The 219,212-nt window shown below is 42.0% G+C and overlaps 6 protein-coding genes across 10 annotated transcripts; 5 read left to right on the plus strand and 1 right to left on the minus strand.

Annotated features, from left to right (window-relative positions):
• Positions 1-1,255: 1,255 nt before the first annotated feature.
• On the plus strand, positions 1,256-37,546 carry RIMKLA (ribosomal modification protein rimK like family member A). Its single transcript, XM_079777772.1, has 5 exons — positions 1,256-1,480; positions 17,329-17,559; positions 23,990-24,076; positions 32,752-32,955; positions 36,622-37,546. Exons 1-5 carry the CDS (start codon positions 1,318-1,320, stop codon positions 37,110-37,112), a joined length of 1,176 nt encoding a protein of 391 aa, XP_079633898.1. The 5' UTR covers positions 1,256-1,317; the 3' UTR covers positions 37,113-37,546.
• A 23,645-nt stretch (positions 37,547-61,191) lies between these two features.
• ZMYND12 (zinc finger MYND-type containing 12) lies at positions 61,192-84,775 on the minus strand. The gene is made up of 8 exons (XM_079776668.1): positions 84,644-84,775; positions 74,299-74,440; positions 72,898-73,069; positions 70,986-71,155; positions 67,018-67,140; positions 65,662-65,773; positions 62,017-62,162; positions 61,192-61,381 (listed from the first exon to the last, which is right to left on the minus strand). The coding sequence occupies exons 1-8, from the start codon at positions 84,751-84,753 to the stop codon at positions 61,256-61,258; spliced, it is 1,101 nt and encodes a 366-aa protein (XP_079632794.1). The 5' UTR covers positions 84,754-84,775; the 3' UTR covers positions 61,192-61,255.
• A 278-nt stretch (positions 84,776-85,053) lies between these two features.
• PPCS (phosphopantothenoylcysteine synthetase) lies at positions 85,054-89,433 on the plus strand. 2 transcript variants are annotated; one of them, XM_079776667.1, is made up of 3 exons: positions 85,054-85,211; positions 85,951-86,054; positions 87,741-89,433. In XM_079776667.1, exons 1-3 carry the CDS (start codon positions 85,082-85,084, stop codon positions 88,062-88,064), a joined length of 558 nt encoding a protein of 185 aa, XP_079632793.1. In that variant the 5' UTR covers positions 85,054-85,081; the 3' UTR covers positions 88,065-89,433. The 2 variants fall into 2 exon arrangements, with proteins under 2 accessions (XP_079632793.1, XP_079632792.1); XM_079776666.1 differs by lacking the exon at positions 85,054-85,211 and adding an exon at positions 85,239-85,784 and having other exon boundaries at positions 87,741-88,965.
• Positions 89,434-98,764: 9,331 nt separating this feature from the next.
• CCDC30 (coiled-coil domain containing 30) lies at positions 98,765-164,769 on the plus strand. 2 transcript variants are annotated; one of them, XM_079776664.1, is made up of 17 exons: positions 98,765-98,932; positions 101,473-101,593; positions 105,597-105,787; positions 107,740-107,893; positions 108,961-109,032; positions 110,815-110,930; positions 111,884-111,982; positions 130,941-131,120; positions 136,238-136,447; positions 139,390-139,502; positions 146,798-146,960; positions 149,743-149,855; positions 155,340-155,481; positions 158,380-158,516; positions 161,711-161,825; positions 163,809-163,876; positions 164,343-164,769. In XM_079776664.1, exons 1-17 carry the CDS (start codon positions 98,867-98,869, stop codon positions 164,425-164,427), a joined length of 2,145 nt encoding a protein of 714 aa, XP_079632790.1. In that variant the 5' UTR covers positions 98,765-98,866; the 3' UTR covers positions 164,428-164,769. The 2 variants fall into 2 exon arrangements, with proteins under 2 accessions (XP_079632790.1, XP_079632791.1); XM_079776665.1 differs by having other exon boundaries at positions 164,228-164,472.
• Positions 164,770-170,774: 6,005 nt separating this feature from the next.
• Positions 170,775-189,467, plus strand: PPIH (peptidylprolyl isomerase H). Of its 3 annotated transcripts, none has more exons than XM_079777699.1 (10): positions 170,775-170,908; positions 171,243-171,307; positions 171,585-171,608; positions 171,877-171,921; positions 172,168-172,210; positions 174,545-174,637; positions 179,037-179,124; positions 179,614-179,654; positions 180,436-180,525; positions 188,144-189,467. In XM_079777699.1, the coding sequence occupies exons 1-9, from the start codon at positions 170,843-170,845 to the stop codon at positions 180,502-180,504; spliced, it is 534 nt and encodes a 177-aa protein (XP_079633825.1). In that variant the 5' UTR covers positions 170,775-170,842; the 3' UTR covers positions 180,505-180,525; positions 188,144-189,467. The 3 variants fall into 3 exon arrangements, with proteins under 3 accessions (XP_079633825.1, XP_079633826.1, XP_079633824.1); XM_079777698.1 differs by having other exon boundaries at positions 170,777-170,908; positions 188,120-189,467; XM_079777700.1 differs by lacking the exon at positions 174,545-174,637 and having other exon boundaries at positions 188,120-189,467.
• A 4,087-nt stretch (positions 189,468-193,554) lies between these two features.
• Positions 193,555-216,047, plus strand: YBX1 (Y-box binding protein 1). Its single transcript, XM_079778320.1, has 8 exons — positions 193,555-193,872; positions 194,569-194,632; positions 206,948-206,981; positions 209,028-209,117; positions 209,426-209,728; positions 210,237-210,319; positions 214,612-214,880; positions 215,669-216,047. The coding sequence occupies exons 1-7, from the start codon at positions 193,707-193,709 to the stop codon at positions 214,844-214,846; spliced, it is 975 nt and encodes a 324-aa protein (XP_079634446.1). The 5' UTR covers positions 193,555-193,706; the 3' UTR covers positions 214,847-214,880; positions 215,669-216,047.
• The last annotated feature ends 3,165 nt before the right edge of the window (positions 216,048-219,212 follow it).

The raw sequence follows: 219,212 nt of genomic DNA on the forward strand, positions 1-219,212 counted from the left end.
GTGAATTTTGTAACATAAAAGAATTTACTTAAACTTGCTTGAACAATAATTAAAATTGTTTAGACAGAACTTTTCCAAAGGCACAGTTAGAGGTTAAATGAATGCACCTACATAACATTTACTTTATAGTGAAGCCTGTATCTTACTTGAGACATCTTTCCCCATTTCTAAGCTGTCATTGCTGGGCCTGCCTTGAAATCACTCTTGCTTCCATAAGCCAAAACAACAACAACATATATTTTAATAAGCTGGAAGAGCAAATGCAATCTCCAAAGATGGCTAACTTCAGTCTAGCCGTTATTTAGAAAGAAAAATCTGGCTTCAAACATTGCTGTTTGCGGACAGAATTTGCAATTGGCTGGGACCAAGGATGGTGTTTAAAGATGACTCCGTTGTATGAACTGAGGGGCCAGGCCAGCCAGAGGTCTATTTCACTAAAAAAGGAGTCACAGATCCTTTTTCATCACGTTGAGGTTCTACAGCCCCAGAACTGCAAACTAGGAGGGGGTGTCCATTGTAAGAACATCCGAGACCCTGAGAAATGTGCCTTCAAACTATCTAAACGGGAGACGGCTAAAACCCAACTCCCCATCAACCCCTACCTCCTGCTCCAGGCCAGTTTTTGGGCAGAGAATTCCAAGGCGAGGGTCCAACTGGGGGCCTAGCCAGGTGACCTTCGCCAGGCTCCTGAGGCCCTGCCCAGGCTCTGTAAGGGGCCACCGGTCACCGCAGCCCCTAGACCCCCCCCCCCCCCCCCCCCCACACACACACCCATCCCCCTCACTACCACCACCAAGCTCGCGATCGCCTTCGGGACACATCCCGCTGCGCATCATTACAATAGTCCATCAGCTGGGCCGCCCCCTCCAGGCCACCCGGCCGCCGCCCCGGCCCCTCCCGCTCCAACCGCCCCACCCCGACCGGCAGCGCCACGCCCACTGGGGTCCAGGGCGGGATGCCCTCTCTCAGCTTCACGGTCGCCCGCCCACGGCTCCCCGGCTCCCGGGGCCCCGAACCCCGCCAGCATCCCGCCTCCCGGCCGCCGCAGGCTGCCGGCCCCGCTACCCCTCCCCCGGCAGCCGCAGGCCGCCTCTGCAGCTGGCCGCGCGGCCGGCCCGCGCCCGCCGCCGCGCGCTGATTGGCTGCCCGGGGCCGGCGGCGGCGCTCAGTGGCCGGCAGATTCGCTGGGTCAGGGCTGCAGAGGCGCCTGGCGCACCGGCGGGAGCGGAGCCGGGCGCGCGATCGCCTGCCAGCCCCGAGCGAGCGTCCGGGGAGCCCCGGGGTCCGCGCCGCGCCGGCGCCGCCGTCCTGGCCGCCATGTGCTCCCAGCTCTGGTTCCTGACGGACCGGCGCATCTGCGAAGACTACCCGCAGGTGCAGATCCTGCGCGCCCTCCAGCAGCGCTGCTCCGAGCAGGGCGTGCGCTTCAGGGCGGTGTTCATGGACCAGATCGCCGTCACCGTCATCGGCGGCCACCTCGGTGAGTGCGGCGGGCCCCGGGAGAGCGGGGCGCGGGCGCGCAGGGGTCCTGAGAGCCGGCCCGTGGGAGCGCGCCCCCGGCCGGGCCTCCCCCAGGCAAGTCTCCTTCGGGTCCCCGAAACCGGCCGCTGTCCCCTGCTAGACCTCTTGGGGTTGGATCTGGCTCCTAACCTTGAAAGCTTCTTTTGACCACCACCATCGGCCCTGAGGCCAAGATTTGAGGGCGGGAGTGAATTTCCTTAGGGTACTTTGTTTTAGTTGGAACTCGAATTTACCCGAAGCCGTTTGGAGGAAAAGCAAGCTGCCAATCCCAAATTCTGCTTGCATCGATATCCTGTCAGTTTAGATTTATAGAAACCCACGTTAAATTTACAATATTGCCATTAACACGAGCGTTTTAAAAGTTTTCCAAGAGTGTGTAAGCGTCAATAACGCACTACGTGGAATATCATCCCCAAAGTAGGAACCTACGTATGGGGAGAAATCTCAGAAAGATTGGAGTCACCTCTTGAATGTAAAGTGGGAGAGTAGATCTTTGATGGGTTGTCTTTAAATTCATCCTCTCCCCTAAAAAATAAAAATAAAAAAAATGTTGAATTCTGATTCCAGAAAAGCCAAGATTCCAGGTACAGACCATTCTGGTCTCACAGGTTTCTCCACTGCTGTGTCCAAGAGATTTCTCTGGTAAGGCATAGTTATCATCTGTGGCCCTGACCACAAAAGGTTAATAATGTTTTTAGGTATTTTTAATTATTCTTAATGCAAGCAGTCTGACTTAGGAATCTATGGATTAGGAACTTTCGCCCTGGGTTGCAGCCACTTCAGGGGGGGTGTAGGACTCAAAGGGATTTTGGCCCTATTTGAGGGTGCTTCCTGGGATACCTTTCATATTATTTCAACCACACTTGCTTAAATAAGCTCATAATTTGTTACTTCTCTTTGGTGGGGGAAAGGGATTCCAAATTCTGAACTGGCTACTTACAAATGATATTTTGAATATGACCTGTTTCTTAGTGGAATGTGTCTGTTCTAGATGTTTCATTCAAAACTGTATCTAAATCCTTGATAAGTAGTATCAGATTGTATAGCCTATTGGAGAAATATACTACAAACGTTAGATGTCTCACATTTAGTCTAAAACAGTGTCTGTCAACCATAAAGAGTACCATCTCTCTCTCCCTCCTTGACTTGATAAAGCTCCCAGTTAATGTAGAACTAAATTACAGGGAATCTGCAGACCTGGATTTTTATTACAGTTTTGCTGCTAACAAGTATCCTGGCTTTGCCTTGACCAAGACACTTTATGTGTTTGAATCTCAGGTTTCTAGTTTATAAAATTAAGGGCTAAGATTCCCCCAGCTCTGAAATTCTGTGTCAGTACCATACTTAAGTGGGATAATCTGTTATTTTTACTGATCTAGACCCAGGGTTGCTTCGTTTGCTCTTCATTTTATTTATTTACAACTTGTAATGATGCCTTTTTTAGATACTGTAACCAGAATTCCACATGTTCCTGTGATAGACCCATCAAACATGCTGTGAAAGAGTGGGGGAATGTTCTCTGTTTTATATCTAAACCCCCATTTTAAAGAATCAGCCCTAAAAAAAAAAAGAGAAAATTAAATTCTAGAGCTGCAGAAGGCATTTAAACCCTTTTGTTTACTAAACAAAATTTTACTGAAGTCATGTGTCTCTCAATCAATTAATGAACCAGGAGTTATTACTTTTTAAAGTACAACAAAATCTATATGGTTATTTGCCTGGTCAGTGGAGAAATTGAAAACAGGTATTTTTGATGCATTTAAAAAAATTTGTTTTTGCTAGTTCAGATAGCCACACACGTTTCACAACACATAAAGCAAACTTACTAGATCGTTGTTTCTGCCATCTAGACCATCAAAAGATTTATTTGTTGGGTGGGTTAATTAAAGCACAAGAAAGTGAGCTCCCTGAGAAGAGAGAGCTCATTTGTTTTGTTCAATGCTGTAATAGTGACTAGAATAGTGCCTTGTACACAATAGGCACTCAAACATTTTGAATAACTAAAGATTATGGGCTCTATTTCCCAGTTTCTTCTGTATTTAAACTATAGAAAACTCTTGGCAATTTGCTAAGCTAAAATATCCTTCTGGAAAAAAACCTCTAGAATGTACTGTCTCTGAAATATAGAAACAGATAGTCATAATGATATGGATGCTGTTGCCCATTTGAGAATTACAGAATGTGAGAGCTGGTAAGGACTTTGAGATCATCCCTTCAGTTTACAAATGAAGAACCTGATGCTCAAAGACATGACATGAGTTGTTCAGTGTCATCTCGCTAGTTAGCAGCAAACCCACAGTTAAAAACTTGATGTCCTCATTCCAAGCCCCGTGATGTGGGATAAGTATGCTTTGGGACATCTGCACCCTATAGTACTTTTCTCAGTAGATGTGGAAGTGAACCAAATTGAATTAAATTGAAACTGGATAGTGACTTTGCAAAGTAATTTCATAGTTGAGGACGTTAAGGTGCCATCTTTACAAAGTCTTCACACCTTCATCCTCTCTATTCCTTCTTGAGAACATTTCCCCAGGGTGAAAGAGTGGATGGAGTCCGTGCCTCCGGCAGTTGCTTAAATCCTCTCCTGAGCTTCCATCGGTGGAGGCTCAAGTCCAGAGAAAGAATTTCAGGTTGTATCTGGAAATTGGATTCAGACAAGAGATGGAAAGTTTTGGATTTAAAGACTATAGTTATTTTTAAGCTAATACAAGTAAACTGAAAATGCTATGCAAATGCAAGGTTTTATGATTGTTTATTTTTAACCCAGTGATCTACACTCCCCAGCACAGATTTGGGTGGGGAGACGACTGGAAAAAGTGGAATGACCTTCAGGTGACTGAAGCAATCCCATAGAAAACACCTGCCCTTCACCTTTCTGCTGGATATAGCATCATGAGAATCACATCCATCTTCATTTCCTTCTTAGAAACCTCAAGTTCTTCATTCATTCATTCATTCAACTAATATTTATTAATTATCTTCACCCCGGAAATGAGATGGTGGTGAATGTGGCACCAAAATGCGCATAGCAATAGCCAACGCAAAATGTACATAGTGTTTATTGTGTGCCAGGCACAGCTGTAGGTTCTTTTTACATATTAACTCTTATAAACATCAATAAGGGTATCTAGGTTGGCAGTAAGGACTGATACTCAGTAATTCTGGTCTCAGCAGAACCAGAATTTCTGTTTCCTCTTGTCCATTCCACACCTGCCCCCACCTCCTGCCACCATCAGCCCACACTGACTTCATCCCACCCCTTGCACTGAAATTTGCTGTGCCTGCGATGCCCATCTAGTCCAGGTCCCTCCCACATGGTAAACTTTTATTCTTCCTTCATATCCAGCTCAAGCCACCCATCTCTATAAAGTCTTTCTTGAACTTCCTAGCCTGCCCCAAGCAGTTTTTCTTTTCCATCTGCTGCCAAATCACATTGCACATACCTTTTAATATAGCATTCATCATATTTTATTATAACATCTATTTATAAAGTTTATGTTCCCTTTCCCACTAAATGATTGGGGATTCCTCATATGTATGCTCTATAATGGTCCACAGTAGGCCTTCAGTTAATGTTTGTTGGATGACTGAGTGAGGTGCCTTTTATTTATTTTTAAAAATATATATTTTATTGATTTTTAAAGAGAGGAAGGGAGAGGGCTAGAGAGTTAGAAACATCGATCAGCTGCCTCCTGCACACCCTCTACATGGGATGTGCCCGCAACCAAGGTACATGCCCTTGACTGGAATCGAACCTGGGACCCTTCAGTCCGCAAGCTGACGCTCTATCCACAGAGCCAAACCGGTTAGGGCATGAGTGAGGTGCCTTTTAAAGGCTAATTTAAAGTATATGAGACTTTTACTGTAATTAGCCTTTGTGTTTGGGAGATCATGAGTGGATGTGTAAATTTTTGTAAGTGTTTTTATGATGAGCCATTATATGAGGACAGAGTCATTAGTGCAAATTAAGGTCTTTGACCACCCACAGGTTTTTACGATTAACTGTCCCAAAAAACAAGTATAGCCACAAACTCAGGGACAGATACCAAGACAGAAAAAAAGAAGCTTGACCTGAAATCAGGGTGTGTTATAATTTGTCTCTTAGGAGCAGAATGATTCAGCATTCCTTCCCTTACCTTCAGAGCTAAAACCTCATGGCCATATGGCAATTTCTAGGTCAGGTTCTTTAAATTAAGGTGCTCAGAGATACTTTTACTTGGTTCTTTGTTTTAATCAGGTAAATAAGATTTAAAAGGTTTGGGTCAGGGGGAATCCTAACTAAATGTATATGAGGAAATAGTCTTATTGCAGCCTTCCAAAAGACAACAGAGGCCTCACGGAGAAATGATGGACTCCCATTATTGCACAAGAAGACACTAGCAGTAAAGGGTACCATGCTAACCTTTGTGCACAGAGGGGAGCTTTAACCTCGGTCCTTGCTGAAGGCCTGTGCCTGACCCCCTGAATCCAAATAAACTTCAGTACAGCTCTAGTGGGAAGGTCAGGCAGTGGGTGGAAGCACCTACCATATAATGGTTCCAAACTGACGTGAGCACTGAATGGATATGCTTTACCCCATGGGTCCACATTTATATCTGTGGGCTCACCTCAAGGACTGAAGGGAGGTTGGATGTGTATTTTATGTTTATGTTTCTAACAGTTCTTACGGACGCTTCATGAACTTCGTTGGGAAGAGCTCTAGAACCACAGATTGGGATCCTTAGTGGATCTCAAAGCCCTACTTATAGATTTTTGGACCACCTGTTGTTGCTACCATAACACTTCCACCAAATTTTTTAGGCTTGCCTGGTGGTCGGGGGACAGCCATCATCAGAGAGGTCCATGTCATCCCCATCTGTCCACATGTCCTTGTCACTCCCCTTACCAGCAGAGAGTCCACTGACATCCAGGGCCGGCAGTGCTGGCTTCGCCTCACTTCAGACTCTCCCCGGCCACCTTACTCACTTCCCTGAGATATGTCACCTTATGAGGGTTTTATATTGTTTTAACAAAAGCATATCACACATCTGAAATTCTGAATCTCTTTCTATGTGATCCTTCACTACTAAAAAGTAACTCAAGGACTCCACTATGAAAAAGTGTTAAATTTAAGTTAGGTTGCATTGAGGATCTAACAGGAATAATGGTTCTTTATTCCTGTAACTCTGTTAATAGTTTAATATCTTTTTTGTGTCTTAATCTTCACAACAAAAGTATTCATTTATTTATTTTACTAAACAAATATTAACTGAGTGCTTACTGTGTGCCAGGCACTGTGCTAGGAACTGGAGATATGGTGGAGAGTAAGAATAGACATAGTCTCCACCCTCATGATGATTTCAGTCATTCATTTGGTCAACAGATATCTGTTGGCTGCCTACTATGTGTAGGATATTGTTCTGGGCACCAGAACAAAAGAGGCAGAAATCCTTCCCTCGAGGAGATTACATTCTAGATGGGGGAGAGAGAATACAAACAAGTTAAGTTAAATGTATAGTTTGTTGGTTAAAAGAGCTAAGGAGGGAAAAAGTGGGGAAGGGGATTGCAATTTTAGATAGGTTGGCTGGGGCGGTCCTCGCCCAGAAGATGCTGTTCAAGTACAGAACTGAAGGAGGTGAGGAAGGAAGCCATTTTGGTATCTGGGAGTAATTCAGGCAAGAGGGAATAGTGAGACCAGTGTGGCTGGAGCCAAGCGAGCCAGGGGGCAAGCATTAAGGAGAGGAAGTTGGAAGGGTGGGAATGTAGAGAGAGCAGATATGTAGGCCTGTAGGTCATGGAAGGACTTTGACTTTTACTCTGGATGAGCTGGGAATCACTGAAGGGTTTTGAGCAGAGAAGTGACATGACCTGACGTATGTGCACAGGGTCATTCCGGACATGGTGCTGAGAATAGACGGATGGCAACGAGGGCGGAAGTAGAGACATCACTTGGGAAGTGTTTAGGTGAGAGAGAATGATTGTTGAGCTAGAATGACTTCAGGGGAGGAGGTGAGAAGGGACTGGATTTCAGATATAATTTGAAGACAGAGTTGTCAGGATTTGCCCACTGGATCAGATGTTGGGTGTACAGGACAGACTAGTCAAAGAGGACTCCAAAATGTTCAGGCTGAGGAGCTAGAAGAATAAAGTTCGCCATTTCCTCGTGAGGACAGGATGTGAGAGGACTAGGTGTGGGCAGGTGGTGTGGAGCAGGATGCAGTCTGTGGTGCCACTGCATGTTTTACTTTACTTGTTTGTATTCTGCCCCCCCCCCCCCCCCCCCCCATCCAAGTGGCAATGTCAGGTAGGCAGTTCATCATACTGATTGAGATTCAGGGGAAAGGAAGTGACTGTGGAGGTCCAAGGTCTGAACTCTGGGGCATTGCAATGCTTGTGATCATGTTGAGAAGGAAGAACTAGCAAAAAGTCCTGAGGAAAGGAAATAAAGGAGCGAGTGTGGTATCCTGGAAGCCACGTAGAGAAGGTGTTTCAAGAAGAAGATGTGATCAGACCGTGTCAAATGTTGCTGGTAGACCAAGTAAAATGAGGAATGAGAACTGACCATTGGATTTAGCATTAGTGACCCTGATAAGAAGTAGTTTTAATGAAGTGATGGAAACAGTGAATATACCACTGTCTTAGGAGTTTGGTTATAAAGGGAAGGTGAAAAATGGGTTGATAGATTGCTATGGACTAGAGTGTGGCCCCTCTCAAACTCAGATATTGAAGCTCCAACCCCCAATGTGATGATATTTGGAGATGGGTCCTTTGGGAGGAAATTAGGTTTAGATGAGGCCATGAGGGTATTTTCATGATGGGCTTAGTGCCCTTATAGGAAGAAACCTGAGAGCTTGTCCTCTCCCTGCCATGTGAGGATACAGCAAGAAGGCAACTGTCTTCTCTGCAAACCAGGAAGAGGGCTCTCACCAGAACTCAACCCTGCTGACATCCTGATATCAGACTTCCAGTCTTCAGGGCTGTGAGAAATAAATGTCTGTTGTTTAAGCCACCCAGTCTGTGGTACTTGGTTATAGCAGCTTGAAATGACTAAGACTTTGCTCAAAGGGGAGATGGGTTTGAGAGGCGTTTCTTAAAGAAGGGAGAAATAACAGCATGCTATATGATGGTGTGAGTAATTCAGTAGAGGGAGAAACTGGCAAGTAGGAGAGAGGTGAATTGCCAGAAAAGTGTCTTAACTGGGCGAGAGAGGTTGGGACCTGTTGTATGTTTCAAGGAATTGGTCTAAGCTAGGAGCAAGGATACTTCAGCCATCAAAATAAGAGAGAAGGTAACCTATGTGGCATAGGCACAGGTATGCAAGTAGATGTGATAGTGGGAGATTTTAGAGAAGTTCTTTTCTGATTGCCTTGAGTTTTCTCATCGAAATAGGAAGAGTGAGAATGAGAAGGAGGGAGGAAGTAGTGAAGGTTTGAGGCAAGAAAATAAATTGTGAAATAGTTGTGTAGGGTTGTGGGAGAGTGAATGGACTCGGGGCTATAATACTTATTGCACAGCAATAAGGATGCCCTTGAGACCAGTCAGCCGGTTTGGGCGTTTTTAATCCAGATTGGTTTCATTGCACAGGACGGCAGAGAGTAGGCAGAGAGTTGGAGCAGTCTAGCCAGGGTTGTGATTTAGCCAAACAAGAAACAGGTACAAGGACTTGAGGGTTTAAGTGATAGTTCTTGTCTATGGAATTTAAATAGAGTAAAAGAGAAAGAGGGTAGGAAGTGGGTGAGGGACAGTGAAAAGATGAGGGATCCAGGCATAGTAGTTCCTGATGGGATCTAAGTGTGGCTGGAGTTGGGAGAAGCTGGAAAGATAGGAGACAGTGGTTGGAAATTGGAATTATGACGAATGCATAAAGTCTAAACTGTAGCTGGAAGGGGTGGCTGAGGTGGGGTAGTGGACAAGACTCTTGGAGAAAAGGAGGTCAAGTCGAGTCCAGGCCTGGGCATTGGAAGAATTCTCCATATGGACACTGAAATCGCCAATATATGTGAACGTATGGGAGAATCAGTGAGTCAGGAGCTAAAGCTTCCAGGACAGAGAGGAGTAACTGGGGTCCTTAGCGAACTTGGACAAGTTGGATGCTGTGCAGTCTGATGAGAGTCAGGCTGGGTGTTTTAGGAGGGAGAAGAGGATGTACTGGAAGCCACAATGAGGAGCAAGGAGCACATCTGTCCTGCCTCTTGCCCCAGTAACCCCAGGTGTGAGAGAGAGAAAACAGCCACAGCTTGGTGGAGCTGCTGGGTAAGAGTGTTACTGGGGAGAGCTGGGGTTCAGTGGGACCCAGAAAAAGAAGGCGAAGGGAACACACACTGAAAAGTTTAAAGGTAAAGGATTTCCTGCCCTTTGAGGGGCACAGTGGAGATAGGACGGAGTGGGAGGTGGGAGTAGAAAAGGCAAGTCAGAGCCAGGTGGAGCTTAGAGTTCAGGGAAATGACGTAGCCTTGGAGACGGGAGTCTTGGGTGACTGACATGGAAGGGATGAAATTTGTCTCATGGTTGCAAGAAAGATCCAGATGGTGAGGTGGGGAAGGGCTGAGGGATTGGCCTGAAAGGGGGAGGTTTCCAAGCTCTGGGACCCTTCCATTTTGTAGAAGAGAAAACAGACCCAGAGATTTTTATGTCTTGCCAAGCCATTAAATGACAGCAAGGAATTCCATCAAGCCTCTGACTTGGAGGCCACTCTGCCATAATTTGTCTTTCATCTCATGTTGTCTCCACTTCTTGAAGTGCTTCAAAAATAGGTTAGCCCTGAGATATCAGATATCCCGAACTCAGTGCTTGTGAGATGCCGCGCTGTTCCTATCGATTTGTTTCGGAGAGGTAGACATTACACATTTATTAGTTTTACACATTTCTTCTGAGCCCAGAGGCACCCTGAGTCAACATCTCCCTTCTGAAACCTGCCTTGATTCTCCCTCAGAGGCGGTCACCCACCTGCTCCCTCCAGCACTTCTCACATTGTGCTGTAAAAGGTCGCCTCCTCGCCCCACCCCTGCCCAAACCAGACTGATAATTTTTCTTAATACCCAGGTGCTCTGAGGAGGGCATCCATGGCATTAATCACAGCCGTGTGCTGTCTTTCTTAAATTCCAGGGAATGGTGTTTGTTTCATTCACACATCTCACCCCCCATTCCCGGCCCTTAAGGTGGTGCCTGTTCCTTAGCTGTCAGTGCCCCCTCCCCATTTGATAGGGCCCCACTTCTAACCAGCAGCACCTGAGTCTGTCTGAGAGCTTTCTCCTGTCACAGGAGCGTGGCCATTTAGCCCATACAGGCATGGCAAGCCAGAAGGGCCAGGGATTTAATACCATGCCCCTGGAGTAGCTCTCCACCAAAGACTGAGTTGGTGTATTAAAGATTATACCTCGCCAGTTCCCTTGCCCCTTGAGTGGGATAACTGAGGTGTGTGTACTGAACCATTTCTTATTTTTGCACGGCAGGATTAAGCCCCAGTGGCCAAGGTGGTCGCTCAGTTGATTACACACCCTTATTGCCTCATTCTCGTCTCTATTCACTAAAAGTGTTTCCTGACATTGATCACTGTCGTAATAAACCTCATCCACTTAAGTCCTCCTCTCTGGGGAAACCCAAACTAACACTGGGCTTGGCCCAAAGTAGGTGCTAAGTAAATATTGGCTAAATGAATGCATGAAACAATAAATGTGTATTGAGTGAATGGGTGAATGAACATCCTATATAATAGAGAGCTAATATGCAAATGGTCTTCACATCCTCACACTGTCACACCTAATGGCTCAGACACTCAGCAGTGGGGAGAGAGGAATGGGGACCAGCCAGGCTGTGGCCCAGGAGAGGGACAAGCCACCTGCCCCGCGGTCCCAGGTACCTGCGGCTGCGGCTCAGGCAAAGCCAACCACCTACAGTCCCCTGCGGCTGTGGCTGGCCCGGGAAAAGCTGGCCCGGGTCCTGGGTGCCTGCAGCCAGCCAGAGGGAGGGAAGCCCAAGTCCCAGGTGCCTGTGACCGGCTGGAGGAGGGAATCCTGGGTCCCGGGTGTGGGATGAGGTAGAGGCAATTAGGGGTAATCAGGCCAGCAGGGGAGCAGTTAGGGGCGATCAGGCCAGTAGGGGAGCAGTTAGGGGCAATCAGGCAGGCAGGTAGAGTTGGTTAGGGAAGATCAGGAAGGCAGAGGTGGTTAGGGGCAATCAGGCAGGCAGGCAAGTGGTTAGGAGCCAGCAGTCCTGGATTGTGAGAGGCAGTCGGACATCCCCCGAGGGGTCCCAGATTGGGACCCTAGCAGGCTGGGCTAAGGGACACCTCCTCTGTGCACGAATTTCATGCACCAGGCCTCTAGTTTGTGTATAATTTGTTTGTGCACGAATTTCATGCACACATGAAATTTCATGCACACACCTCTAGTTTGTGCATGCACACACCTCCGTGTATTTCCTGACCATTTGCACCAACTTGATTTTCATGCACACACCTCTAGTTTGTGCATGCACACACCAAGTATATTTCCTGACCATTTGCACCAACTTGAGTACTTTTCTTTCTTCTGTCAATTTTGAGTCTGCTATACAGGGCTTGCTCCCCCCCACACTTAGATCTCATCAGGAGCTACCGTGCCTGGATCTCTCATCTTTTCCTCTAGTGTGTGCATGCACACACCTTTGCACACATGAAATTTCATGCACACACCTCCGTGCACGAATTTCATGCACACACCTCTAGTTTGTGCACGAATTTCATGCACCAGGCCTCTAGTTTGGGTATAATTCTTTCTCCATAAGGAGACTATATGCTCCTGGTAGGCAGAGACCACCTGGTTCATCTTTGTTTGCTTGCTTCATAGGTGCTGACTCATTCCAACAGTTCAGTAAAGGTTGCTTTGAATTAAATGACCTCAAAACAGCAGTTGGTAGAAGGAGAAAGTGGCCACATAATCACCAGGTTTTAATGAGGTGGAGGTGAGATTTCTTTGGGCATTGTAACAAAGAACTTTAAAAGGGCAGGAGGGAGGGACCTGAAAGGGGGAGGTTTCCAAGCGCTGGGACAATGGCATCTACTAGTACTTGTTAAGAAAAAAAATAACTTTTCCTTATGAGAAAATGCTGAGGGTAGAGTAGAAAGAACAGAGGGAGAACATGGAGTGTGCGATGAGCCAGGTCATGTTTCAGGTGACACACCTTCTCATAACACAACATAATGTGAAGCCCTTAATGGGTTATCCACTTACTTTATTTATATTATTGATTCCTTTCTGACAACTTTCAGAGCTTCGCTACCAGCCACTGTTGTTACCTGATCCTGCTAACATATAGTGGTTCTAAAAGCCGCCATAACTGAGGTCCCTGCTTGCTCTCATGCACGGTGTCCTAGTTTCTGGTTTTTGCTGTTGGCTTTGTAGATGAGGGGTTTTTCTCTGGCATACTAGAAACCAGTTTCGTTTTGAAGCTAAGGATGTGTGTGTGTACGCACATAAATTAGTGCTGTGTGTGCACGGGTTGAGAGGGTAGTGACCCATTATGTATCAGTTCCATGTAAAGGCAAAGACTTTTATAATCAGATCTATTGCAGGGGTCCATATATACAAGACATCTCTAATTTAAATGAGATAAGCCAAAACTGGTTTGGCTCAGTGGATAGAGCATCGGTCTGCGGACTGAAAGGTCCCAGGTTCGATTCCTGTCAAGGGCACGTACATTGGTTGCGGGCACATCCCCTGTAGGGGGTGTGCAGGAGGCAGCTGGTCGATGTTTCTCTCTCATCGATGTTTCCAGCTCTCTATCCCTATCCCTTCCTCTCTGTAAAAAATCAATAAAAATATATATATTTTTTAAAAATGAGATAATATATGTGGAAGTTCTTAGCAAAGTACATAAAACACAACAGATGCTCAATAAAAATGCGAGCCAAATTCAGATCTGGATGACTGCACCTTTTATTTATCCCTGCTGCTGCTTCCCTCTGTTGATATGAATGATGAGAGTGGTTTTTAATTTTTAGAGCTCTACGTTCCAATAATGATTTGCTTATTTCTAAAGCTATTTCTCTGTATTATAAAGTGTATTTCTTTGCTGTAGCACATACAAATGCAGAAGTCTAGTTTTGTAGGGTGAACTTAATTTAACTCAATATGTAAATTAGGAAACGGACTCAATTCTTTGGGAAAAGTTATACATTTTTCTATCTTGTTTTTAATAATTAAAATATTTCCAAATATAAACAATGGAGAGTTCAAAAGGAAATCAGAATATAATTACCCTTGAAAGTAGATTATTCTTTCTAGAATTCATATGGAAAAAAATGTTATTGAGGCTAAATAGTGCATCTCAAGCCCAACCTACGAGTCTGGGAGACCCCAAATATCCCAGAAGCAACTCAGCTCCCTTTTCCCTGCCCTGCTGCCTAGGTCTGGGTGATGCCCCAGAGCACGAGGGCACTGCAGCTCATGAAATCCCTTGTGACTTGAGGGCATGAGCCTCTCCCTGTTGAGGGGTTTCCTTCCCTTCACTGGCAGCCAAGCAGAGCCCTGCCTTCCCCAATGTCTTGCATCAGCTCTTCATTCCCTTGGCTTGAAGCCTGTAGATTACAGTGGATCTTGGGAAGGGTGACACGTTAAGGTCCATCCTGTATTAAGTTTATCTTTCCTAAGGAGAGAGGTGAATGAAGAGAGGGGGAGTGATTACGTAAGTGGTTGACGGTCTCAGAATTCACTGACAGATTTGCCAAGGCCAGACTTAAACCCATATTGTTCTTGGCCATGTCTGTGTGGAGCTGCTGTCCCCATTGAAGCCACAGTGAGTGGCAGCCTCTTGTCTATTACTTTTAGACATGGTGATATAAACTAGGTTTAGACAGCAGAGGGCAGGAATGAACAGGAGGCAAGTGGAGTGGCCCATAGCAAGAATGCTGGAGCTGAGCCAATGGGCAGAGAAGTAACTGGTTGTGTGAGCACTGTATCCCTAAACCTGCCGTGTCCCTCTCTGCACAGAGCTGTACGGCCAGCACAGTGAGAGTCCTGACCTGTCTAACTCTTTGGTAGAGCCTTTTCAGCTACACTTTAACCCATTCCATTCTTCATTTATTAAAGGCTTCAGTTGGAATGAGCCAGGCCCAAAGATTTACCTTTGGAGAAGAGAGATGAAGTCCTGGTAAGACTTCCTAGGTCTGTGTGAACCTGCTTGTTGAGGCTGAGCTGTCTCTGTCCACTTGTGGTTGATATTTCCAGAAATGACTGAATTCTTTTCTTCGCATTTGGAAGTGTAACTGTCTGTCTGTGGTCTCATGTTGGGATTGAAAAGCCAACCGTTTCTGCTGCTTCTCGTTTCTCTAGGTCACTTTTCTGTTGCAAAGCCGTTTTTCTCATCAGGTGGTACCCATCTCCGTCCATTGTCTTACCTTGCTTAGCAGAATGTCTGTGCAATGCTAATGCCAGCGCCTTGCAGACTATGTATAGCATTGCATAGTTTCAAAGCATTTTTAAATATTTTATCTCATTATGTAATGTTGTCCTGGGCTGTTGCTTTTCCCCTGAGTGTATTTCCTCACCATTTGCACCAACTTGAGTACTTTTCTTTCTTCTCCTGTCAATTTTGAGTCTGCTATACAGGGCTTGCTCCCCCCCAACCCCCCGCCCCTTTCATATTATTTCCTACAGGGCCTATAAGTGGCAAAGAAAAAGGCATATCTAAATGGTACTATTTTCTGATGGTAAAGTGAAGATAACCTAAATGCTCTTTATAAATCATCCATGAGAATTATGTCCCTTGAGAATATATTATGAGTAGAAGTACTAAAAACAGTTTCTCTTCATGATTATACCTACTTTCTTTTTCTAAATTGGCAAAATATCTCCTAGAAATGTGCACGTTAGATCCATACTGTGTTTTTTCTTTGCTTGCTTTGTTTTTATTTTGTTTTACTTATTGTTTTTGTACTAATATTATTCATGCCCCAGTGGAGAAATAGGAATTTCATTAGCACCTTTTGTTTTCTTGGACTTGTATGGTTGTACAGAATATCACTTTTATAAAAGGTGCTTTAGGTTAAAGCTTGTAAGATGGTTCTGGAACCGTCTCTCCAAGGCTTTCTTTTTTTTTTTTTTTTAATATATTTTGTTGATTTTTTACAGAGAGGAAGGGAGAGGGATAGAGAGCTAGAAACATCGATGAGATAGAAACATCGATCAGCTGCCTCCTGCACACCCCCCACTGGGAATGCGCCCGCAACCAAGGTACATGCCCCTGACTGGAATCGAACCCGGGACCCTTCAGCCCGCAGGCCGACGCTCCATCCACTGAGCCAAACCGGTCTCGGCTCTCCAAGGCTTTCTTAAGAGCATTCTGGAAACTCCTTTAAGGTTCACTAAGGCAGACCAAGTTGTTCCCTGAACTCAGTTCTCATTACTCTCACATCCCATTTCATGGCTCCGTCATTCCATCCCCAGATGCTGGGTGCACCACAGATGCATAGATTACTGCTTGTAGTAATACAAACCATAGGACATTGAGGTTGAATGAGACCAAGCAGGTTGCTGTAAGCTTATCTGATCTTTGCATTCCCTCCATGCCATCCTCAAGTGACCAATGAGCCTCAGCCCATTCCATCCTAAGGCACTGGAAAAGTATCCCTTTTGTTGATCCCAAATCTACCTCCCTTCTGTACAATTCAAAAGACATCAAGTGCCTATCATGTACCTGGCACTGTTCTAGGGGCTGGAGATACAGAAGTAAAGAGACGTGGATAACTCATAGATAGCTATTGCTTGGGGTCATAGAAGACAAGCCAAATAGTTCTTATCCATGGACACCCTACAGATACTTGAAGACTACACTCCTGTTCCTCTGAGTCCTCACTTGAAGCTAATATTCCCAGTCTATCCAGTGTAATACAGTTCAAATTCTTTTGTCATATGGATCAATTGTCTTTGGATGACTTCTAGTTTGAATATTTTTGTTTGTTTGTTTTGTTAATTCTCACCTGAGGATATTTTTCCATTGATTTTTAGAGAGAATGGAAGAGAGAGGGAAAGACAGAGAGAAACATCAATGTGAGAGAAACACATCGATTGGTTGCCTCCTGCATGAGCCCTGACCAGGGCCCGGGCCAGGGAGGAGCCTGCAACCAAGGTATGTGCCCTTGACTGGTCTACAGACCGATACTCTATCCACTGAGCCAAACTGGCCAGGGCTGAATATTGAATTGATTTTTAGTAGATTGATTTTTTAAAGTTTTTTTGTTTGTTTGTTATAAAGGTAATATGCACTTGGAGACATTTTAGAAAATATAGATAAATTTAAATAGGAAATCACATATATTTTCTTTCAGCTTTTACTAACTTGTATTTATAATTTTGTTCCATTTTCTTTACTGACCATTGACATTTTTGCATTCATTATATTCATAAAAATTATTTAAATGCTTACATATTTCAGATAGACTTTCAATGGTTAAGTCATAAAACAGTAGTAAGGATCCCTTATGTGAGCTATCATGCTTCCTTTTCCTCAAGTCCCCAGTCTCCTAAGCCACTATCTTTGAGGACTACTAGTACTATACGGAAGGAAGGTGCTGGGCTATACTATCTCCTTGTGGGTTCTTCTAATGCGGGTTATTCTTGATATGCTGCCTTTTTTTTTCTGTTCGTTCTTTTGTGTTTCCTCATAATCTTGCTCTGCCCATTTGTTTGGAGTATTGAGTTGACTGTGGCTTTCTTGTTACAACAGGATATTCAAGTGCCATTTCCAAGGCTGTCTTCCAGCTGGGTTCAGTCTTGAGGAGTCTGTTGGAGCCAATTCTGGTGGGACTAGACAACAGTAAGCACACAGCTCACTTTTCTCCTCCAATTGCAGGCCTACAGCTGAACCAGAAGGCACTCACCACTTTCCCGGATGTGGTGCTTGTTCGGGTGTCCACCCCCTCGCTGCAGTCGGACAGTGACATCACCGTCCTGCGACACCTGGAGAAGTTGGGCTGCCGCCTAGTCAATCGCCCGCAGAGCATTTTAAACTGCATCAACAAGTTCTGGACATTCCAAGAGCTGGCTGGACATGGGGTCCCCATGCCAGACACCTTCTCCTATGGTGAGTGTCCTTGAAATAGGGTTGAAGTTTATCTTTCCCAATCGCATCTCTGTGTTTTCTCTCCCCAGTAGCCCTTGAGTGTCTTACTGGTTTTCAATATGGAGCTGTTCATCTTAGATGATTCAACAGCTTGAGTCTATCATGGTCATTCCCTCTGTCTGAAATGCTTTGCTTCTTTCTGTCTGTAATTCACTCTTTAAATATGTATCTGGCACACACTGTGTGCCAGCCACCATACTAGCACTGGACTATGGCAGCAAGTAAGAGTCCTGCCCTCAGGGCATTGCCAGGTCTTCAGAGGCAGAGACGGCAAGTAAACAAGCAAGTGCAGTGCAGAGTAGTAAGTGCCATGATAAGAGTTAGTGCAAGGTGGTGAGGGAATACGTAGGAGAACTCCTAGTGAGTTTAGAAGATATTGAGGAAGGTTTTCCAAAAGAAATAGTATTTAAACTAAACTGAAGTTATCCAGGTAAACCAGGGTGGTGGGGGGGTCGGGGGGGGGGGGGGCGAGCAGGGAAGTACTCTAAGCCGAGAGAAGAATATAGAAAGACCTAGAGGCAAGAGAGAGCATGACCAATTGGTGGTATTTTGAGTAGTTTGTAGGATGTAAGGGAGACTCAGTTGAGATATAAGGCTAGAAAGATAAGTAGCCATATACAGTATGTGAAGGAGATTAGATCTAATCTTGAGACTAACCAAAAGTTATTGGGCTTTAAGCAAGAAGGTGGCCCAATCAGAGTTCAGAATATCACTTTGGCTACTCTAGGAAGAAGGAATTAGGCAAAGCAAAGTGGAGACAAGATATATAATAGCAGACTTTTTAAACCATTCAAAAGAGCAATGATGGTCTAAACCCATGGTCGGCAAATTGCGGCTCGCGAGCCACATGCGCTCTTTGGCCCCTTGAGTGTGGCTCTTCCACAAAATACCACGGCCTAGACGAGTCTATTTTGAAGAAGTGGCGTTAGAAGAAGTTTAAGTTTAAAAAATTTGGCTCTCAAAAGAAATTTCAATCGTTGTACTGTTGATATTTGGCTCTGTTGACTAATGAGTTTGCCGACCACTGGTCTAAACAAAAGTGGCCATAGTAAGAATGAAGATAAGTCAACAGATTCGGGAATTATGAAGGAGAAAGAAATAATAGGACATGGTGATTGGTTGGGTAAGAGGGATATGGAGAGGAGTCAAGAGTGACTGGTTTCTAGTTTGGGCAACCAGATGTGATAGCAAACACTGAGACTAGACACATAGGAGAGAAGATGCAGATTGGTAGGTAGGAGGTGAGCGGCTGTGGGGAGAGATGATTTCAGTTTGGGACATATTCTGTTTGAGCTGTCTATAGTATATGCAAGTAAAAATATTCAATAAGCAGCAGAAAATGGATCTGGAGCTCCTGAGAGAGGTGTAGACTGGGGAAGTGGAATTGGAAGCCTTACTATATTAAGTGAAGTCACAAGATTGGATGGGATTACTCAGGGGGAATTTTTGGAGCTAAGAGAGCTGAACTGTACACCTAAAATGCTTAAAAAAGCCCTGCCGGCGTAGCTCAGTGGTTGAGCATTGACCTATGAACCAGGAGGTCATGGTTCATTTCCCGGTTAGGGCACATGCCCAGGTTTCAGGCTCGGTCCCCAGTATGGGGTGTGCAAGAGGCAGCCAATCAGTGATTCTCTCTCATCATTGATGTTTCTGTCTCTTTCTCTCCCTTCCTTCCTCTCTGAAATCAATAAAACTATATTAAAAAAATAATAAAATAAAATGGTTAAAAAGATAACTTTTATGTTATGTATATTTTACCACAATAAAAAAATCAAATGTAATAAAAGAGGGTTCAAGAGGGACTCCTTTAGGGAATGGGTAAAGGAAAAGGAACCTGTACAAGAGACTAAGCAGGAGCAGCTGGAAAGGTGAGACGAGAAAGAGAGATGACAGAAGCCAGTGGGAAGAGCAGTCCAGGAAGGCTGGCATAATGAAAAGTGTTGATTGATTGGTCTGAAAGGACAAGTAACGTAAGCACTGAGATGTGTGTTGGATTTAGCAACAGGGAGTTTAATGAATACAGCTTCAGTTTAATGATGGGGAGAGAAGCCAAATCGTCAAGAACGAGGAAATGAATGGGAAGTGAGGAAATGGAAACCCTTTCCAATACTTAATTGTAAGGATATGAAGTTGCAGGTAAGGAATGAGGCAGGGTCAAGGAACAGGGGTTTTATTTGTTTAAGATGGGAGAGAACTGAGTATGTTTAAAATGGTGATGGGATTAAGAACTGGGAGGTTGAAGATACAGTAGAGAGGAGACACTTCATTGTGCAAGATCCCTGAGAAAGTGAGAGGGAAAGGGGTCCAAAGCACAGGTGCAGGGAGAAACCAAGATGGCGGCATAGGTAAATACCTGAACTGCTACCTCGCACAACAACTTCAAAACTACAACTAAAAGACAAAACGGACATCATCCGGAACCACAGGAAGGCTGGCTGAGTGGAGATTCTACAACTAGAAGGAAAGAGAAAAGCACACTGAGACTCAGAGGAGCTGCGGAAATAAAGGCAGAGGTACGGAGGCGCGCATGCGGAGAGGGCTGGCAACTGAGTACTTGGTTTGCTTTTTCAAGCGGGAGGGAGACAAAAGCTCCTGACTGCTCTGAACTCCAGTTCTGGGCGAGACTCTGGGGACCCAGACTCATACGGGGAGAAACTGGACTGTCTGGCAGCGGGCGGAACTCGAGGGCGGCTTTCTCTCAGAGGTGCTTGCAGTGATTACCGCGGGACACTGAGACCCGGGGGCCTCTTAGGGCAGGGCTGATGGGAAGCCATTGCTGTTTGCTCTGCCCTGAGACTCCGCTCCATCCAAGCTGTGCGCAGAGGTTTTTGCATATGAATGGCCTGGTCCTTTGAAAACTAAACTTACCTAACAAACTGCAGCTGAGTCAGAGAGACCCAGAACATCCAAAAGAAGGCCCAAGGCCCCGCAGCAGATTGCATTGCTTCACAGCTGGGCCTCATCTGGGCACCTCCAAAACCCAAACAAAGAAGAGAAATCTGCAGATCTCTTTGTAGCTCCTGCTGGGTGGCCTCAGGCAGAGGCTAAATTAGCACCTCCTTGGAGATCCAAGAGCCAGTGTACCCAGGGGTCAAAGTAGGACCAACCAGATTACAACTCCTCAGATCCATAAGGGACACACTCAGGGAGCAGACTCAGTGAGCACCAAAGCCCCACTGAAGCAAGTCTTGCTTCATAAGTGTGTCTCCAGCACAGAAGTTTTCCCAGCATAGACACAGCTGATCCTCACAGCCAGTTGGCCTGGAGGGCAATTCCTCCCAGTGATACCAACAACAATCATGGCTTAACTACAACAAGACTGTGCACACAGCCCACAAAGGGGTGCACCAAGAGTGCCCACCTCAGGTAACTGTGGAGGCTGAGCCACTGGGCCCTATAGGACACCCAGCACACAAAGCCACTCTATCAACTCAGGGAAGCAGCCAAAATGCGGAGACAAAGAAACAGGTCATAAATGAAAGAAATGGAGGAAAGCAAACAACTGGATATAGAGTTCAAAACCACGGTTATAAGGTCTTTCAAGAATTTTCTAGAAAAGGCCGATAAATTTAGTGAGACCCTCGAGGATATGAAAAAGGACCAACTAGAAATTAAGCATACACTGACTGAAATAAAAAATAATATACAGAGATCCAACAGCAGACTAGAGGGTTGCAAGAATCAAGCCAAAGATTTGAAATACAAAGTAGCAAAAAACACCCAACCGGAAGAGCATAAAGAAAAAAGAATCAAAAAATATGAAGATAGTGTAAGGAGCCTTTGGGACAACTTCCAAGTGTACCAACATTCGAATTATAGGGGTGCCAGAAGAAGAGAGAGAGCAAGATACTGAAAACCTATTTGAAGAAATAATGACAGAAAACTTCCCCCACCTGCTGAAAGAAATAGACTTACAATTCCAGGAAGTGCAGAGAACCCCAATCAAAAGGAATCCAAAGAGGACCACACCAAGACACATCATAATTAAAATGCCAAGAGCAAAAGACAAAGAGAATATTAAAAGCAGCAAGAGAAAAGCAGTTAGTTACCTGCAAGGGAGCACCCATACGATTGTCAGCTGATTTCTCAACAGAAACTATGCAGGCCAGACGGGAGTGGCAAGAAATATTCAAAGTGATGAATAGCAAGAACCTACAACCAAGATTACTCTACCCAGCAAAGCTATCATTCAGAATTGAAGGTCAGATAAAGAGCTTCAGAGATAAGAAAAAGCTAAAGGAGTTCATCACCGCCAAACCAGTATTATATGAAATGCTGAAAGGTATTCTTTAAGAAAAGGAAGAAGAAGAAAAAGGTAAAGATAAAAATTATGAACAACAAATACATATCTATCAACAAGAGAATCTAAAAATCTAGTGAATAAAAAAACTGATGAACAGAATAAACTGGTGAATATAATAGAATCAGGGGCATAGAAAGGGAGTGGACTGACAATTCTCGGGGGGAAAGGGATGTGGGGTGTGTGGGAAGAGACTGGACAAAAATCGTACACCTATGGATGAAGACAGTGGGGGCGGGGTAAGGGCAGAGGTTGGGGTGGGAACCGGGTGGAGGGGAGCTATGGGGGGGGGGGGGGGAGAAAGAGGAACAATTGTAATAATCTGAACAATAAAGATTTATTGAAATGAAAAACAAAAACAAAGCACAGGTGCAGCCAGGCTGGCGAGGCTCAGTGGTTGAGCATCAACCTATGTAACAGGAGGTCATGGTTCGATTCCTGGTCAGGGCACATGCCTGGGTTGCATGCTCGATCCCCAGTAGGGGGCGTGCAGGAGGCAGCTGATCAATGATTCTCTCTCATCATTGATGTTTCTATCTCTCTCTTCCTCTCCCTTCCTCCCTGAAATCAATAAAGTTACTTAAAAAAAAAAAAAAAAGCACAGGTGCAGGGATGGCCTGAGAGAAGGATCCCTCTTTCACTGTATTAGAAGGGAGAAAAGAGGATAGCTAGAGAGGAGTTGAATTTATCAGCAGGTGTCAGGAAGTTGGGAGTTACCTTCTTATAAAACACCCTCTTCTGAAGATGTCCCTAATTATCTTGCCTCTTCATTTAAAAAAATTATTAGCACTTTTGTGAACAAAACAGGTATTAGTATTCCAATTTGCAAAAATTGCTGAACTGCAATACCACCTGCGGTAAGCAGAACAGTGATCCCCCCAAAATGCAAATGTGGCCCTGGCCGGTATGGCTCAGTTGATTGAGCCTCATCCCATGCCCGGGTTGTGGGCTTGGTTCCCAGTAGGGGGTGTGCAGGAGGCAGCCAATTGATGTTTCTCTCACATCGTTGTTTCTTGCTCTCCCTCTCCCTGTCTCTCTAAAATCAATAAAAACATACTTTTTTAAAAAAGATGTAAATGTGTAGGAAATCAATCAAGTTTGTAAACATAATTTAGAAAGATTTTTATATACATATTATTAATGTTTTTTAAATTAAGAATTAAAAAAGTATAGTAGAGCCAGTTTAGGCTTTCAAGTCATGCCTTAACTTTGGATGAGACAAATCCCCAGGCTTGGTTTCTTTGGTTATTGATTTTCTATTGCTATATAACAAACTACTAAAGACTTAGCACCTTAAAATAACACCCATTTATTTCCTCACAGTTTCTGAAAGTCAGAAGTCCAGCCACAGCATAGCTGGGTTCTTTGCTCTGGTCTTACCAGGCTGAAATCAAGGGGTAGCTGGCCTGTGATTTCACCTGAGGCCTGGAGTCTTCCAAACTCACTGGTTGTTGGCATTTATTTCCTTGCAGTTGTAGGGACTGAGGTCCCCACTTTCTTGCTGGCTATCAACTGAGGGTCGTTTTCAGCTCCTAGAATTGCCCACTGTCACCACTGCATGGCCTTCTGCTCTACAACATGGCAGTTTGCTCCTTCGAGGCCAGCAGGAAAGTCTCTCTGACAATTCACATTCTTCTGAAGGGCTCACCTGGTTAGGTCAGGCCCACCATGAATCGTCCCATCTTGGTTAACTCAAAGTAGTAGACCTAATCACAGGAATGATACCCCATCATCCTTACTGGTCCCTCCCACACTCCAGGGAGGGGATTGACAAGGCGTGTACACCAGCAGGTAGGAATCTTCAGAGCCATCATAGAGTCTACCTCAGGCAGCCGTTTTAAAGGGAAAAAATACCTGCCCGTCCCACGGGATTGTGATGAGGATTATACACACAAGAGCATGGGAAACCTTTGCCGCATGGAAGGCTTCAATAAATATCCCTGCGCCCTCCTCTTACATTACAGGTGCACAGTGCACGCGTGTTGGAGAGACAGGAGGCCTTGAAAGAATTCCCCCAGAGGGTGCTGTGTTGCGCTGACCGCTCCCCGACCATCAGCCTTACCTTCACTGACTTTCACCTTTTCTTGGCAGGTGGGCATGAAGACTTTTCAAAAATGATTGATGAAGCTGAGCCCCTGGGCTACCCGGTCGTGGTGAAGAGCACACGAGGACACCAGGGTCAGTGCTGCTCCTGCACTTCCTTTAGGCCAAAGCGCTGCTACACAAGACCCTCCTTAGGCGGAGTGGGAGCACCTGGGCTCCCCCTGGAGGAGCTTGCCATGTAGTCCTTACCTCTGTCCCCTCCTCTCTGCCCCCACCCTTCCCCGGATGATGGTGACAGGCCCTTGACTTGACTCTGGTTTCCCTAACTCCACTGCCAGTTCATCTTCTATTCCTTTTGGAGAGTCACTCTCTGAGACAGGTCTATTCTTATCATTCTCTGCTGAAAAACCCTCTCCAGAGCCTGTGCTGCCTATTAGACAAAGCCCATATTCCTGCTCATGGCACTGAAGGCCCTGGACAAAGAGCCTCACCTTCCTTTGCAGCTTCTCTGGCCACGGGACCCTCCCACATCCGTTCCGGACTACTTCTCTTTCACCCACGCCATGTACTTTCCTCTCAGAAACCTCTGCTGGGAATGCCGTCTTCCTCTGTCCTCTGGTGAACTTCTACTCATCCTTTAAGGACAGCTCCACCTGTCATTTTCTTCCCCTCCACATCTCTGGCCTCCCTCCCGCCCTTCCAAAAATTCATTGCCTTTCCCTTTGTGTTTCCATAGCACTTTGTCCATCATTCTAGCTCTGTACTACACTGGATGACAGTTACAGGTTATATGCCTTTTCCCCCTTTTCCATTGTGAGTTACTCAGGTCCTGTGATTCTCTGTCTCTGTAAGACCTACTATGTGCTCAGTACACAGTAGGAGTCAGTAAATGTTGAAGAGGGTGGATGCAGCAGAAAGCAGTCCTCCTGCAGGATGTGAGTGGGTACCCAGATGGCATCTGGAGTGAGAGGAGGTATCCCAAACAGACACGCATTGAGCAATTCCTGTGATGCAGGGACTGTGCAATAGAAATAAACTAGACAGTCACCTTTCAAGGATCTCCAGTGTGAAGAGAGTAGAGACAGTTGCGTTGCAGGGTATGCTGCTGCAGCATGCATATCCAGGCGCCTGTTGAGGAGCTTGAGCTGAACAGAGGGAGGGCCAACTGTGCCGGGAGGCAGTGAAAGCATCATTGGAATAAAAGGAGACTTAACCTTTTGCACTCGGATGTCGAGTGTGACCCTACACGGTTAGCATCGGTAGCAGCTCTTTTTATACTCTTTGAATGTATCAATAATTTGAAATATTAAAAAATCCAAATAAATACGTTTGTATGAAAAGAAACTCCAGTTTTTTATTCTACTGCCACGCTTTGTAAAATCTGGGGTATTTAAAAAATTAAATCCCGAGTAGAATAAAGGAATCGAGAAAAAAGCAAGCGAGTGCAAAGGGTTAAGTTGACAAGGGGAATGTGAACTGGAGGAAGTGAGTTGAGCAAACAAAGAGCAGCAGGTGTGAGCAAAGCAACCTGTGAGTGTAGAGGGGGCCTGTTGAGGAGCAAGAACAATGAGTGTGGGTGGCAAGGCGGGGCTCCTACTACTATTCAGATATGGTACAGGGCTAAAATGCAATGTCTCTCAACTAGTTGTCTTTTTTTTAATCATATATGATTCAAATATGAGTCATATTTGAATTATTTATTCTAATACTGCCGGCAGTATGGGAAAGCAGCAGGTCATCCACAAAAAGTCTGCTCTGCAGCCCCCTATAAACCAGCTGCTTAGATAGGGCAAGACAAAGATTACATGGGAAATATGGATTATAGGTATGGGGAAATAGAGATTACAGGCATGAGGAAATAGGAGGCTGGGGTGGGACTTCATTGTTTGGGCAACAAGGTTGTTAATCTTTCCATGTGAATGGACTGCATTCCAAGGTTGACTCCCAAGTCCAAGGTTGACTCCCAAGTCCAAGGTTGACTCCCATGTCCCGGGGGCATATAACTCCCAGCCAGGTCAGAATTTAACCTACACAAGGCTATCATGGTTAACAGAGCATGATTAATATTTCCCATAACCATAGCTAGTCCCCAATATTCTATTCTTGCCCCTAACATTCTCCCACTGCTATTTCTATCATCTCATATCTATGAGATTACTTTTAGGTGAAAAGTCTCATCCTGCTGGACTGTATCTGCTTCTGCCTTGAAAGTAGTTCCCAGAGATGGGGTATACCAAATGCAGGATCTTGGATATGTTTTCTATCAACTGAGAATTGTCAGAAAGATTAAAACAGCACATTCCTTTAAATTCTTCACAACCGTGGTTATGCTGCAACAGCAAATAATCTATTGCTGCCCGATTTTCTAGAACTGCCTCCCTGACCTGGCTCAGCTCTTGATTTATCCCATGTATAGCCCTGGAGGTGGCACTAGGGCTTTAACCCTGCTACAAGCCAGCAGGGTCACTTCTACATTAAGGGAGCCCACCATTACCAGCAGAACAAAAGTGGTCAAAGCAATACAGTCAACAGGGCTCCACAGGTGGAGAGCGTCATTGCAGTCCGGTGCCACGGCCTTGAGAAAGTCTCTTTTGGGTCAGACCCTGTGATGTTTCTGAGGCATAAAGACAGTCAGTCATCCTAAGGAACAGGGCCCCCCGGTGCTGTTAGCAGGGATAAATAGTTACCCCACATATCAGAAACCAACCAGCCAGCAGCTTAGTATGTCCATTACTATAATGAAATTATCAAAATAACTCATATAGTTATTAGCTACTGAAAGATAATAACTAGAACACTCAGTAACAGTCAGACATTTTCCACAGGGAACTACTGCAGGAATCTTTAGAGGAAACATCACTGCATCCTTTTCCCTGACAGTGGGTCCCAACATGCAAAGATCCCTGTATAAGACTTCCCAAAATGAATGGAGTAATTCCATAAATTAGCAATAGGTGTCCCAACTCCTCCTCAGCAAATGGAAAGGTCAGTTCTACACAGGTTCCTCCATTGCCAGCTTCAGGGCAGTCGGAGTGGTGGGAAGCGCATCTCAGGGTCCCATCCATTTCTCTTCCAGTTGGCCCATCGTCCTTGCTCTGCTCACGTCTGTCTAACTACCTATCACTTTCCCCCCCCCTCCCCACCAAGGATCTTGGCTCTGAATTCTTTCACAGAAAGGGGGGCGCAGGGTCTCTTCTGTAACTGCTTCATGCTGAGGAGGGATGAAGTTTTTCCTTCAGAGCCAAGAGATCCTTGCTCTCTGTCAAGAGGGACGATGCAGCCTGGTCACAGGTCACAGAAGGAGGTGGCAATGGTGTCTAGAGGTGGTGTTCCCTGAGTGCGAGTAGGGCTTGTAACCTGGTGGAGACAAACTGTGTCATAAAATTTAGTATTATTGGGCAAAAGTTAGAACAGCAAGAATACACAAATGATCTAGTGCAGTGGTCGGCAAACCGCGGCTCGCGAGCCACATGCAGCTCTTTGGCCCCTTGAGTGTTCTAACGCCACTTCTTCAAAATAGACTCGCCCAGGCTGAAAACCGACTTCTGCGCATGGGCCATGAAGTTTCAATCGCACTGTACGTGCGCGCCCACACGTGGTATTTTGTGGAAGAGCCACACTCAAGGGGCCAAAGAGCTGCATGTGGCTCGCGAGCCGTGGTTTGCCGACCACTGATCTAGTGGAAGGAAAAACATTTCAGTTTTGATAATTCCCTATTGAAACACAATTTTTTTCTCTCCCTAAAATCACCCTCATTTTTATTAAAGAGCCAACTTAAGACCAATTTATTTACTGTATTACGTCTAGTTATGATTTGGCCTGATTGTTTACATGAACATAATAAGAATAACATCAACTAGTTGTTGTTTTTAATTGTGGTAATATATATATATATATATATATATATATATATATATATATATATAACATAAAATTCAACTATTTATTGAGTGCCTACAAAGTGCCAGGCATTTCATACTATAGATACAGAAAGGAACAAAACAAAAATTCCCACCCTCAGTGAGCTCACATTGTAGAAAGGTATGACAGACAATGACAAGTTAAATGGAAGAATCCTGGCCAGGTAGCTTAGTTGGTTAGAGCGTGATGTGAGAGTGAACAGGGATTGAGCCTTGCAACCTGGGCATGTGCCCTGACTGGAAATTGAATCGACAACCTTTCGGTGCACAGGACAATGCCCAATCAATTGAGCAATACAAGCCAGGGCTACATAGTATTTTTAAACATTTGAAAAATTGAGATATAATTCACATAAAAATTTACTATTTTGAAGAGTACAGTTCAGTGGATTTTAGTGTATGCACTATTATATGCAACCATTTCCATTATCTAATTTCAGGACATTTCCATCACACAAAAAGAAGACTCATACCTATTAGGAGTCAATCCCAATTGCCCTTTCCCAGTCCTTGAGAACTAATCTACTTTCTGTTTTTATGGATTTGACTATTTTGGGCATTTCATATCAATGGAATCATATAATATGTGGCCTTTTGTGTCTGACTCCTTTGACTTAGCATAATATTTTCAAGGGTCATCCATATTGCTTTTATGACTTAACTAGTGGCCCGGTGCACGAAATTCGTGCACATTAAAAGGGAATTAATTAGAGGAAATATTTTAATATTACTATTTGCCCTTTCTCTATAATAGAAGTATCAGAGATGAAAGAAAATTAGTAAGATGTATATGAAAATCTTCCTCCTGTCAGAGTCTGGGGCGCACCATGGAAACCAGAGTCAAGTCCCCTCCCACCCATGTGCACCTCAAAATCGCGCAAGACCCAGACCCAGCCAGCCCCGCCGCCATTGGGCTAGATCCAGACCTGGATGGCCCCACCCCCGTCAAGCCCTGCCGGGTGAGGGGCGCAGCCTGAGGTCCCCCAGCCTGGGCTGGAGTGGGGGGCACGCCTTGAGGTCCCCCATCAAGCCCTGCATGGCGGGGGGCATGGCCTCAGGTCCCCCAGCCTGGTGCCGGGACGGGGGGCCTGGCCTCAGGTCCCCTGTCAAGCCCCACTGGGCAGGGGGTGCAGCCTCAAGACCCTGCCCCGGCCCAGCACCACGCAGCCTCAGGTCTCTGCTGATTGCTCATTAAGGCTCGTTATGGGAACTCGGCCTCTGCTATGGGAGCAGCCATTTTGTGTTACGGGATCCCCGCCTCCACTGTGGGCACAGCCATCTTGTTACGGCGTGATGGTCAATTTGCATATTTCCTCTTTATTAGATAGGATATTCTGTTGTCTGAATATACTGCATTTTATTTACCTGTTCATCAGTTGATGGACATTTGGGTTGTTTCCATTTTGTGGCTACTGCTGCTATTAATATTTATGGACAGGTTATAGTGTGAACATACATTTTCATGTCTCTTGAGTATATACCCAAGAGTGCAATTGCTGGGTCATATGGTAATTCTATGTTTAACTATAGAGGAACTGCCCAACTCTTTTCCTCATCAGTTTATGCCATTTTACACTCCCACCAGGACTGTACAAAGATTACATTTTCTCCACATCCTCCCAACTGTTATATCATTCATTCATTCATTCATTTATTACTGATTTGTTTTATTATAGCCATCTTAGTGGGTATAATGTAGTTTCTTATTGTGGTTTTTATTTATGTTTCCCTAATGATATTGAACATCTTTTTATGTGCTTATTGGCCATTTGTATATCTTCTTTTTTTTAATATGTTTTTTTATTGATTTCAGAGAGAGGAAGGGAGAGGGAGAGATAGAAACATCAATGATGAGAATCGTTGATCGGCTACCTCCTGAACAACCCCTACTGGGGATCCAGCCTGCAATCCCGGCATGTACCCTGATGGGGAATCGAACCAGTGACCTCTTGGTTCATAGGTCAACGCTCAACCACTGAACCACACCAGCCAGACTGTATACCTTCTTTGGAGAAATGTCTGTTCAGATCCTTTGCCCATTTTTCAATTGTATTATTTGCCTTTTTATTGTTGAATTTTTAAGAGTTATTTATATACTCTGGCTATTATACCCTTATCAGACATATAATTTAAACATTTTTTTCTACTCTTTAGGTTGTCTTTTTACTTTCTTAATAGTGTCCTTTGATCCACAAAAATTTTTGGTTTTGATGAAATTCAGTCTATTTTTTCCTTTGGTTACTTGTGCTTTGATATCATTTTGTACTTGCCTAATCCAGAGTCGCACAAATTTATACCTATGTGTCCTTCTAAGTGTTTTAACTCTTACATTTAGTTTTTTTTTTTACCCATTTTGAGTTCAGTTTTGTATATGGTGTAATGTAGGAGTTCAACTTCATTCTGTTGTGTGTGGATGTCCATTTTTTCCAGTATCATTTGTTGAATAAACTGTTCTTTCCCCATTGCATGTTCATGAAACTCTTGTCAAAAATCAATTGACCATCTGTGTGAGGGTTTATTCTGAGCTCTCAATTCTTTTACATTGACCTATATGTCTATCTTTATAACAGGCCACACCTCTTGATTACTGTAACTTTATAATAAGGTTTGAAATTGGGAAATGTGAATCCTCCAACTTTGTCCTTCTTTTTCAAAATTATGTTAGCTATTTGGGATCCCTTGCATATGAATTTAAGGATCACTTGTCAATTTCTGCAGAAAAGGAAGTTGGCATTTTGGTAGGAAATGCATTGAATCTGTAAATCAACCTGAAGTGTATTGCCATCTCAATATTAAGTCTTTCAGCCCTGGCTGGTTTGGCTCCGTGGATAGAGCATCAACCTGCAGACCGAAAGGTCCCGGGTTCGATTCCGGACAAGGGCACGTGCCTGGGTTTCGGGCTAGATCCCCAGTAGGGGGTGTGCAGGAGGCAGCTGATCAATGATTCTCTCTCGTCATTGGTGTTTCTATCTCTCACCCTTTCCCTTCCTCTCTGAAACCAATAAAAATGTATTTTTTAAAAAGTATTTCAATCGCTGAAAGATGGGATGTCTTCAGAAATGTTTTATAATTTCCAGTGTATAAGTATTATACTTATTTTATTAAATGTATTCCTGAATGTGTTATTCTTTTCGATACTATTGTAAATAGAATTGTGTTCTTAATTTGATTTTCAGATTGCTCATTGCTAGTGTAACACACAGTATCTTAGGGAAAATGAATAGGGAATAAACAAAGTCACAGCAATTTTTAGACTCTAGAACAGTGATGGCGAACCTATGACACACGTGTCAGCACTGACACGCGTAGCCATTTCTGATGACACGTGGCCGCTGAGGCGGCCGCATGCCGAGGATGAAACATTTGCTGCTCCTGAGGATGAAACATTTGCGAAATAATGTTTTTCCTCAAAGTGACACACTACCCGAGTTATGCTCAGGTTTTTGGCGAAGTTTGACACACCAAGCTCAAAAGGTTGCCCATCACTGCTCTAGAATATGTAAATAAATTTAAAGAAGGCAGTGGACTGGGGTAGCCTGTGCCTTTGAGAAGGTGACTAATCCAATGGACCCTCATTTTCTTCATGTATAAAGCAAAAATAGCTGTCTTTGTCCTAATGGCTTCACACGGCTAGTATGAAGGGTAAATGAAACAATAAAAAAAGTATTTGGCACATCATAGATTATTAAATAATCTTAGTGCCCTTCCCTCGCCTCTCATTTTTCCTCCTTGCCTTAAAACTGGAGCTCTTTTTTTAACCGAAGACTAAGCCCTGTTAGAACCTCTACGCCAGAAGCCAAGGAACAAGTCTCTATCTCTAGCTCCATCTCTGCTAAAAATCCTACCTAAGGTCCAGAGAGCCCCCAGTGCCTACACCTGAGTCCGAGCCCTCAGATCCCCTGGTGCCAAATGTCCAGTGTTTTGGAGACATATTTCCAACCTTTTACGCGGCGAGAGGCCGATGCCCATCACTCTTTTTATGAAGACTTCAGAAAGATCCCCCTCCTTTTAAGACACAAATCTTAGGCAAACCATCCCGTATTTGCTAACAAGAATGCTCAGATTGGGTGTGCTCATGTCAGATCTGCAGAGCAAACCTATCAGGAACCCCTGTCAGATATATTAGCTGATATGCAAATGGAAAGCAGATGCCAGATAATTGCAAAAGCATTGGTCAGTCAAGCAGAAAATAAAGAATTTGGAGTCAAAAAGAAATGCTTTCCCAAGAGAAATAGAAGTTATCGATCATTCCTTTTAGAATTAATAGGTGTTGCCAAATAATAAGTTTCTTATATTTAAAAAGAGGAAGGATGTCTGTCAGTGACTCACTTTTTGAACATTATAGTATTTTTCGTAGACCTCAGTGTGAAATCATGCCGTGTTATACTTACCTTTTTTGGATCTCTCTCAATCTATCTATTTTAGAACTCTTCTAAAGTATGTTCAATCAATTATGTTCTGCTTTGTGCATCAAGTTCAGTATGAAGTTAGGGGGATTTTTAAAAAAATGAGTTAGACATGGACCCTGCCTAATCCGCATCCTCGGGGTGATAAGAGATGGTAATAACTGTTTTGGAACCGAGTTGACTTGATCCTTAGGATTTTATTTTGACCCCTTCTCTGTATTTCTGGAATGCATTATTATTTCATTTGGATAAGAGTGGTGGTATAGGGAGACAGTCAACATTGTTAAGACCTGAGCAAAATCAAGAGAAAATAACGTTCAATAGCCATTTGATAAGAAGCAAAAGTCTAGTCAGAGAAGTAGAAGAGACCACAGTGAGGCAAGTTCAGGAGGCACTGATGACTGTATCAGACGGGCGGCGGGATGGCCAGGACAGGGTTCAGAGGCTGCTCTAACTCCTTCTCTTGTTGTCCTTCTTCTTAAAGGAAAGGCTGTTTTCCTTGCAAGAGATAAACATCACCTCTCAGACATCTGCCATCTGATCCGCCATGACGTGCCCTACCTGTTCCAGAAGTATGTGAAGGAGTCACATGGAAAAGATATCCGGGTGGTGGTGGTCGGGGGCCAGGTGATAGGCTCTATGCTTCGCTGCTCCACAGACGGACGGATGCAGAGCAACTGCTCTCTCGGTAAGGTGCAAGGGCTCAGAGTCTGTGTGTTGGTTATAGGAGGCCACCAGGAGTTTTCATTAGGATGTTTTGACCCATTCAGTTAATGTGTACCTGTCCCTCCTATCTAGTCAGATCCTGGCTTGGTGCCAGGATCAACAGCTAAGCATTAGAACCAAGCCCTTTCCTTTAGCAGCAAACAGTCCAGCAGGGGGACAGATGGTGTAAGTGCTGTGACAGAGGTCAGGCCAGGGGGGTCAGGACACTGAGGTTTGAACCCTATCCTATAGGTGTTAGGACTTAGCGGTCAGGTCTACACAAGGGAGTGACATGAGGATCCATGTTTGAGAAACTGACATCTGGGTAGAGGATGAATTGAAGGCATAAGACAGGAGGCAAGGACGAGTGTGGAAGCTGCTGTAACAGCTCAGGCAAGAAATAGTGAGGATCTAAACTAAGGCAATGACGTGACACAGAGCAAATTCCGCTTTTATACTACAATAGAAAGTTGTGTTTTTCTTATATGTATGATGTTATTAAAAAGCTAGAATTTATATTTGGGTCAAATGCATAACCCCACCCCATGAACCTGTTTAATAAAGCTTGTTTTCTGTAGTGGTGAATGAAGATGACCCAGAAGGCTGTCAGTTCTTGTCCCCAACACAGAAAGCTATTGTCCACCTCATTAAATGAATTTTCATGTTGGTAATATGAAAAAGTGCTATAGTTACTGTTTCCTGAATCGCCAGATGAGTGTCCCAAGCCTAATGACTAAGAAAGAGACTGAGACATTGATTTTGTCTTTCCTTCATTAATACTGGCTGAGCAGTTTCCATGAGTGGACTTTGGTAGATATTGAGAGTGTAGCGATTAACCTTTTGTACTCGGATGTCGAGATTAAAATTACTCTTTGAATGTAGCAATAATTTGAAATATAAAAAAATCCAAATAAATAAGTTTGTATGAAAAGAAACCAGTTTTTTATTCTACTGCCACGCTTTGTAAAATCTGGGGTATTTAAAAAATTAAATCCCGAGTAGAATAAAGGAATTGAGAAAAAAGCAAGCGAGTGCAAAGGGTTAATGAGAGAATCCTTGCCCTCCCCATAGCTTATGGTCCAGTAAAGGAGAAGATACATAAAGAGATCATTGTAAGATAATGTGATAAAGTGATATAATAGAAGCAAATTCTAGGCTCAGGTTGAGAACTAAGTACTAAGTACCTAACATATTATCTCATTTAATTTTCATGCTAATCATGTGCAGTGCAACAGTATTGAACCTTATGTGTTATTGTTTTGTCTTTTTTTTAAAAAATATGTTTTTATTGATTTTAGAGAGAAAGGTAGAGAGAGGGAGAGGAACATCGATCAGCTGCCTCTTGCACATCCACTGCTGGGGATTGAGCCCGCAATGTGGGCATGTGCCATGACTGGGAATCGTACCAGCGACCTTTTGGTGCATGGTATGATGCTCAACCAACTGAGCCACACTGGCCAGGGCTGTTTTGTCTTTTTTAGTTTCTAACAAGGAACTGCATGGTTTTTTAATTTATCCACATTACTTTTCCTGCTGAGCTGTTTTTACAGCCTTTTCTTTATACAGTATTATAGGTGGGGAAAGGACAGTGGTAAGGTAAAGATATTAGTTATTGGACCTGAGAATACAAGTCATAAGTCTTTCTAGGGAGACTAAGGGAGACAATTAAATCTGAAGTTTTAGCTTTTTATCAAATAAGAGCAATCAGACTCTTTCTGTCCTTGGTATAGGATTTTGTCTCACAAGCCTCTCCATCTCTCTCTACTTAAAAAATAATAAATTAATTCTGTTTTATTCTAATTATACAAGCAGTACATTCTCAATGTAGAAAACCTAGAAAATATAGCAAAGTCAAATGAAAAGATATTTATCATTAATCTCACCATCTAGAGACAACCAGTGTTGACATCTACATTATAAAAGGCCAAGGGCCGTCACGACCTAAACAACCAGTCACCAGGAAGTGCATGGAGCACCTCTTGGTCCCTTCCCCAAGGCCCATAGGCTCCTATCACAGCAAGGCTGGCAGCGGGTGGGTGGGCGGGGGGGGGGGGGGTGAGGTTGTTAGCCTTTGGCCTGGGGCTGGGTCAGAGGCCTAATGACTTCATCACTGCTGCAGCGGCTGCGGATCAGGCCCGGAGAGAGGCCCAGAGAGAGAGGCAGGACCTGATCACAGCTGCCGAGGAGGCTGGCAAGGCCGAGAGAGAGAGAGATGGGGCCTGATCAGCAACTGCCACGGCTGCTGGCAAGGCCCGGAGAGAGAGAGAGGCAAAGTCTGATCAGCAGCTGCCTCGGAGGCTGCGGATCAGGCCTGGAGATAGGCCTGAAGACGCTAACTGGCATAGAAACCAACCAATCAGAACCAAATCTGGGTGAACTGCCAGGAGCCAATGGTTGCCTAGGAAGCAGAGCTTTTGACGCTGACTGGCATAGAAACCAACCAATCAGAACCTAATCTGGGTGAACTGCGAAGGCAGAACCTAAGATAGGGGCTGAGGAGGGGTTTTAAGGGCAACAGCTGTTTGGTGTAAGGTGTAAGAAAGCAGTTCAATTTTTTAATGACTGGTTTGGCAGTATAGTGCATATGACTAGCTATCAGTCCAGATATAGGGATTATGTGTTTTTGTCTGCCAAGAGCATCTGCTCCTGCTGAAAAAGGCTTCCCCCCGCCCCGCCCCATTTAAGCAATCTTATCCTATATAATCTATCTATACTAATAAAAGGGTAATATGCTAATTAGACCGGGTTGACTGGCCATCTTCTCGACATCCAACTTCCTTCCGGACAAAGCCATGTTGGTGGGGGCCGAGGCAGAGGCAGTTAGGGGTGATCAGGCCGGCAGGGGAGGGCAGTTAGGGGCAATCATGCCAGCAGGGGAGCAGTTAGGGGTGATCAGGCAGGCAGGCAGAGATGTTAGGGGCGATCAGGCAGGCAGGCAGAGTGGTTAGGGGCGATCAGGTAGGCAGGCAGGTGAGCGATTAGGAGCCAGTGGTCCCAGATTGCGAGAGAGATGTCCGACATCCCCCAAGGGGTCCCCAATTGGAGAGGATGCAGGCTGGGCAGAGGGAACCTTCCCATGCATGAATTTCATGCACTGGGTCTCTAGTTTTGGTATAATTTCTTTCCATCTTTTTTTCTAATAATATTGTTTTGCATGGTTATACTGCTCAGTCTTTAATCCTACATATTTTTCTATGGGATCACAAACTCTCTATGAGCATTATTATTAATGGTTGTAAAATATGTTGTTTTCCTCTATTGTGATCTACTTAGATTATAAGTTTTCATTTATTCATCAACAAACACTTATTATTGAGTACCTACTATGTTCCAGGCACAATGATTTTTCAGTATTTTTAAATAACTCTGACATCAACATCTGTCTGCATCAAGCCTTTTCTCTGTTATGTAAGATTATTTTCTAAGTAGTAGAATGACTGAGTCAGAGGGTATACGCATTTTTAAGACTCTAGATAAGAAATGACCACATTGTTTTCCTGATTTTCTTCCAGACCTTTTGTGAGTTATGACAAAATGCCCTGCTCGCTGCCCTTCCTCAGCACTCCCCCTTCTCCTCCTCCTCGAAGGGTCATTTGACTTGCTAGTCAGTGTCTGATGTCACTGTTACATCACTGTGTTTTCCCTACAGGTGGTGTGGGTGTCATGTGCCCACTGACAGAGCAAGGCAAGCAATTGGCTATTCAGGTGTCTAATATCCTGGGCATGGACTTCTGTGGCATTGATCTCCTCATCATGGACGATGGCTCCTTTGTGGTGTGTGAGGCAAACGCCAACGTTGGTTTCCTCGCCTTCGACCAGGCATGCAACTTAGACGTGGGTGCGATCATTGCAGACTATGCTGTGTCCTTGCTGCCAAATATGCAGGCTGGGAAGATGGCCATCCTCCCAGGCCTGTCCAGTCCCAGGGAGAAGAGCGAGCCGGATGGCTGTGCGGCAGCTCGAGGCGTTGCAGAGAGCATCTACACCATCAACAACGGGTCTACCTCCAGTGAGAGTGAGCCTGAACTGGGAGAGGTCCGGGGTCCCTCAGCAAGCACGACAGGGCCCCCACCCCCCATGCTGCCCGAACCCAGCTACAACATTAACAATAGGATTGCTTCCGAATTAAAACTGAAGTGAATTCCTGCTTTTGTTGGCAGCATTTAAACCAAATCCTACTGCTTCCCTAGTAGTTTTGAATGAATAAAATCTGGACTAATGCAATTTCATTTGCACAGAAACTAGAAATCCCATCTGGGCACTCGACATTCTTTCTAACGATGATTTAAGCAAATGGCCTAGCTTTGTGGTTTTTACAAAGATAATGTAAAAACGCTCACCAGGAACAGCATCCCGACTGATCAATTTGAGACCGAGGTCTGCTGCAAGCACTTGGGATATCCCGACTGATTTTAAGGCACTGACTCTGTGCTGCTGCTTCTGGCTTTTAGCAATAGAGCCCATTAGCTCGGAAAAGCTCCTGGCAATACTTTACTCAAAAGCAACCACCGGATGGAGGCGTGGGCAAAAGAGGTGGAATGTGGCTTCAGTTATGTGCTTTTCATTGTGTGTGTGTGTGTGTGTGTGTGTGTGTGTGTGTGTGTGTGTGTGATGCTTGGAGAATACACAGTTCAAATACTAGTAGAGGATTGATCTCTGCTCCCCCTCCTTCACCATCTTGACCATATTTCTCTGACACTCAGGATATGGTGTTCTAGGGAGCTTCCTCATTAGCATTTTCAATGAAGCACTTTGTAGAAAGTAAATTCACTGGTTGGCAAATGTGCTGCTCTGTAACTGTGGCGTTCTACAAGTGCTTTGCCACTTGGAATTTACAGGCCTGCTTCAACTAACGCCAGCCCCAGCAGCCTCTTGCACCTTTGCTGCCTTTGGCCTCCGCTGGAAATGCAATTGAATGAGCTAGTGGCCACACACTTTATTTCTTAAGCATGCACTAGAACCAAACACCAGGGACTCTCTCTTCAACGGACGATTTTCACTTGTCATTCCAAAGCCATTGGTTTATATCCTGGAAAGCTATTGGACAATAATCCCCTCCCCGCTCCTCTACTGAAACTTGGTGTACTGCTTAGCTGTAGGAGGTTTTCTTGTATGAGTTGGTATGTGGACCTGTTAGGTAGATAGAGCCATTGGAAACACACTCCAGTCCCCTTGACTTTCTAGTATTATCCAGGTTCCAGAGACCTGACCTTACCCACCTTTCCAAACTGGGGAGATGCAGGTAACAGGACTTACTCGTTGCCTATTTTGGGGGGAGTTGGATAATGTAGACATGACACCAAGTGCTTTTCATTTCAACTCTTCAAGCAGCAGCTGATGAGCCTTTCCTTGGGAAGTCATGGAAAGGGAATGTTCCACTTCTGCTCTGTGGAGTATGACTGAAAATGGGCAAGGCTACATTTTAACCAAATACACCAAAACAGGCACTCAAGAGTTACCATATCAGGGTTATATCCTGGGAGACCATACTCTTTTTTTTTTTTTTTAAATATATTTTATTGATGTTTTACAGAGAAGAAGGGAGAGGGAGAGAGAGTTAGAAACATCGGTGAGAGAGAAACATCGATCAGCTGCCTCCTGCACACCCCCCACTGGGGATGTGCCCGCAGCCAAGGTGCCCTTGACCGGAATCGAACCCGGGACCCTTCAGTCCGCAGACCGACGCTCTATCCACTGAGCCAAACTGGTTAGGGCAATACTCTTAAGCTGTGATGTTGCACGTGCCAAGAACACATAGAATTCCTGTTTGGAGTTACCTTTGAAAACATGCAAGGAAGGAGGGCTCGCAACCTATAGTCAGGTCTTGTTTTGTGTGTTTGTTTTTGTTGTTGTTAATCCTCATTCAAGGTTTTGGGTTTTTATCCATTGATTTTTTAGGGAAAGTGGAAGGGAGGGGAACAGACACAGAGAAACATCGATGTAGAGAGACACATCAATTGGTTGCCTCCCACACGCACCTTGACTAGGGTTGGGGTTCGAGCCTGCAACCGAGGAACATGCTTTGACCAGAATCAAACCCAATACCCTTCAGTCCCTGGGCCGACGCTGTAACCACTGAGAAAAAACAGCTAGGGCAGGTCTTACTTTTTACACCACCCCTCCCCAGAGGTAGTCCACGCTCCATCACCCATTTTATTTACTGGACTTTTCTTCTAATGTTCTTTGGCTGTTAAAAAATAGTCATTTCTTGAAAAATAAATCTACCCTTTAAGGACAAAGACTTAAAAACATCGCAGAAAGTTTATAAGGAGACAGTTTCCAAAGGCAGTTCTGGAAATATTCTGAGTAAGGTCAGCTTCGCTAGACTAAACATACATCTTCCCAAGGTGACTGCTTTAAAGGCAACAACACCCACTTGGGTGTATAAACTCCTGCACTTATTCTGCTGTAAATGTAAAATGTGCATAAGGTCAAACAATTCCATTTTTTTTCACAACATTTAAATAGAAATTGGCTTTTAAAATACTGTGACTTAAATCAGATTTCACTAAGTATCAGTTGTACGATTGAAAAATCTTTAGCGCCATTGTAATGGAGATGTACACTACACAGTTGTAGTTTAAATGCAGTCCTATGTGGGGTGCATGCCCCTAAACTGTAACCTTAGTAATGTGTCCTTTACAGTTGAAAATGGAATAGTTCACCTTTTTAAAAAATATATATTTTATTGATTTTTTACAGAGAGGAAGAGAGGGATAGAGAGTTAGAAACATCGATCAGCTGCCTCTTGCACACCCCCTACTGGGGATGTGCCCACAACCAAGGTACATGCCCTTGACCGGAATCGAACCTGGGACCCTTGAGTCTGCAGGCCGACGCTCTATCCACTGAGCCAAACCGGTTTTGGCGGAATACTTCACCTTTACATAGGTAACGACACGTACCTTACGTTCACCACTCAGGGTAGGTTTAGAAGGATAGTTCTAGGTCTTTTCTCTCTGCAATTGGCCAGATGCTTTCTTTGTAAACATTGGAACCAAGTGAGTTACGTTTCACTCATTCTCAGTGTTTAGTATAAGCCCAGTCTTCCCACTCTATCTAAAGCATGCTAGCAGGCCCCATCCTGAGCAGAGCAGCTACAGAGCACTTCCAGATTTGTCAAAGAGGGCCCATTTCCCAGCGGCTAGTGACATCTGTAGTCATTGGCATCATTGCTTGGAACTGAGCCCTGTCTGGAAGCAGAGAAAGCTGGGCCACAGCTGGATCATAGCCCCCCTCCAGGGTTTCCCACACTGGCTGTGCACTCAGCCTCCGTCAGGTGGCTTGGCTGGACCACACTTGTCACAGCTGCCCACCGGCCTGCTGGAAGGAACATGGGGCACAGAGCCAGATCCTGGTTCTGGCTCTCCCCTCAAACAGCTGATGGAACTTGTACAATCAGGTGGTCTCTGTGCCTCCCTTTTTCCATTCTTCAAGTAGGGAGGATGCCTGTTCTGTTTAGCTGTTGGGGGTGCTTTGAGGTGGAAGTGAGTTCATTAATGAGTATGCATTATGTGGGAGGTGGTAGAAGAACATCTACCACATCTGGTTTTATAACAGTTTCTCCTCACCCCTCCTCTGAGGGAGTTAAGAAAGAAAGAGACCAGGAAGTCTGGGCATTAGCACACTAAACGGTGGGAGAGGCCCTAAAAAAGGAGGCAGCTTCTCAGAGGCTTGACAACCTGAAAGGAGTAAAGCTTGCAGTGTATTCAAGTAGCCTTCTGGGTGTATTGTGTATAACCTGAAACGCTTGACTCGTGTATATCAACTAACAGTCTTCCTTATGTAACATAAATTGCAGTGTCTGTATATGGTCTTCCAATTATCTAATAGCATCTTCAAACTGGTCAAAACTTGAATGCCAATAACTCAGTCACTCAGAATATATATGATTCTGCACTTGGGAAAAACGTCTATGCTATCTGTCTGATTGCTGATGGGTGAGGGGTTGCCAGGGTGCAAAAGAAGTGGATGACAAGCTACTGGCCAGGCTCACTGCTCCCAGCTAAGAGGGCATTCCATGGCAGTGGGCGTGGGGTGAGGAGGGACGGGAAGGGGAAAGGTCTGAGATAGTTGTGTGACATTTTTGTGAGAGAAATAAGAAATTGGGGTCATTTGGAATTCTAGTGGGAAGGAGGAAGAAATGGCTCTTCTGTTTTCATAAAAGAATTATGAATATGTATGAGAAGAGGGAGGGGTCCATTGAAATGATTCTGTAAAAAGATAATAGGATGAATGGGTTCCCATCCTCCTCTAATGAAATGGGAGACACATGCCTCATCCCTTCTTTAAGTCCTGATAAATGCTGGTGTCTTGAGAACACTGAATGTAAATCAGGGGAGACTGGAGCAGCTAACTGGAGCTTCGAAGATCAAATGAAAGCTGACCCTCCCGGAAGTGAATGCACCAGCATAACCTGTGTGGAGAAGCCCAGAGCCACAGCTCTCTGAGGTGGGTGTAAGGAGACATTGCAGAGAAGGAAGCCAAAGTCAATGAAACAGGGCACTTCAGCTTAACACTTTCTTTTGCATTTGGAGGTGAGCCTTCTGTTTCTGTCAGTCTGTGCAGATGTTTTGGGAAGAGCCCTGGCAACAGCCATCTTGGTCACTGTCCTTGAAGCTCGTGTCCTTAGACCTGCCGCTGCAGCCTCACAGAAAACCTGGTGCTGTGTTCAACTGCCTCTGAGACTCAAGACAAGATCATGGCTTTCCACAGTTTTTACCTGGAAGAGCATCCATCTCAGGAATATATTGTTTTAACCCTTTCTTAAAACTATATCATACTTCCATTCCAGGTCTCTGGCTGAACCCTGCAGCGCTCCCTTCTAGAGCTCACACCACAGAGTACGAAAACGTCCTTTCAAGCCTCTCCGTTTCCTTCTCCAGTGAGGTTCCCGTGCTGACCTGAGGCACTATCCTGGGCCTGGTGCTGCCATCCCAACCCTGTTTGGTAGTTTCTCTGCCATCTCCTGTTCACTGAGGTGACACTAAGAAAGTCACCCCGTGAGCCAGATTTGAGGCCACAGGAATGATTGCATTTTGGAGACCAGTGCCGTCCCCATTTTAGAGAGGGGATCTGAACCCCAGAAGCCAAGGTCACTTAGCCAGTCATCAGTGAGGCTGGGTCCCAGGCAGGCGGACTCCTCATCCAGTTTGCATACTTCCAGAGGTGGCTCTGTTCCAAGGCGTCTAGCACTTGCTGCCATCCTGGCCCCACCCTCTGCCCATTCCCCTCCTGCTGAGCTTCTGCTCTGGATCAAAATGGTGTGGGGGTGCCAGCTGTGAAGGACTCTGCACTGGGATGACGTTCAGGTGAGAGCCCAAGAGGCATATATGAGATTTCCCTGGTGCAAGCTGGCTCATGGCCCGCGCCTTCCTTAGACCAGCCAGGACCATGCAGCCCCACCTCACACCATCAGTGATGGGCTGTGACAGAGAAGGCCCCTGCACAGCCACTGAAGGCTTCCTTGGCACCAGGTTGGCTCTCGGTCCCTCACTGTGAAGTGTTTGGAGTTTGTGGAGACCTCTGTGGGCCTCTGCAGAAGCCAAGGGCTTAAAGGTTCCAAACGGCTCCCATCAGGCACATGTGAGGGGGAATCCTGACGGATACACATTTTCTAGTTGCAATCAGCCACGAAGTTAAAGGCTTCCTCCCCCTTGCTGCCAGCCACTAGGTGCAGAGTCCTCCCTGCTGTAGCCCATATGTCATCTGGGGAACTCCTGCTCCACCCTCCAACCCCCCAAGATCCAGACAAGCCTGATGACTGGGCCTCTGGATCTCTGTGATTTCTAAGGGACTTGTATTTTGGCAGTCACTGCTGACCCCAGACTCTGCTACCTCATACTAAGCAACAGTGGTATCTCATTCCTGTGCTGCATCAGCTGAGACATGAAGCTCAGTTCCCTCCCCTAATTCCACACACACCAAAATGCAGATGAATTAGTGTGTGTGCATGCAAACGTGCCTGTGTGTCTCAATGATGTGGGAGGAAATGGAAGATCTTACAGCAATGCAGACATGACACCCCATTCGTAAAATGCTCTTCTGACACACTACAGAGGAATCCACTCCCCTCCCACTGCATGTGCTACCTGTCTCCCTTGGGATAAACCAAATCCATTTATGTTCTCAGGTACCTCAGTATAGGCATTCCTGCCAACAACACTCTTACCTTTAAGATTTCACCTTCTACCATGGGTGGCTTATTAAAGACATTTTCCTAAACAAAGATGGCTCCTTCCTCAAAGGGAACTTGAGTGCCATCTCTTCAGATGATACATTTTTCATTCCCATTTCACTAGTCAGTCATCACAACAACGATATTCACCACTAGTGGCCAGGGTCATCATGCTTTATGGAAAACAACGTGGACTAATGTAAATGGTGCTGATTTGAGCTAGACAACCCCAGTTCAAATCCTGACTCTTTAACTTACCGCTTCTGTGACCTAGGGAAAGTCACTTAATCTTGCTAAACTTTTGTCTCATCACCTGTAAGTGTGATAAACACAACCGTGAATGTGAACCACTTAACCACATGCCTGGCTTTCAGCAGGTTCCTTCCCTCTGGCTTTCTCCACTGTCAGCTATCAAACAGCTCCTGCCGGTGGATTGTGGCTCAGTGCCAAGGGATAAAAGCCGGCAGACAGCAGCTTTACAGCTGGAAAAGGAGATGATGGGGAGGGTGGCGAGGGCTGGCGGCTGCTCAAGCATGCTGTGGTTTAGGTTTATTGGTTGGAAGGTCCCACCCATCCTTAAGATTCTACGATGCTATAGTGTAAGATATAGGGGGTGTACTTGGCTTAGAAAAATCCCGGAGGAAGAGCTGCCTCTGACAACTGGGAGGCTGGAAAGCCGATGAGCAGCCTGACCTCGGGTGATTTAGCACCTGGTTTCTTTGGCTCTTCCCGTGTTAGGTTTGCTGGCTTTGCATCAAATGGAAGGAGGCAGTGCCAGGGACTTGAATTAAATCTGTCAGACAGAGGGTGAGGGGAGTGCAGAAGGCCGGCGGTCTGTGCAGGGAACCCCGATAGTCCAACAGCACCATCTGGACTTGGCAGGGATGACAGCCCTGAGATCAGAAGGAACGAGCCAATAAAGCAGCTAAAATTCTGCTGAGTGGCACTCCCAGAATCTCCTATTTAGAAGGAACTCTGATCTCCTATAAGGGGAGAGCTGGGCTCCCTCTGCAGAACGAATACAGGTCTTGGTGAAGGCAGGACTAGGCAGGTGGCTGGTTTGTTTGCTTAGTCCCACCTGGAGGTCCCCAGAATACCACTGGTGTGCCGGAGCCCGCTTGTACCAGCCTGAGGGAGCAGACGGTTAGATTTCCAGGAATCTTGTCAGCTGGTTAAACAGCCATCATTAAACACTAAATTATAAAACCTACAATTAAATATACTATATTAAAGACATAGGCTAATAAACACCCAAAATTCATCACTTTCTAATTATTTTAGTACATTTTGCTATCTGTGCACTTGAGGTTATTGACATCTAATGTATTCCAATGGTGGAAATACTATGTACAATGGTGTGCCACGTGCATCTCTTCCCAACTCCATCGTTCAGTGACATCACGTTGGCAGCTTGAAACCAGCCATGGTGGGAGGATTTACCCCACAGAGATGGGCAAATACTGCATATCAAGTTTTCCCCCCTGGAGAGCTGGTTGTTAAACATTTACCAGCACACCACTGCCACAGGGTGACCGAGAAAGAAATGGATACACCTAAGCACTGAAACATCTCAGTTCTAGGCGGGCAGCATGTGGGATGTATTTCTCAGAAGCAAGTGTCCTGGTATCATGTGCAAAACTGACTAGAAGTAGAAGAAAAACACTGTAAAACACTCCCCCCATCCCCGCCCCCCCTCCCCCCGCCCTGCTTGTTTTGTCTTGTCTCTCTGTTTTTCACAAGGGAAGAGCCCTGACAACAGCCATCTTGGTCACTGTCCTTGAAGTTCGTGTCCTTAGACGAGAAATCTGTTTAGTTTGCTCCTCAACTTATGGACTGATCTGTGAGGGTCTGGCTCACCTGTGAGCTGTACCTCATCTTAGTTCTCTCCCTGAAAGTGAATTGTAGCTTCTCCTGCCTACCTGGCAAACTAAAAATGTGCTGTAAAAACATATCTTTACTAGGCACCAAAAGAACTCATTTCCAAGTGATTTGTACAGCAACAACGTTAACTTCTGGAAAAGAGACGAAATCATTTATAAATGAGTGTTTTGCTGTTTTTGCTTTTTATTAAAATTATTATTGTGTAAGAATAAAAAGAAAAAATTATTACTGTGGAACAGAATGCTTTGTTTGCCTTTGTCTCCACAGCTCTGTGTCTTTGGGTTGTTCTTTTAAAAGTAAGAATCACATGCTGAATCCACATTTTATTATATTCATATCATAAAATAAAGGAAAAGCTTCATAGAAACTTCATCCTATTCACTTGCTCACCAGCTGCCTTCTGAACAACCATAATTTTCCTTTCAGTCGCAGAGTGCCATCTGAATTGTAATATTGCCAACTCTCGACTGTCAAGATGATGGAGGAAAATACTAATGCGGATGATATGAGCTTGTCATGAGCCTGCTCAGCACGCCTGCCTGGACTGACATGTGAATTAAGATTCAAATAGCAAGTGAGAGCTGAACACCATTAAAATGGCTGTGTGGTGGATAAGGGCCCCAGGGCACTGAGCGAATCTGTGTACCCCCCTGAGGAACTCTGACAGGCTGGACTGAGCTATGGGGACTTGTGTTTGCTTTACATTTCCAAAGGTTTCCTGGGAGAAATAGCGATAAGATGTTTAGGAACTACCTGTGGTCAGTACAGGTCTGAGACCCTTGAACCATGGCTGTTCTTCAAACTTGTGGGGGTCGGGAGCCCAACCTGCATTGAAGGAGTCACAGGGACAAGGTCTGTCGCAGCCCAGAATGATGTGGGGTCTGCTCCTATGTCCTACCATTCATACTGTCCTTCCACCCAAACACTGGGGGATGTGACCTATGTTCCTGTTTTGTTTTTTTATATGAAATCCTTCAAACTAGACAAAAGTGGAGAGAATAGTAAATTCCCCAGATTTTAAAAGTATCAAAAGCTTCTATTTTTAAATCATGTATTATTTTTTCTTAATAAAGCCAATCCCACATGCAATGTCTTTTCTCCCCTGCATACGTCAGCATGCATCTCTTTTTTAAAAGAGGATATTTCTTTTTTTTTTCCCCTCCAAATATATATTTTTATTGATTCAGAGAGGAAGAGGAAGGGACAGAGAGAGAAGCATCAGTGATGAGAGAGAATCATTGATCAGCTGCTTCCTGCACACCCCCAACTAGGGATGGAGCCTGCAACCCGGGCATGTGCCACTGAGCCTTGATGATCAGGGTCACCCCAATTTTTAAGTGTTATTTTTAAAGCGAAGGCTGCAAAGGTACTGTTTGAACACAGGTTGTGACTTAGTGGAGTTTTAGTTGGTTGGTGTCCTTTGTAGCCTTGTCAGGACGCAGCGTCTGGCGTGTTTTCATGTGTTGAGAGCATGCGTGTTTGTGTGTGATGAGCGCTGAGCTGGAGTTGGTTCTTTGCTCCCCTGCTGAGCTTCCTGTTGCCCGGGGTCTTCAGTACCGGCTTCTGGGTCTGTGCCGATGTCCTTGGTGGGCGATAAGGTCCAGTGTGACATGCTGTGGTGAAAGCCGGCGACCCCTCCAGGTCCTTCCAGTCCCGGGGAAGTGGGGGTGAATAAGAAGCAGGTGGGGTGCAGCCCTAGGAGCAGTGCAGTGTGAGGAGGCTCCCAGGGCTGAGGATTTGGCCCTGGAAGGTGAGGAAATGCCTGACTTCTCATACATTCATTTACCTACAGTCATGCCCCTGCTGGGGGCAAGAAGGGGCCGGGAACTCCTGTTCTTCTCAGGTCTGAGCTCCCCTGCATTCAAGCTGCTTAAAACCAAGGGAAGAAATTGGCCTTTTTCTGAGTTTACCTTATGTTTTTATCTCGTTTAGACTTTTTCAAGCAATTTAGATTTCCTGTCTCATTCTTTCTTCAATGCAATCATGAAATTGCAAAATGAACTCTCCACCGAAAGGACCTTTCTCAGGGATGGCAGTACTGGGCATGCCCACAGAGCCTCTCCCACCCACAGACATACTGGTCAGTGATCATGCCTGCCACACCCCCAGCTGATCCCCCCACTCTGAGGGCTGGCACAGACCACACCATCACTTTGCCGACTCTGTGAGTCTGAAATCCTTGAATAGACAGGTTAGAGTTAGTAAAAAGTGGTTCCACCATCTTGAAGTTTTGCATTGGCACCTCCACGGAAACCTGCTTTCTTAAGCTCTGGGTGGCTCCCCTAAGGGACCCAGTTGAGCCAGCAGGGGGGCCACAACGGCCTGAGGAACCCTCAGGTGCTGACAGCATCAGCACCCTGGGAAAAAGAGAGGGCACCCAGCTGCCCATCCCCGGCCCCTCAGACCTAGGGCTCGGGGGAATGGCCGTCTCGGGATGGGGGCAGAGAGGGGAAGCAGAGGCCCTGGATTCTGGGCTCTGACTCCACTTTGCTCTCTAGCCTCCAGCCTTATGCTGGTGTTGGAGGAAGAAAACCAGACCCTCCAGGGCACAGTCCGGGAGCTGCGGGGCGCCTCCCGGGCCCTGTAGGAGAGCAGCGTCAAATATAGGGAGCTGCAGGAGGAAAACCAGCAGCTCTGAAAGCAGGTAATGGTGGGTGGTGTCCAGAACACACAGGCAATCTGGTGGCCAGGTGGCCCGTGGAGTGACAGGTGTGGGGTTTGCTTTAAAGCCAAGTCCACTTTGTGACCTGACTGTGTGGGCTGGGTTGTTGGCTCTGCAGGCAGAAGAGTTGGGGATCCGACTACAGCAGGAAAAGGCTGGCAGCCAGCACTTGGAGACCCTCAATGAAGAGCTGGAGGGAGACCTCGCGCAGATGCTCAACACCATACGCATAGGCAGGCCCTCCAGAGCGCATGCCCCCCTGCCACCCTACCTGCCAGAGGGAGCATCCAGGGTCACAGTCGTGTCCTGGTCATTGATCAGTGATTCCTGGGTGACCAATTCCCTCACTCAGCTGCAGCTCAGACCAGCAGTTCTCAGCTGCTGCAGGGCCTCGGGGGCAGGTATTGCCTCCCAGGGACACTGGTCGCCTTGTTGTTGACAGGACTGGGGGGAGGGGAAGGGAGGTGCTGCAAGCTGTGCTGGGTGGATGCTTGTTCCATAAGCTGGTAAAAATTACCAACAGAGGTCAGGCAGGTGCTAACTAGAAGAGCAGGGCCTGGTACCCAGGAGGATGATCTGATGATGGTTTCACATTAAGACAGTGTCTGTAGGAGGCCAGGGAGTTGGCAAGCTTCCTGAGTCTGCTTCGAGTGGAGTCTTCTCCAGCACAGGGAAGGTTGCGGGGCCTGCTGTGCCTAGGGGTGGGGGATCGGCCAGAACCAGACAGGAAAGCACTGCAGCACAAGGCCAAGCAGCAGGGCTGTGGGAAGAGAACAACACAGACTAGAAGATCAGATGCCGAGCCAAGGGCTCTGGGAGCAGAGCAAGGTCAGTGGTCAGGGGCCCAGCGGTTTGTGAGCCATCACTGTTCATGGGCTGCGTACTTCATGGTGAGCTCTCAGAAAAGCCCTCGTATTAGGTGGGACCTCATCAGCCTCGTGGCTGAAGGGGCCTGAGAAGCTGCCTCAATCCAGCAGACACATTTTCAAGCAAGAAAACCGGGGTCTGATCTGTCAAGGCCCACGCATCTCTGAGCTGAGGTTCAGATGGCTCAAGGTTTGCTCTCCTGAGATGATGTACAGCCTGATCCTCGATGCTTCAGCAGGTCTTGTCGACATTTAGGGTTCCCAGACCTACGTCACGTGCTTCCATCCCCATATTCTCAACTCCGTGATCATAACGGTCATGAGCACCGTGATGTCTGAGCCCCAGAAAAATGCCGGTCTTTCTCAGCCAGGTCCCAGCCTGGGCCGGTGAGTCAATTTACGTGTTTTATTTTAAAAACAAGACTGTATTTTTCTTTCACCTCTGTTTATAGAGACAAGTTCAATGCCTTACATGCAATAAAGGAAGAAGAGGAGTACACAATTATGGATCAACTAGAGGCCCGGTGCACAAAATTTGTGCACTGGGAGGGAGGGGTTCCTCAGCCTGGCCTGCACCCTCTCACAGTCCGGGAGCCCTCAGTTGGACATCCCCAGCCCTGCTGCAGAGGTGGGAGAGGCTCCCACCACCGCTGCGCTCACCAGACGTGAGCCCAGCTTCTGGCTGAGTGGCGCTCCCACAGGGGGAAGCACACTGACCACCAGGGGGCGGCTTTTGCATTGAGCATCTGCCCCCTGGTGGTCAGTGCACGTCATAGCGACCAGTCGTTCTGCTGTTCGATCAATTTGCATATTAGCCTTTTATTATATTGGATACAAGTCCCAGGAACCTATTCCCAAGAAGTGAGTTGATTCAAGCAGCAGTAACTTAAACACGGAACAGGAAGCTTGCATTTTCACAAGTGGGGAAAGCTGTAGCCATCTAGAGCAGTGACAATTCGGTTGGGCCTGCATTCTACGCGATTGCAGGTCCCTCCCAGCACTGAAAGAATTTTTAGAGTTTCTTTCCATCCTGCCCTCACAGTTATCCTGTGAGAGATGGTGAATGTCAGCTGGCCATGAGCCTGTTTAAGGGGACAGAGAGTCTGTGGTTTAGAGCCACTAAAGCAGGAGTATCAGGTTTTGTCTCAAGGTTTCAGGACCTAGAAAACCATGTATTTGTTTAGGAAGGAAGCTTGAGCCAGACACCTGGACCAGCACTCATAGTCTTCAATCACAGGGACCTTGGTCTTCCCTACATTCTTCTGGAGTCCCTGGACCCTAGGGTGGTTCACAAACACATTCCCTTCTCCAGAGATCAGCAGCCGCCTCTGTCCTACAGGGCTTCCCCTAGGCTGGGGCCTGAGCCCCAGGTGCTGGGCCTTCACATTGTCCTGTCCCAGCCCAGCCTTGAGGTCAAATCACCATGAATCCTGCAAGGCCTCTCTGTTGAAATCACAGAACAACAGAATTTCCGACCCCCCACCTGTCCCTTCTGTTGACAGGGAAATTGAGGCATGGATGAGGAAAGGAAGCAAGTTCAGTAAGCACAGTGCTGCTCCGTGGCAGAGCCTGGATCAGAAGTCCATCTGGTGACATTAGAATGCCTCCATTTCTGGTTAGCTGCAATGTATTACCCTTTAAATTCACTGTTTTCATTTACTTATTTTTACTTTTTTTTAAACTTCACACGAGGATATTTTTTGAGAAATATAGAATTCTCCTCACGTGCTAAGTAAAGCATTGGCACAAGGGTGCCACTCCATTCATTAAATGGAGTCATAGTATAAATGATTCACTGAGTCCTGATTCTGGTTTTGCCATGGGTAATGTTTCCATCACTCCTGGGCTGGAGAGGATTCTGATTTCCCAAGTACATTTAGCTAATGTGGCGTCATTTGTTATTGTGTGGGTATTTTTTTTTTTTTTTCCTTCCTCTCTTGGGTTATCCGGGGATAACAAGTTAGCAACTGGGTGCAATGAGAGTCACTTTTGGAAAAGCAAAAACAAGGACAAGTCTCCTGTAGCATGCCCAGCTCTGTCTAAACGTCTACGATTCTGGTCTTATTGCTGACATGCCACCCTCTCCTAACTAGCCTCTCATTTTTTTTTGACACTGAGGGTTTCCGAACCTTTCCCTTTATTAGTGTCTTCACCATATACCCTCCTTCATTTATGAAATTAAAAAAAAAAAAGAAGCAAGCACACAAAAAAAAAAATACCTAAAAGAATAAAAACCCGGCAGCTAAAGGCCATATGACAAGGAGTGGAAGCCTCCTTCTGACCCCAAGTTGAGGTAGCCTATGTGGGTTCTGATTTCAAAAGAGATGAGTTGTCACAGCCTCTGGGCCGTACAGTGCAGTTTTACAGGAGCCTCGGGACATACACACAGGCCCTTGGGCCAAAGTGTCCGTGCTCAGTAAGTCCCCTGGCTGACTGCTACCCCCTCTCGAGAACCTGCAGGCGTGAAGGTCATGCCCATGTTCAGCGCAGAACTCATCGGCTGTCCTATGCTTCATCACATGTGCGGCCTCCGTTGGAAGATCTTTTCCTTAAGAGTTATTTTTGAGCAGCTAAATTAAAAACCGCTGCCCTGTATTCCAAGTTCATTGTCAGAGCATGGAATCATTGACTTTTGCAGATAAGTCCCTTTTTAGATAGTTTTATGTTTTGAAGTCTTTATTGCTCCACTCAAGCATTTTGAATAATTGGATCGAGGTTGCCGAGCCAGGATTCAGCCCAGAGTGACATGAGGGCCGTGCTAAGGTCGTGCGACATCTTGGCTGCTGCTGTGAGAGCAGCAGTGGACGGACGGAACCTCAGCTCACAGTCACTGTCAGAGCTGGGAGCACTGGTCCACAGAGGCCTTGAGCTACTGCCTTGTTTTGCCTTCAGCCGTCCTTGTACCATCTCTCTGATTTTACCATGTCTGTATCACCTCAGTGATTACTTACATCTTTTCCCTCAAATCGGCTCACCATTTCCACTTGCCTTTATTTTAAAAGGAAAGGTTATTATCGGTCCTGTAAATGGCAAAGCAGTATCACCGTAAAAACAAGGTCACCATCAAAGTAAATGCGTGACCATCACACTGTCCCATTCGGTGGAAGTGGCACTTACTTCATCTCATGCACCTGCTCTGATTCCTGGGCTGCCACGTCGTGGGCTGCCCTCCGCCTGTCTCCCGAGCGCGCTGCTGGAAAACTCGCGATCTCTCTGCCTTTGCTGCTGTCTGCAAATCTCCACCTCTCTGCTCCTCATGCTAACTTCATACAGTGGATGCTTGTCCGGTTCATTGCACCAGACTTAGTCAAATTTTCCCTTGATTTCAAGTCATAAGACCTGGGTGCTTCAAACTTCATGGTGAGTGCAGACATTGAGTGGCTGAGGGGCGGGGGAGGGGGGGGGCAGGTCCTAGGAGAGTGTGGAAGGGAGCAGGAATCCCAACAGTGGGTGTGGCTCTGGGCCCACAGTCCTCAGGCGGCCTGGAGCCAGACACTGTGCAAAACAGCCTTGTCCTAATGCTCCCAGAACTCCAACTGCATGCATTTTTCACTTGTATCTGGAGAGCCCATCCCCTGTCTTACTACAAGGTAGTTGAAGGTCTTTTAGGAGTTTTTCCCTAATTTTTTTTTCTTCAATTACCTTTGACAAGAGTATATGTTCATGGTAGAAAATTCAGAGATTGCAGAAAAGCACAAAATACAAGGTAAAAACTGATTTTGCAGTCAAGATCACCATGCAGAGAGGAGGATTTTCTCCCAGCTGCTCGGGGCTCACCCCCGTGAGCCATGGTTAGAGCAAGGGCTGGCCTCCCAGGGCCTCCAGCTCAGGTCTGCAGCCAGGGGCTCCCATTCAGACCCCAGCCCGTGAGGTATGCAGCCCGCTTTTTTCCCTGGGCTCCGTGTTCCCTGCTGCCTCTGCTTCTAGGCCTCGGTGTGATCGCCCCACCTTGGCATGGGATGTTGCAGCCCCATTTGTCACTGTCCTTCTCTGTCCCGGGTCCTGGGGACCTAATACCAAAGGTAGGGTCCCCCCACAGAGGCAGCCTTGGCCGCACAGGTGCCTCCGCTGACCCAGCCACCAAGCCCTAGCCATCCTGACAAAGGGCGCTGTGTGTTGGGGTGATGCTAGGCTGTGAACAGGTCGAGTAGGAACGGGACATTTTGGTCCTGGCCACGTGGCCTGCATGGGGACATGGGGGGGGGAGGGGCAGGAAAAAGGAGGGCTCTCTGAGGACACTCCTGCCCCCATGCCTGCCTTTCAGTTCTTCCTTTCTTCTCTGTAGGACACTCGCCCAGTTACCGGGATGACGTGCTAAGTGACCTCTTCAGAAAGACCATGATCTCCCGATAATCAGAGGCCAGCCAGGCCTACCTGCCAGGAGAGAAGGGGCCAGGATGCCCCCCAGCTTTGTGCCCCCTCACAATGACTGTCAGTACCTCTGAGGGGAAGCTGTCTGTAAAACTCGTGACTCCAGACACTTCCTGCACTTTGGGAAACAATGGGTGTTAGCGATGCTCCAGGAGCTCGTTGCTCAGGACTCTCCACACGGCTCAGCACTGGCAGCCGCAGCGCGGTTGACAGGAAAGTGGGTGCATCAGCCGAGTCCATGGACTGGCTACAGATGCTACCAGTGCAACAACTTCCCGCATCACATCACCGTACAGGAGTCTCTGAGCCTCATCAAGGACCCCCCCTTCTCCTGAGAGATGGCAATGGCCCCGTCCTCACAGCTCACACATCTGTTCTGGACGCTGCCACCTGGGCTGCGGGACCTGAGCGGCCCCCACGGCGGAGGCTGGAGGGTTCAGTGGGGTGAGGCCGAGTGGCATTCTGTCAGCGCAGAGGCGTCTGGGAGGCACGGAGACCCCAGTCCCGGGGGTTGGGGCTCAACAAGCCTCAGACCCACCCTTCGCAGCAGGGACGCTGCCTCCCTCGCCTCCTCCCACGCGCGACCAACCTCAACCTGCGCGCTGAGCCCAGTAGGTCCCTTACCGGAAGCCAAAACGTCCGCCACGAGGAGGATCCCGGAAGTCCCCAAGAGGGTATTTCTTTAAGCCTTGACCACAGAGCGCACAATGAACAATGACGCCTTGATGGTAACTAATCACCATATTCTAACTCCCCAGTTGCCTCACGAAGAGCTGCATTAGCTGCACTGTGGACCAGCGTGTGTGGAGGGGCAGGCGGTGCCCTGAAAGGGGTGGTGGTTGCCTCCCCACCATCTTGGCTGTGGCTTTGGCAAAAGTCAGGCTGAAGGGACACCCGTGGGGACATCCTTGGGCTGGCTGCAGACATCTTCCCGGCTTGCTGGATCTTAGAATTCCTTTCCTCCAGGAATAAGCCTATGAAACGTCCCCTTCTATTTTTCAGCCACTTCCATCCGGTGGTCTTCCTCTGGGAATTTCGAGGCTCCCGTGCTGCTGGCACCCACCTGGCTGCCACCTTGGCCCCCACTTCCCGGCTTTTCCTGCCGCTGCGCCTTTCACGGCAGGCTTCTCACCAGGACTGCCGTTCTTCTGTCGCGGGGACTGGCCTGGACAGGTCTGAGGCCGGCCTGTAGTGTGTGGGCTCTTGACTTTGTGTGGGGAAGATTTCACAACACGAATCCAGGTGATTTTGAGAGCGTGTTTATTAAAGCCGGGGACAGCAACGCAAAGGAAGGGCGGAGGCAGCAACAGGCGAGGCTGCTTTGGCTCCCTAGAAACGTGATGGGAGAGAAACGAGCAAAGGCAGGGCTGCTGTCCACTCACTGGAACGTCACAAGAAAAGGGGGCCTTGGAGACAGGATCAGGGGTAAACCCAGCACAAGCGGCTGCTGCCTGCTGCTCCCCTGGTGGCAAGTCTCATGGGGACCCTTAGAATTTAGGAGGAAGTAGAAAGTTCATGCCCAATAAGAAACATGGGCATGCTCTCTAGAGTGAACCCACACTGGTATCCTTTGATGGTATTATCTCCCTTCTGAGGGTGAGAATCTTAGGGGAAGATTTCAGCAGAATATTCATCAGCTTTCCAAGTACATTCTGTGTGTGTGTGTGTGTGTGTGTGTGTGTGTGTGTGTTTTGTTTGTTTGTTTGTTCACAGTATTACAGAAAAATGAATGTTTAGGGAATTTGGGATTATTCTTTGGTCTGCTTTACTGTTTTACTTTTATGTTGGGTCTGTCTGGCTTTAATGGGGGTTTTGTTATTTGTTCCCAACTTCATCCATCCTTAGGGTTGGCTGTCACAAATGGCATTAATTAGGTCTCTGCCCTCTATCTCTTGACCAGGGTGACTTAAGTTATGTATTCTCTGTTTAGGGAGGAAAGGTATAAACCATTTGCTCTTAAGTGTTCCTGGTTAGGGAAGATAAGGTCTTGGGATTCACTAGCTGGCTGTAAATTGTTCGAACTGTTTAACCTTGTTTAATTTTCTTTTTTTTTTTTTGTTTTGTTTTGTTTAATTTTCTTATCTCAGTTTCCCCATCCCACTGGCCTAGGAATTTTCCTAGCTTCTTACTATCCTGCCTCACTCCCACCAGCCTCGACCCAAGCTGGTGTAAAAAGCTGTGTACCCTCAGTGAGTCACAGCTTTTTAGATTTTACCAAAGGGCCTTGGCTTCTTCACTTATTAGAACTTTGGCTGAATTGCTCCTGAGGTAAGTCAGAGAACACCCGAGTAGCAGCATGTTGTGTCGCATCCAAAGGCAGTCTTCTGACAAAAGAGACGTGGCAACTGAATGCACTGCTCACTCAGGGATTTTCTTTTGCTATAAAGAACATTATTAAGACAATTGGTAAAATCTGGAAAAGGCCTGCATTTTATTGTCTGATAATATCATATCAATGTTAATTTCCTGACTTTGATGATTATATGTATGAGAACATGTAAGAGGGTGTCCTTGTTTTTAGAAAATATATTTCAAATATTGAGGGATAAAGGAGCAAAGTGTTTGCAACTGACTTTCCAATGGTTCATATTAATGGGTATCCATAGAAAGAAAATGATAAAGCAAATGTAGTAAAATGTTAATATTTGGGGAATGAAGGTGAAAGGGATGTGGGAATTCTTTGTGTGAATAGTCTGAATAAATCTGAAATTATTTCAGTATCCTCTGCTGGGTTCACCTCTTCTCCATTGATTGTTCAGTTTTGAGGCATTTCCTTAGGCTCTCTTCTCCTCCCTAGAGGCGATCTTCTCCATTCCCATATTATTAGTTACCATCTACATGATACTCTCAAATTACTCTTTCAAACCCAAGCTTCTTTTCTTAATGTCAGATTGCATGTCCAGTTGCCTACCTTTTCATCTCTTCTCAAATGTCTCATGAATATCTCAAACTCTCTGCACCCCAATCTGAATTCACATTTTTATATCTCTCCCACAAGCTTGCTCCCTTTCCATGGCCTCCTCACCTGAATGCACAATGCCAACTCAATGCTCAAGCCAAAAAAGAAAAAACTACAGTAGTCATTTTTGCCTACTATTTTCCTCATCCCCCATATCCAATTTTGTTTCTTGTGGTGAAACTTGACTTTCAAACTATTAATGATCATTTTTTATTGAAAACCACTTTTTCTTTGTTCATTAACATGTCTGGAAGATCTACAATCCTTACAAAGGTTTGCAAGCAAGGGACAAATTTGTAATATGTCATCTTGGTTTTTATATTCTCATCTCAATAGTAAACTGGCTTATATGCTTTGAAAATCTGCATAGTTGCCCCTCTTTGGCTGAATTTCATCCAGAATCATAAAAGAAAAGAGATACTGTAGTTCCTAGCTTCCCCTTCGAAGTAGAGCTAAATGTTGAAGCACAGGTAAGTGATGATGTCTTGCTGATCAAGCATCCAACCAAAAGGAAATAGGTGTAGCTATGTTATTCTGAAACCAAAATTGACTCTAAAGTCAAAAGCATTACTAGAGATAAAAAGACGCTCTTCATAATATATAATATAAAGATTTAACTCTATATTTAACTAGTGGCCCGGTACACGAAATTTGTGCACATTGAAAGGGAATTAATTAGAGGAAATATTTTAATATTGCTATTTGCCTTTTCTCTATAATAGAAGTGTCAGAGGTGAAAGAAAATTAGTAAAATGTATATGAAAATCTTCCTCCTGTCAGAGTCTGGGGCGCACTACGGGACCCAGAGTCAAGTCCTTGCCCACTCGCACACGCCTCAAAATCGTGCGAGACCCGGCCAGCCCCACCCCCATCAAGCCCCGCCAGGCGGGGGGCACACCCTCAGGTCCCCTGGCCCGGTGCCAGGCGGGGAGTGCAGCCTCAGGTTCCCCGGAGCACACCAGATGGGGGGGCGCAGCCTCAGGTCCCCCAGCGCATGCCAGGCGGGGGCGCAGCCTCAGGTCCCCTGGCCCGGTGCCAGGCGGGGAGTGCAGCCTCAGGTTCCCCGGAGTACACCAGATGGGGGGCGCAGCCTCAGGTCCCCCAGCGCATGCCAGGCGGGGGCGCAGCCTCAGGTCCCCCAATACACCCTTAGGTCCCCCGGCCTGGTGCCGGGGCTGGGGGTGCAGCCTGAGGTCCCCCGTCAAGCCCCACCAGGCTGAGGGCATGGCCTCAGGTCCTCAGTCAAGCCCCAGTGGGTGGGGGGCACAACCTCAGGTCCCCCACTCCTGCTCAGCACCATGCAGTCTCAGGTCCCTGCTGATTGCTTGTTATGGGTACCCTGCCTCTGCTGTGGGCGCAGCCATCTTGTGTTACGGGAACCCTGCCTCCGCTGTGGGCACAGCCATCTTGTGATGGTGTGAGGGTTAATTTGCATATTACCTCTTTTTCTTATATAGGATTAGTAAGATATAACATTTGGATGTGTACTTGCTTAACAACAAAGCCTCAAAATATATAAAGTAAAAATTGACAGAACTAGAAATAGATATAGCCACAATCATATTGGAAGAATTTCATATGCCTCTCAGATTTAAACAAAAAGAATATGCAAGATTTGATAATATGAACACGTTTGACCTAGTGGACATATGTAGGACATGGTGCCCAATTACTCCATTCTTTTATAGCCTGCACAGATCATTTACAAATATTGACCATATCCTCAGCCATAAAGCAAATCTCAACCAACTTCTAAAAGTCAAAATTTTACACAGCATATTTTATGACCTCAATAAAATTAAGCTAGAAATCAATAACAAAGAAGTCACCTTCATTTAAAATTAAAATCATACCTCTAAATGACTCATGAGTCCTAAAAATTAAGACATATTTAGAACAAAATGACAATTAAAATGCTTAAGTTTAAAATATGTGGGATCAACTAAAGTGGTATTTAGAGGAGAATTTATAACCTATATGCAAATTTTATAAAAGCAGGAAGACTGAAAATTACATTACTACGATATGACAAAGAGGAAAATCAGTCAATAGAAATAATACATTTAAATAATTTAATTTAAACAATAATTATATGCATTTACTCAATAGGGAAGGATTCATGAACAAGAATTCAGAGGTATAGAGAACAGAGAAGAGGTAATGGAGGAGGGGAAAAATAAAGGGCAATGAATATAGTAAAGGAGAGAACTAGAATTTGATGAGATGTACTTTAAAGGATCTTTTTAGAATAGGGAAGTTCTGATATTTTTTTAAAATTATGTGCTAAGAGTTGTTGATCCTCCTCCTTACCCTTCCCCACCCCTCAGCAAGTTTCACTAAACATCTATTTGAAAGAGCTAACTCATATTTGAGGTTAGTGGGTGAGAACCAAGAAGAAGGAGTTGTGTTCCTAAAGAGATGAAAAAAACAACCACAAGGTGAGCAGTGGAGAGTGAGGGTGCTATTGAAACTAAAGTGAGATATGGTGGAAAAGTCAGGCCCTGGGACTTCATAGGCATCTTGGAGAAGCATAAGAATGCCCAAAGTTGTGGAATGGGGTTCCCAGCAGATTTTACCTAGACCTGAAGGGGTAGGGTGGCCTATCTGGCCTTTATTATTTTTTAAAATACATTTTTATTGATTTTTAGAGAGGAAGGGAGAGGGAGAGAGAGATAGAAACATCCTATATAATACAAGGCTAATATGCAAATTGACCCTAACTGAGGAATGACCAGTTGCTATGACATGCGCTGACCACCAGGGGGCAGACGCTCAACGCAGGAGCTGCCCCTTTGTGGTCAGTGCGCTTCCACAGGGGGAGCGCCGTTCAGCCAGAAGCCGGCTCCCCATGCGGGACATCCCCCGAGGGCTCCCGGGCTGCCAGAGGGATGTCTGACTGCCAGCTTAGGCCCAATCCCCTGGGGAGAGGGCCTAAACTGGCAGGTGGACATCCCCCAAGGGGTCTCAAACTGCGAGAGGGTGCAGGCTGGGCTAAGGGACCCCCCCAAGTGCACGATTTTTATGCACTGGGCCTCTAGTCTATATACACTGAGTGGCCAGATTATTATGATCTCTGAACACATAATAATCTGGCCACTCGGTGTATATCCTATATCAGTGGTCGGCAAACGGTTTGCCGCTCTGTTGACTAATGAGTTTGCTGACCACTGTCATATTTTACCCTTTATCTCTTTGAACACAATATGCCACAATTGCCTAATCCTCACAGCTTCCAACTACACGGTAACATTTAGTGGTCAGCAAACTCATTAGTCAACAGAGTGGCAAACCGCTGTCCTATATAATAAAAGGCTAATATGCAAATTGTCCCCTTGACCAGGAGTTCGACCAGCAGGCAGGCCAGCCAACCACCCATGTCCCCTCCCCCGGCCAGGCTGGCTGGACCCCACCCATGCACGAATTCATGCACCGGGCCTCTAATGCACACACACACACACACACACACACACACACACACACACACACACTGAGTGGCCAGGATATTATGCATTCAGAGATCATAATAATCTGACCACTCAGTGTATATAAAAGCCCAGCGACCGAATGGTGGCATGACCAGAACAACCTGTTGACCAGTCGCTATGACATGCACTGATCACCAGGGGGCAGACTCTCAATGCAGAATCTTCCCCCTGGCGATCAGTGCACTCTCACAGTGGGAGCAGCCACTCGGAGGGCGGGTCCACAGCCACTTGGCTGACTGGGATGAGCTGCGCTCCCACAGCAGGCTGATCCCCACAGGCCACAGCCCCCACCAGTGCATGAATCCCGTGCATCGAGCCTCTAGTCAATGATGAAAGAGAATCTTTGATGTGCTGCCTCCTGCACACCCCCTACTGGGGATTTATTGTGCAACCCAGGCATGTGCCCTTGACTGGAATCAAACCCAGGACCCTTCAGTCAGCAGGCCAAAGCTCCATCCACTGAGCCAAACCTGCCAGGGCAATCTGGCCTATTTTTATTATGTATCTGAGTGAATTAATTTACAGTGAGGACCAAAAAACTCTCGGACAGGTCCTTGACTTGCATATCCTCTCGCTGGGTGCAAATCTACCTAGGAAGCTAAGTGTGCTAATGGACAGGCTGTTTGACAAGCCTGGAGTTAAAAGAAAGAAAAAGATATGCTGCCAGCAGGTGTGGCTCAGTGGTTGAGCATCGACCCATGAACCAAAAGGTCTCTGGTTTGATTCCTGGTCAGGGCACATGCCTGGTTACAGGCTCGATCCCCAATAGGGGGTGTGCAAGAGGCAACTGATCAATGTTTCTCTCTCATCAATACTTCTATCTCTCAATCACTCTCACTTCCTCTCTCCCTAGAATCACTAAAATATACATATATATTACCAAAAAAAAGATATGTTAAGTGATCACGGTCATCCAGGGAACAAGCTGATACTGCCATGGCCACATTTAGGCCATTTTACAACAATAATGAATAAGGTTATGGGGGAGATCAAGGTCACAAAGATAGTAAGTAAAAGAGCTGAGATTTTAACCTATGCACATCTGAGTCCAAGGCCTGCACTCTGTCTACATCACTGGGGGCCTTTCAGAGGACTTCTCCCCCTAGACTGTATAAATGGCTCACTTCTGCTTACATCGCTGTCTAGGAAGACAAAGACGCCAACCTGGAATGGTATCTCAGCCAATCTGTGTAAGGGCTCCTTGCAAGGCCCTGGGGCCTTCTCCGGCAAAGACCTATGATTTATGTTTGCATTTTGCTATTTGCTTTCTATATACCTCATGTCCTTTTTGTTCCTCTCATTCTCCGTCACTGCCTTTTTTTGCATTAAGTGGATATATTTTAATTCCTTTGTTGATTTTAAACTATTTTTAGAGTAATTTTCTTAGTGATTACTCTAGGAATTATAGTGGACATTTTAATCACAAACTACCTCAAATTAATGCTAACTTAATTCCAGTAGAATAAGGAAACTTTGCTCCAATATAGCTTATTTCCTACTCCCACCCCCTTTTTTTTCTGGCAGAGATCTATGGAACATGCATCACTTGGAGACTTCTGGGAAATATGAAAAACTGTTTGCAGTTTAATTACAAATACCATATTAGTGAGCTGAAGCACATTATTCAAAGTTGTACAAAGTCATGATAAACCAAGTGCAAAGGTCATGATAAACAAGTTTTACTGATTTCTACACCCAAAGCTCTATATTCCCTTACATATGCTGTGCAAGAAAGAATAAAAACACACTATATGTGAAGTCACAGGGCAAGAGGGTGGGAACTTCAGCAATTCATAGTACCTCAAAGCAGTTGTGCAAGGCTGGAATATATTAGATGCTCAATAGTCGCTTGAATAGGCCCTGACGTGGAACCCATGGGTCACTAAGGAATGGGATAAGTTTCTTCAGTTGAGATGATACTTAGTAATTGTTCAATGAGGTTTTGTTCATGGGCACCGAGCTGTTTTTCTTGAGCTATGTTGAAGGCTCTCATGGCATATTCTTGTGCCTGGAATAGAATTGCAGTGACGAAAGGAAGCTGTCACAGGGAAGCCCCATCTGTGCTCAATCCCAGAAACATGGGAAAGGATCCATCAGCTTCTCACACCAGCCACTGAGCTCTTGTTGGAAACTTGTGAACACCTACTGGGTCCTTAGAGCTAGCCACATGTGTGCTGGGTGGGGAAGGGGACACCAGAAAAAGTCACCTGGTTTGACAAACTAAGTACACTTTCATAGCAAAGTGAGATTTTGTAGGATCTTAATTAGGGCCCTTTGAACCAACACTGGAAGGCAGAGAGATGACAGGGCCATAAGTAAACTGCCAACCTGGAGGAACTCACTGAGTATAGTTAAAGCTATTACCCCATCCCTGCAAGGACTCCCCAGAGCCCTCAGGCCTGCAGGCTTTCTAGTACTGCCCCTGCCTCAGTTTACCTATGCAACTCTGGGAAGGCCCCCTTGAGGAAAGAAGACAATCCAGTTTCCATTAGGCAGGCTGTACTCAACAAATAAAACCTGGCACGAGCCTCTGAGCTTTTAGGGCAAACGCTAATGCAATAGGGCAGAACACAGCTGGATTCAACTAGACTAGAGGAATTTCTATCTCAATTTCAGACATGCTGACTTTCTAGGGAAACTTGCCTTTGAAGAATTCATCATCAGGTAGTAAAGCATGACCAGGATTCTCAGAACGAAGACAATTTTTTGGGGAGCTCTGCTAGATGTAGACTCTCGAATGTTTAAGATAGAAGTCAGGATCCGAATGGCTTCTGCTTCCTGGGCTTCATCTGCAGTGGAAAGGAGGGAAAGAAGAAACAGGTCCCGGAGGCAGCTGCGTCTACCCTCAGTGGTAAGCACTGAGCTGTGTGGGCACCTGGCCTCCAGAAGCCTCCTCACAGGGATGCTGGTGGAGGCAGTGCAAAGCACAGCAAGTTCTCCACCTGGAGGGCAGCGGCCACATACAGAGCAGGTCCAGGCAGCTCCCGGCCTTGCCTAGCATGTCATTATGAGAGAAACCTAAAAAAATGCTCAGTCCCAGCGTTGCTAAGATTCCTCTCTTTCAGAGTCCTGAAGTGGGTCTCTTAGACTCCCAAACACAGGGGATTTGTCCCAGTGGCCCAACTCAGCTTCCACTCTCTAGCAAGAGGGGGGAGTGGGGCTTCTTGCAGGTGCAGCATCTTAATTCTTCTTCCCCAACTCCAAAGAAGCTTAAGCAATAGCCTTTCTGCTTTCCCTGGGGAGGCTGTTTACAATGTCCCCAGCAGTTTTTGGTTCTCCTTTAGTCATCATTTATTGACTTACTAGTGGCCTGGTGCACGGATTTGTGCACACTGAAAGGAAATTAATTACAAGAAATATTTTAGCCGAAACCGGTTTGGCTCAGTGGACAGAGCGTCGGCTTGGGGACTGAAGGGTCCCAGGTTCGATTCCGGGCAAGGGCATGTACCTTGGTTGCAGGCACATCCCCGGTGGTGGGTGTGCAGGAGGCAGCTGGTCGATGTTTCTCTCTCATCGATGTTTCTAGCTCTCTATCCCTCTCCCTTCCTCTCTGTAAAAAAATCAATAAAATATATTTTAAAAAAACACACAAATATTTTAATATTGCTATTTGCCCTTCCTCTATAATAGAAGTGTCAGAGAATAAAGAAAATTAGTAAAATGTATACAAAAATAATATATAAATTGCTTAATAACAACATGATATAACAACAAAGACATGATATAAAAACAAAAACATTATATAAAACACTGATAAAAACAATGACTGGTAATTGATTAAACTTATTCTATTATCTCCCTGTATACCACATAAAGAGTAAAAACACTTCCAGAGTGCTTGACTAATTTTCCTTGTGATAAAGTATTTACAACTTTAACTTTAACATCACACACCCTTTGAACTTGAGAGAAAGCAACATATAACTGACCATGTCCCAAAACGGGTTCAGGTAGGAATATTCCTACTCTGTCTAAAGTTTGTCCTTGTGATTTATTAATAGTCATTGCAAATGCTGGCATCACGGGAAATTGTCTTCAAATTAATTTAAATGGGAGGCCAGTGTCAGATGGGGACAAATCAATTCTTGGAATCAGAACAACCTCTCCTTCCCCAGATCCTGATAATACTTCAGCTTCGATTATGTTAGGTCACAATCTTTTCATAATAAATCCAGTACCATTACAAAGCTCCCATTTACTATTAAGATTTCTCAGTAGCATGATGATTGCACCTACTTTCAATTTTAATTTATGATATGGCATTCCCGAAGAAGTAATACTATTAAGAAATCTGATAGGGAAATTTTCCTTTTAGGCATTATCTGTTGAATTGATGGAATCATCACTCAAATAGGTGTGAAAATCTCCATCGAGTATATCCAAAATTTCTTCATTTAATTTATGAAAGTGCTCATTTTTAGGACAAAGAATCGCATGTTTAGATATATTTTTAATATTATCTACAGATATGCTATTTCCAAAGGTAGCTTCAATAATAGATCCGTTATAAATCATTTCACGGGGGATTTCAATAATATCCATTCTGAGAGCTTTATATGTATCGCACCTGCACGAGTCAACATTTATTTTTAAATTGCCTGTGTGCGTCATATATTCTGGCTGGTCAGTCGGTCACTTCGCCTTTTATATATACAGATTATGAGTTATTATGGGCCAGATACTTAAAAGCACTTTTTTAAAGTACAGCAAGTCCCAAATAACATTGTTTTGTTAGACATCACTTCATTATAACATTGATGAGAGAGAAAAATTGATTCCCAGTCAGAGCCACTCTCTGTGTGGAGTTGGCATGTCCTCCCACTTCTATGTGGGTTTTCTCCTGGTCCTCAGTTTCTCTCCCACAGCCCAAAGATGTACCCATAGGTGACTGGTGTGCCTAAATTGTCCCAGTCTGAGTGAATGTAGGTGTGTGTGTGAGTACACCCTTTGAGGGAGTGGCAACCTGTCCAGGGTTGGCTCTGCCTTGTGCCCCGAATTGCCAGGATGGGCTCCAGTCACCTGCGACCTTGAACTGGAATAAGCAGGTTGGAAAAGAATTATCTTGCTAGTTTTTACTTAATATTTCTTAAATGTATGGATAGCTCACATTTATTTCAGAGTTTATTATCAGAAGTGTTTTGGGTCTTTATTTAGGAGTTTGATGATGTTTTCGTGACCAGAAATATGCCGAAGGAACCTAACTCTTATTTATATCAATTAGCCTATAGTCCATTTCCAAAAACCTATGAAAGACATTAAGTGAGGACATACTGTATTAAGCTTAGAGAAACAGACAGAAAGGATATATACCATAATATTAAGGTTGGCTATCTTTGGCTATCTATGATTTTCAAGTTTTCTGCTTTAACATAAACCACTTTTTTTTAAATATATTTTATTGATTTTTTACAGAGAGGAAGAGAGAGGGATAGAGAGTTAGAAACATCGATGAGAGAGAAACATCGATCAGCTGCCTCCTGCACACCCCCTACTGGGGATGTGCCCGCAACCAAGGTACATGCCCTTGACCGGAATCGAACCTGGGACCCTTGAGTCCGCAGGCCGACGCTCTATCCACTGAGCCAAACCGGTTTCGGCAACATAAACCACTTTTATCATAAGAGAAAGCTCAATAAAGCTACTAATTTTTTAATCCTTAACTCAAAACCTCTCCTGTAAGAAGTCTTCCCCCTTCAACACCATCCTCACCTCTTTGTTCTGGGGCTCGGCTTATAATACAACTTATACTCATAGAAATTTTATTTTGGTATTTCAAATAGGCTCTGTCTCACCAACTACACTTTTTAGCACAAGCTAGATCCTCTGTCTCTTTATTATCTCAGAGGGAGTAATATTGTCCAGGGCTACTCAACACTCAGCCTTTTGCCGAGCCTGGGGATGGTGAGATGAATCAGACTCAGCACTGCCACTGAGGAGCTCACTGTCCAGTAAAGCAAGAGGATAAGGCACCAGGACAACTGAGTAATGCCACTTCTGTGTTGAGCCTTGGCTTATGTTCCTTGGAGGGATAACACATAAGAAATGGATGCTCTGCAGAAATCACAGTGGGCTCTCCTCCAAGTGTGTCCCCTGAAAGGCTGTGTGTGGTGCTAGAAATCTGAATTCTGGTAAAATCCCTTTGCTCCCCTGTCTCAGTTTTCCCATAATCAATATGGGGGAGATGGCATATGCTCCGTGACAGGCACAGCAGCTCTCCCTATTTTCGGGACAAGGCCCATGATTGAGAGGAAGTCACTGCTCTGCTTCGTAGGGAGAACTGCCACTTACCCAAGCCAGTGTCAGTCTCAAATTGTTTGCCCAGTAAATCTATTTGTTGGACGCGAGCCTCTGTGAGGACTTGATAGCGATTGTTCAAATATTTATCCCAGATCTCACAGACCTGTTGGGAAAGAAGATACAATCAGACAAGCAGGCCAGGTCTTAAGTCACTGGACCAGCCAGCTGGGAGGGCAGCACCTCTAACCATCTGCAGACTCCCTCTCTCATTGTGCCTGGTTGGGGGGAGGAGGGGAAGAGGAGGCTTAGGAGCCAAACAGGCGTGGCCAAAGTGAGTGTGACAAGTGTTGGGCTGCAAAGGACACCTGGCTGATCTGGGGACAGCCCTGGTGGGTCTAGTAACAATGACTACCATTTGTTGAACACATATAACTAAACCTTTACATCCTCACAAAACCAACTGAGGTCATAGTTTTATTATTCCCATTTTACAGAGAAAGAAACAGGCTCAGAGATGTTAAGATTGTACTTGACTTTTGGTAAAAGCTGGTAAGTGGCACAGCCAAGAATTAAATTCAAGTCTGTCTGACTCTGAAGCTCATTTCTTTTCAGCTACACCACAGTGCCTCTTCCTCAAAAGTGGGCCTAAAATATGAATAAACAGTCACAGCATGAGAGCCTATATCACACATAGAAATGGTTGCTTGCTAAGTGAGGTGTTACTCTATGAACATAACTGACATTTTAAATACTAAAAGCAGTTTAAAATCTTTCACATGCAAAAATGGAAACTTCAAAGTGCACTCATATTTTTTTATCCCTTCATATGACTTTTTAGCCATAATTTTCCCTTTAAAATCTCATTTCTGCCCTAGCCAGTTCGGCTTAGTGGATGGAGTATCTGCCTGCAGACTGAAGGGTCCCGGGTTTGATTACGGTCAAAGTTATATGCTGAGTTGCGGGCTCAGTCCCCAATAAGGGGTGTGCAGGAGGCAACTGATCAATGATTCTGTCTCATCCTTGATGGTCTATCTCTCCTCTCCCTTACTCTCTGAAATCAGTAAAAATATATATTAAAATCTCATTTCCTTCTCTATCACAAACCTCAATATGCCCACATTACCTTGCTCCTGTGGGTATGCCAGAGTATATGGCAATCTATTTGGAGGGGTTTGGTTCTTATTGACCCATCACTTATTATTTGTTAATCGTCCTATGGATTCTAAGGACTATTTTGGTAGTGGAGAAATAGGAAGAAAAAAATTGGAATATATCATATATCAGGCTATGTAAACTTGGGCAAATCCCTTTATCTCTATGCTTCAAATTTCTCATGAATGATCTGACACCAGTTGTAAGGTACAAGGCCTAAGTGTCAAGGCTCAGCTCCCATATTCCCTAGCTCACCTTGGTGTACAGTGTGTCTGCCAGGTCCAACTTCATAAGGTCAAAGAAGATATTAGCCAGGTGAAAGTAGCCTCCTGAGGTCCTGATGTCCTCTGTTCCAAATGCACAACTGGCAAAATAAATCTATAGCAGAAGTAAGAAGGTGAGTGCTGTGTTCTCTTTGCAAATCATATATCTGATTTTTTAAAAAAGACTCATATCTAGAATATACAAAGAATGTTTACAACAGCCCAACTAAAAATTGAGCAAAGAGTCTGAAGAGACATGTCTATGTCTATAAGAACATGTACCAATGGCTAATAAGCCATAAGAAATGATGCTCAATATTTTTAGTCATTAAGAAAATGCAAAATAAAACCATGAGATACCACTTCTCACACCCTAGAATGGCTCTAATGAAAAAGGCAGAATACAACAAGTATTGTCAAGGATGTGGCGGAAATAAAGCCCTCAAACATTGCTGGTATGAATATGGAATGATGCAGCCTCTGTGGAAAACAGTTTGGCAGTTCTCAAAAAAGTTAAACACATAGTTACTACATGACCCAGCAATTCCATTCTTAGGTATATGCCCAAGAACATGAAAACATGTGTCCATACAAAGATTTGTATAAAAATATTCTTAGTGGAGAGAGAATGCTCTCCCTCCCAAGAGCACATCCACACCTCTCCCTTCCCTTTCCTCTTCTCCCACAGGCATGCTCTCAGGCAGCAGTCACCAACCTTTTGGACCTCACAAACCACCAGTGGTCTGCGGACCACCGGTTGGCTGCCCTAAGGGACCCCATGAGGCTTGTAACCAGGGAGCAATGGGAAGTGGCAGCTTGTCCTGGGCTAACTCCCTCTCCTGTCCCCAAGGCACCCTTTTCTCTGACTTCTTAGTGAGCCAAAGCAGCCCAGCCTAGGCTCATTTCCCCACCTAGTCCCTTTCCTGTTGCTTCTTCTATCCTGGGCCCTTCCTTGTTTCACTGTCCCCAGCTTTAATAAACATCCTCTAAAAATCACCTGGAAAAAAAATACATTCTTAGCAACATTATTCATAATAGCCAAAAGTGGGAACAATCCATATGTCCCTCAACCGAGGAATGGCTAAACAAACTATGGTATATTCAGATGATGGACTACTACTCAGCAATAAAAGGAATAAAGTATTTATACATACAACATGGATGGATCTCAAAATAATTATGCTAAGTGAAAGAAGTCAGATGCAAAAATACCACATATCATTCTGTTTATATCAAATATCCAGAAAAGGCAAACCTAGTGAAACAGAAAGTGGTTGCCTGGGGCAGGGGTGAGGTGGGATAGTAAGAAGCTAGGAAAATTCCTGGGCAAGTGGGATGGGATTAAACAAGAAAATTAAACAAGGCCAAACAATTTCAACAACTTAAGCCAGCTAGTGAATCCCAAGACCTACTATCTTCCCCAACCAAGGACACTTGAGAGCAAATGGTTTATACCTCTCTTCCCTAACCAGAGAATACATAGTTTAAATCACCCTGATCAGGAGACAGAGGACAGAGACCCAGTTAATGCCATTCATGCCAGCTAAACCCAAGGACAGGTGAAGTCAGGGGAACAAATAACAAAAACCCGATTAGAGGCAGACCAACCCAAGATAAAAGTCAAACAGTAAAGCAGACCAAGAATAATCCCAAACTCCCCTATAACCTCATTTTGATACATCAGCATATTAAAAATGCATCTGGTGCCTGGCCAAGTGTATCTCAGTGGTTAGAGCATCGGGTGCACATTGAAGGGTCACAGGTTCGATTCCCGATCAAGGGTACGAACCTGGGTTGCAGATTTGATCCCTGGCTCCAGTCGGGGCATGTGTGGGAGGCAACCAATTGATGTGTCTCTCTCACATCTCTCTCTCTCTTTCTCTCTCCCTCCTTTTCTCCCTTCCTGCCTCCCTCCCTCCCTCTCCCTTCTTCCCTTCCTTTCTCCCATTCACTCTCTCTAAAAATCAATGAAAAAAATATCCTCAGGAGAGGATTAACAACAAAATAAATCTGGAAAGCTGATGAATATTCTACTGAAATAGATTCTCACCCCGGAAGAAAGATGAAAATGCTCAAGACGAAGACCCAGTGTGGGCTCTCTCTGGAGCACACAGATGCCCCTTCTCAGGTATGAACTTTTTACTTTCCCCATAACTCTAAGGGTCCCCACCTCACTTGCAACCAGGGAAGCAATGGGCAGCAGCAGTGCTTCCTGGGTTAACATCCTGAACCTGTCCCCAAGGCCCCCTTTTCTCTGACTCTCCAGGGAGCGGACAGCAGGCCCCCCTTGACTAATTTCTTTCCCCTAACATTTCTAGAGAACCAAAGCTACCCACCTAGGCTCTCGCCTGTTGCTTCTTCTATCCTAAGTCCTTCCTTTGTTTCACTGTCCCCAGCTTGAATAAATGTACTCTCAAAACCACCTGGAGCTGTGTTGTGAAATCTTTCCCACACCAAATCAAGAACCCAGACACTACAGGCTGGCCTGAGGCAGACCTGCTCCAGGTCAGTTCCCGTCCCATGACAGGGGTGGGAATGAGAAATGACTGAAAATGGATATTAGGGCTCTCTTTGGGATGATAAAAATGTTCTACAACTGGATTGTGCTAATGGCTGCACAACACTGGGGATTATCAACAGCAAGAAATTATTACCATCCCGACTCCTGAAAAAGCAAGGGGAGAAAGCAGGGTTACGAGGGCCCAGTAAGAGCTGGAGCCATAGAAGAAGACTACCTGACAGGAGTCATAAGGAACAATGTCCCTGCCAGAACTGGGGTGGGGAAGAAAGGCAGCAGAGAAAGTGAATACCCCAACCTCTCTCTCCTCCCAACCTTCAATCCCCCGCCACGTCTCTCACTCTCCAAACCAAAGCCAGAGCAATGGAGTCCAGGTTGTGTAGTCCATAGAGGTAAGCCTCCCAGGGCAGACTAGGGCAGCAAATGGATTTGGGGTGAGGGGATATGGAGACTAATCACCACAAGATGTTTCCATTGGCTCTATGGACATTGTGCAGTGGCAGCCAACCAGAGGGAGACTTGTCCAGTGGAGAGGCTGACAAGAGAACCAACTTGCATGAAGACTGCAGTCTGACCCTAACTTCATCCAGATTTCAGACTCAGAAACTATTCTCTCTGGTAATATTGTCCAATACTGAAATCCTAATAGAAACCTCAGAAATGTTGGAAGAACTGCTCAATCATCACCCTTATTATCCTATTTAACATTTGAACAGTTTTGTAGTTTATAAAGCACATTCACATACCACCAGCTCATTGAAATGTAATAACCATACTCTGAAGTAGAGATATTGATGTTATTTATAAAAATAATAGCCAAAGTGCTGCACATGCATTGTCCTATTATTTATCTCTGTAATGAGGTAGAGACCATTTCATGATTTCTCTCTTAAAGGTGATGAAAGAGGTTAAATAATTTGTCTAAGACTATGTGGCTGGTCAGCTTACAGAGCTGGGACTAGAAGTAAAACCCTTCTCTTAGTCAGTACTCTTGTCTGCCTCCCTTTATTATCCTCAGAGCAACTGAGGCTTAGGGAAATGATGTGATCTGGGCAAGACTGCACAGACAGGAAGGCTTGAACTCAGGTTGTTAAAATTATGTTCTTGCTGGGCCGGAGTGGCTCAGTTGGTTGGAGCATCGCACTGTGCATCTAAGGGTTACTAATTTGATTCCTGGTCAGGGCACATGCAGGGGTTGTGGGCTAGATCCCCAGTAGTGGGCATACAGGAGGCAGCCAATGAATGTCTTATTCTCACATCAATGTTTCTCTTCCTTCCCCTTCCTCTCTCACTAAAAAGTCAATAATTTTTAAAAAATCTTTTAAAAATTGTGTTCTTGTTAATACCCCACCAGTCAGTTTTAGACAAAAAAGTTATAGAGAAATGCTCAGTTAAAAAAAACACACACAAACTAAACAGGTGTTACAATTTAGATTGTTTACATCATTGGCCAGATGATAACGGGCTTCATCGTAGTTTTCCTTAGCCATAAAGAGAAGTCCCAGGTTCCGATGCAGTAAAGAGTGCGTGGCATAAGAACAATCAGTTGATTTGAGGACTGTCCACTGGGCTTGGGATAGATATTCCTCAGCCTGGATGATCTGGTCTAGACCTGTCCAAAAGATTGAAAGAAGGTTATAATTCATATCCTGGCCAGAAAATACATGATGAAATATGTCATCATGCATTCACACATTTATTCATTAACTCAGACATTTATTGACATACAAATACTTATACATGAAAATTTATAGCAGCCTAATCATAATAGCCAAAAAAATAGAAACAATTTAAATGTCCAAGTGATGAGTAGATATGCAAAATGTGGTCTATCCATATCCATGAATGGGATAGTATTCAGCCATGGAAAGAAATCAAGTACTGATATGCTATAACATGGATGACCCTGGGAAACATATGCTAAGTAAAAGAAGCCAGACATAAAAGGCCACATATTGTATGATTCCATTTATATGAAATGTCCAGAAAAGGCCAATCCATGGAGACAGAAGGTAGATTAGTGGTGGCCAGGAAATGTGTGTACGGGAAAATGGGGTATGACTGCTAATATGGGTGTGGGGTTCCTTTTGGGTTAACTAAAATGTTTTGGAATTAAATGTAGTGATGGTTGCACAATCTTCTGAATAATTAAAACTGCTGAATTAACCTTAGCCGGTTTGGCTCAGTGGATAGAGCATCAACCTGTGGACTGAAGGGTCCCGGGTTTGATTCCTGTCAAGGGCACATGCCGGGGTTGTGGGCTCGATCCCCAGTAGGGGGCTTGCAGAAAGCAGCCGATGAGTGATTCTCCCTCATCATTGATGTTTCTATCTCTCTCTCCCTCTCCCTTCCTCTCGAAAATCAATAAAAATATATTTTAAGAAAAAACTGCTGAAGTATACTTTGAAAGAGTGAAGTAACTTAAATGATCATCATCAGTAATGGAATAAATTGAAAACATGTGCCAATTTATAGGATGGGATGAGAAGAACACAGCATCACTTCTATGATATTCCTGCCAAAGATACATCGTCTGCATTTAGTCAGGAGGAAACTTCAGAGAAACCCAAATTGAGGGACATCTTATAAAATAATTGGCTTTTAATATTTTTAAAATTACAGGCATCAAGGAAAGATTGAGAAATTATTTCAAAATCATATACTGTAGATACTAAAAAATGTTAACTCCCCTCAAAAATGCTAATGCTCCTCTTGTTGTAACAACCACAAGGGATGTCTGCCAAGGGTATGCTCCCCACTCTCAAAACTCCCTCTCATCTATAGGAGCAGGTTCCTGTATTCCTGTTTGAACTACATGACCCTGACTCAAAGGTAGATAGATACCACCCTCAAGCTGAGACAACACAATTCTCTCTTTAGGAATTTAAAATTGGAAATCAGATGCTAATTAGTTTCTATTACCCACCTTGAACCTGGAGGACATGTACATCCAGCTATACCTGACATTTTGGGCTGTCTCCTGCAGTAAGCATAAGGTAGAAAAATCTGGTCTGCAGATATGGAGAAGCAGAGGCAAGAGACAAGGCCCCAGAAATAGAAGCTGAGAGCACCAGCCTTACTTTATTACAACATTTTGATTCTAGTACCTCATGGTGCTTCAATTCCCTTAGGACACGCCAGCGTCCTAATACATTTCCTCCTTTTGCTTAGGTCAGCTAGAGAGGATTTGTCAGTTGTAGTCGAAAGTTCAAGACATCTCTTTCCCCATCTGTGCCAAACTCTTCAGCAGCCCTGCTCTTGCACAAAAGATACCAAGGCTAGATTCTTTGGCTACTGATATGACCCAATATAGCACTTCGTAAGGACTCCAGCAGGTAAGTCATTTCCACTTACCAATGCTAGCCTCTGCCAACAGCAGGTAGGCAGGCACAAGCTCTACTGAACTCAGGCCGTACACATTCATGCGGAAGCGAAGAGAATGCAAAGCTGCTGGGACAGCATCTTCATACCTTCCTTCAAAGATATATTTCTGGGCTACGGTGTAGCAGAATTCAATCAAGTGCTTCTGTGGAAGAAAAAAGTAGTCAGTCTACAGGTAAAAGACAATCGTGGATATAGGTATACCTGGATATAAGGCCAATACCTAATGAGCTGGTTGAGGGCACATAGTAAGCCTGCCTGTATTAAGCTGGCCACAAGTCCGAGAATAAGTGACACAAAAAGGCAAACTCTGCACTGTGAGTTCCTTAAGGTCCAGGAACAAGTGTATTTTCATCTTAGTTCCATACTTGGCATAAATGAGTGCTCAATAGAAAATTATTAAATGAATATTATTCTTCTATTTATATTAAAATTTTAGTTTAACAAAACTATCATGCCTCAGGACTATCTGAAACTGTCTGCCTTTCTATTTGAATTAAGAGAATTTTCCTTCTGGAGTTATCCTGCTTAACTAATATCAGAAACAAGTTTACTCTAAGGCCATTGTTCTAAGGCCACTCTCAAAGTGTGACAACACTAAAATTGATGAATCTGGTGTTTTGATATTTATGCCTTAAAAAGTGCTATTTTTTAAAGAAAAAAATGAGATGCTATCAATGCCATAATAGTTTTCCTAATCTCCTCTATTTATTTACTCCTTTATATATTCAAACATCATTGTTGACCTCCTACTACGTGCCTTGGCTCTTATCAGAATATTTGACATATATGGGTATTATGGCCGAATTTTGTTCCCCAGAATTCATATGTTGAAGCCCTAACCCCTAGTACCTCAGAATGTGACTGCACTTGGAGATAGGGCCTTTAAATAGGGGATTAAGTTAAGATGAGGCCTTTAGGATGGCCCCTAATCCAATCTAGTGGTGTCCTTATAAGAAGAAATTTGGACACAAGAAGAGATACCAAAGTTGTGTGTGCACAGAGGAAAGACCATGGGAGGACATGGCAAGGCAACCATCTGTAAACCAAAGAGAGAGGCCTCAGAAGAAACCAAACCTGCCAACACCTGTCATTGATGTTGGTCCTATCGCTTCCAGAACTGTGAGAGAATACATTTCTGTGGTTTAAGCCGCTCAATCTTTGGTACTTTGTTATGGCGGCCCAAGGAGACCACAGCAGATACTCAGTAAGTATGTGGAGAACTGACTGAATGGCACTGAGGACGTAAAAACACAAAACCAAGTCTCTGCCCTCACAAAGATTACAGGTTCGTGATCTCAACCCAGTGCGCCCTTTCTCCTGGGCAGTTTCGCTGCACCCACGAGTTAACCTGAACCTGTCCCGCAGGCCCACCTGTCTCTGCTGCAGCTGCTGGAGGCCATGCTGCCGCTCCTCCTCTGAATTGTAGAAGGGCATGGTGGTGCGCAGCGGAATCAGCAGCTGACAGATCTTCTCATGGATGCTGTTCCAGTCAGTTTTCTGATGAACCACATCACTGACAATAAAAACATGGACTTCATTATATTTATTTTAGGGCTGACCTAAAATTCCATTGCTCCACTTCAGGCCTAGCCCTAGAAACTAGAAAAGCCAGCCCAACAGACCAGGCAGGGAGCTCAAGCCATTTTGAGAAAAATCTCTTTTCTGTCATGTGATTATTTGATGGTGGGTTGGGGAAGGGTGGAGAAGGGTGGCCTCTCTGTAGGCACAGGGTCACGTTCAGAAGCCACGTGGTGCTGCTGTGGCTATTCTGTTTTCATGATTAATTAATAACAACAAAGACAGCTTTACTTCTGCATTGTTTTAAGGTCATTTTCAAAATATCTGAACTTTGAAGCCGAGGGATGTGAGGGTCTTTTTCCTGGGGAAGAGAAAGGAATTTACATTTGGTGAGGTTCTAAGAGATGCTTTCCTATCATGGCGCCCTCATGTTGCAGGACGCTGGAGAGCACCCCCTGCATTGTCTTCTGTGCTCCTGAGAGTGCTTTCACTTAGAACACACTGAATGCCTCCCAAAGCCAGTGGTGCAGCAGGAGGTCTTGCACGTAACTAATTAACTTTTGAAAACAGAACAAAATCTGTTATTACTGTTTTAAAGGTAAAGAAGCATAGGTGTCAAGAGATTAAGTAGTTGCTCTAAGCCTGCACTCCAAAGCCAGCTGTTTCTTAACTCTCTAAGGGAAGCACTGTGACAGTTTGGTATACAGCTTTTCTGACTGTTTTACATACATATTTATTATTTTTAAACACTCGATTAGACAGCACAGATATAGGACATTTGCATCACTGCAGAAAAATTCTACAAGCATATCCACTCCCGCTCCTTAAATAATTGCCTCTATGAATGACTCCCAAATTTATTACCCAAATCTGACCCTTCCTCCAATCATGGTGTTTTGTTTTGTTTTTACATTTTTAAACAGATATACAATTCACATATCACAAAATTTACAATTTTAAAGTGTATAATTCAGTGTTGTTTTTTAAAAATATATAACCATCACCCTATCTAACTCCAGGACATTTTCATCACCCAGAAAAAAAAACTCCATTCACTCTAACAGTAGCTCTCATCCTTCCTTCCACCCATGTAATTCCGAGAACCCTAATCTACTTTCTCTAGGTATTTGTCTATTCTGGACATTGCATAAAAATGGGAACAGACAATATATAACCTTTTGTGTCTACCTTCTTTCATTTAGTATGCTTTCAAGATTCAGCCATGCTGTATCATGAATCAATGTTATTCCTTCTTATGACTGAATAATATTCCATTGTATAGATGTATCACTTTTTGTTTATACATTCATTAGTTGGTGAACATTTGGGTTGTTTCCACTTTTTGGCTATTATGAATAATGCTTCTATGAACATTAGTGCTTAAGCTTTTGTCTGAATAAATATTTTCAGTTCTCTTGGGTATATAACTAAGAATGGAATTGCTGGGTCATATGGTAACTATATGTTTAAATTTTTGAGAGCTGCCAAACTGTTTTCCACAGAAGCTGTACCATTTTATTTTGTTTTAATTTAATTTTTTTATTGATTTCAGAGAGAGGAAGAGAAAGGGAAAGAGGGGTAGTAACATCAGTGATGAAAGAGAATCATTGATCGGCCACCTCTTGCATGCCCCTGGCTGGGGATCGAGCCCACAACCCGGGCATGTGCCCTGATTGGGAATCCAACCGTGACCTCCTGGTTCATAGGTCAACGCTCAACCATTGAACCACGTTGGCCAAGCATATACCATTTTATAATCCAACCAGCAATGTATGAGGGTTCTATTTTCTTTACTTCCTAACCAACACTTGTTATTTTCTGTGTTTTTTATTATAACCATCCTAGTGTGTGGTGTCTCATTGTGGTTTTATATTGTAGTTCCCCAATGACTAATAATGTTGAGCATCTTTTCAGGTGCTTACTAACCATTTGTATATCTTCCTTGGAGAAATGTTTATTCAAATCCTTTGCCCACTTTTTAACAGGGTCTTTTGTCTTCTTATTGTTGAGTTTCAAGTGTTCTCTATGTACTGTGGATACTAGGTCCTTATCAGATTTGCAAATATTTTTTCTCATGCTGTAGGCTCTTTTCCCTTTTTTCTTAGTGTTTTCTGATGCATAAAAGTTTTTAATGTTGATAGTGTTCAACTTATCTTTCTTTGGTTTCTTGTGCTGTTCGTGTCATACCTGAGAACCGTTGCCTAATCCAAGATCACACAGATTTACAACATATATTTCCTTCTAAAAGTTTTATATTTTTAGCTCTTACATTTAGATATTTCTTGTATGTGACGTAAGGTAGGGGTCCAAATTCTTCTTTTGCATATAGATACCCAGTTTTGCCAGCACCATACAGAGGAAACAATTCTTTTCCCAAATGAATGGTCTTGGTAACCTTTTTGAAAATCAATTAATCATAAATGTATGTGCTTATTTCCAGACTTTTAATTCTGTTCCACTGATCTGCATGTCTATCCTTATGCCAGTATCATACTTTCTTTATTATTATAGCTTTGTAGTAAATTTTGAAATTGAGAAGTGTGAGTCTTCCACTTGTTCTTTCTCAAGACTGTTTTGGCTATTCTGGGTCCTTGTGTTTTCATATGAATTTTAGGACTAGTATGTCCATTTTGGCAAAATGGCACTTGGAATTTTGATAAGAATTGCATTGAATCTGCAGATCAATTTGGGAAATGTTGCTATCTTAATATTAAGTCTTCCAATCTATGAATACCTTTCCATTTACTTAGGTCTTCTTTAATTTCTTCCAACAATATTTTGTTGTTTTCGGTGTATAAATCTTACACTATTTTGGTTAAATTCATCCCCCCCCCTTTTTTTTTTTTGATGCTCTTGTAAATTGAGTGGTTTTCTTATCTCACTTTCAGATTGTTCTTGGCTAGCATATAGAAATACAACTGATTTTTGCATAGCGATCCTGTAACCTTGTTGTTTTCATTTATTAACTCTAATAGGTGGGTGTGTTTTTTGTGTGGGTTCTTTAGGATTTTCACTATAAGATCATGTCATCTGTTAATAGAGGTACTTTTACTCTTTTTCCAAGCTGGGTGCCTTTTATTTCATTATATATATACTAGAGGCCCGGTGCACAAAATTCGTGCACGGAGGGGGGTTGTCCCTCAGCCCAGCCTGTACCCTCTCCAATATGGGACCCCTTGAGGGATGTCCGACTGCCCGTTTAGGCCTGATCCTACTGGGGTCGGGCCTAAACGGGCAGTCGGACATCCCTCTCACAATCCAGGACTGCTGGCTCCCAACTGCTTGCCTGCCTGCCTTGCTGAATACCCCTAACTGCTTCTGCCTGCCAGCCTGATCACCCCCTAACCACTCTGCTGCCAGCCGGTTTGCCCCCAACTTCCCTCCTCTGCCGGCCTGGTCACCCCTAACTGCCCTCTCCTGTAGGGTTGATCACCTCCAACTGCCCTCCCTTGCAGGCTTGGTCCCTCTCAACTGCCCTCCCTTGCAGGCAGGGTGCCTCCCAACTACCCTCTCCTGCTGGCCATCTTGTGGTGGCCATCTTGTGTCCACATGGGGGCAGGATCTTTGACCACATGGGGGCAGCTACATTGTGTGTTGCAGTGATGATCAATCTGCATATTACTCTTTTATTAGATAGGATAGAGGCCTGGTACAGGGGTGGGGGCCAGCTGGTTTGCCCTGAAGGGCATCCCGGATCAGGTGGGAGTTCCTTTGGGGTGTGGGGCGGCCTGAGCGAGGGGCCTGTGGTGGTTTGCAGGCAGGCCACGCCCCCTGGCAACCCAAGCGGAGGCCCTGGTATCTGGAATTTATTTTCTTCTACAATTGAAACTTTGTAGCCTGGAGCGGAGCCAAGCCTGGGGCTCCCTCCGCGGCCGGCAGCCATTTGTGTTGGGGTTATAATTGAAACTTTGTTGCCTTAAGCGGCCAGGGTGTGTGGAAAGCTTTGCTTCCCCTGCTGCCGGTGGCAACCCTGGCCTGCTCTCTCAAGCTCCATTCTGCCACCATTTGTTTGAATTTGTTTACCTTCTATAATTGAAACTTTGTAGCTTGAGTGGAGGCTTAGGCCTGGCAAGGGCAGGCGGAAAGCTTGGCTTCCTCTGTTACCTAGGAAACCTTGCTCTCTGTGGCTGTAGCCATCTTGGTTTGGGTTAATTTGCATACTCGATCTGATTGGATGGTGGGTGTGGCTTGTGGGTGTGTTGGAGGTATGGTCAATTTGCATATTTGTCTATTATTAGATAGGACTAGAGGCCCAGTGCACGAAAATTCATCACTGGGGGGGGGGGGTTGTCCTTCAGCCAAGCCTGTGCCCTCTTGCAGGCCGGGATCCCTCAGGGGATGTTTGACTGATGGCTTAGGCCCGCTTCTAGGGCCACATGGCTATGGAGGGAGCATGGGTGAGTGCAAGGAAGCAGGGTGAAGCAAGAGGAACAAGAGAAAGAATTCCTTTGTCTGGGGATTATGTATTCCCAAATTGTCACAGGCTTGCATTGGATCCACCCTCCTAGCCAATGATCTTTGGTCCCAGGTTAGACTGACAGACAAGCACCTTCCTTATGTCACCATGACTTTGCTGCACATGCAAGGATTTCTCCCTTTGTTGGACTCCTTCCCCAGTGATTTACAGGGAATGGAGCAGTAGTTCCCCGGGGAGTGTAAAATTGCAGCTTCCTGGTGAAGCTGCCCAGACAACTGTGTTTATAATGTCTGGCCTCCCCTTTGCTCCTTTCCTATTATTAATATTAGCTAGCTAGATATGACTGTAACAGTTGAAGAATATACCTCGTATTATTTCAATCCTTATAAATTTGAGACTTGTTTTTATGCTGTAACATATGGCCTATCCTGGATAATGTTCTATATGCACTTGAGAAGAATGTGCATTCTGTTGTTGTTGGATGGTATTCTATAGATGTCTGTTAGGTCTAGTTAGTTTATACCATTGTTCAAGTTTTATATTTCTTTGCTGATCTTTGGTCTAGTTGTTCTATTCATTATTGAAAGTGGGATACTGAAGTGTCTAAGTATTATCACTGAATTGTTTATTTCTCCATTTAATTCTGACAGTTATTCCTTCATGTATTTTTTTCACATTTACCTTTTTAAGAAAAAGAGTGAATTACAGTTGCCATATAACTGTTTCAGATATTTTAAGACTGTTATTAGGTGCATACAATGCATTTCTACTGCCTATGACACATTTTTACCTAAATGTGAGAATGTTAACTGTTTGGTTCCATTTATACAAATAGGTAACAATAATCTAAAATAGGTAACAATAATTTAGGGCAGGGATCAGCAAAGTTTTCTATACAAGGCCAGAGAGTGAATACTCTAGGCTTTAAAAAGTATATGCTCTCACCCCTATGTTCATAGCAGCACATTTTACAATAGCTAAGATTTGGAAACACCCTAAGTGCCCATCAGCAGATGAGTGGATTAAAAAACTGTGGTACATCTACCCAATGAAATACTACGCTGCTGTAAAAAGGAAGAAACTCTTACCATTTGCAACAGCATGGATGGACCTGGAGAGCATTATGCTAAGTGAAATCAGCCAGTCAGAGAAAGATAAATACCACATGATCTTACTCATTTGTGGAATATAATGAACAACATAAACTGATGAACAGAAATAGATCCAGAGACAAGATCAACCAAAGGACTTGTATGCATGCATATACAAGTAAGCATAACTCATGGACACAGACAGTAGGAGGGTGAGGGCATGTGCTGGGGGGTGGGAACAGCCGGGGAGAGGTCAATGGGGGAAAAGGGAGACATATGTAATACTGTAAACAATAAAGAATTTTTTTAAAAAAAAAGTATATGGTCTCTGTGGCAACTACTCAACTTTGCTATTATAGCACAAAGGCAGTCACAGACAAAAATACATAGCACTCTCTCTTCTTCCTTCCTACTGAGACAACAGAAATGCAATGAAGTAGTTTCTTTATAAACTGGGACTGTTATCCTCAAAATGACATAAAGCATTTTAAAGGGTTTTTTGGTAGACAATTATTGTAAATAAATCAATAAAAGCACTTAACAGTCAGGATACAGAGTTGAGTTCACAGGGTATTTATTAAATAGGGGCTTGTTGCGTGATTGTGTGAACAATGGAAATATTAACTTACTTAGCTACCTGAACTTTTGTTCCACTGAGAGTATTTGATATATCTTGCCTTTCTAAATAAAGTGACCTTCATTTAAATATTTGTGAGCTCTCTCCTTATCTATCTATCTACCGCCTCCAATGCAGGGCCATGCATAAAAAAGGAATTGACTAAAATATATATATATTTTCACAGGATTCACAGTCAAAGAGCTGGTGAGCTAGACAGGTTTTGTTTGGCCATTAACATGTTTTTAAACTGAATTTTAATGTCTTTAGGCAGAGCATTCATTCTCCAGTTAACCACATCCTACTGCTTCCTACTATTGAATATCACTTTACTGTTTGTTTTCTCTTCCTGGCCAATGAAGGCATTTGATTTTGTGCTCCATATGTTAAATAGAAGGAAAAATTATTGAAAATTACTCTTATCTCTACGATATAATTTGCTAATCTATAGTAGTGAAGCCTCTTTTACCTGTCCATAATGTTTCAGTGTATACTTTAATAAAATTGCCTTTTTGAAAAAGTGTTCTATTCCCTGAGAACAATATAGAAAGATATGCACAAGATTATACATAGTATATAAAATAAATGGATTTGCAGGAATATAAGAAAATTAACTAAAATATCAGGTTATTAATTTCTGAGTTGTAAGATTATAATTTGTTTTTCTTCATTTTTTTTGTATTTTCAAGTTTTCTGCAGTGAGCATGAATTACATTTATACTCAGGAAAAAACCCACACAAACTTTCAAGCTGACTGTTCTTCCAGCTCTTATATTTGGGATGAAGAAAATAAGTAAATATTGAGTGCCAACTTGGTCCCAGGCACAGTGCTAGATGCTTTACATTCAACCATGAAAACTCTGGCTTTACATTCAACCATGAAAACTCTGAAAGGAAGGAGGTAGTAAAGCCCCCATTTTTTGAGATATAGAACAATTACCTCAGTTTTATTTTATTTTTTAAAATATATTTTTATTGATTTCAGAGAGGAAAAGAGAAATAGAAACATCAATGATGAGAGAGAATCATTGATTGGCTGCCTCCTACACGCCCCCTACTGGGGATCGAGCCTACAACCCGGGCATGTGCACTTGACTGGAAGCGAACCCCGGTACCCTTCAGTCCGCAGGTCAACGCTCTATCCACTGAGCCAAACCGGCTAGGGCACCTCAGTTTTATTTTACAGAAAAAATTTAAAATCTCCAGGATACAATCATATAGAAATCTGGAGAAAAAAGGGGGAGGGGGAGAAAAAACTTTAAGGAGAATTACAACCAGTGAAAAAAGAGAAAGAAAATAATGGAGGATAAGGGCATAGGACATGATCATTTAGTCATTCATGCATTCATCAACTATTTAGTTTCAACTATTTCAAGGCACTTTGCTGGAGACTGTGGGGCATACACAAGATGGGCCTGAAACAGATCCAAAGGCAGCATACATATGACAGTCCTTCTATATATTCTACATAATATCCTGTATTGATGGAGCATAATAAAATTGAGATAATATGCTTGCCAACAAATAAAATGAAGGGAAAAGTTGTCTGTGAAGTGTCATACCGAGTAAGTTCAAAATGAGTTGAGAAGAAGTAATTGCTTCTGGCTAGAGGGATGAAAGGGGGATGGGGAAGAGGTGGATGCTCGTATTAGACTAAGGGGTGCCAGGCCTATACTTAAAATTGTTTCTTAGCCATCTCTTCCAGGTGGCCTGAAGGTCCCTCAAACTGTGTCCCAATCCAATCTGCCACCTACCACCTGCTCTGTGTTCTTTGAACCAGTTAACAGGTTTATTATTCATTCAGAAGTTCATTTATTCAACAAATGATCACTGAGTGCCTGGTATGTGCAGGCCCTAGGTCTAGTAAAAGACATCGATATTAAATAAGCAAACAGAAAAATAGAAAAGTACAGGTAAAGTGAAAAAAAGTCAGAAAAGTGAGAGAGTATTTAGATTGGGTTTTCTGGAAAACCTCTTTGAAGAAATAAAATTTCTGAGAACTGAAGGAGGAAAGGGAACTAGAAAGATTCATGAAGGGGGGGGGGGGGGCGTTCCCAGCAGAGAGCAAAGAAATTGAGAAAGGAAAGGACTTGTCAAATTTGAACTGAAAGAAAGTCTCTGTAGCTGCATCAAGGAAAAGAGGAGGTGAGTGTGGTAGGAAATTAAGGGAGAGAGGTAACAGGACTTTGTAGTTTCTGTCATGAATTCTGAATTGTATTCTAAATGCAATAAAGTAACAGCGATGAAAAAACAAATGCCATCCTTGCCCTCCTGGGACACACAGCCTAGTGAGGAATATAAAGCAGTGAACAACTGATTTCAAATCGTATCATAAATGTTAAGATACGGAACGTATTGAATTCTGTGAGAGCATGGAGGATGGACCCCTAATTCAGTCTGAGAGAGGTATGTTCACTCCATACTGGGACCACTGCAACAACTTCTCAATCTGCTATGCAGCCTCCAGTGTCTACCTTCCAAGCTATCTTCCACATTGCGACCTGTCATCTTAATACAAATGAGAGCATGCCAAAATCATCCATGACCTTCCAGAGGATAAATTCCAAACTCTTTGAGGTCATGTCACTGTTTGACCCTAACCTTGATCTTCTCCGTTTAAACTCCTACTAGTACCTATCACAATGATCTTCAAACATTTGTTTTACTAAGCCCATAGCATGAAATACATTGTACCAGTACAAACACACATATCCACATAAGAACACTAAAAGTTGCAAGAGATAGTTCAAGCAGGATCACTCTAATAATTTTTATTCTATTACTTTCTTAAAATGCTGGTTGGGACTTATTCATAATCGGCTAAAGGGTCATGGACTGCCATTTAAAAATCAGTGACTGCTCCCTCCACTACTATCTCCGTTACCCAGCTCTCAATAAACTCTGTTCTTTCACCCTTCACCCAGGCAGTCCTGGATGTCAGCGTCCTACGCTTCCGGCTTCCCTGTTCATTCACCTAGCAATTTCCTACTAAAATTTCAAGACTCAGCTCAAATGTTACTTCTTCAGAGAACCTTTCCAGATACTGCCCCAATCACTGCCTCCATCCTTAGAAGTCCCAGGGAAGAGCACATCTTGAGTGACAACACTTGTATCATAATGACTTTCTTTTTTAAACAAGTCCGTCTGCTCTGACCTAGGTTTCTGGAAGTCAGCAACCTAGGTGTTCTATCCCAGGCCCCAAATAGGGTCTACTCTAAAGCAAAGGTCAAAGGATGTTACACTGAATAATTGAAAACTGATCTCATCCAGTACTACCCACCCCATACCCTTACCATGTTGGCTGTGCACCAAATAGCCTGCTTTCTTCCTTTCTTTTTCTTTTAAAAAAATATGTTTCTAATGATTTGAAAGAGGAAGGGAGAGAGAGAGAGAGAGAGAGAGAGAGAGAGAGAGAGAGAGAGAGAAACATGGATGTGAGAGAAACATCCATGGGCTGCCTCCTGCACGCCCCCCACAGGATCGAGGCAGCCACTTGGGCATGTGTTCTGCCAGGGAATCGCATTGGTGACCTCTAGGTGCATGGGAGGCCACTCAACCAACAGAGCTACACCGGCCAGGGCCAAATAGCCTTCTTTCTATTCCTCAAACACAGCCAATTCTTTCCTCCCTCTGGGCCTTACTGTGCCACTCTTCCCCCAGCCATCTCCATGGCAGGCTCCTCCTACTTCACTTTCAGGTCAACAGTCTGCCCTCAGAGAGGCAATCTGCCCAACCTCCCATCGCATTTCCTTTGACTTTATGGCATTTATCACTCTCCGATACCATCTTGTCTTCTGTTTGTTTGCATATCGGTAGGTCGCCGTGAAAATGTTATTAGCCCTTTGAGGGGCACGGTCTGCCGAGTTCCCTCAGGGACTTCAGCACGCAGAACAGTGCAGAGCGCACAGTAGGCGCGCAACCAAACATCTGCCGGTGAATGGCTGAGTAGAAGAGGATGAAAACGAGGCACCAAGTCCTAGAGACCGGTCTGCAAACCGCCTCGGCCCCCCCAAGCCAGAGGGGTGATGGGGAGAGGGGGAGTCGGTCGCCTAGGAGCCACATTTCAGGGCCTACCAGTAATAAGTGACTGTGCAGGCCGGGCACACCCGCTCGGCGGGCGCTTCGCACACTTCACAGCAGATCCGGCGCCCCTTGGGCACCGCCAGTTGGTAGATCATGTTCATGTTGCAGCCAGTGGTGTCCGTCTCCGGGACCGTTGCCTGGCGACACGACGCTGGACGCCGGTGTCACGTGATCACCACGGGGCACCCACGTTCCCAGCAGTTCAAGGACAGGGGGAGGGCGTGGCTTGTCTAACACCCGGAGCGTGTTTGACGTTAAAAAAAAAAAAAGCCAAAAAAACAAAAGACAGCCGTCACTCCCACACACAAATCCCAACCCATAAGTTAAATGGCCGCGCAATCTAGCTCCAGTGGAGTCCCAAGTGCAGAGAGGCTTGTACGGTGGCCGGTAAGGGGCACCCATGTCCAGTTCTTGACCCCCGACTAGGTAATGGGGAAGGAGCCTCGCGTCTGCTCAGTGCCAGTTCCGCCGGGCCGGGAGGCCGACCAGCACGCCTCTCCAGACGGGAAGAAATCCAACGCGGGCACCTCCCCTCGGATTGCGGTTGCGCGTCAGCCAGGTCGGGCAGGGGGCCTGGCGCCGGCGGCCCGGAGCGTGCGCAGGCGCGGGGGAGCCCTGGGATTCATGGCGGAAGTGGACCTGGTCGCCGAGTTCCCCCAGCCCGCTGGTGCTGCGCGCTGGGCCGAGGTTATGGCTCGCTTCGCCGCCCGGCTAGGCGCGCAGGGAAGACGGGTGGTGCTGGTGACGTCCGGCGGCACTAAGGTCCCGCTGGAAGCTCGGGCAGTGCGCTTCCTGGACAACTTCAGCAGCGGGCGGCGCGGGGCCACCTCGGCCGAGCTCTTCCTGGCTGCGGGCTACGGGGTCCTGTTCCTCCACCGCGCTCGCTCTGCCTTCCCCTTTGCCCACCGCTTCCCGCCCCAGACCTGGCTGTCAGCTCTGCGGCCCACCAGCCCAGCCCCTTCGGGCTTACTGAGCCTGGAGGTCGAGGAGAAGGCACTCCCGGGCTTCGCTGCGGCTCTGAGGAGCTACCAGGAAGCTGCGGCTGCCGGCACCTTCCTGGCCATAGAGTTCACCACTTTGGCGGACTATTTGCATCTGCTGCAGGCCGCGGCCCAGGCGCTCAATCCGCTAGGTGCGTGCCTTGGGAATTCCTCGGTTCCCGGGAGGCAGTGCCTTTCTCCCCAGACACCCCCTACATCCCCATAACCCACAGGTCTCACAGCAGGGGAACCTGAGGTGGAAAGGATCTGATCCTATACACCTTCCCGATTTATTACACCCTGTGCTTCTCTTTGCAGGCCCATCTGCGATGTTTTATCTTGCTGCAGCCGTGTCAGATTTCTATGTTCCTGTCTCTGAAATGCCTGAACACAAGATCCAGTCATCTGGGGGCCCACTGCAGGTGATGGGCGCTTCTCTTCCAGAAACCTGATCCCCTGTAATCAATCCTGGCTTAACCTCCTGATCTGGAGGTGGCCTTTCTGCATTTCATATGAACTAGGCACTAGGGATACAGAAATGAGTAAGACACGGTTCTCCCTCAAGGACCTCACAATTTAGTGAGGGACCTGGACACAGACATAATTACAATACAGAGTGGTAACTGTTCGAGGTACATACAAAGTGAAGTCAAAGCATGCGGTGATTGAATCTTGGGAAGTCAAGGAAGGCTTTCTAGAGATAACTTGAACTGAGTTTTAAAAGATGAGCAGAGGGTGTACCAGTCAAAGTGGGGAAGGTCATTCCAGATAGAGTACGCAATCGGAGTTTGGAAATGGGCAGTGACTATGAACTGAAGTTGTTTGATAAGGCCAGAGAGCAGGGAGAGTGGTGGGAATGGAGAGCAGAAGAAACAGCTTAATTCATAGAAGACTTTCTCTTCCTTCTTAAGGAGCTAGGACTTTTTATCCTGTGGAGCCAAGGGAAACATAAGTAGGAGAATGAGAGTGTTTTTGTTTGAGAATATTGTAGCATCAGTATGAAAGGTGAATTAGAGAGAGAGGCAAGGGTTGATTAGATGGGGGTTATTGCTGTAGTTTAAGGAGGCCGTATAGGCAGTGTAATAGGGTGATTGAGATATGAGATAATCTGGCTTCTTGTAACCTGAGGGAGTTCTTAGTCATTTACTGGATGATACAAATAGAATTTAAATAGGAGAAACTACCTGTGGGGCACTTCCTTTGTAGGATAGTTCATTTGTTTGTTTCTTCAACAAATGTTTATTTATTGAGTGCCAACTACATGCCAGGCACTGTTGTAGGACCTGGAGGTAAAACAGGGGAAAGAAATATACTGTGTCTTTGTGTTGCTTATACTCTGTAGAGGAGACAATACTATGTTAGGTAGTGATAAATGCTAAGGAGAAAAAGTGGAGAACGGGTATATGATCCCTATCACACTCTCTAATTTTTTGAGGGGAAAACTTGATGATTTGTGATGTTACGCTATTTAAATTATGGGAGCTTTAGTTTATCTTTTATTTTTTAGCTCTATCTTGGAAGTACACAAAACAACTCAACATTCTTTTTAGAAGGGATTGAGAATGGTATAATAGACATTGTGAGCAAATGAAAATAAAATCAGTTATAAGTACTAAGATGTGTTACAAGTGACAATTTTTAAATGGAATAGCCATTCTATCAGTGCAAGAACTATTTTAGGCTGAGGCTTAAAAACCCGACTTTATTTGAGCTTCTGCCAAAGTAACTTTTGTATGAATAGATTATTTGCATTTGTTTACATGGGGGTTTGGCTTAAAAAATAGAGGGAGATGTTTGAGAAAGTGTAATGCTGTTCTGTGGGGTTCTATTAATGGCAAAGAGTATGGCAGAGTAGGACTGATTCATTATATATGGTTTGCTCATAGAATATGTATGAAGCTTTGAAATTAGGGATCCTTATGAACCCTCCAGAGCCAAGGCTTTTAAGCTGAGCATTTCATATGCTTTGAAAAGTGTGACAATGAGAAGTCCCACTTAAATTGACATTGTCAAAAATCTGAGCCCCTGCTTCCTTAGTTTCCCATGAGATTGACCTGGTAGGTAGTGACCTTTGTTTGCTTATTAAAGCTTTTCTTTTTCCAACACAGATAACAATGAAGATGGTGCCAAAAATGCTTTCTCCTTTGGTTAAAGACTGGGCTCCCAAAGCATTTATAATTTCCTTTAAGTTGGAGACTAATCCCTCTATCATAATTGATCGTGCACGGAATGCTTTGGAAATTTATCGACATCAAGTGGTGGTGGCTAATATCCTTGAGTCACAACGGTCCTTTGTGGTTATTATAACCAAAGACTCAGAAACTAAGTTATTGCTATCAGAGGAAGAAATAGAAAAAGGCATGGAAATAGAAGAGAAGATAGTGGATGATCTTCAGTCCCGACACACAGCTTTTATACAAGGCAAAAATTGAAGGATCAAAAACTATAGGGTCAAAAATTGTTCGGTGGACCAGGGCTCTTACAGATGGTGAGAACTAGAATAAATCCTTTGCTTTCATAAAGACAGAGAAAATGAAGGGAAAAAGCAGTGAGTGGTGTGCAGGCGAATATGGTTTGCTATTTGTTTTTTAAAGGTCATTTCATACCCATTAAAAATGAAAACGAAAGCAGAGCAATTATGACTGACCCACCCGACACATTCACCTGAATGTCATCTTGATTTTAAAATCAACATGAGCTGTTTCTCACCCTTAAAAAAAAAAAAAAGAGCTTATTGGGAATTCTATTCCTTAAAATATACATGTGGGGCCTGAATATCAACCGTCTTCATACTATAAAGTGAATTATGGTTTCATGAATGGCCATGCTTTGAAGATCAGCTGTTGATGCCTACTATGTGGTCGGCCTTGATGATTATGAGGATTAAAAAGATGAGTAAACATGTCTAGTTTGGGAAATGGATATATAAAAAATTAAGTGCAATAAAGTGTGTGCCCAAAAGTTGACATTGTGGAAAGGATGTTGTTCTTTGGGGATTTATCAAAGATGGGAATAGGAGAGAAGGACACCTCCCTGAAGGTAGATTGCCTGAGGAATAATGAGCTCCCTACTGCTTTACTTTTTGCTTTCTTGTAATAGAATTACTCCATGTTTGAGTTAACAATTTACCTTTCAAGTATGTTAGGACTGCTCTTCAGGGAGAGAACCTGGGCTTCCGCCTGGAACCAGGCTGGGGCCAGTTGATCATCTCTACCCTTGGGGAAGCATTACAGTGTGGTAAAGTGTATGGGCTTTGGAGTCATCTTAGCCAGGTTTGACCACTCCAAGCTGCACTACCTGTTAGCTCAATAAATTCAGACACCTGACTTAATTTCAGTTTTCTTATCTATAAAATGGAAATAGTCACTGCAAAACAATGCCATTTGTTGTGAGGATTAAGTAAAACAAGATAAATCACTTGCCTCATGCCTGGCACATAGTTTACACTCAATAAGTGGTTGCAATTGTTTTCTTCACTTACTAAGGCAGTATTGGGCTGGTGCCCTGCTGGATCCTTGAATCCTTGAGAAGTTTTCAAAGCACTGGCTGTCCTGGCACAAGAAGTGTAGTCCAGAAAAATCCACTAAATGATTCGTACAATGGTCCAGAGTACAATTTGGAAAACTACCATTAACAGCTAGGTAGAGGCAGGTACTGTGCTTCACACAAATATTTGATTTAAAGTGTAATTCGTGATGTTTTATGGAGTGAGTTGGGAAGAGTAGCCCAATGTGACTGATAATAGAGGTACAATAAACTTCATTTGAAAAGATTTGAACAGAAGTGCCAACATGCACTGAAATAGTTCATTAATTAGGAAGTGTGACCTTGAGCAGAGGAAAAATAACCAGTAATCAGGACTGTTCTGGAAGCAGTAGTCCCATTGAACAAAAATGTTTAATTAACTTTAGGTCCAATGGGCAAAACCTTAAAAGCAATAGTTCTGTCAGCAATGGCTGCAGTACTGAAGTGATAGGAAGTAAAAGATTGATTTTCTTCCCTACATCTATAGCTTTATGCAGAGATGGCTATCATCATCTTTGTATATACAATGAGGATAAATGGAATTAAAACTAGAAGTAATCTTAATGTTTTTATCTTAAATATTACTTCTCTTGGAAACCATTTCCTATCTTGTTTATGCTTGTAACAACCACCACTTCTCTCCATGGAATATTTAAAGTGTTTTGTAATTCTGTTTAGTTTCCATTCCAAACACTTAAACAGTACTTACACATGTTAAAATTCTAAAGATTTGGGGGGAAAATACCAATAGCAAATGGAAGTGAGCAAAGAAAGAAAGAGTGAAAAGGAACATGATTTCTTAATGAGCAAATGAGAAAGAATGTGATCTAGACTGGAGAACCAAGGAATGCTTCCTTGAGGAAGTGACCCTTGAACTGATATAGAATGTAAGTGGGCTTGAGGTGATGGTGGTGAGCACTTTAGGTGAGAGGAAAGAACTTGTAAGGGCTCTGGTGCCAGAGGTAGAGGTTGAAGCAGTTCTAGAAAGTAAGGGATAAAATCCACCCTGATCATGCCTATAGAACCGGCAGAGCTTTGGAAAGGACCCTATGGGAAACTAGAATAAGATTTAAAAATGTAAGTACGTGTTTGTGATACTAGAAAAGCCCTGTAAACATGAGTAAAATCGAGCCTTAACTAACTGGAATCTTACAATAAAAGCATTTAAATGAAGATGATATAAATTGAGCTTGTGTTAAATTTTATGTCATCTAGAAATTTTTATTTTGCATTACATAGGTGGAGGAATGGGTTACCTAAACCGAGTTGCAGTGCTTAGGATTTTTTTTCGGTGTCTTCATTTTGACAATAATAAGTCGGCTCCAAAATGTGATTTGTTTTAGGTCCCTCCGGTAGTTGGTTACAGATCTAGGCCTAAAATTCATGACTCCTGACGTAGCACCCTCTCCCTTTTAAGAATGAAGTTACAAGATATGTACACATATAATACCTTAATGAAAATAAAAGAATGAAGTTACTTCTAGAAAAATAAATCCAAGGTAATTATGCCGGGGCTCTAGATAAGGCCTGGCGAGAAGCTGTGTGAGAACTATCAATGCCTGGGGACAAAAAGTTGCGAACGCGCACCGTGACGTTACCATGGTTACTACACAGCCTAAGCTGAGAGCCACACCACCGATCCTGTCAGAAAAGTCCCGCCCCACGACCTAAAGGCCAATGGCGTGCACCGTCACGCTGGTCTCCGCAGGAAGAACAGCCCCTGAGCCAATGGAGCGCGTCGTTCCTATCGTTCCCGCCGGAAGAACGCCTTGGCGTCTCCGAGGCTGGCGCGGTTGCTATGACGCCCGGGACTCTGTAGGCACCTGCCCCTCGTCGCGGAGCGTCTGTGGAGCGAAGCGACGCGGGACCCTCCACGCGCCCTCAGAAGACAACTTCCGGCCTGCTTTCGGAGGTTCCCGCCGCAGCCCCGAGGAGGGAAGCACCTGCTCTCCGCTCTTTTTCACCATGCCAGGTCCTGCCCGCCTCTCTCCCCAGTATGGCTCCAAACCACGGGAGGAAAGCCTCTCCCTGGCTCGGCCTTTCTAGCCATGGGCTTGAGTGATTCTGTCTTAGGATTCTGAAGTCTCCGGGACCCAAAAGCCACAGGCACTTAGAGTTAGGGTGCCGCTCTTATTTAGAGAGGCCTTAGAACACCCGCAGTTAGGTGGGCGTTCCATTTCTCCCTTTTCAGGCAAAGATTCCGAAGCTCGCGGCCGTTTATTAACCACGTCCACCGAGCCACGGCTTTCCCGGGTGGTGAACAAAGAACTGCCGTTTTCTACGTTGTTGCCCCGGGTTCGCCGCGCAGAACCTTAATTCCCGTTGGAGCTCTGGAGGCCTTTTGCACCCTCAACATCAGACGTCATCAAGTCAGTTAACCTTCTGCCTTTCAAGCTACAATCTCATCCACTTCTCTCACCACCCTGAGCGCCAGTTTTCTCATCCTGCTCCCTCCATGGCCATTTTCACCCTTTCTTGTCCACGCTGCACCTTACTGAGTGTCCATTCATCTCCACCACCTCTGTCACCTACAGACCCTCTCCTGTTTGTCTGCTAGTACGTTGGGTAGCTAAACATTTCACGTTCTCCAGCCCAGGAGTCATTTGGAGTATTTTCTCTGTTTCACGATGGAAAGCTTCTTGTCTTGGGTAAATTGGAGACTAAAAGCGCACATTGGTAAATACAGATAGTAATTACCACAAGCCTAGTGTGTTTTGAAAATGGAGAGGGAAAAATCAAAATGCAGTTTGGGGTCCATCTCAGACTTATATAAAGAAAGATTGTTCCTTGTTTAAGTGAATGCTTCATTAGGTATTTTAATTATGTATTCATGCATGTGACAAGATCATTCAGAATGATCATGTAACAGGATTCCAACTTTAAGCCATTTGAACCCAACACCTTGATATGATAGAATTTTTGGAAAGAAGATGCTTGAAACAGTTCTTACGGCTCCTCTTCATGTCAGTTTCTTGATCAGAAAACATCCTTTGTGATGTGAGCCAAGAAACAAAAACAATGAGGTGGAATGATTGAAAATAAATATTTTTGGCAAGAGGCAGGCTTAATAATCCTGAAAAGACTGGATCAGAAGGCCTTAAAAATAGAATAAGATTCATTTATATCCAATTCATTTGTATTTTACCTTGGAAAACTTTGTCTTAAAGTATGTGTTCCTTACTGAGTCTTACCACTTCTTTGGCATTCAGATTAAAATGTAAACCTATTTTGAAGATATGTAAAGTGTACATTTTTAACAGGTATTTTGGGGCTAGAATGGTTTGGTTATTTTTATTTCTCAGGCCGATTACAGCAGTTATTTGTGATATCTCATGCTTGAGAGGTTTCCAAATACTGACAGAAATTCAGCTTTCTCTTCAATAATAGATTGGAAAAGAAAAACAAGTTCTGTAGCCTCTTCATTTTTTTTTTTTTTGCACTTAATGAGAACTGAATAAATTCTAACTCTTGAAAAAAAGGGCTGTTGGATACAGTATTATAAGGAGCTTTCCTTTCCCCATCCAATATGTATATGCTGAACAAATATCATTATGGCCATGTAAACATAATTAAAATTTTTTTCTCTCAACCTAGTACAGTAGTTCCAAACCCGTAGGGCAGTTTTGCCTCCCAGGAGACATTTGGTAACATAAAGAGACATTTTTGTTGTCACAACTGGAGGTAATCTACTGGCACCTAGTTGGTAGAGGACAGGGATGCTGCTACACATCCCGCACAATAAAGAATTAGCCAGCACAAGATGTGAGTAGTGCCACGGCTGAGAAACCCTGTCCTAGCATGTCAACAGTTCATATTTTGTTATGTCAGCCCTTGCTCATGCATGTACATTTTTACATAGTTACTAGTATAGTGTGCATTATGCCTTAATTTTTTGCTTAATTTTATATTTTAAGCATTTAAACATTGATACATTGTTTTTTACTTTAAAAATTATTTTTCTCATTTATTTGAGAATTGAAAAGGAAAAGACTGTGTATTATATATAGTCTTTAAGATGTCTATACATTTAAAACTATATTTGTGTAGAAGAAAGAAAGAAGAATTAGGGTGAATAACCTAACTGGATATGTCTGTTTTTTTGTGGCCATGCTAATTACCTTGTTCTCTGTGTCACTCAAAGACCAAAGCTCATCCTTTGCTCAAAGCCAAGGGATGTGTTGTAGTATGAGGTATGGTCCTGGCTCCTGGAGGGCACCTGCTATAGGAGAAATAAGAACAAGTAGAAACGACTCTTCACCCATTATCCTTGCACTCTTCTCACTTAAAATTCTGTCTCAGTTTGCTTTGACAGGTTTACCACCTCATTCTTTACATCTAGAAATTTCTGAATGCCCCAAAACACTACAGGATGTGCTTCTTTTCAAGGAGTGGACTTTTAAGATACTTAATGAGCACTTATTCAGTATCTACTTTGTAGAGAATAGTATATTTGCATACTTTGTTACGTGGGCAATTTTAGACGCAGTTTAAATGTCAGAGCATTTACAATTCAAAGACTGGATTTGTATTACCTCAAGATCCGATTTTTTAGGATTTTCAATTTACTCAGCCATTGGGTCTCAATAAGTCCACTGGACAAAATATTAGTTCTGAGGTGTCATAGCAGAACAGTCAAAGGGATGCAAATATTCAAAGTCATGGAAATATCAGCAGCATGATGGGGATCCGTAAGTATACTGCATGAGGAGCTAATGTCAGCTGTGGCAGAAGGTAAGACTGGAGAGACAGGCAGGAATCAGATTGTGAAGAATCTCTGGTGCCAAGTTGAGGGGTTTGAACTCTTCCTGAAAGCAAAGGGAACGTTAAGCAGCAAGTGACTTGCATTCAGAAAGATCAGTCTGAGAGCTCTGTGGAATACAGGTTGGATGGGAGCCAGCCTGGCAACAGGGAAATCAGTTAAGAATGCTATTACACTAAACTGGGCAAATAGTGAGGAGAGCTTAAATTAAGACAGCAATTGTAGACATGGAGAGGATGAATTAGAAGATAATAAAAAGAAATTAAATCTACAAATTCAAGGACTGGTTGTACATGAGAGTGATATAAATAAATAAGCATGAGGGACCAAGAATGTCTGGCTTTGGAAACCATGCTGATGGTGGTTTTATTAACTATGGAAAACAGAAGTAGGAACAGGTGTAAGAGAAAGAAGGGACTATTCAAACTGAGTTGTTCTCTAGACAATGGATATGCATTGGTCTTAAATAATTGACTAATTTTATATTGCTTTCCTAGCCTGCATTCTCATTCGTACCTCTCCACGAATCCTTGCTTTATGGCAAGGATTTATACTACTACTTCCAACCCATTCCAGCCACAACTGACTGAGGATTACACAGCTAACTTCAGAGAGGGGGCCACAAATTCATTGGGTGAACAACTAATAATTTTCTCTTTTTCATAAATTTGAACTAAGAGAAAAAGAATGGAAATGACAATCTGAAAAGTCGCATAGATTTAGGATCTGAATGGCTGTTTTCATTGTTGCAGAGGAGCAAGCAGAGAAAATCCAGCCTTATAGAGAAGCAATTTAATAAGGCTGATTCACAGAGAGACCCAGAGATGAAGGACCTCATAGGTCAAGAGAGACTAGTAATGGCTGTCCAGTTCCATATCCAGTTCCAATGCAGCCATGTTTAATTTGCAGGATGTGCCCTTGTATCTCATTCTTTTGGTAGTTGGGATTGGTTGGCTGTGAGGGACAGAAATATCAAAAATAATAATGACTTTTAAAAGGTAGAAATTTATTTCTCACATAAAAGTCAAGAAGAAAGTAGTCCAGAACTGATAGGACAGCATCTTGGAATAGTTCAAGATTCAGATTTCTTCTCTCATGATGGTGTTTCATCCAGGGCATGTGGCTTCCCCTCATGGTATCCAGGGTGGCTGCTCAAGCTTCAGGTATCTTGTCTGCATTCCAGCCAGTAGAAAGGAGGAAGGAGTGAGAAAGAGCGTATCCTGTTCCTTTAAGGACACTTCTAGAGGTGTCACACAACTGTATTTACATCTCATTGGTCAGAACTTAGTTATAAGGCTGTATCTAACAATAAGGCAGGCAGCTGTGTGATTGGACAAAAAATGATATGTCTTTGTAGAAAAGGGGATGAATAAATAATGAAGGACAGCTGGCAGTCTCTGCCACATGCACTTGTATTTGTTCTAACTTCAATGTGTTTCTGTTTCTTGCCACTTTTTTGAGATACATCTGGAGCTCAGCAGAGATAGATTATGTAATCCTCCTAACAGGCCAATGACTTAGTTATTACTATTACTAGAGGCCCAGTGTGCAAAATTGCACGAGACCCAGACCCTCCACGCTGGCGGGACCCCAGACCCGCCTTGCGCAAGTAGCTTGCCTCTGTGAGCCTCACCTTGCCACGCGAGCCGTGAGCCGCGAGCCTTGCCCTGCCTCCACGAGCAGCTCGCGGGCCAGCGGGGAGGGACCGAGAGGTGCTCCATGCACCTCCTGGTGATCGGTTGTTACGGCATTACGGCCACTGGCCTTTTATAATATAGATATCAATTTTTTTTAGGGAAACAAAAATGTAAAAAAATTAGATTACTTGTATAAGTCACACAGCTAGAAAGTGGTAGAGCTAGGGTTTGAACCAAGGTATGTCAGATTTCCATGCCCAAGCTATTGATCATGATAGAAGATCAGAGAGCCATAGGCAGGGGTTTTAGAAATGGCCACATTTGAAGGGTCTCTGGGAGAAGAGGGGCCCAGGAAGAACACAGACAAAGCCTGGAGAGATAAGAGTAAAAACAAGAGAAAGTGACATCACAGAACAGGGAAAGGAATTACTTTCAAGACAGGAGTGAACAGATATTGTAGAGAGATCATATATAAAAAGAACAGAAACATGTCCAGTTGGATCTGGCATTTTGAGTCATTGTTGACCGATTTTGAGTACAGTAGTAAGAGCAGATGCCAAAATGCAGTGATTTGAGGAGTGGAGGAAATTAGAAAGGACAGTAGCTTGAGGGGAATGTGTTGGGATCAAAGGAGGGTTATTTTTGCATCTTTATTTTTGAATCAGAGACATCTTGAGCTAATGGCAAGACAGTAGATAGGGAGATAATGAGCATAAAGAAAAAAGACTCCCTTGAAGCAATATGGGGTGGGCTCTAGAACACAGGTAAAGTGATTACCTTAGGTCAGGAGGATGGAAAACTCTTCCCCTGGAAAAGGGAAAGAGGGTAGCGTCTAAAGGTGAAGGTTATGTTGGTGACAGAGGAAGAAGCTGACAGAGTTTATGGTGACCTGAGTTTTACTAGTGCTGTGGGAGATGAGGTCATCTGTCGAAAGACTGGAGAGATGAAAGTTCTGGATAGTTGCGAAGTAAAATGGTAGCAGAAGCTGGTAAAAAAAAATACATAGAATGACCCATGCAAGCAGAGAAGCTTGACTCAGGCTGCAGACCATGAATTTGGAGTGGCTCCAGTCTGCATGTTTGTTTGTTTTTCTACTAGCACTCAGCAAACTAAAATAGGTAAAGAATACTAGTCAAATGGTTGAATTTTTCCAGGGTTGGGATTTTCAAGGAAGATGGGATAAGGAGCAAGATAATTGGAGTCATTGGTGAGAGCTTGATTGAAATGATCAACAGTTTAAGGGGGAAAACCAGAGAGTATCTGGTAGTTTGAGAGAGAATGTAATGGTCCAGGAACTAGAGGCCTCCCAGGAATTGTAGATTAATTATAGTTCCATAGAGTTGCCACTTCACATCCATTAATGTGGTGACTATGTATATTTTTTATGGCAGTTCCTCAAAAGGTTAAACATAGAATTATATATCCAGCAGTTCTGCATATCTATTCTTAGGTATCTATCCAAAATAATTGAAAGCAGGGACTTGAACAGGTACTTGTACACCAGTGTTCATAGTAGTATTATGCACAATAGTCGAAAGGTAGAAATAACCCAAATATCTATCAACAGATGAATGGATAAATAAAATATATACAATGAAATATTAATCAGCCTTAAAAAGGAAGGGAATCCTGATAGATGCTATAAATTGATAAATCTTGAAGACATTTTGCTAAGTGAAATAAGCAAGAAACAAAAAGACAAATGTATGACTCCACCTATATGGGGTACCTAGATTAGGTTATTTGTATCAGTAGACTAGAGGTTACCAGGGGCTGGGGGAAGAGAGAAATGGGGACCTTTTGTTTAATGGGTACAGAATAACTGTTTGGGATAAGAAAGAAGTTTGGAAAATGGATAGCAGCAGTGGTTTTATAACATTGTGAATGTACTTAATGCCATTGAATTGTACACTTAAGAATGTTAACTTATGTGTTCCTAGTAACACAAATACCACTTCATCAATCAGCAGATATTTAACTTTTACACCACCAATTAGTGCAAGCTATCATGTAGCATGACCACTTTCAACTTAAAAAAAAAATTAAAGACAATATAGATGGCAGGCTTAGAGTAAGAAGTTTAAGAAGAGCGCAGAATGTCTTAGATGTCAACAAAAATGATAAGACATATTATGTGAGCAAAATGATTCATTGATAGTCTAGAATTAGTGGGCTCTGTAGCTTCCAGAGGAGTCCTTTTATTTCTAAATATTCACTAGAGGAGCCCTGACTGGTGTGGCTCAGTTAGTTAAAGCGTCATCCCATGCACCATAGGGTCACTGGTTTGATTCCCAGTCAGGGCACATACCTAGGTTGCGGGTTTGATCCCAGGACAGGATTGATGTTTCTCACATCAGTGTTTTCTCTCTCACACCCTCTCTCTTCTTCTCTCTCTAGAATCAGTGAAAAACATATCTTCAGGTGAAGATGTTTAAAAAAAAATTCACTACAGGGAACAAAGGTTTCTTTGGTATTTGTAACATTGCAAAGGATCTTTGGGAGATTTTCAGATTATTAAATTGCAAACTTCAGAACTGAGCAGACAGAAAAGCTTGTATTTTTAAAGATACTATCATACATTTGCATTATATATGTCATGTCATTTATTATTTTAGAAGATATGCAGCTGTTGAAAGCTTTGATTTTTTTAAAAATATATTTTATTGATTTTTTACAGAGAGGAAGAGAGAGGGATAGAGAGTTAGAAACATGGATGAGAGAGAAACATCAATCAGCTGCCTCTTGCACACCCCCTACTGGGGATGTGCCCACAACCAAGGTACATGCCCTTGACCGGAATCGAACCTGGGACCTTTCAGTCCGCAGGCCGACGCTCTATCCACTGAGCCAAACCGGTTTCGGCGAAAGGTTTGATTTTTTGTATGTTAGCTATTTCATGTAAGTGCACATAACTGGGTAACATAACAATTAATAGGAAAACATCTTTGTAGAGAGTCTAAACACTTTAGTAGAATACATTTCAATTATTTTAGTAGGGCAAAAGTATGTTTACAGTTGTGAGTATGTGAAACAGTTTATTCTTGTATTACTTATTAGTTATTGTCTTATTTATTATTATTAACCTACTTTACCCACCCCAGAAATCTGTACATATCAGATTTCTTGCATGCTCAGTTCCATGTAGTGTGTGTGTGTGTGTGTGTGTGTGCATACACATATGCCTCTTACTTCTATCAAGGGAAAAGTTCAATTAGACATACTTCATCATCTTGAGAGAGAAAGAATTGAACCTCATGGTACTACAGGAGAACTACTCTATTTTATCTAGTTCCTATTCCAGCACAGTGAAGACATGCTGAGGACTACTTCCAGAAATCTAGAAGAACTTTCAGTGAGAAACATGGAAAAAATGAAACAAGTAAGAGCTAATAACATAAAAAAATTTAAATACCTATGTTTTTTTCATTGTCCATTAAATTAACACATTAAAAAACAATTGAATATCACTGTGTAGTTTGCAAAGCACTCACCTATACATTTTTTTAATGAAATATATCAACAATCTGGATTGATTTCCAGTAGAGGACATGTACAGGATGTTGCACAGAGATGACTAGTTGACTCTCCAAATAGGCCTGCTCGTGGTGGCTTTCATTATCTTGGTAAATTCTTCCTTGTCTCAATAACTGACCCTCTAGCTGACTCTCTTGCTTGTTGGCTTAGAAACGTAAGTGGATCTGCTTCTCAAAGGTACTCTTGTATTAACTAATCTCACAGATAAGTGTTCAGAAAAATAGAAACCAGCTTTTTACAATAAAAAGTACAATTGCCAGAGGAACCAGTCACATATGTCCTATGGCCTGATGGATTCACTCCCTACAAACACACTAATAGGAAAGGGAGGCAAATTTTAATCATGTTTACTTGATGAACAAATGGTTCTAAGATTTTATAATACCAGCTAAGATAGTCATATTTACACAACAGGGCTATCTATACCTGCCCTTATTTCTAGACCTGTTATATCCTAGGACCAGGTTACCTAGCCCTTAGATGAGTCAATAATAATATGTTTTGACTCTCTTATCACTATTTGATGTTTCCTGATCAACCTACTTTCTTTTTTTTAAAATATATTTTTATTGGTTTCAGAGAGGAAAGGAGAGGGAATGAGAAATAGAAACATCAATGATGAGAGAGAATCTGCTGCCTCCTGTGCACCCCCTTTTGGGCATATGACGTTGACCGGAATGGAACCTAGGATCCTTCAATCTGCAGGCCAACGCTCTATCCACTGAGCCAAACCAGCTAAGGCTGGTCAACCTACTTTCTGACATATTCTTTCTTTAAATGAGTTAATTCTCTCAGGTTGCTCGGGAATCATCACTCTGTTGTGTCTCCACATCTCGGTTCTGATAGGAAACTTGTTGATTTTTAAATTTAACTCTTAGAAGGCAATGCGATTTCCATAAAGAGGAATGCAGCTAACAAAAGCAGTAGAGCATATTAGACCAGGAACTTCAACATGAGGCAGACGGGTGAAAATTTGCCTTTACCACTGTCTCGCTGTGTAACCCTGGGCAAGTAACTGACATCTTTGAGTCTGAAAAATGATAATAGTTTGTTCAAAGGGATTTGTGAGGTTTACCCAAGGGAATGTGAATAAACCTTTCACACACCGACTTGTCACCTAACAAGTATTTCATAAATTCTAGCTATTATTATTAGGAAATAGGTTATTACTCTTACTGCCATTTTAAAGAGGAAGAAACTTACCAGGAAGTTCTAAAGCAAGATTGCAATCCTGTTTTTCTTCTATGCTATTCAGCTTTTTATTCATATTCTGAAGAGTTGTTCGATAGGCTTCAAAACAATTGAGCAAAATGCAATTCCGTTATTTTGGTAGTCTACTTCTCAGCATTTTGGCCCCGTCTCTGGTTCTGGCCCACCTGAGTGTGCAGCCTAGCTAGCTTTTCCCCCTTGTTCCTTAGCCTCTCTCAGCCTGCTTTATAGTTCCATAAGACTGTGGTAAAAATTAAGTACAGGGTGGGGTAAAAGTAGGTTTACAGTTGTTCATATGAAAAATAATACAATCAGTAATAATAATACAAGAATAAACTCTGTGTTTCCCATACTCAGAACTGTAAACCTCCTTTGCCCTGTATTTGATGTCCTTAACACATTAGTGCCTGGAGCACATAGTTATCTCTCAATCTGTTATTATTAGCCATATAAAGTACCTTTTGTGAAACTGCCATATTAACCAGAAACTATTTTAAAATAATACCCAACAATGTATTTTAATAGAATCTCCTATTAACATTTCAGGCATCTTAATCAATTTTAGTATAGGAGTGTATACATATTTATGTAGATTTTCACTGCATGGTATCATGACCATGTTTCCTAAACCATAGATAAGAAGATTTGATTTGAAACCTTATATATTAATGGGGAAAATATTAGAGACAGTGACTGTCTCATAAAATTTGTGATTATGTGTCATCATATCTATGGGAAATGGTGTCTGATAACCCACATTTAAGGCTGAGTTTTCTGTTTATTTCTCAGATGGTAGCCTGACCAGTATTGCTCAGTGGTTAGATTGTCACCCTGTGCACAGAAGGGTCACGAGTTCGATTCCTGGTCAAAGGCAGGTACCTGGGTTGCAGGTTCTATCCCTAGCCCCAGTCAGGGCATGTGCGAGAGGCAACCAATCAATGTGTCTCTCACATCAGTGTTTCCCCCTTTCTCTCTTTCTCCCCATCCCTTCCACTCTCTCTAAAAATCAATGGAAAAAATATCCTCAGGTAAGGATTAACAATATATATATTTCTCAGATTGTAGACACAATAGTATGGTGATCTCTTAATGGCTCTTTCACTTAATAGACTTTTAATATGAGTTAAAATATGAACCATGGACTAAGAGTAAGAAAGTGTATTATTTTCTTTTTAGGTGGGAAATGATGCAAGCTATGTCTGTAACTTACCAGAGGAAAGAGAAGCATTTTCTCATGGTTATGAAAAGGAAAACAAACATCTTATACATGAGTTTAAAGAACTCCAATGCAAACAAGGTAATTTCTCTTTTTGTAAAAATGTAATTTTAATTCTAAAAATTAATGTGACATTAGAAAATTTGGGAAATGTATAAAAGTAGGAGGAAGGAGGAATATATGTTGTCCACATTCCAAAAGTACTTGTAATGTTTTAGATGTATTTTCTGCCTGCCTTTTTAAAATATGTATTCTGACTCCACACAACCACATTTGACTGACTTAAAAAAATAAATAAATAAAATAAAATAAAATATGTATTCTGAAATATTCTAAAATGTGTGTGATAGAGTGCAGAATGGTTATTTGCTTCAACGTCTATTATGGTACTTACCACACTGTGTGATAATTACCTGTGTCAGCTCCTCTGGGGCAGAGATTATGTCCTAGTCTTAGTGGTTTCTGTGTTCCCTACAGTACCTGCCTTATAAAGTAGCTAGCATATTAAGGACTCAGAAAATATTTAGTATAAGTACTTTAAAGCTATCAGGGAAAATACAGATAGAACCACGTATATTATTATTCTACTTTGTTTAGCTCCACAAATTAATGCCATTGTATGTGGTCAATGATTATATTTACCACACATTTCTTATTTTCTTTGTTCAGCATTTTTCCTTGCATCTCAGATATTCCATTTGGGATCATTTTCCTTTTTTTCCTTGTTAGAATTTCCTTTTATGAAGTTGATGGACAAGTTTTTCCTTTATTGTGAAGCGCAAGTGCAGGGAAGGTTGAGTTAATCATAGGACATATTTCCACACTCTTTTTTTGTTTGTTTGTTTTTCCTTTTTTGTTATCCATTGGATATATTGAGTTTTCTCCTGCTAGTTTAAAAGTTTGCATTCTATTTGTTCATATAGTGGTTGCATTTTAAGAGTTTTCTTTCATTTCTTCCAACATCATCATCATCATTATTTTGACTGTTTACAACACAGGCTTTATTTAGTGGCCATAAAATGGAGAAGTGGGAGTTTAAACTTCCAAATCTACTTCTCCCCTTCCAGCATTTGTAGTTACTCTCAGCAGGAGGGTTGTTCAGGGCTCACTGCACAAAACAGAAAATACTGTATGTCCTGCTCCCAGCATAAATTAGCTCATGAAGGATTGCTAAATATGGGAATGATATTATTGTAATGTAAATTTATATACAATTTTCTCCAGCATGTTAGTGATTTGGGCTACCAGCAACCATTGAGGTTTGTACCTAAATTCCATTCATCCCACATTCCTCTGGGCTCAGTTTGGCCACGTGTTTGCCTTGGAAGTGCTCATTGCAAAGATATCCCTAATCTTTGTGCATTCTGACTTTGTTTCCATAACTCTGCAGACTCAAATCCTCCTTTAGCTCACCTTTACAGCAGGCTTGATTTTAAAATATATATATTTTATTGATTTTTTTTTTTCCACAGAGAGGAAGGGAAAGGGATAGAGAGTTAGAAACATCAATGAGAGAGAAACATCGATCAGCCGCCTCCTGCACACCTCCTACTAGGGATGTGCCTGCAACCAAGGCACATGCCCTTGACCGGAATCAAATCTGGGTCCTTTCAGGCCACAGACGCTCTATCCACGGAGCCAAACCAGTTAGGGCGAGGCTTAATTTTTAAAACAAAATAAAACACGAAGTTTCATATTTACTATAGTATTCCTTTATTTTTTAGGAATTTGACATATCTCTTTATATGTACCAGTATAATTATTAAGATTGTTAATGTCTTTCATAGCACTCCAGTTACACAGTGACAAAGGTTGTGAGTGGTCTATAGAATCTGTTTTTTCAATAAGCTCTATTATTTTAGTGAGCAATTTTGTAAAATACAAGTTGTTTTTCTTTTTAGGAACACCTGTGTCAGGCACATCAGAAATGCTTATATAATGAAAGGATTATCTTTTGAAGGTAGAGATAACATGATTTGATAATGGATTTAATGTTGGGTAGGAGATAAGCAAAGAAGTCACTGTTGACCCAAAGTTTTAGGATTAAGCAGTAGAGTTCTTAACTGTTCAGATGGGGGACAGTATAGAATGCCCTAGTTGGGGGAGACAGTAACGAGTTTGCTCTTGGTCATATAGATTTTGAGGTCTATATTAAACATCCAAGTGAAAGTGTCAAGTAGGCAATTATGTATGTACTAGAGGCCCAGTGCATGAATTCCTGCACGGGTGAGGTCCCTTGGCCTGGCCGGTGATCAGGGCCGATCGGGGCCAATTGGAGCCGGCCAGCTGGGGAGGTTGGCTGTAGGAGTGCACTGACCACCAAGGGGCAGCTCCTGCTTTGAGCATCTACCCCTTGGTGATCAGTGCGCATCATAGCAACTGGTCATTCAGTTGACCAGTCGTAATGGTCACTTAGGATTTTATATATAGATTTGCAATGTAGTTCAATCAAGATGTAAATTTGGGAGTCATCAGCATATAGCTAATACTTAAAGCCTTGAGACTATAGGAGATAACCTAGGGCAAGCATGTCAAACTCAAAGGCTAACATGGGCCAAATAAACAAGGTTTAAATTTAGGTGGGCTGCAAAAAACCCAAAAGCTTCAGTTTTCATAAAAACATAGGTTTATTTAGATAGAGACATACTGAGTACAAAGGACTAAAATAAATGAGTAATCATTAACATAAAATAATAGAATATTTTAATAAAAATTAATATTTTTTCTTGAACATTAACTTACCAGGCACTGAATAACTGCACAAATTAATAAGCGTAATACAAATAAACCTAATTTTCTTATTCTCCTTAAGTGAAATATTTCCTGTTGTGCACACAAAGAAGTCAGCACAAGACTAATGGTGTGGCAATTGGCTGCTAAAATATTCGCTGCTAGTATTAGTGGAGAGAAATGGTGCGCCTGCGTGTAAGGCACGTAAGGGAAATGAATGCAACATGATTATAGTAATCAGTCATTAGCATTAACCTCTAGTTAATAACTAGTCATTAGCCTCTAGTTAATAACTAGAGGCCCGGTGCACGAAAATCCGTGCACTTGGAGGGGTCCCTCAGCCCAGACTGCACCCTCTCGCAATCCGGGACCCTTTGAGTAGGGTCCCTAGGCCTGGCCTGAGATCAGGGCCTGTCGGGGCTTTGCTTCCCCTGGCTGCTGGCAGCTGGCCCCACCCCCGCCGCTGCCACTGCTTGCCATCTGTGCAGCACTGCCCCCCTTCTTCCCTGCCACCAGTCACCTCCCTCTGCAGGCAACAGGCGTGGGGTGCAATTGCTTGGCTGGCCTGGGCCTCTCTCTGCTGGTGGGCCTGGCCAGTGTGGCTCAGTGGTTGAATGTCAACCTATAAATTAGGAGATCACAGTTCGATTCTAGGTCAGGGCACATGACCGGGTTGTGGGCTCGATCCCCAGTGTGGGGCATGCAGGAGGCAGCCGATCAATGATTCTCATCAGTGATCCCTCTCCCTCTCCTTTCCACTCTGAAAAAAAAAATATGTGTGTGTGTATATATATATATATATATATATATATATATATATTTTTTTTTTTTTAAGAAGTTAGCTGGTGAAAGGACTGAGAAGGTAGGACACTAGAATGATAATTTACCTGAATATTGAAGTTACCAAGAATTTTGGCATGATTTGTTGAGTCACCTTGGAGAAGTTATTTAGTTTCTTGGTGCCTGAGCTCTCCTCTCATAAAACAATAATCTTGGTTCCTACATCATTGGGTTGTAGTAAGTATTAAATGAGATAAATTTATCTCAGACATTAGTACAACACCTGTCACATCATAAGCACTCAATAAACAAATTTTAAAGTTACTCAAGAACAAATTTTAAACTTATGCAAGTAGTAAGAATATCTACTGCTTTTGAGAACTTTTCCCACTACTTTTTTGTTATAATTTTGAAAGTTTGCAAACACCCCGGAGAGATGGAGAGAAGCATAATAGTATCAGTATTGCTTACTTTTTAAATTAATGTGTTATCTAATTAAGAACTCATTTAGCATCTTATAGTTATTTACCTGAATTTCTTTTAACAGTTTATTTCTGTTGTTTCTTCCTAATAGAAGCACAAATAAAAGAGGTTGGAGAAATGTTGTATCAAGAAGACTCTGAAGTAGCTCTGAGCAGCCCCAGTGAACAGATTGCATACTTACTGGTGGACAGAAGTAAACTCTTGAGAAAACTGGAACATGGGGACTCAAAGCCAGAGTCACAAAGATGTATGAGCAGTAACCTACTGAAAGAATTTGCCCAGGTATTCTAAAATTAGCTAGATAACTGAATAAGGGGCATTACTTAATAGTACTACCTAATTGCAAGTTAACTCTACCTTGGAAGTATTTTGTTTGAATATATTTAAATGTATGTAATGATGCTGCAAAAATGATCAGATTGTACATAAAAGTATTTTAAACGTATCACAAAAATTTGGGAAGAAGAAAAATCAGTTACCCCTTTAACACATAGCTGATTTGTTTTGAATGTATCAAAATTTAATCAATGTGTATTATATCCTTTGAAAAATCACATTAGAGACAGTGCATACTAGTACTTCTTTCCAAATATGTATGGAGCTCCCCTTTTGAGAAGTCCTTTAAAATGGACAGCACATCATTTTAAATATAATAAGTTCTCATGGAATTAAATTTTTTGATCTGGTAAATGTTATTAAAAGCTAAATCGGCGTGGCTCAGTGGTTGAGCATCGACCTATCAACCAGGAGGTCAGGGTTCGATTTCTGATCAGGGCACATGCTCAGGTTGTGGGCTCAATCCCAAGTTGGGGCATGCAGGAGGCAGCCAATCAATGATTCTCTCTCATCATTGATGTTTCTATTTCTCTCTCCCTCTCCCTTCCTCTCTGAAATTAATTTAAAAAGCTAAATCCAGTGAATAAAGTATATACTGGGAATTTAACCCAAGATAAAGAAAAATATATATGGATAAAAGTGTATATCATAGTATTATTTTCAATAGCAAAAATTGGAAACTACCAAAATGTTTCAGTGATGAATTATGTTATGCCCACTCTGGAACATTATACAGGCTTTTAAAATTATCATTACAAAATCTGTTCAACAATGTGGGAAATGTTTCTCATAATGTTAATGAAAAAGTCACGCCCTAGCCAGTTTGGCTCAATGGATAGAGCGTCAGCCCATGGACTGAAGGGTCCTGGGTTTGATTCTGGTCAAAGGGCATTTATCTGGGTTTCAGTCTCAAGGAGACATCTGTAATACTCTCAAAAATAAATATTTTTTTTAATGAATGTGAATATAAAACACTGCAATGAAACATACCAATATGTTAAAAGTGGTTTTGTTATGTAGATGATTTTTTCTTATCTTTTAGAAAAATTCATATAGTGATTATATTTATTTTACACTTGATCTTAGCCAAAAGGCCGAGAAGCGATTGATTATATTTATTTTAAATTAATGTATATCTTGGGGATTAAAAGCAAAATATAATTGAGATTGAATTTCTTCCTTAGCTTTTATAATGCTTTGAAAATAATTGCAGAAAATGAGCTGTAAACATGATATGAGCTTTGTTCAGTGTGTTCATACCTTGAAATTCAGTGAAATGCTTCATGTGAAAACATTTTACAAACTGTATTTAATGTTCCATATAAGTGAGAAGAACAGTTTCTTTCTTGCCAGATGATACTCATTTTAATGATTAAATATCAAGTGTGTATGTATTAATCCTCACCCAAGGACATGTTTTCGTTGATTTTAGAGAGAGAGGAAGGGGGAAAGAGACATCAGTTGGAGAGAGAAACATGGATCCGTTGCCTAAAGAAACAGGCATCTGTTGCTTTCCATATACATCCCGACCAGGGATCCAACCCGCAACCTGGATATTGCCCTGACCGGGAATTGAACCTACATCGTTTTGGTGTATGGGACAATGCTCCAACCAACTGAGTCACCTGGCCAGGCCTAAATTTCTATCTTTAAAATAATCATATAACTAAAATCTTTTAGATATGCTAGATTGAGCCATATGAAATTGCATGTTTATAGGTCAAAAATAATCAAATATCACCAATTGTATATAGTTCAACCTAATAAAATGATACACATACATGAAATATTCTGTTTGATACTTCTATTTATTGGTTTTTAAACACATAGGAAATAGTACAATGTCATAAGAGTACATTTACTTTTTCATTTTATTACTAACAATACTTTTATTTCAGTCCCATAATGAAGACATAGAAAAAGATAAAACATCACAAAACTGCATAGAGAGAAATGTGGAACAAATAGCAAAGAGGTTAAGGATGGTCCATGAAGAGATCCGAAGGCTCACTGATGAACTGCAAGGGAATGAGAAAGAGCAGAGTAAATTAGGTAAGCTGTGGTTACAGAAGAACATTTCTGACCATGTTTTAAGTGTAATGATCTTTTCTCAGGGTGGAACATGAGCACCTTCAGAAAATAATCTTTTCAGAAAAACACATAAATATCTGATAAAATGCCTCATTTTCTTCAGGTCCAGAAATTTTTATTAAAGCATAAGCATAACATACCTATCAAGAAGTACACAACTCTTAAGTGCACACCACCCAGCAAGAAATCCTCAGCACCCCAGAGGGGGCCTTCATTTCTTCTCCCTATGTCTACACCCTCTCTCCTCCCCAAAAGTAACTACTATCTGGACTTTCAACACTATTGCTGAGTTTTGACTACAGGGCCCACACATTCTTTAGTTGTTCTTCTTGTTGAATCTTATGTTTGCAGGATTCATCCATGTTGTTGCCTATAGCAGTTTGTTCACTCTTGCTGTTTGTAGAGTATTCCATAGAATAAACATACTCAATGTTTATTTTTTTTATTTTATTTTTTTTTTAAATATATTTTATTGATCTTTTACAGAGAGGAAGGGAGAGGGATAGAGAGTTAGAAACATCGATGAGAGAGAAACATCGATCAGCTGCCTCCTGTACACCCCCTACTGGGGATGTGCCTGCAACCAAGGTACATGCCCTTGACCGGAATCGAACCTGAGACCCTTGAGTCCGCAGGCGGACGCTCTATTCACTGAGCCAAACCGGTCAGGGCCTCAATGTTTATTAAAATTAAAATAAAATCATTTATTTTATTTATCCTTTATACTGTTGAATACTTATGTTGTTTCCAGTTGTGGTCTATTATGAACAGTGCTGCTCTGGATATTCTTGTACTTATCTATATATTTTTAACTGTGATATACCTAAGAGTAGAATTATTGGATCAACAGGTTATAAGTACATTCTACTTTGGCAGAACATATATAAGATAATAATGATTCTGTCAAATTGACTGTGGAATTAAAAACAAGAATGCATTTTAAACAGTGAATATTGTATTATTTTCCATATGAAAAACTGTGAACCTACTTTTGCCCCAACCTGTATTTTGTTTTTTTTCTCTTTTAGATTCTGCACTTGAAAAGGCTCAACTAGAAATTGATGAGCTGAAAGAAAATCTGACAAAGTTGAAAGAAAATGGTGAGTCATTTTAGCAGATATAATATTTAATAATATGTTACATAATAATATAACAATGTTTTAAAATACTACTACTACAAATAAACACTACTACTGCTATTATTACTATTTCAACTACTATCACTATTACTACTATTTGTTGCTTAATAGTCACAGGTACTCTACCAGGCACTTTATGTGCATTACCTCTCATCCTCACAACAGTTTCAAGTAGTGAGAATTATTATTCCAATTTCATAGATAAAGAAGCTGAGTCATGGTGAGGTTAAGTGAATTAGCCAATAGAAACATTAATTATTATAGCTGGTATTTGAACCCAGATATGTCTTGACTACAAAACCTGTGGCAAACATAAATAATACATATTTTACTGGGACAACTGGGATCAAGACACCTTCTAAAGCACTTAACAGCACCTCACACACTTGTTCACTGAGAAGCCAACAGACTTGGCATAAGTGGTGAATTGGTTAATCTGACCCTCGCTTGACTATGTAAAAATGCTACTAACTATAAATAATATAATGAAATTTGAGTGTTGTAATGGGAGCAACTAGAAAAATAATTTAAAATGTGTTTATTGGTCCCTGGCCAGTGTTTCTCAGTAGTTAAAGTGTTAGCCAGTGCACCAAAGGGTCGAGGGTTGGATTCCCTCCAGGAGCAACTAATCAATGTATTTCTCTCACCTCTGTCTGTCTGTCTGTCTGTCTGTCTGTCTGTCTGTCTCTCTCTCTCTCTCCCTTCTTCCTACTCCCCTCTTTCTAGTTTCTCTAAAAACCAATGGGAAAAATATCCTCAGGTGAGGATTAACAACAACAAAAATTGCATAGGCCAAAGGTAGAACAAATCTTACTTTCATACTCTATCTATATCTATCTATCATCTATTTATCTTTAAATTGTGAATATATATTATATATAGGGATTGTGAATGATTTGTTTTCTTTTTGGTATGTTTTTAGCATTTTTCAAATTTTGAAAATTTATATACTAAAGAGGAAAAAGGAATGTAGCAAGGGAGAAAAAATGAAGAAAGAAAAAATTAATATAAGTTCAATACAAAACAAGCAGTGAAAAAGGAAAACAATGACTTTAAAGCAGCAAAAGAAAAATAAGAAACAGAAGTGAAGAATGGCTAAAAAGAAGCAGCTACAAATTCAGGATAGTTACAGTCAGCAAGTTTGTATTCATGAAACTTTGATGAGAGTCAGATAGAGCAGGTCTTAAGATGAGGTGCTAAGCTGAGAATAGACTACCACTTTAATGGCAGTGGAGCTACAGGCAGAAATATGGCTTCAATGAATTAACTTGCTTTAACATGGAAAATCTGTTCATTCACTGTCCCTAGCTCATTACTGCAGTCATCCAAGGGGGACTTGCTGTTAATGAGCAGAAATATCTAGAAGTCTGTTAGGTGTATAAGAGAGACAGGACTACAAGGAAGTCAGGAAGATCATTTTCTGTCCTTTAACTTTTACAAGGTAGGCTCAACTGTTTTAAAATTCCAGGTCCTAGAAAAACCTCTATTGCTGGAAATCCTGTACTCAGAAGTCCAATTCATTAGTCTTGGTGTGAGAAATAAAAAACATTCTGTTCTGTTTCATTAGGTTGGTGGAGTATTCTAGAGCTGGACGTTAGAGTCTAGCAGCTCTTGTGCAGAGGATCACAGGCAGAGACATGACAAGAAGGTTAGGAAATAGCACTTCCTCAGTTTTTAGAGTTAATACCCTCAAATTAAAACTTCGCTCCAGTTGAGTAGAGTGCATTCTTCTCTCTGTTTTAGATTCCGTTGACCTAAAGAAAGCAAAGGAACACAATCAGAGACTGAATGAGGAAATTCTGGCTTTAAGAACTCGGGTTCGATCACTTGACTCAGAAAAAAAAGTGCTTGGAGAAGTGGTAAATTGTTTAATTTAGTTTGTTCTTAGAATTTATTTAAATGTGTATAGAATAACAATCAGCAATGGAGCAACACAGATACACATCACCTATTGGTCATTATTGTGGACTAATACTGGTGGTTCTAGCATCCCTGGAAAAAGCCATATTTTGACTTGGATGCAGTCTATCAGTATTTGCATTTTATACATCTTAACTACCTATGCCAAACAGTAATCTTATTACTATTGTGTCAATTTAGGATCTCTTCTTTTTAATAGGGATCTGGATAATAGTTTATACTTAACACATTTATCAAATAGAAATTATTACTCTATTATAACTGGATATGTTTGAGATTACTAATACTACACCCTTAGTTGTGTTACATTTTTTAACCATTTCTCCTTAGCAATTCATTGATTTTTAATATATACTTCCAAGTTCTGGATATATTATATATCCCTCCAATTTTATATTCATTTTACAATCATATCTCTGGTGTCTGGAGATAGATGATGGTGATGATTGCACAATAATGTGAATGTACTTAATGCTACTGAACTGTACACTTAAAAATGGTTAACATGGTAAATATTTTATTATGTATATTTTATCATAATATAAAACTGTAATAAAAATGAATAAAAACTGTTCAAGTTGTCTGTAAATTTATATATCTAATACTGGTATATATCTTATACAAATATATACATTATATATTTGATATATATGTATACATATATACATTGGGAGATAAATTTCAGGAAGGGTATATTGTAAACAGTGTTACTTATGGAAAGGGGAAAGGGATTATTGGGGTAAGGTTATGTGATGGACTTTTTATTTTATATACTTAGTGTTGTATGAATTTTTACATGAAGAATGTGTTCATGTGTTATTTGTATATTTTAAAAACAAAGCAACTTCCCCACCCTTCCAACTTTTGTATTCAAATTATTTTTGTGTTTAAGGTTGAAAGGCTTCAAGGAGAGATTCGTGAATCGCAAGAGAATAAGCAACTTGGAAACCACTCCCCTGGGAAAACTGTGGGTGCTGAACAGAAAGTACGGGTAAAGTTCTCTTCTTTCCAACTTCTAGTTTTTAAGGGAGTCACATTTTTATAGAGTATAGAGAATAATTGGTGCTGTTCATTTGCTATTCTCTTTTATTTATTTGTTTGTTTGTTTATTTATTTATTTATTTGGGTTTTTGGAGCATACACAATTTTAAAAAATATGTTCGTATTGATTTTTCAGAGAGAAGAAAGGAGAGGGAGAGACAGAAATATCAATGATGAGAATCATTGATAGGCTGCCTCCTGTACACCCCCCACTGGGGATTGAGCCCACAGCCCAGGCATGTGCCATGACCGGGAATTGAACTGTGACCTCCTGATTCATGGGTTGACACTTAACCACGGAGCCACATCAGCCAGGCTGCTACTCTCTTCTTATCGTTTGTCTTTTTATATTGCTCAGCCAATTAGATTTTAGGAAGAAATTGAGGTTCAGAGTCTGTGTTTCTGTTCATTTCTTTTCCACAGGGAACAACTAATATGAAGAATATAATGGGTTGTTTCTTTAAAGAAAAGAAGAATTTTACAAAGATGCAAGCATATGGGGACTTTTGAGAGTGTCTGATGACAATGAGTATATTTTGATGTGCCCATTTGGCCATTTGTATACATTCATTTGTGAGGCATCTGTTCAAATGTTTTGTTTTTTTAAAAAGAAAATCCTCACCTGAAGACATGCTTAGAGAGAGGAAAGGAGAGAGAGAGAGGCAGAGAGACAGAGAGAGAGAAACACCAATGTGTGAGAGAAACATTACTTGCTTTCCCTGCATTTCCCAACTGGTGATCAAACCCAAAACCCAGTTATGTGCCCTGGCCAGGAATCAAACCAGCAACCTTTTGGTGCACGGGATGATGCTCAACCAACTGAACCACTCTGGATGGGCTGTTTGGCTCATTTTTAATTGAGTTATATGTATTCTTTATTTTGAGTTGTAGGAATTCCTTATATATTTTGGATACCAGTCCTTCATTAGATATATGTATTTCAAATACTTTCTCTTAGTCTATGACTTGTCTTTTCATTTTCTTAACAGTGTTTTATAAAGAGTAGTTGTTTTGAAAATTTGATGGAGACCAATTCATCAATTTTTTTAAATGATTTTATGATAGGACACAAAAAGCCTATCTAAGAAATCTTTGTCTACAGCACGGGCACAAAATATTTTCCCTATCTTCTAAAGATTTTATAGTTATAGCTTCTACATTTAGGTTTATGTTCCATCAGATCATAATTCTTATATTCTTGTATATAGTGTGAGGTAAGGGTTGAGGTTCATTTATTTCCAAATATATACCTGGTTATTCCAGAATCATTCATTAAAAAGACAGTTAGGCCCTACCCGGTTTTGCCTAGTGGATAGAGCATCAGCCTGCGGACTGAAGGGTCCCGGGTTCAATTCTGGTCAAGAGCACATGCCTGGGTTGCAGGCTTGATCCCCAGTAGGGGGCGTGCAGGAGGCAGTTGATCCATGATTCTCTCTCATCATTGATGTTTCTCTCTGTCTCCCTCTCCTTTCCTCTCTGAAATCAATAAAAATATTTTTTTTCCCAAAAGACAGTTAGTTCCTTATTTAATTACTTTGGCACCTTTATTAAAAATCAATTATGGAAGTCTATTTCTGGAGTTTATTCTGTTCCATTTATCTATGTGTTTGTTTTTAGGATAATATTATGCTCTCATTTTATTTTAAGTCTTGGAATCAGAAAGAAAACATCTCCAACTTTGTTTTCTTTTTCAAAGTTGTCTTGACTATTCTAGGTCTTTTGCATTTCCATATACATTTTAGAATCAGCTTGTCAACTTTGACAAAAATGCCTGCTAGAATTTTTATTGGGATTTTGTTGAATTTTTTTTATCAATTTAGGGAAAATTTAATTTTAACAATATTGAATTCTCTAATGAGTAAACATGGCCTATCTTTCCATTTATTTGGATCTTCTTTAATTTATACCAGCAATGTTTTACCGTTTTTAGCACACAGATCTCATACATATTTAATTAAATTTATTTTTTAAAATAGAAATATAATTTTCACACTAAAATTCACCCTTTTAAGATATACAGTTCAGCCCAGCCAGTGTTGCTCAATGGTTGGGAATCAACCTATGAACCAGGAGGTCACAGTTCGATTCCCGGTCAGGGCACATGCCCAGGTTGTGGGCTGAATCCCCAATGTGGGGCATGAAGGAGGCAGCCAATCAATGATTCTCATCATTGATGTTTCTATCTCTCTTTCCCTCTCCCTTCCTCTCTGAAATCAATAAAAATATTTTTTTAAAAATAAAATACACAGTTCAATGATTTTTAGTACAAAAAATTGCACAAGGTTGTATAATTCTAGAACAGGGGTCCTCAAACTTTTTAAACGGGGGGCCAGTTCACTGTCCCTCAGACCATTGGAGGGCCGGACTATAGTTTAAAAAAAACTATGAACAAATTCCTATGCACACTGCACATATCTTATTTTGAAGTAAAAAAACAAAACGGCAAAAACACCCGCATGTGGCCCGCGGGCCGTAGTTTGAGGACACCTGTTCTAGAATATTTATCTAATTCTAGAATATTTTCATCACCCTAAAAAGAAACCCCATTCTTATTAGTAGCCATTTCCCATACCCCCATGCCCTCAGCCCTTTGGCAACCACTAATCTACTTGGTGTCTCAGGGAATTTGCCTCTCCTGTACATTTCATATAAATGGAATCATACAATATGTGCCTTTTGCATCTGGCTTCTTTCAGTTAGCATAGTGTTTTCAAAATAAAACCATAGTGTTTTCAAAATAAAACCATATTGAATCAGTACTTTATCCCTTTCTGTGGCAGAATAATATTCTGTTATGTGAATATATACTTTTTATCTTTCTACTCATCAATTGATAGCCATTTGATAGTTTCCTCTCTGTGGCTGTTATGAGTAATGCTGCTATGAGCATTCATATACACACTTTTGTGTGAAAATACTTTCATTTCTCTTGAGTATGTACCTAGGAGTGGAACATTTGGGTCATATGTTAACTCTGTGTTTAACCTCCTGAAGAACTGCCAGGCTGTTTTCCATAAGGAGCTGTACCATTTATCAGCAGTGTATGAGAGTTCCAATTTCTCCACATCTTCAACATTTGATATATTCTATCTTCTTATAGCCATTCTATTGGGTGTGAGGTACTATCTCAATGTAGTTTTGATTTGCATTTCTTGAATGACATGATATTAAGCATCTTTTCATGTGTTTATTGACCATTTATATATCTTCTTTGGAAAATGTCTTTAAATCCTTGCCAATTTTTATTGGAGTTTGCCTTTTTATTGTTAAGTTGCAAGAGCTCTTTATATATTCTGTTTATTAGTCTCTGTTATAAACTAAATTGTGGTCCACACCCCAAATATGTTAAAGTCCTAACCCCAGTACCTGTGAATGTGACCTAATTTGAAAATAGGGTCTTTGCAAATGCTGTCAAGTTAGGATGAGGTCATTTTCTCTGACTACTTTATTTTTGGTTTCCTACAAAAAGGAAGTAAAAGAATGGAAACTAATGTTGTAGTGACTTTACTGCTGGGGATTTGACATAACTCATTGAATGTTAACAGAAATGCTGAGATGTAGGTATTGTTCACCCTGCTTTACAGATGAGAAAGCTAAGATCACAAATTCATAAAAGTAGAAGTCAAGATTTCAAATTTAAATGACTACAAAACCCATGTTTTTGCCACCTTGATTTTCAGGGAATCCTTGCTGTTCCACAGATGCAAATCTCTAGGTCTGCTACCTCACTGAAACCAGAGAAGCCTCCACTTCTGGGCACTCGGCAGACAGCTTCCTCATAAGAATTATTTTGAAAACGGGGAGGGGGGCAGCGGGGCAGTCCCGTGACTTAAAAAAGACAAATAATTAAGAAAGGTACTCCCTTAAATCAAGCAGGCTCCTCAAGATATGACTGTGTTTCTTACCCATTTCTATATGTAGACAGATTTAACAGTAAGTAGACCATCTCACTGCTGCTAATATGCCTGTCCTCAGAAAAAGATGCTTAAAATATAAGAAATGTTAGGTACCTGGCAGGAATAATAATAGCCACAATATTTTGGTCATCTGTCATATGTCACCATCTGTTCTAGGTGTTTTATAAACACAACCTCATGTAATCTCTGTAACAGCCCTTTTTAAGGTTAGTAGAGTATTCCTAGTTCATATTTGAGAGAATTTATAGGAACTTGACCAAAGTATAGAGGCAGAGCCAGGAATTGATCCAGGTTTGTTTTGGCCCTAGAGCTCACTTATTATAGCATAGCAACTCTTGTGAAGATTTATATTAGGGATTTATTATAACTTGTGGGGGTAATGGCATGTGCTGCATGGAGCACATAAACCATCTCTACCTGGAAGTGATGACTGCATAGTATTTTATTCTCTACGTGCCTGCATTTGCCATCTCTTTGACTGTGCCTGTGATAGGGTACAGCACAATGCAAGCAAATAGGGGGATGGCAGTAACACTTCTCATACCATACTGTGTCTGGGAGATACAGTTTGGTTCAGAGCATAAGATGATCCCTACCTTTCAGATAGTAGAACACTGATAGTGGAAAATTCTGAACTGTTACACAGTTCTCCAGAGTCTTTGGCCGCTACCTCATGCCAATGAGGCTACTCTCTAGCACGTCCATTAGTCTTCCTCCTTGTATACTGCTGGCTGACAGGTGAGGTAGGCTCTCTTTAGCTACCCAGAGGTTTCTATATCCCAACACTCATTTCTCACATTATTTGCTTCACCTTTCCTGTGTTTTTCTGTTTTAAACTTTGGTCGCCAGACTTAAGTGTATAAATTGCCTAAATACGTAACTATATTTAATATTCCATGGTGATGATAAGTATCATATACATATATTTTTTAAGTTATGGTATTAAAATACATGACATTCTTTTATTGAGAAAACACAAAGGACATAAGAGGGGTTTTCATTTTTGAGTTGAAATGTTTCTTGCACTTGGTACTGAGGCATCTCAGATGCTATAAGGGTAGGGCCTTGGGTGTTGAATGCATCAACATGACATGTGTGGATGTACAAAAACGCTTTCCACTGCAATGGTGGCTGGTAAAGAAGGAGAAGCTGCTCTGGGGATATAGCCTTCCCTGTGAACTTGTACACTGCTGCTAAGAAGTCGACATGGTTCTTAAATAGGTCTTTTGTCCATTTCACCAGACAGGAGGATTTGTAAAAGTTACACTTGGGATTTAGCATCCATTTTCCCTGTAGTGTTCCTCTTTCTTTCCAACTCAGCAGTTTAGGATTGCTATTCCTGTTTTATTGATATTAAACATATGAAAGGTAAATTATTGATAATCAACATTACTAAACTAATGAATTTTTTAATCTATAGGATTAATACACATCTGGCAGTCAGTTATGAATCTAGAAATATTCACAGCAAAACTCCAGAATACTTCCCCCAAAATTTAATTCAGTAAAACGCTTTGATCAACCCTTTTCTTTCTTCAGCAAAAGTAAATGAATATTTTTATGTCCGAATTAAACTAAAGACTTAGTTGAAGTTTCTATTGAAACCTAGTTCTGAATAAAAGTAATATCAATGTTGTCTTTCTAAATTACATCTAAATACTTACAAACTTTTTTGCACATAATTTTGTTACTGGGCCAATCAACAATAAAAACTTACATTTGGAAATTTTTATAGGTAAATTATCAGTTTTAAGTAATTTAGATCCATCAGGATTCTGCAGTGTCTTTTCAGCACTTGTTTCTTTTGGTTCAGTTGCCAGATTGCAGCAAGGGCTCATAATAAAGCAATTCTCCAAAAGATCCAAGACCAGATACGAGATGAAACTTGTTGGTAGGGAGAGATTTCAGGGATATAACCTCCAGGAAAGGTACTTAAGAAATATAGCTTATCTTTTCAGTATTTTTTAAAATAAAAATAACACAAGTATGTATGTATTTTAACTGGTGACTTATTAGGACTAAGATTTCCAACTTACAGCCTGAATTATCAGGCATATAAGGAGAAAGGAGAGAAATCAGTATGAAAGGTCAAAAGATAGTGAAGTACAAGATTTGAATGAGGTAAGGAATAAAAAGATTATTTTTAGTTGCATTTTCTAATACAGGTGAGGCAGACTCCAAGAGGATGCTTTAAAATTACTGAAAATAGGCAAAAGGAGAAAATATACTCTCAGAAATGGGTAAATCTATTTCCTAATATTGTGATCAGTGGTAACAGAGAAGCAGGAAGTCAGGAAGGGGCCCATTTAAAAATGTATTTAGGATAAACTAATGTACATCCTAGAGACTATAGTTAATAGTACTATGTTGCATATTTGTAAGTAGCTAGGAGAGTGGATCTTGAAAGTTCTCATCACAAGGAAAATAAAAATGTTTATCTAGGGTGATGGTTGTTAACTGGACTATTGTGATCATTTTGCAAAATACACAAATATCAAATCATGTTGTGCACCTGAAAATAATATAATGTTATATGTCAATTATTAATATGTCAAAAATTCAATAAAAATAAAATAAAACAAGGGTTATAAGTTAGACTTGGTTTGAATCCCAATGTTGGCTGTGTATCTTTAGGCAAAGTATCTAATATATCTGAGCCTCATCTATGTTCTCTATTAAAATAATGTAATAGTAGTTCCAATCTCATAGGAATACTGGGAAAACAAAATGAGATAATGCATGTAAAGCATTTACCATAATGCCTGACATATGGTAAGCACTAAATAAATGGTAACTGACAACATTTTTGCAATTATCATCAATTCAGTAAATTTTCAACGTACCTTATATTTGGTGGGTACTTAAAATATACAAAATACTTTCAAAATCACATTTTACTGTTATCTGATGGCTCTAATGTACATAGGGCGAATATTAGCTCCATTTTATTGTTGAGAAAACAGGCTTATAGGGGAAAAAGTGTATTTTATGAGCTATGGTACCATGAACTATTTTTCTCAGCTTTCTGTCTACCCAAGATGACTGTATAATTGAGTTAGGCAGATAATTTTTGATTATCAGAATTTATAGAAACATTATTATATATAGGATTACTTATATAAAAATTCTTTTGCAGATATTGAAAATGAGCCAAGAAAACATTGAAATATTTGTAAGTGAGTTGTCAGAGGAGAGAGAAAGGAGAAAGGAATTGACATCTAATTATAATACTATACAGAAGGCTTTGGAAGTTGAAAGAGAGGTATTTTGTTATTTAGGATGTTGTTTTCCTCTTTTCACATTTCTAATTTAGGTAAAATGTTTTTTGTTAATAAAAATATTTCATATTATCATTTACTTTTTATTTTAAAATAAATAATAGCTGTAGAATATGTATTTATATTAGTAATAATAGGGTGACTGTTTCTCCAAGCTGAGTTCTCACACTAGCCAAGAACAGCCCGTTAAGAAGCAGGTGTTCATTATGGTGGTCACAGTGTCAGGGACTTGTGTCTCCCTTTAACTACTTGTCCTGCCACCTTGGAAAGGTCGAGCAGGAGACATAACCAGCCTATCTGTGGAAGAGAGACCTGAAAGTGAGTTCATGGAAGTTTAGATGACCAATTCAGAGGATGGTGACAATCAGTTTGCCGGGTGGGTGAAAGCTAATGCATTGCTTCAAATCCCATCCTCCTGACCTGTGGGAGTTTTCCATGAAATGAGATAGGAAATTGATATCACTTGCCCAGTTCCTGTGTTTTTGTTTTGGTGGCCACTCCTTACCTTCTCTCCTTTTTGCCCAATGCTTTCCCCATCAACATTCTTCCCCCTCATTTCAAGGCTTTGGGAATATAACGTAGATTCTCTCCTAAAGTAAATTTACTAGAATATCACCTATTCTCTTCAGAGAGCACCATGACTGACTCTCAGGCCTGTCATCCACCAGTCAAATACTGCATATACATGTCATCAAAGTAGAAATTATTAAGAATTACATCTAACTAAAGTATTTTCTCTCGTGGAAAAAATATCAGAGAACTAGAGGAAACCTTAGTTGATTAAGTTACTGCATATACATTGTTAAGTAAGGTAGCATACTTTGTAGTTAATAACACAGAGTTTGAATCTCAGCTTTACCACTTCCAGACTAGGTGAATTTAAACAGGTCACTTAAGTTCTCTGAGCCTCAGTTTCAATAACCCTACCTCATGGGGTAGTCACAAGATTAAAGGTAAACCGTGCAGCTGCAGTGTTCTGTAAAAGGCAACTTTTTAAAAAGATACATTTAGAAACAGATGCTATAACTAATGCAGGAATTGCTGCAGAATTTACCTCTATATAAGCCTTGCATAAAGCAGAAATGAGTCTCAAAACCCAGGCTTTGAACCTGTGAATGATGGAAATTACGAATGCTCAATTAAAAAAAAAAAAAAGAATGCTCAGTTTAATTAACTAATTTAAATAACCTTTATTTTAACTACTAAGAAAGGAGCCTGCTGCCAGAGGATAGGCTAAGAAATCAGGGCAAAAAGAGAGTAGGTCAATGAAAAAGACATGCAAGGTTATGATCATACAGTAACATAAAAACATATGTTACATAATTACAAACTTATAACTATTTTGAACATACTTACAACTGTAAACCTACTTTGCCGATCCCTTACAAATTTCCAGTTCTTTCAAATATCACTTTATATATGAAACTTTTATGGCAAAGTCTTATTTTATTCTACTAAATATCTTCATTTCTTTGTCAGGATTTGCAAAAATCAAAGTCAGAACTTACATATCTTTATAATGAAATTCAAAGTTTTCCAGGGACAGCAGAAGACCATTTTTTAATAGCATATAACCTGCTACAAAGAGAACATTCTGATTTAGAAACAAAGGTGAGACTGAATTATGAAGTATTTAAATGTTCAATGTAGACATATCTTTTATGAGAATAAGATAAAAGGAAGTTAATTTTCAGAAAGAGATGGCTTGGAAACTGGAGTTTCTTTTATTATTATAAAATCTCTTTCTCTCCTCTTTCTCTCTCTCTCTCTCTCTCTCTCTCTCTCTCTCTCTCTCTCATTAAAAAAAAAAAAAAAACTGTTTTGAAATAATTACAGACTTACAGAAAAGTTGCAAAAATAGTACAAGGAATTCTCATATACCTTCATCCCTCCAAATGTTAATATGGTACCATGTTTGCTTTAGCATTCTCTCTCCTTCTGCACACATACACACACTTTATTTTCTGAACCCTTCAAGAATAAGTTGGAGTCATAGTTAATACTCCTTTACCACTAAATATTTCCATGTATGTTTGCTAAGGACCTTATCTCTTTATCATAGTAGACCTCAAAATCAAGAAATCAACCTTAATATAGTACTATTATATAATCTCCAGTTCATATTTAAATTTCACCAATTGTTCTACTCTATTGCAAAAGAAGAACAACTTTTTCTAGTCTAGGATTCAATCCAGGAGCATACATTACATCTCTATCTCCTTTAATCTGTAACAGTTCCTCAGTCTTTGTTGTTCATGACATTGAAATTTTTGAAGAGTACACATCATTTACTTTTTTTTTTTTTAACCCTCACCTGAGGATATTTTCCCATTGATTTTTAAAGAGTGGAAGAGAGAGGGAAAGACAGAAGTATCAATGTGAGAGAAACACATTGATTGGTTGTCTCCTGCACAAGCCCCAAGCAGGGCCCGGGCTGGTCGGGGAGGAGCCTGCAACTGAGGTACCATGTGCCCTTGACCAGAATCGAACCCGGAACCCTTCAGTCCGCAGGCTGAGACTCTATCCAGTGAACCAAATCAGCTAGGGCTGCAATGTTTAAATTTTTACATTGACCCCATTTAAAAAATGATTAAGTAGCCTTTTGAAACTCTCTTTTTTTTCCTGCTTACAAAAGTAATGCAAGCCTATTAAGAATTCTTCTCTTTGAAGTCCATTCATAACGTGACTGCTCCTCTCAATCTTACCTTATTTCCTCAGTTCCTCATTTTGTAGCCTCTACTCCATTAAGACCATTCTCCTTCCTTCTGTTCAAATACCACACCAGTGCCTTTGATCATATTGCTCATTCTTAAAATGCTTTAAATGTGCTATAGTCTCTCACCTATCCATATCTTCCCATCCCCTAAGGACCAGTTCAACATTATAATCTATATCTTCAGAGAAGTGAAAAAGCCTAGAAAAACCAAACAAAAGAATCTCATAAAGTAACTTAAATTGATCTTTAGAATTACATTCATTGTGTTCTTAGAATCAAACACATCCTTATGTCTGTGGTAAAAATGGGTTAGATTATATGTAGTAATAACTGCAAAGTATTAAATTGAAAGAACACTTCAACTAGGATGTCCATTTCTGTTATTTAAGGCAATACCTACTCAATCATTTAATGGAATCAATATATTTTTTCACAATTATACATAAGAATATGCAAGATAGAATATTTGTCTTTTTACTTCACAGATCTTGAAGATTGCAGAAGAATTTCAAAAATTAAATCATTTTACTGTAGAGACAAATATTGCAGCTGCTAATTTTTTTACAAATGAAAATATTTATAAAGATCTCATGTCTAATTTACCAGTTTTGGAAGTAGAGATTCAAAGCCCAAAGGAAGAGAGAGAGGAACTCTGGTAAATTGAGAAAATCCCATATCACTTTAATTATTTGGTGGGTACATTTTATTTGGCTTTATCATTCAATTTGACATTGAATTCCAAATAATGTGAGTGGAAAAATTAGTTATAAGCAAGCATTCCCCAAAGTTTATCTTCTGGTATGTTGTTATATTTTAAAACTTTTTCTTTCTTTTAAAAATAATAATATATGCTTTTCTTTTTTAAAAAAATATAATTTTATTAGTTTCAGAGAGGAAGGGAGAGGGAGACAGAGATAGAAATATCAATGATGAGAGAGAATCATTGATTGGCTGCCTCCTGCACGCCCCCTATTGGGGATCAAGCCCACAACCCAGGCATGTGCCCTTGAACAGAATTGAACACAGGACCCTTCAGTCCGCAGGCCGACACTATCCACTAAGCCAGGGTAAATATATGCTTTTCATAGAAAAATTTTAAAGCATGAAAAATTATAAGGAGATTATAACAATCCATAATTCCCACCATGGAGAGATATTAACATCCTAAATTTTCTTTCTTGTCTTCTTTTTCTGTACACAAATATATACCTATGTATTTTTTATATAATTAAGACTATCCTCTGCAGAGAGATTTGTGTTTTTGTTGTTTTATTTAACATTATATATGACCGTTGTTTTATTTTGAAAACCTTTTTCTTTCTGGTTTTTCTTTCTTTCTATTTTTGTTTTTTGTTAATCTTGTCTTCTAACTCTAGTATTTCTACTTTTTCACCAGAAGTATCTTTCACAGAAACTTTGAGGCTTGGGTAAAAGCACTACTCTATTTTTACACAAAAACTAATAGATGCAATAAAATTTTGAATGGGCATGCTCTAGCTGGTTTGGCTCAGTGGATAGAGCGTCGGCCTGCGGACTGAAGGGTCCCAGGTTCGATTCCAGTCAAGGGCATGTACCTTGGTTGTGGGCACATCCCCAGTAGGGGGTGTGCAGGAGGCAGCTGATCGATGTTTCTCTCTCATCGATGTTTCTAACTTTCTATCCCTCTCCCTTCCTGTCTGTAAAAATCAATAAAATATATTTTAAAAAATTTTGCATGGGCAAAAGCCTAAAACTAGATCATCGAAAGGAAACAATAGCTGTCAGTTTTTACTTATATGCCATACTAAAGGAGACAGCATTAATGAACTGGGAAAATATTGTGTAGGTGTAGTCAAATTTATATCTTAATAAATGTTCTAAGAGAGGAGATTGTTTTACCAGTTTGGAGCCCCTGAATTTCATGTTCTCTTAAAAACTGGTTTTTAAATTTAGAGTGAGCTCTGAGTCAAGATTCACCATCATGAAACCTACCTAGTTGCAGAAGGGTGAAGAGCGTATTGGAGAGATGGTGAGGGAAAGGTGTGAGAGTGGTCACACGAGCAAAGAGCCAAGAAGCTAATCACAGCATTTAGGTTTGTTTGGGGAGGAGGGGAGAAAAATCTAATTTTGAGCACTAGAATAGTGTATAGTAAAACCTCCATATAATAAACTGATTCAGGCGAGCAGGTGTCTGTTAAAGCCGAAAGTCCATTATATAATAAAGTAGTTTTTCCAAATGTGTATGTTAAAAAATTGACAGATTAGTTAATTTACCTATTTTTACTTATGTAGACATGTTTGTGTCATTAAAGTTAAGTGTGTATGAAAAGTTTAATTTCACAGAAAAGTTTTCTATATGTATTACTGTAATTTTAAATTTATGCAGAATAGGTCTGGTGAATACATGAGTAAACCAATGCACTAATGTGTGGCTAAAACTGCTGCAGAAAGTCATGCTACACGACAACAGAACCAATTACCACTCATAATGTGGTATGATCACGTGCTAATCATTCCCCAAACATTTTTTAAGAGTGAGCAGTGACTCTTGGATTAAAATATGTAGGCTGTAATTGTAGATATGTAATATTTATGTTGGCAAAAATCACTATAATGTTTTTTCCAACATATGGCCTATTCACTAAAATTTGTTAAAAATAACAGTGAATTAGTAACAAAAAAATAACCTGTTAATTTAATTATAAGCAAATCTTGGTTAAAAGCACTTTACGATTAATAGGGTGTTGATGAGGACAAATATGTGATACCTTAATCAATAAAGAAAATTTTTTAAAAGATTAATAGGGTGTTAATTTTCACATATAACATATGGACCGGAAATTTTGTCCATTAAATCTTAAGTTCGTTAAATCGAGGGTTTACTTTATGCACACACTTCTTCCTTTACATTTGCTTAGCTTGTGCCTACTTATTTATCAGGCCTCAGATTACTTACTATTATTTAATCTAAGTAGTTGTTTACTTATTATTTCTCACTAAATTATAAACTTCTTAGGGTAGGGATTATGTCCTATTATAACCCTAGTGCCTGCCAAAGTGCCTAGTGCTTATTGAGTGGTTTTTAAATTTTTTTCATAAGCTCTGTCTGCCCAGGGCCATACTAAAAGTTGAAAAAGTGAAAAACTCACTTAAACTGTTTGTTTGGGTGTAGACAAAAGTCTATGCTGTGTCATCTTCCTGAATGTGAGTAAGAAAATAAGATTCGTTTGTTTTTAAGGTTTTATTATAAGATAACTGATCTATAAATTTCAAGTTGAAAATCTTTCTTGCAATACTTTCTTGACTGATAGATTTTCCCCCTCCATATTCTGCCAGTAGAATGAGCATTTTGATAGTTTTTTTATTGTTATATTTAACCAAGTTCTGAACTAGGAGAAAGTAAGCTGAAAGAAACTCCAACAGAGAGGCAGAAAGAGGAGGACTTACAACAGAACCAAGATATGAAAAGGGAAGAACAGCAGTTGACCTTGAAGCCTGAGGAAGCTGTGAGGCTTAAAGGAGAGGTGAGCCATATGAATCAGAGCCCCCTTCAGTCTCAGAGATATGGCCTAATGCCAAGGTAGGTGCCATCTCCTCTGACCAGCTGTGGATTAAAAAACATTATTTTTTATTATTTTTTATTTTTTTTAAAACAATTTTTTCTAGAACTGTTTTAAATTTATTTTATTTTATTTTTTAAATATATTTTATTGATTTTTTACAGAAAGGAAGAGAGAGGGATAGAGAGTTAGAAACATCGATGAGAGAGAAACATCGATCAGCTGCCTCCTGCACACCCCCTACTGGGGATGTGCCCGCAACCAAGGTACATGCCCTTGACTGGAATCGAACCTGGGACCTTTCAGTCCACAGGCCGACGCTCTATCCACTGAGCCAAACCGGTTTCGGCGAAAAACATTATTTTTTATATCATCATTAAATGTATATTTGTTGAACTATATCATAACCGCAGCCTGAATGGTAATAAGATAGCAGCTAAAATCTGAACTAAGCCCCTCATTTGATGAACTTTATTATAAAGGGTTCATAGGCTCCAATGAGGCTCAACAGGGGAAAAAACAAAAACTAATTATCGCCATCTGCCCTGGCAGGTAAGATAGGGAATGGCAGGATTTGTGCCACATTTTCTATTCCTGGTACCTAGTTTAGATGTACAAAATACTTTGTTTTGGAGGAAAAAGACCATAATTATAGAATTATTTTAAATATGGCTTTTGCTATTTACCAAAGATCTGCCTCCAGGAAAAATGAAGGAAATGACTATCGGTCACAGTTCAGTTCTTACACCTCAATATTACAGGTTAATTCTTTTATTTTTGTTGTTGTTATTTATTTATTTGTTTGTTTGTTTGTTTGTTTATTTAAATTCTCACCCAAGGATATTTTTCCATTGATTTTTAGAGATAGAGGAAGAGAGAGGGAAAGACAGAGAGAAATATGTGAGAGAAACACATCAATTGGTTGCCTCCTGCACATGCCCCAAGCAGGGCCGGGGCTGGTGGGGGAGGAGCCTGCAACCAGGGAATGTGCCCCAGAATAGAACCTGGGATCCTTTAGTCCGCAGTCTGACACTCTATCCACTGAGCCAAACTGGCTAGGGCTACAGGTTAATTCTTGTACAAGTTAAGATTTTTTTGCACTCACCTTTCTGACAACTATTTTGAGATCCAATAAACAAAATAGATGTGGGTCTCTCCACACACACACACACACACACACACACACACACACACTATTTCATTTACTTCTTTAAGCAGGCAAAGAAGGAAATACATTTTAGACTGATTTTTATTTCTGGAGTGAACCATGCAGTAGTAATTTCAGAACCTTTTTCTGTGTATAGAGTTCTCTGACCTACTGGTGAGTATAGGTTGTTCTTTTTTAAAAGTTCTTGTGTGTGTACAGAGGGTATTTTGTTTTTGTTTTGTTACGTTTTTTGTTAATCCTCATCTGAGGATATTTTTCCATTCATTCATTCATTCATTTAGAGTGGAAGGGATGGGGAGAGACAGAGAGAGGAAAATACCAATGTGAGAGAGACACATCGTTTGGTTGCCTCCTGTATGTGCCCAAACCAGGGCCAGGGATTGAGCCTGCAATAGAGGTTCGAGGTACATGTCCTTGAACGGAATCGAACCTGGGACCCTTCAGTCTACATGCCAATGCTCTAAAGACTGAGCCAAACTGGCTAGGTTGTGTGTGTGTGCAGTTTTGTGGTCTGCACCTGTTGTCAGATTAGAGTGTCTAGTATCTAGCTGCTATCCATATGTGTTATGTCATCTTAATCATGTGCAAATTTAAGCAACTTTAGGCTAAGACCAGACACCAAACTTTAAGAATGCTTATACATGGTAAATATATAGAAAAAGGACTGTGAGAGCCTCTTGAATATGTGAGCTCTATTGTTCATATGTATTTGTGGCTGCTGATGGCCTTTGGGGGCTTAATTTCTGCTGTTCAACATTGATGTTGTGATAGCTGAATTCTAGATATTACTTTCCCTATATTCTTGAAACAAGTTCAAACCACCATGAATATCTCAATTTTATAGGTTTAAAACATAGCTTCATGGGTTTTTAATAACATTATTGAATATTTACTGTGTTCTAATCACTCTACTAAATACCACCCTGTATATATTCAGCAGTACAGTGAGACAGGAATATTATTATTTCTACTTTATGGGTGAGGAAACTTAGGCTTTACAGAAGTTAAATAGTTTGCCCAGAATGATGCATTGTGGTGAAATCTGGGTCCGTCTACTCTAGAACTTGACCTTTAAACATTTTTTAAAATTATAGTTTACATTCAATATTATTTTGTATTAGGTCCAGGTGTACAACATAGTGATTAGACAATCATATACTCTGCAAAGTGTTCTCCCTGATATTTCTAGTACCCATCTGGCACCATACATGGTTATTAGAATACTAGAAGCCCAGTGCATGATTTAATCATGCATGTGTAAGCTGTCTGTCCACTGGTCGGCAGCTCCGAAGTCCCTGGGCCCCTAGGGCGAGGTGGGGCGGGGGCGTGGTCCTCCTGCGGCAGGAGCCCAGGCCAGGGTCTTGCCTTTGCCTCCCGCCCAGGAAGGCTGGGTCTGCGGCCCAACTGCCGCCAGACTCCTCCCTGGGGAGCTGCGCCGCCCGCCCCCCCCCCCCCCCCCCCCCCCCCCCCCGCCTCCAAACCTCCAAAACGCCGGCTCGGCTCGCTGCCCCAGAGGCCTGTCTGTGCCGCAGCACAGCCATGGCGCAGACGCTGAGCTCGCATCGCCGCTGGCAACGCGAGCTCAGCGTCCTGCCGGCCCAATCACCACCCCAGCCACCCCGAGTCCCACCCCCTGTGTCACCCGCTGGCCCAATCATGGGCGTAGCGGAGTGATGGTAATTTAAATATTACCTTTTTATTATGTAAGATTCCTGACTATATTTCCTATGCTGTACTTTACATCCCCATGACTTGTCTAATACTGATCTGTCGCTTCACCTTTTCCACAGTCTCTTCACCTTTTCCACCCAGCCCCTCTCCCCTCTGGCAACCATCAGTCTGTTCTCTGTTCTATGAGCTGTTTCTGTTTTGTTTGTGTTGTTCTTTAGATTCCACATGTAAGTGAAATAATATTTGTCTTTCTCTGACTGACTTATTTCACTTAGCATAATACTCTCTAGGTTCTCTCTGTTTTTTTCTTAATGAATATGGTTAAAGATTTATCAATCTTGTTTATCTTTTCAAAGAACCAGCTCTTGGTTCCATTGAACGTTTGTTTTTGTTTTTTTAGATTCTATTTTATTTACTCTCTGATCTTTTTTAAATATATTTTTATTTATTTCAAAGAGGAAGGAAGAGGGACAGAGAGATAAAAGTATCAATGATGACAAAGAATCATTGATCAGCTGCCTCCTGAAGGCCCCACACTGGGGATTGAGTCTCAACCCAGGCATGTGCCCTGACTGGGAATCGAACCGTGACCTCTTAGTTTATAGTTCGATGCTCAACCACTGAGCCACGCCAGCCAGGTTACACTCTGATCTTTGTTTTTTCCTTCCTTCTATTCACTTTGGGCTTTCTTTCTTGTTCTTTTTCTAATTCCTTTAGGTGTGAGATTAGGTTATTTATTTGAGATTTTTCTTGTTTCTTAAGGTAGGCCTGTAATGCTGTGAATTTCCCTCTGCTTTCACTGTGTCCCATAGATTTGGGGTTGTTGTGTTCCCATTTTCATTTGTATCTGATTTCTTCTTTCATCTCCTTGTTAACCCATTCATTGTTTAGTGACATATTATTTAGCCTCCATGACTTTGTGTGTTTTTAATTTTTTTTCTTGTAATTGATTTACAGTTTCATATCATTTGGTCAGAGAAGATCCTTGATATGATTTCAGTCTTTTTAAATTTATTGAGACTTGATTTGTGTCCTAACATGTGATCTATCCTAGAAAATGCTCCATATGCACTTGAAAAGAATGTATATTCTGCTGCTTTGGGGTGAAATGCTCTGAAAGTGCCATTTAAGGCTGCCATTTTCTTGTTGATTTTCTGTATGGAAGATCTATCCTTTGATGTCAATGGGTATTAAAATCCCCTACTATAATGGTATTACTATCAACCTGTCCCTTTATGTCCATCAAGATTTGCTTTATATGTTTAGGTGTTCCTATGTTGAGTTCATAAATGTTTACAAGGGTTATATCCTCTTGTTGGATTGCTCCCCTTATCATTATGTAGCGTCCATTGTCTCTTATTAGAGCCTTTGTTTTAAAGTCTATTTTGTCTGATAAAAGTATTTTCATTTCCATTTGCATGAAATATCTTTTTATCCTTTTACTTTTAGTTTGTATTGTAGGAAGCGGTTATAGGATTAAGCCTCAGACTGACCTGCTGGTAAAGTCGAAAACAAGTCCCAGCTTGGAGGGCATAGCCCTCTAAGCATAATTAAGCTTGATCTTGTGACTGCTCCCTAGATCTTTCCTGGGTAGCTAATGGGCTGTGGGAGGGGCAGCAAGTGCTGCCAAAACAAGTGAAACTTACAAGAACATTATAAATTACCTTGTTTACCCCTGACTATAAATAAAGCATCAGCTTTGCAGTCTGGATCTGTTCTGTGGCCTCAGCCAGGCACAGAAGATCCACCTAGACCCAGCTTATTCTCTTGTCTGTCTTTATTTTCATCCTTCACCAGCCCTCCCTCAGGCTCGCCAAACCCTTGGCTGTGCTGGCGCGGCACATTGTGTATATATTTCATTCTGAGGTGGATCTTTTGTAGACAGCATCTATATATGGATCTTGTTTTCTTTATCCATTCAGATATCATATGTCTTTTGATTAAAGCATTTAATCCATTTACATTTTAAGTGATTATTAATAGGTACATATTTATTGCCATTTTATTCTTTCTAACTATGTACCTCTTTTTTAAAATGTCTCTTCTTAAAGAAGACCCTTTAATATTTCTTATAATACTGGTTTGGTAATAATGAACTCCTTTAGCTTTTTCTTGTCTGTGAGGCTTTTATTTCTCCTTCAATTTTAAATGATAGCCTTGCTGGTTAAAGTAGTCTTGGTTGTAGGTCCTTGCTTTTCATCACTTTAAATATTTGGTGCCAATCACTTCTGGCCTGAAATATTTCTATTGAGGAATGAGCTCACAGTCTTATGGGAGCTCCTTTTTAGATAACTTTTTCTCTTGCTGCCTTTAAGATTATCTCTTGGTCTTTACTTTGGCATTTTAGTTAGGATGTGTCTTGGTGTGGGTCTCTTTGAGTTCATCTAGTTTGGGACTCTCTGCACTCCCTGGACTTGTATATCTATATTTAACTGCTTTTTTTCACATAATTTCTTTGACATTTTACTCTAATATAATGGGAGTTCAAGTATATAAACATGTACCAACTAACATGTGAATAATCACATTCTGACAATTCTGGTTATGACAGCTGGAACCCATGTCTCACCAATATTCTTTCAAATTGTTCATGTTTCTCTTTTCAAATGTTTGTTTTAGAATCTATCATCTAAAGAAAAACTGAAATACCAGAAGCAAGAAGAAGTACAACAACTTTGCCAGAATTTGCACCGGCTCCAGATTCTCTGCAGCTCAGCTGAAAAAGAGCTCCGATATGAACGGGGAAAGAACTTGGACCTAAAGCAACATAATAGCTTACTTCAGGAAGAAAACATTAAGGTAACTCTAGTGGGCACATCTTTTAGTGACGGGTCTCAATTACTCAATTGGCCCTGGGAAAAAAATGAATCAAAATTCCTCAACTTTATAATTCATGATAGTGTCCATAGATGGGTGGACAATGTGAGCTTTCAGGTTAACTTTTTTAACTTTTCCCTACCAAGTAGGTACACAGCTCAGTTGTTTCTCTGCTGCTGAAGGTGTTTGTATGTTGTCAACCTGTAAATATGAAAAGTTTTAAATTAACACAGTCTTTTGAAATTATTACCTAAAATTGTAGCACATTAAATTTCAATGACCTGAGCCCAAACCCTGGTTGTCCTGCCCTAGTTCTATCTCTAGACTTATTTATCTCTAATAAATAAGATATTGGTTGACTCAAATATCAATTGCACCAAAGTATAATTCATAGGAGCATAGAGTTGTTCTTTCTGACACAAGAGCATCTAAAGTTAGAGACCATCTCCCAAACATGTTTGTTTGAAAATATTAAAACTGCCATCCACATATTCATCTAAATTGTATAAACCACAGAAATGTTCAATTTGAACCACCATGTAAAATAGTCATAATTCCTTTTTATTGTGGTTCAGTTCTATAAATATATAGGTATCTAGTTTCTGTGAGCTCCTATCTAAGATTTTGTTTTCAGTAAATATCTGTTGAGCATCAGTCATACACTGGGTAGGATCTTGTTGATAAGAAGGTCTAATGATAGGCAAACAGACACAGTCCTTATCTTCTGGTGCAGGGGTCGGCAAACTTAGGGTCAAATCCTACCTGCTTCTGTTTTTATAGATAAAAATTTATTTACAAAACAACCATATCTGTTTGCTTACATATTATCAATGGATTCTTCTGCACTACAATAGCAGGTTTTAGTAGTTCTGATAAGGCTACAGTATTTACTATCTGGCAGCCCTTTATAGGAAAAATTTGCCCACCCCCGCTGTAGTGGGATAAAAGCCTGGCTGGCTTGGCTCAGTGGTTGAGTGTCAACCTATGAACCAGGAGGTCATGGTTCAATTCCCTGTGAGGGCATATGCCCAGGTTGCGGGCTCAATCACCAGTGTGGGCCATGCAGGATGCAGTGGTCAATGATCCTCTCTCATCATTGATGTTTCTATTCTCTCTCTCTCCCTCTCCCTTCCTCTCTGAAATCAATTTTTTTTAAAGTGACATAAAAATAGATTAAGAAAGATCCGTACTTTTTAGGAGCTCACAGTCTAATAGGGCAGATCTAGAGGAAAACGAATAGTCATTTATTCCAAACTTAAGCTCTTCTAGTTCCAGTATTTTAGGATTATTTGAATAAACCTCATGATCTTTTGAATATTGATCATATTCCCTCAAGCCTTTATAGTTTTAAGTTAAATTCTAAATCTTCATCACATTTTCTTGCAAGACAGCCTTTTAACTTTCCCTTCAACCACATTTCTTAGACCATTTTAGTTGTCCAGCTTTAAACATATTTAAGCACTACTACATCTTTTTCAAGTTGCAATGACCAGAAAAACACAGATCGTGATGCTTTATATATGGTTGGCACCCTATAAATATTTGTTGAATTAATGAACAACTTTTTCAGTTGTAGGTAAATGATAGCTTGGTAAAAGAAGATATTTTTGTCCTGTTTCACATCTCCTTCATGGTGGGGTAAAATATTGGCCTTTTCAGTAATGAGATATCCATTTTTGTCCTGGTGCCCTAGGCCAGAGTACACAATAGTCAGCTACCTTTTATTGACAGTTTGTCCACTTTGTCCCTTATAAACGTCCTACAACCCTGAAAGGCCAGCATTTTATAGATGGGAATATTGTTCAAGATGGAAAAGCTAACAAAATATGGAATCAGAATGTAAACCCACGTTTATTTCTCTCTTTCCTCTGTCGAGTTATCATTCCTCTCTTCATTTTGGGGTCATTTTGAAACCTCAGCTTTGCAAATTTAGAGCTCACTTTTTAAAATCCACTCAGAAATGTCCAAACTCTGTGTCTGGCTAATGTTAAGCATATGTATGAGACTGATTTAAAAAGCATGATAATAATTAATTGCTTTGAAACCATTTTATTGTGAAATATAGCACTCAGAAAGTACATAAAACATAAATATACGCTGAGTGGCCAGATTATTATGATCTCTGAATGCATAATAATCTGGCCACTCAGTGTATATCCTATATAATAAAAGGCTAATATGCAAATTGTCCCCTCAACCAGGAGTTCGACCAGCAGGCAGGCCAGCCAACCGCCCATGTCCCCTCCCCCTGGCCAGGCTGGCCAGACCCCACCCATGCACGAATTCATTCACCGGGTCTCTAAACTATATATATACTGAATGGCCAGATTATTATGTGTTCAGAGATCATAATAATCTGGCCACTCAGTGTATAGTTTAATAAATTGTTGTAAAGTGATTATCCATGTAACCTCCACCCAGGAAAAGAAATAGCACATTGCCCTTATGCCAGTAGCCCCTGAATGCTTCTTGTATTAACTTTGGCACAACGTATTTTTCTAAACAATTTTCTTTTTCATTTAAATTTTAAAAATTTTTATATAAACTTATTCATAAAAATTTTAAATATAGCAATGGTCCTTTTTAATTTCATGATACTATGTCCTTTGTTGCTTTTCCCTTAATCAGTTTCACTAGTTTATCCATTTTATTAGAATTTTCAAGAACTAGCTTTGTTAATAAATAAAAAATACAATCATTTTGCCTGGCTGATGGGGCTCAGTGGTTGAGTGTTGACCTAGGAACCAGGAGGTCACAGTTTGATTCCCAGTTGGGGCACAAGCCCAGGTTGCAGACTTGATCCCCAGTGTGAGGAGTACAGGAGGCAGCCAATTGATAATCCTCTCTCATCATTGACGTTTCTCTCTCCCTCTCCCTTCCTCTCTGAAATCAATAAAAATATTTTTTTAAAAAATACAGGCATTTCACAATTTTGAGGCAGTTTAGTATTAAATACTGGGCTAGAATCAGAAATTTGTATTCAGACCATGGTTCTATCATTTGCCCACTATATATGAGACTTAGTTTTTTCATTTAAAATGGTGTAAAGTACGAATCTCAACTACTTCATTGATATGAAAGCCTAACCAACATACAGTAGTTATAGTAGTATCTGCCTCAGTTCTGTACTTCAAATATAGTAGATATTCTGTGAGTGATTCTTTTTTTATTTAAATTCTTTATTGTTTAAAGTATTATATATGTCTCCTTGTAAGTGATTCTTGAAGAACAATAGCTAACTTGTATTAAGTATTACATATGTGGCTATTTCTATTCTTGATGCTTTCATTGCTTTGTTTTATTAAGTGTAGCTTTCCAACTGTCCTATGAGTTAAGTAGTTATCTCCATATTACAGATGAAGAAACATGCTTAGAGAGGTTAAACATTATTAACTTTTAATTCGTTTGATAAAATCTGAATGGTTAATACGCAGAAGTCACAAGTGGAGGAAATTATAGTTTTAATCCCTATTAATTAGTTGAAAAGCTTTGAGCCCAGGAAATTCTATTTTACATAAAGGGAAGTAAATTCTAGCTCAGCATTTTTGTCTGTGAGTCGTACCTACTATGTCCATTTACCAGGTTCTAATATTCCTTAGAATGTCATTCATTCATTTATTTATTTGTTCAGTAAATGTTGATTAATCATCTACTTTAGGCACTTTGATAGGTGTTGGATACTAAGAAATGAGTAAAACACATGGGAATTTAGAGTGAGGAAGAATGATGTAAAAGAGTAGATAAATACATGTTTAATTATAAATGGTGATAAGTTCTCTGAAGGAAATAAATGTGGTATAATAAGTAAGAGGTAAGTAAAGAGATCTCTTCAGATTAAATGATCATGGAGGTTTTCTCTTACAGAGTGCCTTTTAAGCTAAGACCTGAAAAATAGACAGGAACCAACCGTATCATGAGGAGAGCGGGGAGGGAATACATTTCTAGCAGAAGAAAGAGTGGAGTCTGGTGTGTTGGAAACTCTACTAGTAGAAACCAGCAGGACGGGAGGTCAGTGGAAGAAGGGGGAATGACAGGATGATTTTAAAGAGGTTGGCAAGGGCTGGATCACACAAGGCCAGGCAAACTGCTGCGGTTTGTTCCCAGAGTGATGGGAAGCCACTGAAATATTAAAGCAGAGTTGTCAAGTAGTTCAATTTATGTTTTAAAAAGAACACTTTGGCTGCTGTGCAGAGAACAGATTAGAAGGGAGTAAACCTGGAAATGGCAGGACCGGGGTTGAGGCTATTGCTATGGTCAGGGCTAGAGATGATGATCTAGACTAGAGTTGTGACACAAACGACTCAAATGGATTGATGCAAGATCTGTGGTGGAGGCAGAGAGACAGCTTGCACTGAACTGGCTCATAATGGAAAAGGCAGACTCAAGGATAACTCAGGTGACTGGCCTGCACAGGGTAGATGGTGACATCATTGGCTATAATCAGGAAGACTGAGAGAAAAACAATCTTGGAAATGTGGGCAGATCAAGGAGTTTCACTTAGGCAGTTACTTGGCATAAAGGTGGTGTCTTATTTTAAATCATGAGGATGAACCAAGAGAGAGAATGATCCACTCTCAAGGCCCAGTTTAATCCAATAGCATTTAGAAGTTGGGTAGCATTATAACAGTCAAAAAAAGAGACCAATAAGGAACAGAAGAGAGGTAAGTGAAAATCATGGGAGTTTAGTGTCAGGGACTCCAAGAGAGGAGGGGAACTTTCTGAGGGAGGGAGTGAATGCCACTAAGAGGTCAACTGTCCATTGGATTTACTTTGGCAATAGTGCCCTTAGCAAAAGCAGCTTCACAGAATAGTGGGAATGAAAGCCAGCCTGGAGTGATAGAAAAAGGGATGGAAAAATATTTAGACCATGCAGGTATCGAAACTCTTAGGAAAATCCCTTTGTCCAGCTGTCATCTGGAGAGAGAGACCTTGGCAAACCTTACTAACACGTGGCAGCTCCAGAGAGGAAATCAGCCACATGACATTGGTGTTCGTCAGCTCTTGGGGGACAGTATTCCTTTGAAAGCTGCTTATTCTGGCTCATATCCACATTCACTCCATGCTTATTCCCATCACTGTTATTTATTCCCCACCTCTAGATCAAAATTGAACTAAAGCAGGCCCAGCAGAAGTTATTAGACAGTGCAAGGATGTGCTCTTCGCCCCCAGCAGAGTGGAAGCACTGTCAGCAGAAAATCAAGGAGCTGGAGCTGGAAGTACTGACACAGGCTGAGACCATTAAATCACAGAACACCCTAAAAGAAAAGCTGGCTCAGGAGAAATCCAAAGTTGCTGATGCAGAGGAAAAGGTAATTATCTTCACACTTAATAAGTAACATGCACTGGATACTACTAATGAAACCCGTTTCCCTAAGGACTTTAAGAAATAGATATGGTGCAAACTTGATAGAATTCTAGGGTTTTTCTTTACTCCCTCATGCTTTCCTCCCTTCAACTTCATCTGCTCCTATAATTCTAGTAAATTTTGTGTATTTTTTTCAAACTGCATAAACCTATAAAGGTGTTTCATAAAAGCAGTAACTTAAAGAACTGAGACCAAGCTACTTTTCTTTTACACATTCAAATTTTAAAAGTCTATTCTCTTCTCATTTGGGTTGGTGTTTACATGATTTTTATTTTGTAATTTTTGGAATGGTTTGTGTTGTGAAATGAGCCATTTTGAAATATTGCCCCTGCATTTTAGATTGCCTAACGCCAGGTGGCAGTAGGATATAACAGGTGCACATTTTGATCTGTAAGTTTGTCTAAGTCAAATGTTATATTTTTTAAAATGCCATTTTATCTAACTATATAAATATAAAACTAATAATACCAAGAAATAGATGACAGCAATCTGAATTAAACTCAAAAGCCTAATGTTCACTAAAGAAACCAGCACAAAAGAGTTCATACTGTGTAATTTCATTTATATGAGGTTCAGGAACAGAGAAACTAAGCTATGGTGATAGGTTAATGGCTGTCTCTGTAAGTCCTTTTAACTGGGAGGGGACATGCAGGACATGTGGGAATCTCCTGTGGTGCTACAGTATTCTATATGTTGGCCTGAGAGATGGTTCTATAAGTAAAATTATATTGAGTTTACACTTTACTGCATGTGTTATTGCTCCATAAAAATGTAATTGATAAAGATTGGTAAATTTTAAAATTTAGACACTACTAATATTGGTGAGGGTTTTGTTCAGTAGGAGCTCATACTGACTACAGTTGGAAGAGTAAATCCAAATAAACACTTTGGAAAACAGTTTGGTGTTGGTTTCTAGTTAAGTTCAAGATGTATATACTATACAACCCCACACTTCTACTACTAGGCATAAACACTAGAGAAACTATTATACTGCACATACGTATCCGGAGGCAGGAATTCAGCCATTTTCATGGTAACAGTGTTTGGAAAAGCAGAAAATTGGAAACAACCCAAATGCCTACTGATATGAGATTGAATAAATAAATTATATATTTGCACAATAGCATGCAACAGCGAAACTGAATTAATTACAGGTACATGCTGAGTTCAATGTAATATTGAATAAAAACCAGGTCAGGAAAATCACAGTATGATTCCACTGATATAAAGGTCAAAATAGTACAAAATGAAAGCCATGTTATATAGAGAGATATATTGTTAAAAGAAAAAACAAAGAAATGATTGACACAAAAGTCAAGATATTGGTTTTCTCAGGTGGAGCAGGAAGGGATATAATTTACGAGGGTCACAGAATGGACTTCAGAAGTTTTGGAAATGTTCTTTCTTAAATTGGGTGGCGAGTTCAAAAGTTTGGCATCTGTCCTTGACAGAGAAGCCAATGGGATGATACTTTCTTTTGTGGAATTAAGACTGAATACCTTTAAGTTCGTATTTCCCCTGAGCACAGAACTAAATGGGGCAGTTCAAGGAACTAGACCTGGCCTCTGCCATTGCCCTGAATCGTTCTGCTTCTTCACCTCTCCTATGTTTTGCAAGGTCCTAAGTGCCAGGGCTTAGGGCTGATGCAGAAAGATCTTCTTCTAGAAAAGGCCGGCCATACACTGGCATTCACTGAATGTTTGTGGGGAATGTGGTGTCAAACTATTGTAAGGGACTCATTGTTGGGTCAGGAATGCAATAAAGGGAGAACAGCTATTCTGCTGAAATCTAGTCATTCAGCAAATATTTATTGAACTCTTACTATGTACCAGTTACAAATTTAGGTGACACAAAGGCTTATAAAAATAAATACACAAGTTTTGCCAGGCCGGTGTGACTCAGTGGTTGAGTGTCGACCCAGGAACCAAGAGGTTGCCAGTTTGATTCCCGGTCAGGACACATCCCCGGGTTGCAGCTCAATCCCCAGTAGAGGGTATGCAGAAGGCAGCCCATTGATAATGTTCCCCTCTCCTTGATGTTTCTATCTTTCTAGCCTTCTCTCTTCCTCTCTCTCTAAAAATCAATAAAAAATATATTTTTTAAAAAATAAACAAGTTTAAAAGGATATTTACCTAACAAAAATATTTAATGACACTTTTAATCTAACATGTAAATTCTAAAATAAAATTATATATCTCTCTTTCACATTCATAAATCTTATTTTTAGAATGACCAGGGTATTAAAGAACCTATTACTGGTGCTAGGCAATATGCTAATTGATACTTGGTTTATAAGAGACTTTGACTTTGTTTTGAGATATTATTCATGAATGTAGCCACAATTTGAGAAACCAGACACTCTCACACATTGCTGTTAGAAGTGCAAATTGATCTAATACCTACAGGGACAGTTTGACCTTATCTATCAAACAAACAAATAATAACCTTTGCCTGGCAAATACACACCTCATAAATTATTCTAGAGACATTGTTTATAATAGCAAGATATTGGAATTAACCTAAATGTCCACCAGTAGGAGGTTAATTAAATAAGTTATGGTATATTCTTACAGTGGGATGGTATATGGCTGTAAAAGAGAGCACACAAATATATTCAGGATTGGGCAAAAGTAGGTTTATAATTGTGAGTATGCAGAACACAAAATTTATTCTTATATTATTATTTATTAATTATTGTATTCTTTTCCATACAAACAACTATAAACCTACTTTTGTCACACGCTATACTTATAATATGGAAAAATCAATGAGTGATCAGATTGTGTGCCAGTACTATTATGTTTGTTACTTATATCATATTTCCCTAATTGGAAAATAGGTCACATTTTTCTTTAAAGTTTTATTTGTAAACTTTTTTCATTCAAGATTTTGGATCTACAGCAGAAATTAGAACAGGCTCATAAAGTCTGTCTCACAGATGCTTGTATTTTGGAAAAGAAGCAACTAGAAGAAAGGATAAAAGAAGAACAACAAGAGAGGTAAGAGGAGCAAAGATGGCAGCTTCTCATGGGCTAATCTTGGTTGAGTTTACGAGCAGTGTCTACTTACCAATGTCTCTTCTGTTCCCCCACTGAAATACACTCACACTCTTACTAGTATATATCGTACTTACCACCTTGTATACTAATAATGTCTTTCCTTGTTTGCCTTTCACACTAGAGTATGGGATTCTTTCTTTCTTTCTTTCTTTCTTTCTTTCTTTCTTTCTTTCTTTCTTTCTTTCTTTCTTTCTGTCTTTCTGTCTTTCTGTCTTTCTGTCTTTCTGTCTTTCTTAAGAATTTTATTGAGCCGAAACCGGTTTGGCTCAGTGGATAGAGCGTCGGCCTGCGGACTGAAAGGTCCCAGGTTCGATTCCGGTCAAGGGCATGTATCTTGGCTGCGGGCACATCCCCAGTAGGGGGTGTGCAGGAGGCAGCTGATCGATGTTTCTCTCTCATCGATGTTTCTAACTCTCTATCTCTCTCTCTCTTCCTCTCTGTAAAAAATCAATAAAATATATTTTTTAAAAAAAAAGAATTTTATTGATTTTTAGAGGGAGGGAGAGAGAGAAACATGGCTGTGTGAGAGCAAAACATCAATCAGCTGCCTCCTGCATGCCTCCATCAGGGATCAAGCCCACAACCCAGGCGTATGGGCCCACTGGAAAATCGAACCGCAACCCTTCAATGCAAGGGACAACAACCAACCAACCAACACACCAGCCAGGGCGAGTGTGGGATTCTTAAGGCAGGGATTATTTCTTGTTGTTCAGGAACATACTCGGTGCACCAGTATATTTTCTTGAATGACTGAATTGCCTAGGAAATAGCATACTCTGGGATTTGCTTTTCTAATTCTAACATGATTAGCACAAAATGCAGACTAGAATGAAGTTGGTGTTTTGTATTTATCAGCTGATTTTCTTCAAAGAAGTTCCAAGTACTTTCAAGCATCTTAATCATCAACAAGTTGCTACCAGATATGAACTGTCATATTTTTTTCTGAAATTGTTAGGATTATTATTAGGATCTTACTTAAATTATCTTGGATGCCCTAAACTCCAGTATTTGATGCTTCCTACTTCTGTGGCACTCAGTGTGATTTACATATATTTTAAGAAAAATATTATTTTAGCCACTGAAAAGATATACAGACATCCACATATACTGTGAAGCTCAGAAACTTATTTTCACCTCCAATTAAAAGCTCTAGCACAGGGCTTGACACTCAGTAGGTATTCAGTAAATATTTAGTGAACAAAAAAATGTTTGAGTAAGTAAATGAATGAATGAACAGATGAATTCATTCAGTGAGGTATAGTAGAAAAATAGTTGTCTGACTGTCACTTCTAGCAAGATGACAGGCTATCCTCCTGTTATAATACAGCTAAATTCTGAGTAAATTACAATAACTATGCCAATATATATATATATATATATATATATATATATATATATATAATTGATTTTTTACAGAGAGGAAGGGAGAGGGAAAGAGAGTTAGAAACATCGATCAGCTGCCTCTTGCACACCTCCTACTGAGGATGTGCCCGCAACCAAGGTACATGCCCTTGACTGGAATTGAACCTAGGACCTTTCAGTCTGCAGGCCGACGCTCTATCCACTGAGCCAAACTTGTTAGGGCTTAACTATGCCTTTTTAAGCATTACTCACAAAGCAAGAGAAAGCCTGAAAAGCAAACATAAATGAGGTAAAACAAAAGTGATGAATGGTAAAAAAAAAAAAAAAACTTCTACCTCATAGGATCATTGTGTAAATTAAATGAGTTATAAGCAGTTGGCTTGTATCAGTGTCTAGCATATAGTAAGCACTTGTATCAGTAAGGGTTCAATTGGAGAAGTAGAACTGTTAGTGGTAATATTGGCCCTCAGTTCTTGACTTCATGCAGGAAAGATTCACAACACAAGTCCAGATTATTTTGAGAGTTTAATTAAAGCTAGGGACAGTGAAACAGGAAAAGCTTAAGATAGAAGAGGCAAGATCATAGCAACAGGAGTGAGCCTGGGTGAGTCTGTCTTGACCCTTTGGAAGGAAAGTTCACAGAGGCAGAAGAAGTGAGCTACAAGAGCACATATTCCAATTTTCCAAGAGTAAAAAAGAAAATGCTTCTGTTCTGCCCTCCAAATCTTCTACAAAATATCTCTTGTAGCCCATTCTAACCAGAAACATGCATGGACAGAATTCCTAGCCAACTTGACACATTAGGAAGACTCTACTAAAAAGTGTTGTTGTTGCATTATTTGATGTTATTGTTACTGTTATCGTCATCATCACCATCATCATCAGTGAAGTGAAAAATGTTCATTTTGGCTCAAACAAAAATGTTTGGGGATTAGGAGAGTGGCAAGAAAATGAAGCTAGAAGGGTAAGCTAGGCCTGGTCATGATGAGCCTAACTGGCCACATTGAGTTTGGACATGTTCATGGGAGATAATGGTCTGCAGTTTTCCTATTATAATATCCTTACCTGGTTTTGGTATTAGTATAATGCTGCCTATTAGAATTAGTTAGAAAGTATCCCCTCTTCAATTTTTCTGGAAGAGATTATAGATAATTGGTATAATTTTGAAACCATACAGCCAATAGTTCCGGGCTGCCTTTCACTACTTGAGCCAATTAAGCAGAGATAGGGTTGAATCATGTATGTGTGTTTATTCCAATAATGGGAGAGCAGCAGGTCATCCACAAATATCTGCTCTGCACTCCCTCCCCCCATAAACCGGTTGTTATGTGGAGAAGAAGGACAAAGATTACATGGGAAAGTAGGCAAAAGAAATAAGAATGGGTATGCAAAATAAAAATGGGCAAGCAGGGATGGAGAAGTAGGGAAAGGAATAAAATTGGGTGTAATGGTTACAGGTTACAGGCAGTGCCTGCTGGGGGTTTGCAAAGGATGGTGCCTTCAGCCCTAACCGGTTTGGCTCAGTGGATAGAGCGTCGGCCTACAGAAAAGGTCCAGGGTTCAATTCCGGTCAAGGGCATGTACCTTGGTTGTGGGCACATCCCTAGTAGGAGGTGTGCAGGAGGCAGTTGATCAATGTTTCTCTCTCATCGTTGTTTCTAACTCTCTATCCCTCTCCCTTCCTCTCTGTAAAAAATCAATAAAATATATATATTTTTAAAGAGGATGGTGCCTTCAGTCTCGGTTGTTAATCTTTCCATGATAATAGGCAGCTCTCTGATGAGGAAGATGGGCCGCATTTCCAGTTAGCTCCAAGGTCCAGGGGACTTACAACTCCCAGCCAGGATAGAATGTACTTTCTTTAATCAGAACAAAGCAATCATGATTAACAGAGCATAATTAATATTTCTTATAACTATAGCTGGTTTCCACTATTCTATTTCTCCCTCCCATCCCTAACAATTGTTAAGGAAGAAGTACATTATTCAAACCTGTAAAGAATTTTTGTGAGTTTATTTGAGCCAAACTGTCAACTATTGCCAGGAAGTAGAATCTCAACACATTGAGACAATACAGTGCTCCAGAGAATGGTGGTTTTTCACCTATTTTTATAAATTACCATCAAAGAAGGAGAAAGTGGGTTACATGATATCCATTGGTGATAGATTAGGGAAGTGGAAGAAAGCAAAGGGGAAGGAGTTATTTCTGGGATTGGATAAAAAGTAAAATGATAGACACATGCTTCTTTTACCTAGGTGAGCATAGGATAGTTAACAGTCAACAATGAACACATAATAATTAACACAAATAGCAACAAAAATGAGGGAATTTGTGGCCCTGGTGCATTGGTTTGCCCTGAGGGGTCCGGAAAAAAGGGAACTTACAACTTACCCCAACATTCCAAAGGTATGTTATCTATATGCAAAAAGACAATAGGCTCAGTTAAGATCAAAGTTGATCTTTGTCAGGGATGATCGTGGAGAGGAGCAGAGTTTGCTACCTCAAAATATGCCTCTTTGGGATATTGAGTATTTTATGTAAGCTGGTTAATTTTAAGAAACAGAAGACAAGGGAGAACCTCTGAAAAGCAAGTAGAAGTTACTCTTTGTAAAAGGACATTTACATTTGTAAGGGTGTCACCCTCACTATTCCATGAAGAGGAGGATATCTCTAGAAATTATCAATGGAGAAGGTGTAGACAATAATAATATGCTTGTTTACTGTGCTTTTCCTGGTAACCTTCCATAACTGACTCCCTACCCCCACCATCTTTTTTTGTCTTTAGCTGAGGATAAAGGTGAAGGCTTTTGTCATCTTGGCAAGTTATTCAGTGTTCCTGCAGCTCTCCCTTCTATGCAGGAAGTATATGTTATTAAACTTCAGTTTGTTTTTCTCCTGCTAATCTGTCTCATGTTAATTTAACTATTAGACCAGCCAGAAGAACCTAGAAGAGTTGGTGGTGAAATGGCATCAGGGATTTGACCTTAAGAGCAAGTTTATTAGAAAGCTACAGAGATAGAAGAAGTGAGCTGTAGAAGAAATGGTTCAGGAAACAAGTTACAAAGACAAAAGAAGGGTCCTTGGAGAGAGAGAGGTACCAGCCTGCTCCTGGAGGGAGAGCAGCACTGGGTCCTCTGTCTTAAGGGTATTTATCTGGAGGTCTCAGGGGAGGATCCCAATAGCATATTCATCAGCTTTCCAGGTGTGTCCTTTTAGGGATGTGGTCTCTACTGCTTGGTCAGTGCCAGAACAGGGGGTCATTAGGCAATGCAGCTGGTCCTGAGGTCAGTCATGGTATTGCTTGTCTGGTTTTGCAGCTTTTCTGAGCCTGGAGCTGAAACACAACTGAGGCCTAGATGTTATCTCTGGGGTTAAATGCTTAAAGGAGTGGTCGTGCAAGGGCCTGCCTGGGAGTTGCACAAAACCACTCTTCAGCGCCTTGTTCCTCCTCCAAGGGGGTCTACCACATGACTATCAACATGCCAGTGGAGGAAAGGTCAGGGGAGGATCCAAGCCGCATGACCATCAATATGCCAGAGGAGGAAAGGTTACACAGGGGGCAAGATCCTTGTTTTCCCAGTTTTGCCTGTTGCTAGTCACCTGGGGCTTTTTGCCCTGGTGACCTTCTGTACCTGGCCTATCAGTCCTACTCTGCTCCTGTCTGTCTAACTGAAGGGAAGAGGAAAATTTTTTCTCCCTGACAATAGTGATGATCCCTCTTTCACTTCTGATATTAGTAATTTATGTTTTCTGTTTCTTGGTTAGCCTAGTTAGAGGTTTATCGATATCATTGATCTTTTCAAAGAGCCAGCTTTAGTTTCATGGTTTCTCTATTGTTTTCCTGTTTTCAATTTCATGGTTTTCTGATCTAATTTTTATTGTTTCTTTTATTCTGCTCAATTTAGTCTCTTTCTCTAGTTTTCCTAAGGTGGAAACTTAGATTGTTGATTTTTTTCATCTTTTATAATATTTGCATTTAATCCTATAAATTTCCCTTTAAGCACTATTTTTGATGCACCTCATGAATTTTATAAGTTGTATTTTCATTTTCATATCTAATAAACATAGTTCAAAATATTTTTTAATTTCTTGAGACTTCTTTTTTTGACAAATGCATTTTTTAGAACTGTTTGTTTAATCACTAAATATTTTGGGATTTTCCAGCTATCTTTCTGTTACTGATTTATTTCATACTATTCTTTTAAATAGATGTACAGCATCCTGTTACATCTATCATTATTCATATAAAATGCTTTTTAGACGCTTTGGTGTTTATAAATAACTAGAGTCCTGGGGCACGAAATTCATGCACAGGGGGCGGGGTGTCCCTCAGCCCTGCCTGCACCCTTTCGCAATCCAGGACCCCTCGGGGGATGTCCGACTGCCAGTCCGACATCCCTCTTGCAGACATCCCTCTCGCAATCTGGAACTGCTGGCTCCTAACCACTCACCTGCCTGGCTGATCTCCCCTAACTACCTCTGCCTCAGCCCCCCACCACTGTAGCTTCTTCCGGAAGGACGTCCAGAATGACATCTGGAAGGTCGTTCGGCTGTCCAGTCTAATTAGCATTATGCTTTTATTATTATAGATTATTATAGATGGTATTGTTATCGAACAGGAAAAGTGCATCCACCTGGCACTAGCAGAGCCAAACACTAAACACCAAGAATTGCAGTGGAGAAGTATTTGCTAACTTACTATAAGTGGCAACACTCCAGAGAATGGGAAGCTAATGCTCAAAAACCTGAACACCCCCATGGCATGTAGGTTGCAGATTATATAGGGCAAATCACAAGGCACCGTGGGTTAGGGGTTCGAGACTGTGCAGACAGCTCTGGCATCCCTCTGCCCAGTTTTATGGGAAAGTAGCCAGGGAGTCCTTCCGCCTTAGGACACAGGAGCTGAAACATAACTTAGGTCAAGATATTACTTTTAGCTTAACAGAAACCCATACCTTGTGACCCTTAGTGAAGGTGTGGCCATTGTTTTTGTTGCCTCAGGGGGTTAATGACTAGTAAGGGAGGAACTAAGACTTACAGGGCAGGCGGTGAAAAAACTGAATAGAATGCTGGGGCTACAGTCAACAGAAATCATATGCTAAATCAGGACCCTCGGTTTCACTATAAAGAATACCCTCTACATAAGACTTTGCAACTGCAATGAAATATGTGTTATACTAAGGCGAGTTTACGATGCTGTAATAGCAAGTAGCAAGGACATCTAATCTGGTCTAGAGAGCTCAAGAAAGGCTTCCTCTAAGAAACCTATTTAAGCTGAGACTAAAGCAGTTGGCATGGGAAAGCTAAGTAGAGAATATTAGGCAAAGGAAGGCCTGGAAGAGGAAGATAGGGAAAAGGTTGGAGTTGCAGAGGAGGAATAAGTGTGGAGAATGACTTGTTTCAGTGAATGAAAAAAGCTTATTTTGGGGGAGTTCATTTTGGCCGATACAAAATGTTTGTGGTATAGGGAGTGGTACGAAAATGAGGCTAGAAAGGTAAGCTAAAATGAGGCTAGCTAGCAAACCATATTTAAGAGTTTGAACTTTATCTTAAAGTTCAGGGGAACACCCTGGCCAAGTGGCTTAGTTGGTAGGAGTGTTGTCCCTTGCTCTGAAGGACCACGGGTTCCATTCCTGGTCCCGGCACATCAAACCCAGGTTGCAGGTTTGATCCCATTTCAGGGCACATACAGGAGGCAACCAATTGATGTTTCTCTCACACATGAATGTTTCTTCCTCTGTCTCCAGAATCAGTGAAAAACATATCCTTGGATAAGGATTTAAAAAACAAACAAATAATTTTATCTCAAAGAGTTTCATTTGCAAAGCTTTGCAATTCACGGTGTGATTTTAATGTATATTAATTGCCCTCAGGAAACTCCTAGATCATAATATAAATGAGCTACAACAAAAAGTGAAAATCTTACTGGATAAAGAGAATATACTAGAAATGACCAGTTCTCGGCAACAACACAGAATTCAGCAACAAGAGGCCCAACTTAAACAACTGGAAAATGAAAAAAGAAAATCTGATGAGGTAAGAAAGTAAATAAACAGGCTTCTCAGCTTTCCAGCTCCCAGAGAGCAGCCGTTTTCAGTCGGTGTGCCACAAGACATTTTTAAACATGCAGTACCTCACTGTTTGGTCAGGGGCATTGACTTCTTTTCCATTAGATTGTCAAATAAAAAAATGACTACAGCCAACATAATAATAGCCATCTGGCATAAATGAATCAAAATTACACTTTTTTCTGTGTCAGATCAGCAAAAACTATAATATATTTTGTTGTGCCACAGAATTTTAGTAACTAGTGTATATGTGCCATGAGATGAAATAGGTTGCAGATTGCTGCCATCGAGCAATAGCTAATACTTATTGAGCGCCTAGCACTTTACACATTCATCTAGTCAGGGTTCAGTCAGGAAAGCAGAATTTACTGTATGTATTTCAAGCAAGAAGGGATTTAACACAAGGAATAACATGCTTATAAAACTGTTGGGAGGGAGAGTTAGGGATAAGTAGAAGATCAGAAAGAACTGCTATGGCTAGGCCACCCCAAACTCCTTGTACTTCTCACTTCTGCTCTAACATGCTTTATACCAATCATGTGGTCTCCCAAAGTACTTCATGACAGGCAACTATAAACTATAATCTAATCGACCCTTATGTCATGGATGTCTAATACTAGTGACAAGATTATACTTGCCTTTACCTCTAACCTGGTCAGATAACCAATCTTTGAGCTTCCCATATTTGAGGACCTGTTCACTGGAGCCATTTCTAGAACCAGATACTTTATTAGTCAGGGTTAGCTCAGGAAAACAGCTTTCACGTTAGTATAGACTTCAAGCTGGAAAACACTTTTCTTTCTTTTTTTGTTAATCCTCACCTGAGGATATTTTTCCATTGATTTTTTAGGGAGAGTGGAAGAGAGAGGGAAAGTCAGAGGGAAACATCAATGTGAGAGAAACGCATTGATTGGTTGCCTCCTGCATGAGACCCGACCAGGGCCCCAGCCAGGGAGGAGCCTTCAACCAAGGTATGTGCCCTTGACCCGCTCTATCCACTGAGCCAAACCGGCTAGGGTGAGCTGGAAGACTTTTTATATAGGTAATTAGATGCTTGCAAAACTATTGGAAAGGCTGGTGGAGAAAAAGTCAAGGCAAAGAGCTGCAGAAAATCTGAAAGAGCAGAAATCACAGAAAGCTACTACGGTGTCAGAAGCTGGAGCCACTGTAAGCTTTTTTCAGCAGAAAGGCTTTGTCTATTTACATTCCATCAACGTCATACTTTATTCAGCACAGAATACTAGGTACACAGGTTAATAATGGCGGATTTTGTAATCAAAGAAAACACAATAATTTCAAGAGAAACATCTAAAGTGCTTTATTCAAAGTAATGTCCATCGCTAGCTACATATTTCCCCATCTTTCAGGTAATTTGTGGATACTGTCCCAATAGAACTTTTCTTGTTTGAGGAAAACCATTCAGGAACCCAATTTTCCACTTCTTTATACATTTTGAAGTGCTGCTCAGAAAGTGCATGTGCCATCGATCGGAACAAGTGGTAATCTGAAGGAGCAAGGTCTGGTGAATACAGCAAGTGGGTTAATACTTCCCAGGCAAGATCTTTTAACGTGTCTTTAACTGGTTTTGAAGTATGTGATGGTGCGGTATCATGAAGCAACGTTACTTTGCCGTGTCTTCTGGCACATTCTGGTCACTTCATGATCAAAGCGTGATTCAAATTGATTATTTGTTGTCAATAGCGATCAGTATTAATGGTTTCACCTGGTTTTAGAAGCTCATAATACACCACACCTTCCTGATCCCACCAAACGCAGAGCATTGTCTTCTTTCCAAAGCGATTTGGCCTTGCAGTCGATGTTGATGGTTTTCCTGGATCAACCCATGATTTTGTGCCTTTGGGATTCTCAAAATAAATCCACTTTTCATCACCAGTCACAATTCGATGCAAAAAAGACTTTCTTTCGTGACACTGAAACAACATTTTACTGATGACTTTTCGGTTTTCCATTTGTCTTGCTTTCAGTTGATGGGGCATCCATTTTGCTTCCTTTAATCTTTCCCATTGCTTGTAAATGATCGGAAATTGTTTGCTGAGCAACATTTAATCTTTCTGCAAGTTGTTTTTGAGTTTGACACGCATCTTCATCCAATAATGCTTGTAATTGTTGGTCTTTTTCGGTTGACCTGGACGTTCTTTGTCTTTCACATCAAAATCATCACTTTTAAAGCGTTTAAACCAGCGTTCACAAGTATCTTGAGATGGAGCATGTTCATCATACCGAAGTTTATGATAACTTTTTCTTCAAAATAATGAATTAAAACTTCCTGCAAATGCTCTTTTTTTTGGCACGAAATTCAACATTTTTAAGCATAAAAATATCTATGATATTAACACCTTCAGCAAATTTGATATATCGAGTTTTGAAGCTTGCTGTCAATACAACAAAATAGCATACATATCAAATCGCAAATATATCAACATATGTGTAACTCTATCTATTGAAAAAAATCCGCATTATTAACTGGTACACCTAGTATTCTCATTTTAAAAAATGTTTTTCACCCCTAGCTGATTTGGCTCAGTGGGTAGAATGTCAGCCTGCAGACTGAAAGGTCACAGGTTCCATTCCAGTCAAGGGCACATGCCAGGGTTGCGAGCTCGATCCCCAGTAGGGGGCGTGCAAGAGGCAGCTGATCAATTATTCTCTCTCATTATTGATGTTTCTATCTCTCTCCCTCTCCCTTACTCTCTGAAATCAATTATATATATATATTAAATGTTTTTCAGTATCTCAAGAGCTACCAGGAATTGTCAGAGAAGGTGTCTGGGTTGAAGCAAGAAAAGGAAGCTCTACATAAAGAATATGGGAAATTTTTGAAGCAGCTTGATGTCCATGTGAGGTAAACAAAAACAAGTTCTCTTTGGGAGGGAAATGTTTGCTTTGCTGCCAATACACCCTTCTCACTTGCCTTCAGGCTTTTTCTCCTCACTGTTTTCCTCAACCTGGACCACCCTCTCCCCATTTCAACTCTTCATTTCAAATCATACTTCTTAGACCTTCTCTAAGAAGCCTTTCTTACACCATCAGCCTGGGCTGGGAGAAGTGTTCATTCTCTGTCTTCCTATATCCCTTATGCCTCTCTGTACTTATTTAAGAATTTTCCATGTTGTTTTGAAATAATGTGACTTATTGCCTGTCTTCCTCACCATACTGTTGACTTTTCAGGGGCATGGGCCACAGTCTCACTCATCCTTTTAGCCATAGTTCCTGGTATATAGTAGGTGCTCAATAAAAATGAGAGTTCCTGGAATTCCTGCTCTTTCATTCCATTTCCTGGGCATCATACCACCAGATTTCTCCCACTGTCCTCTGCCCTGGAATGTAGCACAGTAGTTCGAGTATGGACTCTGGAGCCATACTGCCTTGTTACAAACCTTGGTTCTACTACAAAGTGACCTTGGGTGAGTTATGTAAACTCCCTGTGTCTGAGGGCTCTCATCTTTAAAATGGACAAAATAACAGTCCTTATCTCATAAAGTTCTTGTGAGAATTAAATGAGTAAACATGCAAAGTGCTTACTTAGAACAGTGTCTAGCACACAACTATAATTATATCTATTCATTTGTCGTGTTTTCTGTATAACCAATCTCTCTGCTCTCATCTCTGTAGTCTTATTTTATACCTCTATAGATTGAAGTTTCTTATTCTTTTACTAGTATGTTCTTACTTACTATGTTGATGATGCTAATGATAATGACTTAAAAACCATTATTTACTGCTGTCTAGCAGAGAGTATTTTTCAGAGTCATTAGTATTCATTATCTTGCTTTGATCATCATATTGCTGAGAAATGTAGAAATCATGGTCAAGGGAGTACATGTTGTTTAGTTCATGCTGCTTACAAATCTTAGACGAGAACTCAGTCCTCTGATAACCTATGCAGTGCTCTTTCTACATTAGAGGAGGTAAGAGAATGAAGTGATGGATCTGTATATAAAATGCCACAATGCTTGTCAGAGGAATTGATATTTAATATATAATGCTGACACATGTCAGGTTAATATCAAACTCCAAAAGTAAAATTACATTTGATTTTTAGGGAGTTACATTTTCTTTAAAAATTTTTTTATTGATTTCAGAGAGGAAGGGAGAATGAGAGAGAGATAGAAACATCAATGATGAGAAAGAATCATTGATCGGTTGCTTCCTGCATGCCCCACACTAGGGATTGAGTCCACAACCCAGGCATATGCCCTGACCGGGAATTGAACTGTGACATCCTGGTTCATAGGTTGACGCTCAACCACTGAGCCATGCCAGCCAGGCAACAATGCAAATTTTTTAATGGAAAAAACACATACCTAGAATCCATCCCATGTTTATTCCTTGTTCTCTGTCAACAACATAGTTTTATGATTTTACTATCCTAGAAAGAAAAAGGTTATGTTCTCTTCCTCTTAATATCATCTCATACGCATTGTATACTGTTGCTACAGTCTTTCAATTTGCTTATTTTTTAAAGCATAATATTTCATCAAGTTGATATGTCCTTGCACTAACAGTGCCAGTTAAATTGGGTTTGATTGCTAAAGAAGACTAACAGAACCCCCGTGACAGTGCTTACAAAGGTACGGCTCTGCAGGAGAAGGACACGATGTGGCAACAGAATAGAGTCAGGATACGCATCACCCCCATGGCTGTCTCACAGCAGGCAGTCCGAGCAGTTAGGCAGGGGCCCCAGAGGTCTTCCCTCTGTAAGGGCCCTGCCTGGAAGCAACTCCTCTCCCGGGTCACGAACCACAGACATGCGCTGAACACTTCACAACCAGGGATCCCAAATGGAATCTGAACTAAGATTTTTTTTTTTTTAAATACTCTGCTGTTCATGTGAGTATATCTCTGCTATGTAATCAGCCTCAAGAGCCGAGCCTGAAGAACAGAGCCTTCCAGGGTTCTCACTGAGACTGGGTGCAAATCATCAATCTCATTGTTATCAATAAACAGTGCTGACAAGGTGGTGCAAACTGCCATGAAACTCCTTGGACCTATGGTTACAAAGCAACACACTTGTAATCAATATTTTCATTCCTTGACCAGTGGTCAGTGCCAAGAACTTTAGCAAAACAGCTCAGAGCAATTCTAGGTCTGCTGGAGTCAACTCTCATAATACAGTCCTGGTTTAGTGAAAATTACTCACTGGTCTGTGATTGATATTTTTATTCGAAATAACACTGAAAAATGTTTTTTCATTTAAAATTATTTTTATAGCCTGGCCGATGTGGCTCAGTGGTTGAGTGTTGACCCAGGAACCCAGAGATCACTGGTTCAGTTCCCAGGTTGCAGGCTCGATCCCCAGTGGGGGGCGTGCAGGAGGCAGCAGAGAGATAATATTCCTTTCTCATTGATGTTTTTCTCTCTCTATCCCTCTCTTTTCCTCTCTCTCTAAAAAAAATTTAAAAAAATCAATAAAACATATTTTTAAAAATTAATTTTTATAGAATATATTCCCAGAAATGGAATTACTGGTCAAAAAGCTGTAATAACAGCTTGACAAACATTCAGAAGCATCCTACCAAAATTTTGCCATCATTATATAAGAATAGCAATTTCACCACATCCTCATTAGTATTGGGTGCTGCCATTGATGTAATTTTTGCAATATTTTTTTAAATTGAGGTATAACTTACTTATAATAAATGCACAGATTTCAAATGTACAATTTGATGAGTTTCCACAAATGTACACACCAACATAACCACTACTTCAGTCAAGATACAGAACGTTTCCATTATCCCTTAAAGTTCTCTCCGACTTTTTTGCAGTCAATCTGTATCTCCTGCTCCCCCTCCCACTCCCAGGCATTCACTCTTCTGGTTTCTGTCTCTCCTAAAACTTCATCGAGGAGGAATCATACTGCATGTAATCTTTTGTGTCTGAACTTCTTGTGCTTAACATGTGCTATGAATTTTAATGCTTACATGATCATAAATTACTTCATTATTATTTTATTTTGAATTTCTTTGATGGGCAGTGAGGCTGAATATTTTTCTGTGTTATTTTTCCAGTGGATCCTAACCCTAGCTGCATATGCCTGGGCCCCAACATAGATTAACGAAAGCATTATCTTCAGATAAGGCTTGGGGATTAATATTCTGCTAAAAGCTTCCCCATGTGATGCTGATGTGCATGCAGTATGAAAACTACAGCTTTAGGAATGAAAATGGAAAGAACTGTCAAAACTCTAGGTTCAAAAAATAAAAAAAATTCTCATAAACAACAACAACAACAACCCTCTAGGTTCATTTCTGTTTTCATTCCCCTGATCCCCCAGTCCTGATCTTTACAGACAATGCTCATTTTTTCCATGTTTTCCCAACCACTCTTCCAGAGGAACAAATTCCTTGCTTCTTTGAGGTAAAAATAATAGAAAGACCATCTGGTTTTACTTAAACATAAGCTAAAAGCTGTCCCTAAATTTTAGAGCATCAGTATTGTGCGGCCTCAAGTGCTAGTAGTTAACAAAGCCACATGTTCAACAGGCAAGTTGGCCAACAGAACTTCTGACCAAACCCAGAGGTGTGCCAAACATCGAGCCAGCAACGGCGAGGGAAGGGCTGAGCCCTCACTCGTACTGCATCAACATACTCTTCAGACCATGCATAACACTACAGGAAGAAACCTAAACACCCAGCAATAGGAACTAGTTAGGTCTAGTATAATACATTCATGGAACATATTACAACTGTAAGAGATGGTGGCTATGAAGACTAGATAGCATGGGAAAATAATTATGATATAATCAGTGACAAGAGCATAAGATAAAAATTTTAATGTAGACTGTTTAAACAAAAGATGCTTACAAAAAGACTAACAGGAAATACAACAATATTACAATACTGATCATATTGGAAGTTGGATTATTTTCCAAATTTTCTATAATTTAGTATGTGCCAAATTTTCCTTTCTTTAAAAAAATGTATTTTTATTGATTTCAGAGAGGAAGAGAGAGATAGAAACATCAGTGATGAGAGAGAATCATTGATCGGCTGCCTCCTGCATCCCCCTACTGGGGATCGAGCCCGCAACCCAAGCATGTGCCCTGACCAGGAATCGAACCGTGACCTTCTGGTTCATGGGTCGACACTCTATCACTGAACCACACTGGCCGGGCAAAATTTCGTTTTTAAGGCTGAATAATATTCCATTGTATGTACACACCATATCTTGTTTATCTATTCATCAGTTGGTGGAAATGTGGGTTATTTCCACCTATTAGTTTTTGTGAATAGTGTTACTATGAACATTCATATACACGTTTTTATGCACATGTTTTCTTTTTAAAAAAATATGTTTTTATTTATTTTAGAGAGAGAGAAAAAAAACATCAATGAGAAAGAAAAACATCAATACGCTGCCTTCTGTGCGTTCCCTACTGGGGATTGAGCCCACAACCTGGGCATGAGCTCTGACTGGGAATTGAACCAGTGACCTCTTAGTGCATGTGAAGATGTTCAACCAACTGAGCCACACCAGCTGGGCCATATGTTTTCATTTTCTTGGACTTTCTCTAGGAGTGGAACTGCTGGGTCATATGGCTCTATATTTAATCATTTGAGGAACTGCCAGGCTTTCTCCAAAGAGGCTGTACCATTTGATATTCCTAATATCAGTGTATGAGAGTTCCAGTTTTTCCACATCCTTTTTTATCTTAGCCATCCTAGTGGCTGTGAAGTTATATTTCATTATAGTTTTCTTTTTTTTTTCATTATAGTTTTCATTTGCATATCCTTAATAGCTAATAATGTTGAACATCTTTTCCTGTGCTTATTGGCGGTAAGATTTATGTCAGAATCGGAATAAAAGTCTTGAGCAGTGACCCATATAGAATTTGCATTTAGAAGTCCAGACTAAATGAGTCTGGACATTTAGAAGTCTAGACTCAAGGTAAGGACTGAGAGCAGACGTAGTTATCTGGAAAATAGACAATATTGAAGCAGGTTATATTACTATACAAGGGCATAGCTAAGAACTAGAAAATTTAAAAATGATGACTGAATCGGTGGAGTAGGGATCAGAAGTCGAGGAGTTTCCAAATTTAAACTTGTAACCATAGCTAACACTCGTCAGCTTAAGACCAAGATAAGCCAGAGACTTGAGTCCATGGTGATGAATAAAAGCTGGTGTTCTCTAGGAGGGTTATCCTTTGTCCATTCCCCTACTTGTGGGCAACAAGTCCTGCAGAGCTGAGGCAGAACAAGTATCCCTGTCTGGTGCCAGGCCCTGACAAAGAAAGAAGAGGAAACCTGAGAGAGGTGCATATTGAGGAGGCAAAATCAAATTTCACTGTGTTCAAGTGTGCCTGTTTTTTAATTTATTTTTATAGAAACTATAATAAAAAATGTTATCATCACAAAACCAAGCTTCACAGAGTCAAGAGTCGTTTCGTTCACGAAGTAGAGCTTCGAGATGAGAGAATTAAACAACTTGAAAATGAAATTGGAATACTGCAGCAAAAATTAGAAAAGGTGAGAGTAAAAAAGGTGACGAGCTCACTGATGATGCTGGTGGTCAGTCATGGAAAACCCACGCATTTAAAAAATTTATTTGTGGCCTCTTCATAGCCCATGTTTTCATGTCTTTTCTTTGCACCTTCTTTCAGTATCTTTTCTTTGCACCTTCTTTGCCAAAAAGGATTTAAGACTCATAGTGATGTTCAAACTGGACACCGAAAATAGTCTGCACTGCCTGCGTATAATTGTGTCTTGCCTTCAAGTGAAAATATATTTTCTTAAACACCCTTCAGCAAAGAGTTCCGAAACACCTTCAATAACTCATTCCTTCCTAATTTCTATAAGCCCTCATTTGCCTCAAACTCCCGTTAGTTTTAAATGGCAGTGAAAATAGGTCATCCATATTCCTTTATCAATCCTTAATTAGTGCCTACAAGCTTATTTCTAAATATTCATGATTTCCTTATGTTTGCCTTATTGCCATTATGACTTGCTGGTGTGTGGGTAGGGAGGACATGGGGCAGGTGGATAGAATCCAAGGCAGAATGATCTTGAGATCATTAAACTACACAAATTAAAAATGGAGAGCAATGGACTCTGCCAGTAATGTTTTCCCTTCATTTTCCTCATCTGTGACATGGGGGAAATATATCCCTCCCTCACCAGGATTAAAATATGAAATGGCTAAAGTGGTACCTGGCACATATAAATTTTTGTAGCCGCCTTTTTGGTATAAAATCTCTTAGGCACATGTTAATCAATGGATGCACAGTTTGCAAGAGAAATTGTTACTAGAACTAGAAATCGCCTAAAGAAGACCCACAGTGGTACAAACCTGGTGGTCCAGATTTTACTTATTTTAGGGCCCATGGACCAGAGCCCTGAGCATTAAAAAGCTGGGCTCACTTTCTAAGCACCAAATGTCCAGAAAATAATGTCACCTTTTGGGGCTTAATTTTTCAGCCTTCTCTATATACAGCGAACCAGTTGAGTCCTCTGACTGTTGTGACCATCTAAACCAGATGTCCCAAAATATTTTACCCTATTATTGGAGCAAGTGTCCTGATTTTTTTGGTTCAAAGAAGTACGGTATTTCCAAAGGGTGTCAGTAGCCTGCCCCATTCAATTTCCTTACTAATCCAGTTGTAGCTGCATAGAGTATTATTTTGGGATGGCTCCTGCTATTCTCAATACTAACCATAAATGTATTTAAATAATATCTGGGGAGACTACTGTTAGACATTGAAGGGTTCTGGATTAAAGACTAAAATCTGGAATGGTTTGTTTCAGAACATAATATCTCCTTTATAACTCTTCGATGGACAATTTTTTCCTTTTCTTTTTTTTTTTTTAGATATAATTGACATACATTATATTCATTTCAGGTATACAACATAATGATTGTATATTTGTATATATTACAAAATGGTCCCCACAATAAGTCTAGCTAACATCCATCACCATACATCATTATACATTTTTTTGTGATAAGAACTTTTTAAAATGTACTCTTAGCAACTTTCAAATATAAAATGTAGTGTTGTTCACTATAGTCACCATGCCAGACATTACATCTCCATGGCTTATTTATTTATAACTGGAACTTTGTGCCTTTTGACTCCCTTCACCCATTTTGCCCACTTCCCCCCTTGTCTCTGGCAACCACCAATTTGTTCTCTGTATCTGAGTCTGTTTGTTTTTTAAGATTCCACATATATGGACAATCTTTTCTGAATGTTCTATATTAGTATATTATTTAAAAGAAAGAAAGAAAATTACTCCTCTTAACTCTGTGATTCACCCCTCTGCCAGAGGTCATTCTTCTACCCCACTTCCTCCACCATTGGCAGGTGAGGAACACACATGAAAAGGTGAAAGTTCTTGCCTGCTACTATTTTGTTGTTAATCCTTACCAAGGATATTTTTCCATTGATTTTTAGAGAGATTGGAAGGGAGGGGGAGAGAGAGAGAGAGAGAGCGAGAGAGAGAGAGAGAGAGAGAGAGAGAGAGAGAGAGAGAGAGAGAAACATTGATATGTCATCAATTGGTTGCCTCTTGCACGCACCCTGGCCAGGGCCGGGATGGAGTCTGCAACTAAGGTATGTGCCTAACCGGAATTGAACCCTGGCTGACGCTCTATCCACTGAGCCAAACTGGCACCCTGTCCTTTGCAGCTATTGACAGTCACTGGTGAAATGAGAAGGGAACTTCTACACTTTTGAACTTCTAAAGTCCTCAACAATAGATATTTACTAATATCTACTGACTCACTATAAGAACGTTAGTGCTTTTTCTGCACAAATACTCATTTTTCATTTTAGCTACTTCACTAGCTATTGTTTTCAATGGAAATCATTGGTAAGAAAATGAAGCATGGTGCCCAGCTAGAGATCATTTCAGCATCCTCACTGCAGGAATCCTATTAGTGCCTGGCTGACATGCTTGACTTGCCAACCCAACTGAGATCCTGATACTGTTTGCCAAGTCAGGTGGCTGAATTTCCATCTTCCTCGCTTTGCCTTAAAAAAACCACAACTACAAAGCAAATGGAAATCTATTATGGGGAAATTTTTTTCAATCTGGAGCTTCAAAGAATATTCAGTTGTATTTGTCTGTGATTTGATATTAATGTAGTTAAAATATAGATGAGATCATTGGGACCTTATTAGAAGTTGAGTGCTCAGATAACCCAAAAGAATGAGTAAATATCCAAACAGAATACATGACATAGTACCCAAAATATATAGAACAATCTAGCTGACAATGTCAGCAAAAAGGTGAAAACAGCCTAGACCACAAGAGAGAAAAAGTAAATAAGGGAAATTTGCTATCTGAGTTGTAACCAGGCTGATGTTCTTAAATTGATCATTTTTCCTCCTGTGGTAATTAGGGGGCTTTTGCTTTTACTCATAGGAGAAGGCATTCCAGGACCAGGTCACTGCCCACGATGATAAGCTGCTCCTAGAAAATAGGAAGCTTCTGGAGCAGCTCATGGAGCAAGAAAAATTGATCCATGACAACAAATGCACGATATCTTCTGTTCAGCGCAGGTGGGTGTGGCCCTGCCAGAGTTGCCAGTGAACTCCAAATGAGATGTTTCTCCCTCAACAGAGAGATGCTTCCTGAGACTGTCCTTGGAGCTTGTGTCCCATCTCATCACTCTTGCTCTGCTGTCTGCTGTTTTCAGCAGTTCATACAAGGGGCAGGAGTTGTGAAATTACAGAGAAAAATATAATGGAGAAGGTGGGCTGGCCATTCAGGTAGGCTCTTTCATGATGGCATTGCCTCCTTGAGGACCCACTATGCTCATTCTGGCCTATCACTTTGTGTGTGTGGACACTCATTTTTGTCATTTGATACCTATGGAATCAAGGTGGACCAACAGAGAAACGCGCTCACACTAGTAACTTAAATTCATGAAACTCACAGGCTACCAATGTATTAATTTGTGAGGAGAATATTCTCAGCAGATAAGAATTCGCAGATCAGCTAGCTCAAGCATCCTCTCCTCTATAGGAAACTTTAATTACCATCAAAAGTTTCCTCAGAGCACAGAATTAGAGCAAAGAGAGTGGGTTGATCTTAACAGACAGTATCACTAATAATACCTATAATTAACACTTTTTTGAGCATTTGCTATATGCTAGGCCAGTGGTCGGCAAACTGCGGCTCGTGAGCCACATGCGGCTCTTTGGCCCCTTGAGTTTTTAGCAAAGGCCAGCTTAGGAGTACCCTAATTAGGTTAATAACAATGTACCTACCTATATAGTTTAAGTTTAAAAAATTAGGCTCTCAAAAGAAATTTCAATCATTGTACAGTTGATATTTGGCTCTGTTGACTAATGAGTTTGCCGACCACTGTGCTAGGCACTGTTCTAAGCTATCTCTAAATATATTTATTTTGTCTTCATACCAATCCCAGGAGGGAGACACTATTATAACCTATTTTATGGGTGAGAAGCTGAGGTCCAGATTGGTTAGGGAACTCACGCAGTTTAGTCAGTGTCAGGGCAGCCTAATACCAGACCTCACAGCACTGCAGCCTGAAAAGAAATCTGCCAAGCAAACTAGAACTTTCCTTTCCACTGATATGGATACATGCTGCTCCAGGCAGGCATGGAGAATCTCTGATTATCTTTTACTATCTATTTACCCCCTTTTATATATTCCACATAATTTATTGCCATTGTTTCTGACTGTCTCAACACAATTGACTCTTTAAAATGCAACTCAGCTCCCTGAAATTCCTCTTGCTGTGTCTCCCCATTAATACTGTCCCTGTCTTGGCCTCCTGAAGACACACTTGGTCACCAGGACTTGACTTATGTTTTCTTCAGAGTAAGCTTCTCTACGGGAGTTTTCCTCATTTTACAGATGAGGAAACTGAGGCTCACATTTAGTAATTTGCCATGGTCACACAGCTAGTAAGTGGCAAAACTCAAACATAAACCTCTGATTAAAACTATTGCACTCTCATGTGTCCCGTATAAACTGCAGCCCTGAGAGTGGGGCTGGCAAAGCGGTGAGGACCTCGGGCTTTACAACTTTGAAAGTTCTGGGTCAGCATCCCAGCTCTATGACTTCTACTTTTATCTTCTTACACAAATTACTGTCCCCTCTCTGAGCTTCAGTTTCATCACCTGTAAAATAGGCTTCATAACAATATCTTGTGAGGTTGTTGTGAGAATTATATGAGCTAATTAGAGGCCTGGTGCACAAATTCATGCATCAGTGGGGTCCCTCGGTCTGGTCTGTGGGATTGGGCTGAAACTGGCTCTCCAACATCCCCTGAGGGGTCCCGGATTGTGAGAGGGTGCAGGCCAGGCTGAGGGACCCCACTGGTGCACAATCGGGGCCTGGGGGGGATGTGAGAGGGCTCCAGGGAGTATCCGGCCGATCTCGCTCAGTGCCGATCGGCTGGACCCCAGCAGCAAGCTAACCGGTCAGAGCATCTGCCCCCTGGTGGTCAGTGCACATCATAGCAAGTAGTTGAGCTGCCTTAGCATATCATTAGCATACTAGAGGCCTGGTGCATGAAAATTTGTGCACTCGGGGGCGGGGGGGGGGGGTCACCCTCAGCCCAGCCTGCACCCTCTCACAACCCAGGACCCCTTGGGTAGGGTCCCTAGGCCTGGCCTGAGATCAGGGCCTATCAGGGCTTTCCTTCCCTGGGCTGCAGGCAGCTGGCCCCACCCCTGCTGCTGCCACTGCTTGCCATCTGTGCAGCACTGCCCCCCCTCCCCTGCCACCGGTGGCCTCCCTCTGTAGGCGACAGGCTGGGGTGCAATGGCTTGGCTAGCCTGGGGCTCCCTCTTTCTTTGCTGGGGGGCAGGGCCAGCCCTGCGAGGGGCCGTCTGCTTACCTGATCTCCCCTAACCGCTTGCCTGCCTACCTGATCACCCCTAACCGCTGGTCTGCCTGATCACCCCTAACTACTTTGCCTGCCTGCCTGATTGCCCCTAACTGCTTGCTTGGGGGCGGATCCAGCCTGGCAAGGGGCCAGGTGCCCTCTGCCTACCTGATCACCCAAATACAACTGCTGATCTGCCTACTTGATCACCCCTAACTGCTGGTCTGCCTACCTGGTCATACCTAACCCCACTGCCTGCCTGCCTGATTGCCCCTTACCGCTTGCTTGGGGGTGGGGCCAGCACTGACTTCCGGTTGGTCAGCCTCCGGTTGTTACTGGTCATTATGACCCAGGGTTTTTATATATTAGGATAACGCTTTGATTGGTTGGATGGATGACTGGCCGACCAGACACTTAGTATATTAGGTTTTTATTATATAGGATACATGAAAAGTTTGAAGTGCTTTCTGTGTGGATAAGTTCCAGTGCCTAAGTGCATGGTAAATACTCAGTAAATGCTTGCTGCTACTGCTACTAATGTATGGGATGTCTGCATGAGATCAAACCAGATGCAGGCTGTGTAGTTACTGTATTTGAAGTGATGCAGAGTTTCTTCTTTCAGTTCCACTCCTAAATGGGATCATATCCTTCCTGATGTGACTCAAGGGCTAGAAATATGCCCTTCATTCTCTTGCACATAGTATGTCTCTGCTCTCAGTAGGTATTGAATGACTATGTACAGGCCAGAAGCTTATTAATTTTCACTTGGTATGCCAAAGTTGGTTCTAAAATCTGGACAGTGGGCTAACACCCAGAGCTAGTGGCAAGTGGGACATAGTTTTTAATAATAATGTAGAAATTTTTAGTCATGCCTCTGATTTATCCCATTCTTAGAGTACTTTTCCTGGATAAAGAAAATAAGCACTTACAGGAAAACAGTCTCCAGCTCACAGAGCAGGTTGGCCTCTTAGAACGCATTATAAGAAGCATCCAGATTTGCAGAGGAGAGGTAAGATATGAGCTTCCTGGTAGGTGTTTAATATGAAGTTTAAAGTTCCTGGCCTGGTTGTTAAGGTTGCTCTGTTCTCTCTTCCCTTCATCTTCTTTATATAGCTGTCACCTGAATTGGCTTCATGGTGGACTGTGGTATAAAGGCTCATTGCCTGCACACCAGGGCAGCAGCCCCTGAGTCTGTTCTTGGCCAGCTTTGCTCTTTATTGGGTCAGCTTTTACTAAACACTCTCCTTCTGTGTGGTCCCAGGGCAATTTGTGTATGCCTCATAACTTCTTCCTTAATACACTATATTGTCATTGCCCTTTTACTTCTCCATCTCATCAACTCAGTGATGAGATCCTGGATCAAAGATTGTATCTTATATGTAATTGTATCTATGCACAGGTGCTCCATAAATATTTGAGAATGAATTAATGTTAAATGTCTTCACGTGTATGCCTCATTCTCAACAACCCTGTTTGCCATGTATAGTTCCAGTCCAATCTGAGATATGAGCAAATCTGAGGTTCAGAGAGGTAAAGTGAAGCTAGTCTGATCTGGCAAGAAGTCAAACCTAAGGAAAACATCTGAGTCAGAAAAAAGCAATTATGTTACAAAAATCCAAGCAGACAGGTAGTATAGGTTCAGACAAGATCCAGTGTCTGGTTGGTGAGCAAGTCAGCAAGAGGAATTTCAGTGAGCTAAGTTGCATTTTAAATCCAGGACAGGGCTTCTTGCTTTCTTCCCTGGCTTGTATCATAGGTTATATGTTTCTTCCCAGGGTACTTATAATATTATTCCTAATCATGAAAATTTTAAGATCTATTCTCTTAACTTTCAAATGTACAGTATTGTTAACTATAGTCATCATGTTGTACATTACATCCCAGAATTTATCTTGTAACTGCAAGTGTATATAGCTTTTGACCATCTTTACCTAATTCCCCAACCCCTACCTCTAGCAACCACAGATCTTATCTCTGTTGCTATGAGTTTGTTCATGAGATTTCACATACAAGTGAGATCATATGGTATTTGTTTTTCTCTGACTTATTCCACTTAGCATAATATCCTTAAAGTCTACCCATGTTATCACAAATGGCAGGATTTCCTTCTTTTTTATGGCTGGATAGTATTCCATATTGTGTGTGTTTGTGTGTGTGCTTAACAATTCCTTTATTCATTCATCCATAATGGATACTTGGTGGCTTCCATGTCTTGGCTATTGTAAATAATGTTGCACTTAACATGGAGTGCAGATATGTCTTCAGGGTAGTATTTTGTTTCCTTTGGATAAATACCCAGAGTGGAATTGCTGGGTCATATAGTTCTATTTTTAATTTTTTAAAATATATTTTTATTGATTCAGAGAGGAAGGGAGAGGGGGAGAGAGAGAGAGAGAGACATCAGTGAGGGAGAATCATTGATAGGCTGTCTCCTGCAAACACCACACTGGGGATCAAGCCCATAACACGGGCAGTGCCCTTGATCAGAATCGAACTCAGGACCCTTCATTCTGAAGACCGATGCTCTATTCACTGAGCCAAACAAGCTAGGGCTATTTTTAATTTTTTGAGGAACCTCCATACTGTTTTCCATAGTAGCTACTCCAAGTTATATTCCTACAAATAGTGCACGAGGGTTCCTTTTTCTCCACATCCTCATCAGCATTTAACACCTCTTGTCTAACAGGTGTGAGGTCAGGGGATTACATTTTTAACAAAAATATATATATAATAATAAAAGCATAATATGCTAATTAGACCAGAAGTCCTTCCAGACGACCTTCCAGAGGAAGCTGGGGCTGCAGCCATGGGATTGAGGCAGCCACTGCGGCTGCGAGGGAGGGATCCAGGCAGCTACCATGGCTGCGAAGGCCTACTCTTGCATGAATTTCATGCATCGGCCCTCTAGTATATATATAAAGCATAGTTCTAGGATCATAGTGCCAATGGTTTATCATTACAAATTCTAAATTAATGCTTTCTTGCCTTTTAGGAAACATTACTGACTGGCATCTCTGAATATGACCCTTTGAATAAAATCTTGCCCCTACCAAACTCCAGGTTAGTAAAGTCAAGACAGTCATCTGTATGACTGAGAGTCATGGCTGACTAACCAGTCGTGAGTTGCTGGCTTGAGAAAGCATAGCATTTAGGGGTAACTTCCTCTCTATATAGTATTTAAACCTTCCAGTTCCTTCTCCCCTCACCACTGCTTCACCCCCACACCTAACAGAATCCTGACTCACGGTAGAAGATAATCTATAAACATAAATTAAAGGTAATTTTATTTGGCTGTCTTTGTGTTTGACAATTGTCAAAACTGAAATCCTATTGAAGCCTTATCCCTGTTACCCCCAAAATGCTGTCAAGAGACCCCATGCACCTAAAGTTCTCACATGTGGCCTTTGTTAGTTTTTCTGTAACAGGTTTGGTAGAGTCCGTTGAAAGTCTTTAAGAAACTAAAGAACACAAGTCAGAAGAAGCAGTGGCAAACCCCGAGTCCCTCGAGTCTCTTTCCTGTTCACAGAATTCTGAAGCTGGATACATACATACACTGTGGCTTCTCTGAAAGAAGATACATCTCCGAACAAGTCCAAAAGTCAGAACTATAAAATCACTGATGTCTAAAACTAGACTAATCAAAGCTGCTCACTGAAAGCTTGGACGTGAAGGTGGAACATGACATGGAGAAGTTATAATAGATTCCCTGCTGGACATCAACCAGGAATCTTCAAAATTGCTGATAAGTTCATTAAACCAGTTCTAAATATGGATTTTTCAAGTTTGTTTGATATTGATCAATATAGTGACTTAAGTTGGTTTAATTAGGTTTCTGTTCAGCAGAACACATACATGGCTAATTCAGCATTCTTTCCTATTTTCATGTGTATTTTCTTATTTTTTAAAAATTAAAAACAATGTAATAATATTAAAAGCAAGTATTTTAAAAAGAAGAAAAAAACACTTATAATCCCACATTCTTTTTTTAAATATATTTTTATTGATTTCAGCAAGGAAGGGAGAGGGAGAAATAGAAACATCAATGATGAGAGAATCATTGACTGGCTACCTCTTGCATGCCCCCCACTGGGGGTCGAGCCCGCAACCCAGACATGTTCCCCTGACCGGAATCGAACCCAGGACCCTTCAGTCCACAGGCCAAGGCTCCATCCACTGAGCAAAACTGGCCAAGGCAATAATCCCACATTCTTAACACTGTATTTTCATTTTGGAGTTATTCCCTTCTGGTTCTTATTCAAATTCATGTATTTTAATGGTTATTATATTTTCATAGTCTTATTTTTAATTTAATATACCATAAAACATTCTCCCATATTTAAACACTTTACAATTATTTTTTCAATAGCCAGGATATTCTATCATGTTCATGGTCTATAAATTTTCTTGTTATTTGACATCCAAGTTGTTTCTACTTTTTCACTATTTAAAGATTATGCTGCAGTGAAAGTCTTTGTGAAGTTAGTTCCTTTCTTCTCTTAAATTAATCCAGAAAATAAATTCACAAGGTTGGCATAATTGGGTTAAAGGATATAAATGTTATATAGTTTTGGTACAACACATGTCTCATTGCTCTTTAAAAAACGATTGTGTCAATATACTGTTTCTACAGTCAATCTCTTTAAGTCTCAATTTTATTTATTAATTTTTTTATTGATTTCAGAGAGGAAGGGAGAGGGAGAGACAGACAGAAACATCAATGATGAGAGAGAATCATTGACCGGCTGTCTCCTCCTGCATGTCCCACAACTGCGGACCGAGCCCACAACCCAAGCATGTGCTCTGACCGGGAATCGAACCAGTGACCTCCTAGTTCCAAGGTTGACGCTCAACCTCTGAGCCACACCGTCAGGCAAGCTTCAGTTTCTTGATGCATAAAATGGAACAATAGTAGTTCCTATCCCATAGGGTTGTGAGGACCAAATGAAATGAAGTGTGTATTTTGCACTGAATGATTGTTTAATAAGTGCTAGAGATCGTCATTTATTTTTACTTGCAGTTTGTGTGTACTAGTTTTTCTACAGTCTCATCAACATTAGATATTATCAATTAAAATTTTTATTCTAAAATACTTGGTATAGCCCAGCCAGTGTGGCTCAGGGGTTGAGCATTGACCTATGAACCAGGAGGTCATGGTTTGATTCCCGGTCAGGGCATATGCCCAGGTTGTGGGCTCGAATCCTTGTGTGGGAGGCAGCTGATCAATAATTCTCTCTCATCATTGATGGTTTTTTCTTCTCTCTCCCTCTCCCTTCCTCTCTGTAATCAATAAAAATACATTAAAAATACTTGGAATAAAACTATACTGAAGGGTGATTTCTGCTGCTTCTTCTTCCCCTTTTCCCTCCTCCATCTTCAATTGGAGATAGAGGAGGAGAGGGGAAAACACAGGAATAAAAGAGACCCCATAAGTTGAGACATACTGAATTTTTATGTGTAACCCCTGCCTCCTCAGACCACCAACTAAAAAGGATGATCAAAGGATATAGGAAATAATAGGTATGACACTGAAAGCATGCTCTGACTCCAAATCTTGCCCACATTCACCTACTTTCACTCAATTCATTGAATCCATTTATTGAATTCCTACTTTTTCACTATTTAAAGGTTATGCTGCTGTGAAAGTCTACTATTTAATAGTAGACACTAGGCACACCTGTGAAGACAGACAAGGAGAGTCTCTGTTTTCATAGTTAATATGCTATTAGGTTGGAAGGTATGCTTGTGTGGCAGGGGGTGAGGTGGAGAAACTGACCATATAATTTTGGATGGTAAGTGGCATGAAGAAAATAAATCACTGATGTATTTGTATAAGTGACTGAAGACTACTTTAGATTGGATGCAACGTTCCCATCTAAGTGACATCTGAGTGAAATGTAAACTACAAGGCGCACTCTTCGCCCCATTAGGATCTAGAAAAGTATTAAAGACAGTTAACAGCTAGTACCAGGTCCTTAAGAGAGTACAATAGTTCCCCTTATCTGAGAAGGATACATTCCAAAACCCCCAGTGGATGCCTGAAACCATGAATGGTACTGAACTCTGTATATATTATGTTTTCCTAGACATACATACCTATGATAGATAATTGATAAACTCGGCACAGTACGAGATTAACAATAATAGGACAATTGCAATAATCTATATATATAAAACTCTAATATGCAAATAGACCAAATGGCCAAACAACCGAACAACCAGTCGCTATGATGTGCACTGACCACCGGAGGGTGTGCGCGGAACATGGCAGGCATCGGCAGCAGGCAGCAGAGCACGGACCATGGCAGGTGTGGCCGTGATGGGATGGTGGAGCAGGTGAGTGGGGGCACCAGACCAAGGCGAGGTGCCGGTCACTGTCATTGGGGTGAGGCTCTGATGGTTACTGAAAATTCTTTGCTCCCGTATGCTGAGGTCCTGCCTGGCGCTCACACCTGCTGCTGGTACCAGAGTCACCGCTCGCACCCGCTGCTGGTGAGAAGGCTAAAAAGGGCTAATTCCAATGTAACCCTGATATTTGGTGATAGTGATCTGAATCCAAGCCAGCAAGCTCAGTGTACATTCCTGATAAGCTATAATTAAGTCCCTACCTCCTCCCAGATACTGGTCTTGCAGAACCTGTTACTGTGAACAGTGCACTGCCCTGGAGGGAGGGTTATTAATGGTGGCGCCAGGCCAGACCATCAGATATGGCCTGGAGACCCCCAACACCTGGGGGCTTTCTTGCAAGGCCCACCAAAAGGACCGGAAGCATAATCCATATTTGCGGGACAAAGACCACAGGGAGGGAGATATAAAGGAAAGCCCCATGTGTGTTCCTTCACTTAGATTTGGAAGGCTGTTCCCTGAGTCCGCCGGCATATTAAAGTGTCCCTCCTTTTCTTTGAAGCGTCCTTGGTTTTCTTTGGTCTTCTGCAACACTGGTGCCCGGTGCAGGTCCCGATCTTTCGGTGCCGTCAGCCGGTGCAAGTAGTGGCTGCCGGCCCCAATCGCCCCTGAGGGCTTCTCCACCTTTCCCTGCTACTGAGGGGCGATCGGGGCAGCAGCCGCCACTCGCACTCACTGACGGCACCAGCCCCACTTGCACCTGCTGCTGGCGCTGGCCCCAATCGCTCTGTGCATGGGAGCAGCGGCGGTGGGAGCAGGGGGCCCAGGCGGGAGTGGCCAGGCGGGGGCGCAGAGGATGGTCTGAGACCCACCCCTGTGCCCACTGCAGCCTTGCAGCTCACAGGTCCTTTCAAGGTGCATGAATTCGTGCACTGGGCCCCTAATAGCCTATATAATAAAAGTCTAATATGCTAAGTGGCCGGTCAGCTGAATGGCCGTTCAACCAATCAAAGCGAATATGCTAATGATATGCTGAGGCTACTCAATTGCTTGCTATGATGGGCACTGACCACCAGGGGGCAGACAGTTGACTGGTTGACCAGTCACTATGATGTACATTGACCACCAGGGGGCAGACACTCGGACCAGTAGGTTAGCTTGCTGCTGGGGTTCAGCCAATCGGGACTGTGAGATGGGCCAGACATGCCCTGGAGCCCTTCCTTGGTCCCTCCCCGGTTGGCTAACCTCCCATGTCCCTCCCTGGCCCTGATCATGCACTGGTGGGGGCCCTCAGCCTGGCCTGTGCCCTCTCACAATCCAGGACACCCTGGGGGATGTTGGAGAGCCAGTTTCGGCCCAATCCTGCAGGCCAGGCCGAGGGACCCCACTGGTGCATGAATTCATGCACCAGGTCTCTAGTACTGTAATAAAAGTTATGTGAATGTGGTCTTAAAATATCTTTTACAGTACTCACCCTTCTTGTGATGATGTGAGATGATACAATGCCTACATGATGAGATGAAGTAGGGTGAATGGCATATGCCTTGTGATATAGCTTGAACACAAGCACTGGGATTCCTTGACAGTTGATCTGATACCCAGACACCTACTAAATGACTAATAGGCAGGTAGCATATACAGGGTGAATACACTGCAAAAAGCGATGATTCACATCCAAGCATGCAATTTAAAATTTATGAAGCCCTGGCGGATTTGGCTCAGTGGTTAGAGCACCAGCCTGCACACTGAAGGGTCACAGGTTCAATTCTCAGTCAAGGGCATGTACCTTGGTTGTAGGCTCAGTCTGGTTGGGACATGTGTACATGTGTGGGAGGCAACCAATTGATGTGTCTTCCTCACATCAGTGTTTCTCTCTCTCTCTCTCTCTTCCTCCTCCTCCTCCCTTTTCCCTCCCTACTTCCCTCCATTCTCTCTAAAAAAATCAATGGAAAAAATATCCTTGGATGAGGATTAACCAAAAAAACAAAAACAATAAAAAACCCACAACAAAACAAACAAAAGAAAACCTTATGAATTGCTTATTTCTGGAATTTTTCATTTACTATTTTTTAAATATATTTTATTGATTTTTTTATAGAGAGGAAGGGAGAAGGATAGAGAGCTAGAAACATCCATGAGAGAGAAACATCGATCAGCTGCCTCCTGCACACCCCCCACTGGGGATGTGCCCGCAACCAATGTATGTGCCCTTGACCGGAATCGAACCTGGGACCATTCAGTCCACAGGCTGTCACTGTATCCACTAAGCCAAACCGGTTTCAGCTAGTATTTTTTTTAAATATATTTTTATTGATTTCAGAGAGGAAGGAAGAGGGAGAGATAGAAACATCAATGATGAGAATCATTGATCAAGCCTGCAATCTGGGCATGTGCACTTTACTGGAGTTGAACCTGGGATCTCCCAGTCCACAGGCTGACGCTCTATCCACTGAGCCAAACCAGGCAAGGCTCATTTACTATTTTTAATTTATGAGTCACACTGTATATACTACCTGCCCATTAGTCACTTAATAAGTGTCTTGGTTATCAGATCAACTGTCAGACTGTAGTTGACAGCAAATAACTGAAAGTAGGAAGGTGAAAACTCAAGATAAGCCGGGAATGACTGTATCCACCCCATGACCTTGAGGAACAGAAAGGCCAGAGTATAGTAACTGCGGGCAAGTAATACAAAATGAGGACCAGTCGGTGGCAGCCAGATAATCTAATGTAGGCCTTTGTATGCAAGGAATTGGATTTTAGTCTAAATACTCGAAGCCAGGAGTGATTTAGCAGACTTATTTTAAAAGCTCTAGCTACTCTGCTGGAAATGAATTGGAGGTGACAAAAATGGAAGCTGTGGTAAAATTGGGAACAAAAATTCTAGTTTACTGACTTCAAGGAAGGGCTGAGTATTTGCTAAGCACACCTTGCTTGCCTGGCTGTTCTAAGTGCCGAGGATGAACAGAGTTCCTGCCTTCCGGGGGCCCACAGAGTAGTGGGCAGGAAGAAGCAGCACGTGCGATGGTGGCGATACCTTAGCTGCAAGGGCTGATAAAGACCCTGAAGACTGCCTAGTCCAGTGGTCGGCAAACTCATTAGTCAACAGAGCCAAATATCAACAGTACAACGATTGAAATTTCTTTTGAGAGCCACATTTTTTAAACTTAAACTTCTAACGCCAGGCCATGGTATTTTGTGGAAGAGCCACACTCAAGGGGACAAAGAGCCGCATGTGGCTCGCGAGCCGCAGTTTGCCAACCACGGGCCTAGTCCAAACTCCCTAGCCTGAGCGAGAATAATCTGTAGCCATGTGAGTGGGATGCCCGACAACTTTGAGCAAAAAAAAGGCCCAGGCATTCCTCCTCTTCTCACCGCCTCCATTTGCACCCGCGTCCCCCTCTCCCCCACCCCGTTCCTCGTTCCCGTCTCCGGGGAGAGTCAAGTGAACTAAGAGATAGTGGAAGTCTCCTGGTCAGGACCGAATGAACCCCCCGCCACCGCAGCATCACCCAGTTTCCGAGAGGAAACCAAGGAGTCCTCCGCGGCGGGGGCGGGGCTCCAGGGGGCGGGGCCTAGTCTCCAGCGGCTCTTCCCGCGCTTGCGCGGGATACCAAACCCGCGGTCCTGGGATTAGATTCCCCGGAAGCCCATGCTCCCGACTTCTGCTTCCGGGTCAGAGCCATGGCGGTGGCAAATTCAAGCCCTGTCAACCCCGTGGTGTTCTTCGATGTCAGCATTGGCGGCCAGGTGAGGTCCAGGGAGCCACCCGCCCTTCGCCGAAGGGAAACTGCACCGGGCTAGGCAGGCAGAACTCACCCGCCTAGGGATAGCGGGCTCGGGAAACCAGAAAATGGATTTGTACCAGAGCCTTCCGAACTGCGGGGCGTGGTGAGGGGAGTAGGACGAGTCTTGCCCTTCCTAGCGCCCCGCGTGTGGTAGGTAGGTCTGGGCGGAACGGAAAGATAGGCTAAGGAGGCGGAGAGATCCGGTACCTGGGGGAGGGAGGGGTCAGCCCTTCGCGGTCCCTGCTCCGTGAGGCCTTCCCTTCCTGGGCTTTCTGACCGTCTCCCGCCGGTTGCAGGAAGTTGGCCGAATGAAGATCGAACTCTTTGCAGACGTTGTGCCTAAGACAGCGGAGAACTTTAGGTGAGGATATACTCCAGCTCCGCCTGGTAAACCGAACCAGAACTCGGCCTGCGGAGTAGATGTGATTCCTCTGGGTAGCACTCTGCCTGAACAGTCTTCGTTTTGACTGTCCCATGTCAATTTATGTTGTTAATCTGTACGTCTGGGGGTCTGCACGTCTGGCTGGCCGATTGGTGGGCTCGCTGGTGACAGTGTGTGTGCTCCCCCCTCGGGAGGTGAGGGGCGCTCACAGCTGTGATGTCATGGTGACTGAGCCCTTCACTCTTTTCCCTTTCAGGCAGTTCTGCACTGGGGAATTCAGGTCAGTCTCAGACGTGGTTGACTTATCTGCTTGCTCCTGAGGGGTGTCCTGGGGCTGCAGTGAGGGTATTGGGGAACCACGAAGGCCTTGAATGATTGCTGGTGACAGTAATTGAAGGTAATACCCCGCGGGTCTATCTTCAGTTCATTTGCCTTTCTCTCTCGGGTCCCTACCATCTTTAGGAGGGTCCCTTTGGTTCAAATGTGTGGTAAACTGGAAAGGCCTATGGGTACCTGACGTCATTCCCAATCTTTCTTTTTGGTTATAGAAAAGATGGGGTTCCTATAGGATACAAAGGAAGCACTTTCCACAGGTAAGGCCCATGGCAAACATTCTGGGGGCTTTTAGGATTACTTCCTTGGGGGATTAGTCTCTTTAGAGGAAAATAAAACCGTAGGATAATTCTTAGATATTGAGAAGCAATGTTTTTGTGAACTCAAGGATTGATTAATTTAAATTACAATGACCAAGTCAGTGTTTTTCTTTTTCTTTCCTTTTTTTTAAGTCATGTTTTTCTAAACCTGAGTCTTAGCTCAGAATCTTTTGTTCTCTGTTTCAGAGTCATAAAGGATTTCATGATTCAGGGTGGAGATTTTGTTAATGTAAGTACTGTTCTTTCCTATCAAGGACTTATACACTTGTTTTGTTTTTGGTGTTTTGTTTGTTTTGTTTTTTGTTATTGCTAGGTCTACTGTTTTTACTACAGGAACTCAGTCTTAAGGCTTGAGAACAATAGCCAGGCTTGATGAGGGGGTGGGGATGGGGGAATGGGGATGGGAATGCCCTTGGATGTTGCTGGCTACTACTTACTACTCACTGTACCATTAGATGACAGACTTTGATCAGCCTTTTAGAGCCAGAAACTGAACTTTCCCAGCAAACCTGTAGAGGATCCAGGACAGATCCAAATTAATTAATTATATGAAACTTAGCTAGGAATCAGATGCAATTGGTTTTAACTAAGTAGTAGTAAGTCCCGCCCAGCTGGTGTGGCTTAGTGTTGAGCTTTGACCTATGAACCAGGGGTTCGTGGTTCAATGTCAGGGCACATGCCCGGGTTTCGGGCTCCATCTGCAATGTGAGGCATGCAGGAGGCAGCTGATTGATGATTCTCATTATTCATGTTTCTGTATCTCTCTCCCTCTCCCTTCTTCTCTGAAATCAATAAAAATATATATTTTAAAAATAGTAGTAAGTCGCCGAAACCGGTTTGGCTCAATGGATAGAGCGTCGGTCTGCGGACTGAAAGGTCCCAGGTTCGATTCCGGTCAAGGGCTTGTACGTTGGCTGTGGGCACATCCCTGGTGGGGGGTGTGCAGGAGGCAGCTGGTCGATGATTCTCCCTCATCGATGTTTCTAGCTCTCTATCCCTCTCCCTTCCTCTCTGTAAAAAATCAATAAAATATATATTTTTAAAAAATAGTAGTAAGTCCCTTTCCAGTGAGCTAAATGCTTATGTCCCATTTTCCCTTCCACTTCTGGCATCACAGTGCCTGGAAAGCTGAGTTTTTAATTAGAAGTTGATTAGTGGACAAGGAGTCAGCAGGAGAGGTAGATAATTCTGGAGGGATGTTTCCTCTAATCACTGGGAGAGCCCAATGGAATAGTCCTTCTCTATTAAGCATGACTTTCTTGTGAAAGAGTGTGTGTGTGTTCCCCATATTAAGTCTTCTACCCTCCCCCTGACCTTAGAGGTTGCTGTATAAACCACATTTTTTCTTTTTCTTGAAAAAAAAAAAAGTTTTTATTCATTTTAGAGAAGAAGGGAGGGAGAGAGAGATAGAGAGAGAGAAATATTGATGTGAGATAGAAACATCAATCAGCTGCCTTCTGCATGCCCCCACTGGAGCCCGTAACTAGGTACATGCCCTGACTAGGAATCCAACCGGCAGTCTTCTGGTTCATGGGTTGACGCTCAACCAACTGAACCACACCAGCCAGAGCCATTTTTTCTATCTTAAACCTACTTTTGTCCAAATCCACCCACTTCTATACATGGTCTTTCTTATTAGTATCATTTAAGTAGCCATGTTGCTGTTTTCTTGGATCTGGGAGACATTCTTTCTCTTTCACATGGATACTTATTTATTGACTTATGAGTTTTTAAAGATCTCTCTCTTTCCTATCTAGGGAAAGTTACAAAGTGGCAGATTTTAGGGAAAATCAGGCTTTCAGATATGTTTTATCTGTATGATGTTGTAAAATTGGTAAATTTTATCAAAAAATTCTGGAGTTTGGTTTTCTCTCTAAATAATGGAAAATGTACTAGGCTTGTGTTTCTCGTGCAGTGACAATTGGTTGGAATTAAATAACTGCTCCTTTTAGGCAAGGTGTGTCCTTGCCATTTTACCATAGTCCCTACCATCTGCTTCCCTTATTTATGTAACCTGCTCCATAGGCAATTAAGTTTGCAACCCTTGGCCACTACTGATGGTAGTAGGACTTAGAGTGGCCATGTACTTTTTTTTGTTAGCTGGTAAGAAATGCTGCAAAGCTATTCTGCCTTTTTCCTTTCTTACCATAAGCTCCTATATTGCCATATTGGCCTAGCAGGGACAGGACCAACTTTTTACTGGTCATTGCTAGGCACATCCAATCACTTGCTGATAGCCCCAGGATTAGACAATAGTTGGTCAGCCAGAAGGCTGAGTATCAGAGAGAAGCAATTGCTCAGAGCCACCTATCTTTCTAGAGGCCCAGCTGTGACCGCTTTTACCCAATCTATGAGAAGGCCTGACCAGTTTGTGCGCTGCAGGTGCCTTGAAAGGGGCTTGCTTTGATTGCAGGATAGGAACAAAGAGGTGTGGCTCCCAAAGTGGCCAACAAGAGTGGACTTCAAGGAAGTCCACTAGGATCTAGGTGCAGCAGCTATCTTTTTCCAGCCTCTGGGGGCCCAACACTTACAGGTTGCTAACACTTCCCTTCTGTTTGCTCAGGGAGATGGTACTGGAGTTGCCAGTATTTACCGGGGGCCATTTGCAGATGAAAATTTTAAACTTAGACACTCAGCTCCAGGCCTGCTTTCCATGGTAAGTGAGGTCCAATCAAGAGTTTGGGTTAGATTTATAGCCAGCTGGTTTCTGGGCCCCTCTTGAGGCTCAGTGCTGTCTCTTTAAATGGAAGCAAATGCTTTTCTTTTCTTGCTCAACCCAGGATTTACCTCTGTCATGCCTACTTTTTTCATCAGTCTGGTTTGATTTTGTTGGGCTGGGGAAGTGAAACTGAACTCTGCTATGTGTTTCCTTCCTTCCTTTTTTTTTTTTAATGTTTTTATTGATTTCCTGAAAGAGAGGAAGGGAGAGAGAGAGAGAAACATCGATGAGAGAGAAGCATTGATCAGCTGCCTCCTGTATGATTCCCAGTGGGGATCAAGCCTACAACCTGGGCATGTGCCCTGACCGGGAATTGAACTGGCAACCTCTTGGTGCATGGGTTGATGCTCAACCAACTGAGCCACATGGCCTTTTGTTTGAGTCAAAGCATGTGGCTGGGCATTTAGCCTTGCTGCTCAGAATGCATCCAGTTGTGCTTTCAAGATCCAGTGTTCACTCCCTCATTGCTCAGCTTGCTAAGACTCTCAGTGCCATTCACTCACACTGCCTACTGGCTGGTCACTCTCTTTCATTCACTTACCTCTCCTTGCTCACCACTCCTCCTCCCTTGTCCTTGCATTCCCTCCCCACATATAACACTCACTCACATATGTCACTCCGCTTTCACAGTCCCCCTGCCCACCTCACTTGAAACCGCTCATGTACCTTACCCCTGCTCACTCTCATTCATGCTCATTCCCCCTTCATTTCCTCTTATTCACCCTTCACTCCTCCTTTTCCCTTACCCTCCCACTTTGTTTCTCTCTCACTCTCCTACCTTCTCCCTCCTCCCTGCTCATTACCCATTTCCCTCTGTCAATGTCCCAACTCTTAATCCCCTAAACCCAATATTTACATGCACATTCTCTGCCCTGCTTGCCTGCTCTGCCACTCATCTACTCAGGCATTCAAGTAAAGATTTGTCGATATCCACTCTGTTTCAGGCTTCATGGTAAGGCATAAGATCTGATCCCTGCCTTTGTGTCACTTAACATCTAATGGCTTCACACGTGCAAAATGATAAGTCTAGTATAGTGTAATCCATGCCATCAATGTATTAAGGTAAGGGCACCTTACTGCATGTAAAAATCCCGTGAGAACCCCAAGGAATGAGAATAATTGCTGCTGGGGGTTGGGCAAGGCTGCTTCACAGAGGAGGGGACATTTGCGTTCTTGAAAGAGTTCTATACCAGATGACATGAGACATAGTCAAGGGACAGAAAGTGAGGAAGGTGCTGAAAACAGGATGCGAATGATGGACACAGTGGCCATTAGAGACCACTGCAGAGGCAGGTTATCTGGCTCTTGATGGGCTTCAAGTGGCAGAATAAGGATGAGGTGTGTGGACTTTCTTTCATAGGTTATGGAGAACAATACACTTTTTTGAGGAGAGTTGATCAACTTTGTGTTTTAGATCAAAAACCCTAGCTGCAGTGTGAGTGGCAGGTGGGAATGGGGCTGGGGCAGAGAAGCCAGTCAGGAGCTGAGGGAGACTAGCACAGCAAACAATATACAAGCCCCCTTTTAGGAAAGCCAGGCTGGGCAAGTGCATGTGAGGAGTAGAGAAGTGGCTTGGATCTTCCCTAGGATTAGAACCCCTCTAAGTGCATGCCACTATGTTAGCATCTATGGAAGAGTCAGGAAAATGGAAGGAAGTCCTGGTCTATGCGCCCTTCAGGCTTACATTGGTTGAGTTGTGCTGCCACATACATTTTTTAAAAATCCTCACCCAAGAATATATTCATTGGTTTTGAGAGAGAGAAACATTGATGTGAGAGAGAAACATCCATCGATTGTCTCCCACTATGTGCCCCGACTGCAACCTGGGTATGTGTCTGACCAGGAATTGAACCTGAGATCTTTCCATATGCAGGACGATGTTCCAACTAAGCCACACTGGCCAGGGCCTGCCACATATCTTGTAGCATAATTGTTTTTGCTTCTATCTTCCACTAAATCCTGAGTTTCTCAAGGGCAGGGACTGGGTCTCATTGATCTCTAAGCCTTATACCTGATACAGAAAGGTGTTGAGCAGATTTTAATTAGTGAGTGGAAGATAATCAGAATAATGACTAATGTTTATTGAGCACTTACTCAACAAGCATCTTAATTGCATTAATTTATTTTAATCTTCTCAACATCTCTAAGATAGGTACAAATGAAGAAACTGAGGCACAGAGATATTATATCACTAAACTAAGTCACAGTCAGGGGTAGAGCTGGGATTCAAGCAAGGTCATATGATTCCAGGGTTCCAGACAGAGCTGATTCTCTAAACCAATTAGTTATACTGCCTTGAAGAATGAATAAAGAAATGGCTACAGGCAGAGAGTGTCCCCTGAGCTATAAAAACATGTTATATGACTGTTTGCCTGCCTGCTTCCTAATAAATGTTTAGACATAGAGCAGCAAAATTGATTGGATGGATGGATGGATGGTAGATAAATAGATAAGTATACTAGATAGAATGAAAGAATGATTCTGGATCCCTGGGAAGCCTATCCCTCATCACTCTGACTGTCTCAGATAGTGCTTTATTTTCAGATGAGATGTTTCTGAATACATATACAAAAAAACTAAAGTAACCTCATCTTACATGGGGAATTTCTAAAGTGTAACATGAAATCTCTAATTAGAGCTTACCCTTAGACAATGTCTTTAATGTTTTTTTACTATTTCATAAACATTTTTATTCCTTTACAGTTGAACACAGAATCAACCAATTTAAGTTGAATATCTGATTAAGTCTAGTTATCTATCTAATAATGTACAGTTTTTGCACACTAGTAATTTTTTTGTGTTATTTTTTTTAATTGATTCCAGAGAGAGAGGTAGAGGGAGAAGGAGATAGAAACATCAATGACGAGAGAGAATAATTGATTGGCTGCCTCCTGCATGCCGCACACTGAAATCGAGCCCAAAACCTGGGCATATGCCCTGACTGGGAATCAAACCATGACCTCCTGGTTCATAGGTCAAAGCTCACCTACTGAGCCATGCTGGCTGGGCAGTAGTAGTTTTATGAGACCTATGCTTTTAATAGTACTAGTACTTTCAGTTTTCCATTTTCTATTCATTTTTTTTTCCAAAATAAGGGAAGTATGCGATAATATATTCATAGTTACACAGACACTGTTGTAAGACAGTGCTGCTGAAACTTAACTTGGGTTTGCTGATAATACAAAAGTCTGAATTTAGCATATTAAAGGCAGTTTAGGGGGGATCAATATATAATGGACAAAAGTACACTTCATATGACAGTCAAATGTCTCTTTATAATGTGTTATCTATAATAATAAAAGGGTAATATGCTAATTAGATCAGATGTCCTTCCTGATGAAGCCAGGGCCAGAGGGAAGCCAGCCCGGGTCCTGGGTGCCTGCAGGTGGCCTGAGGGAAGCCAGCCTGGGTCCCAGGTGCCGGAGGGAAGCCAGTGCTGGCAGCCAGGGGAAGGAAGGCCTACTCTTGCACGAATTTTCATGCATCAGGCCTCTAGACTATAATAATAAAAGCATAATATGCTAATTAGACTGGAGAGCCAAACAACCTTCTGGATGTCATTCCGGACATCCTTCCGGGTGAAGCCACAGAGGCTGAGACAGAGGCAGTTAGGGGCGATCAGGCAGGCAGGCGAGCAATTAGGGGCAATCAGACAGGCAGGCAGAGGGGTTAGGGGCCAGCGATCCCAGATTGCGAGAGGGTGCAGGCCGGTCTGAGGGGACCCCTCCCATGCACAAATTTCATGCTCCGGGCCTCTAGTTAAATATAATGATGTAAAAACAATTTTAAGGGAGGAAAATTGGAGGGATATGGCTAGAGAGCTTCAAATTCTCTACTTTAAAAAACACTTTTCCTCAAAATTCAATAATACAGGATTTGGGATGTACTGGTAAAAAAGCAAACATCTTTTTTTCTAGCATAGGAATGACAACTTAGTGCACTTTCTTAACATTTTTAAATTACCCTTGTTATAGAAAAACCATTCAGACAAAACAGTTTATGGCTTAGACAATAGATCTTTTCTCACCTAGTTGCTAATTTATAACTATAATTTCATTATAACTAGTATTGGACTAAATAGAGCAAGTCAGGTCCCGTAAACAGTTGTTCCCATTATAAAAATTCATACTATAGGGGAAAAGTACATTTATTCATGGATCTAGTTCCTTGAGGGCAGAGATGTGTAGCCTCCTCATTTCTATATCCTAGCTCAGACCCTGGCTCATAAATGCTCAGTCACTTTTGCTGAAAGAAAGTGTGGAGCAATCAGAGCCACAGGCTCTTTGGGGAATCTTGCCCTTCAGCTAGCATGGCAAGTATGTTTGGTTTCCATCAGGCAAACAGCGGTCCCAGTACAAACGGCTGCCAGTTCTTCATCACCTGCTCTAAGTGTGATTGGCTGGATGGGAAGCACGTAGTGTTTGGTGAGTGCTACTCCTGTCCTATGGTCCTGGGCTCCTTCACCCAAAGTGGGACTTCCAAAAGAGCCAGTCCCCACACTCTCATACCCAGAGGTCTTGACTTGTTTAACTGCTCTCTGTGCAGTAGTAGGGAAAGTGGAAGTGGGAGGTGGGGGGGATGTGTGAAAGGACAAAGGGGCCACCTGATAAAGTGTATAGCCACTTGGGTGATATGTATGTCTGAGGGGAAAACCCCTGGACGGTAGCATTTAAGAAATACTACACAGGCAGCATGGTGAGTGGAGCTTTGCAATCGCTCAGATCTAAGTTTGAGCCCTAATTCTGCTGCTTACTATCTGTGACCTTGGGTAAGTCATTTCACCTCCATTGAATCTCAATTTCCTGAAATTGGTATGGGGTTCAAATGAGACAGTGGTGTGAGAAGGGGCATTGGAAACTGGAAAATGCTATGCAAATGAGAATAGTAAAATCCAGTTCATACTCTTCCTACAGGAAAAATCATTGATGGACTTCTAGTGATGAGAAAGATTGAGGTAAGTCCTGTTTTGGTTTCCTCTTCCTCAGCCATTCTGGTCTAGTACTACCTGACTAGTATCAAGAGCTAGAGAATTCTGAGTGACTTCAGTTTGTTAGGCCCAGTCTTCATCTACTGTCTCTATTACATGGACTTCCTCAAGGGAAGGGAGGAGAGACTACATGCCTCCCAAGTGCTTTTGGCCTATAATTAGCCGCTTTATTGCACACTGCGATTTGGGCTGTGGTGGCCCCTTCACCTACTTGATAAAATCCTACTCGGCACTGCATTCAAGATCCCGCCTGACCTCGTCCCTGCCTCTCTCTCCACGGCCCTTCTGCCACTGCCACCTCCATGTTCCAGTCACATTAGGCTACTTGAGCTTTCCTCTAAATGTGCCATACATCCCTGCCTCCTTTTCCTTCTTGCCCCTGAGCCTTTGCTCATGCTGTTTCCTTTACCTGGAATGCTCTTCTCCTTTCTTTTCCTCCTTCCCATTTATCCGTCTTGGTCCAGGTCAAATAATCCCCTGTTCTGTGAATCCTGCCCTGACCTCTTTAAACATTTAATTGCTTCCTCTGCTCTGTATACACTTTCTTATAACTTATTATATATCATAGACTTGATATATTTTAAATGTACAGTTTTATTTTTTATCTGTATTATATGCTTTACCTATCTGTTAGGACATGGACTGTTGTCATGTCCGTCTCTGAGCCCTCAGTCCTTAGCACAGGGGCTGGCAGACATCAGTAAATGTTTGGTGAGTGTCTGAATCTCCACTGTGCTTTCTGTCTTAGAATGTTCCCACAGGCCCCAACAATAAGCCTAAGTTGCCTGTGGTGATCTCACAGTGTGGGGAGATGTAATCCAGAGCAAGACGGAATCAGGTAAGTGTGTCTTTCTCTTCCTGGTTTGGAGTCACCCCAGAGAAGGCAGCTTGGTCGAACAGAGAGAACCTTAGACTTGAAGAGATGGGATTGAGCCCATTTCCTCTCTGGGTGACCTAGCAGAAGTCACTTCCCTTCTCTGAGCCTGTTTCCTCATCTGTCAAATGGAGATAATCCTCTCTCCTGTGGTCACTGTAAGGACAAAAGAGAAAGGGTTATTCGAGCACTTTCCTTTTCTACCACTTTGTAGTTTACAAAGTATCAAACTAAAAGCCATAAGGCAGTTTCTGATAGCGTTCTCAGACTGTAGTCCTACTAGAAAGATCTGGCACCAGCTCTGGGTGACTCCCTGCTGGGTCAGCCTAAGTGGCCAGGAGACAGACCTGTCATGCTTCTCATCAGAACTGATGGGCAATTCAGGTCCTGACTTTGTATTTGCCAGCTTCACAGATAAACATGTCACATTTCCCAACCTCAACTCCTACCCATTCTTGCCACTGCCGGCTCTGTGCTGGCAGCATGCTAGGCATGCAGAGGAGTGCAAAGAATTGAAAGAGGCCTCTACCTTTCAGGAGCTTACAGGGAATAAGACACATTCTGAGAGGTGATCACTAGTAATATGAGTGACATCGCAAGGTGTCATAAGAATTCAAGGGAGAAATTGATCCCTTTCAGCTAAAATGCTGGCACGCCTCTCTCTCTCTCTCTCTCTCTCTCTCTCTCTCTCTCTCTCTCTCTCTCTCTCTCTCTCTCTCTCTCTCTCTCTCATTTTCAAACCTGCAGCAAAGCTGGAAGAATAGTACATTCAACACTCATATACCTTTCACCTAGATTCATCAATGATTAACATTCTTATTTTATCATTTTGCTTTGACATTTGATTTTTCTTTCCCTCTCTCCTCCCCTCATATTCCCATTCCATCTCCTCCTCTCTGCTGCTTTCCTTCCTTCATTTCTCCCCATTTGAAAATTGAAGACTTCTTGACACTTTACCCGTAAATACTTCAGTAAGCAACTGCTGAAAACAAGAACATCCTACATAACCACAATAATATCTAATATACTTGTTCAAACTCCCCCAGTTACTCACAATGTAACTTTTATACCTGTAGGAAAATTCATCCAATCAAGGTTCACATATTTCATTTGGTTAGTTATTAAGTAACATTATATAATCTTGTAAAAATTTTCACACAAAAGTTCAAGTCCCCAACTCCCCTTTTACTACCCCAGCCCCAATCCCACTCCTCTCCCAGAGGTAACTTCTTTATCAGTTTGGTGTGTATCCATCAGGGCCTTTTCTTTGCCTATCTAATTTTGGGAGATTTTGTTTTTCTAAAATGGCATCATACTATATTGTTCATCGTTGTTTTTCCATTTGGCATTATGTCTGAAGACTTCTTCTGTTCAAGTAAAACTACTTCATTTAAAAAAACAAAACTGCCATAATATTCTGTAAGATGGTTGTAGCATATAGTTTATTTTTCTTCTTTCTTAACGATTTGAAAGTTATTCATTCCAAGTTTTAGTTCTTTATATGTTGTGACTATTTTCTCCAGAATATATTTTAAGAAAAAATTGGCAGTGTGTGGCTTATCTTAACTTTGGTTATATCCTTTGTTAAACAGAAGTTCTAAATTTTGATGAGGTCAAATTATCAGTCTTTCCCTTATGGCTTTTGTGTTTTATCTTATTTAAGAAGGTCCTTATTACCTCAGATCCTAATGTCTTCTGTATTTTTTCTAATATTTTTTTAGTTCTATTTGTATACTTACATAATTATCTAGAATTTATTTTTCTGAATTCTGCCTTTTTCCAAAATGGGGATCTAGTCAAATTCCAGACCACTTTAATGACTGTTTATATCTCTATCTATGACTTTGTGTTCACAGTATGTAGTATTTACAGGCATTCAGTAAAATGTTGTTACGTGAGTTAATAGGGACAGAGAATGTCAGGCATTTCGGGTAGGGAACTGGTGTAAGCAAATGCTAAGGCAGGAATGCACAAGTGTGTGCTGGAAGCTGCACATGGACTTCTCTCTCATCCAGCCAGATGGTCCCCTCTCATGCCCAGTTGTCACCTGAGCTTTCCTTTCTGCCAGGACTGGGGGCCCCTAGGGCACAACCTGTATTCCCCTTAAATAGCTGCTGGCCATTTCCTCCCTTTCCCCTTCATTTCTTTGCTGTAACTAAAGTTGAACTCAGAGGTCCTTACCCTTCTAAAGATTGACCACTGATCACACACCAGAGGACAGAAGATAAAAAAAGAATAAAGTTTAGAAATTCTTTATGTTTGGGGCCTCTTTTCTATATTTTCTGAGTCTCTTATAGAAAGTTAGTAGAAATCCTTGTTGGGAGTTTTATTTCTGATGGTGGTAATCATCAACCCTCCCCTCCTCACCCACTATTAGCAAAGATCATGTAAACCTTTGCCCCCTGAAAGCCCCTCTTCTCAGCCTGCAACCCAAGCAGAATGGATTCCATGGCGTGATTTGCTGTTCCAGAGGCCCTCTCGACTAGTATTGTCCAGGAGACATTCCTTTCTGTGATGGGGGAAATGTTTTCCATTTGTACTGTTATGGTAGCTTCCAGCCACATGTGACAATTGAACACTTGAAATGTGGCTAATGTGACTGAGCGACTTACTTTTTAATTTTATTTAATCTTTTATAAGATTTTTAATTGATTTTTTAGAAAGAGGAAGAAAGAGAGAAAAATGTCGATTTGTTGCTTTGTTCACCTATACACTCATTGGTTGACTGTCGTATGTGCTCTGACCCAGGATCAAAACCGCAACCTTGGCATATCGGGAAGATGCTCTAACTAACTGAGCTGAAACACTTATTTATTTATTTGTTTGTTTGTTTGTTTACCTATCTATCTACCTATTTATTGCATCTGAATATTTTTTTGAATAATTGTTTAATTTTTTTTTTTACTTATTGAGACAGAGAGAGAGAGAGAGGGGCAGACAGACAGAAAGAGAGACAGCAACATCAATTTGTTGTTCCGTTTATTTATGCACTCATTGGTTGCTTCTGAAACATTTTGTTTTAGAGCTCTCTTGTATTTTGCCCTAGATTCTGAGTTTGATTTTAGTGAAAGTGAAGTTTTCTGTACAGCTTTAGATGTAGAAACCTTGGTTTTATCTTGTGGTCCTGTGAAAGCTTTTTATGATCAATTTGATACATAGATACATTGGTGAATCATGGCCCTCACGATTCTCCTGTCATAGTCCAAACTGTGTTCTTTGCTACTTATAATCACATAGGGGCTGGTGGAACCTGTGTTTTGAAAGCCTGAGAGTCTCTTGGAAAAGGGAGTGGCTGTTGGTTCTGGCAATCTTGCTAGTCTGAATTGCTGCTCATCTCCCTGTGATTCTCAAACCTGGGCAAGCAGTAGAGAACTTACTTTACTTCATTGTTTCCCAAACTGCCCTAAAGAGAAGAATCACTTGGGGGCATTTGAAAAACCTACTAATTCCCAGGTCCCTCCTTCTGGAGAGTTTGAGTGAGTTAGTTTAAGGTGGGACCCAGGATTCTATGTTTGTAACAAGCATTTCAAATGCTTCTTATCAGAGGAATGTGGGTAATGCCGCTTTCAGTGGTGCTGGAATGGATGTCTTTTAATATTTGCATCTGAGTAAAAAATATGTAATTAGCACAACATATCCTATATAATAAAGAGGTAATATGCAAATTAACCCTCACACCCTCACAAGATGTCTGCCTACGACCAGGCCAGCAGGGCGGTTAGTGAGGGACGACCAAATGACTGAACAGAGGCTGCGTGGGGTGACCAGGCCGGTGGGGGGGGCGGGCATTGAGGGGCGACCAGGGGGGGCAGTTGGGGGTGACCAGGCTGGCAGGTGGGGCAGTTGGGGGCTACCAGGCTGGCGCGGGGAGGAGGGGGGCAGTTGGGGGTGACCAGGCTGGCAGGTGGGACAGTTGGGGGCTACCAGGCTGGCGGGGGGGGGGGGGGAAGCAGTGAGGGGCGACTAGGCCGGCAGGGGGGCAGTTGGGGTCGACCAGGCCGGCAGGTAGGTGAGCAATTAGGAGCCAGTGGTCCAGGATTGTGAGAGGGATGTCCGACTGCCCCCAAGGGGTCCTGGATTGGAGAGGATGCAGGCTGGGCTGAGGGGATCCTCCGCCCTCCCCCCCCCCCCCGCCCTCCCCCCCCCCCCCCCCGTGCACGAATTTCGTGCACTGGGCCTCTGGTAATTTTATAATTATTATAGCTTATAATGAGGCATTGAAGTTCAAATAGTGATTAGGTTGGAAATTAATCATACCTGTGGATAGTGGATACGGTAATAGTTGTGAAAGTGCTATTTGGAATAATTGAGATTTAGGAAACACTGTCCCCCGTTCTGAGATATCGTGTAGAAGTGATACATGCCTGCAGAGAAAGGTCATGAAAGACATGTTGGTGGCACATTCGCTGGTCCTTCATTGTACAAATCAGCACTAATTAATTAAAATAGGCCCCATACTGGGTGATCACTTCCTAAGGTATATAAATGTCTAATCATTATGCCATATACCTGGAGCTAATATAATATTGTTTGTCAACTGTAATTGAAAAAAAAAGTTTCCAAAAAAGACAGGTCCCATACTGCATATAAGGCTACAAATTTGAAAAGCCCAGTTCCTGCCTTCAGGGAACTCACAGTGTCTTGGGAAACTGACAGTTACAATACAATAAAGCACTGGACTGGAGGCTTTAGGACAAAGTGAGGAAAGTGTGACTGCCTGTGTCTGCCTGGCATGGTGAAGACTGCAGAAGAGGTGATGCTTCCACTGAGTACAAGAAAGAATAAGAACCTGTCAGGTGGCTGAAACTGGGGAGGGCATTCCAAGCAGAGGAACAGCATGAGCAAAGCACAGGAGCAGGAAACAGCAGACAGTGTGTGGGAGACTGCAAATTCAATATGGCCAAAGCAGGAAGATAGGAAAAGCAAACAGTAAGAGGTGAAGTTGGCAGAGACCAGGGCCAGTTGTGAGAACCAGTGTAGGCTGAGAGTTCATATGTTATCCTGAGGGTGGGGATGGGCTTCAGGCATTATGTGCTTTTTTTTTTTTCTTCCTGGGTGAGGAGAGTCCGTTGTGCTCCTGAAATTCTCAGAAGGGGGCCTGACTTTGCAAAAAGAACCAAATCAATGGGAGCCTCTAAAGGATTTTGAGCAGGAGAACATTGTGATTGCATTTTCTTAGTTAGAAGTTGATTCTAGCAGCAATGTGGAGGATGGGGTAGAGGGCAGTGAGGTATCCACTGCTGTAGTCCAGGCAAGAGAGAGGAGGTTCCACATGAAAATACAGGTCTTGGAAGCACTAGAGATTTGGCAACAAATATTTGTGTTCCTGCTGGGTGTGTGACACTGTTTGTCCCCTGCCCTGAAAGTCAGAAACCCTGCCAGCTAAAAAGGGAGGGAAGAGGAGAATATCTGGCTCCATTCCAGGGCACTCCAGTACAGCCACAGGCGCTTAACAACAAGGATACATAAGAAATGTGTCATTAGGCAGTTCTGTTGTGCGAACATCACAGAGCGCACTTACACAATCCTAGGTGATAATACCTACTATACACGTAGGCTGTATAGCCCATTGTTCTTGACTGCAGACCTGTACAGCATGTTATTGTGCTGAATGCTATAGGCAATTGTAACACAATGATAAGTATTTGTGTACCAAACATATCTAAGCATAGAAAAGGCATAGTAAAAATATGGTGTAAAAGATTAAAAATGGTACAGCTGTATAGGGCACTGACCGTGAGTGGAGCCTGCAGGACTGGAAGTTGCTCTGGGTGAGCCAGTGAGTGAGTGTGAGGCATGTGACGGCCTAGGACATTACTGTGCACCACTGTAGACATCACAAACGCTCCACACGTAGGCTACACTAAATCTCTAAAACAATATGAGATTAAATCAAGCACAAGAGAATGATGCAATCAGGAGATGTGGTAAGCATGAGATGCTGCTGGTGAAGCACAGCACACTGTTTTACAGCAAACTTTCCTAAGTAGAGTACACTCTAAAATAGCAATAAAACTACAGTATAGTAAGTACATAAACCATAGTCATTTGTTGTTATTATCATTGTATATCATTGTATGTGCTGTACTTTCGTGTGACTGGCAGTGCGGTACATTTATTTACACCAGCAGCAGCATCAACACGTAATGCTTTGCACTACAAAGTTATAGTGGCTACGACATCACTAGATACAGGAATTTTTCAGCTCTGTTAAAATCTTATGGGACTGCCATCATGCATGCGGTCCATTGTTGACCGGAATGTTGTGTGGTGCACGGCTATACAAAAGCAAAGCTCCCTGTGTTGGAACCAGGTCTTACAGAAAGCGGTAGATCTGAATATGTTGGCAAGATTTTTAAGGTAAATTATGTGACAACATCAAGAAATAGTATATTATATAAACCATACTACTATTTATTTTGAATAACTATTTCAGAAATTTCTGTAGTGATATGTAGCCAACTATTAATAATGGTTACCTCTGTAGAGATAGCAAAGAGACTTTTTCAATTTATATTGTCCTGTATATGCTTGAATTTCCTATATTAAGCACGTATCTTATAATAAATACATATTGTATATATGTGGTTTAACTAACCCTACTTCCTCCCGGCCCCTCCCCAGGTGCATGTGACTAACCTCCCCAGGTGCATTTGAATCATTCCCTGGTCCCTCCATCTCCTTTTCCCTGGTCTAGGCAGTCAGTGATCCCCTCCTGTGAGCTCCTAGTACTTGGTTCATCTCTCTATTTAAATAGAGTCTATTACAACATTTAACACAAATGTGTTTGGTTTTTCTCTAGACTGAGAACTCCTTGAGGCATGGACCATGCTGACTGACCCAGTGCCTGGTCTATGATAGAGCTTGGGTCCTGGAGCACAATGCAACTTATAAGTGCATTTATACATTTTTGTACGTTCTGCATTAGGGCCCATAAACTACTCTTTGAGCCTGTTGTATGACACCAGGACTCCCTGTCTTCCGGACGGGATGTGTGTGGCCACATTTGGGGAGAGGGGAGAGTAGTGTCAGAGTGAACTCACCCTGTTCTTTTAGTACAACTAACTGAAAGGCCATAAACAGAGGGAGTTCAGTTTCCTTTCTGTATAACCCTGGGACCAAAACCCACAAGTAAGGAGGATTGCTCTTTGTTCTACAGCTCCACAGAGTGCTACAGGTCTGGCAAAAGACATGTGCTTTGGTACCAGTACATCAGGAACCCCCATCACTGTCAAGCCATTGAACTGCTTGGGACCCTAGTTTTCTCCTTTGCTTAATTTATAATGTATATTGCACAGAGTTGTAAAGGGTAAATAATGAGATAATATACTTGGCAGTATATGTTGGTTTCTTCTTGGTTCTTGTGTAATATAATTTTTTATTATTTTTTTTTACTTTCAACTTTGCTCTGGAGAACCAAAGGTCTGGCCTATGGCAAGAATCAGACCGGTTTTACACTTTTGCGAAGAGGATCAGGAGTGTAGAGAATAGGTGGGAATGTTGTCTTATGGAAAGTCCCCTTCCAATCTGAGCTGCTAATCTCTTCCATCCCTTACAGACCTCCATGTATCTGCCATTGTAGGCCTGCCCTTGCTCTGGGTGATGCTCATGAGTAGGAAAATCTGGATTGGCCCCTGTGTTTGCTTCCTGGCCTGCTGTTGCCCTGTTTGATCAAGAAACATTGGAAGTATCACAATTCAGAACCCAGGATTTTCCATGTTTTTCAACTGTAAATAAAGTTATTTTTTTTGTTTGTTTGTTTTTTTTAGTATGTGTGTTGTTGTAATGATAGCCCCATCTCCTCACAACTTAGCTTTAGGCCAGTGTGGACCTGGTTCTCCAACTGCAAGGCCATTGTGGACCAGAGCCACGCCCTTGCTATATATAGTTGATGCCTCAAATTTATAAGCGTTTATAGCATTCCCCCCCGTAGGTCCAAGCTGATTGAGCAAAGAAGGCAAAGCCCCAATGTATTCCAAGGGTGTTCCCAGTAGTAGGTTTAGTTTGGTAGTTCCGAAGCCTGTGGGAAGAGGATCACTAACTTGGGATATTTTTGGATGGCAGACCATTGGGAAGAATGTATCTTGATCATGACAAAGTGGGAATAATTTAGTCAAAAATCTTGGTTTGAACTTTGGATCATTTATAAAAAACAGTTCAGGTCTTGAGAAGTATTATCCCTATAAAATGGGGATAATAATACCTATCTACTTCATAGCATTGTTGAAAGGGTCAAGTAAGAGAGTGGATATGAAGGTAACTTGTCAACAGCATCATGCCTTGCAAATGTTAGTTTTAAAAGGAAACAACCCAATATAAAAAGTTCCCACAGTATAATGTTCAAGAGATAAAGAGTTCCCTGATGTTCCTTTCATGAGGCAATGTCTATGTTCTCCCATTTCTACTTTCTCCTAACTTGGATAGGATGACTCGTAGCTATTGGCAGCAACAGAGAGCTGAACTCTATGACAATAGAACCTGGTTAAAAGTGCCATTTCAGTGTATTGGCAGGACAAGGAAGCTAGAGTATAGATATTCACAACTCTACAGCTAAGTAAACGGGGTTCATGGGACACAATGAAGAAAGAACCGTGATCACGTGACTATATAGGGTAGATTATAAAGAGATAGGAAGGAGAATGATCAGCTGAGATCCTGAGCTAATTTTCTTGTGATGGGTCATTCAGGTAAGTCAGTTATACCTGGTACCTGCATTCTGTGCCAGTCTCTCGTGGGCACTGGAGCTGCAGTGATGTGTAAGATGTGTCCCATGCTTGTGACAGGAGATATGCACAGTTTTGATACAATGTGGTATTAGAATGTGACCCCTTATGAGGGCAGGAAATTTGGTCAATACTTGTTTTGTTTACTGCTGTGTCCCTAGTACCTAGTAAGTGCTCAATAAACATTCATTGCATGAATGATGATGGTCTGTACCAGATGCTATGGGAGAGGAGTGGGGAGACGGGGGGGGGGGGGGGGTGGTGAGAGAGAGAGATAACATCCAAGGTAAGTATTGACAGATTGTAATTAGCTAGGAGATGAGGGTGGAGAGGGCTTTCTAGGAAGAGGGAACTGTGTCCTTGGGCCAGAGTCGGTAAGAGATGGGGGACAAGGTGAAAGTTATTTTGCAAAGGAGATTCTTGGAATGAACCCCTTTTCTTGCCTTTCACATCACTTAAAGATAGGCACTGGAGTTGTCTGAACTGTGATCACCATGCTGGGCAGTGTGAACTCTCAGGGTGGGAGGGGGTCTAGCAGAACTCTAGAGTGGAGAACTCCCACCCAGGAATAGGAGATGCATTTTGGCATCAATGGTATGTCATCCAGTGCTTCAGAGCCACTTCTGCAGTGGTGAAGAGGTGGCTACAAGAAAACTAGTAGGAAACAGCACATCTTTATGTCCACTGATCATGAGAGAGCTTAGTGAAGTGATTGGATGAGTATGTAATGATACTGTTAAGTAACATTTTAAAGGCAAATGTTACAGAATTTGTATTTCTGCTTGAGAAGCCATCTCTTCAAACCTGTTATATAGGGAAGGTTGTTCACGTATTCTCAGAGGTGCTGCTGCAATTGTTCTGTCTTTGTAACTCCACTTTGGGAAAACTCTCAAGCCTATAGGGCACACCTTTAAATGTCCTCAGTGTTGGCAGAACTGCCTTTTTTTTTTTTTAAATATATTTTATTGATTTTTTACAGAGAGGAAGAGAGAGGGACAGAGAGTTAGAAACATCGATGAGAGAGAAACATCGATCAGCTGCCTCTTGCACACCCCCCACTGGGGATGTGCCCGCAACCAAGGTACATGCCCTTGACCGGAATCAACCCGGGACCCTTGAGTCCGCAGGCCGACACTCTATCCACTGAGCCAAACCGGCTTCGGCAGAACTGCCTTTTGAGGAAACTTTTTTTTTAGCAGTCAAAGGTCACCTAGAGCTGAAATAGAGGAATAGCAACTCTAGACTCCACCTACTTCTCTCCATACACATTGTTGCTGCAAGCCTTTTTCATCTGGAATATTGGCACAGCTGCAGATGACCTCTCTGCTGCCAGTACCTCATTCTCCAATCCACTTTCTACACTATCTCATTCATTTAACAAATTTATTAAGATACTCTGTCTCCGGTATTATGCTAGATGCTAAAGGAATTCATAGTCTGGCTGGGAAGATTTAATTAGTATTAAATCTTTGTTTAAGAAGTGTTAGGATAGGAGGGTCTCTTAACCTAGTGACATTTGAGACAAGTCCTAAAGGATGAACAGTTAAGCAGGCAAAGGAAAAGAAGGGAGAAGGCAGAGTGTTACAAGTAGAGGGAAATAAGTGATAATCCAAAGGAAGCAATGGCTAAATGATCACTTGGAAGGTTGGACGAGGAATGTGAAAGAGTGGGAGGCAAATTTAGAGAAGTCCTGGGCGGTCCTATAAACCATATTAAGGAATTTTGATAGATTTTTAAATAAGACTGTCATAATCAAATAGATGTTTTCTAAAGAACACTCTGGGTGTTGTGGTGGGGAATATTAGAGTAAGAGAGAGAGTGGCCAGGAGGTCACAGCAGTGCTCTATGCCAGGGGGCAGGCCATCTATCTCACTATTTTTCCTTTTATATATATACTAGCGTTCCCGTTGCAGGAAAAATCCTGCAATAGGGTTTCCTGCTGCACTCTACCCCGCCCCGCCTCTGCTCCTCCCTTGTCCCCCGGCCCGCCTTCTCCGCCAGCCCGCCCCGCTCTCCTTCCTTCTCCCCCGGCCCCGCCTCCGCTCCTCCCTTGTCCTCCGGTCCGCCTTCTCCCCCGGTCCTGCCTCCGCTCCTCCCTTCTCCTCCTCCCGGCTTGCTTGCTTCTCCACAGCTTTGCTCCCTTCAGCATCTCTTGGCTTCTTTCTACGCTGTCTTGATATGCAAATTAGCCGCCATCTTTGTTGGGGGTAATTTGCATACTCGTCCTGATTGGTTGATGGGTGTGGCTTGGTGGGTGGGCGTAGCAAAGGTGCGGTCAATTTGCATATTTGTCTATTATAAGGTAGGATATATATATTTTTTTAAAAAATATATCTTTACTGATTTTTTACAGAGAGGGAGAGGGATAATTAGAAACATCTATGATGAGAAACATCCATCAGCCGCCTCCTGCACGCCCCCCACTGGGGATGTGCCCGCAACCAAGGTACATGCCCTTGACCGGATTCGAACCCGGGACCCTTCAGTCAGCAGGCCAACGCTCTATCCACTGAGCCAAACCAGTCAGGGCCTTTTTAAAATATATTTTTATATATTTCAGAGAGGAAGGGAGAGGGTCACTCCCTATTTTTCAATGGCTCGAGATAAGAGTAGTTTTTAAATGTTTAGCTGATAAAATCTAAAGAATATTTTGTGTTGTAAAAATTATACGAAATCCAAATAATAATGTCCATAAATAAAGTTTTTCTTTAATCACAGATTTGTTTACTGATTGGCTATGGCTACTTTCAGGCTCTAAAGCTGAGTAGCTGAGAGAGGATTGTCTGGCCTGCAAAGCTTAAAATATTTATTATCTGGCCCTTGCAGAAAGTTTGCCTACTTTTGCTCTAAGCAATAGATGATGATGGCCTACAGTAGAGTAGTAGCAGTAGAAATTAAGAGATCAAAGATTCTTAGGACTGATACAGGGAGGCTTTTAGAAAGTGGAATTGACAGGCCTGCCTGTTTTCCCTACTTCCAGTTCTGCCCTTCTACAACCCATTCTCCACTCAGCAGCCATTTAAAAAAAAAAATTATGTCACTCCCTACTTACAACTCTAAATTACCCTTGTCACTATTGCTCTAGGATAAATTTCCAATAAAATATCCCTAATTTGACCCTGCCTACCTCTATAACCCAGTGTCTTCTAGTTTTATTGGACAGCTGTACTTGCATTTTCTCAGACCCATCTTGCCTGTGGGCCTTACCTAAAACCTCCATGTGCCTGGAATCGGCATTCCACCTTCTCCACTTCACTCCCAAAATGTTTTGTGCTTTTGCAGCACTGGAGTGTTGGGTGTTTAAATTTCTACCTTCATCCTAGACTGAATTTAAGAAGGCAGAAACTGGCGAACTAGTCCACCCCCAGAAGATCATAGACGCTTAATAAGGAATGAAGGTGGAGGATTTCAGCTTACAGCATGTGGCAACCTCAATTATAAATCAATTGTGAAACACAGATAGTAACCCCTATTTCACGTGGCTGGTGTAAGGACAAAATGCAAGAAAAATTCCTAGTTTGCTCAATAGACGAAGTTAAATCTGATTCGTGGCCAAATCAAAAAGACGTGAATACTTAACAAGACAGTCCTTATGTGCTTTTTGGTAAGATGGATGGGAAAGCAGGTACTCCTGGAATATGCCTCCGCCCTGCGCCCTAAATATACCGAGCAGGGACCGCATGAGAGCCCGCGTGGTCCCTCCAAGGTGATTGCTAATGCATATATTTAAGTCTGTTTCAGGACCCCTCGGCTGTGCCGCGAGGACACGGCCATTGTAGAAGACGGCTCTATTCGCAGTAATGGTCTGAGGTCACCAGGACCGTATTCCGAGCAGGGAGGGTGGGAGGCCTTCTCTCTACCTGGGGCTAAGGTATCGACGAGCACCCTTCCAAGCCCTTCGATGGCCGGGTGTTTCCGGCTCAGGCGTTTGGCCGTGCCTTTCTTCAGGCCAGGACACCACCGCGGACGTGTAGCCCGCCCGCCCATGCTACAGCCTCGTGAAAGTCAAGTTCCCTCTGCCCGTCCTCTCGGGTACTCTATGGTTCTCGTGGAGACTCTAATTCTAGTTCCGGTCTCTATGGCGGCGGCGGAGGCAGGAACGGTTGTAGGTCGGCAGAATTAGCCGCCTAAGAGCCAATGAACGTGGAGGAGTAATGAAGTATTAGCCAATACAAGTCAGGACTTGGGGTCAGGTGGCCAGATTGACAGCACTCCTGACCAGTGAACGATGCTTAGGGCGGGTCGATCGCAGGGCATATCCCGCCCGTCCCGCCATTCTCGCTAGTTCGATCGGTAGCGGGAGCGGAGAGCGGACCCCAGAGAGCCCTGAGCAGCCCCACCGCCGCCGCCGGCCTAGTTACCATCACACCCCGGGAGGAGCCGCAGCTGCCACAGCCGGCCCCAGTCACCATCACCGCAACCATGAGCAGCGAGGCCGAAACCCAGCAGCCGCCCGCCGCCCCCCCCGCCGCCCCCACCCTCAGCGCTGCCGACACCAAGCCCGGCACCACGGGCAGCGGCGCAGGGAGCGGCGGCCCGGGCGGCCTCACATCGGCGGCGCCTGCCGGCGGGGACAAGAAGGTCATCGGTGAGAGCCGGAAGGGAACAGGGGTGGGGCCGTAGGAGAGCCTGGCGGCGGAACCGTTACCCGAAGCGGGGCGAGCCGGCGGGCGCGCGACCGGCGGGGACCAACTCGGTGACGCGCGGCCGCCCCTCCCCCAGGCCTGCGCCCTCGCGGACGCAGGCCCGCCCGGTCCGCGTGCCCGGCAGGCGCGCGCGCGCACCGCCTCCTGCGCCCCTGGACCCCGCGGCCGTGCGCCCCTCCCCCCAGGCGGCCGCGCGCCACCGACCGCGTGTGCGGCGGGGTCCCTCCCTCCCCGTGGGCCGCGTGCGCCGGGGCCCGCGTGCCGTTGTTCCGTCCCCCACCCGTTCCCTTCCGCGTGTACCCTGAGGGCGCGGCGCGCCGCCTACGCAGGCCGAAGTGGGCTGGGCGGCTTCCCCTTTCCTCACGTGCTCCGCGCCCCGCAGCCCCCGCCCGCTGCCTCCGTGCGCACCCTGTCGGGGCCCGCGCCCCTCTCGGTGCCGTCCTCGAGCTCACCCACGTGGACCGCGGAGGCGCCGAGGGCCTCGGATCGCGGCTCCGGAGCCGGCTCTAAAGATAAAGAGAAAGGCTGTCAGGTGGCCTCGGGCCGCCACCGGGAAGCGCCCGAGGGACCGGATGCTGAAGCGTGGCGGTTTTTTAAAAAAAGGGTGTCTGGTAATCGTGGTTTTTTTCCTCCTCCAGCAACGAAGGTTTTGGGAACAGTAAAATGGTTCAATGTAAGGAACGGATATGGTTTCATCAACAGGTGAGCTGACCATCCTACCGCTTGCACTCGCTGCTCCAAGCTGCAGGCTTTGCGAATTTGGGATTGTTGAAGCATGCGTACGTAGGTTGCTGCCTCTGGTGTGTGAGTGGATTTCTGTTTTCCTTTAGGACTGAAGGGATTAGTGGATCTAAAGATTGTCTTTGTTTTGCAACAAATATTAATCTGAAGTTAACTTAAAGGCAAGTGGAATGAGTGATCCATCTCCTGACAGGGCAAACTGATGAAACTAAGATCTATGTCATTCTGTTAAGACTCCGGCCCACCACGTTTTTATGCTTATTGTTTTATACGTTACTGAAATTGGTGTTTGAAACTGTGACCCATTGATTAGTATATAGGTTATTACAACTGGTTAACCTTTGGAGGTAACAGGATTTAACAATTCAATTATGTGAGGTCTGGTCATCAAATTGACTAAGGTTGTAGTGCCTTTGTTTAACGTTTCAACATACACTGTTTGAATGCCTTCGATGAATTTTATTTTAGGACTGCTTTGACAACAAGAGCCGTTTTCATTTGTTCATAGAGTAAGTAACATCTGGAATAAAATGGCTCTTGCCTTCCTCAATAATTATTTCTTCTACTCCTTTGTCCCCAAATCATATCTATTAGATCAGTTTTATTAAAGCTTTGCTTGTAGCTTTAATAATCAGAGAGGCCTTAGTCCATACTAACAGCTTTCTTTGTATTTGAAGGCAAGGGGTACAGACTGCATCTTCGGGAATAATGCTTAGGATTGGTTGTAGCAACCGTGGTGGTAAGGTGCAGTTTGCTCAGTGCTCTTTCACGGTCTCCCTTGTGAGCGAGGCATCATTTTCAAGATGGCTGCCAAGGCTAGTAGTGCAGTTAGTTACATGGGTGTAGTGCACCCTGCGTGCTAGTAGTAGGCTCAGCATCTTACATAGTAGTCTCAGTAGTGACACCATACAGTCGTCTCAGCATTTTCTTAAATCCTTACTTTAGAAGGCATTAAACAACTAGAGGTTTAAAAGAACACGAGAAGTAATAACCGAATGCTTGTGAAATGGACAACACTGCAGAAAACCAAATGGGCAAGATCAAGTTTAAAGACAGACATAATTGGCTGATGAAAAACCATTCATTACTCAACCATAAAAGTATTGTTGGGGAGAGCAAAAGAAATTGTAAGTATTGATGGTCTGCTTTCCACGTTTGCAGTTGTGGGGAAATATTTTGTTCCAAAATCTTTAGGAATTTTCCGTCTGTTCTTACACTGTCTGCCTTCCTGCGACAGGCCAAGGCTACATTTTTTCATCAGTTTTTTGATATTGGGTTACCAGTGAGCAAGGAAGGGAATACTTTGGTGCTTATAATTGACCACTTTTTAGTTGATTGATCTCTTAACTTACTAGCATTTCAGTTAGTATTTCCATCTTAATAACCTTTAACAGTGATTTTTGAATTTGTGTGCTTACTTTGGAAGAGTACATATTCCTGCACTCTTCCTACCCAGCCTTGGATTCTCTGGGTCTAGGGTACATTTTTAATAAGAATGCCAAGGGATTATGGCTTGTGGGTAATACCTTGAAAAACTGCTTTTTAACCTTGACCCAATATAATCAAAGGCTATCACTGGTGTGCACAGTAGAAGGGACTGTAATTTGCAGCCCTTTCCCTGTAGATTGTAGTTTGTGTGTGCTTTTAAAATTGTAGCATGTGCCTTCTGTTTGGCTGTATTTTGTTAAGTGGATATAGGTTATAATCTTTTTGAAGTGAATAATTGATATTCAAGATGAAAGAGTAGTTCTTTACATTTCTAAATTTTTGTTTGATGAGATGCCATTGCTTGAATATTTCTGTTCTGACTTGCAATCAACACAATTGGTCATCCTCCAGGGCAAGTTAAATGTAAATTGGTTTTTGATGATCCTTTGTTTGGAATGTCCAAACCTCAACTATTCTGTCAAATTAACTGGCTCAAATGTGCTTTATATTTCTAAATTAGTTGTTTCAATGATTCTGAGACTTGAATAAGACACTCTACAATCTGACTGCGGCTAAATCCAGGAGAGGTTTGCCTTGATTAGGGGAAAATGTATGTCTCAAAGAACTAAAGTTCTTGAGGCTAACAGTTGGTTAAGTATGTAGAGCCACCTGGAGACGTGGGGTTGGGGAGGGCGGGGGCACTGCCTTTTCATCTAGTTTTTCTGAGAAATTCATTTTGTTTGTATACTGAGTCTGCAAAAGATAATTAGAAAATGTGACCAATAGGGTCTTGTTTACCCTCCCCCCTTATTTTTAATTTTTAAATTTTACTATGAAAAACTTGACTCAAAACTGTTAAAGGCGACATTAGAAGGATACCACATGGGTCAGTGGTTTCAGGATTTGAATCTCTGCTTTTTTAAATTAGAAACCTGGTTTTGTCCTTTGCTTCTAGCTGTTGTGGATTGATCCATGTTTACCAAACTCATAAAAGGTTGGCATGAATAAGTAAAAATTTTCAATGGGACATGTATCTTTTATAATGACCAGAATAGGAATACTCTTCTGTTCTCCCGGGTAATTTTTTATTGATTTCAGAGTGAGAGAGGTAGAAACATCAAGAATGAGAATCATTGACCAACTGCTTCCTGCATACTCCCTGCTGGGGATCAAGCCCACAACCTGGGCATGTGCCCTGACCTTGGATAGAACCATGACCTGGTTCATGGATCAATGTTGGCCAGGCTGGACAATACAGTGTCTTAAAAAGAAATGTGATTAATTTCTGTCATTTAAAATTCAGGAGTTAGCACCGAAAATATCGAGAATTTTACCTTTAGGGCCTATAGTCCCAGGCAAATAAAAAGTTCTTCTGGCTATGAATATTATTATCACATTTAAATGAGGCATACTGTTATATTGAAATTCAACCAGTTCAGTAGAAGACACCGATTTCCCTTCCTGTCTGGCTTTTGTGTATGCATTTGAATGTATTACCCATGAGCTAAGAAACAACACTCAGTTAGGACTAAGTACAGTATTTTTGTAAAGAGGGATAGCTCTTGGCAGGGGTGGGGGAATGTGGGTGTCCCTTTTTGGTGATTTCATGTGTGTAAAGGTGACTTCCTTCACACAATAAGTACAAGTAATGTTTATCAAATACTTACCGTTATTTAAATGCCTTAAATGAACCAATCTATGTAATCTGCAAGCCTTTGAGATACAAGTACCATTCTAAGGCACAGAGTAAATTTGTCCCAGGATGAGACTAGCTAGCAATTGGCAGAGCTGGGATTTGAACTGGATTTTCTGACTCGAGTTTGGGAGTGAGTGTTCACTGACTGTTCTATCTCTAGTCATCAATTTGGTGGTTGTTCACATAGTTACAGATAATTTCTTAGGGTGGCTATTCTTAGCTATTTAGTCTTTCAATAAGCTAAATGATGTCTAGCATGTCACTGGAGCTCCTGTGTGCTGACTACTAGTCCTCATTTGAAAAGCTCTACTTTTCACTGCCTGTTTCATGTAATTAAGAATTGCTATAACAGTACCAGTTGAGCCTACAGATTTGCTTTACAAATTAAAGGACTTGCTTAATAGTTAATATTGGGAGACAATTAAGGAATTAAAGGAGAGAACATCAGGCCTTAATTTCACTTCTGAATCTTGTTTTGTTGATTTTGTATGGCTGAGCTAAGAATGGGGTTTTACCTTTTTATAATTTTTTAAAAATATTTTTATTGATTTTTTACAGAGAGGAAGGGTGAAGGATAGAGAGCTAGAAACATCGATGAGAGAGAAACATCGACCAGCTGCCTCCTGCACACCCCCTACCGGGGATGTGCCCGCAACCAATGTACAGGCCCTTGACCAGGAATCGAACCTGGGACCTTTCAGTCCGCAGGCCGACGCTCTATCCACTGAGCCAAACCGGTTTCGGCGGGTTTTACCTTTTTAAAGGGTTTTTTAAAACATGCAATAGCGTCTGTGACCCCACAAAGCCTTAAATACTATATGGTTCTTAAAAGGAATAGATTTGGGGACAGGGGAGGCATAATAATATATTTAAGTAGTTCCCAAGTTATGTCTTAAAACATGACTTAGAGCTGGGCTCTTATGGCAATGACTTGAATATAGAGCACTTTAGGATTGATTTAGATGCTGGTTTATGTTAGCCACTGATCTGAATGAAGACCAGAAATCTTGCAGTGTTCACCAAGTCGCTGATATGTAAAATCTAGCATAGACAAGTAATGTATTCACTTTCGGCTTTCCTAGTAGGGAATGTTAATTGCCGAGTCTCCCACCCTTCAAATCTCAGCCCTTGGAAGCACCTTTAACAGTTGATAGCTCAATTGGATGTTTCCTTTCAGATTTAACTCATTGGAATTAATAATGGTATTCAAAGTGTGTTTCCATTTTGGGGGAACACCCTGTAGATGATAAATCCTGGAGTTTGTGTAACCAAAGGGCTATAAATTAATTTATGCAGTTGGACAAATTAGGCTGTTAAAATTGGCTTGGTGTGGTAATCTTCAATAAGAGCATTTCATTATGGCTAGATAAGCTTCTATGGTAGGTCTTGTTTAAACCAATCCTGTGGTTTGTAAAAAAAAAAAAATGTTTCCTGAAATTTTTAGGATATCTTAAAATTATTTTAAATCTGGGTAGATTTAATAGTATAGAAATTTAGTGCTGGCTACATGTTTTTACGTTGTGCTACATTAGGAACTATTAAAGAGACTTATGTTTTTTGGGTGTTTTTTTTTAATCCCAGCAGGATTTCTTCCTTTTTGTTTGCTTATTTTTTTAAATACATTTTTATTAATTTCACAGAGGAAGGGAGAAGGAGTGATGTTATAAATATCAATGATGAGCGAAAATCATTGATCATCTGCCTCTTGCACACCCCACGCTGGGGATCGAGCCCGCAACCCAGGCTTATACCCTGACAGGGAATCGAAACGTGACCTCCTGGTTCATAGGTCGATCTCAACCACTGAGCCAAGCGGCTGCGCTCTTCCTTTTCCTTCAGCCTCTTGCTATCTGTGTGGTTCCTTTTTTTTTTTTTTCTCTTGAAGTCATACTGTGTTCTAATTTACTGAATTGACAATACTATACTATTTCTAGATAGGTTGAAAACAACCTGCCAACAATGTTTTTGTTTTTTGTGTTTTGTGTTTGTTTGTTTTTTAGTTTTTGTGGGTTTTTTTTTGTTTTTTCAGTAAAAATTTTCAGTAGTAAATAATGTCTTTATTAATAAAATAAGCGGAGTACATTTGCTCTGCAGGAGAATAGGATGACTGATGTGTGATCTATAGAATGACACTGTTGGAATAGTAACAATAAGTACAAAATACAGTAGTAATAAGTATAAAATACATATCCGGTTGTAAAGACTTAGTATGAAAAGAGAAATGTAACATCAATTTTTTATGTTGATTATATGTGTTGAAATGATAAGATTAATTTGCCTGCTTTTATTATAGCTACTAGAAAACAAACTTAGATGCAGTATTTGGCTTGTATTTTAATTCTGTTGGACAGCAGTTCTAGAACCCAGAATGCAAGTTAAGATTATTTCAATTGGCAGCAGTATGGAGGAGCTTAGGTTTGATTATATAGTGTGGCCTTGGTTAGGTTTTTAAAAAGTGATAATTATCTAACATTAAATAGGTATAAAGTCCCCACTTTATAAATAAAGCAACTTGCCCAAGATCATGTAGTTAGGGATAGAATAGCCACCATTCCAGCCTTGGTTTTCAGTGGTCCTAGTGAGGAGCTCTCAACCACTGTCCTCTATATTCTGCCTGCCCTCTCTCATGCCTCATCTGATTAGTATGACTTAATGTAATATATAATATGTAGAAAACCATAATTGGTAATTCAGCTGCTGCATTGGATTGAATGGTAAGGGTTGGGGGAGGGGTGTAGCAGAGCCCTGGTCTAAACACGTGGAATAACTTTGCGTACTGCAGATGATGTATTAGGGGTGCTTGTTGTCGTCATTCTTGCTAAAAATTGGGAGACACCAATATACAGTAATCTACCTCTAAAGCTAAAATATAAAGATTTCTGAACTGATCCTTTATTGAGTTCTCAACATAGTAAAGACCAAGACTTGTGGACTCAAAATTTTACTGTGAGCAGATGCTTCATTTTCCTGATTTGTAGAATGGGGAGTTAATAATAGCACCTACCTCAGGATTGAATGATACAGATAAAGCACTTGGCAAAGTATCTGGAACTTAAACCCGTAGTAATGTAAGCTGTTATGTATCTATCTGGTTTAGTTTTCCCATTTTGCAGGTGAAAAAGATCCAGTGAGGAGGAGACAGCTTTTCAAGGTTACACAGCTATTAATAGTAGAATGAGGGCTAAAAGTCTTCCCTGTTAGCAGTGCGGAATTTCTGGGTAGTCATTTAACAAGTTGCAGCTAGATTTATTTACTGCATCTAAACCATAGTATTCTATCTTGGCTAAAAACTGAATTTGTTGCTGTCAAATTTCCTTCTAAAATCAAATCCACTTTGGTCTTGATGAAATAGTTCCCTCTCCCCACCCCACCCATGTCTATGGGGAATATAGTCCCAAGTTCCTCGAGATAAGATTTGATCACACCACTCAGAAAGTCATGTGATTTTAAACTTAGGGATTGTTTCTTTCTGGAATTTTCCATTTAATATTTTCAAACTGGATGAAGGGGAGCTCTACTATAATTCTTACCTAGTAGGCTAACATAATAAATGAGTGCTGTGTTTCTTGACATGGCATCATTTGTCAACCTGTATTGGTTTCAAGACACACACACACCCCAAAATCCTGAGGATACTCAAGTCCTAATGCTTACTGTAACTGAGCTCAAAGGTTGCAAAAATCAAGACTGGTTGAAATAGCAAACAACTTTTAACCTGGGTATGGATGAGGATGGCATCGAGGAACTCTTAAATTATGATTCCTTAGAAAATGACTAATGAGTTGTTGAAGCTAGAGAGTCCGGAGAAAAGAAAACTGAGACAGCTGCCCTGCCCCCAAGAAAATTCACTGTGAAGCGTTTAGCAGGAGCTTTTGCAGACCTCAACAAGCTTGTTTAAAAGTTTGAAAAATGCATGGTCATGATTTATGGGGGGCCCTTCCCTGTGGGCCTCTCATAGTGGACCCATGCCAGAGGAAGTTGCAGCCTCAAACCATTGCCCAGCCTCCTTACCCTTGGGCTGTGAGCACTGAAGGGGGCTGTACAATATAGAAAAAAATAAAAAATAGAAGTTTGAAAATATGGGACCCACCCCCCAACATCAAAAGATTTTCCTTAATAGAGTAATGTTCATGGTGCATTATCTGCATACAACAATTCTATGATGAAAAAAAGAAACTACAGACAAGTTTCTGACGAGTGACACACTAGAGCTTCGATTGAGCAGGTACTCCAGAAGGCATTCCTTGAAGAAGGCATTGTTATACGAGATGACAGCTCCATGCAGTGATTTCCCCTGAAGGACCTCCCAGTGGGACAGATGTGGAGGTGGAAGGACCCTAATGTTGATCCTGACCCTGTGTTGGGCCTAAGCTAATGTGTGTGTTTATGTCTTGGTTGTTGTTTTTTAACAAGAACATTTTAAAAACTTACCGTGTAATTAGATGAAGAAAATATTTTTTTGTGCAGCTATACAATTTTTATGTTTTAAGCTAAGTGTTGTTATAAAAGTCTAAGTAACGGAAAGTAATGCCCTAGGCCAGTGCCGCTCTGTTGACTAATGAGTTTGCCGACCACTGCCTTAGGGAAAAACACTTAAAAAACATTTTAATAATGTACTAATGTCTTTAACCTGAAGTCAAAACCTCTGGGTAAGGGTAATGCCTTACGCAGTGGTTGTCAAACTCATTAGTCAACAGAGTGGCAAACCAGGGCTCGCAAGCCGCAGTTTGCTGACCACTGCCCTAGGCCTTCACATTCATTCACTTAATTCACTGACTCACCCAGAGCAACTTCCAGTCCTACAGGCTCCATTCATGGTCAGTGCCATATACCGGCATACCATTTTTATCTTTTATACTGTATTTTATGGTGTCCTTTCTGTTTAGATACACAAACACCATTGTGTTTATAGTTGCCTACAGTAACATCTTGTACAGGTTTGTAGTCTAGGTTTGTGTAAAGGCACTCTGGTTGCATGACAAAATCACCAAATGATGCATTTATCAGAATGAAAGTAAATGCTATACATAGCATACATCAGTGACTCTTCTTTCCCGAAACCCCCTTTCCGCATGCACCCTGGTTGGCTGAATCCCGGGGTGTGGAAGCTGCAGGTGTAGGGGTCCAACTGTTTTCTAGGAGATGGTGATCTTGTGCTTTTTTTGCTTGGGTCCAGAGAACTTTATTGCTAGTGCATGACAAGGTAGGGCTCTCTAAGCTCCTTCCCTTCTTCAGGAGGTCTGGGATGGAAACTGGTGGTCAGGAGATTCTCTGTTGGATCGATTTGGGGCAAGGACTCCCCAATAGCCAAGGGCCTCTTACTCCTTGGAGGCCATGTAGACCATAAGGTTCACCACCCTTTTGCAGTAGCCCAGTTCATTGTCATACCAGGAAATGAGCTTGACAAAGGAATCAGTGCCAGCCCCAGCATCAAAGGTGGAAGAATTGGTGTCGCTGTTAAGTTGCAGGAGTTGGCCTGCTTCTTAGGATAGCACAGGATGAAGGGGCTTCTGATGCCTACTTCACCTCCTGATGTCTTTGTATTTGGTACCTTTCTTCAGGTGGCAGGTCAGATTCACAACACATTGGGGATAGGGGCACGGAAGGCCTTTCCAATGAGCTTCCCATTCAACTCAGGGATGATCTGGGTGGCTGTGACGGCGTGGACTGAGGGAGTTGTCATTACTTGTATGGTTCACACCCATCCCAAACATGGCATTTGCAGAAGGGACAGCAATGATGACCTTCTTGGCTCCAGCCTTCTCCATGGTGGTGAAGACACTAGTGAACTTCACAACATATCCAGCACCAGCATCACCTCATTTGATGTTGGCAGGATCTCATCTCATTCCTGGAAGATGGAGATTGAGATGGACTTTGCATTGATGACAAGTTTTGTGTTCTTAGCCTGTGCCTTTGAAGTTGCTATAGGTAGAATCATACTGAACATGTAGACTAGTTGAGGTCAATGAAGGGGTCATTGATGGCAACAATATCTACTTTGCCAGAGTTAAAAGCAGCCCTGGTGACCACATGCCCAATACAGCCAAATCCATTTGCTCTGACCTTCACCATCATGTCTCAAGTTGCAGCTGTCTGTTGAACAGGAGGAGCAGAGAGCCTCCTTGTACTGTTTTTAAGAAGATTGTCCTAACTAGATAAGTAGTTTAGGAACATTTTCTAATATTCTTTCTATAACCCTGAAATAAAATTCATAGATAAACTACTTTTTTTGTTGTTGTTAATCCTCACTTGAGGATATTTTTCCATTGATTTTTAGAGAGAGGGAAAGACAGAAACATCGATGTGAGAGTTTAGTTGCCTCCTGTACACGCCTGGACCAGGGCCTGGCCCAGGGAGGAGTCTGCAACCTAGGTACATGCCCTTGACCGGAATCGAACCCGGACCCTTCAGTCCGTAGGCTTATGCTCTGTCAACTAAGCCAAACCAGCTAGGGCAGATAAGTTTATTTCTTTTTATTACAGTGTATAATGTTTTGATATAAATAACTATTTGCAACTTCTTTAGAAGGCATGGTGAACAGTCAGTGCTACTACAAATATGGATTGATAAAAAGAGCACTGGCCCTAACCGGTTTGGCTCAGTGGATAGAGCGTCGGCCTGCGGACTCAAGGGTCCCAGGTTCGATTCCGGTCAAAGGTATGTACCTTGGTTGTGGGCACATCCCCAGTAGGGGGTGTGCAGGAGGCAGCTGATGTTTCTAACACTCTCTCCCTCTCCCTTCCTCTCTGTAAAAAAATCAATAAAATATATATTTTTAAAAGCACTATATTGGTTGCCCAGATACACTAGCAGCATTATTAATTTTAAAAATCCCTCTCCATGGAAGTTGCCTATTTAGTAAATTTTAATGCATATTAGAACAGGAAAAAAAATGCTAGATTCAGAAATCAAATACATTATACATTTGCTTACAAGAAAGTCGAGTAGGACATAGTTTTTACCTAGTCATCCAGCAAGCCTGACACCCTTCAACCCATGATGCAAATAGTGCCCCCTGTCTCTGGAACAACTTTAAATGCCTTTTGGTGGCCAATACTGCCCTCATTGAGAATCACTCTTACAGACTTCCCCCACCTTCCCTAATTTTTCTCTAATATTCTAAATTTCTACCAATTTTTTGTCCCCTTACAGCAGGGGTGGAGAATCTTTTTTCTGCCAAGGGCCATTTGGATGTTAATAACATCATTCACAGGCCATACAAAATTGTCAACTTAAAGGTTAGCCTGCTGTATTTGGTCAGACATTTAACTCACCCCAATGCCTTGGAAGAGCCAGCCCAAATGGCCTGCCGAGACCGGACATTCCAGCCCCTGCCATCATGTTGGTCTTGAAAACTAATTAGTGGTGGTTATGAAACTTTGTAGATGGGCATTAAAGCTGTCCTGTTAAATGTCCTCATGTTAATGATATTCCAGGTTATGTGGGTTCTTAGGTGTATGCTTTGCACTATGGATCAGCCAGGAGCCCCATAGTCAATAAGCCAGTCAATCTAGTTCATTTTAACCTTTGTTTCTTTGACATTAAATAATAGAACTACTGTTGAGCCCTCACACTCTGGCTTACTAACAGAATGAAGAAGGTGGGAGAACACAACAGTCTAGGAATGTTTCACCTCCAGTGGTGGTTCTTGCTCATGATATCACTACCTTAACCCCAACCTAAAAATGCACATAATTCTCCACTTCTCACTTCTAACATCCATTTATCCGCAAAGTTTTTCCCATTTTACTGCAAGACATATCAAATACAGTTAACATACAGACCCTTAGCCCATTCCTCTTCTAGATTTCTGAAGTAGCTTTTAAATGGACACCTCAAATTTTCCATATTAGCCACTAGATTTTAATCTATATATATAAAAGCCTAAGTGACCATTATGACTGGACTACTGGCCGGTAGCTACGACATGCATGCACTGGCCACCAGGGGGCAGATGGTCAGTGCACTCCCACAGCCAACCTCCCGCTGTCCCTCTCCCCAGCCAGCGTGTCCTAATAGGGCTGATCAGGACTGGGAGAGATGGCCAGCCAGACCAAGGGACCTCACTCGTGCACAAATTCATGCACCCAGCCTCTATTATGTAATAATTGTATCATGCCACATTCCTCTACCTAAGAGGTTTTACTGGCTTCTCTACCTGTATGACTATTTTCAGCTCTTATTCTTAACCTCCCACACAGCTATATCGCTTATGCTCCAGCCAGTTTGAACTCAGTTTGCATTGAATTTACTTAAAGTCCTGAAGCAAATATAGTGGAAAACTACTTATCAGTAGCTTGACTAGACTAATGATTGATGTAAAATGATGCCTAATAGGTTAGAAGGGGTTGTGTGTGCTAGTGGAAAGTTTTATTCATCTTTACCTGCTTAGTTCTCCAGTGTAATGCTTACCACATGAATGATGTGGATATTGGTGGTGTCTGTGTTTGTACTTAATTGTGGTGGGTGGTTTTTTAAAAAGTCAAAACTTTATTTAAGTCATGACAGTATTGAGCAGAGTTCCTGTATACCACATGCCCACACATGCACAAAGTCCTACACTAGAACCAAAGTTGGTGCGTTCACATGGACACATTATCAACACCTATACTACATGTTGACGTTAGGATTCCCTCCTAGTGTTGTACATCTATGGCGTTTTTAGTGGTCATTTTTATGACCTCAAAGAGAGTTAGGAATAGGAAATGGTGAAGAGGAAATGATTGAGAGTTAAGTGAGAAAGAAGGAAGCTAGTAATGGAAGGAACCATGCACTAGAGGTAAGAATGGGGTGTGCTGGAACATTGGTAATGCTTAGTAGGATAAGGAGTGGCAGTAGATGTTTCTAGTCACTGCTATCCTCCTAATTAATTAATGGCTTAGTAGGTCACCCTTTGGTTTCTTAAGACTGTTTTATCCTTCCTACAGGTGGTGAGGTTAACAACTGTTGGCAGTTGCTTAGTCTTTAAAGCAGAAATCACAGTGGCTTGCTAGTTTTGTTTTTATTGTTTTGTTTCATTTTTAAATTTTCTAATGGCTGGTTGGCAGCCCAAAATCTCTAATAATAGGAAAATAGGGGGAAATGCATAAAAGGCATCATGAAATGTATTCCATTTTTAACTTAATTCAACTTGGTTCTCTTTCTTGCAGGAATGACACCAAGGAAGATGTATTTGTACACCAGGTGGGTGCTTGTGTGGATATTTATGCTTCTGACTCAAGGCTTTTGAGAGGAAAGGGGAGGGTGTCTTCTCAACTAATTCCTTTAATTCCCACAGGAAGAGTGATAGGATGCTTAAATCTATTCATTGAGACATATTGGCAGTTTACTTAATTAAGATAGGTGTTTCAAATTGTTATATTGTTAATAGTTACAGCTTTTTAAAATAGAATCACTCAAGTCATTACACTAAGTTTTTAAATCTTAATTTTAGATAAGCAAAAAAAAACCACACCTCCATTAATCTAAACTTAAAGATGTTTTCAAATGCTATTAGGTTTAACTATGGTAAGGACAGATTACAGTAATCATGGGAGAGGTAGAACAGAGCTGTACGGCATTAACTTGAAATGAATGCTAGAAAACTAGCAGAGTAACATTGGTTCTTCTGCTCATTCTAAAGCACTTTGAATGGGTAAGATATGTTTTTACCTTTGGAGAAATTTGGCTGGCTTGGGATTTTTTTAAATCCTCGCTAGTTTAAGGCTAAATGAAGAGGCAGTATGGCAAAGTTGGTAAGCACTCAAATAATTTTTAGTTGACTTTAGCGTTTTGAGATGAAAGAACTAACAGTAGGTTCTACATGCTGAACTTTCTCAGGTACCATTTAAGGAAAATATTTTGGCGAATACTTGAGCATTAAAGACTTCATTGTTAAGCCACTACCCTGTGAATACTAATATCTCAATATAATATCCCATACATTATATCAAATATTCCATTGGATTTGAATATCCTCATGGGTGTTCTGCCTGTTCAAAGGAATATGCAGACTTAGGAACAAAAAAACAGCAAGATTTGTTAGAAACACTAACGGGGTTGGGGAGGGATTGAAGATGCTGACTGAAAGAGTTTGGGGGTTTTAATTGTCCATGCTTCTGCTATCCCCTATGACTGCAAGTAATTTAGAATTGGTTAAATATGAAAGATTTGAAAACTATGTGACAGTTTAGATGACAGATGAGATCAAGTTTTTGGCTGAATGAGTGTCACCCACTTGTACTGACCCACAAATGTCACCAAATATGCTCTCCTTTTTATTTTGGAAGTGGCTTCAACATTGACTTGTTTCTTGGGACTTTGGCTGCTCAGGTCTTAGTGATGTACTATCAAGGAGACTGCAGTTCTGGGCAACTTAGATTAATTGGCTTCAGATTGTTGGTTGTCCTGCCTCCTTTGGAATGGAAACGCATGAGTGATCCTGTAATGGTATCGCTGTGATGTAGTTGAATTAACATGGGATTTGGGGTCCCAAGACCTGGATTTAGAAAAGTCTACACTCTGCCACTTATTATCTGTGTGACCTTGGGCAAGTCACCTAACCTTTTAAAAGCCTGTTTTATCTGTAAAAAAAATAATAAAAAAAAGGAATGATAATATATCATTTGTCATTATGAGAGTGAATAGATAATGTGTGAAAGAACTTTATAGAAGTATTACCCACAAATGTGAGGTGCTATTCTTCCCCCTTTTATTTTGTCATAGCAGTTTAGAGAAAAAGTAAATGTGAAAGTATTATCACAGGTTGGAAGGGATTTTGGTTGATATTTGTAATTGAGTTTGATATGGTAACACAGGGACAAAGTTGGTTTGGTCAGCTTTGAAGCATGCAAAACTAAACTCGCCTGTCATCTAAACTGGCCCTGTGTGGGCTAGCTTCTACTATTAAGTGCAGTCTTTGGGGGATAGATTGATATCCTCATTTTGTTCAAAGTAACAATGCTTTTGCTAAAAGCATTTAAATATTATATGTATATATATTGTTTCTTGAGTATTAAAACTACATGTTTTAGTTTGGAAAATAGTGGTAAAATGCTGGGACATTGTAAGACTGGAGTATTTTGGTTGAGGTTGGGGGTAGTATTGGTCCCTGTTTTTGTAAATTTATTGGTGGTTTGGTCTTATTTAAAGCTAATTTAAAGCTAAAATAATATTGACTCTGGTACATTTTAAATGAAAAAGCACGTTATTCTCCCCTGTTAATCTATTTTTGGAATGTGATATTACTAGACTGCCATAAAGAAGAATAACCCCAGGAAGTACCTTCGCAGTGTAGGAGATGGAGAGACTGTGGAGTTTGATGTTGTTGAAGGAGAAAAGGTGAGGATGCTTTTTGTGTAAAGGTTTGACTTCAGTGTGGAAATATTTTGGAGATCTCATCCGTTAGGATGGTGGCTCTAATGTGGATGGATGGGTCAGGTGACCACATGAACACAGGTGCATCAAGCCTAATGTATGTGCTGGCTGCAGTTAGAGGGCAATCTCATCAGAACAGTGAGGAACTAATACTTAATCATTTCTATGCACCCCTGGCCACAGACCCTTTTATTTTTTTATTTGTTTTATGTAAATGTTATTTAGTGTACTTACTTCTGTTGTCACTGTCAATATATTATGGCTTTTTGTAGGGTGCGGAGGCAGCAAATGTTACAGGCCCTGGTGGAGTTCCAGTACAAGGCAGTAAATATGCAGCAGACCGTAACCATTATAGACGCTATCCACGTCGCAGGGGTCCTCCACGCAATTACCAGCAGAATTACCAGAATAGTGAGAGTGGGGAAAAGAATGAGGGATCAGAGAGTGCTCCCGAAGGCCAGGGCCAACAGCGCCGGCCCTATCGCAGGCGACGGTTCCCACCTTACTACATGCGGAGACCCTATGGGCGTCGACCACAGTATTCCAACCCTCCTGTACAGGGAGAAGTGATGGAGGTAAGTTATGCCAAAAAGTAAAAGGGTCAGCCCTCTAACCAAAGGGTCATAGGTTTGATTTCTGGTCAAGGGCATATACCTAGGTTGCACGTTTGGTCCCTAGGCTGATCAGGCTGCATGCTGGAGGCAACCAATCCATGTCTCTCACATTGAGACTGTTGCTCACTCACTAGCCCTCCTTCCCTCCCTTCCACTCTCTAAAAAAATCAATGGGAAAATATCCTCGGGTGAGGATTAACTTAAAAAAGATAAAAGGATCAACACTATGTGATAACTTGATAGGACTGCATTATGAGCATTTTCTTGGTATATTCTCTATATAATCATAATGAGAAGCACTTTTAACTCCTAATAAGAACCAACAGGATTAATAACTAACTTATAGCATAATCACAATTACTAGATGGTTTTATTTCTTTTTAATCCCTGTATTCAAACTTTGGATTTGTCTTGTTAGGCTTTTACTCCATTACTGATCCAGTTGGCTTGATTTCCGTTGTCTTTTCAGGGTGCTGACAACCAGGGTGCAGGAGAACAAGGCAGACCAGTGAGACAGAATATGTATCGGGGCTATAGACCACGATTCCGCAGGTATGGTTTGTATTTAAAATTTTCCCCGAGCATATTTTAAGAATCGGCAGAATCATTTTTCTGTTAACACTTCACATTTGCATTTGTCAGATGCCTGAAGATAAACCTGAAGTCAGTCAGTTATCTTTGAGAATGTGTTCCTTACATCCTTTTTGCTGGCTCTGGTTAAAAACAATTTGCATAGATAGGGTCTGCTTATTCAGGGTTGTTTTGTGTGTGTTTTTGCATTATTATGTCTTTAGGACCTTTGGGAGGGAGAAGGGTAAAGGTGAGCATTACCTTTCAAACATGAGCAGTATCTGAAGGTAGCCTAATTTTCCATTAATCATTTCTCATTTTAGGTATATACTTTTGTTAGTCACCCCAAAATGGCAAAATGTAATCAGAGTCTCCAGATGTGATTTCTAAACTAACAGTCTACTCAAGAATCAAACTATACATTAATAATTACTCCTCCTAAATGATGATCATTTACATACCAGCCTTAACTGTAGATGCCAAAATAAGTTTTAAGAAACAAGTTTCTTACTATAAAAATACCCAAAATACAATATAGAAGTCTTCAGAATATCTTGTGACTTCACAGGAAGGGAGGTTTCTGAATAGGAGTTTTTGTGTATTTTACCAAAGATGGAGCACTCGATAAAATTTAGGAATTATGGAATCCAGTTGCGATTATACCACCTATAAATGTGCAGTGAGAGCTTTGTAATAGCCAGTGTCTATATATAATGTATGTTTTCTTTTATTGATCATTGCCCTGTCTTGAGTTTTTCATTAATGAAAATGGACCTGGAGTTACAGCTGTTCATTAAAATTTGAGATTTCTAATTCTCATGCCACTGGAAGATTGCATTAGCCTCATCCTACATGTTGGAGGTAGATTGGGAGGACTGTTTTTTGTTTGTTTTTTAATATTGATTTCAGAGAGAAGGGGATAGAGAGAGATAGAAACATCAGTGAGAGAGAATCATTGATCTGCTGCCTCCTGCATGCCCCCCACTGGGAATGGAGCCTGCAACTTGGGCATGTGCCCTTGACTAATCGAATCAGGGACCCTTCAGTCCACAGACCCACGATCTGTCCACTGAGCCAAACGAGCTAAGGCGAGGATTGTTTTGATACTGATTGTTGGTCTTTGTTGATCTTGAACTACAGTTCAAACTATTTTAAACCTAGGGATAGATACCTTTTTGAAATACTATATTACAAATATCACAATGTCATTTTTTATTTAAATAGTGATAAATGTTTTTAAAGTTGGTCTAAAAGAGGCTCTCAATAATCTATCCACTACATCCATGGATGATCCAACAACAGAATCCTTCTCTCCCCCCCTCCCCCCCCTCAGAAACCTTGATTTACCTTTTATGTAACACTATAGAGCTGCCTAGTTTCATTGAGGTCCTTAGAAATAGAACATGGCCCAGCTGGTGTGAATCAGTGGTTGAGCATCAACCTATAGACCAGGAGGTCACAGTCAGTTCCCAGTCAGGGCATAAGCCTGGCCTTTGGCCTCAATCTCCAGTGTGAGCCTGCAGGAGGCAGCTGATCAATGATTCTTTCTCATCATTGATGTTTCTGTCTCTCCCTCTCCCTTATCTTCTGAAATCAATAAAAAATATATTATTTTTAAATAGAATATGAATTTTTTGTTGAGTGCTTAAGTTGTTTTTGTTTTGGGTCTTGTTTGTTTGTTTTTAGAGACAGGAAGGGGGGGAAATCCAGTCAGCTGCCTCACACGCCCCCTTCTGGGGATTGAACTCACTACTTTTGGTGTATGGGACAATCCTCCAACCAACTGAGCCACACTGGCTAGGATAAGTGCTTTGGTTTTACTGTCTGCCTTTTGGTTTAAGTTGACTTAGTCTTACTTGAATGGATAGACTAGTTGGGAGTACTAGATAATTGCTATGTTGACACATAATTGCCTTAAAGTTTATAATGACTCTTAATGAATGCAGCGCTTCCCAAACTGTTTAACCAGGATTTTTTTTCCCAAAATGATTGGCATATGACATATACATAGGATGAAATCTTGATTGGTGTATGTTCAAGAGCAAATTGAAAGAAATCCGAGATGAGTATAGCAGGAGTTTTGCTGAAAAGAGGACAAATGACGTGGCAATGAGGAAAATATGTTATAAAGGATTTTTGCTTATGAGAAATCAGAGCATATTTGTAGACTGAAAAATGCAGTAGAAGAGGACCGTTATTTAAAGTGGGGCCACCAGCATGGTTGTGTTTTTTGAGCCATTTTGAAGAACAGGCTCAGACTGGGCAGAGAGTTTGATTTGTCCAGCATTTGTTTATCCAAATGAAGATACTAGGGTTGGGATTGGTTATAATGATTAATGGTGGGCTTTGTATTGGATAGATAAAAGAAAAAGATTCAGGAAGAGTTGGGAACATGGGTGATCAGATTATGTATAGGTTAGGTCCTAGCGGAAATAAAGTATGGGAGAACAAGAAGGGATAAAATAAGAAGGAATGATTGGAGATTGGAAGGCTTGAAATTAAGACAAAAATAGAAAATGATGGGTGGTAAAGAGTAAAAGCCCAGGCTTTTGGGGTCTGTCATAACTACAACAGGGAAGGATAGTAAATGGAATGTGCCTAACATGACATTTGAAGCCTTGGGGTTTTAGAAAGAAATGGGGAGAATGGATTTAGAAGTCATGGTGGTGGGATGAGACAGCCACCATTTAAAGGCTGCAAGGAGAAAGCCACAGCAATTTTGCTAAAGACCATGAGTTCTTAGGAAAAAGTGTGGGGCTCTAGCCGGTTTGGCTCAGTGGATAGAGTATCGGTCTGTGGACCAAAGGGTCCCAGGGTCTAGTCCAGTCAAGGGCGGCACATACCTCAGTTGCAGGCTTCTCCCTGGCCCAGGGCACATGCAGGAGGCAACCAATTGATGTGTTTTTCTCACATCAGTATTTCCCTCTCTCTTCCACTCTCTAAAAATCAATGGAAGGATTAAAAAATTAGGTAAGGATTAAAATAAAAGAAAGTGTGGGTAAAGGGTTTCAGAAGGCTCTGGTTGGAAGAAGTAGATTGGGGGCTTTACAGGTGAAAAATGGAATGTAGAGATCTAAATAGGGAATTAGAGTCCATGATTATCAGAACATATAAAAAGACATGATTCCAATCTTGGTGTTCCTTAGACTTGAGGGGGTGCTGTGAGTATCAATGCCAAGTATTGAGGAGGGGCCAAGAAAACATCACTGTTGTCAATGTTTATGATCACCAGCAAAATAAATCATAGTGTCTTGTCTTGAATTGTGTCTTGTCCTGATATTGTTTGTGGTGCTGATATCTTTAATTTTAGACCGTTGAGGATAATTGCTGCAATGTAACACTTGAACTTTGTGGGGGTTTGTTGGTTTGTTTGTTTTTTAAGTGTGTTGCTCAGTGGTGGTTTTTTTTTTTAACATGTTCACCAAGTTATGCAGCCATTACCAGTATCCTAATTCCAGGCATTTTTCATCACCTTCCAATAAAGCATTCGTCAATTCCCCTCTACCCTAACCCCTGGCTCGCACTAATCTATTTTCTGTCTCTGGATTTGTCTATTTTGTACATTTCATATAAATGGAATTATATAATGTGGCTTTTGTTCTTTTAACCTGGCTTTCACTTATCCTATTTTTAAGGTTCATCCATGTCATAGCATTCCTTTTTATGGCCAAATTACATTCTATTCTATATATATCACATTTTGTTCATTGATCAGTTGATAGACACTTTGGTTTAACTTAATTTTTCCACATCCTCACCAACCCTGATTATTTTTCTACCTTTTGATTATGACCATCCTAGTGAGTATGAAGTGGTATCTCATTCATTTCCCCAGGGACTATACTTTCATTTACATGAAGAGGGCATCTTTTCTTTAAATTTGATTTCCTGCCTTTTAAGCCAGTGTTCATCTATAAAGGTTAAGTAGCACTTGTTCCCAAACTTTGTTACTATAAAGCCTATTTAAAAATGTTATAAAATGACATCAAGTGTTAGTCATTTCATGGTTAATTTTGTAATAGATTATGCTGTTGGTAAAAGTTTGCTTGTCCAAAATCCAGTTTTAAAGACTCATCTTCCTTCCAATTTACACTCCCAAGATCTTGTACCAAGTCATCCCTCAGTTTGGGAAATATAAATTTGCTCTTTTGTTTTTGCTAAATTGCTTGCAGACCACTTGATAAACAGAAAGAACCAGAAAATGGTGTTAACGCTAGTGGGTGGTTAAAGAAATAAGGTTTCATCATTGCAAGTTTGCACAATGTTCATTCCAGGGGCCCTCCTCGCCAAAGACAGCCTAGAGAGGACGGCAATGAAGAAGATAAGGAAAATCAAGGAGATGAGACCCAAGGTCAGCAGCCACCTCAACGTCGGTACCGCCGCAACTTCAATTACCGACGCAGACGCCCAGAAAACCCTAAACCACAAGATGGCAAAGAGACAAAAGCAGCCGATCCACCAGCTGAGAATTCGTCCGCTCCCGAGGCTGAGCAGGGCGGGGCTGAGTAAAAAATGCCGGCTTACCATCTTTACCATCATCCGGGTAATTTACCCTAAATAACCTCTAGCCTCTGAGCAGTCATGAGTTCGTTTATGCAAGAGAAAAGCCTATTTCAGTTTGTATCTTGAATAATCAGGGCTTTTTCAAACTTTTCTGAATGTATTCTGTGATTTCACCAGTTGAGAAAGTTTTGATAACCTTGCCCTAAGAAGTATGTTAGTTACCTTGTGTTATTCTGCATTTTCAAAAAAAAAAAAAAATGGGGTAGCTACTAAAATTAATAACCTAGATAATGATGGCCAATATAGTCTCTTTGGAGAAAGTGGTAACCTTAACATATTAATCAATTTCAAAAGTACGATATTCTTTTTTACTTGATACCGGGAGGCTTGTTGGCTCTGGAATTAACTTTTTTTAAATATATTTTTATTGATTTGGGAGGGGGGGGGAAAGAACCATCAGTGATGAGACAGAAACACTGATCTGCCTCCTGTACGCCCCCTTGGTGCATGGGATGATGTTAATCTCACTGAGCTACACCGGCCTAGCTGGAATTAGCGTTTTTTAGCCAGTGATGCTTTTTGGTTTTGTCCCTCTATGCTATTTTTTGGGTGGCAAAGGTCATCCAGAAACCTGCAAGCAACAGTGTTGTTGTAGCAGTGTCCACCCCTGTTGTGAATCACTGTCCTAGAATAAACCAGTTTGATTTATGTGGACTCCTCCAGGTCACATCCCTACTTAGTCGATGTGACCTGGAGCATTTGGTATATTGAAATAACATTGCAGTGAATTACCAAGATAATGTCTTTTATTATTTTTTTCTTTTACAGTTTAGTCATCCAACAAGAAGAAATACGAAATTCCAGCAATAAGAAATGAACAAAAGATTGGAGCTGAAGACCTTAAGTGCTTGCTTTTTGCCCGTTGACCAGATAACTAGAACTATCTGCATTATCTATGCAGCATGGGGTTTTTATTATTTTTATCTAAAGACGTCTCTTTTTGGTAATGACAAACGTGTTTTTTAAGAAAAAAAAAAAAAGCCTGGTTTTTCTCAATACACCTTTAAAGGTTTTTAAATTGTTTCATATCTGGTCAAGTTGAGATTTTTAAGAACCTCATTTTTAATTTGTAATAAAAGTTTACAGCTTGATTTTTTCAAAAAAGTCAACAAACTGCAAGCACCTGTTAATAAAGGTCTTAAATAATTGTCTTTGTGTAACTGTCTGTCATGTTTTATTTTGGTTTATAGTCCTTAGTAGGACCCTTAACTTAAACCTGTCTGAAAATAGATTATGCTCTGGGAAATTTTCATAAAATATATAATCTATTATTGAGTGACGAGGCCCAGCGAGCAAAATCACGCAAGACCAGAGTCCCTCCCGCCACCACCGGACCCATCAGTGCACCTCCTGGTGACAGGTTGTTTGGGAGTTACAGCGTTAGGAAGGACCACTGGCTTTTTATAGTAGAGATTAGGGGCTCAGTGCACAAAGTTGTGCACCTTGAAAGGAACTGTGGGGCGTGAGGCTGCGGTAGGCAAAGGGCCAAGTCTTGGCCCATTCTCTGCCCCTCCTGCCACGGCCCCCTGTCTGCCAGCAGCCCACTCCCGCACGCTGATGGTGCTGACCCTGCTTGCACCTGTTGATAGCGCAGAGCAATTGGGGCTGGTGCTGGCCTTGAGTACCTGGTGGAACCTCAGCACGTGGAAGCAAAGAATTTTCAATAACCACCAGATGCTCTCCCCAATGACAGCAACCGCTGCCCTGCCTTGGTTTGGCGCCCCCGTTCGCCTGCTCCATCCTGCTGCAGCTGATGCCTGCCATGTTCTGCGCATGCCTCCTGGTGGTCAGTGAACATCATATCGGCTGGTGGTTAGGTTGTTTCACCGTTCTATTTGCATATTAGCCTTTTGTTGTATAGGGTTGTAAAGATAAATGGCAATATCACGGAAATGTATTTAGGACTAGAATATTTTCAGAATCTCGGAAGCAAGCAAAAGTATTGAACACATTAAAAGGTTTTTGTGTTCATGGAGGTTGAGAACGATGTCCAATCATCTTTTTAAAGATTTTGTATTGCCAAAACCGGTTTGGCTCAGTGGATAGAGTGTCGGCCTGCGGACTGAAAGGTCCCAGGTTCGATTCCGGTCAAGGGCATGTACCTTGGTTGCGGGCACATCCCCAGTAGGGGGTGTGCAAGAGGCAGCTCATCGATGATTCTCTCTCATCGATGTTTCTAACTCTATCCCTCTCTCTTCCTCTCTGTAAAAAATCAATAAAATATATTTTTTTTAAAAAAAAGATTTTGTATTGATTTTTAGAAAGGGAGAAAAACATCTATTGGCTGCCTCTTGCACACCCCTACCAGGGATTAAACCCACAACCTTTTGCTGCACAAGACAGTGCGCAACCAACAGACACACCAACTAAGGCAATTCACCTATTGATTCAAACAGTTTGGTAAATTCAAAAGAACCTTTTTGATGGTTCTTAGAGATGTACAGGAATGTGTCGCTATCTACACATGTGTTCTGAGAAGTGCATTGTTAGGTAACTATCCTGTGAACATCTGACTCAAACTTCGGTGGTTTGCCTACTGCTGCAAGCTACAAACCTGTACAGAATGCTATAGGCCAACCATGTCATGCCAAACTCCAGCCAGCGGGCTGTGAGTTTGACATACTTGCATAGGCAATGGTAAGAAAAGGTACAGTAAAAACATGGTATAAAAGATTAAAGATGGCACACCTGTATAGGGCATTTCCTGCAAATGGAGATTGCAGGAGTGGAAGTTGCTCTGGGTGTCAGAATGGTGAATGAATGAAGGCCTAGGACATTACACTACTGTAGACTAAACACAACCACAAGCCCTCTCCCCTCCCTGCTTGCTTTCTAATAGGGTCATGTAGAATGTCAATGCTGCTCCATGAACAGTATGTTAGTTGGACTGATTGGGAATACAAAGAAGAAACCAAATCGGCTGGGCAAGGTGTAGATACCATGATCGTGACTAAGGAGGGAACAAAACTTGGCTTGAGGGTCAGGAGGAATCATTAAGATAGGGGAGATAAGGGGATCTAGGGGATTGTCATGGCAATGTGGTTTTGGCTGTTGCATGTTGGAGCAAAAGTCAGATTAAGGAATTTTGGTATGCCTAGAAAATGAGATGGTGTTTAACGTGCAGAGGATCTAGAGCTGGTCCTCTAGGTTTTAACTTTGGAAATTTTGGTTTTTGCTTCATTACCCCATCTGGTTCAAAGGACTCTCTGGCATTGTATTGATGGAAGAAATAAAACTTACACTTTACCCTATGTAATAAAAGTGTACCTGGTAATATGCTAATTAGACCAGACAACTTCCCAGAGGAAGACGAGGCTGCGAGGGAAGCCGGTGCTGGAAGCCGGGGGAAGGAAGGCCTACTCTCGAATCGGGCCTCTAGTATCCTAACAACAAATTTGCAAAGTACAGGGAGGGACAGGCTGGTTCCACACTACTGCAGAAAGCTCTTTCTGAAGTGGCAGTGGTACATAGTTCTTGAGGTAGCTCCTGTGGGCCCGTGTCCTTGTGCAGGATCTGAGGTCCTCCAGGAGTTTACAGCAGTGTCCTCTGGAGACATCAAGGTAGATCAGGCTCCTCTGCTGAACAGGTCACTGGGATGTAATCCGTGCTCTCAAAATTGAGGTTGTGAGAAGTGGAATCTATTGCCAAGCACACAGATAGTGACCCCATCAGAGATCCTGAGCCACATACCCTTCCATTTCTTAGACAAAATTCAGCTCCGTTATGATCTTATGGGACCATCATGGTGTATGTGGTCTGCTATTGACAAAACATTATGTAGTACATGACTGAAATAGTTGTCTTAGGGAATGGGAAAGCAAATATACTAGGGAAATAGAACTTCTGGCAGGTGGGGGTTTGGTTTTAGTCAGGGCTTTGCCACTTCAACAGAGGAAGAAAAGAGCAAAACTATTGAAAGTGAATGTAGGGCTATAGTTGACAGTAATGTTCCCAGCATCCCCTGATCCAGGGATGGGTCTGATTAGCCAAAGCCAATAAAAACATAGCATTCTCTGGTGACTGGAATTGGTCCAGGACTTGGCAAGTGTTCCAAATTGACTCAATGGAGTGGGAGTACTATTTTAAGGGAGTTGGTGGTAGTGGTCCTAGATTGGCATGCTTAACCTTGAGATGTGGTGCAGTTACTGGTGATGCCGTGTAGGTTATGGTCATATGAGTGGAAGATGAAGAGAGACTGCTAGAAGTGGAAAGGTCAGAAATAGACAATGGTGTTCAAAGACTCCTCTGGGCAATGAGATGGTCACAAGTGATGGTAGAAGTAGTACCATGGAGAAGCCATGACGGTGACCCT

The sequence above is a fragment of the Cnephaeus nilssonii genome, assembly GCF_951640355.1.
Source record: "Cnephaeus nilssonii genome assembly, chromosome: 7".
Taxonomy (NCBI): domain Eukaryota; kingdom Metazoa; phylum Chordata; class Mammalia; order Chiroptera; family Vespertilionidae; genus Cnephaeus; species Cnephaeus nilssonii.

What these genes read in the sequence shown, in the direction of transcription:
- RIMKLA (XM_079777772.1), top strand. Translation starts at nt 1,318, where the DNA reads ATGTGCTCCCAGCTCTGGTTCCTGACGGACCGGCGCATCTGCGAAGAC. An exon ending in GCCAGACACCTTCTCCTATG is followed by an intron (nt 17,560 to 23,989) that starts GTGAGTGTCCTT and finishes TTTTCTTGGCAG; the next exon opens with GTGGGCATGAAGACTTTTCA. An exon ending in GCAGAGCAACTGCTCTCTCG is followed by an intron (nt 32,956 to 36,621) that starts GTAAGGTGCAAG and finishes TTTTCCCTACAG; the next exon opens with GTGGTGTGGGTGTCATGTGC.
- ZMYND12 (XM_079776668.1), bottom strand. Translation starts at nt 84,753, where the DNA reads ATGAACATGATCTACCAACTGGCGGTGCCCAAGGGGCGCCGGATCTGC. An exon ending in AGCAGCTGCAGCAGAGACAG is followed by an intron (nt 73,070 to 74,298) that starts GTGGGCCTGCGG and finishes TTTCTTCCACAG; the next exon opens with AAGCACTTGATTGAATTCTG. An exon ending in TGAGACTGACACTGGCTTGG is followed by an intron (nt 62,163 to 65,661) that starts GTAAGTGGCAGT and finishes TTTCCACTGCAG; the next exon opens with ATGAAGCCCAGGAAGCAGAA.
- PPCS (XM_079776666.1), top strand. Translation starts at nt 85,277, where the DNA reads ATGGCGGAAGTGGACCTGGTCGCCGAGTTCCCCCAGCCCGCTGGTGCT. An exon ending in CCAGGCGCTCAATCCGCTAG is followed by an intron (nt 85,785 to 85,950) that starts GTGCGTGCCTTG and finishes TTCTCTTTGCAG; the next exon opens with GCCCATCTGCGATGTTTTAT. An exon ending in CATCTGGGGGCCCACTGCAG is followed by an intron (nt 86,055 to 87,740) that starts GTGATGGGCGCT and finishes TTTCCAACACAG; the next exon opens with ATAACAATGAAGATGGTGCC.
- CCDC30 (XM_079776664.1), top strand. Translation starts at nt 98,867, where the DNA reads ATGCTGAGGACTACTTCCAGAAATCTAGAAGAACTTTCAGTGAGAAAC. An exon ending in TTGCTGATGCAGAGGAAAAG is followed by an intron (nt 136,448 to 139,389) that starts GTAATTATCTTC and finishes TTTTCATTCAAG; the next exon opens with ATTTTGGATCTACAGCAGAA. An exon ending in TCCAGATTTGCAGAGGAGAG is followed by an intron (nt 161,826 to 163,808) that starts GTAAGATATGAG and finishes CTTGCCTTTTAG; the next exon opens with GAAACATTACTGACTGGCAT.
- PPIH (XM_079777699.1), top strand. Translation starts at nt 170,843, where the DNA reads ATGGCGGTGGCAAATTCAAGCCCTGTCAACCCCGTGGTGTTCTTCGAT. An exon ending in AAGACAGCGGAGAACTTTAG is followed by an intron (nt 171,308 to 171,584) that starts GTGAGGATATAC and finishes TTTCCCTTTCAG; the next exon opens with GCAGTTCTGCACTGGGGAAT. An exon ending in TTCTGCACTGGGGAATTCAG is followed by an intron (nt 171,609 to 171,876) that starts GTCAGTCTCAGA and finishes TTTTGGTTATAG; the next exon opens with AAAAGATGGGGTTCCTATAG.
- YBX1 (XM_079778320.1), top strand. Translation starts at nt 193,707, where the DNA reads ATGAGCAGCGAGGCCGAAACCCAGCAGCCGCCCGCCGCCCCCCCCGCC. An exon ending in AAGATGTATTTGTACACCAG is followed by an intron (nt 206,982 to 209,027) that starts GTGGGTGCTTGT and finishes TGATATTACTAG; the next exon opens with ACTGCCATAAAGAAGAATAA. An exon ending in ATGTTGTTGAAGGAGAAAAG is followed by an intron (nt 209,118 to 209,425) that starts GTGAGGATGCTT and finishes GGCTTTTTGTAG; the next exon opens with GGTGCGGAGGCAGCAAATGT.